The following is a 288358-nucleotide window of genomic DNA, read 5'->3' on the forward strand; positions in this document are numbered from 1 at the left end:
TGGTGGGAGAGCTTAGAGGCGTCAGAGCAGAGCAGACAGCTGACCCCTTAGAAGTTGAAGGGCTTGTTCTGGAAAGCTACCTCTACCAGCGGGAAACTGGTTAAAAAACTTTCCACCCCTTCCTTCCCACCCACATACTGCAGCTCACGCTCCCCTCAGCTTTGTCAAGGCAGCTGCTTTGGAGATCATGCTGAAAACAGGATCCTTTCAATGATCTCAGTTTAAAAATAAACCTTTTTTAAATTTTATTCTTTAGCTTAAACAATTTCAGTAATCCTCTTTGTAGCCCACCCACACAAGCTGTTGCATTGCTCAATGGAGGGGGCAGCGAGGTGGTGTTGGGAAGGGAAATTGTGGCTGAGGAACTGCTTTGTTGAGCTACAGCTCCGTTCACCCATTAGGTTCCTGTAGTGTGACCTGGATATTACAGCGTGTACAAGACTCTTGGTTATTAGTACTGAGCTGTACACCACTTGGTCGGACAGCAGTGTGAATTTATGCCTGGTGAAACATGGACACACTATTGCACATTTGCTGAATTGGTGAGATAATGCACCATGGACTGTCTCATCTTTAAATATTTGTGCTGGCCTTATGTTATGGGAAGCAAAGCAATAACTTTCCCCATGTAAAGACTGCAGGGACCAAGTTACCTTATCAACATTCCCACATGTCTGACATTAAGTTCAATGAGCAGAAATAAGGACTCAAATCAAGCCCGTATTTTGAAAGACTCCTAGCCTCTTTGAAGGAGACCCTACTGGAAGACTGATGGTTATTCGGTACTAGCGGCTTCTATTTTGGTGCATCTATATGGGGGTAGGACTCCATGCTTGACTATGCCAGTCTTAGCTAGGCTCAAGTGCCTGAGCGTGAGGCCCAGAGGTGCTAGTAAGACTTTTTTGCTGTATCCAAAGCAGCCTATGGGCATGGCAAGGAGAAGGAGAAAGAGACAGAGGAGAAGGAGAAAGAAGAACCAGCAGATCCTACCCAGACAACCTCTATGTCATACTATGCTCAAAGGTACTAAAACAGGATTGATCTCAGATGTTGGGACACAGACAGGAAGAGCAGGCGGAGGCAGGAGCTGTTTGACACACTGCTAAAAGAGAAGAACAGTTCATTTAGGTCACAGCTGGAAGGAAATGGTCTGGGGCCCACTAAATGTGTTGGCTGAATAGCATGTGGTGCAGAAGACACCAGTGGAGGTGAAAACTTGCATATAAAACCAAGCTTGAAATAAGAAGTACACATTCACCTGGTAGTTTTAATACTAGAAGTCTTCAACTGTTTTACACCCCGGGTGACTTATCAGGTTCACAGGTTAACTGTGCTTAATTGCATGCACCAACAACTCACGCACAGTCAGTTTTACTGTTTTAGATCTGGAAGACATACAGCTGCTCCAGTGTAAAGCAGAGCTGATAAGCCCTGTTGCAGCCAGGCCAGCTCTGTGAGAAATGAGCTCTGGCACCTTGGCACAACACTGCGGAGAGCATGCTCAGTCAAGCTTATAAACCCCACTGCACCACATCGACCTGCTGCTCTTGCTCTGCCCAGCTCCCATAGGGTCAGAGACTTCTCACCACTCAGCTTCAGCTGAAATGAACAAGATCTGTGATAATGCAAAGCCTGTGAAAACTAGGCCACCTGTATCGCAGTTTAGGCATCTCACACAACTTGGCATTTCTGCAGGTGTCAGCTGAACCATACAAAGGTTGGGATGGGGACATGAACATGTAAATAAATGTACTATATGCACGCATACACCATCTCATGGAAGAATGGCATGGTTTTCGATTTCTCAGTGGTGGAAACAACTATAACATGAGGCAATAATGTGAAACTTAAGAATGAAAAATGTACATTAAATAAGAACAGTAAAATATGCTGGATTAGGCACTATCTTGCAAGAGAAAAAGCCTCCATTTCTTATATTCAACAAAGATTGGATTAAATAATCAAAATGCAACACAGGGAATAATTTGTCATAGGTGGTGAGATCTTTTTCCCTGTCTACTTTTTATGAATCTGAGAATGAAAAAGATATTTATTTCTCACAGAAACTGTAAAAAAGTTTATTTTTAACCACTCAAAACATAACTGAGTTTGTTAAATACTTTATTGAACTCATCTAGCTCTGTTCATAGGAACGAGACAACAAACATTAACCAAAGGATGGCTATTTTCTGATTTGCCTGAAAATGTCACTGTAGCCACTGACGTTCCACCTGAGCCTGAGCCAAGGCAAATTTATAAGCTAGATCTACAGCACACCATGCTTCATGCATATTTTTTATACTGATTTTAACTATTTTGGCTGAAGGTGTGCCTTACTCTGAGGAAGTTAAGGGATGCTGCTGGAGGTAGATGCTTAAGCTGTATTTCTACTGGAACTTGTGGCTAATTTAAGGAGGAGGGGGCTATTTTAACCACAGTCCCATCAAACCCAAGCAAAGAGTTGAGACACTGTGTGAAGCCACATCTCTTCTGCCTTTTTTACAGCTGGAGAACCTGAGCTTGGTTGCTTTGCCCTGTTGAGCGGGGAAAACAACATTAACATAAACATTAGCAGATAACCATGGGCGTTGCATTTAAGCAGGAAGGGAACTTGTTAAAATGGTTGTTTACTCTTCAGCTAGTCAGCCACCACCCTCAGCCACCACCTGCATCTCTCTATTTGTCTTGCCTTTTTTTTTTGGGGGGGGAGGGACACCGTCCTCAAAGAGACACAGAGACTTACATACTTACCTTGCAGAAGGGGGATGTGATGAATGCTTCCAACCAGCTATTATTTTCCTTTGGGTTCCCCCACACACGGGCTTTCTAAATATTGGTTTAGAGGTACCTGTTATCCTCCATTAACAGTAAAAGGGAGCCTAAACTCTGTAAGGTCTAAATAAGGAGTTCTAGATTACCCTGCTGAGGCCAGGTGCATTATATTTAAGCCTTGAGCTTAATGCAGGTACCAGGTTTGGAAGATCTGAATGCTACTTGTTGAGTTTGTCCTTATGAGTCCCCATGAGACAAGGAAATCTTCTCATTTGACCAGATTTTTTAATTACACAACTGTCAGCTCAGAGAAGTATTTATCTCCTATTTACCTACAGATACTGTCCTTTAGTCCATCTGAACTCTGCCCGATCTTCTTCTCTCCCCTGAAATTCTGTATTGGTAAGGCTGCCTTCATGAGGTATGGTAACATACTTGTAACTGAAACAAAATTTTCTACACATTTTGGTAAGACACACAGTCTAAATTTGGAAGGAGTCACATTTTCTGCAAACATCCCGGTTTTAAATGTGAATGGCAGCTTTAACCGAGAACACGTAATGATGCCAGCAAGATATGCCAGGGCAGGTGAGGTAAGAGAAACAGCTGACCTCATTTCTTTCCTACCTGCCAGTCATATCAGCACAATGGCTCGTTATTCCTCTGCTTACTTATGGGCTTCTGTATATTCACACTTGCATTATCAGACCATATTAGTACTGAATCTTGATTTTCGCACCTCTTCTCTGAAGTGGAAAAAAGGCTATTGGTTGGCCTTTAAAAAGCACAGGTGTTATGAATCTCCCTTTTCCTACCTTGCAGATGGCAACACTTGGATTGAAAACTTCTGAGGACAAGTAGCTTCTAGCAATTCTTTGTGTACCATGAAATAATCTAAACTGGCACCAATGTGGTTTAAGTGTGATACTGGCCGGCAAAACTCAGGTTAAGTGAACATATGCCTCTTTATTGATGATTAGAAAATGTCTCCATGGTGATTTAAACAGCCCTGAGGTTACTGGTGCACTGTAGGAGGAATCATAGAATCAAAGAATGTCCTGAGTTGGAAGGGACCCACAAGGATCATTGAGTTCAACTCCTGTCCCTGCACAGGACAACCCCACAGTTCACACCATGTGTCTGAGGGTGTTGCCCAGCCTCTTCTTGAACACTGTCAGGCCTGGGGCTGTGACACCTCCCTGGGGAGCCTGTTCCAGTGCTCCACCACCCTCTGGGGGAAGAACCTTTTCCTAATGTCCAACCTGAACCTCCCCTGGCACATCTTCCTGCCATTCCCTCGGGTTCTGTCATTGGTCACTAAAGAGAAGAGTTCAGTGGCTGCCCCTTCTCCTCCCCTTGTGAGGAAGCTGTAGCCACCATGAGGTCTCCTCTCAGTCTCCTCCAGGCTGAACAAACCAAGTGACTTTAGTCGCTCCTCATATGGCTTCCTCTCCAAACCCTTCACCAATTTTGTAGCCATCTTCTGGACACTCTTCAGTAGCTTTACATCCTTTTTAACCCGTGGCACCCAGAACTGCACACAGTGCTCCAGGTGAGGCCGCACCAGTGCAGAGCAGAGCGGGACAATCCCCTCCCTGCCCAGCTGGCAATGCTGTGCTGGATGCACCCAGGACACACTTGCCCTCTTGGCTGTCAAGGCACTGTTGGCTCATGTTCAACTTGCCGTCGACCAGAACCCCCAGATCTTTCTTCATGGAGCTGCTTTCCAGCGTCTCATCCCCCAGCCTGTATGTAGAGCCAGGGCTGCCGTGTCCCAGGGGCAAAATCCGGCACTTGTCCTCGTTGAACTTCATGCAGGTGATGATTGCCCAGTTCCCCCATTTGTCTATATTGCTCTGCAGAGAGGAGGCTGAGTCCGAGCCCTACACTTTGAGGCCAGGCTGGTTTGCAGGACGTGACAGAGCATCACTAACCCAGCACTTCCCTTACGCGGGTTTGAGAGGGAAGGACCCGCTGGAAAACGCCGGAGCTGATGGATACGGACCTTTCCCGGGAGGGGTCTCTCGGGGACGGGCGCTCCTAACAGGCGCGTTCCCGCCAGCTCAGCGCGGTCGCGCAGTGCTCTGCCGCCCCCTGCCGGGCGCTCCCCTGCCCCAAGCGCGCCCCCGCCGCCGGCCGAGCCCGCGCTGCGCCGTCCCGGGCTGCCGTTTGGTGGCGTAATAACTACGTCATGATCTTTAGTGCCAGTACCCACTGCCAGTGGGTCTTCAGGGACTTGCTAAAGCTTTTAGGTGCCTCCTCCAGTCACCCCGTGTGCGGATGATGGTGGTTACACTCCGTTTGTATTTCAGGGTGTTTTAACAGGCCGTAAGGAAAACACAACGCAGATCTGCTCATTGCCAACACATGCAGTAATGCCGTAAGCACCAGAGAGCAATATGTACTGTTTTGGGCATTGTTTGGTTCACAGAATCACAGAATCACAGAATGTCAGGGATTGGAAGGGACCTCGAAAGATCATCCAGTCCAATCCCCCTGCCGGAGCAGGAACACCCAGATGAGGTTACACAGGAAGGAGTCCAGGCGGGTTTTGAATGTCTGCAGAGAAGGAGACTCCACAACCTTCCTGAGCAGCCTGTTCCAGTGTCTGTTACCCTCACTAAGAAGTTTCTTCTCAAATTAAAGTGGAACTACTTGTGTTCCGATTTGAACCCATTACTCCTTGTCCTACCATTGGTTGTCACCAAGAAGAGCCTGGTTGGTTGGTTTTTTTCAATGGCACAGGTCACTGCACTGATTCTGATCCTACTTGGTGTAAATCTAACACAGAACTGTGGTCTCCAGCATCCCACCAAGCAGAGGTTCATTCTTGCATTCGTCAGCCACCAGTTGCTATATAATATCAAAACAAGTGCCATCAGGATCTTAATTTCCATAGCCACTCTGGGAAAACGAATATCCAATGTCCATTTTTGAAAAAGCAGAGACCAGTATTTTTGATCCAAACGAAAGTTGTCCTCCTGAAATGTAAGGTATGAAATGCAGTACGACAAATAAAATACTGTGCTGTACCAGGGAGCAATATTTGCAGACTCTGTGTGCTGCTGGAATTAAAAACATTTGCTGCTACTTATAAACTATAAACAAGGATGTCTGCTTGAGGATTCCTCCATAGATGTTTCCCCTTTCTCAGTCTTGAAACTCCAATTCTGGGAAGTCTGTGTGCAGACATGGCATGGGGCCAGATCCCACAGTCGTGCACCCCAAGCCCTGCACCCACCAAAGCAAGTGGACACAGCATGAAGTAAAAAGCAACCATTCTGTGATGGCTTAAACCCGTCTCTGCTGAGGCTGCCATGGTCATCTACCTCTTTTCCTTCTCTCCCCAAAGCTGGCATCACTGGCTTCAAAAGGAGATGTCTGTCTCCCCGCTGGCTGAGGAAGAGTCAGTTTAGTTTAGAGATGACCCTGGAACAGCTTTTGGGTATGCTCATATTATACTACTACCATGTCCCCTGCCTTTCAACAACAGACTGAAGTTATTTCAGATAGCCTGTTAAATTGTGTGACTGTAGCAAAAGCAGAGGCACTCGATGACATGCAGCAATTATGCTTTTAGCATGAATCACCTGCTTTTTCAGGAGCTGGAAACCATTTCTCTTGCTAACACCGAAATAAATTAGATTACACCAGGAGCTACCCACTAGGTCTCCAAAAATAAATACCGTCCACTCCCCAAGACCACAGGAAAACCCCAAGGAAAATCTCTGTGGTGTTCTGACAGTGCTTTTGTACAATTTGGCTTTATGTTTTCTTACATGGATGGTCTAATGATCTCATAGACATAAGGCATCTGTACCTACAAACAGCTTATCTGCAATTATGGGTAAAGTGCTGAACAACGCTCCCTTTATGTGTTTTCTGATTAAGTTAGTACTTTTCCTAAATAAAACCAGAAACACCAGTATACCCTAGATTCTCAGAATCCCAGTGCATTTTAATGTACAGATTCATTAAATCATCTGAGTCAATTGACCTGTACAAAGTGGGTCTTGTCAAAAATAGAACAGAGAGCCTTTTTGAGAAATCATTACCGTTTTTCTGGGAAAGCATTAATTGGAAATTCTATTTTAAATAGCTATCTAGTTCATTTTAATATTCAAAGATGAATTCCTCCTTTCACTGCTATAAATGCCTAAACACCTTAATTATTAACTCCTTAAATTTAGCACATTCTTTCTCAGCTATTAACACATATCTCACTGCTGCTAAGCCATGCTGAGAACTGATGGGGGGGCATTCTGCACTCATTTACCTCCACAGCAAGAAGTGCACATTGCTGCCAGTGCCTCCATTATTAATTATTCCCAGTGATTTCCTTCATTCAGGGCCTAAGCTGATAATGTGAACCATTCAATATTGCACGTTGGCTTTTCTTCCCGTGAGGACTATGAACCTTTGTGTCTTTGGCCATTGGTTACAACTGATGGGAGTGCAAAGGAGATCAGAGAAGCCAGGAGGTCTCAAGGTAGCCTGAGGTACCCGACATGGAGCCACAAAAGTGGGGTATTTCCCAGATCATGACGTAGGAGCGTGGGGTGACATATGCACAGGCAGGGCAGCCACAAGGTTGGTCTCTTTTATCTCAATGTATGTCAACTCATTTCCTTGAAATATTGGTCTACTGTGGTTGGTTCACCACTGCAGAAGTACGAAAACTGCAGGAAGCTTTGGCCAAGAGTGGAGTTACCAAACCACCCCACGAGGCCAACCTCAGCAGCGCTGTGCAGAATAGTCATTTCAGTCGGTTTGGCAAGATGCGTAACCCAGGGCTCAGATCCCATAAAGTCAGAATGACTCGTTTGTGTGCTCTCATATGTCATTACCTTTTATAAAAAGGAATCAGAATGTAAAGCAAAGGGAAGAAAGCAAACGAATAAAAATAATTTAAATAGAGAATAGAAAGCAAACAGAAAAAAATGGGCAAAAGACGATGTAACGAACACTCTATGCCTGAAGCAAAAGGACAAACTCTGCATTTACTTGCGCTATTCACATAGAGAAAAAAAATCCACTGATTTCCTTGAGAGCAGAATCATACCTTGGCTTGATGCCTGTGAGATTACAAGAAAGGATATCTATGTTTTGCGCCTGACATAATCCCTCTGCACTGAAAATTCACTACTTCTCACTTTCGTAGTTCCTGCCAACTGACAATTTTTCTATCATATGGAGGGGCTGTGGTTTCTGAATTGTGTTTCAGGGATGTTTGGTGACCTGTGAAATCCTCCCATGTTTCTGACACTACCACAGTGGCTGTCTCTTCAAGCAACACAGCCATCTGCCAGGGCTCCATCCAGCTTCAAGCACTTCAGTGGTCACTGAAGTCATAACAAAACCCAGTAGCTTCTCTTTTCACAGCTAAGTCAAGTCTTTAGTCTCATTTATAAATACCAAGGTCTCTGCACTCAAACTATGTCACTTATTTTCTTGGAGGAGTCTATGGACTATTTTAGCCTTGAATAGTAACTAAGAAAAGCAAGGGTATGGACTACAGGCCTCCATCCACCACATAAATTTACACATCCTTTGAAAAAAGTGCAGGATGCCTGCACATCAAAACAGTTCAAGAGCACTGCAGACATAATCAGGAAGAAAACAAAACAAAACAAACAAAATAAAATGAAACAAAACCAGAAAGAGAGAGAAGGATGTATAAGGAGAGTCAGCTGTTCTAATAGGTCAGCATTATAAAGAAAACAGAATCGCAGGATATGCCCAAACAGGTCATATCACTGGATTGCACCAAATTCATTTTTGAATGTTGGATCCTTCATTGTCGGATCAATACCCCTGCAGGTACCTGAGAAGGTCTGTTATCTCTCCGCTGTTTAGTTATTAATACATTAGACACCAACACATCACTGGCAGATGATTTCTTGGCAAAAGTACTTTACAGTGCATATGGTTCAAAGCAAGGACTGGCTCCCAATATCCTCTCCCTTGTGTGAATGCCCCATCAACTAAGCTACAGGCTCAATTTGTGTTTCGGGGTTTTCAATGAATTTTTGTTTCACAATACATCTTCATTTAGAAGGAGACCGAGCACATGCAGACCAGAGCAACCCAGACCCTGGTGCTGGAGGTCCTCCACTCAAAGCCAAACGCACTGTGTGAGACCTCTCACAAGGAGGAAGGAACTACACCCACCAAACCCACAGCCTTCTCAGTAATAACCATGCCTGAGAACATGGCCTCTTTCAGAGAGCCTGGCTCTTTACTTCCCTGCAACTGAAAGGTAGCATTTTCTCCAATTCCCAGTATGGGAGAAAGCAAAGCAAAACTGAATTATCGACATTCACAATTTTGACAAGAAAGCATTACTGTTGGTCTTGTTTTTTCAGCTGTTCAGATGGGCAGCCAAATAAAAATTCAAATACTCCTACCCGGGTACAAATTAGCTGTGAATTTGTAGAATCAAAGGTTTCACTTATTGACACAAAACCACTTGTAGTCAGTGGGTGTTGCAGTATATTTTTAAGAACTGATAAAAGACTGCAAATACAAAAGGTTGCCTGTTTTCTCTCCAGCTAATGCCAGTTGTCCTAACAGTCCAGAAAACTTGCCCAGCTGCACCTCCATTTGACCTTGCCTCTTCTTAAATTTAGAGCTTCTTAGTAGCTGCTAACGGTTCATTTTAGAGAATACATTCTTAACTGTCACAGATCACCACATTTCACAGAGGGGTGGTGCCCACTCCCTCTTCAGGAAATCGCTTGCCTCATCTAGTGCGAAAATTTACTTTCATTATGAACAGATTTTTAAGAATTATGTGAAAGCTTCACTAAACTTGGTGAAAAAGTTGGGGCAAGGAGTGAGTCTGTGTGAACTTCATGATGTTCAATACAGCCAAGTGCAAGGTCCTGCGCATGGGTCGGGGCAACCCTTGGTATCAATACAGTCTGGGTGATGGATGGATAGAGAGTAGCCCTGCAGAGAAAGACTTGGAGGTGCTTGTGGATGAAAAGCTGGACATGAGCTGGCAATGTGTGCTTGCAGCCCAAAAGGCCAACCATAACCCAGGCTTCATCAAAGACAGCGTGGCCAGCAGGTCAAGGGAGGTGATTCTGCCCCTCTGCTCTGCTCTGGTGAGACCCCACCTGGAGTCCTGTGTCCAGCTCTGGAACCTCAGCACAGGAAAGACATGGACCTGTTGGAGAGGGGCCAGAAGAGGCCACAAAAATGATCAGAGGGCTGTAACAGCTCTGCTGTGAGGACAGGCAGAGGGAAGACTTTTTTGCGGCCTTTCAGTATATAAAGGGGGCTTAAAAGAAAGAGAGAGCTGCTTTTCTCCAGGGCCTGTAGTGGCAGAACAAGGAGCAACATTTTTAAACCAGAAGAGGGTAGGCTTAGATTGGACATAAAGACCTTTTTTACAGTAAGGGCCCTGGAACAGGCTGCCCAGAGAAGCTGTGGATGCCCCATCCCTGGAAGTGTTCAAGACCAGGCTGGATCGGGCTCTGAGCGACCTGCTCTAGTAGAAGGTGTCCCTGTCCATGGGACTAAATGACTTTTAAAGGTCTCTTCTGATACAAATCATTTTGTGATTCTACAAAATCCTACTAGTAGCCCAATCTCTCACATAATTTATGCACTCTAAATGTTAAATGCTCTGAAAATAACACAACCTCAAGCCCTCTTTCACAAAGCTTTCTTCTGTATTTAGTGGTGTTGCTTTGCAGTACCACAACCTGAACAGGTCCAGTTTTCTCAGTGAACCCATACTTGTGTCAAGTTACCATAACTAGGCAAAGAACCAGGCTGCAAAACATAGATTTTGAATGAAGTTTCCTCCTGAAGAGCTGTCAGATGCTTCCTACCCATTTTTTTTTGCATGTGTTTGCCAGACCCCATAAGATGAAACTCATCGCAAGCCTGACTGCTGGTTGATGCCATGAAATGAAGAGCTGATTTGGTTTGGTTTTGGTCATTTGTAAAGATCTTATTAATGAGAATTTGGATCTATTTAAACTCTGTTTCTAGCAGACTCTGAAGCCAGGATAAACTCTGTACTCGTGTGCATACAGTGAAGCTCAGTGACAAGTCTGTACTTGAAAACAACTTCAAACCCAAACTCATCTGGCAAACCTGGGCACACCCAGTATTTTACTTTTCCAACTCCTTGCCACCCACCGCCCACTGTGGATTTACAAATTGGTGTCTAATTGACAATAACTAAGCAGGCAGCTGGATTTTCTTTTCTGTGTTGTGAAAGAAACTGCCTTTCTCATAACCGGTCGCCCTACATCTTACAGGCACTTTTAGATTTTATCTGGAGTAAAGGATTTTGCCAGCTGAAGTCCTGCTAGCACAGGTTTCTGCTGGTGGTTTTGAAAAGCTGCCCAGAAAGGTACCTTGAAGCAGCCATGGAGAGTGGTAGGAGATATCACAGTGATATCTAGCAAGAATCATACTGTTTAACACACAGAGTGAAAACACTCTAGAGTGGGCTAATCTGAAGCTGTATTTCCTAAATTATTTAATTTAGTTTGTTCCAGGTCAGTATGTAAATGATTCTGTACTTTCTAGAGTCTGAAATAGGTGGTGTGTGCTAAGATTTGGTTTCTCTGATATAAGCTGCATACACAGTTGGAAACTTTCTTCACTTTGACTGGACCCATCTAATATTTCAGCAAAATTTTTCAGCTACAGACATGGCCTGAAAAACAGCTGGTTTTAATATCTTGGAAAAGTAATGTAGCACTATGCAACAATAATGGAAACAGCTGATATTCTCATTTATAAAGTAAAAGAAAAGCAAAATAATTTGATGCGGTACTATGTACAGTAGTACCTAATATGCTATCTCAATACTATTCAATCAAGATGTTTACATTCCTTGTAATTATTTTTCTTTCAACAAGAGAACTAATTTGTTAGCAAAATTGCCATAATTTCATGGATTTTTTTTTGACAGAAGGCATTTCTGAAAGAATAATACATATGGAAAATCACTCACTGCTCATATTAGCAACAAAATGGTAGTGATATTTAAGGGAGGATGATATACGTATTTAAGGGAGGAAAGCAGAAGGCTGCTGCTGCTAGATATTTGTCCACTGACATTTAGCTCTACATTTAAGAGTATTAGTGATAACTAAAAAAAAAGTCATCGACCTTTTACATGGCATGTGACAATTTTGAGTTACAACTCAGCTCTCCGGTGGATTTCATGGGGCTAAACAAAAGTAAATACTGAGGCAACAGTTATAAAATATGTCTTGGAAGAAGCAGTTGAAATAATAAAGGCTCAGACTCCGGGTTGCTTATGCAAATGTGTGGCTTCTGCACAGTTTGTTTACTGTATATCACTACATTATTGTTTTCCAGGGCACATGAGCCAGGTCTGCAGCTGCTGCCCAGTGGCTGTGTGCTCCCAGGATTTACTGAGAAGACAGTCACCATCTGAGAAGTACCGCAAAATCTCAGCTCCTCCTGAAAGCAGCAGGACTAAGAAGCTCGAGAGCTGTGCAGGGCCAGACCTCTCCGGTGGCCTTTCCAAATGTTTGGGAGTTGAAAAATACTGGGCAGTTCATCCTACAGGTGTGGCTGGAGCTTCAAGAACAGGTGTGGAGAACCAGAGAGATCTCCCTAGCAAGATTTTCTCATTCATTTAAGCTAATTTATGGCCTCGGAGGACATGGTTATGCAGACACTGTTTTGAATGTCAAATAGTGCCTTATGGAGCTCTCATTCAAATTCTCACACCTGTCTTACCCCTTTATGGAGTCATTAAGGTGTGTGCGTGCAGCTGTGTGGTAAACTGATCTGACTAGAAAGCAATTTCTTTTCCTCTGAATCAGTCCAGTCTGTCTCTGTTCCACTGCTTGGTTCACCATGAGCTGTGCCAGCTGCTGCCAGGGTGGTTCAAGGAGGCGGTGGGAACAAGTAGTCATGAATGGAGAAGCAAGAATTGAGCTGGTAAAGCAGCTTAGGCAGTGCTGCCACCAAATGTGACACTAGATCTGACGCTGTATGTGTTGCAAAGAAACAAAGGGAGCCAAAATAACGAGCAAACAAGTGCTGGCTTACCAATGCCTGGCATAGATTCAACCATGTGCAGGGCACTTCAAGGCCAAACCCCAGATCCGTCTCTTAGCTGTTTCAGAAATCCTTGGGCCACACAAAGTAAAGTGGGAAGAAATCAGAGCTGTAACTAAATTGGGTGAAGCTAGGTCACCATATAAGCGACTTCATTAAGGAAAGCTCTCATGATGTGTCCTGGTAAGGGAGAGAGAGCACAAAGCATGCAGCTCATACACTTCTTGCAATTAGCTTTATCCATGCCAGGCCAGCCTTATTTCTGCTTTTCCATTTAGCAAAACATTTTAAACAAATTATTTGTTCTTTAAAGGCTGTAGCTGGAATTAAATGTCTGCTGTGTAGGTTTCTGATTTTTTTTAGCTATTTTCTCTCAGGAGGACCTGAATTGCATCCTAGATGTGCACAATCCCCAGCCTGGCTGAGGACAACCAGCTCAGAAGAGAGGATGTGGATGTTGGGTGAAACATGTGGGAGATCTGTCTCTGTGCTCTGGGGTGAGTGACAGACACTGATATGACAGGATGCAAGTGGGAAAAGTGTGAGTGAACAGAGTCCCGAAAACTGCTTATGAAGTCCCCAAAGCAGGTCATGCTAAAGAGGAAAATAACAATAATGATGTTTGTTTAAGAGATGGCAATCAGATGGATTAAATAGTAACCAGGAAATTACCAAGAGATGCTGGGGAAAAAAAAAAAAAAAAAGTCAGCTTCAAAAGAAGTCTAAACAAAGCATACAGCTTCCTCACAGGGGAGGAGGAGGGGCAGCTGCTGTTCTCTTCTCTCTGGCCACCAATGAGAGAACCTGAGGGAATGTCAGGAAGATGTGCCAGGGGAGGTTCAGGTTGGACATCAGGAAAAGGTTCTTCATCCAGAAGGTGCTGGAGCACTGGAACAGGCTCCCCAGGGAGGTGTCACAGCCCCAAACCTGACAGTATTTAACAAATGATTGGACAACACCCTCAGACACATGGTGTGAACTGTGGGGTTGTCCTGTGCAGGGACAGGAGTTGGACTCGATGATCCTTGTGGGTCCCTTTCAGCTGAGGACATTCTATGATTCCTTTATTCTGTGATAAGGAAAGAGAAACCTGGCCTGACAATGCAAGACACCACCCCATTGGGGTGGGGTACATGAGTTATGGGTGCCCATAGTTCTGTGCATGTGGGAGGGGGTTGAAATTTTGAGAATTATTCATAGAGGGGTGTTCAGGCATTTGTAGGTCTTTTTTAACATCCTGGCTTATCTGTTGTATTGCTGATACTGATCCCAAATGTGTAGCACACTGATTATCAAGTGATTATGTGACATTAATAAATCAATGCCCAATTATTAATGAATCCCTGTGACTGAAACCAGGTGGGTGAAGCAGTTTTTCCCTGTGGTGGGAACTAGCAAATGCTACCCCTTCTCCCACTGGCAAAAATACAAACTGGAGTGGAAGGAAGGCTGATAGATACTAAATACAGGTACATTCGTACAGTTCCACCCTGAGACAAGACTTCTTCGGGAATTCTGAATTCCTTGATAATTCTGGATTTTTCTTCTCTTCCTTCTCCTCCAGCAGAATTTCATTGTCTTCAAGGCAGACAGGAGCACATTCATTAGCCTAGATCATATAAATGTGTCTATGTGGAAGGAATTTAGCTCCATAACAATGCTTATAATACTTTTCTACTGCATTCTCCCCCCTATATTTGTAGAAATAGAACTAGACCTGTTTGGATACTCTAATGAATTTCCCCATGTAGGAAAGTATCAATATCAAATGTGAACTTTGCTAAATGGGTTTCTTTTGTTTCATGCCAAAAAACTTGCTTTCTTTGTCATTACTAAATTCAGTTATGGTCACAAGGCTGTTTTTCCATTTCTAGTCAGAACTACAAAGTTTCACTGTATTACTAACAGGGTTGGTTGTTTTGTTTTGTTCTTTTTTAAACCAGCACTTCACTGAGAAGTATCACAGGATTTCAGTGTGTGTGTGTGTGTGTGTGCACATTTCATCTATGTTTAGAATGGAAGACTTTTTCTAAATATTCGGTAATATATAACAAGCACTTTTGGTTTAGACAGTGTTTTGTCATTCTTTGCTACCAGATTTGTGCTACAGCATCACTGAAGAGTATAAGTTTTAGCCATATGAAGTGCAAACACAATACCACTTGTGTCATATTAGAGCATGTGAGATGGTGTTTACACCAGTGTTATGTTCCCTGGGTTCTGGCAGATGCCATCTGGTCCACTGTAAAATCTGCTTGGACAAAATAGTTTCTGCAAAGTATGCATTACACTTCAGCTGACATTACTAGTTTGTAGCACGTAGTGTGAAATAATGGTACTGTTTCTGATCCAGTGCTTTGTGCTCTAGGACACAGTTTCCCATGTTGCTGGACCACAGCCTTGGATGGAATTCAAGCTCCACCACCCTCAATAAGATGAAGGACTTAGTGTCTCCATGAAAGCCAGCCTGTTCACCACTGCATCATCTGGTCTAATAAAAGATATTACCTCTCACTGTAGGCATTGCCTCTCTTTTAAGCACTTGACAGCTCAAAAGTTTCCCTCTCTGAAAGAGCGTCTTGACATTTCTATGCTCTCGATCACCGGAACAGTGTGTGAGCAGAATATGTCCATTATATGAATGAGACTGCTCTATCGCAAGAAGTAAACTTCTCTGGGAACGAGCCTTTGACTGGATTGCTCCCACTAGGTTTGTCTGGGTGGACAGCTGTGCCTCCATACAGTCCTCACGATTTCCTGGGAACACTGGGTGCATGACCATTATTCCAAAAATGACACTTTTGGCTCCGTCTGCAATACAAACACTACACCAGTTCGTAAGTCAAGTCTAATTAAACAAATGCAAGACTGTCCTGGAGATGAAGTTCTATTGCTTTTGCAAGATTTGTTCAGTTTAACAATTTAGTGTTGCAAATACTGAAAAGCAGAAGTTAATAAAATAACCTCAGCACGCTCATTGGTTCATGCTACAGTTGAAAGAATGGTGCATGTCTAAATAGCAGAACTCCTGTTTAAAAACAGAAGGCAGAAGTAAGCGAATGACTAATCATCTGTTTCAAAGATGTTGAACTGTAAATATCTGCATGTCCATCAACATTGCTAACCACGATGAAATGTTCTGACTGAAATTACTTTACCATCTACTGTGAAGACAAAATTCTTGGAAGAGAAAATAACTTATTCTGTTGAACTGGAACACATTTTGTGTACTTTTCCATGTAGATAATGACCTAGAAGCTTGATGACAGAGGCAAGAGCAAGTATCTTGAAGTCACTGAAAATATTTTGTAATCTGATGTCATGTTTCTTGCCTCTGCTGTTCAATCATTCAGCAGTGATTTTTTTTTTATGATGCTTTTATATATATTTTTTTATTATTATTTTCCTAACAAATGGCAGATGTCACCAGGACTTATTTTAGAAATTGATCTTTTAAGCAGTAGCTCTGCAGTCTTAGGAAACAGCATGAGAAGACAGTACAGAATGCTCCCCAGCATTGCGGTATGGAAGTTTTCAAGAGCCTTAATCTGACAAGTGGACCTCTCTCAGCAGCAGCTGTAACGTTTTGCAGAGTAAGACACCCTGCAAAAACACTCGGTTCTTCCAGCATGTTGCCTGGGAACTGCTCCTCGCCAGAACAGAAGCAGCATCACTTCCTCATCATGCAGCTCTCCAACACAGAAGTTAAATGGTTCAGACGTCAGAAATCAAACTTGTGATTCTGGCAATAAAACATTTATCACTTATCAGCTGGGTGCTGAAAACCTTGTTAGAAAAGAGCCCTTTTGTTCTGTTTAAATAAAGGAGAGACCTTAATGTAAATCGGGTGAGCCAGCTTCACGTTTTCATTTGAGTCACATAGTTTTCCCAACCGTCCTGGCATAGACTGGAGGAAAAGAAGCTGTGTCTGTCAGGCTCACCTACTTTAATGACTTGCAGTGACTAATCCCGCTTGATCTTTTACTTTCTCTATTTGCAACAACAGTTCTTTGAATTTTTAATTTGGGTGACTTCCTTCACCTGGATCCGCCTCGTAGAGCTGTGCTGTACATTGGTTTGCCAAATAAAGAAATTCAATAATAAGCTATAATACCCTTTTAATTTTTTTTCATTTGAATGTACAGTCTGAATTACAGTGGCACTGGCAACTGTAGGGTCAATAAACTGTAGGGCAGACATAGGAACACATAGCTAGGAGACAAGATAGGTGGCAGCAAGGACAAGAACTTCTTAAGCCAGTTTTGCCAACTGAGCAAATGTATGATGCATCTATCCAGATGGGATACGGAGAACTACAGCCCACTGTTCTCTCTTTGTCACACATTCGTGCCAGGAAACTCCACTGTCATCATCCAGCAGTGTGTGAGTTTGACTCTACGTAAAGCGGACTTAGCACAGTCAAGAGTTAGTTAGGTCTTAAATGTCTCCATTTTCTGTGTCTTTCCTTATGATTCACCCTTCTCCCTTTTTCTGGTTAATCCACCCCTCCCCACATGCTTCACTTCAGAAATTGCTATGCAAATTATGTTTCTAAATTATGTTTCTAAATTATGGGGTTTTTTTAGTTGTCCCCATAACGAATAGTTGTGTCCTGAGCTATGCAACAGGTTAAAAGCAGAAGTTACTTAAATATGCATGTACATACGTTGTTTTACTGACTTTAAAGACACAGTACAAACCTTGCCTCAGTAGTTTTATTTGTACAGAGTTTATTATTAAAAACATTCAAAAGTGATGTTTTTTCACCTGTTTCTGATGTTCAATTCATAGCTACAAGGATTAGCCTTTTCCCAAGATGCCCAGTTTTCCCATCTGTCTTGAAATTGACAATACTGGGAAGCCTTTACAGCCTGATTTTAATAGAAAACTGCAATGTCTTTTCATTTTTCTTCGCTCAATCTCCTGAGTCCAGCTCTGCTCCTCCTAAGATCAGTTTCACTCTGTCCTTTTCTCTGCTGCATGATTTCCACTGTTTGAAACCGTGTGTGGACCGACACTTGGTTCTACCTTCTAATGACAATCATTTCACTCACTACAGAGTCTTTAAAAAAGGCTTAATCTCATCTAAAACATAAATGTGTGTTAATGATGGCAGCTGCATAGTACCAGTAATGCACAGACTCAGAGTTCCTGAGCAGGAATGGCCAAGGTATCCTCAGTCTACTTGCCCTTTCAATGTGAGTGGCTGAGCCACCCAGAAAACAACTGTCAAACTACTAAGATTAAATGACATTGTCACAGAAATTATGATCTTCAGCTGTATTAACACTGACTACATATTTGTAAAGAAATATCCACTAGAATAAAGCAGGATGTGCACTGCTCCAATGGAGATGTGCCACAGCACCATATGATTTGCCGAGGCTGTGGTAGCTCACTCAGGAGCAGCATGACCAGCCACCCAGCAGCTGGGTGGAAAGCTAAGGGCACTGTCACAAGCTGTTGTCCTCTGCCAGGGTACCAGCATCCTCTGACATGTGGTGTGTTTTGACTGGATGCCTGTAAATCAGCATGTCTGGAATTCTTTAGAGGGTTAGCTGACCACCAGTTTCCTGGATGTATGTTTTGCTTGGGATAGTTATTCAATCCTTGTAATTATTCTGGTTTTACATGCAATTATTTTTATACTTCCTTCTCTTAACATATTGCTGGTATTTTAAACTTTAAACCTATTCCAGGTAGCTTTTCCTGGAGAAGTAGGAATTATGAAAATTTCAAAAGGTAGAATAAAATACTCCTTTCCTTCATTTAAAAATACAGCCTGTTTCTTTCACACAATTTGATGCAAACATTAAGTAGTGAGCACTGTCTTAGACCTGTCAGGAACAATGCCTTGAATGTGTTTAAATAACTGTATTAGAGACACCAGGGATATCTGCCTTCAGTTCTCCCCAGTGTACCCTTTTCTAGCTCAAATATCTCGCTGTCATATATATTTTGGCTACTGTTGAAGTTTTAAATCCATTTACTTCCATGTCAAGATGTGGAAAGTAGGAAGATTCATCTACAGAAGTCCATTGATGTGAGCTCTTAATCCACCATCTCTGCTCGCAACCTAATTCTTCTGTTTTTTTCTTCTGTTGGAAGGTTTGGGGCAGGTTTTTGCTGATGCTTTTCATTTTGGCGTGTACACTAGACAAAATAGCTTGTTTTTTCCTCTTCCTAAACCAATGCAGGTCATTGTGGTGTTGGGCAAGATGCCAGCTTGGTGCACTTTGGTGTTGTTGAGTTTCCACCTTGTCAACTTCAGAAACAGGTGGGCATTTCATTCCTCTTTTTTCCTTGTGATTTTGCATCTGTCAGTTTTCTAATATTTCTGTTGCTGACATCTGCAAAAAATAGAGATGCTTTTAATCACATCCCAAGTAAAGGGTCTCACACAATACAAGGGTTCCTGATAATACACGTATACAAAGAGACAGCAGCACTGAGAGAAAAAAAAAAAGGCATCAAATGGATATGAAAATCTTTGAAAGGCTACCACACTCTTCTTGTGCAGTAATTCTTTCAGACATATTTAATATTTTGAATTTGCATAACGCTTTTCAGGTAGGAATTTTGTAAAACTTTATGAAGCATATACTCCCTAGCTGATTTTAGCTAGACTTTAGTAAGAAATTCAGCAGAACTATGAATAAATCTATAGCCTTTCCCAACTTAATACCTGTTCTTCCCAACCTGAACATAAGTTTTGTCAAAAGTAGAATTTATTTTTACACATAGCCATGTGGAAATACCATTTTACAGCTGGGAATTTGAAATATACATGACAGGACAACACCCAAGCCAAATTCAGACAACTCTGCAGCTTGGCCAGCAGCTGCCCCTAAGTTTCCACAGCCCAAATCTGCTGTCCTATTTATTGGCCAAGCCACCATCTGTGTTTAAAAAAGGGAGGGAATTTCTGCAGAGCATCTGAATGCCACATTTTCAGCTGAAACTCTGTTTTGCATGCTGTTCACTGTTTCTGCTTATTTCTGCATAATACCATCTGGATTCTACCTCCTTTCTACTTCCTCATGGTTTGCAATTTCCTAAGTTCCTGCACATTTTTTTTCATTTTATGGACAATCAGCAGCTTTTTAGCTCCACAAATACCGCTCAGCATTCCTTCACTTTATTTTTAGCCCGAACTGGCTATTAGGAACTGCAGCTTGCTAGCTTTGAGCCTGCAGCTGACTCAGAGACCAGCCTGGCAGATGGCTTAGTCCCTTTCTAAAGCTAAGCGAGAATGGGTCTTTATTGCCTTTAATACACCAGCTGGTTGCAAATCCTCCAAGACAGCTGATCCTTGAGGTGTGTCTGCACGTTGCCTGTGGGCATCAGCACCCTCCAAGCCACCCCGGCTGAGAAAACACCCTCTATTCGCTCCCAATTGGCTTATCTTTGTTTTGGTTTAGAATAGAATTATTTCAGTTGGAAGGGACCTACAGCGATTATCTAGTCCAACTGCCTGAGAAATTCAGGGCTGACCAAAAGTTAATGCATGTTGTTAAGGGCATTGTCCAAATGCCTCCTACACAATGACAGGCTTGGGGCATCAACGACCTGTCTAGGAAGCCTGTTCCAGGGTTTGACCACCCTCTCAGTAAAAAAACATACTTCCAAAATGTCGAGTCTAAACCTTTATAAATATGTAAAGAGTGAGTGTCACGAGGGTGGAGCCTGGCTCTTTTCGGTGACAACCAATGGTAGGACAAGGGCCAATGGATACAAACACAGGAGGTTCCACTTAAATATGCAAAGAAACTTCTTCACGGTGAGGGTGCCAGAGCACTGGAACAGGCTGCCCAGGGGGGTTGTGGAATCTCCTTCTTTGGAGACATTCAAAACCCGCCTGGACACCTTCCTGTGTAACCTCATCTGGGTGTTCCTGCTCCGGCAGGGGGATTGGACTGGATGACCTTTCGAGGTCCCTTCCAATCCCTGACATTCTGTGATTCTTTGATTCCCTGGCGCAACTTTGAACCACAGGTCCTGTCGCTCAACACCAGGGACAAGAGCTTAGCACCTCCCTCTCCACGTCGCCCCCTTGGGAAGCTGTAGAGAGCAATGGGTTGGCCTCTCAGCCTCTTTCCTTCCAAACGAGACAAACTCAGAATCTTGAGCCGCTCCTCACTGGTGTTTTTTGTTGATGTTTACATTTGTTTGGCTTAGTTCTGTTGGGTTTTGTTTGCTCCCAGTCGTTCCACGGCACCCTTATCAAACAGCCGCATCGCTGCACCCACAACCCGGCCCGCCCCCGGGAGGCCCCGCCCCGGGGCGGAGTCTCTCCCAGCACCGGGAGGGCCGGCGGCCGCTGGCGCTGCAGCGCGGGAGGTGGCGGGATCTGCGCTGTTCCCCAGCGGGCAGGAGCGCTGCTGGCCCAGCAGTAGGAGCCGGGCGCAGGTGAGGACGGGCAGCCGAGGCTGAGCGGGAGGCCAGTGTCTTTTAGGGCTCTTGGTGCGCGTTGCTGGGGCGGGACGCGGTCGGGCGGCGGGATGTTTCGATGCCTGCCTCCGGGTTAAATGCTTTCCAAAACTGTCCGGCCGGACGAGCGCTTCCCTGGGAAGGGCTACGCGGCTTTCCAACGCCGTGCTAAGCAGGCAGCGGCGGGTTTTGGTCATCGTCGGTGCCTTCTGCCCGGCACCGGGGGGAGCGCAGCCTCTGCTACCGGGCTGGAGCACGGGGGCTTCGCTGCCGCCGAGTGCGCTCCGTCCCTTCTTCCTTTTACATCAAACTGGGGGTTACAGATCGATACATTCCTCTTATGCATGTGGTATCCCCCTTGTGGTGTTTGTGCGGTCTATTTATTTATCTATTTTAAATTCTAAATAAGGCTCTTTCTAACAGATTTCCATTGTTGCTGAGCTCTGCTTTTCGCTAAGCTCATAAGCACGCAAGGTCAAGACCGAAAACAGTTCAGAATGTTAAAATTTAGAGTCTGCAAAACACATGGAGAATCGCGGTTACCGCGGTGGTGATTGTAATTCTTTCTTTGTTGCTTCCAGGTACTCAACAACAGCAACAAAAAATGAACGTTTTCCCATCATGTCTGTCCGTGCAGTAGCTCTCGCCAGCTACAGTGGAACAGAAGTTTTCAAGCCCCCCTGCTCCAAAAAGGTACGGCAAGGCCGGCATCCAAGTGTTGGTTCAGTGTTTTAGTTCGCTGGGGGGACTTTTTTAAAAAAAAATAGCTTTTATTTGTCAGTGGTTGTGGTAAATATTTTTAATCGCTGGTGGTTTCATTATGGAATTAATTTTGGAAATATCATCCCAATATTGGGGGGGGGAAAGGCTGTTTTTATTTGTTATGCCTGCATGTTGTGATACTTTTCATGCACCTCTCTTGTCACATTTCCTTTAATTTTTAGTTTGATAGTTAAATGCTAAAGGAGATATTTCACAATCTGTGATATAATGAAAATTGTAACATGTTGAAAGTAAATGGAAATATTTTATTTGAATTCTCTGAACGTGGGTTGCTTCTGATCAGATCTAAGAGATGGGAACATTGTTTTTTAAAAAAGATACAATCTTAAAACTTAGCACTCTTAATATTTACACTTACTGATAATCAGGTAATTATGATACTTCCATCCTAAGAGGTAGAGCCAGTTAATTACTGATACCACAAAACCTATTTTTTAAAAATCTACATAATTAATAAAAACAAATTCCTATAAGAACTACTTTATTCAGTAATATTGACGATTTGATAGTTATATATGTAAAGCCTCCCTACACAACAGTTGCTCTAAATTAGAGCAGAGGAAAAAAAAATAAAGCAGTATCAGATGCTGAAAAAAGTATTTTTCTTAGCACCAGCATTATCAAATGCTAACTATTTTAAATTCAGCATGCTATTTTTTGCCTGAAACATTATTCTTCAGTTAAAAGGGAAATTCTTTGTGGGTTTCGATTTCTTCTGCTTTCCTTGAGTCTGAAGGGTATCTGGGCTAGATCTGCCTTCTGAGTCACCTTGCTTTCCCACGGAACCACGCTGGGAACATAGACATCAAGACAGGGTGTCAGAGTACAGCACAACTTTTAACTTCCTTTTCTTTCTATGGGATCACAGGGTGCAGGGGTGGGCAAGAGGTGTCTGGGGATGCTTCAATGTGGAGTCATTTCACTGATGTCTGTGAGTGGGGAGAAGGCACAAGGTACGCCTTGGTTAAGTGCCTTTTAGTGATGCACCGGTCAGAGAAGGGCACTCTGATTTCTCTGGTTTCCATGGTGTGCTCTGCCAGGTCCGTGACACGCTTGAGGGAGTGGGAGATGAATGTGTGACCTTCCAAGGAATTTGTGAGCTTGGGGAGGAGAACTGTTTGTTGCTTTGCTGTCCTGAGTGTATCTTACTCCCTTGTTGGAATTAGCCCCTCGGTGTCTGTGCTAAACTGCTTGCCCTGGTTCAGCCTATGCTGGTTTGACAACATGGTAAATCCACTGTGCGGTTCAAAATACCGGATCAGAAGCATATTGACTGCATGAAGTGAAATGCTGATTTGATATAAACCTGCTCAGTCAGTTCAAATGCATTCACAATTCTTGTCAGCTTACACTGGCTGGCCGTATGCCAGGTCAAGTATTATCTAATTGTATTACTTCTTGCTTTGTGCTGGGCCAACCACATTGCTGTCATGAACCACATGTACTATGTTCAGTCTAATTAGGCAGATGGAATTATGTGACCATGCTTACTCCCAGTCAATACAGTTGGAGATCAAACACCAGTACTTGTGGAGCCAGGGCCTTGTATACATCCAAATCATTCATAGCTTGTATACATCCAAACAGGCCCATGCTTCCAGCTACACATTGGTGGTTTTTTGAGTTCTTTTCCACTTCATTGCTCCTGTTGTTTTGACAGATATGTAAACATCTGATTCAGCATTTTGTCTTGCGTGTGCCTCATGCACTGGCTTAATTCTCCTACTCTAGAGGTTTCTTTTGGTCATTTGCAGTCTGGAGTGAAATGTAATATGCGGAGTTGAGATGCCAGTGCTCTTCAGATGGTGTGTGCTTCTGGGGAGATTTTCAGACAACCAGAAATACAGGCAGTGGTTAGGTGACTGTCAGCAGGCCTTAGCGTGGTGTTCTTCCAGCTGCGATGACTGTGAGACTGGGTGTATGATTAGCAGAGTGTTGTTGTCTTATAACTAAATCGTCTGCCTGTGCGTTCTTGTTCTAGTTAAACCACGAAAGCTTAAAGGTGGCTTTCACTGACCCAGCGTGTTCTTCAAATCCCTCAGCGAGGATTAGCTGCCTTGCTCCAACACCTCAAATCTCCGTTCTTTCAGGTATGCCAATTGGTGCTAAAATGCCTCCCTCTGTGGTGCTAGCAGAGACTATCAACATTTGTGTGGACTAAACAGGTATAGTCTGGTTGGAGAGGGACCGTTTCGTATTGATTTTGAAGACAGAACAACATCAAAGTATCTTATACCATTTAAAAGTATGTTCTTTTTTTTTTCTTTTTAGTTATGCTGGCATTTTGAGTGCTCAAGAGTGAAATGCTTGAACCATTCAGATGATTCTTGGCAGGTTAATTCCTTGTTCATTCAAGAAATAGTTTTTCAGATTTTGTGTGTGTGTTGTTTTGGTTGTGTGGGTTTTTTTATTATTATTATTTTTTTTAAGCTTGGCAGAGCAGAAGCATGAGTTAAATTTTTAAAACTTGTTCTTTCTTCTCTTACAAGCCACTAAGAACAAGTATTTGGCAGGGTAAGTTGGCATGGATGTATGATTAGTGCTAGAGATGCTCTGTGATGCTGGAGCAGGGGAGATGACAAAGGTTGAGAGGGGTGGAGAGGCTGTCAGAATGGGCTTTGCAGTAGGAGAGCAAAGCAGAAGAGCTGAATACACAATAAACATTTTGTCTTGCATAGAAAAGTTGCTGTTTTCAGCCCAGGTTAAGGTATTCCTGTGCATCTGAAATGTCAATGATTACCAAAATTGCTTTCTTTTCTTGAAAAGATCAATATATATTTGTTTGAAAGTCAACTAGCTTTGATTTTCCCATTCCTGCCCTTACACTGCCATGGCTGGCTATGTTGGCAAGGTATGCAGGCAGTAAAATGTGTCGTTTTGCTGCTGTGTTTGCAAGAGTTTTGTTCTGATAAGTGGCAAGTGGCTGATGCTAATCACGGGTGAACTTTTCAGCTAATTTTGACCTGGCCTTACTAGGGCAGCATTGCTATCAGCTCTTGCAGTAGAGATTATACTTTTTTTTTTTTTTTTTTTTCAGCTTTCTCTTGATGAAAACTGCTCTTTATGTAGATTTGTTTTTACCAAAGTACATGGGGGTTTTTGGTTTGGTTTTTATACCTTTATTAGTAAGCTTTGTTATCATGCAGTTTTAGTGCATGCTGGCTTCCGGGTGAGTGACTCGTGGAGAGGTTTAGTGTTTTCCCTTGAGATATGTCCAAGGAGAGCAACCTCTGGGCAAAGTCTACAGTCTGCAAGACTTGTTTTTTTTTTTTACCATCAGTGTTTAACATTCTTTGTGGTCCTAACTGAGAGTTCTTTGCCCTGGAAATGAATCTTCTTGATTGTGTCTATTCTTAGAATTTTACAACTGACTTATCTTCCTCAAAGAAGACAGTTGCTAACTTCATTATCATAATGTGGTCAATAGTTTATATTGAACATAGACTTTGTGTCTAATCTCTCCATTGCTTGGGTGATGGCAGTTCTGTGAAGCTTTTTGTTCAAGGTATTGGACTTCAGTTTGTTCCCAAATAGCTACTGGTTGCAGCGCACACTTCTACATCATGCTAATGTTACCATGTTTGCTGCTAAAAGTAGTTTTTCCATTTTCTATTGAACTCCAGTTTTGCAGTAGATCACGTAGGACCTTGGCAGGCAGTACTTTTGATTCCTTCAGAGGCATTATAATGAACTCTGTGACAGAACTAATTTTCTTTATGGGTTAATGTAAATGTTGCCACCCTTATGAATAATGGACTAAAGGTTACTTCAGACTTTTCCACATGAGGAGGAGTGCCTGACTGAACATGTAGGCATGCGACCTTTTATTACTAAGTGTATTTCTATTTTCTTCCTGCTGTATTGATATTCCCTATGTCTTGCTATAATGTGACCTACTCTTTTACTGGCAACAAAATCAGTACCTGTACTGCTAACTCATCCAGTTTTGTAGAACAATGATGTTTTTGCGCATGCTGACAATCAGTCACCAGAGTCCTAGCTAATTGTGTTTGGCTAGCAGCCGCATACTCTACTGTTGTTTATTACCTAGTCTTATCAATGACAGAATTGCTTCCTGACTGCAGAAAGCAAGAGCTTTCTTGTAGGAAGAGGCAGCAAAGAGTGGTGCGTGAATTCAACTCTTACCTTTCTTCTCACCCATGTTAAAACATTGTGCATTTTATTCATGTTGTAAATAATTATTTTTTTTCTTTAGGATTCTTTTCTAACTTCTCAGTTTCTTCTGTTTTCTGAACAGATGAATACTTGAGGCCAGCAGTGATTGGACATGCTGGAAATTTTGGATCATACCCAGACAGTGCTGAAGCTATCAAAGACATTCTCGTGTCTGTTTTAAATGCATCTGGTTTGAAGCCCTCTTTGGTGCTGGAGCAGACCACCATGCAGGGAGCTCAGAGCCTGGACAGTGACACAGAACAGTGGGAAGAGAGCAGTGATGGAGACAGCCGTGACGACAGTGACAGCGATTCTGCACATAACAACACTGCCTATACGCAAACAGACATTCGGTTTACAAGGCACCGGGCATGTTGGGACAACACATGCTGCAATTCCTCTAAACCTTCACTGGATACTTTCTTTTGTCCCTGTTACTCAGACGGGGATGCTGCTGCTTCTTCCTTGAATGGTTTTACCCTGTCGGACGTGTCCCCTCTGAAGCGGGACTGTTTTACCCAGGTGACGTTAACTGGAGGCACTGTTACCTCGGCTGTTGTGTGTTCTGGAAAAGAACATTATGCATCTCCTGAACAAGACTTGACTTTCACAAGGTTTCTTCCTGATTCGACTGTTCACCAGCCAGCAGATCTGTTGAAATACCCTGATGCTTTGGAACCTACCCCTGTCAGCAACAGTGACAGCAGTTCTCCCAATGGCCTGTCCCAATCAGAGTCAGTCACTCGAACAGGTAACTTTAGAGGTCCACCTACGTTTTAAGATTTCTGTGCTAGAAAAGACAACTGTAATTGAAATGGGCCTTGTTTATGGTGATTGCAAATTAGGCAAGTGCTGTCATTCAGAATAGGAGAGAGGGGACAAATAGCTTAAAAATTAAGGAGAACCAGACAGTTGGACTTGGTGAAACAGGAGACACTTGTGCTTGCAGTGATCATCTGTCTCATGATGCAGAAATGCTTCTGTAATATGCAGCCTTTGGTTTGTTCAGCCTGGAGGAGACTAAGAGGAGATGTTATCACAGTCTACAGCTTCCTCACAAGGGGAGGAGGAATGATAGGGGCCAAACTCTTCTCTTTAGAGACCAATGAGAGAACGCGAGGGAATGGCTGGGAGGTGTGCCAGGGGAGGCTTAGGTTGGACATTAGAAAAAGTTCTTCCCCCAGAGGATGGTGGAGCACTGGAACAGGCTCCCCAGGGAGGTGTCACAGCTCCAAACCTGTCAGTGTTCGAGAAGCAATTGGACAACACTTTCAGACACGTGGTGTGAACTGTGAGGTTGTCTTGTGCAGGGACAGGAGTTAGACTTGATGATGGTTGTGGCTCCCTTCCAACTCAGAACATTCTATGATTCTAAAATGTACAAACTGCTGAGCTGTGAGCAATACAGAACATCCATGGGATAAGGCTTCCACCATCTTTGTCTTATCTTCATGGTTACCCTTTTCCCAAAAGCAGATAGCATGGATCTGAGCACTTGATAGTGATTCATTGTGTGGGCTCCCTAGGTCATCTCATGTTTGATGTGATCTGGAGGAGAAGTCCTTTGATTCTGGGGTTTTGGAGGCAGGGCATTAACATCCATTCTCATTATGATTAAGCTGGCTTGTGCTGTAGTGGGACTATTTTTCCTCTTCCCCTTTTCAAGTGTATCTGCTGTCTCAGAGACACATAGCTCCATCTGCATAGCATCCAGTTTCTGACCAGGGGCTGGCCTGGCCTTGCGGCTGCGTGTGCCTCCATGAGATGCTGCCGGCCAGGTCCCCTCGTGTTTAATACCTGACGGTGATATGAGCAGCTTTTGCTACAGCAAGATGAAGTATTTTTATTTGTAAAGGGTGTTATCAGTATCTAAAGGCTTATTCTTACTAGATACTGAGCCTTGGAAAGATGGTGCGACTGAGGCCTGATTTTCTACTGGAAAGAAGGCAAACAGCAGGGAGCACTCAGCCTGCCTTTATGTTGTAAATAAAAATGGCAGAAACTCTGGGTTTTTTGTCCCTTTGATCAATAATAGTCCTAGTGGTGACACTCTGAGCTCTTCATCCAAGCTCTGGTCCTCCCTAGCTATTCACCCAGAGCTCCTCCAAGGCCCCAAGTCAGCAGAGATATCTCAAACAGGCACGTGCTGTTGCAGGACTAGGAGCTTTTAACAATAGTAATTCTGTCATCTGGGATAGGATGTTGTCAACAGTTAATGTGGCGATGATGATGGTTGTTTCCTACTGGGTGTTTTGTTGGCCCTGTGTGAGAGGTGCCGGTCAGGGAGGAGGAAGCCACACCTGGCCTTGGAGCCAGCTAGGGCTAGTCGCACAGGTTTGGGTGGCTGGGTCTAGAAAACACAGCCCAGGCTCTCGGTGTCAGCAGGAACCGCGAAGCATGTGGGTAAGAACAAATAAATCGTGTGTGACGCGATCTGGCACAAGTAGGACATGTCACAAGCTTGTGTTGGGTCAGTAATGCTGCTGGCTCTCCAGAAAGCAAGCAGAGGAATATGGCAGCCAGGTGACCGAAGAAGCAGCATCATTGATTTTACTGACAAATACTTCTCATAGGAGCTTAGACACTGTGGAACGTGGTGGGCTCTGTCTGCATTAAACTTTCGTTTGTTCTGTACAAAGTAAAGATTTCTGCATTTCATCATTCCTTGTTACTTCTAGCTATTTAACTCACTGCTGGGTAGCCTGGGGTGGGGGGAGTGAGGTCTCAATTCTCCCCTGCGTTGTGCAGGACTGTGAGGATGAGGAAAAGCAAATGGCAAACTGAAAAAGAAGAAATAAAATGCCTGATTTGAAGTCAAGAATTACACAAGAGCACCTCCTGAGTTGCATCCTTTCCATTGCTATCTCAGAGGTGGTGGTTTCTCACTTTTGTTTCTCACAGAATAATTGGTGAAGGATGCACAAGGCATAAAAAAAAATGACATAAGATGATTTAAATTGGAATAAATACTTTTTTTTCAGTGGGATTTTCTGTTAGTCCTGTGAGACTCCTGTTAGGTCTTCTTCATACTTTTAAGGGCCATTCTCCAGTGGCCTCATGTAACCTTCTGAAAAGAGTCTGTCATTAATGATGAGCCTGTGACTGAGTTTGTTTTATTCTGGGGGCTTTGTTGTGGCTGGTGTGTCACTGGCAGTTCACAGGGCTTGTTCTTGCTTTTAACCTCTGTGTGCATCAAGGCCACTTCCATCTGTGGCTCTTGAGGGCTCTTTCTCCAGCCTCAGCAGCCTCCAGGCAACAGCGCTCAGGAGCACAAGGGCAACCAGATTATTTTTCGCATCAGACCCAGAGCTGCATCCTGTTGCTGGGTGTGCTGGGCTCCTTCCTTCTGCTCCTTCCCACTTTACATTCTTTTCACTTAGAGTTGCAAGTGAGATGCAAGAGGTAAGCAAAAGAGAAAGTTCCCATTATATTTCAGAATTATATTTAAGATTATTTGCATCTTATAAAGAGAAAGGAATACTTTTCCCATTTCCTTATTTCTGTTTATTTTTTTTTAGTTCAGAGGGTAATGTTTATTATCTTAACTAATGAGAATGTAGGCTTCTATGAAGCTGTAGAGCCTTTAGCACTTACCCGTACTCCACACACAGTGCTTCTCCAGGAAGGTGAATTATCAAATAGGTATGTAACCTCGTTAGATGATTAAGTCTGTTTTGAAGAGTCACATCATCAGTGGTTCCGTTTTTCCTCCATTGTATACACAATAGAGGTATTAATAAATCTGTACAAAAACACTACTTCTGTCTTGCTCCGCTTGAACACACTATTTACTTTCCAGCCTGATGTCACTACTCAGGGAAGCGTAACATGGTTTCTATAAATAAGACAATATAAAGCATCTAAACTAGGCTTGAGAGTCAGTGCCCTTAGCTGGAGAAGAAGTTTTCGTAGATTATTATAATGTTTTGTGGGACCTCTTTAACCTTTCAGTGACTTGTAAACAAATTCAGGAGTAGCAATTTTTTTATTTATTTTTTTTTAAATACAAAGAGCCTTTGATTAAGCCCTGTTATCTTCAATGACTTTAAATGTCATGTGTACTGGTAGCATTTATATATGGTCTATTTTATGATGTAGACATCACCACAGTGCAGAAGAGGAATTGCTTGGTTATAAGGTCAAAGAAGGAGTAGTAAATAAACACCACTCAGTGTGGGGGGAGAAAAAAAAAAAGATACATTTCCTTTCATATCTCAATAGTGTGTACATCCACTGACATCATATATAATTTTCCTCATCCTTCCAGCAAATTTCTTGTAGCAGTGGTTGTGAGTGCTTTGGAAACAGGACATGAGCGCATGATTTCACACCTTCAGGTCTCTGGGGAAGAAGATTGTGATTATATATTTATAAAAACCAGTTCATGGTACATCAATAGAAAACCAGATGTGTGCTCGGCATAGCGAGAAGTTCTCAACAGGAAAAAGAGATGGATTTTGTTTCGCATGCTCATCATACTCAGCAGCAAATGCCAGGAAAACCAAACTGCTATTCTGGGAAACAGGGAGTACTGTGCTAATGCATCCACCCCAGTTGTATGTGTTACCAGGCAGTATAGGTTGAATTTGGAAACAGGAGGGAGATTTCCTCTAAGTATGGAAACATAAGGACAAAGGTTTTTTTCCAAATTTGCTTCAGTTCAACGCTACCAGCAGTGATTTGGGGAATATTCTAAGGCTGATGCATCTCTCTGCATGCCCAGACAGCAGTGAGATTTCTTTTTCTTGCAAGTATTGTGAATGAGCAGAGAGCAGGGTTAACTGACTGTGCTGCAAACTGCAGAGCATCGCTGTAACCCCAGGTTCTGTCTCTGGTTGTCCACAGCAGCTTGGGTCATATCTGGCAGAGGGCTGGTGGTGCTGTCACCGCACGGCATTTAAACCGTGTTTCCCTAGTAATTGATACTGATGCTTCAGGTTGCCAGGGTAGTTCAAATGCCAATATGTTCCTCACATTTCTCTCCTCCTTAACATCTGCCACAACCTCCAGCCCTGACATTACTGAAATACAAAGCAAGAAAACTCTCCAAAAGTAGTGATAGTTTAGAAAGCTGACAGTGGTTTATTGCAGCGCTGGGTGCGTGTGGGGTTTCTCTTCCTACCATGTGTGCCAAGGATCAAGATCACTCTTGTTATATACACTACAATAATCAATATTCATGCAATTTCTGAGAAGTACCTTACAAAAATGAATATTCATACCATTTCTGAGAGGTCCTGTCAGTCTTCAAGAAATCTAATGCATATGCTAATCTATTATAAGAGTGCACAGGATGTATAGTGCTGATATTGAGAAACACCGAATGTATAGCGCTGATATTGAGAAGCGTAGGCCTGCTTTAACAAGATTATTCAAGCCAAAGGTGTTCAGTTGTGGGAAGGAAAGTTTGCTTCGCTTTCTGGAAATCACCCTGCACACATCCTGGGAGCTGCAGAGAAAGAAATAACTGATAGAAGCTCTTGTTATGCCCACAGGTTCTACTTCTCCTTTGAACATAAGTGCTATACCCTTGAATCGTTCGTTGCAGGACATCTGCATGCTTCCAGAAGATGTGGAGAAGGTAAGGACGACACTGTCGTAATAATATTTTTTTTTCATTTTGATAGTGGCAAAAGCAAATGATAGGAGTCTCAATAACAGAACTTTCTGATAGATGGACTAGTCTTTGCAAATACTGTATTTTCATTCCTTTACCCCACTGTGAGCGAACCTACAAACCTTTTTTTTTTTTCTTCTACTCTTAATCCATTAATAAACTATTTCAATTATTTTGAAATAGTGGGAATATTTTAGAACACTATGCATTTCTGCTTTTCATTCTGTCATTTTCCCACACATTCCCTGGGATCAAACTTTAAGATTATTGCGATGACTTTAAAGTTACTTTAGAATGTATTACATAGAATTTGTTGCAGCTACATGCACATGGATGGGATTTACTTCATGCTTTTACAATGAGGAGATAGGGAGAGATTGGGGTTTTTTGTATGTCCTTATGATGAGCATGTGAGATTGCTGTAAAAGAATTACGTATGAATAACAAGTGCAGTAACTGTGACATCTGCAGTAATTTAAGCAGTTTCTAATGGTTTCTAATTTGTATAAGGGACCCAAATGATCTTAGGAGTGTTGCCAGATAGGCAGCCTATTTGAATTTATAAACAGAGGTAAAGATGAGAAGATAATCCTGTCACACATAACTCTTTGTGCTAAATGTTAATCTTTTCTAAGAACTGGAAAAGACAGATTTATCTCATAATTAGTGGTTGCAATGAGGAGGATTTAATACAAAAGAGCTTTAAAAATGTGCCTAGAAAAAGAGATTTTTTGCTGGCATGTGGATGTGCTTGTGGTCCCATGTCCTGGGCCCAAGAGCCAATCACCTTTGTGCAAAGCACTGGAGTGGTAAGTTCTGCATTTGATTTGAAGCTCTCAGCATCCCTAAGGTGCATTTAAAACAAGGACAAAACCCACCCAATAGATCACACACCAAAACCAAGAAACTTTTGAACTAGCTTTTCATGTTGCCTTTTGTGAAAGGTGTTTTGTAAAGGAGATGATGTTTCTCAGTCTGTAATTTGGGAACCAAAACCAAAGTAATTTGCTTTCAGTCACCAGGAGAGCAGTGAGTAGGTATCTGGGTTAGAAACCACAGTCTGAGAACTATTGAGTGAGGCAAGATCGCATCAGCTATTTCTCTAGTACAGATGAGTGGGGGCTGATATGATTAGAATTTAAAATATATGAAGAGTAAACACGAAAAACACACAAAAAACCACACCACTTTTAGGTTGTGAAATAATACCTTTGAAACTTAGGAGACTGAAAATTACTGTATGTGTAGTGTCAGCAAATCTGGGAGTTGTAGTCATGGGCCAGTAAGGAGATGGGCCAGAAGATCTGGAGGTACTTTGCGCTGATGCAAGTGGGAGGGAAGAGAAATGAGAAGGCTGGTGTGTCACAGCTGAGTTGGTACCACTTCCTAGGGTGAAGGACCTAGCTGGAGGCAGAGCTGAAAGCTGATAGTCATGCTGAGTACAGGAGTGCCTGTCTCCTGTTCCATCTTTCTGCAACGCAGCTCTCTCAGATACGCTCATTACTTTTGTCAGCAGGACACACTGATGTGCTGTGCACTGCCACTAACGTGGGGTTAACCAGCGCCTCAGGCTTTTTGAGTCTTCAAAGTAAGAGAAACCTTTTTTATCTCCCAAAAGGGAAAAGGCTGTTTAATTATTTCCTTTGCTAATGGTGTGTCCTGACTTTGACTGGAAGTTGTCTCTGGAGAAACTGTGCACCAAACAAGTGGTATTAATCACTGTTAGGGAAAAAATAAAAGTCTCTTCAAGCACCCACGAGGACTTGTGGGCTCTCTCTAATGTTGAGATTAATCTCTTCTAAATGCATTTTGCTGTGAACAATAAGAAAGCAGGGATGTCTGTAGTGCTTCTTAAGATTTAGCTATTTCAAAACACGGATGTCTACGTGCTTCCCAAAGAGGTTGTAGGGGATGTCATGAATATTGATGTTGGGTGGTACAATTTTCTGAGCATAAGCCACTTTTATAAAAATATTTTAATTATTCTGCAGTCAGAATCTCTAGCCTTAGGTACTGCCATGGTTTTTTAGATGGAGGTTTAGCTTTGCACAATGCAAACACAGGCAGTTGAGGGGAGAGGGCAAGAGTATCCTGGGCATCTCTGGGTTCCCATCCATGCACCTGAGTGCACCTGTCTCTCTGTGATGCATCCACTTCTGAGCTGAGCCCTGGCTGGGAAGCTGTGCCCAGGCCAGCAGCAGTAGCACAGGTGAGGCTGGTCAGATGCTCTGTTAGACCAGAGGAAACAAAGGATACAGCAGTGACATTGGGGCAGGGAGCCCTGGGTCTGTCTGGATGGATTAGTGGTGCCGGAGGTGACTTCACACGTTCCCTTTTCCCAGAGGACGGGTGACCCAGGCAGGCAGGATGATAAGTGACACCCTGGGGAGGGGTTGCCTGGCTGGGAAATGCTGCAGAGAAGCTTTGGAATGGCTCCATTTTATTTAAGGCACTGTGAACCACAAAGGAGCCAAGTTCCTACTTACTCTCATCACAGACTTTCTGTGCAGCCTTGAGTTGGACTTGTAAACTATCTCATGGTATAGTCCCTACTTCACTGCCTTATTTCTTAATACATGAAAGCATTCTGTTAGCTTCTGTGCCACTCACCGCCCAAAGATCTACAGTCCCTTCAAAACTTGACAGTTTTGGCCCCATCAAAGTTAGCATGCATGCAAAACTGCTTGTACACACTGACTTGAAATTAAATCCTATTAAATGAGTTACATGGATTCACACTTGCATACTAGATCATGCAGTGTAACTAGAAGACTACGTCCCTAAAATGCATACATATTCATCAATTAGGCAAGTAATCAAGTTTATTTTTATCTAATAGCTGGGTAAGATATAAGTAAATTGCATGTTTTAATCAGGGGTGAGACAATTATCTGGGTAGTTGCCGTTTGCATGTTGTCTCTGAATTGCCCTTGGGGTGTTTTTTTTGATGTTTAAATGAAAGGTGAGATAGCCTTACATTTTTGTTTTTTGAGTCGAAAAAGTGTGGGGAAAAAGTATGTATTTCACTCAATCTTAAGTAAATATCAAATATGCTGTGTACTAATGAGCATTCCAATTTTGTGTCCAGGAAAATGCGCACTTTTTTGTTGCAGATATGATCATAGCATCACTAGAAAAAATGAAATGTAATATCCTAAGCCAACAAGCAGAGTCCTGGGGTGTGGAGGAAAGAAGTGAATCAGATGGCAGCTATCACACTGATTTGGAGTTACCTTCGTACCCTGGAGTGAAGAAGTCTGATTCTTCTGTTGCCTCTTCAGACAGTGGTTACGAAGGCAAGTTACTCAGTCTGTAACGCAACCTTGTCTGGCAGTTCTTACCGTTTATTTTTGTGCAAGAAAACACTAAATTGCTTGGAACCAAATCCTCCGTTACCTTCAAGTCTGTTGAGACCTGTGTTCCCTGAAGGTCATTATGACACCAGTGTTTTCCCTGTGCGTCAAATTCTTTCTTTTGAATGCTTACATCTGTATTTTAGTTATTACTTTTTTTTTTTTTTTTACATAGAAAGGTAAATGTAAGGCTGAAGTGCTATATGGCAAGCACAGCTCTCCATAGCCTGTGCCTGTAGTTGACAAGTTTTCTCTGTGCTTAAATCCTTTATTTCCTTTTGTGCTTACTTCTACACAGACCACACAATTGGTGTGAGTGAAACTACCCAGAGCATTCATTCACATACAGTTTGAGGCAAGATAATAAATACTCCTGGCACTATAATGCTTGAGTCAGCACACACATTTTTAAGTAGATTTTAGTCTCTTGAGTAATATGGATCTTAGTGACAGAACTTAAGTCTGAAGTCTAAATGACGTAACTTCTGGGGGGAAAATGAACGGTGTGCTTGCACGTGAGAAGGGGAGAGGCCTCTCTTGAGTAATATGGATCTTAGTGACAGAACTTAAGTCTGAAGTCTAAATGACGTAACTTCTGGGGGAAAATGAATGGTGTGCTTGGACGTGAGAAGGGGAGAGGCCTCTGATAATATGAAAGCTTTTAGTTTAGTCTCTACAAGCTTCTTCCTAAGAAACTGAGGGACATATTGTATGACAGACTCCCAAGAAGCGGCTTTCTATGTGCGTGAATAAAAATTAAAATCAAAATTGCTCTGTAAATACAGGCTGTGTGCTGAAGTTTTGGTAAGCGAAGAAAAACATAAACGTAGTTGCAGCTACTCTATAAATGCTGGGGAAGTTGAACTGGTGTTGTCTTTGTCCTGGACAGGCTGTGCTGTGCTGCCTGTCAGCTCCCCAGTGCATCTACCGTCACATCCTGAGGTTACCAGATTCCATTGCAACAGTGACTCAGAGGATGAATATGTAATTATTGGTAAGACTTTAAAATTCTAGCTGCAGAAGTAGCTCCGTTGTTCAGCTGAATCTATTGCATTATTTGGAAAATCCATTGACTTAGTAGATGCTATTGCAAGAGAAATAACATGAGAAAATGGAAAGAATGATGTATGTGTGACTCTTTATTAGAAAACATCCAGAAATACCAGACTGATGCAGGATGTCCTTTCTACAAAAGAATATCGTTGCTGGTCTGAAGGACCTGGCACAACGTCAGCCTCAGAATTTAGGACACGATAATTTCTTAATTAAAGAGATTGAATAGGTTTTAGGCAAATCTCCCTCTGCTTCAGGACTAGAGCATAATGTCCCTGTCCCCTTACAGTCACCAGTGCTCTGCTTCTCTTCAGGACAACCTGAGTTTCTTTTGTTAGCTTCTGTTTTTCACATATACAGAAATAGAAGCCCTTAAAAGTAGCCCAAACCACACTTAACCTCTGTCTTAGTTTTTCCTTTTAACAAATGCTTTTTTAATAGTCCCTTTGGTTTTAGAGACTGGCTTATTTTTTCACCTTCTCTTTCCCTAACCTAAGAATGAAGAACTAGCTTCCAAAACTGCATTTCTACAAGCAAAAACTATTTTGACACCTATGAATGGGGAAGCATTTGTTTTGAGAACAACATGCATGGCCAAAACTGATGCCAGCAATGTGAACATCTGGTCTGCAGAAGTATAGTTAGTCTATATAAACATAATGAGGAAGTGTGTGCTTTAGTTCTGTTCATCTCACCCGTTACTTGTTTATAATGTTAGCTGGCATGTTTGTGACCAATGTCTCCAAATATCCATCAGCGTCCGAAAAAATTCACGTGGACTTTATGTCTGGTGCCTTCTGTCTGGAGCTGGACTAGCAGGTGCTGAGTCTCTCCTTACAGAGTCTCCTGCTCTTGCAGGGAGGCTGATGGTGATGCACACCTGTTAGGGAGTACTCGTCGTCAGCGGATGCCAGATCTGCTGAGGAGATAAGACTCCATACGCCTGTTTTATAACCAGGGCTGAGGTTGTTTCCTACATCCAGAAAGGGTGTTGTAAAGATGAATATATTTGAAACTGACACCGTAGTAACACAGGAGGTAGATTTAAAACAGTGCTGAGTAACAGAAGCTTTGTTTATTAGATAGCTTGACAAAATTTTCTTCTTTACCGCAGAACTTGAAGACCTTGAAAATCTGTCTGTCACCCCAGATGAAAGGTAATGTTCTGCATCTTTACTGTAATAGCCCAGTGGTGCTGCCTTTTCTGCTGGACCAGCTTTCAAGTGACTCTTCTGGCTGGGGCGGAGAAAGGTGTGGGAGTGGTGAATTTGGCCCTCCCAGAGAAGGGGAAGGAATGCTGCTTGACAGCAAATGTCAGTGCTTGGCTTAGCAGAGCATTTCTCTGCTCCTGGAGTCTTGCTGGAGGGTGGTGGCTGTGGCTCTGCAAGGGCCTGGGTGTATCAAAGCAAGAGGATGATAGGAATTAAATGATGGGAGAAAACTTTTCAGGGATGCAGAAAAGGCAGCAGAGCTGCTGATGACATGCTGCTGTTTTTCACTGTCTGTATTGCTTAACTTTCAGATCATCGTTTGAACCAGGCAGCAATTCTGCTGAAGCAACAGCGCAGGAGTTGTGCCGAGCTTTCAGAAAACACTGGTTGCAGACAGACTCCGCAGTTCAACTGTCTGGTTGCCGGAGCTTGTCTAAGCAGAGAGTGAGTCTGAGCCGAAAACAGGGGGCTCTTTATTCAGCTCCCCAAATAACCGTTGTCTCACTGCAGCTGCTTCGCTGCTAGGGAAAGGGGGAAGCTGCATTTAAAACAAAACGAAACAAAAACAAACAAAAAATCCCCCCAAAAAACAACCCACCAACCTGAAACCAAACAACAATAAAATACAGATGAGTACTTAGAGTTTAGTATTTCATGTTAGATAAATTTATAGAACATTTATTTTCTCTTTAGCAATTTTCAGCACATTTGAGATGTGCAGCTGTGAACAATCAAGATTCCCTTTCTTCTGGGACTAATGGGGGGGGATTAACTCAAGGGTGCCTACATGCAGGTGAAAGTTGAAATTTAAAATCCTGAGTATAAAGGGAGATGTTTCATAGCATTTACTTACATCCAGCTTATGGGCTGTTCATTCTCATAAGTTTGTCTTTCCCAATAGTCTGTGCTGAAAGAAGAGATTCCCAGAGAGCTTGAGTCCAGTTTGAATCTGGCTGAAGAAATCAAAATCATCTCCAAATTAAGAGGATCTTCTGGCTGGGCTCCACCAAGATCACAGATTATATTTAATATTCACCCTTCAGTCAAGTAAGTCTAAGGGATCCGAGCACTGTTGCTTTGTACAGCATGGGAATTTGTCTAAAACCTGCTGAAGTTGATGGAAGGAGCCTGGGTGATTTAACAGAGATTAAGGTTGAGAGCTAGTGCATGGTGCAACCTTCTGCAGTGTCTGTCACCAGCTTCGCTAGAAAGCAGATGGCATCTTTTTCTCTCTAGCACATCCTAATTAATGTGGCATGTGCACTTTTATGTGTGATAACACACATGCTGTTCAATGTTATGGTGGCAGCGTACTTAACTGGACTCCTAAAAATTTCATTTTGTGAGGCTGCCTGGAGAATATTCTTAAGAGTTTCCTCAACTTCCCTGCTGATATTTCATAGGTAGTAGGTTTTCAGAAATGGGGAGAAAACAGGTTGTGTTTGGGGAAACTACTCTCTCACTCTGCATAAAGGGCTGTTAAATGCACACAGTAGGCAAACCAGCTAATTCCCCCAGTTGCTGCAGATCCAGTTGCTTTTGCAGTTGGAGATGTGGATTTCCCCCCCACCTTGATATTAATGCCACCTTAAGAAGTGGAAAACAATTTACTTCTTGCAGAAGTTGTATTTAGAAGCAGTAGCTGATAGTGTATTCTCCACAGAATAGCTTAGAGACTCTGACTACAATAATAATCTGCATCTCCCTCCAGAATGCCCTTCTTCATGTGGCAGAGCAGGAGTCAGCTCTTAATTTGTCCATTTTTACTGGTGCCAGTGTAGCTCTCTTGCACTCTAGAAGAATGTTAATTAAACTGTGTTTTGCATGCTGCAAGGTATAACTATTTGCTTCTGTATGCAGGAGAGATGCCGTGGTGACTGCCCAAAACTTCACGTGTGTTGGCTGTGGAACTCCGATAGAAAGCAGTAAGTATTACCAAAAGGGAAAAAACCTAATAAATCCATTACTAGTAATCAGGCTATAATCTTCACCAATGTAGATGTACCACAATTGTAAACTTAGCTGAGCTAGAAGCAAAATCTCATTGTTGGATGTGCCAGCAATAGTAAAACAGGCAGTGGGATCTTTCCACTGCCTGGAATTTCTCATTGCAGGCAGAATACAATACTTGATAGATGTCCTTCTCATACACAGTAAACATTCATGATAGTCAACAACAAAACAAGGAAAGCTGTTAAAAAAATCAAACTTCCAGGCTAGAAGGTGCTGGTTTTACATCTTCCAATGGTTTATTTCAATCGTTTTTTTTCTCTGTGCCAATTTACACATTTCTGAAAGTCTCTTTTTAGAGACTTTATGGAAGATTTATGCAAGCTTATGATATGTGTGGTTTTTTTTCTTTTGGAGTGTCTTTTTAAAACTTTTTTTTCTTTAAACTTTGATAACAAAATTCGGCTTGTGTTTTATTTTTGATACTTTGCGACAGCTGCTTGAATGCATGGTGACTTACAGGTCTGATGACTAGACCTTAACTAAGAAACCTCTGAAGTGGCTTTCAAGACTTGTTCTGGGTCTACTCACAAAAGAGCAGCATTTGTCATGGCCTGTGACTTATCAACAATCTGTGATGGCACATTAACTCGAGCAAGCCTGAGATGCTGAGATAGCTGGCAAAAAACCCATGAACCTCTTTATGAAAAAGTATTATGCAAATGTGGCTCCAAGATCAGCTTGTCATTCCATTTTGTGGCAGTATTTTGTTGTGTGTTTTATCTTGTGTCTCTTTTTTGCTGGTGTAGATGCAGTGATTTCTCTAAGATCTCATGATGATTAATATAATCAGTTCAGTTTGACAAATGAGGAAAGCTTTCTCTTCTAATGTAAAATGCAAACCTTGTGCATGTGTTTACCATAGTAATAAAATCCCCTAGTTGAAAAATGTAAGTAAAATCCCTTGTCCCTCACTCCGGTCGATCTGAGTTTAGACATAACAGGCATACAGACAAGAGGTATGTCCCATCAATATTAGAAATATTCACAATTTCCTTGCTGTCTATCTGCAGAATACATCAGGAGACTTCGCTATTGTGACTACCTGGGGAAATACTTTTGTGAGTGCTGCCACAGCTATGCCCAGTCTTCCATTCCTGCCCGAATACTTCTGAAGTGGGACTTCAAAAAATACTACGTATGCAACTTCTCCAAACACCTACTAGACAGCATATGGCATCAACCACTTTTCAACGTGTCATGTATTAACAAAGCCCTCTACACAAAAAGCAAAGAAATGGACAGGGTGAGGGTAAGTGTGGCCTTTTTTGTTGTGAATGTATGGATCTGAGACTTGGGAAGAACTCCTTAGGGCAGGTTGTCCTTGTGTGTGCATGTGGGAAGGGGGTAAAGTTGATTTCTCCACACTTAGACTTGTCCCATCACTGCTTCTAAGACTTGTCTGCCCTCAGATGAAGGAGGAGGATGAAGTTTCCAGCCTATGCCAAAGGTCTCATTTCCCAACGTGTCTTTGGGAGGCATTTCCTTATTGGTTACAGTTTTAGTTTGGGGGGAGCGGAGCTTGGCTCCTGCAATAAGTATTTACCTCTGCTTGGCAATTACCTGTTGGAAATATCTGGAAGTTTTGAATGACTCCTTGATTTTGTGGGCCATTAGACAAAACACCTTTGGCTCATTAAGGGCTTCACCTCCTACAGCTTGGGGAAGGGTTCTCTGCCAAAGATTACACATTGCCATGTGCTCCCTTCTTGACTGAGGAGACACTTACCTGTTCTTACTCAGGTGTGGGTCTAGCATCTCGGTGTGCTGACATGGAACCATTTGTAGTGTTAGGAATTTCTTCCCTTGTCAGTGAATTAAAGTAGCCTTTGCCTTCCTTGCCCTTTTGTGTATTGGAAAATCCATTTGGTTAATTCAGTGCTGACTGTTAAGTTCTGATTTTTAGCTGTGGCTTGATGTACTGACTAGGGCTGCTGACTCAAATAGTGGTCTTCCTCACTTATAAATATATAAATGAAATTTATTTTCCTTTTTTTTTTTTCCTCTTATAGGAGGCACAAGAACAGCTTTTTCATTTAAAAAAGCTTTTGAAAACCTGCAGGTTTGGTGAAAGGTATGAACCATGATTGTACATGCAAAATAGCTTATTAAAATGTACCTAAGGTGCTTATGGAGCCACCTTCTCTGAAACATTTGGATGCAGTTTTAAATCAGTAAATATGATCATTAGAGAAACTTCTGATAACAGAACTTCCTTCTGTTGCACTGCAAATGTTAAGTGAAGCAGAGGTTTCATGTGGTAACTTTCTTGTAACATACTTAGACAGTTGGTTTTAAATGTTGAATGATTTTTATTAGGTGTATAATTCCTACTCTCTTAGGTTCTCGCTCGCTCTTAAAAGGTGAAAGACACTTATGTATATCTCTGAGATGATTTGTCTTAAAAAAAAAAAAAAAACCAAATGTGTTCCTTGAGGATTTAAAGATTTCTTCCAAAAATCTGTCATAATGTTCAGTTTGGTATATTTTATAAATATATTCATTTGAAAGTAGTAACCAAAAGTGAGAAATACAAAAACATGACCTTGCTTGTTGCTGCAAATTAAAGATTTTTGTATTCACCTTCCCAAAGTATGGGCATAACTAACAGGTAAACATGTGAATGATAAAACCTTTACTGCAGAATTGCTGACCCTTTTAAAAATTGACAGAAGCAAAATAAGCTTTAAAAGTAGGTTCTGTTCTCTCTTTGACATGGACCTCTTTTGCTTATAAGTTACTCACCAAAATTAAATAGAAACATATTTTAATGTGTTTCTTCTGGACAACCACCTGTGATTCCATTATAGAAATAAGCATTAGGATCCTCACCGTACATTCTACATCAGTGACATTTTAAAAATAGTGGTTATATTTTCAGTGTTCACACACTCAGTACAAGCATAGTTTCACCCAGTAGTGACCTATGCAGGATAAAAACCCTCAAAGTTCTCGTTAAAAAAACAAAGCAAAACAAAACAAAAAAAAAAAAGAAACCCACAGCAACAACAACAAAAACAACAACAACAAAACCCCAAACAAACACACAACCAAACAGCTTAATTCCGTTAGTCACCATATGGGATTTTACCTGCTGTTTCTGGGGTGGGAGAGAGCCCTTTAGACATTAAGAATTGCTGGGATAACCCTGCGTGGCAACTCCAGTGCCCAGGGAATGCACATTTGAAGTCGACATTTTATTCTAAATCCCAAACCCTCCAACAGTTTTTGTTAATGTGATTTCAAATTGGGAAGGGAGGTAGGATTTAGCATGAGCTTGTCTCGTATGACCCCATGGTAACTAGAGAAGTGAAAGAGGCTTATTCTTCAAATATACTTTATTTTTGTAACTTGATTTGTTTTTTCTTACTCTTTGCAGTGTACTGAAAGAATATGAACAGCTCCCCAGCCATATGACAGAGGAACTTCATCTCTTCTCGCTGGACGATCTGGTGAAGATCAAACGAGGGCAGTTACTGCCCCTTCTTAAAGACATCCTGAAGTGCTCCACCTCCCATGTGGATGGTTGTGAGGTAAGGAAAAGCAACTGCTAGTATGGGGAATATCCCTGCTGACATTCCCAAATAACTTTTTTCTTAGATTAAAAATAAATCTACTTTTTGCTATCCTTGCAGCTCTGTCAAGCGAAGGGGTTTATCTGTGAATTCTGTCAGAGCGCGGATCTGCTCTTTCCATATCAGATTGCCAAATGCAAACGGTGCACAGGTACGTTCCAGACCAAACATTTTTCATTCTTTATTGTGTGAATGTGGTGTGTAAAACTGTTCAGACTTATTTTAGGAAAACATTGAGAACTTACTTCACTGAAAGTGTGTATATGTGAAAATCTGCATGTGTATTTGAAAACCACGGAGACTGTGTATATTTGAAAACCAGCCTGTGGCAACTGTTTTGCATCGGTGAACTCAGAGAGCAAACCCAGGGAGTTGCCTGAACATAATTATGGCTACAGAGGGAGGCTATTTTTTGGGGCTACCCATGAGAGAGCCTGGGACAATGCTATACTGCTGGTACATCAGATCTTGCTGACATTAATTGTAAATCCAGTGAATCTTACCAAAATGTTTAATTGTAATTATTACAGTGGTAGTTGTTGTCCCGGCCTTGCACTGCTTCTGTTTACTTTTATATTTGGGTGAACTAGACAGAACATACTTCAAGGAACACAGCTATTGATTCATTATATATCTATTTCTTTTTTCCTGGATGTTTAAATGCCCGTACGGATAAACAGAGTGCAAAGCATGCTTTCACAAAGCATGCTTCAAGTCTGGAGGCTGCCCCAAATGTCTGCGGATTGCAGCTCGGAAGACGTTTTCAGAAACTCCGTCACTGGTGCCTCCATGAAACTGGATTCCTCTGGCTGTTGGTTTCAGAAGATGCTCAAAACCCAGATCTTCAGGTGCCTGACTAAGAATTAAATAATGTTGTTTTAGACATTACTATTTTTAATTTGTGTCTCCTTTATGGGGGGTTAAGGAAAAAACAAAAAAGGAAAACTTCAGTATCATCATTGAAAAGTTACCCTGAAGGCATTTGATCTTAACTGGTGACAGAAAGACTGGATGATAATTCTGCTATGTTTCATCCTTGTATGTAAGATTTTTAATGTTATATTTTTCCATATAAAAATTACTCTTCTCTGTAATTCTGCAAATAATGCATAGAGAGTAAATTAGTGTTGGAAATCATTACCTGTGTTGGATTTTGGAAATGGGAAAAAAGTGGTGAAGTACAAAATCATTCTCTCAAAAGTTCTACAATAGAAAAAGCTTGTCTACAATCTTTAGGCAGATGCTGATCTGAAATTCTATTCTGGCAAATACTTAATGTGAACCAGTGAATTTTAAGTTTCTTTTAAACAGATGCATGCAAAAACTTGTGGGGGGTTGACCTTGGCCTGCTGCTAGATGCCCATGCAGATGCTCTCTCACTCCTTCTCCTCTACAGGACAGGGGGAGAAAATAAGACAAAAGAGCTCATAAGTCAAGGCAAAGGCAGTGAGATAATTTACTGACTACTGTTATGGGCAAACCAGACTCAAATTGGGGAAAATGAATTTTTTTGCCAATTAGAAATTGAGTAGCGTTGTGAAAATCAAAGACAAAAAGTAAAACAACTTCCCCCTACCTCACCCACCCTTTTTCCCAGGCTCAGCTTTGCTTTTTCATTCCCAACTCTCCTACCTTCTCCTTTGCCCCACGTCATGCAGGGGGCTGGGAGATGGGGATTGTGGTTGGTCCATAACAGCTCCTCTCTGCTGCTCCATCCACTTCTTGCTGTTCCCCTGCTCCACTGTGGGTCCTTCCTATGGGCTGCAGTCCCTCAAGGTAAACCTGCTGGTTAAATGCAGGTAAACCTGCATGGAATCTCTAGGAGATGTGGTTCCATCAGAAATATCCATGTGTTCCAGTTGGGGTCTTTTCCATGAGTTGCAGGGGATTCTCTGCTCTGGTGCCACCTATGAGGAAAAAAATGAACAGCAAAGGCCCAAAACATGAAAGGATGTGCCAAAGTTCTGATCACTCCAATGGGGAGCTCCTAATATTTTGAATTTGCTGTTCTCATTTTGTGCTTTTTTTGTTCTTGCTGCCTGCTAGCTCCAGCTTTTAGCAAGAAAAAGATGAGCTCTCTTTTACCAGGCTCTGTGTAAGTTCACCTCTGTGCTAATGCTCACAGTACTAGTAAGTTCACTATCTCTTCCACTTAGCTATTTTTTCTGTGGCTGAAAACAGCTTGCTTACTTACTGCTCAGAAGCAAGGTTATCATCTCTCACTCAGTATCACCAAAAGGATACTGACATAGGGTAAGACGTGGTAAGTAAGAGCCTGCTTATGCAACTCATTGTATTTAACATTATGTAAGAGTAAATTCTCATTTAGGTTGGGTGCAAGACTAGCAGAATCACATGAAAGGCCTTGCTCTAGGGATTTTCTGCTTATGAAGGACCTCACTTGAATAATCCTTCTGTGGGATAACTTGCAGGGCAACTGAATACATCCTTTTCATTATTCATGAGTTTAAAAGAGCTGATCTGGTTTCTGGCTGTGCTTTTCATGAATATTCAAATCTCAGTAGACAGTAGTGGTATGCAAGATGGAGACCATTACAGAGCAAATTTTGTGTATCAAATGTTGATGCATCCACTCAGTTTAGTCCAGGTGTCCATAGAGCCTGTACAGTTTGTCCTCACTAATTATTGCTACGTACCACAACACGTATCACACGTGGCAAGAGAAGATCCTCGAAGAGTTTGAGTAGCTGCCAGAAAGTGGAAGACCCAAGAGGATCAGCATGCCTATAATCCAAGTAGAACCAGTTAAACTGCTGAAGCTAAAGAAGGACCAAGTTGTGAGGTGCCAACAGGTTGGTCACGAGTTGGAAGGAATAACAATAGCTGCTATTTGCTGCTTTTGAGGGAGTGGTGAGGTCTGGAGGAGGGTCACACCAAAACCACGTCCTTGTGTACTGGGATCAGCACAAGTTACCACAGGAACATGCTGAGGCCATTCACCTTGAACCTCTTCTCTGGTGAGAAGAAGGTATGGATGTCTAGGCATTGTAGCCACAGGGTGTTCTCAGTGTGACTGAGGTGAGTTTCTTCTTATCAGCTGCTATCCTGGAATTAGGATAAAGCACTATGATAAAACTGAAAGCACGTGCTGTATATTCCTGCATTTGATGATAAAGTGGCTTGGACACAAATTGATTACTTCCATTGTTACAAACCCTCTAGGTGTCTTTAGGGTGTAACCGCGTTCTTTGAATCAATTTTGAGACACATTAAGCTTCTTAGATCAATACTATGCTCTTCCTGAGCATATCTCTATGCATAAGTACTCAGTTTGATTATTTTGGAGATTAAACCAGATGATAAGGCAGATCTGAGATAAGAACTCTTTAAAAAACAGAATGGCTCCAGTGAACTTCTTTGTAGGATGTAAAATCTTACATATGGAAGCTCTGAATTCTTTGAGAGAAGAGAAAGAAGGGTTAGCCTGTCTTACCAAGGAGTTGGGCCAGTTTAAAATGGGGTCTCTCGCTTTTACTGTTAACAATTTTACCTGCTTTCCTACTAGTTATTTCTTTACTTATTTGTTATATTTTTTCCTCCTAGTTTCAGCTGTGCATTGTCTGGAGTTGGAAGTGCTTTGCAAAGACTTCATGCAGTGTGTTGCAGCCAGGATCTTTCATGATACATCATACAGCTGTTACTATAAATAATAGAATAATACCAATTGCCAGGCATAATATGGACTCACAAATACAAGTCTTGTTGCAACTGTAAGCAAGTATGCCAAATAATTAACTAGTTTTATGGGCCAGATAATTCCAGGGATGTCCATCATACCCATTTACTTTAAGAGAAGAAAATATCTATGTATTTTATGTTAAATTTTATTTTGTTCAGTTTGGCACACAGAGTACATGAACTCCAAGCAGAAGTCTTTCACGTCTTGATGTGCCTATTTTCACGTCTTTATTTCATTTTGTTAAAGGAAATTTAACATTATTTCCCCACGTTTGCTCTGTGTCTGGTGCTTGACATATATATATATTAGGCCCACAATCTGAATACTCTGAAAAACACCTGAAGTCTTCTCTTTTAAAAGTGGTCCAGCCACAGATGGTCTGAGCAGATCACCACTTAGGGAAATCTGACACAAGAGGGCAGGAAAAGTTAGACACCAATGTGAGTGTCCAGCTATAGGGGCTACATCCATGGCATGGATTTTTGCAGTGACAGTGCCTATTCCATGGAGCTGGGACTGGGCACCAGCCTTCTGGTGCAGTGCAAAAGAAGCCAGACACCAATGGCCTGAATCCCATAAAAAGCGCTAAAATTGGGATTAAGGAGGAACTGAGGAAAAAATTTGCGGTCTCAGAGAGGCCTTAATTCAATGGTCCTTTCCAGTAAGTATATTTTCATTGCTGGAGGTCTCTTTTTCAGGCCCAGAACTGCCCTAATCTGAGTGGCTTGATTCTAGTTTCCTGCCTGTGCCTGCCTGGGATTTGGAAACAGGGAATTCTGCCTGAATGATGGACAGATGCTCGCTGTAAGAGAGAGCTCAGGAAACAGGACTAAATGCTTGTGGAACATCTTTCAGTGTCAGCTCTTAGCTGGAAACATAATTTTATTCAAGTGTCTGTGTTGTGCCCCAGCACAGTGTTGCTGATGCTGAGAATGGTGCAGGTTCTGGAGCCACCCAGAGCTCTTTGCACAATGGACATTTGTAGGAGCTGAACTGGACTGATTTTTGACAGCTGCTCCTAATTCCCTGTCTCGCTGATCTTAAATGATCTGACTCACTTGCCCAAGCAGCAGTAATTCCTGTTGGATTCCCTTGTCTGCTATTTTAGCCAAGGTCTTTCCAGTTGACCATAGCGGCAAAATGAATCAGAGAGGTAAACCTCCAGTGTTACTAGCCCCTCTTCTCCTAGGCCTGTTTTATTCACTTTCTAAATAATTTTTACCTCTTTAAAGCTCTGATGAATTTCTTTGAGATGTGTTTCTTACGATAAAACAATGTAATAAAATCCTTTTGCTATTCTATAACCTAAGGATGACACTGAGGAAGATGCTAGCAAGAAAAACCAAACCAAAAAACAAACAAACAAACAAAAAAAACAAACCACAAAAAAACCCAAAAAAGTAGAGGGAAGCAAATTCACGGAGCTGCTTTCAGCCTGAAGACAAGAAAAAGTGCTGTGGAGTAGCACAGACAGATCCTTGGAAAGACCTGCCTGTTGCCTTAAGAGACAATGCCAAGAAGCATTCCCTGGAAGAAATCACAGTGCCTTGCATAAAGCAGAAGGAATGTGGTGCTGTGGTCACTTCAAAGCAAGTCAGTGACTCTGCTGAAATGCTTACATTGTGCATCAAGGCATGTGGTGTGGGAAAGGAGAATTTATTTGCCTCACCTGGAACAAGGAGCTGTTTTGCTGTGCTCTCATCTCAGTCCAACAGTTACTGTAAATCAAGTTCCTTCTCCCTGGATTCTCAGTGAAACTGGGTTCTTTAGTGAAACTAAATCAAAGTGGAAATAGGGTACTGAAATAGGGTACATTTTCAGGCTTCCTACACATTTTTATGGGTGAGACAAAAGAATGCAAGTAATAGTTTATGTGCTAGTGTAACATATCCATGGTTCTGCAACAGATGATTTCTGAAGCTCACTCAGACCCTGGTAACATCTGGCTGCAATAGCAATGGTCCTTTCCCAGGAAAACATCTTGGCAGAGCGTTAACATGGCCAGCGTGTCCTGCTGTGTCTCGCTACAAAGAAGTTTGTGTGTCTGACTGAAGGAGAGCCCCAGGGCTACTTAGTAGTGTAAAAAAGATTGAGAAGTCACTGAAGTAGGAAAATATGATGAGATTATATGATGAACAATTGGAGACAAGTGTTTGCATTGTTTTGTGGATAGCAAAATGTAGTCGAGCTGAGGCTGAAAGAGCCCGGAGGAAGCTGGTGATACAGATGGAAGCACATCCCAGATCTAGACCAGCATCCTGAGCAGAGGAGAATCTTTCTTCTCTAACCTTGAGAGACACAACAGTGAAGGAGACAGACTATCTTGGGAAGGATGAAATGCACAAAGAAGGGGGAAGAGGTCCTGTCTGTTTCCCATAGTAAAGAAAAATTGTATTATGTTGTGTTTCATCAATTTATTAGTCAACATGTTAACAGCACCACTTATCAACTTTTCCTCTCAGGGTCTGCTCAACATGGAGTATCTGGTTGCCCCAGTCTCCCCTCTAAGTGCATTGAAGACACATAGCTCTCTTTCCTTGCTGAAGACCACTGTGTTGGCTGTAGTAGGGCTCCTTCTGTAGGTCCCAGTGGTCAGGCACAAGGCCTGTACCAGAGTTAGGCTGGACCACCCCCAACCCCAATCCTCAGGATTTCTGTATTTGACAGACTGATGGGAAAGCAGAAATAACCAGCAGTATATCCTTCACACTTCCTATTTAGAAACTGCTTTCTGGCTACTTAACACATGTGCTTCCCCTTTTACAGACCAGATGTGCACAACTGCCGCTCTGGCTGGTGCTGGCTGGAGATGGCCATGACACCTCCCCAAGTCAGCCTTCCAGTTGCTCCTGCCAGGAGATGGGGAAATCCACAAATAGCCCATTTACTGCTTCTGGATCTGGCCTCTGATGCTGCATCCAGGGCCTGTCTCCATGACGGAATTATTCCAGCACTGTGCTGAGTGCCCATGAAAGGTATATGATGACCTTTTCTCATGTTTATCTTCCCAGATCTTTCCACAGGGAAAATCTTCAGACCATCCTGCTCCGTCCTTTCCTCTTTGATTTCCCGTGGACATGTCATTCACTCCTACCTTCCCAAGGGTTCCTAGTTACCACAGCCACACCTTTCCCCTCTAGCATTTCTTCTCGTCTTCCTCTAGCATCTGCCACCAGTGGTTGACCGGAGCCTTCAGCATTCCTTCCTTCACACCTCACCTGCGATGACAGTCCATCTTGGTGCCTGCAGCTTATCGCCTTCAGCCACTGCCTCTCCTGGGCACTCATTTCAGGCCCTTCTGCTCTCCATCCCTGTTTCTCCTCCAGAAAAGCAACCCAAAGAACTCTCATTTTCCAGCATGTATCATATGAATTAGCCTTTGACTGTTACTGAGAGACTTCACTTTCTCCATGACTAAAATCCCCATCATTCTCTGTCAAGTATATTTTGACCACTCATCCTTTATTCCAACTTGATTGACAGGGAAGCCTGAAACACCTTTCAGCCACTTAACTGTGATTGTGTTTACCATTGGCACTTGTTTACCTGCACAACTTCCCAGTCCAAGGAAATCACAATTCCAGTCAAGCTAACTCGAAGAAAGATCTTTTTGATGGTGTAAGACTGAGCTATCTCACACTTCTGCTTCCCCGAGGACAGAACAAAAGCACATGCTTTTTTCTCAGAAAAAGGAATTGATTGTGAGTCCTCAGATTTTCTAATCCAGGGAGTCACACCTGCTCTAGATCTAGAAGTGCCATTTACCATGTACCACTTCTTTGTCTTCAAAGGTGGGCTGTGACCACATGTGCTGCAGTATCTGACTGTCCTTAGGGTGCTATTTTTTTAAGTCAACAAGTCCATAAGTGCTTCCAGTCTTTTATGTATGCTGGGTCTTACCAGGAAAACAAATGTTGAAACCATGCCAGTGCCAGAGGGCAGATTTCTCAAACACAACCTATTGTCCAAATTTGACAGCAGATAGCACAAAACAAACCTGCTGGTCTTACCGCTCTGCTGTGTCACAGATCATTTCAAGCACTGCTTATGCAGGGACGGGTGGCAGCTGGTATTTACTGTTTGCCACTAACTCATCCTGGCTGACCAAGAACAAAACCCCATCTAATAAACAGACAACTTGTGGCTACACAGGACTTCTCTCCAGAGTTCTGCCTGAGTCAGGGGAAGGAGAAACAAGAAGAAAGTTGCTGACACTGAATCATTTATTTTTCAACCTCAGTGAAATAAAAGCTGGCTTAGGGATTTCCTGCTTTTTGCAAGAAGATCTTTGTTCCCCTCCTTCCTCTCTGCTAAGCAGGCATCAGGAGCGGGGCAGGGGCTGGGTGTGGGGTGGTTGATCCCTGCGTTTGCGCTATGACATGCAGTGCTACAGCATTTGGCCCCTGGGAATCACAGGCTGAGAAGGAGGTCCCAGGGTCACGCTGCGGCTGAGCAGTGGGGGTGCTGGGTGCCACTCCAGCAACAGTCTCTGGCATGGCAGATAACCCACCACATGGCAGTTCATGCACTGGTGCTGCAGGAAATTGTGAAGTTCCTACATAAGCTTGAGCTTCTAGTAACGTGTGATGGTTGTAAGCTGCTTGTAGAAACCCCAGGTGGCCAGTTTGGTATTTAATGGTCAGCTATGTGCCTGCATAAGTAGGTATTTCATCATTCCTATTCATGAGCTTCTCAGCCATGGGCAACTGGACGCTGGAAAATAAGACATCACTTAAATTTTGCCCTGTGCACTGCCCAAGGGCTTTGCCTTAAGCTAAGATGAGGGGCAAGTAAGGAATGAAGAGGGATGTTTCTCATGTTGATCAGAAAGATGTGTCTTGACCTCCAAAGGGGTTTGGCATGGTTCACAGGCGGGAAGACCAAGGAAAGCGGTGATTTTTGTCTGTTCACCATCTCTCTCCCCCCTGGCCTCAGCCAATAAAGCAGAAACCTCCGTTTTCCTCTCATTGTGAGAGGCGTGAGATGCTTGCTCAGCTGGACTTCAAGAGATGCTCAGTGTAGATGGCCCAGGAGATGGGGCTGTCGCAGGTGATAGGAACAGCTGAGAAAGTGTCTAAGGGGGCTGACCTCAGTGAGAGGACAAAACGAGGAGCAGATAAGAGTGAAAAACAAAAGCTAGGAATAGCAGGAGCAAGTCTGTTGGGAGTTTTGTAACTCTGATGAGGCAACAGTATGGTGCTGTCAAGCACAGATCATTGCAGTTTTTCCTGTTGTAAGCTTCACTTCATGCCCCCCGCACACACAGGCTTCTTGCGCTTGCCTAACGCACAACGGGGCTGCGGCAAGTAGTTGCTTTCTGGGAGGAGGATACACTCTGGAATGGACGAGGCGACTACTCCGCGTGTTCCAACTGGTCCAACACCCAGCCCTGTGTGTTGAACTGGAAACCTGTCTGTATTTCACACGTACAAAATGCCACACAACCGAGGAATGCAGTACACAGTCCTCAATCATTGGCTTTTCCTCTATAAGCAATGGGAGATGACGTGCCTGTCAGTTATTATCTGTGGCCCAAATCCTCCCCACTGACTGTGCAAAATCAGTGTACAGGTGTATGTTGTTCACAGCTACTTTATCCTCTGCGTGCAAAGGGAAGAGCTCTCGGAGTGTCTCACTACACTGTCAATATTACCTGCACCCTTCAGCCACCTTCCAGCTAACGGGAGCAGTGAATTGAGAAGGGTCGTGCAACAAAATGGTTTCTTCTGCTCTAACCCTGCCTGCCTGTACAGGTACGTCCACACATAACTACTTGTACACACATGCACACACACGCGTGTTTAAAGGAGCAGGACCCAATGCAACACCATCAAGAAATGCCAAGTTTAACTTTGGTTGAATTACCACCTCTTGTCTCCAGATCAGGCCACATCCGACAAGCAGGAATGCTGTACATTGATCACCCAGTAACAAGCCATTGCTGCAGTATTTAAACATGATGTAAAAGTCAAAGTTATATTTTCAATGATCTTTTGATAAAACAAGGTAATGTGTTTTCTTCTAACCTCACTGAAGGTCTTTTGTTTGCCTCCAGGGTACACAATTTCAAAATCTTGAGTTAAGTTAGTGGGAAGATCAAACTGAGGCCTCTGGCACAAGCTGGCTGTAATTTTAAGCTTTTCCAGTTCTTTCTTTGAGGAACTCTGTAAGCATGAGCTCTGTACATAGGCCATCACATGTAAAATATGATGCCTATGCTCCAGCATGTGGGTCAGATGCCTTCAGTTATGCTGCAATAAATACTGCTAGTAAAATGCTCAAGTATAGTTTTAGGGGCTTTACATTTAAGAGGAAGGCAAACTAGCCTTGAAGACTTTCACAGAGGAGAAGAGGGAAGCATTAGTGCTGAACTGAAAATCTGTGTATTACCCAAGCAGCAACTTTGTTCACATTTGAATAGTTTGATCATATTTTTCCTTTCACTCTGTCACAGAAACTTCAGAACTTGCTCCATGTGCCTTTCTCTGCAGAGTAAGAGAGTTTGGAAGCAATTCAAACAGTTTAAACCTTGATCATGTCACTATCTCATCACACCGTGCTACATGTGAAAAATAAAACCCAACCCAGTTTCACAAAGTACTAAAACTTTACGGTAAAAATACCACCAGAGGGGGCTGGTTGCACATAACTCAGTTCAGGTTTCTGCTCTGCAGGGCAGGGTGCACTGATGCTGTTCTGGCCCCTCAGCACCACTGCAGGTACGCGGCCAATGCAGCCCCAGTGGACACTACCAGCCTGTGCAAACAACCCTCACTGTAGCTATAGCCACATAAACTGCAAAACCCGCCCAGAACCAGTGGCAGAACCCAGAGTGCTGACCCCAGCAATGTTGTGTTGCTGTGCTTGTGCTGCTCTCAGCTCCAAAGGAGCGTTTGCTGAGCCACCACAAGCTGGAGATGAGCAATTGTTCATCCCGAGGAAGCAATGCCCACACGCACCAGCAGTTCTAGTGGCTGCAGAACACAGCTGCACCATGCATTCACTTCAAGTTCTGGCTCCTCATTCTCACAGCTCCAAGCTTGGCCACCTCTATTCCTATATTCCCCGAACTCCTTTTGCTACTCATGTTTTGTGAAAGACACATGTGAGTGCCAAGTCTCTGTGCTGCTGCCAAGTTAGCAATGCAGAGGATACAGCCCTCTGCCCTTGGGGCCTGTCAGAGAGGCTGCCAGTCTGGCCCAGAAACCCCGAATGCATTTGGAGCTCTTCCAGTCTGGAGACACCTTCTATTAATTAGTACAGAGAAGCTTTACAGCCATTCCTAAAGTAATAAAAGAAATTGCTTAAAGATATCCCTCGAGCAGCTCAATGCTAGTAAGCTTTTTTCCCCCCCCTTTTTTTTTTTTTCCTGTGGAAGACACAGGAATACTGTTCCTTAAAGGTGTATCTGTTCAAGCAGAAGCTGACACATACCACCTCCTCCATGCTGGCACAGCCCAGCTCTCACTGAGAGTGAGGCAGTGCTGTGCACTTGAAATAATAATAACAATAACAGCAACAGTAATCACAGAATGGTTGGGGTTGAAAGGGACCTCTGGAGATCATCTGGTCCAACCCACCTGCTCAGGCAGGTTCACCAGAGCAGATCACACAGGAATGTGTCCAGGTGGGTTTTGAATGTCTCCAGAGAAGGAGACTCTACAGCCTCTCTGGGCAGCCTGTCCCAGTGCTCTGGCACCCTCAAGATAAAGAAGTTTCTCCTCATATTCAGATGGAACCTCCTGTGCTTCAGTTTGTGCCCATTCCCCCTCATCCTACTGTTGAGCACCACTGAAAAGAGTCTGGTCCCATCCTCTTGACATCCACCCTTGCGATATTCATAAGCATTGATAGGATCCCCTCTCAGCCTTCTCTTCTCCAGGCTGAACAGACGCAGCTCTCTCAGTCTTTCCTCATAAGACAGATGCTTCAGACCCCTAGTTATCTTCATAGCCTGCTGCTGGACTCCCTCCAGTAACTCCTTGTCCTTCTTAAGCTGGGGAGGCCAGAACTGGACACAGTACTCCAGATGTGACCTCACCAGGGCAGAATAGAAGGGGGGAGGAGTACCTCCCTTGACCTGCTGGTCACACTCTTCCTAATGCACCCCAGGATACCATCGGCCTTGGCCACAAGGCCGCATTGCATGAAAGACAATGTAACCACAGCTCACAGCTCATCCTCTGCCAGCCAACTCCAAGCCTAGAGCACAGAGGTGAAGTGTGTCTGTGTTTAGTTGTGCTGCACCCCGCCTTGCAGAAGCACCTACTGTACTCTGCAGTGCCAGAGTTCATTTTCCTCGCTGTGAGCAGCCAGGAACAGGTGAGCAAAAGCTGTTGGAAAGTTTACTGGGGATCTTGCTAGCTGCTGAATTTGGTGATGCTTTGAAATTATTTTGAATTTCTGCTACGGGCTCTTCAGGGTGTACAAATCCTCTGAATTACATCAGTCCCAGAAAGCTTCGAAGAAAAATAAAAATCTCCCTTCCTGCTGTGCTATGGAGCTTTTCCCTCCCCGCTCCTCTCGAGATCAAGGGGTGGTTGTTCAGACCACCTGCTCTGTGGTAGGCATTGAAACTGCTGTGCTGTCTAAATCAATTTTCTACTCTGCATGTGGAAGTTTAACATTTAGCAAAATGCCATCTCCATGCAAGTGACACATTTCCTGGTTTTGTGTGTTTGAATAATGCTTATTATTATTTGCATAAACTCTTTCAGATTTCTGTCTTCACTGTAATGCTCCTGAGTTCTACTAAACCCCTGAATTCCCTTTCATTTCTCTTTCTGCTACATCCATTTCTGCTTCTGCATTTTAATTTCTCTAACTTCACTTCCAGTTCACACTGCTGCCTATCCCCAGCCTGTAGCTGGGTACCTACACTGAGAGAACATTCAGCTGAATTAAATTACTCTGGTGAAAATCCCAGCAGATAAAGCAGTCTCAGCTTTTTACTATAATTAGTATAGCAAGCAGACAAAGAGTCACGAAGTTACTTTCATCCTCCAGCTCCACAGAAACCAGATTTCAGGTGCATTGAGCTAACAGAGTGAAGCCTACCTGCACCCTTGGTTTCACCTTTGTCCCCAGGCACCTAAATTCTGGCAGGTCCCCAAGGCTTCACACACTCCAGCGAGCTACCATTCCATAGCAACTACACAAAGACAGCACAAATTTCACCTGAAATTGCTGAGGAAGAGGGGAGAAGGGAAATGGTGCCCATTGTGCCATGCAGAGTTTGGAGCACTTACCAGGAGGTGAAAAGTATTCCTTCTTCAGCTCAGGTGGTTTCAACTCCTCATAACTGTATCACAGCAGAGCTCACCAGCCATAAGTCAATAGGAATAATGTGATGTGTTTGGGAAAGCAGAAGGAGTTATGGAGAGGGAAAAAGGGACTACTTTTCATGCCATGCACTGATGCTGTCATCAGGCATGGAAGATTCATGGGGCCAAAGCGAGAGGTTGGCAGAATGCACCTGCCTTCATGGCCAAATACTGAAAACGTTCTCTTAGGAGCAGGAGGACCATGTGTTTGGCCCTGCCCCTTGATGTTACTGATGCATTTTATCCAACAATTATTCTGTGACAAATGCTGTAAATGAGTCACTGGAGCAGAGGCGTCCCTCTGTTTGTAGAAGTGCCCGTGTCATCAGTTTTTCACCTCTTTTGGCATTTCCCTCTCCTGTTTCTGTGTCCCAACTGTGTGTTTAATGTTCTGTTTACAACTTCTATGAAGAGCCATGACCAGTCTTTCTCAGGTCACAGAACATTGAAGATCTCCTCAGACACATGACAAATCCAATGCAATTCCAGCTGAAGGCTGTGAAAATGCCAAGTTTTGGGCAAGTCCTGTGGGGCCGTATTGGGAAGATGAGGTGACAGGTCCTTCCCCTATTGGGTCCAAGTTGTAGCTGTGGGCACTCCAAAGTCAGGGAAGACTCAAGTATTGACTTCAGTGCATCAGAGTCCAAAGCCTGTCACAGATCAGTGATAAAATTCCTTGAAACTAAAAAATGGTTGCCTTGGCACAGGCAGAGGTACAATGGTTGTTACAGAGATCAGAATAAAACCCTTGAAGTCTAGCTGTGATTCTCACCCTCTATTCGGCTCTAGTGAGGCCCCACCTCTAACCCTGTGTTAAGGTTTGGGCCCCGCACTACAGGAAAAGCATTGAGGTGCTGGAGAGAGTTCAGAGAAGAGCAATGAAGCTGTTGAGGGGTCTGGAGCACAAGTCTTGTGAGGAGCAGCTGAGGGAACTGGGGCTGTTTAGGCTGGAGAAAAGGAGGCTGAGGGGAGACCTGGTCGCTGTCTACAACTACCTGAAAGGAGGTTGTGGCATGGAGGGTGTTGGCCTCTTCTCCCAAGTAGCAAGTGATAGGATGAGAGGAAATGGCCTCAAGTTGCATCAGGGGAGGTTTAGATTGGGTATTAAGAAAGATTTCTTCATGGAAAGGGTTGTCAGGCATTGGAACAGGCTGCCCAGAGAGATGATTGAGTCACCATCCGTGGAGGTGTTTAGAAGATGAGTAGATGAGGTTTTAGAGGCATGGTTTAGTGCCAGTGTTAGACTATGGTTGGACTTGTTGATCTTATTGGTCTTTTCTAATCAAAATGATTCTATGATTCTGTGAAAAAATGCTGGATTTTTGTCATATAACCAAAAGGCATGAAAATCTATTGCACTTCATAATTCTGTATCTGTCCTGTTAAGTGGTTTTGAGTTTTGTTTATTAAAATGGCAGTTGAGTTTCACTGGTTTTCTATATTGTATCACTTGTACTGATACAATGTGGGAAGCTACACAAAGCATCAACTAAGCCCTTATTGAACAATTCTGTGATTAGGGGGCACCAAATCAAAAGCTGGAGCTCAGATCCCAGTTTTGTTGCAGGCTGTCTTCATCATCAAGACACTTAAGCAAGGGGTTTTTTTTGTTTCATTGCATTTTTTTAATGTTTAGAGAAACATTGGGCAGAGTTGGGAACTGGAACTCATTTAAAAATACATTTTTTTTCCTATAGTAAACAAAATGCTTATAAATCGAAAAGTATTTATGAGACTTTATATAGCTCGCAAAAATGTTGCAGTTTTGACAAATTGGTACTAGATGTAATTTGTAATCCAGGAATAAAGTTATCTATTTTTTTTTTTTTAAAGCAATGACAAGTATTATGATGTAAAATGACATATTGCTAACTGTGAGGAAGAATCTGATACCTTGCCAGATATCACTGGAGGAAATACAGGGTCAGTATATGACTTCATTGATTTTACATAGGGCTGAGTCTGCCTTTCATTTTCATTCAACTGCATATTCAATGGTATGAAAAAGATCATCCAGAGCTGAAAACACTTTAAGGAATATGGCAACAGTACACAGCAAGTGATCACATTATTCCAGCTGATTCCCAGGTTGTCTAACAGAATGACATGAGATCTTGTACATCTTAACTATTTTATCCCATTTGCAGTTCCTCTGCTGTAATCCAGATCACTCTCTACGAAGTACTGTAGTCAAGTCTCAGTCTGAGAAATGAAGTTTCTATGGTATGATGATGGGCAGGCATGGAAGGAAAAGGGAAGCCTTCCAAATCTAAATATGGTTCTGTAGCATTAGACATTGCCATACCAAAGTCCAGGGCAGCGGTCACAGACAGCAAAACTACAATGGGGAAGAAACTGGGTAAAAAACTTAGCATCATCCTTCTAAGGCTACATTCACACCCACAGCAGTTCAACTTCCTCACTCCCAAATGCAAATGAAAGAAATTATCTGGCCTCAAAATGATTATGGTTCATTGCTGGAGAAGGTGCTTGAACTTCCTCAGCTCCATTTTAGCAAAGGCCCACACTATTGCAAAGAAGTAATTACTCTAGCTCTAATGCACGGTCTGCAGGGCTCCTGTGGGAAAGAAAGAGGCAGACTTGTCAAAAATAGAAAGTTGTACCATACAGTGGAGCGAGGTGGAGAGAGAGGGAAGAAAATGTTTCTGCAAGTCCCAGAAATGGAGCTGACATCATTTTTGTCTCAGCTGTAAGCTTCAGGTCCATCTCCTTTCTGAACACACTGGCTTGATACACAGCCACAACATGAAGCTGCAACACACGTTTTGTCTGGAGGACAGGTGACAGTGTAAAATGCTAGGAACATTAAATAGAAGGAAGTATTTTGCATGCCTAATAAATCTCCCTTAAAAGTAGTTTCACTTTCACCCAGATATACTCAAAATCTAAACTGACTATACCTGTGTGGAAGCCATTATATACCCCATATTGTCTAATAGCTAGCTTTGATCAACATTAATTTAACTTGAAAGAATGGACCAAGTATGAACTTCCACTTTCCTGGCACTTTTAGAATTACTGATTAGGACACAACTATGCATATTTCTTGCTCGCTCTGGGGGGCAAGGGAACAGCACATATTTCTCTATTACTTACTCATCTAATTTTTTGTAATATCTTCTGTGATGTCTGTGTATCTTTAGGTTATTTCTGGAGAAGCAAAGGGCAGGTAGAGGAGTGAGCTTCTGAGGCTGGTTCTGAATCTCTTCCTTCCATAACAAGGGGTGTATGAAGTTACTTTCTATTATGAGGAACTTTAGTGGAAGATTCAAAACTCCAGATAGAAAAGCAGAGGGCTGGTTCCCTTCAATGTTCAGACATTCAAGCTTTCTGTAATTTTAAAGACCACCAGGCATTTATAGGCTGTTCATACCATATCTTACCTTGACCAGGTTATATAATGTCCTAATTCCAATCTGATTAATTAGTAAACCAAGATAGACTATATGCATAAAATGCTATGTTTTTCTTAGAGTGCACTTTACATAACAGACACAATCATACATACAATAATCTTCTAATTATAATTTAAATACCTGGGTTGTCTTGAAAAACAGAGGTGGGTATATCTGAATGCATTTGACAAGTACACAGAGAACATCAACAAACCAAGACCAACGCAGTCTTATGTATGAATAATTCCTTTTCTATAGTTTCTACTGGGTGAGTTCCACAGAGCTATGTTTTAATTATCACCTAACTGACACATCATGCTGCTTGAAAACAACCACATATGGTTTAGAAATACATTTTCTCTTTCCTCATCATATACAAACTGTGTATACATACATGGCCCAAATGAGAGAATGATTGTATTTTGTGTGGGATATTTAAATTACAGCTATCAGCAAGATGCTTGCAAATAGTGGTAGACTCTATCCATAGCTATTTCAGGTATACAATTGTAATTTACTGCTTTTGTTTAAACGAACCTCTCACACAAGGCAGGATTAAGAAGGGGGAGAGAGAGTGCAATTAAACTGCCCGATGTATTCACTGACACAATTAATATCCAAATATGGTCCACAGCATTATGATGTACAGATCTGTTTTCATTTTATGCTGCTTATATATCTAAGATTCTCAATACCGTGAGGAATAAAGCTAATATCGTTATAGGCAATGTCCAGATACTGGAGATCTTCCAATAAAAACAATCTACTGTGAAAGAAAGCAGAATGAGGAATTAGAAACACAAATGACAGAAAACCACAGAGTCAGTTGAAGGGAACCTCTGGAGGCTACCTAGTCCAACCCTGCAGCTCAGACCATTCCTAACTGCTACGTAGTGTGTAAGCCTCTGTTTTTTTACCTAGTATGAAAAAGTATGATGGCTTAGCCTCTTTTCAGCATCCAAAACTATGTTTCAGCTAGCACATGAGCTGAGATGACCTCTAGAGGTATTCTCTTCACTCAGTGTGGATGTTGAGATGGGCACCTCAATTAAATATCACACCCAAGGAGGAAGAAGCTGGGTCTTAACATTCCAAAAGAGTCTAGAAAGTTACTTTTGCTTCTGTACTCCAAAATCTCCACAGGACAGTCATATCTTAATGTGTTGACTAAGATTTAAGATGCTACATGGATTAATAGTCATGATTAAGTGATTAGCCCCAGGGCAAGTTAGGTGAGATGAACTCCCTCCTCAAGGTTTCAGTTAGATCTGATGGAGACTGCCTCACTGTCATGAAAGGAAGCATGGGTTTGCAAACTTAACAGAATTTTTTAGAAACTGTTTTGGACAACACACAAAGTTAGGAATAAGAAAGAGTATATCTGCCTGAGAAAGAGAGGGAGAAGGTAACACTACAGCATCAGTTATTCCCAACTCTGGTGGTCTCCCTGAAAGGGAGATGCTGAGATAAGACCTCAGAAAATGCTTGGGATCCATTATATATTTTCTTTTTTCAATGTTGCTGAAAAGAAACCCATCACAGTAGCTCTCTAACAAACCACCTTTTTAGTAGGATGAGACCTCCATGTTATTTTATCCGCTTCCTCTAAACTACTCTTCTAGTCCCTGGTGACATGTCAACCATTCCTAGCCATGCAAAGAGTTTGGATGAAACTACAGCTAGCAGAAAAGTCTGTGGCAACCACACAGTGCTGCTGGTAGCCTTCCACAGGTTTGGGTAGACTGGATACAACTAGGAACACGAGCCTTACAGCAAAGTGTCTGTCAGAAAATCTCCGAGTGCTGCTTTTTTATTCCGAGATGTAGCACACCTCTCACACTCTGAGGACAGCAGAGCTCTTGCCAGAGGAACGGTTGGTCCCTTGGAGCTGTGCCCATGCAACCTGTGCTACAGAACCACACTGCAGCAGCAAGGACCACTGGTGAATCGCACTCTGTGGGCCAAAGCACACACAAAAACAGAGTGTGACAATTAGTTGACTCTGCATTTTCACATTTCATATCACTGCCTGTGGCAGGATGCAACCCCGCCTCTCTCCCCCTCCCTCCTTCAGTATGGAAGGAGTAGGCACATCTCCCTCTCTCTCTGCTGTTTGAGGCTAACAGCTTCTTTTGTTTGGCCCCAGAGCACCCTGGCCAGGGCCATTAGGAGAAGGGAGTGCCGAGGCGCCAGTGAGCCGCTGGGCACCTGTGACCAGTGTGGGGGATGTTTGGAGGCTTCAGGGGCACCCCACAGCCAGTGTGGGGGTGCAGAGAAGCTTCTAGAATGTCTACAGACAGATCTGATCAACCAGTATAAAAAAACGATTCTCATCGAGACTCCGCCCATTGTCGCCGGTCTCTCGGAGCACGAGCAAGATGCTGCCCCCGAGAGCCCCCCTCCCTGGGATGGAGACTCCGCTTGCCTTGCCGCCACAGGTGTGAGTAAAACTTCTCGCAGGATTGCAAGTGTATTTATGCTTTCCGTGCACATAGGCACGTGTAACTTTCCGTGCTCAATATGAGCACGTGTAAAATTAATCCTCGCATAATTGCGGGTGTATTTTTCTCCCGTGCTTCCACATAAGCACGTGTAACTTTCCGTGCTCAATACGAGCACATGTATAAATTATTTTCCTACACAATCGCGAGTGTATTTTCCTCCTGTGCTTCCACATAAGCACGTGTAATATTCCGTGCACATTTGCACATGTAATATTCCGTGCACATTTGCACATGTAAGTAAATTAACCCTCGCAGGATTGCGAGTGTATTATAAATTTACCCTCGCAGAATCGCGAGTGTACACTTTCCGTGCTCACTACGAGTGCGTGTATCTCTTTAAGAATAGTCCCACACTGTGCTGAGACAGGTGTGTATTCCTCCCGGACTCAGAGACAGCTCCGGCATTGTTTTGGAGAAGCCACGTGCATGCACATTATGGACCGCCTGTTGTATTAGTTGCTGCCCCTTAATAGTTTTCCTCAACTGATATCTGAACCTGTATTTAAGTCACTTTTGGAGTGCTAAAACCCTGTTTCGCACCGGTTTAATAAATGTTGTTTTGGACCCTGTTGTCCCTTAAACTAACCTCGGGGTGCCTCCGTGACATTGCCACACATCAAAATGCCATTTCCACTGTGTGAATGATTCATAGTCGAAGTATAGAAATAGCTGTATACCTGCTTCTAGAATACCACAGCAGAAAGATGAGGCAAATACTTCCCCTCATGATTTTAATAAATACAGTTTTGTTTGGGGTTTGTTTTTTTTTTAATTATTTTTTTTAGATGGATAGACTATCTGCTGTGCAGCATGGCCACACAAACACTTGTTTTAGCACAGCTGAAGAGGGAGAGGTTACAGTGCTGCAAGCTCCTCTTTTCAATCATTAACAATCTATTGAGGACTTGACAGTCATAGTGGGAAAAAGCAGCTTTTTGGGTGTTGTCTTCAGATGCAGAGGGTGAGAAGATGAAACCGCAACCAGACTTTCCAGTGTAAACACAGGAGTGAAATGGGCAGGGTCAGTGCTCTGTAAGTCTCAGTGCTTCATACAAGAGAATCTATGTTTTTTGTGAGATGGGTAGCTATCAGGCCCACTAGGAATTTCAGTAACAATAAAATCTCTCCTAGGAGGTTGGACAGAAAAAACGTTTTCCTCTTTGCTTTGTTTTGGCATTTGGCTGCTTAAGTAGACAGGAATAATTTCATATTGATTTACTCTGCTTGCAGTAATGCCTGGTAAAGACCAATATGCAGGGTCGCGATTCTTACGAACCAGACCTGAAGAGTATCTATCACCTTTCTGCTCCACTTTATCTGTTGGGAAACTTGCTTCAGAGAGAATCAAAACTCTCCTTAGGTCGTAGAAACCTGTGGTTTTGGGCTGGAACTGTGTCTGTTACTGTCTGGATTAAGGAGATACGCATGTCTGTGTTGGAAACGTATTGGGCAAGAAGGAACGTGGTCAACTGGGGCTGTGTACCGAGAGGCTGGAACTGAGTCTGAAGAAGGGGGTCTTTGAGATGGATTTGTGTCTGACCATGGCGAACCTGATGAACAGACGCACAAAGGGACAAACATTCAGGGAACTTCCTTATCAAAAAAGCACCGTGGAGTGGACTTGTTCTAAGTTTGATTATTCAACTGAGGTCAGTTGTGGTCAAGCTGTGAAAAGAACAGGTGAATCAGCTTCTGGGAACTGTCTCAAAAGTGACTGCAGGATCTCTTCCAAGTAGGCGGTTTTACAGAATCGATCATGCCTGTGCAGGAGCACTTCTGGCAGACCCTGAGGTCTGGATTCATCCTTCTACTGCAAGGCACCCAGCTGAAGCACCACAGTCAGAAGTCTGTCTGCTCCTGTCCTGGATCCTTCTAGTAATGCAATACAATATGCAATTCCTGTCTTCAGAAGAGGATTAACCTCTTCAGAGGATGAACCAGATCTTCAGACAGCTGAACAACTCACTGAAATTGCTTACCTCACTTCACAGATTACCAAGAGACTTAGAAATTCTGTTTTCTTTTTCACCTCTGTTCAATAGCATGTGGTGGGATGGCACTGAGCCCTGGTGTCCCACACCACTGAGGCAAAAGTTCATTTTGCACACCTCACATAACCGATGGACTGTCACCAAAGACCTCATATTGGAGGTCCACTGGTTCCTTACATAGTCCCCAATTTCGAGACAGTACTGCACCCAGCTGACGTTTACTCCTGAACATTATTATCGACAAATAAATATTTAGTAACTGATCCTTCATTCAGCCTGTGTAGTTCCACAAGCTTAGTGATCTGTTCCCTTTGCTAGGAAGACTCATTTCCAGGGACTTGCTGAAGGAGAAGTCACTCTTAGTACATTCCTGGAGGTATTTAAAAGACATGTAGATGCAGTGCTTAGGGACATAGTTTAGTGGTGAATTTGGCTGTGTTAGGTTTACGGTTGGACTCTATGATCTCAAAGGTCTTTTCCAACCTAAACGACTCTATGATTAATAGTTCTCTGCTACAGCTCAGCTCTCAAAGCAAGCTGGAGCCATTCTTTTTCTCCCTGGCTTTCTTGTGCTCCATCACTGTGGCTGAGAGCTTCCACCCCTCTGATGAGCACAGTCCACCCCCTGACATTCCTGCTGCCTTTTCAGTCAGCTGCTTCACTGTGTTACATCCTCACTTTCTATATTCCCCTGCAGGCGAACAGACACTTACACCACACCACACTATCTGTCATTTTTTCCTAGCCCAGGGCTCCTGCTCTCGGGTCTCGGTCTCACACTTCACGAAGCACAGAACAACCCATCCACCAAGATGATCGATTTACCACTGCTGAAGAGTTGCTTGCTGATCAATGGGCATACTGCTGTATAAATCTCTTTCAGGTGTAATGGTTACATTTGGAGAAATGATCCTTGAACAAACTTTACTGCCCAGCTCTTAGAGTCTTGGCAGGTTTACTACATAAATACATAATCTATAAATAGCATCAATCACTAATATGTACTACTACAAGGAGAGCCATCACAACAGAACTTTGTTTCAGGATAAAAGGTTTATCTATCACTTTTAAAATGTTTTAAATCATTGAAGCACAGTTCTGGTAGTGAGCCAGAAATATTTACATCTGTTAGGACAGCCCCAGACTGGAAATGTATTGTACAGAAATAGATTTTACCAGCCTCTCAAAATAATATTCAGAAGGGCTTAATAATATCGAGGGGCCAATAATTATGTCATCTGACTTTTCAACCTTACTTCTTTAACTGAATTTTCTTTACTATTTTTCATACTGCTTTACTTTCAATATGTTATTGTTGTTCCTTTTAAATTCATATTATGTAATTATAATAACAAATACAGTATGACAGTATTCTAACAAAACAAAAAGTCAAATACTTACCATCCATTTCAAACATCATAAACATTATTTTGACTTATTTTCTTTCTGTTTGCCTGCTTTATTGAGCATGTGAAGATTGAAGAGTTTTAGCTATTTAGACACTCCTCTAGAATTACAGAAGGTAGACAGTGGAAAAAAGCGCTTGCTTTGGTCTCTTTAACCCAGTTTGTAGGCCCAGCATTGTTTCTTCGTGCTACCAGTTTATTTACTGTATTGATCTGTGAAAAAAAATCACTGTAAAATTTCTCTATGCTGTACTTCTACAGCACACCCTGAGGCTTGACATTTTTGACAGAAGTCAGCAAACCTGTCCAGATGCTGGGGTTCCTCTCTACAGACCAGGGTGCAGGACCGGTGCCTAGTTTCCAGTTTATTTTTTTTATTACTGAGGTTAAAAATGTTTCAATTATAGAACACGTTATTGTCTTCCAATTTTATTTTTGAAGATTAATCCTTAAATATTTAATCAATAGCTACTTTGTAGAATCTAGAAAGCGCTTTTCATTCACATATACAGACACACAAAATGCCCGGTTATTTCCGAACCATATGGCACTGCAAGTCCTTTGTTTTAACTGGAAATCCCTGATGCCTTTAAAATAATATAAACCAATGTATGTTTTTTTACATGGATGTGTATTCTGAGAAGAGCAGGACCATCCCCCAAAGCCTCATTTTTTTCACTTTGTGTGAATCAAAGCTGTATCTCACTTCCCTTTTGGTCTGATTCGATGTGATCTAATTTAATTCTTTTTGACAACAGCAGTTTTTCACGTTATCTCATATTTTTGGATGAGCTAAGGGGAATGCCTCTGTTATCCAGTGGGTAGTGTTCAAGCCTGATAAGTGGAAGATGCAAGTTCCAGGACCTGCCCCAATGACTCTTCCACTCTTTACATGAAGAGCCTCCCAAAGAGATGCAGGTCATACGGGTCATACTGCAGTCTTATTCACACTGCTTTGCACAAGTACCTTAACTTCCAATTTATTTTCTTCTACGTTAATTTTAGAGAACACATGGAATTTGAAACTATGCACTAAAGGAACTGTCTTTGTACAATTTACCTTTACCAACATTCTCCCTTGGTGCAGAGAGGCAGCTTAGGAACCAGAGGTCTACGAAGCAGTTTTGGCTGGTCAACCATTTTCTGCTTTGCTTTTGTTCCTGCCAGATGACTGAAGATATTTCAAAAAATTAAAAAAATCTGACAAGGCAAACCAGAAGAAACCATAATCTCTGGTTTAAGGTGCTGAACTTTACATACCTGCTCAGATAAACTAGGTGATAAAAGAAACATAAAACAGTAGAAGTGGCCAAAAAGCGAATTTGTTCTCTTAGTGCCTGATTCAACAGGTTTTCTAGTTATCATTAGTGTTTCAGGAAATAAATCAGTGATGATATACGCATATATATAAAGCTATTCTATTAATTTTGGAATGCTTCCATTAAAGAATTTTTTCAACACCTCAGTCACAAAAGATGAGGCAATTGGAGGAGGTTTTAATCTCTGAGCCAAAGAAGGAACATTAAAATAGAGAAAAAAGGATGGCAAGGATTTTGAAAGCTCCCGGAAACAGTTTTCTGATGGATAAACAGATTCAATATGAGCAACAGTTAACCTTGGTAAAAGGCCGAGTCTGCAAGTAGTAATTTCATGCTTCTTTCTGGCTTCCTATTAGTTTATGAATGCATACAATGATACTGATTTCAGTCAAAGAACCCCTGATTTCATTTCAGAAATCCTCCTATTAGTAGCCAAGTTTAGCGAACCTCTGATTCACAGTAATTTTCAAGAGTATCTTCATCCCAAATTGCAGAGTGTTTGGTGTTTTTTGGGGGTTTATTTGTGTGTGTGTGTTTTTTTTTCCTGCGGTAGGGCTAAAAACATTTAAGACATCACACAGTATAAAGACTCAGTCCTAAGGAGCTGGAAATCAGAAGGAAAACACACAAGAGAAAGCATTGGTGAAGGTGACTTTGAAGAGAAACCGAAAGTGTCATCAGGAAACTAATGGCTCACAGGAAGATTTATGAAGATTAAGAAAATTGTCACATACAGCTAGGAGCAAGGACATCTCCAGGCAAAAAATATTTCAATAATTTAATTTGCAAGTAGATAAACTTGAGACTTCAGTGCAATTTTGCATGTGGACAAGATTAATTTAAATGAAGTGTAGCATTATATAAAACTGTAATGAAAAGCAAAACAATACTATGATGAAAAAAATGAACACAGTCCTGATGTGTATAAACAGGACTGGGTTCAGATTTGACACTTAGCTCATGGACTTGAATGACAGCTAAACAAGGGGATGGAGAAAGGAAGAAGCAGAGGAAGCTTGAAAAGGAAGCCTGGAGTTCAGTTACAGTCATACTGGGTTTGAATAAATGGTCAAACATCACAACAAGATGAGCAACTGCTATGCAAAAATAACTGGAATCTGGTATTGTTCATGAGGTCACCCAGAGGCTGGGGACAGCACGCTTGCAATAAACTGGAGACACAGAAGGGAGAATATAATATTAAGGAAAAAAACCCGAACAGCTCAATAACAACCAAAGCCGCACAATGCAGGACTTTTAAAAAGCCAAAGACCATTAATTTCGAGAAGAGGAACAAAACACTCTATAGCTGTGTCTGGACTTCCTGGGTGATACACCGTATCTCATCATTCCAGTCTTCCGTTCTTTAGGATAAGGGTTCTGCCACCTGCCACATGGATCGTAGCACAGGATAATAATTTGGATTGGAAAACACATCAGGAGGTCTCTAGTCCAAACTCCTGCTCACAGCAGGGTTGCCTGTGAGGTCTGAGCAGGTTACTCAGAGCTTTACCCAAGGACAGAGACCCCCACCACCTTTCTGAGCAACATTTGGGCCTCCTTCTATAGAAGCCAAGGCCTAGAGTGCACACCCCATCAGGGCATAAGTCTAAAGATAGGGAAATGCTCATGTTTTCTCTCATTTAGAGGTAATCTGTGTTGAAACTGGTTGACAAACCAAAGATGGCGAGAAGAGTTCACGTATTTGGATAAGAAGAAATCATCAGTGCCTTGAGGAGCACTGCCTACAAATTGCCCAGGGGCAGAATAGACTGGAAAGAAGTGAAGTGGAGGATGAAAATGGAGTGAAAGAACTCCTGACAGTGAGTGTGCACAGCACATTCAATTGGCTCAGGGTCAGGGAAGGAGGTGAAAGCAGCAGGGGGAACCCTGAAGTTGTGGAGATGGGCAGGAGGGATATGAAGGAAAACAGACTGGGTGGAGGCACTGGAGCAAATACAGCACAGACCAAAAAAAACATGGTGGTTTTGGCAGGGAAGGAAGATAAGCGTTATTCAAGCTGCTAGAGACAGGAAGGATAACAGCAAACTAAAGGGAGAGGGAATGTGATTTTCTTATGAGACAAAATTGCCCATTATAGTTGGTGAGATTCAAGATAAAAATCAAAACGAAAGCAGAACTGAGAAGTATAAAGACGGTGGCCACAAAAAATGGCTGTGGTCACCACTGTAGGTCTAATTTAGTTCAAGACACCAGACAGTTGAGCCAACAAGCCTCATCAATGCTGAAGTTGGGAAGAAGAAAATTAGTAGTGGGGAAATTCAGCCTGGTGAATATTGAGGAGCAGAGTAAAAGATACAGGAGCAAAAGAAAGCACCTGTGATGAACCTTTCTATGGGAGAAGAGCAAAGTTGGTGGCAGAAGAGAGCAGGGGGAAACAATACACCACAAACATATTACAAAGAGGGAGAGCGGTACATAGAGATTTCAGATACGGATCAAAAGAAACCTTGATACAGCTGTTTTCTGCTCTAACCATGGCCAAATAACAGGAAATTCCTGCTGCACGGTAACAAAAGCAGGTTAATGTTGACCAGGAAAAAACATCTGTTCTGTATATCAGCTTAGAGCAAAACGTTACAGGCTTATCCTTTTAAAAACCATATTTTATTGAGCAATATAGTCACCGCGAAGTGCAATACACAATACCAGTAAGATATAACATTGTGCTTCATTTTGTTTTTCACCTTGAATCTTTCCCAACTTTAAGCACAATTTTTCCCTTATCTTTATCATAGTTTGTACATCTTCATTTAAAAGGTTCTTCGTGCAGCACTGTTTGACACAAGCAGAACAGACAAACCTTTAACCAGACTTAGCTCCTGCCTCTGATCTAAATAGGGGCAGCCTGGTCTCACCATGCAAACATCTGCAAACTCTGTACACACACCCAGGACTTCTTGCTTTGATTCATCCATTCATAGAATCATTTCGGTTGGAAAAGACCCTTAAAATCATCAAGTCCAACTGTTAACCTAACACTGGCACTAAACCATGTCCCTAAGAACCTTATCACAGAATCACAGAATGTTAGGGATGGGAAGGGAACTCGAAAGATCATCCAGTCCAATCCCCCTGCCGGAGCAGGAACACCCAGAAGAGGTTACACAGAAAGGTGTCCAGGTGGGTTTTGAATGTCTGCAGAGAAGGAAACTCCACAACCTCCCTGGGCAGCCTGTTCCAGTGCTCGGGCACCCCCACTGTGAAGAAGTTTCTTCTCAAATTTAAATGGAACCTCCTGTGTTCCAGTTTATATCAATTTCCCCTTGTTTTATCATTGGCTGTCACTGACAAGAGCCTGGCTCCATCCTCGTGACACTCACCCTTTACATGTTTATAAACATTAATGAGGTCACCCCTCAATCTCCTCTTCTCCAAGCTAAAGAGACCCAGCTCCCTCAGCCTTTCCTCATAAGGGAGATGCTCCACTCCCTTAATCATCTCTGTTGCTCTGCGCTGGACTCTCTCCAGCAGTTCCCTGTCCTTCTGGAACTGAGGGGCCCAGAACTGGACACAATATTCCAGGTGTGGTCTCACCAGGGCAGAGTAGAGGGGAAAGAGAGCCTCTCTTGACCTACTAACCACCCCGCTTCTAATACACCCCAGGATACCATTGGCCTTCTTGGCAACAAGGGCACAGTGCTGGCTCTGGGTCATCCTGCTGTCCACCAGGACCCCCAGATCCCTCATCTATAAGCTTTTTAAACACATCCAGGGATGGTGACTCCACCAGCCTGTACCAATGCCTGACAATCCTTTCTGTGAAGAAATCTTTCCTAATATCCTATCTGAACCTCCTCTGGTGCAACTTGAGGATGTTTCCTCTTGTCCTACCACTTGTTACTTGGGAGAAGAGACCAACACCCTTCATGCTACAACCTCCTTTCAGGTAGTTGTAGACAGTGATAAGGTCTCCCCTCAGCCTCCTTTTCTCCAGGCTGAACAGCCCCAGTTCCCTCAGCCGCTCTTCATCAGACTTGTGCTCCAGGCCCCTCACCAGCCTCATTGCCCCTCTCCGCACTCTATCACCCCGCTGTCTCGCTCGCTCGCCGCTCGCCGCAGGCGAAAGGGGCGTGACCACACGGGCAGTGGGCGGGGCCTCCCGGGGCGGCAGGGCCCGGCGCGGCGGCGGTGGGAGCAGGCGGAGGGGGGTGCGGCAGCCCCGCCGCCCGCCCGGCATCGCCTGTTGCAGCGCGGTTCCTGGCTGGTAACTATTCCCTAATCATTATAATTAACGCGTAATTCGTTATTTAATTATTGGATAATTTATTGTTATTATCATAATTATTTTCATTATTAGCATTATTATTATTTCCACCCCGGTGCTTACCTAGAAAAGAAAAAAAAAGAAAAGAAAAATTAAATTGAACCCTGGCCGCTCGGACGGGAGGGGCCGGGGAGAACGGCCGGTGACACTGTCCCCAGGTGGCGGAGGCTTAGCGGGTGCTCCCGCAGGGGGTGCGGGGCCTGGGGAGCAGCTGAGGGCGTGTGTGGAGCTCTGTATGGTTAACATACATCCCCCGAGGGGCTAGGAACGGGGCTGCTGGTGTCACACTCTGCCTTAGTACTGCAGCACCCGCTGGCTGGATGGGGTAGCAGGTGTAAATCTGATGTTTCTTAAAGCGAACTGGGTCGAGCTGAGCCAAACCTCTTCAAATTAATCTCGGAAATATAATTACTTTCAGAAATAGACTCGGCACTGCCGTCCTGGTTCAAGCAAACCGCATTTGATCAAGTATGAGAGAGATCTTGCTTGGGTATAAAGAGTCTGTTGTAAGTCACTTAGAAATGTGGGATAGGGCAGAGAGGGGACTGAACAGGACAGGGAGGGATGGGACACCGAAGTGGAGGCAGTTTTAGCATCTCTGTTACCTGAAAATGATCTCATTTGGTTGCATTTAGGGACTAATGAGTAGTCTGCATCTGTGTTACGTGAACACTGACCACCAAGCATCGTTTTCTATGTCAAAAACTGCTCTGCTGATACATTCAATCGTAGTATTTATTTATTTTTTAAATTCCTTTTTGTCCACAGGGTCCCGCTAAAGACAACTTCTTTATAGTGGTAATAGTTTTGAGAATTTCTGAAGGGCATTTCCCTTGACTCACTATGGAAATGAAGAAGCTGGTTTGCACGTTGCAGATGACTCTGCTGTTTGTCCCTTGCCTGCAAGGTTAACGTTTTCCTACCAGGCTGGCAGCAATCAATTCCCCTCTCTTGCCTCCACTTCTGCTCTTCCTTTGCACGTATTCCACTGCAGAAAGTGAGTGGAATAGGCTGAAGGAAAAATTTGGATGTCTTTCACAAAAGAAACTGGGTAAATGAAATTAAAGGTATGGCTGCAACGTCCATAATGAATGCCAGAGGGGAATTATTTATGTAACAGGCCAAGGCATTTACATTTTTTATGTAATCATCATAGAAGAATCAATATCATGCCCGGGTGATTTATTTTATCATTGGCTTTTGTGCGTAGCAGTGCGAGATTCAAAGCAAAACTTCACAAAGAAGAAATACACCTTACATGTGTGCCCTGCCAAGTCGCGAAGTCTGCCCCATTAGGCTGTAAGCTCGTTTGGGCAGCTCTGGTGTCACTGTTTTTGTGTAGTAGTGACAGTTGCATGTCCACCAAGGTGTGTCCACCCACCCTGGCACCCCTTTCCATGGGAGGCAGAACGGGGGTGTTCATACCTGCCTTTGGGTTTGGAGTTAGGGTACAACTAGGGTGAGCATCCAAATCTGGGAGCCCAGACACACTCCTGAGTCTCCTGCTCAGATGCAGGCATGTGTTACTGAAGATGACACCATGAGGAAGGCTAAAAAGACACTCGAAGGATCCCAGAATCCTCCTACTGAAACGTTTCTTGAGTGGTGAAATACTGGGTTGCAGTCTTCCTTTGGAGATAAATGGTTTTATTGAGGTTTTATGACTGGCAATAGGGATAATCCAACAAACCCTTGCCAAAAATTGTAGTTTTTCTTCACTGGAGCACTGAATTCAGCAGGATTAGTAATTTCACCAACATGCACAAAGCCAAGTGTTTGGTAGGTGGGATGTTGTGTCGGCCTGGATACAGCAGGTGATGGTACTGTGCTTGGGCTTGGCCAGGTCCCCTCTGCCAGGCATCTGCTGGCCAAGGTGGTAGGAGACGTCCTTCCCACAGTGCTGTCTCCTGGCTCTGCAGCAATGTCTGCATGTCTGTATGGGCCAGTGCTAGGTGGTATGTGGATCCCAGACTGAACACCCGACTTGTTAAATACCGGAGTGTGCTTTAGGGACCCAGACCACCTGATGGTGCAGAGTGAGGCTGCAGGTTTTGCATCCTGTATTCTGCGAGCGGGATGAAATTTTGCTTTTACAGGGGCCCCTGGTAAAACTTCTCCAAGCTTCAGTGGGATTGTTTGTTTGTTTGTTTGTTTGTTTCCTTTCAGATGAGAGGAATGAGGTAGCCTTTGTGTTTGCAAGATCAAGGCCTGACTTTTTGTTTGTTTCAGCATAAAAGACAGTTACAAGAGCTGTGCTTAAAACACCATCTCACGCAAAGGTTTGTGTGAGTTCTCACTGGTGGGGAAAGAGCCTTCTTCCATTTCCTGTTCCAGACCCTTCCCATGGTGATGGCAGGAGCCGTGACAGCAGCTGTGCGGTGGCACAGCCACCTGAGTGGGTGTCTGGTGTGGCAAGACAGGTGGGAGTGATTGTGGCCCCAGATCTCCAGCAGTGTCTGGCACTGATCTCCATTGGTGATCTCTCTTGGGTGACTGGCTGGATGGTGCTTCCATCAGCTGCATCCAAAATTATGCCTCTCTTCCTTTAATGAATGTTAAAATGTACTGATTGTGAGAGAGAAGGCCAGCAAGAGTGACAGTCCACTAATGGAGTATGTAATACATCTTATCTTTGATTTAGAAACCAATATGAAGTTCAGATGAAACTCCCTTTCCCACACCACCACATCATGTGGTACTTTCTCACATCCCATCGCTGTCTTTATGACAGACCTTCGGTTCCTGAATTTTCCTGTGTACAACTCACACTTCGTATAGCCCTTGCTCCATTAAAGGTACAATGCTAAAAAAGAAGTCCTCAGATGACTCAAACCTTCTAGTCACCCATGCAAAATCAGAGAAAGAAGCAACAAGGAACCACAGGCAGGGCCATGTTGGGAGCATGTGCTGGGAGATGAGGAACTCAGAGGTAAACTGCTGCTCCTCTGCATGCACGTGTGTAACCCGTACAACTGCTAAATAACCAAACTTATTAATTTACATGTTATTTATGAATTTATTTTGCAGATTTAGCTCATGAAAATATAACCAGTCATCAGAAATTATATTATTTTCCTTGTATCAGAGAATCCATATTTTTGGTTTTGATGGCTGGATGAAATAAATAACAATTGCAATGGTGTGGGTTGCCAAAATCGAATGATTTTCACCAAGAAGCAGCTAGGACCATGCTGCTAGTCCTCCTACTGACCTTTAGTATTGGTGACATAGGGAGCACACAACTGGAAAATTCACAAATTGGTAATAGCATTACAAAGCGGACGTGAGGGATGGATTTCTAAATTGGTGGCATACTCTGCAAAGAAAACATCAGCTGCTTTTCTTTCAGTGTTTTGCTTTTCTCAGACTCTCCATGTGGGCAGAGACTCTCTGGAGAGTGCCCAAGCAGAGCCCCTGACCCAGTCAGCTCTCAAGAGCCCTGAAGTTGGTCGTGCTGCGTGCAGGTTTAGGGGCCTGAGTCAGATACCTGGTGTTAGGGAGGGGAATAATCTCATGTAAACATCTGCAGTCTGTAGCCTTCCTCTTTTCTTCCTACCTTACCCAGTGACCTGGTGACCCTTAGTATATACAGTGCATTAATTTTATTCTCTCTTACAGGAAGACAGCTAGTCCAATTTCCTTCTCTCTTATGGGATGATAGCTAGTCCACTTAATCAGCATTTTCAATAAACCTAATTTATTTTTTAATCTGCTGTAACCTTATTTAATCTGTTTCTATTGTTATCATCCTTATAGGTTTTTTTTAAGAGTTTTATTCTGAATCCTTAGTTAACATTTTCCTAGTTTAAAATTAATCCTTGTTGGTTTTCATTATTGAACCTTCAATATTTACTCTTCCTTTCCTGTTGTTATATTTTAGCACTAGTAGACATTTATTAGATTCTGAATGTACGCCCTTGACTACTACCATTTCAGGAAGCCACTTAAGTTGTTTTGTAAGGTTTTTTTCTTTAAAAAAAAATCTCCAAAGAAGATCAACACAGTTCATTTTGTTCTTGCAAGGCCTTATCTTGCAGAAATTGAACCGTTTTCGCTGGGAAGACTCATATGTATGAGTGAGGCAATCGGGTATGTTTTTACATCAGAAAAGTTTCCTTCCTCGTAGCATTGCATTTTAATTTAACCCACCGAACATGAGATTTGGGGGGATGAATGCCAGAGGTCCCTTCCGGCCAGCATAGCCAAGGTCTCTCTCAGCCTGGTTAAACTGGGTACCACAGTATGAAAAAGCGTGGTTAAAACCCTAGTGTTGAAGTATTTGTTCAGCAGAGTGGCAGCACATGCCTTTCACATCACACTTATATCAGCGAGTCCAAAAGGTTTTCAGAAAAGGAGGCCAGCATAATTTCTGGAATTGATTTCCCCAAAGTTAAAGCACTGTAAAACTGCAGAAAAAGAATATTTGTTTCAGAGACCTGAGTATTTTACAAAATGTTGTTGTTCCTGTAAGCAGAATTTCTTTCCCCATTATAGTTCCTGTCACTGTGCTGTTATGTTGCCTAACCCTGAAATGAAAGCAGTTTTGTTAACTTTTTACAAATGCTTGTTGTCATGTTGGGATTGAATTGCCCACCTCTCTCAGGGCAGAAAAAAACCAAACCCTACCAAAACAAGAAAAGTTTCATTTTCTTGTGTGTACCAGTAAAAGGGAGCCAGGGTGCTGGGTAAGAGTGGAACTGAATGAAAAAAAAATTCTGAAAAAAAAACAGAGTAATTTTTTTTTAATGATAGTTTTTTATGGTCATAATAACAAGGTTAAATAACAAGGAAAAATGGAAACCCCAGTGTCTGCTTTTAAGCAGAAGTCCCAAGTTGAATCACTGAAGATGTACCTAAAAATAGTATCTTTAGAAGCAACTTCTTTGTTTCATGATTATGTAAAGATAAATGAGAACATTCTCTAGTTTTTCTTTTATTACTTATGGGAAGAACTGAAAAGATGACATTTCAGTGTGTCTTACAGACAAATGCTTCCTTGCATTTACGAGAAAATAAATAAAATAAATATAAGAAAATATATCAAAATCTTTCTACAAACTATACAGCTTTTACCCTACTTTTAAATTCAAAAGCATCTGTATTCCTAAGTGTCAGCAAACTTTTCTAGCATTTATTTCCTGTTGTTTTGTATACAGTCCTTTGTTGCCTGACATTCTGTTGAAAGAAATATGAAATACAATTTGCAAGATTTTTATGGTGAAATGTTGGTAATAGCGCCTATTAGTTAGCTTTGGCAGGCTATTTTTCTTCCCTTTGCAATATGTTTGCTGTCTTTATGTACAGACGGGTGTCATGAATTTGCCCCTCAGTTTTTTCCCCTGTGTATCCATGCCAGAGTTTTCAAAATAAAACGTAGATTTCAGATTACCTAGTTTAAGGCATGGAAAAAATAGAGCAGTCTCTAGAAAGCACTGAGCAGCTGTGGTCAGAGAGCTGTGCTGTGCTCCTCTAGGTCCCAGGGAAGAGGATGCATCCAGGCTTTCTGGAAGACCTTTAGACCAGAAGTTCATGGAAGTCCTCAGGTTCTGGACCTCAGAGTTCACCCAGTTCCATGCAGGGTTAGAGAAAACAGCAAAGACCACACAGCATAAGTGGAAATAGCTTGAATTAAGTTTTGCAGGCACAGTGAGGCCATTTGCATGTTAGTGATTTGATCAGCTTGGCTTTAATGAGCAAAGGTAATCAGAACTGTGATAACACAGGAAGTATGAACAGGGTGACGCGATGAGCAACAACAGAACATTGGGTTTTGCCTATGAATTAAAATGAAGTAGTTTATGCATTCTTTAAAAAAAACACCTTAGTTTTACCTAGCAGTTCTATTTTAAAATGCCCAGCTTGACATTTCTCCATGAGCATGCTTACCCATTGGCTTGGACCCTGCTCATCAGGGGGGGTCCTCACCAACCGCTCTGTTGTAAGGCTAGGCAGAGTAACTCCTAGCTTTGATGAGCTCCACTTGCTAAAAAGATCAAAAATCAGAGGCAAGCATCCCCCTCACCAGGTACCCAAAGCCAAGTGCCTCACCAAGCCTACTGTTGGGGTTGCCTCCATACAGAAGCCATCCCCGAGCTGGGGAATGAGCCTGCTTGTACCTGGTGGGAGAGGCCTGCGATGCCATCAGGTGATAAGCCTGGGAGTATCTGCTGCCTTTGAAGTGGTGCAGTAATTACACAGACATCAGATGGACAGATGGGGTGAGTGGACACTGGGGCAGAGGAACTAACACTGTGCTGTTCCCTTCCTGACAAGCTGGGGTCATCAGCCACTGAAGGTCTCCCATGCTCATGAGACTGGGTTTCTCAGAACTAACACCAACCATAAACTCTTTAAAAAGAAACTGTCTTCAAATACACGTCAGTAGGGAGCCTGATACTTGCAAAAGGTGTTGGAGTTTAGGTGGTGCTAGAGGTGTCAGTATGCGTAGGGCATTTGGAACAAATAATTAAAAAAAAAAAGTCCTCCAGAGAGAAAATAATGTTTTGCACATTTTGCCTCTTGATGATGGTTAATGTTTTACAGGATGAGGCAGTGATCAGTTTCTTTATTGTTATATTGCAAACACAGTTCTTATATTGTCTGTTTTCCTGAGAGATTTCTAGGTCAAGAAAGAGATACCAAAGGAGAAATACTTCCCAGAAAATGAGATTTATAGTCATAAGAGAAGGAAAATGTGCTTACTAAAGATCGTTCAGATCCACCTTTAATCTCCTGTAAGTAACAGGATGACTGATACATTTTACACCTGATTTCTAGTATCAGAAAGATTTTAAAAAATTGTTAATATATCACATTTTTATAAGAAATAGCACCCTTCCCCTGCCTTCTTTTCATTTTGTGTGTTCATTCAGTTAAAAAGGCAGTGCAGGTTTAGTGCTGTGATACACCAGTAAGCCCCGGTATTTTTGTGTGGATGCTACACACATAAAAGAGAAAACAATTTTTAAAACCAATTCAAAAGCAGATGTCAGGTGAGGACTGGCATTTTACACCAATTTTCAGATAACCCCTGCTGGCTGTCCTTGCTGCAAAGTTGCGGGTGTCCAAGCGTTTGCCTTTGTCTGCAGTTCTCATTTGCATCCCAATGTCCAAACTTCATCAACATCCACTTTCACAATTACATGCCTCACATAGACAAGCAGGAAGTTGGAAGAGGAAGGACTGTGCGATGGTTAGACCACTATTTCAAATCATGGGCGATCTCTCTCAGATGTATATACTAAAAATATGTCTTTTCTAAATAAGATAAGTAAAATACATTAGTCAGTGGCAGCTCAGTTGCTACCAGCATTTGAGCCAGGTTCTTTAGGCAAACTCAGGTATTTCTGCCCTGCTCTGCTTTCAGTGTCTATTTACCCTTAGTTAAAGGCGTTTGTGCAACCAATGGTAATCAGAAATCCTAGCAGCTGCAAGACAGGTGTCCCATTAGGCTGTAACCACCATGGATCTGCCATGTATTTATCATCTCATCCTTCCTCTCACAGCCTTTCTTGTGGGGAGATTTGAGGCCTCTCCTGTGTTGTCCCAGGTGCACACAACCCGCGCAGTGGTGTGTCCCAGAAATGTTGGACAGAAACACACAGCCTTTGCCTAAATTCTGACTTATTTTGCAAGGGCATGTAGGAGGACATGCAGAAAATATGACCTTTAATAAAAGCTGGGGTTTGTGGCTGCAGATAACCTGTGTGCTGGGAAGGAAGGGAGACCACAAAACTTTGTGGAAAGGCTGCAGAGCAGCTGATACACAGGCTTTTACTAAATGCATAGTAATTTTTCTCTCATTCACGAGTCAACATCTCTTGGATCCTTTGCTGGAACATAGCCTTGGGCATAGAGTAGCTGGAGCATCATAGTTCACATGCCAGCTGTCCTCATGGTGCCTTGTTCCTGTGGCTGTGGCCAGAAATGCACCCATCAAAGGTGCGTGCCTGTGCTCTAAGTAGAGAAAGCTCTCAGTACTGAAATCTCACTGGGATGTGGAAATACACTTGCTTTTAAAATGAAAGGCAGCAGCTCTTCAGCCTTAGAGGAAACAGAGATTACAACATACAGCTGAAACTACTGAGGAAATGTAAAGAGGCTGAACTAAATGAGGTGGTGGATGCCCCATTCCTGGAGACATTCAAGGCCAGGATGGATGGGGCTCTGAGCAACCTGATCTAGTCGTAGATGTCCCTGCTCGTTGCAGGGGAGTTGGACTAGATGAGCTTTGAAGGTCCCATCCAACCCAAACTATTCTGTGATTCTATGGTTCTAAATCTAGTATTTGCAAAGGCACCTGTGAACCCTCTTGTTTAAACGTGATTTGCTAGTCAGAGCCTGCAGCATGCTGTTGAGGTCGCACTTAGAGTATCAGTGTGCTGCACAAGAGCATGGTGAATCTTTGTGAAATGAGTCAGGACAAAGTTGGTTTGTAGGGGTTCATTGCAGGCCATCAGAGACACCCCCCAGTTTTCCTTCTTCTTCCTGTTGCAGGAACAGCTCACGTGCAGAGGAGGGAGAGGGACCAGACCAGCTGTTGGGATTTTCTTTAGTGTGAAATCTTTGTGTGAGTCTTCTATAGTTTGGCTGTCTAGTGTTTCTGATGGCTAAAATGCATATTTCGTTACACACTACTCAGTCATGTAATATATAATGCTGTGAAAGCTGAAGAACATATTTTGTTATACTAACAACTTAGATACTTTCCACATGAATCCTTAAGAAAGGATTTAGAGTTACTGTTGTGTAGGAAACTCATTGCTGCTCATGTGAAGCTCATAACTCACCAGGTAGGAAAAGGCAAAGAAATGCCTGAAGGAGTGTTAAACCAGCCAAAGCAAGTTTGACCAGGAGGCAGACTGCTCCTGCCACTCTTGACACTGAACCCTCTTTCCCTTGAGCTGTTCAGTGCTTGTGCCAGTTTCTTATCTCAGTCTCATTCCACTTGTCCTGTGTGCCTGTCCTTCAGCCCTGGCAAGCAAAGGGGTGGAAAATAAAAATTGAAGATGGTCCTTCTTTCTTCTCCCCTCACCCTTTGCGGCTGTCTGAATGATGGTGGTACAGCAAACCATCCTTCTGTCTGTCTCTTATATCTGATTTCTCTTACCTCCCTCCCTGTCTCATCTGGGATAGTTCAAGCCCTTTGGGGAAGCTTTTTTTCTTATCTTCTGTCTTTCTTCATTCCTGGAACCACAGTGCCCAAAGGCTCCAGGAACTCTTGTAGAAACCAGCTCTAGGAACAAAGAAAACACCAAGATGCAAAGGAAAAAAAAAAAGCTGAGTGCCCAGGAGGATTCTGGAAGAAAAATTCCTGGCTGCATTACTCATTCCTCTATGCAAACCTGAGGTGCCAGGGAAGATGTTTTCTGGCCAGCACATCACAGCGACTGAGGCCATTTTCATCCCTGAGCAGTAACATGGCTCATTGTACCTGGTCCTGAGTTTTGGAGTGGACTTTATGGCCAGTTTGTACATATTGCCTATGGTAGCACTTGCCAGGCATGTCTTTGCCACCAGCTTTGGTGGGAAAATGTCCAGGAGAACATGACTGTCAACATCGGGGGGATGTGTAGATACCCCTGCCTCTGGAGATCTGCAAAGGTCTCACATTGCAGCCTCCTTGGCTCAGTCCTTGTGGCCATGGAGCATGCAAAACACTGCCAGCACTGTGAGGTGTCAGAGCTGTGGGAGGACACCATCTCACACTGACAGAGCACCAAGAAATCCTACTGCTCAGGTGGTATTTCTGGTGCCCATCCCTCCTCTGTGTGCCCTCAGTTAACCTCTTTGAGGTGTGCAGAGGAGACTGAGGCAAAGAATAAGCTTCCCTGAATGGCTCTCAGCTATTTGAGAAGCTGGTCTGGCTCCATCCCCACCCTGCCTATGGACCATCAGCTTTCCCCCGTCCTTGCTGCTGCCACAGGACAGGCACCAACCCCCCTACATGCCTGTGTCTGGTCCTTGGCACAACTTCAGCTGCCTGGCCAGGGCGAATGATGGCAGGGCTGCTGGCCATGCCTCAGACAGTTGTCTGCTTCCAGACAGTTGTCCGCTTCCAGGTCATGGCATAAGCTGGCCAGTGGTATCATCTGCAGAGATTTCCTTTGTCTTGAATGTGTTCAGGGGTCTGTGTCCCCACAATGTGGAATGATGGCATTTGCCATTCATTCATTGCATGCAGCACTAATAAATATCTGTCACAGAGGCACCGCGAGGTTGGTTTAAAGGACAACAGGGTCCAAAACAACTTTTATTAAACTGGTGAGAAACAGGGTTTTAGCACTCCAAAAGTGACTTAAATACAGGTTCGAGTACCAGTTGAGGAAAATTATTAAGAGACAGCAACTAATACAACAGGCGGTCCACAGCGTGCATGCACGTGGCTTCTCCAAAACAATACCAGAGCCGTCTCTGAGTCCAGGAGGAGTACACACTTGCCTGAACACAGTGCGGGATTATTTTAAAGAGATACACGCACTCATAGTGAGTACGGAAAGTGTACACTCGCAATTATGTGAGGGTAAATTTATGATACACTTGCAATCCTGCGAGGGTTAATACACGTGCAAATGCACATGGAATATTACACGTGCTTATGTGGAAGCACAGGAGGAAAACACACTCGCGATTGTGCAAGGAAATAATTTATACACGTGCTCGTATTGAGCACGGAAAGTTACACGTGCTTATGTGGAAACACAGGAGGAAAATACACCTGCGATTATGCGAGGATTAATTTTACATGTGCTCATATTGAGCACAGAAAGTTACACGTGCACGTGTGCATGGAAAGTATAAATACACTCGCAATCCTGCGAGGAGAAATTTTACTCACACCCGTGGCAGCAAGGCAAGCGGGGTCTCCATCCCAGGGAGAGGGGCTCTCGGCGGCAGCATCTCACTCGTGCTCCGAGAGACCCGCGACAATGAGCGGAGTCTTGATGAGAATCCCGTTTTTTATAGGCTGATCAGATCTGTTTGTAGGCATTCCAGAAGCTTCTCTGCACCCCCACACCGGCTGTGGGGTGCCCCTGAAGCCTCCAAACATCCCCCACACTGGTCACAGGTGCCCAGCAGCTTACTGGCGCCTCGGCACTCCCTTCTCCTAATGGCCCTGGCCAGGGTGCTCTGGGGCCAAACAAAAGAAGCTGTTAGCCTCAAACAGCAGAGAGAGAGGGAGATGTGCCTACTCCTTCCATACTGAAGGAGGGAGGGAGAGAGAGGGGGAGTTTGCATCCTGCCACAATATCAGAGAAGTAGCTAAATGGATCTGCCCAAGGTCATCTCCAAAGCCAACCTGCTCATTGGCACAGCTGTATAACGAAGGGTGGAAAGTGGGCAGCAACACTGGCTGGGAGCGACACTGTCCCTTTTGGGGTTTCGGATTAGGGGATGGGTTGTGTGCTCTTGCTCCCTACATGTCAGTGAGTGCCTAGAAAAATGGACCTCATTGTTGACTTGGGGCTGACCTGCAAGGATTCTGTGGTCTGTGCATTTATTTAGCGGGATGCAGAGCTGAATATTGTCAAGCACTATTGATCTTTGGGCTGTTTATATGGGGGGTTTCTGGGCAGCTGCCTGGAAGAGTTTGTTCTTTTTCTGTGATCTGGAAGAGCAAAGAAGGCGCTGGCTGGGATTATTAGTGTGTCTGTCACTTGGATAGCAGAGGGCTTATCTCCTGGCCCTGCCCTGTGGAAGGCCTTGGTTTCTAAATTCCTAATGCCACTGATGAACATACAAGATCATTACTGTGGTGGAGTTTTCATTTGCTACCATATTGTTTAACATTTCTCTTTCCCCTGTGCCCCTTGAATGCTGTGTTAAAAGAGTAATTAATATTTGTTTTAAGTTTATCTGTCTTTTAGGTAACACTAAAGCTAATGTTTTGTGCTCCTTTTCAAGAACAGTTGTTTAGGGGCTTTTCTGAGTCTTCTAACATTTGAAAGCATACCTGATGACTTTGCCTCATTGGCTTTCAGTGTACATTAGCCATAGCAGCACAGAAGATGAAGCAGCTAAGTGAGGATGAGGAGATGAGAAACTCATCTGCTTGTCTAAGGATGTGCTCTGTCTGTCTACTAGCAGTGATATGTATGATACCCACTGGTAGCAACACAAGCAACTTCTGTGTGAGCAAACTCATGCCACATGATACACGTCTGACACTTCACACTAAGTACTGGCTTATGAGTGGTGGATTTTCCATTTCTCTGTGTTCCCTCAAAGATCTTTCACTTTAAGCAGTCAGCAAAATTAAAGTCTAGTTTTCTCTTTTACAATATGTGTCTTCCGTATGATTGCTAACTTAACTATTACTCCAACATAGAGGTTCTTCCTGACCATATTTTAGTCAGGTGCTAAATACATTGTTTGCTAAAATTTGTCCAGGCTGCCTCCAACTTTTGCTCAGGTGTGCAAAGCCTCACAACCTTGGCCACCATTTCTGTCAAAGCCCAGCTTCTGCTCTGTATAGACTTCTATAACAGAATTGGAACATATCTTTGGAGGAATACCCTTCAATTGCCTTGCAGAGCTTATTGACATCTTTCCCGCCTTATCTCAGCTGAGCTTCCAAGGGGTGTCAGTGCCAACCACTTGGAGAGGAAGGTGAAAAACAAATGCAAGGAAAACCTTGTTTTTGCTTATTTGAGATAAGCAAAGCTGATACTGAAAACATGAAGGAATCATAACTGGGATTTTGTGGGGTTTGGGCTGATGCAGAATTACAGCTAAGACCAGCTGCAAGTGGTATTCATGATTGCTAGCAGGGAGAGATGGGCAGAAATGTCTCCCCATTCCCAAGCTTTTTCCCGTCATATTTGTCAGTTTATGTATGTCATGGATGGGATTCATCCCAAATACAGGCTCTGACTCTGAGGATTTCTGAATAACCATGTAAAAAAAACCATCTACTGGGACTAGATTTGTTGGGAAAGAGTGTGGTCTTGTCTGCACTCCTTTTCCAAAAACACAGATGCACCAGGTAAGAGTTTGTTCGATTCAGGACCTTTGTGGAAAACCTGACCTCAGATACATCCTGTGTTTAATTTCCATACTAATGCCTCATCCCTCATCTGCCAGAGGGTGATGAGCCCTCCTGAGGCAGAGCCAGAAGCAGAGCTGGGTCTGCAAACACACCTGCAGGAAGGCTTGGAAATGAAATCCCCTTGGTTCAGGCATTTGTTGTCCAGATTCTGTGATTCTATACTGAGATTTTTTTTTTAATGTACTGTAGAAAGACAGCAAGTTCCTCCAAGGGCAAGCAAATTCCTCTCCCAACAAGAAACTAATAACTGCTTGTATGGGTTTCTGAGCAGCAGTTTCTGTGCAGAATTTCAGGATGTTGACCCCCCCGGCTTGGAAAATGCAGGTGAGAGGCTTCGAAAGAAGTGGAGCTTCTGAGCTGAATACCCTTAGAAATATTATGAACACTGGTAGAACAGCACCGTGTGAACACAAGCAAGCAGAAACAACTAGGGCAGGAGTCAGGGAGTGAGGAAACATCAAGAAGAAGTGAGAGAAGGGAAAAAAATACAGAAAATGTGTCAAGGGAAAATGGAATAATAAAGGGAAACATGACAAAGGAAGAGGAAGAGATAGAAGAATGTAACTTTTACGGAAGCTGAGTGAAAAAAGCAAAAACAAAACAACAAAAAACCCCAACCAAAATGAAAACAAAACAAGAAAACCCCAAGCAAACAAAAGCCACAAAAACAACTCACACCAAATAAACAAAACCCCAAAACAAGCAACCAACCAACCACAGAAAAATAAACTAAAAGTAAAGCAAACAGCCTAGGAGGTAAAAATTTTCAACATTTAAAAACATATTAAATCAAAACATAATGATAGATTGTACAATAAGGTATGTATGCAACATGCCTGCATGATATTTTGTTCAGTCCTACAGGTGTTTGTATGCAGATTTCTGTCTGAATCCAAAGCAAATTGAATTATTATTTCCTTGGCAAAAAGCCACCTGTGCAGAATTTGTTCAGGAGAGCAGCTTCATTTATAATTGTGGGGGATATTTTCCTGCTATCACATCACTTTGCAGCAGAAGACAGGTACTTGAAATTTTGGCAGTGGGTGGTAGCGCCTGTGCTCCCAGCAGAAGAGCTTTATCTTTGCTGTGACAGCTGCCCTGGGCACATGGTGGAGCCTGGTGCTCACATATTGGACAGGGGCGGGGGCCTAGGGAAGCCCATTTTACTACCAAGCCCAAGCCATCTACAGTTCATTCTCCAAATATTGAGTGAGAATGAGGCTGTTAAGTGTAACAGATAAATGAGAAGATTGGTTAACTATGACACAGCTTTTGCCAGATTCAGATTTTCAAAAATGATGACTTTGTTTCCTCCCAGCTTTGCAAAAAAACCATAAAAACATTAAAAATAAAACATCTGTTCCATTTGTTTCTCCATGCTTTTTACTCCTATAAGCCTCTGGCCCACTGAACCATCAAAGTCACATTTTCATACTTTCCCCCCCCCCAATCACAAAGGTAAAATATTTCCTTAAAGAAAATCAGAGCAGCTGGGAAACAGATTTTGGGTTGAGTCAGGGTCTGACCAAAACTCTGGTTTTCATAGGCGTGCAAAACAACCCAAAACCATGAGAGCCAACATTGTTGCAATAGCCTCTGCAAATGACTCTTCTGGACCCGTATCCTCCTGGAAGTGGGTTTATGAGCTAGCAGACTCACTGCTGGTCTCTGTTTGCAATGTGGGATTTGGGCACTTTCCCAGGAGACCCATGGTTGCCTGCCCTCCTTGTGCGGGCCATGGCTATTCCATTGGTTAACAGTGGCCAGGCTCTCCCAACCTCTTCTTCTCTCCACCCCACCAAGTAAAAGCTAAGATTAGCTCATGCACTGTTATTAATATTTCAGTAATACTCCCCATTGCAACAAATGGATGGTTCTGCTCAATAATTCATGGCTGGGCGTAGCTTATTAAATTTGTAGTGGAGTATACACTTTCATGTTATTTATTTATTCTTGCTTTCATTTTACAGTTGTTTTTTTCCCCTGCTATTTCATTTTTCACTTGCTTAAATGCGTCTCCTTCAAAGTTCAGACTGCTTGCAGGAAATTAATCTTGTTCCTTATGCCTTTTAAGTAAGGCTAAGCTCCTACCACAAGGGTCTGGGACTGGGCCATAAGGAAGACTTTCAGACACTGTCATTTCGGAGCAGGCGATCCCTTTGAAGCAAAGTCACTTTGGGGCTTTGGTACCGAATCTGACAGCCCAAAGTTCATCCCTGGCCTCAGAGCTATCTGCTTTTTGTTTCACAGGGATGTCTGGCTCCTTCTGCTGAGAGAACAACCTTCTCCAAGACCAGCAACTGATTGTTGCCCGATCTCCTCTCCTAATCACCCACACATATATTTTGGTTGGTTGTACCCCCTGCTTAGGAGTGATCTTTTGCTTTGCTTTGCGGAAACAGACTACTCATAGCTTTTTTGATCTTTGTGGCTCATCTTTATTACTAAATAAGACAGCCTGTCAGTGAAACTGAAATAAAGATTGCCTTAGAAAGCTCATAGCCAGGTTTTCAGTTAATGGTTTGGAAACCAAAAACTGCACAAGCATATAAAATCACAAACCAGTCTCCTAGCCTATGTTTAACAGGACATTATCCTCCTGGCCATTCTTGTGCCCAGCTCCAGGGGAAAGGGTGTACTTTAGAGAGCCACTGCTTCTCAGAATGACGGCACCAAAACCACACTTTTCAGTATGGGAGACCTTATTTTTACGTGCCTCTATCTCCAGACATGCCAGCATACAAGCGTAGATGTCTCTCTCAGCCAAGTCTAAATGCCTTTTTGCTCGTTTGAATGGGAGGTTACCAGCTCTGCTTTGTGGCAGAAGTTTCCCTTCATTTCCTTCATGCCTGTGTAGCATGGGCCACCACCCTCCATGCTACCTTCTCCTTTCTCCTCTGGCTCCATGCAGCAGCTGTGCAGGGCGGTGCTGGCAATGCTCATACAAGAGGTCCATGGGTGTCGGTGGGTCCTGGCATGGAGGGTGGTGGTTGCATGGGGATCGGAGATCCTACGTCTTAGGGAGGGAGAACATAAGGTGGCAGACTCTAGATGGAGATGAAGCGCTGCAGGGGTAGGTCTGTCCCCTCCTTCTTGCATGACCAGAGTGAGACAAAGAATGAGAAGCTCCTGTTGCACCAATAGATATTTCATGGTATCATGATTTCCTCCCCCAAAAGACCCCAGTATCCGTGCTGTGGCAGGTTCAATGGGATCACACGTCATTGCTTTGCATTCTCAAGGCTTTTTCTAGCAGATGTAACGCAGGGAGCATGCAGTGTAAACGGTATTATTTTCACATGCATCCTGCAGAGCCCCTAGTCTTTAGCATTCTCCTGCAGAGATCACACATGGCATTTCAGGATATATTGCTAACACAGACAGTCCAAGCCGTGGGTCAAATTACCTCCCCCGACTTGAGCACACACCATCAGAGTAATGACTTCTGCTTCACAAGGACTCATTTACCTTTCAACAGCATTTAAGTACTCAGGGTCCATTTTCAGAAACAAGGCAGGCATTTCAGTACCTAAATCACTAGTGGCTACAGAAGTGTCACTGACTTTAATAGGAACAAGAACAGGGTCATACGGAATGAAGGTGTGATTCAGATAGCATCAAGCTGTAGTGGGAATTAGATCAGATCCTCTGTACTTATATAAGAGCAAGATTTTATTTTTTTTTAAATGAGATCACTTTTAAATAATCTCCATTAATTTTGATTTGCCCTGGTTTGTCATTGATCAGAAGGTTATTCTCAAAGGGTTAATTTAAAATTGCGCTGTCATTAAAACAAAGATACTTCGCAAGGTCCACAGGAAGCTTCCACTGTCAGCTTGGAAGATCTGTGATGCTGTTTCTGCTTTCCTCCCCACCACACCCGTCCCATCCTGTGTATGTCCTTGGATGGAGGACCTGTCCACAACTCATGACTCTATCAGCAGTGGCAAGGAAGGTGTTGCATTACACAAATGTGATTTTGCAAAATAGCCGCTTTTGTAGAAGCTCATTCCCTGAAGCAGAAGCAGTCTGCAGGAAGGTAAAGGTCTTGGGAAACTGCAGCGGGCAGTTACAAATGTAAGAGCCAAGAGGTGGTTGTGCCAGAAAGGCCCCTGCAGGAACACCCTTCCCTAGTTTTCACAAGGAAACTGTTCCCCTAGAGCAGACCCCAACTCTTTCCTCAGCTGGGGATCTCTACAAACCGTCTCCGGACTGCCAGAACCAAATTCTGCCAAGTACAATGAAACTGCTGTACCTCTTCTTAGGTAGATGCCCTATTTCCTGTGAATATAGTTCCCATTCATTGGCAGAAATGGGATCAGCGGCTGCTGCAGGCTTGATGGCCTGAGGAAGCAGGCAGTCGCCACCCTTCCTAAGGGTCCCTGAGGCACCCCAGGGGTGAAGGGGAGGAAGATGAGAGCCCATCGGCAAGCCAGGAGTGAACACACATTGCCATGCAGAGCTGCGGGGCTGGCTCAGAGGCAGAGGGGAGCTGAGACTGTGGGAGAGGAGGAGAAAAGCCATGCAAGGGTTTGACACCTGCGGTGACACGGTCTGGCTGACCTGCAGCGAAGCGTGCCTGCGTTGCACGGACAGCAGGATCATGGTGCCAGTGTTGTAAGAGGTGGGTGGAAAGAAAGGTCTTTCAGGCACATGGGAAAGGGTTTTGAAGTGTTTTAGCCGTGACAATGGAAAAGAAAGAACTGGTTTTGACCTGTTCTGCTGTGGCTCTGGGGCATGATCTGTTTATAATTATAGTCTTCCTCTGTGCCTGTTGATTTGTAGACAATCTTAGCTGTTTCCTAATGTTTTTACCTGTAACTGGAGGAACATCCCTCTCTAGCTCTTCTGCCTTTTATGCAAGCAAACTTCCAAGTAGCTTCGTTGGTATTTTGACCCTAAGACTTGAGCTGTAAGTCGAGTGTATTATTTTTTTAATGCAGGACAGTAATGGACATCTAACTTAGTAGCACAATGCATCCTATTGTAACATCATCTAGCCTGTTGCTAACCATAAGCATACTTTATTGCAAAATAAAAACTATTTATATTGAAGAGTCATTCAGCACACATCTAGGAAACTGATACTATAATGATTTCCTGCAGCATTCTGCCCCATGTAAGAAATCACAATAGAGAGCTCATTGTCATACATTGTCAGCAATACCACAAGCAAACATCACACAGGTATAAGTTAACCAGGTACAGGTAGGAGTTAACTATTGCATCGTACCAATTAAATGTATTCCAATTCTGCCAAATAAAATTGTTATTTGTGTGATGTTTCCCAGATGCACAACACAGAATTTAAATAATATGGTATAATGACAGGACTTCAGCTGGGGTTGTGTGTAAAGGCTACTTATGTCTAATAATGATTGGAGAGACAGCATTATTAGGTATACAGAGCAATTTTCCAGTATGTCTTGAAAAGGGAAAGGGACTTATGGTCCACATGGCAAATATGTAAAAATCTTTTGCTTATACGTGCCTTATAAATCCATCATATTTTAAATATCATCCCCACTGTCCTTGTATTTCGAAGCTTGTTAGAGCACTGGTTTAGCACAGCTGGTGCCTATTGGTATGTACTGGTATGAATCAGTGCTGTGTACTGGTGACGCAGTATGGAGCTCAGTCTGAGTGAGATGAATATAAAATATCATACACTAGTGTGGAAAATCTGAGTCCCTCACCTACCTCTGCATAAGCTATAATAACTCAAGAGAGAATGTTAAGAGTGCTTAGCAAACATCTCTGATAAGGAAACACCCGCCACTAGTTTTCCTGTGCAAGTAAGATGTTAGATTTAAGGCATGCAGTATAATACCAAATAGCGGTGCAGTATTATCCATATGGTGACCTTTTCCCTATCTCAGAAGAGGTTTTGCAGCATTTTAGGAGATGTTGTAGAGAGCAACAGCAATTATTAACAGTTTGGAAAAAGTCTGTAAGAAAGAAGTTGGGGCAAACCGTTGGGTTGATGTTAAATATCCTAGAAAACAAAGAAGAGGAGCTATGGCACAGTCTGTCAAATAATGGAATACCACAGGGGAGGTATTTTTCTAGTAGAAAAAACGTCCTCTATAAAAAAAAATGCCTGGGACCCATTTCAATGTAGTTCTGAATGCAGCGAATCTATGTGTGCTTCAAGGATGGATTTTAACTATGGGAGTTTGTTCATGAGAAGGTTTTCCTGAAGCTTTCTACATCAGCATGTAGCTGGTGGTCCAGCTGGTCTGAAGAATTGTGAATGACAGTTTTTACATTGAAGCCACTCTGTTTCGTTTTTCAGCTGCCTGTTTTCAGAGGTAAAAGTCAGAACAGTTGTTAAAAAAGCTGAAGGATGATTCTTCAGCCTGTGAAAAGTGATGGGAATTTTGCTGTTAAGGCAGGACATTCCCTAAAATCTCCATGGGGTTGATGAATCACTTTCATCTATTGATGTTGTGTTTTCAGTTCTGTTAAAACTTCTGCAGCACTGCATGATAAGGTTTGAAAGATAGCATCCATCAATCACTTTTGTGCTTCACCCTCAGTGTAGCTGGAAAACATGCCCTTGAAATCAGTGTCAGTTGTGATGTGATGTAAGGAGCACTGTGTCCTGTTTGAGGCTCTTCTGTACAAAAAAGACTTTGACAGACTGTAGAGAGTCACCAGGACGGTCACAGGCTGGAGCACATGAAGTCTGAAAAGAGGTGGAGAAGGCTGGATTTCTTCAGCCTGGAGAAGAAAGGACTCAGAGGGATCTTCTTGGTCTCTACACCTACCTAATTAAAGGTTATAGAGGAGATGGAGCCAGTCTTTTGTCATAGGTGAGCACTGAGAACAGGAAGGTCACAAGTTGCATCAAGGGAAATTCCAACCATATGCAAGGAAAAAGATTTTCACAGTGAGGACAGTCATGCTGGCAGAGGTTGCCCAGAGATGCTGAGGTGTCTCCATCCCTGGAGACACTGCCCCAAGTGCCCTAGCTAGCCCTGTGTTGAGCATGGGGTAGGACTACAGACCTTGCTGTTTTGCAAGTCTAAAATGTGTCTGCTTTTACTTGCCAAAGACAGAAGGTGTTTTGTGTGTGCATGTGCTTAGTGAGAGAGAATGGAACCTAAGAGGAATAAAACTTAGAGGAAGTGGTATATACCAGTGGACCTGTTGGAGGAGTAACGAGGTGAAGAGGGAGACCAGAGAATGCTAAATTCCCTTATAAAGACAAAATCTATTTCACTGTGACGTTTTTGTCACCAGTCACTTCCTCCTCTGGGCTCAGTCTTGGGCTCACAGTCTTGGGCTTGCCTACTTGTTCTGCAGAAAGGGAAGATTTTCCTGGTGACGCTGCAACCTGTTTCGACATACTACTTCACAGTTCCCCAACCTACAAAAAGTTTGGGTTTTTTTTAAGAAGTTCTCCCTTTCTGTTGGATTTGCAGCTTGTCAAGAAGTTGCTTCAGCAGTTTGGACCCACTGCTTGAACCTGGGAGGTAAGATCACAGCACCTGCTGTTTTTTTAGCAAGCCACCCTCATCGCGCATACGAGCAGTTTAACGGCACAGGAAATTGTGGTCGCCATGAAAAAGCAGTGTAGGTTCTGTATTAGCATGAAGCATGTTCCATTTCTCTAGTGCACAGCATTTCTTCTGACCTTCAGGAAAGTATTTGGTGGATTTAATTGGGCAGAGTGGTCTTTGACTGAGTAAAGTGGTAGTCTTTGACTTTGCATTAGTTTGGCAGGGTGTGATAAAGTAAGAAGCCATTATCTAGATTACAGAGTGGATCCCTGTAAGAAGGTAATTGTAATTCCAGTGCTGAAAAACACTGATTCATAAAGCTAATGTATTTTGACCCTTATATATGTTTACCATATACTCTGCTGACTGTTAGAACATTCATACTAGACTTTTATAAATGTAATTTTACTCTCCAGAGAATAAATAAAACAGATTTATGGTGGAGCTTGACTGTAGTAAGGACTTCAGCTTTAAAAATGATATGGGGTCGTCTTAACATTGTATTTACCTTTTAAGATCTTGACTGTTGAAGCTGCTCATGTTTGTCCTGTTTTCCTTGGCATTTCAGTACAGGCTGTAGATGAGCTATGACTTGCAAACATCTACAGACATTTTAGGCTGTAGTATTGTGAATAGGAGCCTTTGGGCTTAACTATTTGCTCTGTAAGAGCAGTAGACTTGCTCTTTTTGTCAGACAGTGGTTTCCTCAGCATGTGCATTTGGTTTGAACACTGTCTGTACCTGACCCTTAAGCCTGTGAGCAACTTGACTTTTCCAGCAAATGGGATTTCAGGTCTCTGTTAGTGTGGCCAAGGTCACAGACACCAGTGGCCAGTTGACCTCTCACTGCTGCAGATACCAAGTGAAGATGATCTCTAGCAAATGGCAGGCGAGATTGTGCCACCAGAAGCGCAGATGGTTGCTCAGCAGATGGCTGTTTGAGTATCTTGATAGAAGTAGATCACGCCCCGAAACCTCTCATGTAGGGAAACCCCAGCATGTGTCACCTTCTTCCCCTCTTGCTTGTCACACAGGAGGAGTTTGCCCCCCTAAGATGGGGCCAGAGAGTCCACAGGGGGGCCATGGCTGGGGCTGGAAAAACTCTTCTGAGTGGGCAGGAGCTGTGGAAACCCCATCCATGGTGGGAAACTCCATTGAGGAGGGATGCTAAAGCCAGAAGGGGCTGGGAAGTACCTGCCTGCCTACTAGTAACAAGAATGGGGATTTCTGCTTCAATCCTGACCATGAGATCCAGATTTACTTAGTTCAGAAGATGAAGACAGTGTTCACATAATAAGTAAAAAAAAAGGTATTATGTTACTGGTTTTGAATCTGCTTCCTCAGTTGAAATCAGGGGTTTGTACTGAGTACCTTTATGGTTATAAAACGATTGAGATCCTATATGAAACTCATTGTACTTAAATGAGTCTAGTGGTGTTGCTTCTCTCTCCCTGCTTGCAGAACATATCATGCACTCCATTGTGTTGCATTATGTATATATATATATATTTTTTTTTTTTTTTTTTTAACCTGTTTCCTTCTGATTTCCATCATGAACAGCTTAAAATACAGCTGTGGAGCATGGAGCAGAGCTATCTTGATAGAAATCCTACAGTAAAGTTGTCACAATATGTCTTTTTCTAATGTGTGGAAGAACTTTAGAAAGAGCTTGAGTAAAGGGGAAGGAAGGAGATGGGGGAGATTAGGAGAGTACAGTGCATTCAGAAATGTAGCTGATTTTCATACTCATAGCACTTTCATGCAAAACAGCAGACTCCAGTGAAATGCTGATACAAAATGTAAAATATTTATCAAAAGGAAAAATATTTATGAAAAAAACTGAAACAGCGTTTAGGATGCTGAAACCAGCTGTGCTGTAAGATGGAGTGGGGGACTCTGCCCTGCATCTGTGAAATTATCAAAGGGGAACGCTCTAGGATGGAAAATAAATCACCACCTCCAGGTGTCTGGGACATAGAGGCAGTGCCTGTGTGGAGGAGAATTATAGAATCATAGAATCATCAAATAATCATAGAGGGCGGTGTGCTGCCCTGAGGGTGCCTGGCAGTGGGGGCTCAGGGACCACACCATGAGGATGGTGCCTCCTGCTGCTCCAGCTCCTGCTTTGGTTCCTCATTGCACTCAGACTCTACGGCTCCCAGGACAGCACCACTGCAGGAGAGGGTTCCAAGCAGCAGGACACTTCATAAAGAAGGTGATGTTCAGATCTGTTGTCTGTTTTCTGGTCTGGTTTGGCCGATGGAAGGGCCTGGTCACCCAGGGAATTGCTAAGCCCCTGGGAATCCTGCTGAAAGCAGAGAGAAGTCCTGCAAAACTGAGGACAGAATACAGCTCCCAGCGTGGGAGCAACAACAACAGATTCATAAATCCAGGTGGAATCATTCAAACACAAATATATATTTCTAACTACCTCCTTTTTATAGCTGGAATGTGTTTTTAATATTTTCCATGCACGGAGGAACTGTTTTCCTGCTAATAAGCTATAAACACAGGCCATGTTCTCCTTTTCTTGTATCAGACACTCAGCTTTCACAGGACATTTGGGACTGAGTCAGTACTTTGTGACCTGACCTTCTGCCATTGGGCTGCAGCATGAGGACTTCCTTACAGGAATAGGAAGAGAGGCTTTTATCCATCTGCTCCAGGGTTTGGTGTTCTCCTCTTCCCCCACCTTAGTTAGCAAAGATGGAACTGTGTGGGGCAGGGCATTCCTTGCCAAATAGGACAGTGCTGAACGACTGAAGATGTTTGTTAATTTGGCTCGATTTGGAAAAAAAAAAAAAATAAAAAATCACTCTAAAGCATTTGAGAATCCAAATGTTCCTTTTTTCTATGGAAAAATGTATTCACTTAAAAGCTAGCTAATTTGTCTTGGTAAGGGGATAGAAAATACAACTGATGCAACAAAAAACGTAGTGTATTGGATTATTTTTTTCTTAAAAAAAAAAAATCTAGACTTTGCAGAATAATATGCACATATATGCTGTCCCCCTGGCAGGTTGTATCTGACAGATAAAAGACACATAAGGAGAGTTTTTATGGGTTCACATCTCTGCTTCTTCAATGTCTTAATTTCCTTGAAGGACTAGCACTCCCTGCCACTGAGTGGTATACTGGAAAGAGACCTTAATTTCTCTACAAGCTCTGTGGATTTTCCCTTCCTAAGCCCTGCTGACTCATATTTGATTTAGGACTCAAGCATCGCATTGACAAACAAGGTCCTTTATAAAACAGAACATTAAGAAAATAACTCATGGGCATCACCATGTTGCTTTCTGAACAGCAATAAATGTCTTTTCTCTGTGTTTCTTCAAATTGTATACAAAATAAAATATGTGAAGTGCAACAGCTTAGCAAACTCAGTGCCTGCATACACGGTGAGGTTTTGCTGTTGCAGGCACCAATCTTCAAAAATGCCTTTGAATGTCATTTGTTGTGGGCTACACTGCGAATCTTTATCATGTACCAGGGAGGAACTATTTGCCATAACTTCAGAAAGACTCCTCTCTGTATTTTATATGCTGATTTAAACAGCAAGATCCCACTCAGACTGAAGGCACTGTAATATCCAAAGTACACATTGCTAATAGAGCCAAGTTTGTTTCTACCTATTTTTGGATTTAAAATTTAACTCAGCATCTTTGAGGAAATTACAAAAAGCTCTTGTGTGTATCTTTAGCTATTTTAATAGGGAAATAGTCATACCACTAAGTGTACAGCTTGAAAAACAAACTTTTTTTATGACCCTCCTCACCTCATCAAAGATGCCGCAATTCTTTATGCTTCTTCAATGATTTTCAAAGTTGTTGTGTAAGACATGCATCTAATTGACACATAGTTCAAAATCTGATGGCATTTGCTGATGCTGTCAGTCATGTTGAGTAGCTGGCTAGCTGAACAACTCACCAGCAAGGAAGAGATATATGGATTCTAGTTCTTATCTTACATCATTAACAGAAAAAAGCCTATTACAAAAAATTATCCATGCGATCTGCCTGGAAACTGTGATGCCAAACAAGAATAAAGGACATGGATGGGATTGTTTATTTGTCTAAGATGGCTGAGTACCTAGAGCCATCTCTGTGAATTATCACTGCTCCAAACCATCAGTAGACTGGGGAAATTTAGCGTTAATGGTACTATTCTGCATTGCTGTAGGTGCACTATGGATCCCCCTACTCGTGCAAAGATACAAGTGCATTATTTTGATCACAACTGTAAGAATCACAACCAATAATAATAATTATGTGAGAAAGAAGCATGATAATAGCAAGTATGCTGAGAATATGAAGCTTATTTGGGAGATAAACTCTTCTGAATTGTGTCAGAAATATGTGTGGCTGACTGCCAACAAGATGGCTTTGCCTGCTGCATTTTAGTTGAAGTTTTCTGTAAATGAGCACAAGATGAAACTTTAAAATTGAGGAACTTCTGGGCCACACTATTGTGGTGACAGCATTGATTCTTCTTTCGACATGCCATCTAATGCATAATTTCTCTTTTTCTCACCACTTGGTGAGAACGAAAATGAAAAAAACTTGTCTCCAGAAGTAAAATATTTAGCAGAGGCCAACTCAAAAATCTTTTCCTTGCCTCCTCCTCAGCCCTTCCACACTGTAGAAAGTCAGATGACTGAGACACACAATTTGAACAGAGATGTGTATGGATATATGGACTTATGTGTGGGACCTTATGAGAGAAGGGTAGAGGGAAATGTTTCTGAGAAGCAATATCCTATCAAGGATGTTATAGTGAGTGACCAGGAATGAGGAGGGTACCAAAGGTGCAAGAAGTATGGGACAAAGATTGAATATGCTCAAGATACTCCCTTTTCCCTTATATTTTTCTGGTCTGCAAGACACTACAGATCTATCACAAGAATTTCTGCACAATTCTGAGGCTCCTTCTCTTATTCCTGCCTGCTCGTGGTGGGCTGTGTGTTGGGGGAGGATTGATGGTGGTGCCCCTTTGATATCAGCCAGGAAGGAAAAGATAACGCAGGAGACAGCTGGGGAAATACTCCCCAATCCTTATGGAAAACCAGACCTTTGGAAATCGAATTTGAGAATGAGACAAGAAAAAGAAAAGAAACTGGAGCTGTGAGTTCTGCTAAAGTAAAAGGCAGAGTTTTGTGTGTGGAGTGGGACACAGTCTTACGTTGCCCCAGGCAATTCTAACAGCTATGTTTTGCAACAGTGAGTGCCTCTTGTTTCATCACCTTCAGAAAAAACAAACAAGTTTGAAGCAAAGAAAGCAGAAGAAATAGAGAAATTTATATATGACAGGGAACATACATACAAATCTTTATCTGATCACTCTCCAACAACTAGGTTATTGTATTATTAACAGAGTACTAGTGCATTAAGAAAATTAAGCTCTGATGGTAGAAAGTGAGTAAATATTAGTCATTTATTCAACTTTCTTAGTTCCAAATTCACAGTTAAGTTGTTCCTGCCAACTTAAATATGTGTTTTTGAAATGTAGCATTTCCCTTTGAAATATGCTTTTCACACAGTATCACACAGCATCACAGTATGTTTGGGATTGGAAGGGACCTCAAAAGATCATCCAGTCCAATCCCCCTGCTGGAGCAGGAACACCCAGATGAGGTTACACAGAAAGATGTCCAGGCGGGTTTTGAATGTCTCCAGAGAAGGAGACTCCACAACCCCCCTGGGCAGCCTGTTCCAGTGCTCTGGCACCCTCACTGAGAAGAAGTTTTTTCTCAAATTTAAGTGAAACCTCTTGTGTTCCAACTTGATCCCATTACCCCTTGTCCTATGATTGTTTGCCACCGAGAAGAGCCTGGCTCCATCCTCATGGCACTCACCCTTTATATATTTATAAACATTAATAAGGTCACCCCTCAGTCTCCTCTTCTCCAAACTAAAGAGACCCAGCTCCCTCAGCCTTTCTTCATGAGGAAAGGTACAACTTAAAGTCTAGCTGTAAAGTGTGATTTCATGTCTTCAAGGTTTTCATTGCCTTGCTTGCAATAAAGGTTAACCACCAGAGAAGTGGAGGAAAATATGAAACAAGATAACCATTTAATGCAAGCCTTGGAAACTTTTAGGTTTTAATGGCTTTGCCATCTATTATTTATATTGCATGGTGCGTGTACACTTTGCCAAGTAATATATAACCAGGGAGCTTCTCAGACTATGGCTTCAAAATGGAAAGAGATGAAAGAACATCAATATCGCTGTGTTTCAATTTAGCAGTAACGTTCAGATTTGAGATTATTTTAGTTCTTCCTTTATATTCCAGGCTGAAAATAGTATGTTCTTAGACTTCTTAAGACATCAGAGTGATAGTAGGTTCTCTTGAGGATAAGGTCAAATAAAAGGAGGCTTTATGACATGTCTATAGTGTACTGGGTTGGAAATGACGTCAGGAAAGAGAGTGCTTCATAGAGGCTCTTTTGATATCAGTTTGTTACAATACTCAGCAGCTTAGGTGAGACCATTTTCCATTTTTCACATTAACCTTTAACTCAGCTGTCTTCTGGGGAGGAAGGAGTGCATTTGCACAACTTTGTTTTTGCTTTTGCAACAACAGGTTTCTGCAGGTTGGCAAACAAGAAAGAAGTGTCACTTCCAGGCAGTGTGTAATCCGGATGTCATGATGCCATCTGAAGCTCAGTCTGTCTCAAGAAGTGTTTTATTTTGCTTCTGAATTTTTATTACCTTCCATTTCTTTCTTGTTGGTAGTTCCACCGTGTTTCTTGCTCTGACCTGTAGAGCTCTCTTCCCCTTCTCAGTGTCCTGCTTCCACATTTGAGCATGTGCTGACTTTCATCTCGCACCCCCTAAGGAACTTCAGTTCTTTCACTGACCTTCAATCACACCAAGTTCAAGATCCTCCTCCCAGCTACTACTGACCTTCAAAATCTCATTTGTGCTGACAGCTAAGCTGTTTGCCTTTGTTCCTTCTCAAACCCCACTCCCTCTTGCAATGCCTACCCAGCTTTTCTCTTCTTGCTGTACATCTCTGTGCTCAGAGCCTGGTTCTATCAGCTGAATTTCCTTTTGCTTCTCCCTCAGCTCCTCAACAGCTATTCCCTTCGAAGAAGCTGTTTCAACTTGTTCATATTGCCCGTCTCCACGTTTTCTCTTTTGCTGTATTACCATCCTCTGCATTTTTTTCTCTGCATCTGTCTTGTCATACTGATTTTGAAAATGGTTTGGAGCAGACCAGTGCACTGTATTCTTACAATGCCTTGCAGATTATCAGCAATTGGACTACTCACTCAGGGTTGCTGAATGCCCCCTTGATGGGATGCCCAAGGTATTTTCAGGTTGTATTGAGGACAGTAAAGTGCTGGAAGTGTTTTTCCCCTAGAAGCAAATGACTCTACTACTACCCTGTTTCCTTGAAAATAAGACAGGGTCTTATATTACTTTTTGCTCCAAAACTTATTACTTTTTTACATGTATAGCTGCCTGGACACTATTTAAATTGACTTTTTAAATGAACTATAACTAGGGCTTATTTTTGGAGTAGGGCTTATATTTTGAGCATCCTCAGAAATCCTGAAAAAAATCATGCTAGGACTTATTTTTGGGGTAGGTCTTAATAGAGGGTTTCGAGTGCGGGGTGACAATAAAACCGTGGCAGATGTATTGTTAACCCCGTCTCCCCCAACTTCCCCCTTCAGCCCCTCCCTCTCCTCGCTTCCCACTAAGGACAGGCGATCGGGAGGGAAAGAAGGACAGAGAGAATAGAGTTGGAAAAATTAAAAATGTTTTACTAATGCTACTAATAAGAATAGAGAAAATAATACAAAATATACAGAACCAATCTTGAAAGTCCCAGCAACTGCAGAGCCAGCACCCAAAATCCTGGATTGGACTCTGCAGCCAACCGGAGCTGGATTCAGTCTGTCACTAGGCCTCAGTTCGCAGAGACGACCAGCAAGGTCCTCTCCTAATGTCGGCCATAAGCAAAAGGAAAAGAAGGAAAAAGGGACGAGATCCTTGTGATCTCCCACTTTTATATGAAGTATTCACGTGAATGGGATGTTATACTCAGTTGGTCAGTTCCTTGGTCACCTGTTTCTCATTGTCCCTCTCGCGAGATGTCCATCCATGCTTATCAATAACCTTGCATTCCATTGCTATGTTTACCAAAACATGTATCTGGTTCTCCAGGAAAATGCAGCTAATATGAAGGCTTTAGCTGACAGGCAAATTCACTAAAGGACAAATTTGTTTTTAACAAAACCAGGACAATCTTATTTTTGAGGAAACATGGTATCTTATAAAATCAGAAGGAAAATATAGGACCTGACCTCCCTCACCATTGTCTGGAACAATTTTACATTTCTGTGTGCCTAGATATCATAATTTACCTTTAATGATCTTAGCAAAATAAACAATTATGTACTGAAAAGTAGCTTTTTGAAAGTGGATTTTTTCCTTTTTGCTGTGTGTTGCTAAAGCTTTGGACTTTTACTCTCTTGATTTCCCTGTGTTTTCTTTTTACTATTCAATTTTTTAAAATGACGGCATTTTTAATTGTCAATAACTCTGAAACCTTTAATATGAAAATTCTGATTTTTATTAATTGAATGTATGTTTGCAAGCTTTCGTGCACTTCTCAGAGGTCTTCTGGCTGCAGGTGAACCTTGAAGGCCCATGGCAAAGACTTTCAACTCTTTCCCTGCCTTTATTGCAGTCCCTTGCCAAAACTGGGACTAGAAGTAACCCTGAAACTATGTAGAGGCGATGGCTATAAAGCGATTATCTTGCTGATATGGCATATTGGAACAGGCAGTGATGACACCTTCATCACTCCAGTACAACTACTCCTTGGGTGATCGAGGGCTAGTTCTCACACTCAGTACAGAGATTCATCTGATTTCTTGGCTAAGTGTAGCTACCTTTGCAACAGAGTGGATAATATTACCTAAAAAAGAAGTCAGAAGGGCAAAGCCCTTCATTCTATTATGTATTATTAGTACAAATGCCCACACATGTAAACATATGCACTATTAATAGGATTCTGTCTTTAAGAGATCAGTTAGTTACTCGTCAGAGGCCACAACTTCTCATGCAGTCAAGAAAAGTCCATTTCATGTTGGTGATAATTTTTTCTCAAGGTTATAAAACTTTTTGCAAAAGTAATGTTACAGGCAACAACCCATAGTGTTTCCTATCTGTTAGGATCTAGAACAGTCTTAATGCTATTAAAAGTTGTGTCGCACATTATATTGCTTCATCAGGAGACTGGACTGGAAGGGGTGATCTTGCAGTGGAATATGGATTTTCTTGCTGATAGTGTAAGATTTTCATGTGTCCACATGCGTTTTAGGGAATCCATATATTGCAAAAACATGCAGCTTGTGACAGAAAAAGATTGTTAGTGAGGAATCAGAGGCAGGAAAGATACCAGGATGAAGAAGGAAGACTATGGATTTAATATTACCCTAGTATACCTAACCCACATTGCTAATGGATCATAGGGATTTTTACAGGTAGCCCTCGAACACATGGTGGCTAGAATCACTTACATTAGTGTTTCAGTAGCAACCATCAGCTCCGTTGTGTTGAAAACTGCATATAGGTTCTTGTGCCCCAAGAGCGACTGCATTATGGATTATCCTGCATTTCTCTACTTGTGAAGGTTGGATAAAGTAAATGAACAGATTTTTCTTTGGAAGCTGTCCTTACCTTCAAATCACAGTAATGAGGCAGATAAAGGGTGCATGATGCTACAGGGAGGCAGCAGACAAAAAGCCACACATATGAGGTTGCCTTTGGGCTATTTCAAAGCCATATCCATACTGGTTCTCACAGATACAAGGAATCAATGCACAAGTTCAGGAGAGCATTAAATCTGAAGCCCAGATAGGCTGTACAGAACTCTGTGTCTTTTTAGAGGGCTATAGCAAATCTGTATTTCAAAAAATTATCCCTGTCTATCTTTCTATAAAGTTTGCAATCCAAGCTTCCAGGATGCAATGTCGTTTTCAGTCTGGGAATAAGGTACTTGTGATTTTTTTTTTCTTCATTTAAACACTGTAGCTACGGCAACCGCTTTCCAGGATCAACTCAGGTTTCCATTCTATTCTGTTTAAATAGTTGTTTGGTTAATTAATACTTAAAGAGACATAAGACACTAGAGTCATTCTCACAAATATACGATAATAGATAGTCTCTCTCCTGGACAGTTTCTTTATGACAGTAGATGCCTGAAAAAGCCGAAGGGTATAATGTACATCTTCTGGCAGTGTATTAAATGATGCGAAAAACAGGTAAAGTTTCCCTTTCTGAGTATTAAGAAAGGTGCCTAGAATTGGAAAGTCTGATCCTTCCTCCTGTTCTGTATCTTTGGTGGGAGGAAAGGCAGGAAAACTCTTTCTGGCCACCCATTCCTAAAATGCCCTCCAACCTCAAGCACTAATTTAGGTACCTTTAGGGGGCAAAATCCCTAAACGCTCCCCATAGCCAGAAAAAGAATTAGCCCTCTGGAAGCCTGACCTGATGCTCCGAACTCCTTGTGAAGTAACTTCTCTCCATCCATCCACCCCATAAGGGTGACCAACTTCCTCATTAGATACCCAAAGATAGGAGTGCAAATATCACCCAGGGCTCCAGCTCCAGCCCAGAGCCCCTGCAGCAGACAGGGCTGCTGTTTCTCTGCCAGCACTGCTGAAGAAGCACATGGTGAATTGTGTTTCCAAAGCGGGAAATAAAACAAGAACCAGCACAATTTTCTCTGCTTTCTCCATGAGAAACAGAAGTTATCAGAGGTAGGGCTTAATTCCAATTAAATTTGTATAAATAAAACTTTTAGGATCTTGAGCAGGGCTTGGCAAAACAACGGGAGTGATGTTGATTTTATTTCACGTACTTAGAATTTTACTCCTTCCCTTCATTTTGAGTTGCAGACAAACTGGGTTTTCAGCCACGGAGAGCTGCTTCAAGACTTCGAGTCATGCTGTCAATCCCAAGTGAAAACCCCTCTTTTTTATCATGATTACAAACCCAAAAAGACAGGAAATAAAAACAAGTGCTTTCTCCTTGCAGACCCGCCCCTCGGAGAAATAAGAAATGGCGTCGACAGCACACTTCTCAGAGGAGGAGATGGCAGAGCTACGAGAGGCTTTCGGCAAAGTTGGTGAGTACAGCAAACAGGAAAGGCGCTGCAGAAGTGTGAAGCTGTAGCGAGCTCTTTTCTCATGTACTGACCAGCTGCGGGGAAATGGAGATTACTCCAGCGCTGATCTGCTGTGTCACAGAAACCACAGAAGGTCTTTTTCCTGCCACTGCAGGCCTCCTGGATGAAACCCCATCAGCACGCTGCAGAGCCATGTCTTCTTACTGGAGAGAGATGGTGGGGCAATGAGCAGCAGGGTTTGTGAAACAGCCTCAAAAGCTGTACAGAAAATACTCTCAAGTATTTTCCTAAGAATATTGCTTATTCCTGACAAATTACTTTGAAGGCAAAAAGTTTTTATTCTAAGGTAAATTGAGTACACCCTCTGCAAGGGGGAGAGTCTGGAGAGGACAAATGCGCAAACGGCTACAAAATTTGTAATCCATTTACTATGACCTTTCAAGCTCCTTATGTTTTTAAACTGTGTGTTTTCTTTCAAAGGCTTTAAAGATCTCATCTGATTTATCTGCTTTAAAGTTATGCAGACCGATCACTGTCTACGCAGATTCTAAGAAAAGGTCCTTATGCTTCTCACATCTCACTTATCTTCTATTAGATTTGTCAGCCTCACTGGATTATGTGTTAATCAGCTGTCCTTGCTGCTTCAGGTGATGGCTGTTTGATTTCTGAGCACACAGTCTTCCAAGCTGGCAATCCTAAATATCTGGTCACTGTGTGTGCCCCATACACCTGATGCACTGACAAGGCAAATGCTCTGGTTCCTCTCCCGGACTCTCTGAGTCCAGATCCTTCTGTTGTATGATTTCACAAATGGATAGGATGCTTTATGCAGTCTGTATGAATCTGTGCTACTGGTGCTGAGAACCGAGTACCTTTTTGCAGTGTGAAACAGGCAAATCACATTGCAACTCACCATGCAGGAAATCTGCAATATGCTTCTTTGAAATCACCTCGGGCACTGGGCTGGGGAAAAAGAGCCTGCAGAACAAGAAACACACAGATATATAAAATACAAATATAGATATATAAAACCTAAATATAAATATATAACCATATATGTGTATATATAACTATGTACGTAACCATAGTGTTTTAACAGAAACTCTTCACACAATAGATTCTGTTTCCTTTTTTATTTGTGGGATTTGCACAAACTGGTGGAGAAGAAAGGAGCATTTAACCTGTGTTGGTGATCTTCTCATAAATTCCTATCCTGGATCTTGCAACAGGCTCAGCAGGATTATATGTGTTAGTACCATTGCAGAGATACACCAAGTTATTATTTTGAGAATGACCATATGCAGTTCCAAGCCTCTGAACTTATTACTTTTGATGCAGAAAATGGGCCAAAATCACAAGTTATACATATGAATACACACACATGTAACATGTAACTCTGTATTGCATCAAGTTCATTTTCTGTAGGTGTTCTGTAGACAGGATACTCCCTCTATAAATCACTCACATGCCTTTCTACATGTAAACCTTGGAAATACAATTATATCCATCTAAACGTAGCTTTGTTAAGATATTACTCTGTTTCTAAAACATATAAATTCATCCGTATGAGCTTTGGTTTGTTAAATAGTGATTGATTTTTTATTAGGTGTGAATGACACTGCGGTGGTTTAAATTATTACATTTCAGGATATCAAATCTTTACATATAACGTACCCTTCCCCAGGTACAATCAAAACAACAGCCTTTGTGTGCATAAAATTTTATTAGGCTAATGTTGAATCTTAATGTTTGCTTTAATCTTTTGCAGATATTGGTGGGAATGGCTTCATCCACGCCAGTGATTTAACAGATGTGTTGAAGGCAGCCAATCTCCCTCTCCCAGGATATAAAGCCAGAGAACTCGTTCAGAATTTGACCACCACGGGGGATGGCAGGATCAGTTTTGATGACTTTATTTCAGTAAGATATTATTTATTTAGTAAGTAAGGTGCCAGATGGGTTATTCAGGGTGGTCCCCAGGGCACAGCAGAGGCACAAGCACAGGGTCTCATGGGCACCTAGTCAATCTGAGGAGTCCCCTCGCTGGAAAAGATGAGAGCAGGAGGTAACTGAACTAGAAATCTTGCAATTAAGTGGGACAAGTTACATGAACGCAACTGCGTATTGAACAGACTTAATATCTTCCTGTTTGGTTGATGCAGCAGGACGAAGTGTTTCAGTCACAAGTTGCAAAAATATTGTGTTCTGGCTAGATAGTTATGAAAAATTCCAGCAGATTGAAACTGAAAACTTTATGGGACATTTTTCCTACTAAAAACTTGCTTCTTTTTCTAGCCTGAACTCGGACAAAAGCAAATACTAAAATAGTGGAATTTCCCTTGGGATGGAGAAACAGATTTTTACTCATATTTTCTTCAAACTGGAACTGTTAAAGGCTCTCCTCCTGCACATCTTAGCTCCATGGTTTTGTACCATGTATGCTTCTGCTACTTAGGTGATCTTTGTTCACTGCTTTGAAAACATAAAAGCTGTGTACGATCCTGCTCTGTCACCGCAGATACACAGGTTTTACACAGAAACCCACTGAATAATACTCAAGCTGTGCTTCCATGTGTATGAAGCAGAGAGGACACATCTCCTGGCCCAAGACATCACTGTTTTAACTCGGTTTGATTCTCTGAAATTTTAAAATTGTCTCTTGTGCTTGAAAGATTTTCCAAGATCTGAAGAGTGATGATGTTGCTAAGTCATTCCGAAAACAAATCAACAAAAAGGAGGGGATCTGTGCCATCGGTGGGACGTCCGAGCAGTCAAGTGCCGGCACACAACACTCATACTCAGGTAGGTACAGCTGTCCTACACTGATAGTAAACACGAACAAGTGTGCCCTTTGAGATCATCTACACCAGGGGTGTCAAACTCATTTTCACCGGGGGACACATCGGCCTCCTGGTTACCTTCAAAGGGCTGAGTATAATTTTAGGACTGTATAAATGTAACTATTCCTACATATATACAGTCCTAAAATTACATTTGGCCCTTTGAAGGCAACTGTGAATCTAATGTGGCCCCCCATGAAAATGAGTTTGACGCCCCTGATCTGCACCTTATCTTGGTGCAAACCCAGGTGCTCTGGCCTCAGTGAGCTTCAGCAGCTGTTCAGGCAAGGCTGGTGCAGGGCAAAGAGTTGAGAAGGTGACAAAGCACCAGGAAAGGCTCTTTGTCAAAAATAGTGTGAGCTGGTTTTATGGGGTGGAGAGAGCTGTGGCTACAGGAGGAAGCTGCAGCTGGCTCAGCTTCCCTTGCCATAGCAGCACTGCAGCTCTGCTGGAGAACAGCCTCCCGGCACGGCTGCAGCAGCACAAAGACTGGCTCAATGCTGTCCCTGCTTGATGGCAAGGCAAGACACCGGTTCCTCACTGTTGGCAGTCTCTCTGAACTCACCTGTAACCAAATGTTTCCTGACATTTTTCTGAAGAGGGCACGACCCCATCAAGGCTCTTCTCCCAACCTGTTTCTCCAAGCTGAAGGTTTGGGGCAGCCAAAGTTGCTTCTGCTGCTTCCTGAGCACAGTCTGCTCTGAAGCATCTCCACAGGGAAGAGGTCCCACCTTTAGCTGTCTTCTCCAGGGGCAGGGATAGGGAACTGACTCTTGCCAGGGAAGGGAGAGTGGAGGATGCTTCCAAGGTCTCCACACTCCTGAGCACAGAGGACACCTTCCCTGAGCTACTGGGGATGGTGTGAGCTGCTGCTGGTACAGGATAGCTATGTTACAGCCGTGTTGGACTACAGGGAATGTTGCCCCATTACCCTGTGAATACTCTTTGTCAGAGTCCAATGCATCCTGCCCAGGATCTTCTAGATATTCCACATGTGGAGGCTGTAATGTAAAATACAGAATTCACCTGTTTCAACTTCTTTGAAGTTACATGGGATTTTGATTTAGCAGGGTGATACAACAATGCATTCAAATTATGGTGCAAGCACAAATTAGGCTTAGCAGAACAGAGCAACTGAAACATGCAGTTGAATCACGTGAACTTAATTACCAGTCTCTGTCATGTGCCTGCCCTCATGACACCGGCAACCCCAGTCAGCGGGAAAGAGTGTGGAAGCGGTATTAACCAGCTCATTTGCTGTCTTCAGCTCATTATTTGTCTCCTCGGAGCCTTCTTCCCTTGTAGGCGTTCATTAATCACTCACACTGATAGGAGAGTCTTCTCCCCAAGTTGTTCGGCCTTTGTAAGTAAAATGATGGTAGAATTATTGCACAGCAAACTGATGGATTTGATGTTGTGTCCACAGAGGAAGAAAAGTATGCCTTTGTCAACTGGATTAATAAAGCCCTTGAGAAGGACCCTGACTGTAAGCATGTGGTCCCAATGAATCCAGAAACAGATGACCTCTTCCAGGCAGTCGGTGATGGCATAGTGCTTTGGTAAATAATACCTATCTTTCTCACAAAAGGGAACTGTGACTCTGCAGAAACTCATGTCTCTGCTTAAATGCAAGCTGCTAACTTTACATTAAGCTCATTAATCTTTGCAGATTCAAGGCCTCAATAATGCTATTTTTTCCCTTCTTTTATTTTTTTAAAATATAAAGCTTCTTTCATGTTAAATGAGAGTTTTTCCCTGCCTCTGAACTCTTGCAATAAGATGAAGTCAGTGAAATTTGAGGAGTTACTTGGTTTTATTTTTGTCCAAGGACTTTTGAGTGTTCACACAAAGCGGCATAAGACAGTGAGTGCTTTCACAGAAATTTACTGCACGATAAACTTTATGCACAATTTGACCTTGTGGCATTCTTGGCCTCACAATTATAGTACAATCTGCATGTGACCCAAAATGATTTCTTGAGTATTGCATGTGTGCCTGTGTTTGTATGGCTAAAAACAGAGTCTGGCTATATTTGTTCAGTAATTGTCCAGCTCTTTGACTTGTCCTACAGCATAGTTAGAAAAGCTGTATCGTATATTGTGCGCACATAGCTAGTAGTGTATTTATTTTAATTTTTTTTTAATTTTATTTCCAGTAAGATGATCAACTTTTCAGTGCCAGATACTATTGATGAAAGAACAATCAACAAAAAGAAACTCACACCCTTCACAATACAGGTACAAGATTCTTTGCTTTTTTCCTTGGGACGCTTTGATTTAATCACTTAAAGCAAAAGCTGGTGATACCATGGTGCTGCCCAAAACAATGAGACAAAACAGTTTGTGGCAAAGTGAGATGTTCAGGTCCATGTCATAAAAACATAAACACATTTCTGTGTCTTTCCAAAAATATGAGCAACCTGACTAAACAGATTGTATTTGTGTTTGCATTTGACCCATTGTATAATGCTTACCAGTTCAAAGATGTGTGGTAGATGCCATATGAATGCAAGAACAACTAGATAATACAGTGACCAATTCCAGTTGGAGCAGCTCTCAGGAGGCTGAACCCCATGTCTAAGGTCACAGACTGTTTTGCAGTCTGGTGACCTCACTAAAATATTAACTGTGATTCAGGAGATACCATGATGTGCAACATGCCTGAGATGGGACCATAGCCTTTGCCTGCCTTTCACAAGCCATGCTATTTCACCTTGAAAACTGAATACCTTTTTTATTTCTATTATGTGCACATGTATATGATATAAAAATGGACAAAAAAGCTAATTTTCACCTATTGAAAGTTGATTGTGTTTCTCACACAGCATTATGCAGAGAGGTGTTTTTACATGAACAGCATCCATGTATCTGAGTATAAAATATAAATAGATATAAGGAATAGATATGGACCTAACCCAGTTTAGCCCTCAGCTGCTCTGATTTGATGGAACATTAGCCAGGCTCAAGTAAGCTCAGAAGCCATTAAATTGGATTTTTATGCTGTATACCACATTTTTCAGTTCTAATCATTCTAGTCAGCAGCACAGCTTAGAGATGCAGCTCAGATCAATCCCTGTCACACATAGACATGATTTGATCAATATAGCTTCCACTTTAACTTAACCCTTTTACAGCTGTCTGATGGAGAAAAGGTAATTAATTTGAAATGCTCAAATTTTTCTAGCTTATGAGAATTTACACTATGTCTCTCTCTGCATTTTGTATCTAATCAAATCTCTCTGTCATGCCAGCAGTGATGAAATTTATGTGAAAAATTGCAAATCTGTAGACATTATATTTTCCAGGCTTCTTTGCCTGCTTTACTAGTCCTCTGTTTACTAAGCCACCTTTTTGAATAGTGCAGACTTGTGGATCAGATTTCGTTGTACCCTTTGTTTTAAATAGGGAGCAGTGAAGGAACATAATGTTCTTGAAAAATCACTTTTTTTCTGCCCCTCACTGTGCATCACAGAATCCCTCTGCTTCCCCAGAACACTCCCAAAACAGGACTCCATACTCCACAGTTCAAAAAGAAAATATCCAGGCTTGACCAATTCTGATCTGGGCTGAACGGCAAGGTTACAAACTCAGCAAGTTTATTCCTATGACCAAGTGGTTTTTGTGTACATTGCCCATTAGCAACTTATTTGTAACTTGGGAGTTAAAGCTTTTGTATACTGCTTAGAGAGAGACAAGCCTGGAATATCTGCTGGTTGACTGGGTTGTAGCTCCCTCATTCCTCCATGTGTGCAAGACTGAGTGGAGGAGAACTTGCCCTGTGCTGAAGCTAGGTCTGCACTTGAACATGTCCTTGTGCATTGGCTATAGGAAGACCCTGGCTTTGATAACCAGGATTATCACTGTGGATAATCACTGTGAATGCAGATGTGTGCTCTGAGCTCCAGTGCCCTGTAACATGGTGTCTTTCACCTTTGCCAAAGAGGTCACAGAATCATAGAATAGTCTGGGTTGGAACGGACTTTCGAAGGTTATCTAGTCCAACCCTTAAAGGTCATTTCCATCTTCTTGTTGGGACCCAGAACTCACCTGTAATCCCAGGAGATTCTGAATTCCCCTGCTCCCTGTGGTCAGACTTGTACATAAATGCATTACCAGCAAAGCTCTTCACAGATTTCACTAGTTTTGTCTGTGCTCCCTTCCTGTATCCTCAGCTCTCCAGTTACTGCATAATTCAGAAGTTTTCTTCTTTCCCTAGGAAAATCTGAACCTGGCCCTGAACTCTGCTTCAGCCATTGGGTGCCATGTCGTTAACATTGGAGCTGAAGACTTAAAAGAAGGAAAACCTTACCTGGTTTTGGGTCTTTTATGGCAAGTCATCAAAATTGGGCTCTTTGCTGACATAGAGATCAGCAGGAATGAAGGTATGTATGGCTCTTGCTTTCAGTGCTCTACTGTTAATACTGAACAGCCTTTAGGATAAAGCTCTTTCAAAAAATTCTTAATTCAATTTTTTATTCCAGTATTTGTTCCCTGTCTTCTTGACCACTCTAATTTTGCTTGCTCTTCACAAGTTCCAGCCCTCCAAAGTCCAAGACTCTGGATAGGCTTTCATGTGCAGAGCCAATTTCATGCTCATTGGGTCAGGAATGATGATCTCCACCCAGGTACACTGGTGTTTTGGCACTAACTCTGGGATAAAGAAATGCTACACTGCATTCATGAAGCTGTGTTCTTGCTCTTGATGAAACCATTGCCAAACATCTTCTCTTTCTTGATGAAATCAGAATTATAGAATCACAGAATGATTTAGGCTGGAACCACCAGTTTCCAGAGTTCTCAGTTCCCATTCCTTTGTAGGTAGCCTTGCCCAGCTTAATAGCTATTTTTCCTTTCCTGGTATTTTCTCCTTCATTTCTCATCTCAGATTTCAGTTTGTGAGGGTAGACAAGCCAAGGTCATTTTTATTTCTTTTCAGGTTCTCTCTTTCCCTCATAGCCTTTCTCTGTAGCCATTCCTGGTGAAATTCCCGTTTCTTGCATATGGAACACTGTTCTCATTAGCATATGGAATTAAGGCAGTAATACATCCCAAACTCTATGGGAAATACCTGGGATGCACTAATATCATGTTTAGTTTTTCCCTGGTCATATCACATGGTGGATCAGAACAGCTCAGATGACACCTAATACACTCAAGTTGTTCTCATCCTCTGTTCGTATAAGCTTTTAGCTAAGAGCAGTTATTTGTATTAATTCCCTACTGAATGTCTTTGAACATGACACTACTAAATTACATTGCATTTTTATTACTGTCATCTAGTTCTTTCTATCTGATTTCCTGATAATCTTCTGTGTTGACTATGCCACCTAGTGAATATCACCATCAGAATTTTAGCACATTGCTAGTATTTGTGTCAAGACAATTAATGCAAAAAAATATGAAAACATTAGTCCAAAAATCAATCCATGTTCAACTCCACAAGAATCCTTTTTACAGGCTACTTCTCTGTCTTAACATTGTTCTCTTAATAAGATCCACTCTCTTTTCAGATACTTCTATTATCCATATTTCTTTCAAGGAATGACAAAAGTAGTCAGGAGATCAGAGCAGGGTAACACATTCTCCCTTTTTAGCAATTAGTTTCCATGTTATTAGTTATTCTTTTCAAAACTTGTTCTGAAGCCTTTCATGCTCCAGAGACCAGCTGAACATCCTGCAGTTGCAAGGGTCAGTCCTTCCCTCCTGCCTCTTCTTCCTTTTATGACATAACTAATACATTAATATTTCTGTAGAAATAGAGTATCTTCTCCAATTGACAGATGAGTTAACCCTACTGACCCATGAACCCATGAAGTCCTGTACAAATTCTTCAGAATACCTGTTTGTATCCAGTTTCAGCATGAAGGTCACTGAGATTTCCTTCATCTAAGATGCAGAAAGTCTGTGCTCATTTTTTCATTCCCGTTTTTCCCCTGAGCTGCTCAACATCATCATCTTTTCATCAAGATCTGGGGCAGGGAAATTGGGCAGTTCTTAGAGCACACTGAAATTGTCTTACGTTTCTATATGATCCACAGCTAAAGCTTTGTCCTCATTTTATTAATGAGACCCTTTTTCTGTTTGTGTGCTCTGTCATGCTAACCCAATTTGAATTTTGGCAACACTTCTGTTGCTTACTTTTAGAAACTAGGGTAGCAAAATGTGTTAGAGAGAAAATAGTTGTACGTTCTCCTCTACAAGTATTCACAACATCATGAATTTTTTCTTTTTTTCCTTGTTTAGCCTTGATCGCTCTTCTGAGAGAAGGAGAAAGCCTGGAGGATCTGATGAAGTTGTCTCCAGAAGAACTGCTGCTGAGGTGGGCAAACTATCACCTGGAGAATGCAGGATGCAACAAAGTCAACAACTTCAGCTCAGACATCAAGGTATGAGAAACGCTGACCAACAATAGCAAAACAGTAGCTCCACACCCAAATATTGGCCCTCCAAACTGGGATTGTGTGCTGAAACAATCCAAACAGCTGAGATTGCTCTGCCAAGCACATGGAGCTGGGTGCATAAAATAATTTTGGTGGGGTTTACGCTTTCTGCTTGGTAGTATTTCTCCTCCTCTTGACCTCCCAGTCACCACTGCCAGTCCCAGCACACCAAACACCTTGGAAAGGAGTGACTGCTGTCTCTGGACTGGGCATACAAACACTGCCGCTGTATTTTCAGTTCCCTGCCTCTATTGCTCTCCTCCTTCCTCAGTGTCCTTAGATGCCTCTTGACCTGGCTTTGCTTTGGAGAAGGCTAGACCTTACCCAGACATGTAACAAAGTATAGGGGAAGAGGATGAGGCTCTTCCAATTCACCCACTTGATCTTTCCTTCAGTACAGCACCTGGGTCATGTGCTCCTCCGACTCAACCTTTGCTATAACTCTGAATGCACTTACCTGCAGCTTTTAATTCAGTGGGACTATTCAAAATAATACAGCTAGATGGAGAGGCACTTGTAGAGATGGGTCTCTAGTCCATGCAGCATATTTCACATACTTGGGAATTCATGGACTTGTAGGTGCAGATTTCAGCAGAGCTTTCTCTGTAGCACCTTCATTCTTCTTAGACAGAGCTATCTGAATCTCAGTGATGCACACTGATGAGTTTCAGACACTAAAGCCACAGTGTGAGGCTCAGCCAGCATCCCAGGGCTGTAGGGAGTACCTCAGGGAGGGTGTCTGAGCTGGCTTCCAGGCAAGCCAGGGGCTGCCCGGCACACCAGCCTCACCAGCCACGACCCCACCTGCCCACTCCCAGCATAACATGGGAAAAGCTCTGCTCCAGAGGTGCCTGTTTGTGGGTTTCACCAGAGGCTGAAGCATGAAAAGACATTTACTATGTCTTTTTTGACATACATTAAAAAAAACACCAGAGAAGGCAACAGGAGAGTCTGAGAGTCACATTCAACAATGAAGTTTTTATTGTAACAGATTTTTGGTTCACTGAGTAGAAGTGACTGGAGAATATCCATTGAAAGGAAAAGAATGGAGTCTTTCTCATCTTTATGTAGGCTGGCTGAGAGGACTATAATGCAACTGATTAAATCCTACCTGCAACTGAAAGATAAATCACACCATATTTACAACTGGAAAATGAAGCACACATTTACGTTTCAGAGGCAAAGACTTCAGCCTTTACAACCATCCTCATAATTAAGTGTATCACCCCACCTCTCTTCTTTTATAAATAACCACTTCTACATACGGTGGGTAGTAATGCAGATGTATAAGACTGAAAATGCTTCAGGTAGTCTGCTTTGTAGTTTGAAGAGTATTAGTTGGGTTGGTTAGTCAGGTTTCTAGACACTAACCTGTAGTTTTGTTTTCAGTTTTTTGAGTTATTTCTGAAGTGAGATTAATACTTTCCACACATAGAAGCAACATTACATTTCACAAAAGATTAAAGACAAAACATGTTAAATCCTTGTCTTCTTCCTGCTCTTTTGCCTGAAAAATGATGATACCATTGTCAGTTTTAACTTTTGTCCTTGAAAACTATGCTTTCTCTTCCATAACTGTTCCAGCGTTGCTTTGAAATCCGCTTTAAACATCTGCTTTCTCCTTCTGCATTTTCTTTTGTTAAATGCTCAGCAGTCTGACTTCTACAGCATTATAAAGGTATGTGTTTTCTTATCTCTAATCTAATGTTCAGATTAAGTCAGTTCTAATATTGAATCATAGAATAGTTTGGGTTGGAAGGGACCTTCAAAGGTCATCTAGTCCAACCCCCCTGCAGTGAGCAGGGACATCTTCAACTAGATCAGGTTGCTCAGAGCCCCATCCAGCCTGGCCTGGGATGTCTCCAGGGATGGGGCATCCACCACCTCTCTGGGCAAACTGGGCCAGTCTTTCACCACTCTGATTGTAAAAAGTTTCTTCCTCTTGTCTAGTCTGAATCTGCTTTCCTTTAATTTAAAACCATTAAGCCTTGTCCTATTGTAACAGGCCCTGCTAAAAAGTCTGTCCCTATTGTTCCTGTAGGCCCTTTTAAGCTCTGAAAGGCCCCTTTTAAGTACTTTGTTTTTGCTGTCCTTTTTTCTAAGTGCAACACACAGACTTTTGTCTCACATGTTGAGCATTCTGCAGCATATATATATTGGCTTAGGGAAGAAATTGATCTGGCAAATACAGCATAGAGTAGGAATTGCTAAGTGCTTCCAGATTAATTTAATTATGTAGCCCAATGATTGATGTAATAAAAACGAATCATGCAGGAACATTGTTCAGGGGAGCACTGGCATGCAAAACCTGAGCTTTAGATGTAATTTTTCCTCCATTTAATTTCTCTGTCTGTCACAGGACTCAAGAGCTTATTACCATTTGCTGAACCAAGTTGCTCCCAAGGGAGATGAAGAAGGCATTCCAGCTATTACTATTGACATGTCAGGATTAAGGGTAAGATGAGATAAGTTTAGAGTAAATGCTGATATTTTCTGTTACTTGTATTGCTGACCAACATGGAGTTGCACTGGGATGCCAGAACAAGCAAACTGGTTTTAGCGTTGCAATATGATCTTGTATTTCAGATATCAAAGCTTTCAAACAATTAAATTATGTGCTTTCCCTTTTATTAGATACCACTGCTGAAACTTTAACAACCATTGAACCGCACTGATAAACTACTAATATGTAGCAAGTATATTTAAATATATTTATTTAGGTATTTCATCAATCCACTCCCTTTTATACAAAAAAAGCAATATAGTGAGACGGCTGCATTGTAGGTAAAGCCCATTCGAAAACACAGACCTGCTGTTAGTAAAAGCAGGAAAGGAGACAGCTATAAACCCCACAAGGATCTGCTTTAACAGCCCCACATGTGGAGACCACAAGTGGGTCTTGCGTACAGTGCCAGGCACTGGGTTGAGGCTGATGGCCGCAATTTCTGCTGGCACAGGAGAAGGACGATGTCCAGCGAGCAGAGTGCATGCTGCAGCAGGCAGAGCGGCTGGGCTGCCGACAGTTTGTCACTGCCACTGATGTCGTCCGGGGGAACCCAAAGCTAAACTTGGCCTTCATCGCCAACCTGTTCAACAAATACCCTGCCCTGCATAAGCCAGAGAACCAGGACATCGACTGGAGCTCTATTGAAGGTAAGGAAAATGCAAATAAAGGATGCTTCTGGACACTCATGCGGCAGTATCCCTGCTCTCAGTTGATGATACAATAACTTAACCTTATGTCCTTCCAGCATATATTCACTACACCGTTAGCACAGGCATCCTTGAGAAGAGGGTTCTGTTCTGTGTATAGCACATGTTAAAAAACTAAAATGTTTGTGGGATGTCTGAACCAGTATGGACATTGTGCATACTTGTTAGTTGAAATTAGGCTTGATCTGACATTCTGTTAACTGAGAATATAATTTAAAAATCAGATCTTGCAAAAGCTTGCTGCCTGCTTGCTCTGGGTTGGGGTCAGGACCACCGTTGAATGGATCATTTGCTGAGCTTCGGGTCTTTCTTCCTCAACCTCATAGCAAAACTGTTCATGTTACAGCACAGGCTGTTCTTGAATTCTTGAAAGCATTTCAAGGCCAATCTGCCTAAATACTATAATATATAGGGCATGAAGGAATATTACATGCTGCATTGTGCTCTCTTATTTCACATGTCACCCACTGTCTCCTTCTGTTTGTAGTTCAGTGCACTATAATTTCTGAGTTATGGCTTCATCACAAGACACTTATTTTATGAGAGAGTTGTGTTTTGCAGGCCTGTTGATTGATGTATCTGTTGTTTTAGGTGAAACAAGGGAAGAGAGGACATTCAGGAACTGGATGAACTCCCTGGGTGTTAATCCACGTGTAAATCATTTATATAGGTAAGGGGAGGTATTACACTTCCTTCAGATGATGATAACTACAGGCAGCAAATTGTTTACAAAAACATAAGAACTTTTGGACCCTATAAGAATATAAGCTGCCATTTTTTGGTTTTGTTTTGTTCTTGTTTTTGTTTTTTAGGAAACTAAGTTTACTTCTACTGATAGTTTAGTTTAGTTCCATTCCTCTATTGTTTGTACAATGATATACTATTTTTATTTTTTTCAGTGACCTGTCAGATGCCTTGGTTATCTTCCAGCTCTATGAAAAGATCAAAGTGCCAGTAGACTGGAACAGAGTGAACAAACCACCATATCCTAAACTGGGTGGCAACATGAAGAAGGTATAAAAAGCTGGAATAGCTCCTGTAGCGATGTCCTACGCTTAAAGGATGTCTATATCATTTCAAACAGCAATGTGGCCACTTGTGTTGCTCTGAATTCCCAAGTACAGCACAATAAATGACTTTTTGTCTAGTCAGTGAAGAATTTTTCATCTGAAAAAGAGACATTTATTTGATTCACTGGTTGTTGTTGACAGATGAACAATATTTCTAAAGTAAAGACACTTGACACCATTTGTGTCAATATTTAAAAACTGTATTTGCAGAACACTTTTGCTACTGTCTTAGTCACCAATTATAATGCATCTTCATTGTGAGTCATATGGCACCAGCTTAATTGCATCTGTCTGGATCACTGCTCTCTACATCAAATGAAGACAGTGATGATAAGCATTCTTGACCAGATGCATCAAGAACTGATCACAGAGTTGCTGCTAAATACAGGGCTTTCGTCCAGCTATCTGGATGAGTAATTCCATCCAGTTAGGCCAGAGTGATTAACTGACCTAAAATATTGACTGGGACACTAATCCTTTGTCTCAGTGCAATGTCATGATGCTGGAGGTACCCATGAGGTATAGCTTTGTATTTTCCAGGGTAATCCGTTTTTCAGGCTCTGATTTCCTTCTGTGTTAACTCTTTACCATGGTATTTTTGGGATGGAACTGGCTGCTAATAGTCAAACGGCTGCATTATTACAGAGCCCCACAGCTCCTCTTTGCCCAGGAGGTTCTGGGCTAAGCGATTCATAGAATTTAAAGTAATAGTGTCTTGTCTTCTTTTTTTTCTATATTTTTGAACCTCACTAATTGACCCTGTCATTAACAGCTTGAAAACTGCAACTATGCAGTGGAACTGGGAAAGAATCAAGCCAAATTTTCCCTTGTTGGCATCGCTGGGCAAGATCTTAATGAAGGAAACCGTACACTCACGCTGGCTTTAGTTTGGCAGTTGATGAGAAGGTATGTACGGCCATCAGATACAAACTTCTGAGTGTTTTGGTATACTCAGCTCATGTTGTAATAGTTTCCTGATGCTATCACTGAGAAGGGTCTACAGGTTACAACTTTCTCTCTCCTCTGTTTGCACTTATATGCAAAGACAGAGTAACCTTTTGCTCGCTCCTAGTTAGGGATGTGATCAGGAAGCACATTATCTTGTGGGCAAAACCATTACAGTCAGCTCATGCAGAAGATTATTATTGTCACTATCTGTATAGCATGAATAAATGTTCATTGCATGAAAGAGAGAAGAAGAAGTTGAAAGGTTTCTGTATCAGGGAATAGGGAGAATGTACTGGAAACAAAGAATTGATGCAGAAGTTTTATAATCCACCTGAAGGGGATGCAACTCTTCCCACTTTAATGTAATTCTGTGTGTGTGCGTGCGTGTGTGTGTGTTTCTGTGTGCGCTCCATAATCGGATGTAAAGAGACCCAGTGGTTAGAAACTGAATGCAGGCAAAATTCAGTTTATAAAGCAAGGTACAAGTTTATCTGTCACGTAATTAATCTAGAGATGTGGTGATTACTTGCCATCAATTTGGGATGTCTTTCCAAGGTGTATGCTGACAAGCAAAATATTCGAGGCTTGTATTTATGCAGGTCAGTCTTACATGAACATAAAAATTCCCTTCCAGCTTTAAAGTCAGTGATTTTTTTTAAGCATTGTGAGAATGAGTCATTTACACCAAGATCCACTAAGAGAGACCTTGTAGGAAGTTTGAGTGTCAAAACCTCTTGACACTCCCAAAACAGTGATTAGGGAACTAAGGGTGAATTAGACCAAATAGATGAATATAATGTTATAATATAATCCATATATACTGTGAGTGTGTGGGAAGCAGGGGAATATCAGGTCTAAGGGGACTGTTGGGGTGACCCCAGTCAAGCTGCACACATACAAGATGGTTCTGAGGTTACAGTAGACTTTGAGCAAATGCAGGTATACCGGTTTCCCTCTTAAGGTACACCCTGAACATCCTTGAGGACATTGGTGGTGGAGAGAAGGTCAATGATGAAATCATTGTCAGCTGGGTCAATAAAACACTGACTGCAGCCGGGAAGGATTCAACCATCTCCAGTTTCAAGGTACAGTTTTTTGTTAGAAGTCTCTGCTTAGGAATCTCTTATTCAGTGTGTTTGTGTGTGTATTATATACATTGCCTGTATATAGATAAACATATATACATGTACGCAATATATTATAATATAATTAATTACATTTTATTATTTTTCATTCCCTTTGAAACACATGTTCAGATACAGATCTTTTATTCAAGAGGCTTTATTATGAGAAAGTAACAGAAACGTGTTATGAATGTAACAGGAAACACCTTCAATGCCAGTTTGACACAGGAAATCAAAGTATAGAGCCAGGAATGATGACTGGAATTAAGCAAGAACTGCTGTGCTATTGATTATTAAATGAAAGCAGTTACAAATGACAGTATTAAAAAGAACAATAGCAATACTTTCATGATATGGTAGTACCATTCAGGGGTGGTGCCCTGTTTTGCAAGGCACCTTATAAACACAGAAATGGTTCAGTTCCAGAGAGATTCCAATTTTGCTAACACATCTGAGACACTTGCCAAGCTGGGGAACAGTCAGCAGATATAAATCAGCAGTGTGCACCAGGAGAAGACAGATCCATCAGACTTCGTGTAATGAGCTCAGAAGTCAAACAGCTGGTCTACCTCGCACTTCCCATCAGTAGATGTGTATCAATGTCATCTCCCCACAGGAAGCAAATTGACTAGCCCAGCACCTCGTCTTTTGATTTAATGATGTCTCATTCATTGGGGAAAAAAAAAATCCTTGGAAGGATTCTTAGTCTGCTTTAGATGAAAAATTATGCTAAGCAGCCCTTTGAGAAGATCCAAATGGCTTTTGACTGAGCTGTCCATGGCTTTTGAGTGTAGACTCTGGCTTTGTGGGAGATCTGTCATCTTGTTCTTGCATATAATTGTATTCTTCATCTCTGCAGGATAGCAAAATCAGCACCAGTATGCCAGTCCTGGATCTCATTGATGCCATTCAACCAGGATCAATCAAATATGACCTCTTGAAAACAGAGGACATGAATGATGAGGAGAAACTGAATAATGCTAAGTACGTTTGTGCCAAGTGGCACTTAAGATGAGCTACCTGCTCAGACTTCCCTGACTCTGTCTTTGAAAACTGCTCTGCTATCATTGTCATCTGGCACAACCTCAACTGAGAAATACCTCCAGAGTTAGAAGCATGAAGGCTAGAACTTAGGCAGTAAAAAAGACTATCAATGGAAATGAAGTGTGTAATGTTATAATTCGTGCTTTATAATTCCCTTGAAGGGATCAAAATTACTTGGCTTCACAGGCTCCTGTTTTCTCTTATTAAATTTAAAATTCTTTCAGAGGTCAGGGAACAATGCCAACAATAGTGAGCCATGGAAACCAGTGATTAGAGGTCATGATACCTCTTTAGTCACATACAGGTGGAACAAGGGCATATTTAAGAGAGAAGGGGGAGGACATGCCTGAAAAGCTGGTTTTATGGATGTGAATATTGATTTTTTTTTTCTTGAGTGCAAACCATTTCCTACCAGAGAGTCAATCCTTGGGGCATCCCCCTTTCCTTTCAGAGTTATACAGATCATTTCCTGCTCTGCTCATCAATTTGGCTTCTCCTTTGCTGCATGGCAACTACAAAAGAGAAAAGGATGACTAAGGCAACCAGAGCTACCATCATTTTTATAAAGACTTTTCTCACTACTGTTTTTCCCTTCCATTTCCTACCACCTGTTCCCTTTCTTACAGTCCTATGTGTGCTTCTCTCCATACTTAATTTCCTCATCCCTCTACTAATGTTACCCTCTTCAGTCCTCCCTTTCTTCCTCCCCCCCGACATGTTTCTCTGCATTTGGGGGAGAATTTCACAAAAGTGTGTGCTCTGCAGTGGGAAGAACCTGAGGTTTTCTAGCTTTTTTTTTATGAAAAATAGGGATAAGAGACATACCCCCTGGACAATAGCCAACAGCCATGAAACAGTGCACTCTGAGGAGAAAGATAGGAAGGTCAGCTTATAGATGCTGGGTACAACTCAAACAGAAGTCCCTGAATGTTGATTTTCCAACAACACTGATCTCCACCAACATCAGCCTTCTGCTTTCCATCCTCATGAATTTGTTTACATGTGAAGACTGAGCAGCAGAGATCGAGAGGGAGCAAAACCAGAATGGCTGTTTGTGAGGATACTTTTTCAGGAGATGGAAGACTAACTGTTTCATATCAGACTTTGACCTGCAGTCTCCCATGCTCTAACCATCAGGGAATGCACTCTACCTTTCACTACAAATTAGTTCTTTACAAACTTGTCTCATACATTTCTATAGAAAAGTTTAGTTTTGATGAATCAGTAAGAAAGTTCCCAACTCACTCTGGTACTGATCATGTGGAAAACTTAACAGAGATAAAATTAATGCTACTGCACTAATTTATTTCTTTGTTTTTTTCATCCCTGCAATGCAGATATGCCATCTCTATGGCAAGAAAAATTGGAGCAAGAGTCTATGCCCTTCCAGAAGACCTGGTTGAAGTAAAACCCAAAATGGTCATGACAGTGTTTGCTTGCCTCATGGGAAAAGGCATGAATAAAGTTTAAAGCACAAAAGACTTGTACCAATACCTGGTATTCACCCTTTTGACTTCCTCAAACTGGATGCTCTTCTTCGTATCAAGGAAATATGCAGAGCGCTCATGCTTTTAAGGCATGAATGTTATACATGGTTCCAGATCATACAAAAGTTGTGTATCCACGTGTATCCAGGAAATGTTTTGTTTTGAACAGTAATATGTGCTTGTTTTCTTTGCCTTATTTTCCATTTTGCTACATATAACTATTTCATATTTCTGATTAAGTTTCCAATACTGAGGCCTATACATATCCTTTTATTAATGGATACCAGGGTTTTCTGTCAAAGGTCACCTGGAGATCTTTGTCTTGGGAAGTACAGACAGCTTTTAGGATAATGAAATGTTGTACACTGCTTCTGCCTGAAAATGTCTTCATGCTTCTGGTAGCATTTCTGCCATACTTTCCTTCAGTTTGTACCTGGGACAACAAAAGTGATTTCCCCAAGCCAATGCAAGTATCAGTGGTCTATATTGACCATATTTTTGGAATGGTAGGATCCTCCTACAAAATTCTTGTGGAAAGACAGAAGTGTTTGGAGTCTGCTATGTGTTGCTGGTATATGAACTGAGCAGTACTCTTCCCTGCAAGTTATGCCTCTGCCATCAGTGGCATTACTCCCAGAGTACATTACTACTCACTAGAAAAAGTATACTGTAACCTGGTCCTCCAAGAACACCCAAACTGTGGAACCTTTGCAAGAAATGCTCTCCATAATTCATTTTTATGTATGTCATAAGACACTTAGAACATAAGCAGGTTGAAAAGCATGATAGAAATTAAAACCATGTTAAAGAAACTGAGGGGATATACTCAGTTAGTAGCAATAAGATGTGAACCAAAGGGACGCAGAATGATATATTTATGTAGTAGGTAAAAATTAAACCCTGTTAACTTTAAAGACTTGCACTCGAAGGGCTGCGGACCTGATTCAGGAGAGCATTTAAATCTGTGCTTGTGTATGAAACATACTAAAATGCTTCCCTGAACCCAGGTTGGGATCCTCAGTGGAGCTAAATCAGCATAGCTTTGCAGCTAACAAGGCACTGTTAGTTTGCCTCAGCTGAGGACCTAGCTCTGTCTACAGATAGCGGGATATATTTGCACTGAATCTCTTCCTTGGCATGAGTTGTTTACTGTTCTGGCTTTTACGTGGATTTTACTGTCGTGAAATGCAGAAGGAGGGAATTTTGCCTTAATGCAATCCCAGTGACACAGTCTCAATTCCTTCCCTATCCTCCTCTCTTCCCTCCTGCCCCTTCAGAATTGCCTTAATGAAGAATCAATATTCAGTGACGCGAGAAGCCTCTCCAAATAAAATGTTCTATAAAGCCAAATGTATAGTCTTTGCTTTTAGTAATGCATGTGCTAATTGGGAAGTGTGTATCATATGACTGAAATAGGGATGGATTTAAAAAAAAACCAACAACTGTGGCCTTGCTAAGGATTTATCTTCCATATTGTTATTGAAGCTATAGATTGTAGAAAGCAGGAAGAATTATTCCCTAGGTCATTTCTGAACATGTCGCTCTGAGACACTGCCAAAGATGGGACACTGTGCTGGCTGGACCTGCAGCCTGACTCAGTACAATTTTCCCCATTCAGTGCAATCCCTGTCATCCTCTTCCTTTGCTCATATACCTGTAAGCTTTGTTTCTTTAAGCACTCTGCAAGGCAAGCATGGTTCCTGTACTAATGGTCAGATCCTCTTCCTGATCAGATCTGGCTGTCCTGTTCCTCTCCTGAACCTATGGCCCTGTTCTGGGTTCTCTGTCTCAGGGAGATTTTCTCACCCCAGACTCAGGAGTAGACATGAGGGATGAAGTAGATGAGGGATGGGAGATGCCACTGAGGTGAGGGAGGAAGGGCTTTTCCCTTGGTCCCAGCTTGAATGCAGGGACTTGCAATCCCCAGAAAGAAGAAGGGATTTTTCAGGCATTTCCCATTCACCAGCCCTTAGCAACTCAGTTTTCTTTTTGCATGGGGGTAGGATTTTTAGAGGATCCTGCTGAGAGGTGCAGGGAGAGGACGCTTTCACACATCATGCACTTCCCATAGGCAAGATGTAGGACTTCAGGGGCCCTGGAAATCAAAACCTGTCTTCTACTTTAGGTTCTGGAGAGGGTCCAGGTGATGTATGCTGTTATTCAAAGCATGTTTTGTAAAGGGGGCTGCTTCTCCTCAGCATCCCGGCACTGGACCTAGGCACCCTGCCTTACAGTCCTCCCCGTTGCTACTCCCCTGCCCCCAGGCTGAGTTTTGAGACACTATGCCTGAGCCCCAACCTACAGCTCTGCACCAGAAGTGAGCCCTGGCACCAGTGACACCTAACCACGAGATGGCAGTCACTCTATCTGGAGTTTTAGAGGCTGCCATGCATGAGCTCCAAAAACGCTCTCCTCTGGGAAAGACAGAAAAATTGGGATATTTAACCCAAGGCAAAGTGCTCCACCTGCCAGTGCACAAAACGGAATAAGTGCTGTTGGCAGGGATATTATATTAAATGTCTTATCAGACCTTCATCCCTACCTCTATAATCCCCCTTGAAAAATAAAGCTCTCATGGACCTGAAGGTGTGGGAATACCTGCATTCTGGTACAGGAGTATGAACATTCTCACTTTTCAATTCACCTCTTGTTTATTTGATGGACTTGAGGATTTGCTTTGATGAACTGGTAAAAGTAGCCTGTAATAAAGCTCCCAGAAGATGCTGAAGGGGTTAAACATGACAAACATAAACCAAAAATAGGATCTGGAATCTTTTGCCATTGCTTTTCTACAATTTTTCCATCACTCTTAGAGAAAGCAGCTGTTTTGGGGATTCACTCCCAAATCAAGCTGGCTTTGTAAGCACTTCCATTATTGATTTTCATTGCACAATTAATCATAATTTTCAAGGCTTCAAAAAAGCTTAGACATCCATATGAGTAAAAATAAAACATCAGCAGTTAGACTAACTAGGAGAAAAAACCATGAGGGCAATCAATCCACACGCTTCAGAGTACAGTCTAATCACCAGATGGACTCAGAAGGAAATATTCCCCCATAGTGTAGTAGAGCATAATTAAATGCAAGATGAGGATTTTACACCTTCTTGTAAATCATCTATCCTGGCTAGAAATCATCTGTCCCGGCTTTAGAAAGGGGGTAGGAAGCAGCATGGCTGGCTGCTGTGCTCTTGTATGGACAAAATCATATTTCTACTTCCTCCAGAGATGGAATTGAACCAAAAACCCAACCTGACATCATTCCTCCTTCCAACTGCAGCTTACTTCTGGTGCGAGTCAGATGTCAAACTTCAGGTCTTGGTATCCATTGCTGCCTAACCATGCAGCAGCTTTGGTTTTGTCTCCTACGTGGAAAACAGGACTTTGCCTCTGGTAGATAAAGCTGCAAAAAGCACATGAGCAGCACCGGTCCTACAGCAAGTACTCAGTTCCTGCTGCTTTCAGCTTGATGGGGAAATGGATTCTGATGCCTCCAATCTTGCAAGCACACGTGTTGAGTTGCTACCAAGACCCTCTAGCTCCCCATCTTCTGTCACTTCTGGCAGCCTCCTCCACCATCTGGAGAATGGACTTGTCAAGAATTTGGGAGCATTTTCCTCCAAGCTGCTCAGCCACTTTAAGTCCAGTATTTTTCAGGCAAGCAGACAAAGCAAGCAGCAGAGGGTAGAGTCACTGAATGCCTGAGCCTCATTGCCTGCTGTCTGGAGAGCAAGCTCAGAGTTAAAATTTACACACAAACTTCAGAAGCTGATCATTAAGCAAGTCAGTAATAGGAGAGCTCTGTGTGGACTTTATATAGTTTAGTGTGGGTGAACTCTGAATTAGGACCAAAATAACTTAATAATGTTCTCCTTTTCTTCATATTTTTTATGTATATCAGTACTCTGCAGCAGTTAGTTCTCTTCTGTCACCAGGAAAACTCGTTTTTTCCTGATGATCTGTTTGCTGCTCAGAAAGTAACACACAGCTCTGAAATAAAATTACTATTTTTAAAACATTGTTTTTCATCACTTCTTCTTTACTTTTTGAGCCCTGATCACGTTTTAAAGGCACCGGTATCTCACAGGAACCTAACTTGCTCCTAGGGTGCAAGCTACTGTTGTTATTACAGATTCATGATAAATTGTCCAAAGCTGAGAAGGGCCAGAATTCTCACAGGCTGTGTGCTCACAAGTAATGATATGCCTGAAAGTTGTGAAAAGGGCAGAAAGCTACATAACCAACCATGCACATAAGCACTGAACTCCCACAGTGCACGCATTAAGGATCTAAAGCAATACAGGAACGAATATCTGTGAACACACAAAGCATGGAGAGAAACCCCACACTCAGGAAACCTGCTAGCAGGTGGCTGATGTGCACGGTGTTGCTTTGGATTCATGCAGGCAGAAAAGCAATGATGTCCCATGGCCAGACACTTCTGGCAGCCTGCAAAGTTGTCCTCGCTCTTCACTGCAGGTAAGCAAACCAGACACATCATGTGTTGGTTTGTCATTGAGGTGGGGAGATGTCTTCTGCCCAACCCCTCAGTAAGATGTCCTCCTTTGATTTTGCAACCCTGGAGGAGAACACCCTGCATGTCTGAGAGGTGGTGAATAAGCCTTAGGTACAACAATCTCTCCATGCCTTCTCCCCAAGACCTGTGTCTGCTTGAGTGCTAGTGAAACAGTCCTGTGGCTAAGAAACATGTCAGTGAAAGGCTCAATTAGCCACATCAATGACAAGTAATAGAGATCTCCAAGGAGGGAGGCAGGCCTTCACTGCTAGCCCTACCTCCACTGCTTGCGGCACTGTCAAATTACATTTCACATTGGGGAAATGTACCCCATAGTGCTTCAATCACAATCCTTCTCAGGCCAACATGGGGCAATGCTGTCTATGTGGTGATCAGTTCTCATAGACCAGCCAAAAGCCTTTAGAAACTTCCCAAGTTTTCTGCTGGAGCCAAGTTCTAGAAATACAAGTTTTGCTAATTTTAAAGGTTGTGAACTGTGCTAGTGGGACCTGTACTGTCAGAAACCTCCTTGGCTCACCAAGGGAACAACCTCCTAATACAGGTTCAGCCTCTGCTGACCTGGTGGCATCCATTCAGGAGTACTCAGAGGCTTTGAGCTTGGCAGAGGAACAAACTCTCATAAGGTTGTTTCATTCCACACTTCTTATACAAGCTCTGGGCAGGGGGATACCCAGCACCACGACAGAAATTCCTCTCTAGCCTACAGTGATCTCCAAAAGGTTTGTTAATGACACCCCAAACAGGAATCATGGGGCACTCAGAGCATGGATGGTCCTTGGATGCAGATAGCAGAAGCTTTCAGCACAGATGCTCTCAGCTGACCAAGTAGTCACAATGGGCTGGGCTGGAGCAGCCACACAAATGGTGTCACTGCTTCGCTGGAGGTTTGCAACTGTGACACTGAGAGTGCACTATAGGGAAGCTCACCTCTCCCCATCCCCGGGGGGACAGAGGAAAAGTCAAATGTCTATTTGTATGCACTTGTACAAGAGCTCTTCTGCTGGGACAGTGATAAGTGTCTCTCTGTAGTGTGGATCTGCTTGCCCAGACTGATGGTCAGCAAGGGCTGAGTGTGAGATGTGCCTCTCCAAGGTGGGGACCACACCAGCCAAGAGGGGTGAACTTTGCTTCATGGAACTTCTCCTCACCAGGATCCTCAAACAGGTCCTGGCATCCTCCAAACAGCTAGTATACTCCAAAAGCCCAAAGGAAGGGCCCACTCTGCCAGATGCCATGTAAGCAATGTGAGCAAGTGCAGAAAGCATCGTTACTCCAGGGCTAATTGCATTCCTGACATGTACATACACACCTGTGTACATAGAATGGGGGACAGGTGTGCATCCATTTGCTTGCACCTTAGCCAAAACGTGCTTTCTGTATGTGGTACTTAGAGCACCTTTCTCAAGCATTCAGAAGCTCTGCCTGGAGTGCTCCTATGGCTTCCTTTGATATCCTGTGTTTAAGGAAGTTAAAGTTGCTTTGCAAGAGCTCCTTGTTAAGATACTGGCAAATAATTAAACATCTAATGGCAATAAGAAAACACGAGTCACTTCGACAACATGTTGTTCGGGTGGGAGTTGATAATGGACCGTGAGGAAACAGAGTTCATGAGGAAAGTGTTTAAGCAATACAGACACTTCTTCACCTTGCCAAAACAGCACAGACACTACAGCACCTTTCTCTCTTCTGACCCTGGAAAGCTAAACAGCAGGGAGAGTGGAATAAAAAATGAATAAAGTAGGTTGGCACAACCGAATACACAAAAATGCAAAGTGAACATGTATTTTTGGCCTCTGTTCATACGTATCAGCCATGATTGAAACATGCTGCTTGTACAGCACTCACCCGGGGATAAAAGCTCTGTTTCCTCTCAGGTTAACCCATCATTTTCTAGTATAGATAGCGTCTGATTTTTATATTTGGGAATGATGTGAGGGAGAAATGCCAGAACCACATAAATTTAGACATAGTCCAGATTTTCCCCTCCTGGTGGTTTCATGAGCTGCAAAATTGTTTCCAGAATGAAATGACAGAAGTTGGCGACATTGGTCATGTATGTGAATGATCACAGTGTCCTACGGAGATTAATTGGTTCATGAATAAAGATGAGGAGCTGAGGTGTGCAGGGAGAAATAATTTATCAATTATACGCCTTGGAAAACTGAAAGATGATGTGGCCTTAACGGCTGAATGGGTTTGAAAGGGAGACTTGTAAATTGAGTTCTAATTCTGTTCTGCTGCATTCGTAATCTAGAGCTGCTAAACTAATTGCATCTTTGTGTGGTTCATGAGCAATGACACTCAGCTGCATCGCACAGCAAGCAGCAGAGATCAGAGTTTAGTCAGATTTTAGTTGTCCTTTGCTTCATGTAGGAAGGATGCTAACCGGTTACCTTTGGCCTCATTGGTAGTGATAATGCACAAAAAATAAAAAAGGCAAGAGCCTGCAAGTATTTTTCAGGAGATTAATTTTGCATTTGAATCTGAATTGAAAGAACCAAGAAGGATAGCACAGACTCACTTGGCTTTTGTGTTACGCTTGGGTCACATGGATCCATCAGAGAGATTACCCATCCCTGGAGGGACTCGTTGCTGATTAACTGGAAACAAGGATTCTGGAGGATCAAAACAATAGCAGAATATGCTAATCTCAAACAGGGAAAAGGATATGAGGAATGTGGCTGCTGGTATCAGCTGACTTCCCCTTCTGTGTGCTTGTTAGCAGGTTTACTAACAGACAGCACCAACCTAGCATGTGCTCTGGCACATGCTGAAATACGGACTCAGATCTGAGAATCTCTGTGTAGAACGAGGTTTGTTATTTAAAATCTTGCTGCTGGATGCTGTGCAAAGCCCAGGATCAAAGAGAACAGCCACACTTAGGTCCTAGTTGAGCTTAGAGGAAATCTCGCCACACTTTGTTGCTGAAAGCCAAGGCTGCCAGTAATGGGGGTCACTGGCAATTACTCAGCAGCACTGCTGCAACTGTTTGAAACCGTCTGGCTGCAGCAGTTCAAGCAGTTCCTCCTTTTATACATGTTGTATCTGACCGCTTTCTGGGGTCTGGTTCTCCTCCACCAGCAAGAGCAGCTGCAGGAGCCCAGTACGATGCTTGGGCACAGCTGAGAATCTCAGAGTATGGTGAGGCAGAGGGTGCTTGATCAATGATATCCTGACTTTGCTGGGAGATGGGTGCTTGGCCTCTTCTGTTGCCACCTTTTCGGGCACCAACATCTCAAACCACCACACAAAGATGGGACAAAGCCTGGTCTGGTTGAGGTACAACACCTGTGCAACACCAGGAGGGTATGGGTGTTACTACATGACAACGTTGAGAGGGAGGTGAGAAACAGAAGATTCAGCCAAAACAGTGGAAATATCTCTTTAGAATTGCCCTTAAAGTGTGATTATATTTTAAAAAGCAATATAGTAATGGCACCAGGAGGCTTTATATACTGCCAGTCCTAATTCCCACATGTGTAGTTGTCAACAAAGAAATCAAGAGATTACTTTGCTAATTATCTGCTCTAAAAACTAGGACTTGATCATGCATTTTTAAATGAAAGCCCATGCATGTCCCCAGGCTACTCTAAAGGTTAACAGAAACCAACACAGATCAAACTGTCTCCCATTACTGCATGGCTTCTGGTCACATCTGCTGCATTAACACTTGCAGGCACCAGTTCAGCATAGCCCATGGCCTACCCAGTGTAGAAGTAATATTAATAATTAATAATAATAGTAATAATTAATCCAGGTGCAGCAAAACCTTTGAACTCAGAATTTTTGATGAAGCAGCACTTCATCAGGGAATGATGATTCATCAGAAGCAAAAAGAGTTGCTGGAAAGGCTGTTTTGCTGGATTCCCCAATTAGAGAAAAATATTTGTTTGAGAAAGGAAGCTTTCAAACGGCTGAAATCTCCCCTTGCAACAGTTCCTAAATTCATGCTTGTTTCCTCCAGATCTCAAAAAAACAAAGAATGCATAGAAATGTGAGTTAAATTTCAATAAAATCAGGAAAAAGTTTATAAATTGAGTAAAATTCAAACAAAAATTGAAATATTTGGTAAACCAAATTATTTTCACTTTGCCCTTCACAGTCTTTTTAGGATTGCCTTTTTCTTCCCAGCTTACCTAGGAACTCCTTCCCAGGTTCTAAGAAATTTTTGAAGATTAATATACAATATACCATTGTAGGTAGAGCAAGTATATCTTAATTTATGACTTTCATAGGCCAGAACACAGCAAATTGCTTCTGCCCATAACAACTACCTGAAGTGTCCAAGCTGAGGGAGGGAGTTAGAATCCATAGGATCCACTGGAACAAACCTTCCTACATCTGAGCGAGTCATCCCAGCTGCAATGCCCATGAAGAGGACCAAGCGTTTCATCACCCTTTGAGACGCCTACAGGAGGTCACAGACGAATTGCTCCCAACAAGTGCCCATTTCTCTGTGGCGCCTATGGAAGCGTCACAGGATGGCTTGCTCAGGTACAGCAGTTTGCACTGGGAAGGGCTGGCATTAGAGGAGATAATTCTCTCTTCCTAAGCAGATGAGACAAGCAGATAGCGGGAATGTCAACGTAAATCAAAGAACAAATGATAACCCCTAACAGCTGGGTGGAAGCAGGAAAGTTAATGCTTAAGTTTGGTGTCTAAATACATTCCCATACCTTTCAATTATGTCAGTAGTTTTATTTTTTACTGTTCTGCCTGGGCATTCCTCAGCAGCTCACAAAGCTTTGGGGGTAATCAATGTACAGCTGGTTGCTCATTAGAGCAAACCACAGCAATGCAGTATAAATAGATCACACCAGGAAAGGAAATCTGACCTGCTTGGAGACCGAACTGTCACAGAAATTGCCGTTGTGTGTGAAATATGTGTTACACAGTACAAATACTCCATGCTTTTGAAAATCAGACCACTTCATCGAGGTGCTTACTGACCAGGAACCTCGTTTTAGGCACCCAAATCCAAAGAGTTTGACTACTGCTGATCAGTTGATGGTGCTGGGGGTTGTAGTGGATGTGGAGCTGCCATTTAGTCACCAAAGGATGGTGACCAGTGGCACTGGGTTTGAACACTTTGCATGACCTTGTTGCTGAGACAGACTGTGTGAGTGGATGAGGATGTAGCCTGTGATGGTTAGATACTAATGCAGAGAAAAAAAGCAGAAAAAAACTATTGATCCAAACAAGCAATGTCCAGCATATGCTTGAAAAACAAAGGGTTTGTATCGTGAGATCTTGCTTTCAGACAAGCAAGAGATGTGGGGATATACATCTCTGCCTCCTGGTTAGTCACATATTCCTTTTTGTTTTGGTTTGGCTTGGGTTGCGGTTTTTTGTTTCATTTTTGATCTTTCATCCTGCATTTACTTTTCTGTTTATTGTGTTTTAACCAGTGGGATGCTTCAACCACAAGACTCTCATTTGTCCTTCCCTCAGAATTTCCTCTAGTGCCTCTAGTTTCTTCAAACACCCGTTTTTTTCCTTTTTTGTGTGGGTGAGATATTTCCAATGCATACCGGAAAACAGCAGCTTTCAAACAGCAGATGAACCATCTCTTTGCAACAAGTTGGGGAACCCACAGGAAAAGCAACCAACATACAAACATGTCTGACACCTACCATTTGTCCAAAACTTTCTTCTCAGTTAGACAGCAGAAAGTGTTCCCTTTTCCCACCTAATTAACACTTTAAGACATAGAAAAATATGATATTTTTTTCCTCTGTTACCAGCAACCTCCACTCCATCAGCTTTTCAATCTCGTGTGTTACACCTATCTCAGTAGACTCAATTTTTCTCTAAATTCAAATATCTATGCATCAGACATTTCCAGATGAATGTATGCCTAAATGACCAAATTCTGTCTCCTGTATTTTATCCTCTGTTGCCAGTTTGCTTTTGCCTACATGAGGGAAAGGCATCTGAACCACTGGTTTAAAAATCAACCCCTGTGGTAGAGCGCTGCCCACTGCCCTTTCTGGAAACAGCCTCTGTACCTTACCAGAACTTCCTATTTGTTTGAACAATATCTAGAACAGATAAAGTAGGAACTACAAAATCTAGGTAAGGTGTCAGTGGTTTACCTTTCCATTAGCTTTTTTTTTTCCCTTTCCCTTTCATGTCCAGTTTGTGCTCAACTCCAGTTTGTTGATTTTCAGTGTTGATGTATTTTCACAGATGTTAACCCCACAGTACTCGCTGGGGAGCATGATTCACCTTTGCTGATTTCAGCCATCTAAAACTGAGCTATTTGCCTTCTTAGGGCAGGTCTACCCTCTTAAATGAAAGAGAGCCAGGACTGAATTCAAACTCCAAAGTCCCACCTGCATGCCTATCTGGAGCATTGGCTCAGATCTGAACCAGAGCAGTTTTAGAGGGTGTTAGAGGATGCAACTTAGTCCATATTACCTAATCTTAGTTCCAGGGCTTTCTCCCAGGCATTTTTCCCCCAGTTGTATAGCCCTAATCTTAAAATACACCTACAATCTCAAATAATGTAGTTCCCCAATCTTCTCTCAGGTCTGGGCTCCCTGGTGTTCCCACTGCATGTGTATTGTTTCACTCCTCAGTCCTCTTCTGGAATGAATTCCCTCTGGAACAAAACCATGTTGTGTTTCTGGGGACCAATCACCTGAAAAACCTTTTATATCAGACAGCATGGATGAAACTGTCCCAGGTTTGGTTCCCTCATTCTGCACCCACACAAGATGCTCAGCCAATGGATGGCATTAGGGTGGGTCTGATGCTGGAGATGAAAATGAGCAGTCCTCTACATGCCATAGGGGCATTTTCTAACCAGAGCCATGCCCTGAACTGTTACGTTGGTGTGTGGAAGAACAGGACTTGGACCATGTAATAAGCCTGTAATGACCTAGGAAAGTTGGATTTACTGTTCCAACACAGAACATTTATGGAGATCATCTATTCTGGACATGTCAAATTCGTTCAGCTTTTCTGGACAACCGTGGGTAGAAATCTAGGCAGTAAATCTTAGGGCACACCAAAAATAATAGTAATGAGATGAAGAGTTACCAGTAATTTTTCTTGAAAAGCTAACCCATATGAAAAATACATGGATGTCAGAATATTACAGAAAAGAGGACATGGAGCAATCTGAAATCCTTGGATGGATTGAGTGTTAACCAAAGAGGTAGAAGCCAGTTGCAGAAGACAGAGACCTAGTTGGTGTGCTCCATCCTGAGCTAGAGGAATGGCTCTCAATAGCAAAAAAGTGTCACATCTCGCTTGCTCCTCATTTTCTCTGCTAGCAAACAACAGCAAAAGAAGCTTTCCTGCTCAGGATTTTTCCATTTGGACTTAATAACCTCATCCCCACTCTTCTAAGCAAGCTTCACCCTTGGCAGTGATGTACTATATGAGTGCTGAATGCAGAGCAAGCTGCTGGGCCTCTGTAAATATTAGAGGATCACAAAAACTTTGCGCTTGGCGTTCTTTCTTATGTCCAAGGTTTGTAGCTACAATGAAATGACACAAAGGTTGAGACAAGAAAGTGACTTGTCAATATGAAAATGTCCAAAACATACCTTAACTTTTTGTGTATGAGTGACATCGATACGAGCAGAACTTCCCTGGGGAGCTCTGTCATATTGACTTAGCCAGCAGGAGCTTGGGGTTGAGGGGAGCGACTGTATTAAATTTTAACCACTCTTTAAATAACATTTTTGAAATCAATAATGTGGGTCCTGAACCCTTGGCTTTCCAATTGCATTTAGTTTCATTGTGGATGCCATTAAGATGAAGTTTTACCTGCTCCTTTTTACTCTACTTATCTGGATTCAGAAGAAGCATGTCTTCACTCTTCCAAGGTAAATATCTGCTGGTGCTATTTGGCTTATAGCATGTGTTGAGTGGGACAGGGAAAATACCGATGCAAAATAACTCCCAGTTGCATAAGAAAACATTTGGCAAAGGCTGACATTTATTTATTGCTCTTGTAATTGGATATGTGGTTCAATTTAACATATAGATGGTGGAGGCAATGAAATTATTCTAAGTCCTCTTTGCATCCATAAATCCTATGTTTTTAATAATATTAAAACAATTCTTTTCAGTCTAAGTGCAAATCAATTCTGTTCATTCAGTGTTTTTGAATGCCAATAAAGGGCATTCTGAAACTTAATGGGAAAAAAAAAATTTGCTTCATTTGCCTTAAAACAAGACCTTAAATGAATTACTTCTTGAGGTAGAGAGAGAAACCATTTCAGAAAGTACTAACAATCTGTTTTCCTTCTAAAGTAGATTTTATGATTGTTTTTCCAGTCATAAATCATTTTTGAATACCCATTTGGTATTTGTACAATGTTTCAGAAGCAGCTTTATTGTTACCTATCAATAAACTACAGAAATGCCCTGAAACCAAATGCTTTCTTAAAACATGAGAACATATGTCAGAGATGAAGACAGGCAAAGTGCTTTTATTTTCTACATGTACAGCTGTTTAGAAACCTAAAATGTTTTAATAGGTAGAACTAGAAGAATAAGCCCCTCATGTGGTGATATTAAGCGGGCTGAACAACCTACAAGAATCACAATTAAACACGACCTGCGCCCAGGACTGAAATACCTACACAAATAATAGTGAATTATGTTTTGCAGCCCTTCTGCAGCTCCCTACCACACGCCAGTGACAGACCTGTGACAGGTGAACATCAGTGGGTTCATGGCTTAAAAACAGGATCTTTCATCTCTGTGCTACAATGATATTTTGTTGTGGGTTGCTATGGAAGTGTGAGGGTTACAGTAAGGGGACAGTTAAACAAGTTTTTAGTGAATTCAGTGGAGCAATATTGCTCTATGCTACTTGAAGGTTCATTCACTTCATGTTTAAATAAAACACTGAACATCTGACCCTTACAGAACAATATAGCATTTCCCACTGGAAAGCATAAGTCTAGCTCTCCCAGCCCTGGTTATGAAAATGGCGAAAATAATGAGATTTTAAAGGTGATATATTACATCTGAGTTTTCACTTCTATTTGAGTACTAGTGTTGCAGGATTTAATGGTCATGTATTAAAGCTTCCCTTTGCAAGGTGATATATAGCATGATTACTGCATCTGGACTTCTAAAAACAAAATACTGAACATTGTGAGTCTTGTGTAAAAGAACTGATGGCACTTGAAAGACGCCAAGCTCACTTTTAGGGAAGGGGCAAATCTGGGGGCTGTTGGAGAGCCAGCGTGGTGGGAGAAAAGAGAGCACACAGGCAGACATCTGTGCTCCGGGCAAACAAACAGTTTACACAGTCCAGAGGACAGGAGAAGATGCTGGCAGCACTCTTCTAGTGACACTGCCTGCTGAGAGCCAGGGAAAGATGGTCAGCTGGAGACAAGTAGGGAGGCCTCTCTTCTGGAGATGTCAGTCTTCAGAAAGAAGTTGGAAGGTTTAAATGAAGCCAGGCTAGGAGGACAGGGAGACTCATCTGTGCTGATGCCTTGTTTTTGTGGGCCTGTGTGCTATGTGATGCTGATAACCCTCCTAGTGACTGAGAAATGCAATGGAGAGGTGAAGAGACTGAAACACCTGCAGAGAACTGGCACTGTTTTGTGTCTATCTGTGAGATGGTGGCCAGGCCTCTGGAAGGGATTCATCTGACTATAAAGGCTTTCTGCATAGGAACAAGTCCTCTTCATCTTCCTGTACAGCTAGTGGAGAAAAATACATGTGTTTAGGTTATAATTCATTCAAGTTTAGCCCATACATCTAAATTAGCTCAGGTTAACTGGACTCTGAAAGCGTCTGTTTCTTTATGAAGAGATTGACTAGCTCAGATGAAGGTATCAAAACCATCAAAAATGAAGTGTAACGCATTCCACTCTGTCATAGTTACAGGATAAGACCTGAGCATGGCAGTGTGGGGATGGCAGCTGGATATCTATTTACCCAGAAATAAAAGGAAGAGGGAAAAAAGATGTGGAACAGTGATAGAGTTCAGTGACACCCTGGCAGAAAATTGGAGGAGGGGAATGAGAGGTATCCTCTTAAGGGCAAACTCAAAGACCAACTGGGGAAGTAGGGCATGAGGACAGAAATTGAAAGAAAAGAGATGTGTTCAAGATGAATGTGTCCAGGCACACCAGGGCAGTAGACAGGACAAGGAAGCTGGAGGTGGAGGGTTGGTCCCGAGATCATACAGGAGGCAAAAATTAGCACTTTTGAATGGGTGTTTCCTAACAAGAGTGCAACAGAAGACAGATGAAACGGTATAATGTCAAATTGAATTAGAGGAACTGAGAAGCTCGACAACTACAATTTCAGCTGTTAATACTCCCCATGTTAAGCGTGACTACAAGAGCAAGGTCAGAACTTGGATCAGCCTGTTCAGTGTATTCAGGTCCTACCAACAAGAGCTACAGAGCAATTGCTGCTACTACATGCCCAGCACTTACCACACTCCACTGAAATACTTGTGCAACAAACAGTGGGGTACAAGTACCTAACAGCTTCCTCATTATGGTACTCTCAGGCAGTGGGACCCGTAGGATGAAAACAGATGCAGCAGCCCTTTTCTGGTCTCCCCTGTGAAAAGACTCCCCCAGGTATGAGAAGACACATTCACTCTTAAAGGAGCCCCAAACACAAGCTTCGGAGTACGCTTACCTAAAGAAACAGGCAAACTGCCAAACCTGCCCATCCCTGATTGCTTTTTGATGCTCTGTCAAATGATGGTGGAGGCAAAAATGGGGCTGGCATATTGTTGGTTCTGCATGAGAAACAACAGTGATTGCTTGGAGCCTGGCTAAAAGTAGAAAAGATGAATCACCTCATTGCCAGATGCTGTCAGGTCTCTGCTTGAAATCAGTCACAACAAGAAGTTGTGACAATCACGTTATGCAGCTTGAAAACACTAGTTTTGAGAGCCTTGCCTGTTTTCCTTTCAGAACATCCTCTGCAGGCAGGCCTAGCAGGGACTTCCACGGTGCCTGGTTTATGCACTGCTACCATCTCCACATGATGAGAAGGCTGAGAGCCACTCCAGCCCAGAAAATGGAAATAGGGGTCTGACATGGATTAGTTGGCAAGGGCCATCTCATGTACAGTGTGACTGGACCGCGGGTTTCCAGTAGAAGTGGAATTTAAGTTACTGGGCAAAGAAAGGGAGGACAGTTCTGGATTAGCTGGGCCTGGCAGCTGTTGTGCCAGTGCCAGCTCCCAGGAGCAATCTCAGAGCCCAGCAGTAGATATTGGCCACCAAAGCCATGCACCAGCTTTTTCATGGATTTTACTGTCTGGCAGAAGCAGAGGCTGGAACAGGGCTCAGCATCTTTGTTACTGAATCTGCTTCAAGTTCATGACAGCCAAAACAGGGAATACAAAAAATGCCAAGCCTGCTCCTGTATTTTTGTGTGACCTAGAGTAGTTCCAAGGACCTGTTCTTTACCTAAATACCACTTTTTTTTTTTTTCAGGGATGAAGTTTTATGGGCTCTCCCACAAACAGACCAACAGGTTGAAGCCTTTCAAGATTTACTGAACACCACTGAGGTAAACACTCCCACTGCCTCTCTGGTCTCTAGGCCAAATTCTTTCCCCTAAGTGCACTAATACTGCTCTCCTCCCAGAAAAAGATTAGCCCTCTTTTATTCATTTGTCCTAGTACAGCAACCCAGCAAATGCTTGATTTTCATTGTTCCACTACCTTCTGATTTACACAAGGAGTCCCCTCCTTCACAGTGTTATAGTAGGGTGTTGTATCAGAGCTCAGATTCCTGCAATTGAATTTGTGTAAGAAAACACTGCAAAACTGGTGAAGCACAAACACACAGTAAGTAAAAACTCTTTTGCTGTGGAACCTCAGCACTTTAGACCAATGCAACCTTGACCTGTATGACCCGCACACCTTTGAAAACCAGGACTGAACTTCTGTGGTATTTTTCTTAAAGCAGCATTTAGAAGATAAAAATCTCTTAAGCAATAGTTCCTTTTTTTAATAACTTCTGGTTGTCGTTAGAGAACATTTGATTAAAATGAGGCACGTCTTCCTCTTCAAAAGCATTTTCCCAATCATATACAGTTTGAAGCCAACACTCAGCAACAAAGGTGTAACCATTCCCTCAACCAACATAATTTACATGATGATTGAGGATGTGTATCAGATTATGAAAAGCTTTTAACAGTGCCTATGCCCAATCTTTGTCTTTCTTGGCTCCTATTCATTTTATACCCACCTCAAAACCCTACTAGTCTTCTCCTGTTCTTCCTAGCATCTCTGATCCTTCCCTTAAGTTCACACAAATCTCAATAACTTTCCTTACTGTTTTCCACCTCCATATGTCAACTCACATATCCATCTCCTTTGCTGTACCAAAATAAATCTCCCCTCCTCCACCTTTTCCTCACTACTGTCAGTCTTTACTTTCTTGTGCACAGGAGCACCAAGAAGCCATGAAGAACAGCTGCACCACATTCAGTGTAGAGAGAGCATGTGGTGGTTTCGATTAAGTCACTCATGTGAATATGTAAGCTGAACATTTTTCAAGGGTTATAAACTGGCCATTTTTTCCATGGCTATGAATTGAGCAAATTACAAAAAGAAAATAGAAAGGAAACGAGAGAAGGAAAGCAAAAAGAAAGGGGATGGGAAAGGGAAGACACAATAAAATGTAATGGTTACAATCTAGCAAAAAAGAAGCAATTGAAAATTAGCATCTTACAAGAAGAATTATCAGACTAATTATAGGTGCTATTCCTGCAAAAGTTGGAAAGCAAAACCCTAAAACAAATTAAATGCTTTGTTCGTACAGCACACACATCACATCAGAAAACCCAGGTACAGGAACACTGACAACAGGGTCTTTTATAGCTGCTCCTGGGGCAGTACCGACCATTGCAGCTGACAAGCAAAGAGATCAATAATCATGTGTATTATTTAAGTTTCCCATCTACCCTCCTTCATTGCTCTTCTGCCACCTCAGCTGCATCAATGCAGAGTTCCTTAGTTTTTCTTATTCTCTATTAAAACAATGCATATACTGACCAAATCTGCACTGGTGCACATCAGTGCAGACAGCAGGCTAGCCAGGGCAACAGGGAAATCCATGCTGGGGAGCTAAGCATCCAGGTCACTTCTCTGGGTTTCCAAAAAAATGCTGAGCCAGCAATGCTGTTGCTACCCTGCCAATATTGTCTGAGATGGCCACACTGAGGCTAGCTCAGCCATTTTTATAGCATGCTGCAGTAACACAGCCAGGGCCCAAAAGTTCTACAATTTATTATCCCAAACTCTTGATTAAAAGCATGGAGGAGTTTTCTGTATGAATTTGAGGCACGTTCTCTGAGAAATGGGTGAAGTAAATGGTTGACAGCTGACACATGCCTGCAAACACAGTGCCCTAAGTTGAATACAATACTCTTAGTGCAACTGGACCAGAAAGGGAAAAAAAAAACAACAATCTATTGTCTGGCAACTTCATGATTAATTGCTTAAAAAATGCATCCAAGAATTGTGCTGACCTTTTCCACATTGTAAATTCATGCTTAATTTTCTGCTTGCTGTCACCTCTAGATCTTCTGGTATTATTGTTTCTAAAGTTTCAGTCTTTTATTGAATATGTTGGCTTCTGATTTTATTATTGTAAAAGATTTAATTTTACCAAGAAGAATCTAATTTTCTCATTTTCCTCCCATTTCTAATCTCTGCATTGCTGCTTCAACTTGACTTATATCCAAACTCCTCCTGGCATTTATTTCCTCCCTGATCAAAGTAATCAGCGAATACAATAACTACAAAGACTGGTCTGATCTTCATTAATTCTCCAAATACCCTCAGGGAAAATAACTCTCAGCAGCCTTTAAAACACGTAACATTAACTGGCTAAACACATCTATTATACTAGAAATACTATCTCAGAAAAGGTTATTTTCCTGTCTTTGTTCTTGATTTATGAATTTATGTGCAGAAGTCATTATAAACATTTCTTAAATACAAACACTTCATTTACAGCAGAAGCAGAATGCTATAGCACAACACAGGGAACATTAAACTGCTTGTTACGAGTGATATCTTAAATTGAAAATATATGCCTTGATTATTTTCAAAATACTTATGTTAAATGTTAAGATTTTTTTCTTTTTCTGGTAAAAAAATATAATTATTTTGAAACCTCGCAGGTCATTCTCTGGCAACCTGTTGTGGTTGAAAACATCAAGAAGGACAGAGAAGTCCATTTCTATGTCAGGGCATCCAGTGTAAATAGCATAAAAACTCAGTTAAGGCAACTGACCATCCAACACAAGTATGTATTTTTTATTTCTTGTCATGAATGTTTCTGTAAAGTTGTTTGTCATTTATTTAACAGGAGATTGCGCTCTTTCTTTGTTATTCAGAGTCTTGATGGGAGACGTTCAAGGACTTATTGAAAAACAGACTATCAATGACACAGTCAACCCACGCAGATCTTCATCGTATTATGAAAACTACCACTCCATGAAAGAAGTAAGATATTTTTGTTGTAATCCTCTGTAGATTCAAGTGGTGAAATTTGTCTTATGGTTCAGAATGGAGATAGGGAAAAAAATCATGAACAGGTAAGTAATTACCATAGTATTGCTCAACTGCTGAGAGCTGTGTTTACTGTAATGACTTCACAGAGAAAGAATGAAGCACCAGACAAAATCTCTCACATATGTATGGTCTCAAACTTCCATTCAAGTGCAGCCAACACAGAAGCAAAATGAAGTCGCAAAATAACATATAAATACTTAAAACATTAAATTGAAAATAATTTAACCAAATATTAATAGAAATAAGGAGGGATTTCGGGGCTATACTGGGACTGTGTTGTGACTATATCTTACTGTTTATTTTAAGACAAATTAGAGTCAGGTAAGTGGTAAGTGGTCTGAATCGCTAGTTTTTATTTCTCATCAGCTACAGAGTCAGGATTTGGGGAGGAAGAATGAATGAAAGTTTAGACTACTTTCAGGGATGAAGGAAAACAACAGAGAGAAGATCTATTGACTAACTTCAACCTTGCAGATATATCATTGGATGGAAGAAATAGTGAAAGCCCATTCTGACCTCCTCCAGAAAATATATATTGGATCATCATATGAAAAACGACCACTTTATGTTCTGAAGGTATAGATGTGACTTACTGCAAAATCTTTCCAAGTATTAATGTAAGCAAGCAATAAGGCTTGGCCAGAACACTTTCTTAAATCTATACTTAATATGCATATTTTTGTGAGTTTTAGAAGTTTCTTGAGTTCTTCTGGTAAGGTGCATTACCTTTGCAAAGGCATTTGGCCACATTAGGTTCCTCGTTGGGTCACAAAGAAGTTATCACATGAAGGCCATCATCCAAAGGCATGAAACACTGGCCTGGTAGATACCCTCCTCTGTTGACAATGAAGCCAATCTAGTTTGTTGCTCTGCATAGTTGGTGATTTACTCTCTTGACCTCAGCTGTTGCTGCAGTCCTGGTGTCTAGGTTAGGAGTTTGCTGCGAGCAGGCTGAGGATGGCTGACTGTACACAAATGTGCCTGAAAGCAGCATCCTGGCCCAGGATCAGCCTAAGCTCTCTCTGCAAGACAGATGCTTCATCTTCCATCTTGGTTACCCTTTTCACTTCCACTTTCATATGTTATACTTTACAATGGTGACATTTCAATCCAATTTCTCTTTTGGCAGCTTTCTAAAAGCCCGGAAAAATCCAAAAGTGCCATATGGATTGACTGTGGTATTCATGCTAGAGAATGGATTTCTCCAGCTTTTTGCCTCTGGTTCATAGGCCATGTGAGTAGATAATCACATCTGATTACTGTTTTCAAAGCAAAGCAAAAAATCTTGATGTCATTTACCTTTTTTGTCCAATTGTGCTCTAAGCTCCATAAAGTCATAATCCATTTACTTCCACAACACCAACACATGAGATTTGTGTCTAAGCTGCATATGTAGCAGTAAGCATGTGTGCATGTACGAGTGTGTGACAGTAGACGGAGGTGTGTGAGAGACAGAAGGTCATATGGATTGAATGGAAAAGAGCTCAGATATATTCTCAAGTACTAAAGAAACTTCAAAGTATGTGCCACAAATTCAACAGAAATGTTCACAGTTATGAATGGTCAGGGATGGAGATGGGACGCCAGGAAAAGCGAGTATTTGGTCACCTACTAGGGGCACATCTATACTGCCACATGGATTCAGAGAATGATCTTGGCTCTGAGTCATGCAGCACATGGTGTCTCATGCCCATATTACTGCAGATATCACTGCCCGGAGTAGATCAGAGGACACCCAGAGTGAAGCTCAAACTGTACTACAAGCCTTGGTTCTTCCCTATGTGTCTTCCTAGAGCTATAGGTACTCCACCCTTGCCTGCTCCAGACCTGGCATAGCTCCACACCAGAATGCACACCAGCAATTTCTACTTAGCATTTGCTGTAATGTGTTACCTTCTGCTGTACCTGCTGTTACTCCTACTCCTCTTCCTGACTCCGCATTTTCTATTTATACTCCTGCTTTTTAGTGGGTCTGCCTCATTCAGAGAATGAAGTCACACTAGCCACCTTCTTCTGGAGGTACCACCCCTGCTAGAGACACCCTCATTTCAGACCTCCAGAACAACTGCAAGCCACACTCACAGTACCAGCTCATGGAAATTAGTAAATCACTGATGGGATGAGACTATAGTATGGACTTAGCTGGACACACCTTAATGTGCAGCTGCAGACTGATGGTCCCATCTGATCTGTAATATCTTTAATATCTATGCAGCTCAGGGTAGTGAACAGTGGTATGCCAAAATGGTTTTCACTCAGATCTTAACATAAGTTGCCTTGGTCTTTTTGAATTTAAGGAATCTCTGTTCAGCTCATCATGCTGAGCTGCTGGCCCACTTCCTAGTATGGGCCAGGAAAAGGCTCCTAAAGCCCTCCTGGCCCAGACAAGGTTGCCGAGAGAAACAACATAACTGAGTCCTTGGAACACAAATTATGGTTTAGCCAGGATGGAACTAAGTAATGATGATGATGATGATAATAATAACAATAATCATAATAATAAATGTGCTTATTTCTGTCCTCAAACACAATTATAAAACCTCAACGACTGTAACATTTGAAAGGAGATTTCAGGAGTTAGGGACAGATACAGCTGAATGTACCTTTTGACCCACCGATAATCCCAGCCTTCAAGGTTCTATTTGAGAGAAACGTGTTTGCCCTTTTCATGCTGCTCCAAATAATTACCAACTGTGCTGTCACTTTGTCAGTGACATGTCCCTGCAGCATTTTTCAGAAGTAACAAGCTGAACATTCAGGTTCTCCATCCTCTTGATCTAATTTACATCTTTTAAATTCAAGTTGTATTTCTATATCACTTCATGAAGTAACATTTTAAAATATGACATTAATACACATCTGCATACACACACTAAAATCACTCTCTCTAGCAAATCCTAGGCATTCTTTATAATGGGTCCATACTTTATCATTTAATTTTCTTGTTAAGATTGTAGAAAGATTGGCATTTCTCATTTAGTCAGAGAAAGTCCATTGCTTGAGGAAAACTAGGAAGGATTTAAAATGAAAGAAGGTGGTTTAAACAAGGCAGAAAGAAAAAACAGATATGATTAAGGACTTAGTCTATTCTAATAGTAACAAAACCACTTATCTGGGTTAAAATTTATCCCTGTGTCATGGACCAACAACCAAGTTTGGTATCTCTAAAGCCTTCAAAATGAGCTGTGAAACAAAATTAGCAATGCAGATCTTACTGGCTCTTGGCACACAAATGCTCTGAACTCATAATGCAACCCAAAGAAATAATGTTCTATTCAGCAGCGATTTGAAATGTTACTTGTTATTTTGGGGCTTGCTTTATTTTATGCTACTTTTGTTATATTTTAATTCCTATCATTTATACAAGTCGCAAAAGCTCAAACCTTCCTATTAATAGGCTTTGACTCTCTTTCATGGCCTCCTGTTAACATGAGAAGACTGTAGTGTGTCTGACTGACTGTATCAGTTTGATTCCTACCCTCTACCTGGCACTTCTAATCAAAGAGCTACTCTGCTATTTAGCAATTTTTGTGATGTGATGTGCCTCTATCAAGAGGTAGACTGGTCTAATAGTTGCACAATAATTTTACATATAACATTAGGTGCCTTTCTAGGAAGGCGCGAAAACCACTATTATGAATGCTTTTCATAAGTTTCCTCTGTCTTTTATAGGGAATCCATGTGCGTGAGAGAGATCAGACCATGACAACACTTCTGGAACACTTTGATTTCTACGTCATGCCTGTGATGAATGTGGATGGCTATGAGTATACATGGAGCCATCCCTCTGTACGTAGAGCTTTCCCAACACGCTGTGCAATGTACTGATGTGCTGTTTATGGGAACTATCAGTGTGCACGCTTAGGGCATCATTTCCATCCTGGAGCTGCACACCCCAAACTCTTAATTTGTGCTTGGAATTTCTGCATCTCTGCACTTCTTAAACCACAAAACACACTACAGCTAATTGGCATTTGATCCACAGTACCTTTGTGACTTCCAAGCTGCTGGAAATGCATTTGGAAATGACAGAATCTCATCCTGGGATTTTAATGCTTCCAGATGTCAGGTAAAACCTGTGTCAGCCTTCAGCAGCAAGGTTACAAATACTGCCACAATCCAGCACAAGCTGAATAGCATGCTACAGCAGATAGAGCACAGCAAATAATTTGCTCCTCCCTCCTGCAAGGTAGCCCCATCCTCTGAGTACTTTTTGAGATAAATAGAGGCACAGCAGGTATCTTTTTTTCCAGGATTTTATTTATTGGCTGAAAATTCCAAGTTGTTGAGATGGTTCTTTGTTTTTTAGATCCTTCACTCGAGCTTTTTAAAAAAAAAACAACAAAAAACAACCAAAAATCAACCAAACTAAACACAACAACAACAACAGTAACAAATCAAACCAACCAACCAAACAAATAAAAATAAAAACAACCCCCGAAAAAACGCTTCCACTCCTTTTACTCATTCAGTCTTTAAGCCAGGTTGGCTCACATTTGGATAACTATACATATATACCTCAACAACTGCACACCAAATTTCCAACTTCCCACATCATGTCAGTTGGACCTGAACTCCTAAACTCCCCTAAGTGGTCAAACATTATGTCTTCTCCCCTCCTCCCACAGTCCAAATCCATTGGAATCAGGGCAGATTTGACCCCTTTGTATCCTACCCAACATTTTTTATCATACAGCCTTGCTGACAATCAGATTGTGGTTTTTAATCTCCCTTGGCCTTTTGTCTCTTCATTGGCACGTGACCTGTAAAGATACAAATGGGAAGTCACATTTAACTAACCAGTGACATGGTGCAACATTTGTCTCACCTTTTTCCCTGGACATGGCTTGTGTGTCTCTTTCCACAGAATCGGCTATGGAGGAAGAGCCGCTCATCGCACGGTAACAGCAAGTGCATTGGTACTGATATGAACAGGAATTTTGATGCGCGCTGGTGCGGTATGACTGTTTCCTTCCTATTGTACCCCTGCCCCACTTTTAGCATTTAAAATCCTTTATTTGGAAAACATTTTCATTTACCATTTCACAGTGTTGATAGAAAGACAGACACAGCCGAATACCTGTTATGAATCAGGGGACACTTCCCCAACCTGAGATGTTTTTTATTGGGACCCAGGATTTTCCCTCCCCAGATGTCAGACTGGGGACTAACCTCTTCCCAGTATGATAACAAGAGAGAGAGGGACTGAGACCCTGGATCCTGTTCCTTTCATCACACCATGACACACTGGAAAAGGTGGCCCTTGCCATGTCACCCAATGTCTGTTGCACCATCCAGTTGAGCAGATGATCCACTGTGTTGTACGAACTGATCACCTCAGTAATCCTTCTGTAACACCTAGCTGATCAAGATTTCTCAGCTCTCTGTGTTTGTTGTCAAGGCTACATCATGTTTACTTACCCACAGGCACTTCAGTACTTGGACAGGCTTTTAATAGTCTGCTACCCTATAGATCAGATCTGGCTTCACTCTGTACTGACACTAATGTCGTGCATGACTTTCAGTCATTTAAATCCATTGTTAAACAGGGAAAAAAGGTGTTGATTTACTATCCATGGCTATTATGTGGAGAAAATGATACTTCTTCAGGCAAAAAATTATGAAGATGGGGACCAAATGCTTAGATTTAAAAGCAATATTCAATATAAATATATCATATAACCAGAACTCAGAGAAGTCTGAAGAAATAACAGCAAAAAACCCTCTTTGATACAGATACTAATTTCAGGGAAAGGTTATAAAACGTACTGTGTTTAACTTGTCAAGCACTTTTGGTGATGAACAACTGAAGGAGAGAAATGTTTTACAAAGAGCAGAAGAATACAGGTAGATTAGAAAGTGTTTCTTCTCTAAAGCAGTCTTTGGACAAAATGTACACTGGGCAAAAGCAGAACATCTTACTTTAGTAAGCAGGAAACTATTCATACTGTTCTCAGCCATCCTATGCTCCTCTCTTAGACATGGCTGAAAACATAGAAGAGAGAAGCCTCAGCACCTTGTAGGGTCATTGGAGAGAAAAAATGTTTTTATACAGGTAAATCTAAGCACCAAAATCAGGTGCTTAGAATAACTTAAGCAGATGACTGTAAGGATCTCCTGAGGTTTCTCTTCCTTTTAGCTAAGCCATCACTTAAATGTTTTAAAACAAAATCCTGTCTTTCTAATTAGCATCTTACAATTATTTACAAAATAATTTCCAAAAAGTTACAAAATTTATTAAAACATGAAGAGCTGACATTTAACACTAAGGATCCCAGTTGCTTCAAGAGAGTTATTTCGGCTTATTCTGAGGACAGAAAAAATCGTGAATCTTAGTTGTCTCCCTGGTAACTTGTTCCAGTGTCTGGTTTTCCTCATTCTTAAAAACCTGGTACATTATTTTCAATTTGATTTGTGTTTCTTCAGCTTCCAATGGGCAGCTGGCTTTCCCCTGAGATAATTACTTAGAACTGCTTTTTTTCCTGCAGCACTTCTAGATTTTAAGAACAGATCTCACAACCTTGTTCTTGATGAATTTAAGACTTTTTATAGAGTCTATGAATCTTCTTCTACGAATCTTTCTCCTCCGTTTTTGAATAGTAGGTGAGAAATTCTAGTAGACTTGCACTGATTTCTGCAAGAATGAGAGCTCTTCCCACAGCATGGCAGAGTCCACAGTTTCTTGTGTGTAAACATCATACTCTACATTAGACAAAAAGAAATGCAGAAGGGAAGAAGTTAAGGAGTAACAGTATGCGCCCTTTTGTTACAGGGGAAGGAGCATCTCCCTACGAATGTCATGAGATCTACTGTGGACCCTACCCAGAGTCTGAGCCTGAAGTGAAAGCAGTGGCTCGCTTTATCAGAGACCACAAAGATGCCATCAAAGCATACATAACCATGCACTCTTACTCCCAGATGGTATTGTTTCCATATTCTTACACTATGGAAAAAAGCAAAGACCATGATGAGCTGGTAAGTCTTCAATCTCCTGAAGTTTCACATTTATTTCAGAACTTCTTACCCTGCTTGGCTAGACTTGTAATGCGGGAGTTCCAGTGCTCTGAGGATCAATAATTAGGAAATAAGATTTCTCTTGATGTTCTTAAGAACTTAAAGAAGTCTGGGCTGGTTCAGCAGTGTGTAAATCAGCAAGCTTCTTCTGCAGACTATGGAAAAATGAAAATATCTATTCCAGATTGATAACACATCAACAATGCCCAATATGTTGAAGCTGCTGCTGAAAGGGCAGTTCATTTTTATTTTTTTTTGACACCTTGAAAGGATACTTGTGCAAATTCCTGATTGTGTTGTATGATTTACACAAACTCTGAAATTACCTGCATGTGTAACTGAAAAATATCCTCCGCCTACCTAAGCAATGGGGTATGCTGGTGGACACTTGCTATTTTTATTAAAGAGTTTTCCTAAGGATAATTATTTAAGACGGTCTTAATGGTAGGATGGAAAACTTATACTGCTTCTGAAGAATTTTATGTTCTTCAGCCACCAAATCACATGGTAAAAATCCTCCTAGAAGACAGAGTTCGAAATAAAAAAAGTAGCTGCTGCTTTTTCCCACTGAACATAAAACTCTGGTTTTGTTCGGATCTGGAAAGGACATACAGGCTAAAATGGGATTTGCTAACACAGAGTAATCAAGCCATAGTAATGGCTTAGTAATATTTTTCTTACGTAAAGACATCAAGTTCCCCAGAGCAAAGAATTCCTTTTCCTGCACTTCCTAGCCCACTTTTGGTGTATCCTAAACTCCAGCTGCTGAGGTAAAAAATTCTTCTATTTGCAGCAAGGTCTCCTTCCCAGCAGTAAGAAAGGAGCAGAAATTATGTAAAGGGGACCAGAAAACAGTTTTGCAGGCTTTGGGATTTGCCATATGGCAAGACGGTGTATGTCTGAGGTGTACAGGTCACTTCCTATGTGACATGACATAAGCACAGACAGTAAGAAAGCTTCTAAGATATAGGACTGACATTTGCACACATTGGCAACAATTCATTTAGTGCTAGCATTGTTACTGCTTTTCAAATTCATGCATCTCCCTTAACATATTTTATTTTTAAAAAACATATTTTAAAAAATATTTGATTGGAAAAATAAAAGTTGTATAGAGAAGGGGAATGCAAAAAGCACACAATTAATGCATTGGAAGCATCCTAGTTCATTACACAAACCCCCAGGCAGTCCAATATAGCATTTCCATTGGTAACTAGTGCCAGTGTGTTCAGAAGAAATGAAAAAAATCTAGTTGTGTAAATATGGAACAAACTAACCCCAAACAACATACGTTCTTATGTTGTCTTGGTTCCTGTATAATTTCCTAAAAAAAAAAAAAAAAAAAAAATTATATACTGCATTAAAAAAATACAGTTGTGAACAGTAATAATGCATTTGTGCCTCCTTCCCTGTAAAGCAGAAAGAGACACAATAATTCTAGGCATTTAAGTCTTCTTCATGGCTTAAAAGCAGAATTCCCCCAATTAAAATGTTTTTGTCAATACAACATAAATCAACAGTGACTTAAATACCATGGTGGAAAAGGAAAAATAAGAGACAAGTGGGAAAAAATGGTTTGACAACAGTTACCTGAAGTGAGTGGTAAGGTCCTATCTATATTTTTGTCTAGCTACAGCAGAAATGCAATCTGTAGCATGAGCATATTCTGAAAATTTTAACCACATTCTGTGGGTTTTCTGGAACCTTTTATATGTGTATTTAACTAAGGCAAGATCCAGAGCACAGTGTAAATAAATCCTAACTGAACACGTACTATTAGCTCAAGGCTATAAAGCTGATAATGTTTTACTTAATTTCAGGAAAGTCTGGCAAAGAAAGCAGCTAAAGCTATAAAGAGGACAACAAAGAAAACTTACAGACTTGGTCCTGGTGCACAAACAATTTGTAAGTACGATTTTTACTACAACAGGCATGATAGCATATCCCTGCTAGCATCAGAAGATGGCTTTTGAACAGAAAACTGAAGTTCTGGTTTCAAGTAACTGATATCTATTTTCCCTTCTTCACTTAGATTTAGCTCCTGGAGGGTCAGACGACTGGGCTTATGATCTTGGCATTAAATATTCTTTTACCATTGAGCTTCGGGACACAGGAACTTATGGATTTTTGCTTCCTCCTCAAGAAATTAAACCAACCTGCTTAGAAGCACTTTCTGCTGTCAAAGAGATAGCCAAACATGTTCTTCAAAATTTGTGATGTTGAATATAATTTATTTCAGCATGACTGCATTTAGTTAGCTCAAATAATAATAAAAAAGCTCGCTACTTTATTAAAATTATCTTTTATAGACAAAAAAGAGGATGACTGCATCCTCTACACTTCATTTTACAATACATCAGATTTTTTCAACCATATTGATATACCTACACCTAAAATAGCAGCTCAGTGTAGCTTCCTATGAGGACAGCAACACAGATGGTAACAGTGCTGCAAATACAATTTCCCAGCACTTAATACTCAAATACACATTAAAAAACTGCATGGAAAAAGTTATCTTGCACCAGGAGGTGCTGGTCCATTACAGTCCCTGTAAGAAAGACTCTTAGACTCTGTAAGGTATAATTTAAAATGTTATTTATTAGAGATAATGCTATACGGGGGAAATGGCATAGATAATCTTATGTCCATCTAGGTGGCAGCAACCCCAGGTGGTGTAGCATCAAATGTGCCTCTGATTGACATGTGGCATGCTGGGCAGACTCCATCCATAGAAGAAATCCCTCCATTTCAGTCATTCAAGCTATTATAGGACTACCATATAAGAAAACAACCCTGTTCATAATTTCCACTGTCAAACAGAAAGGATGTTCACATGAGAACTTCTTGCTGCACGTTTAGGTGGAGGCAAGGACACAGAAGTGTCCAAATCACTGATATCAAGTAGGAGCTGCCCAAAGGCTCCTCTGCTACAATTACCTGGCTAAGTTTATTAATCCTGTGGTCAAGGGTTTGTGCAGCAGAACATAGGCCAGGCTGATTATGTAGCAAAGCACAGGACCAGCCTAGTTCAACTCAGGTTCACCTGAGTGAGCAACTCCTCCACATACAGTCATCTCCTGGTCAGGATCAATACAAGACAAGCTGTCATCACGCTGGCATGCTCATTAAATGTGAGAATGGAGCTGAGGATGAGACCCAGACAGAGATCCTTGCTAGAGGGAAGGGATGACCTCCAGAGGGACCTGGACAGATCTTGAGAAGTGGGCCTACCTGAACCTCATGATGTTCAACAAGGCCAAGTGCAAGGTCCTGCAGCTGGGTCAGGGCAAACTCCAGTCAATACAGACTGAGAGATAAAGGGGTTGCAAGCAGTCCTGTGAGAAGGACTTGGGGGTACCAGTAGATGAAAAATTGGACATGAGCCAGCAATATGTCTTTGCAGCCCACAACGCCATTTGTGTCCCAGGCTCCATGAACAGCAGTGTAGCAGCAGGTTGAGGGAGGTGAGATTCCATTTGGAGTCCTGCATCCAGCTCTGGGGTCTGAGGATGGAAAGGAAAGACAGGATCTGTTGGAGAGGGTCAAGAGGATGCCACAAAGACAGTCAGAGGGCTGGAGCAGTTCTGCTGTGAGGACAGGCTGAGAGAGTTGGATTGTTGAACCTGGAGAAGGCTCCAGGGAGACCTTATTGCAGCATTTCGGGACTTATAAGGGGGATTATAAGAAAGAGAGGCTTTTCCCCTGGGTCTGTAGTGGCAGGACAAGAGGCAATGGTTTTACACTGAAAAAGAGTAGGTCTAGGATGGTTATAAAAAATAAATTTTTTACAGTGGGTGGTGAAACACTGGCACAGGTTGCCCAGAGAGGTGGTAGATGCCCCATCCCTGGAGACATTCAAGGCCAGGCTGGGTGGGTCTCTGAGCAACCTGACCTAGTTGAAGACGTTTCTGCTTGTGACAGGAGGCTTGGGCTAAATGACCTTTAAAGTTCCCTTCAGACTCCAACCATTCTGTGATTCTCTTCTCTGTATCAGCCACACCATTCATCATCCCCACAATCCTGTCCTGCTCAGGTGGACTGGCAAACCCACAGAGTCCGGGCAAATGCCTTGGACACGGCCAAAGCTCGGCCAACCAATGATAGGACAAGAGGCAGTGGGTGCAAACTGGGACAGTGAAGGTTCCACTTAAATATGAGAAGAAACTTCTTCACAGTGAGGGTGTCAGAGCACTGGAACAGGCTGCCCAGGCAGGTTGTGGAGTCTCCTACTCTGCAGACATTCAAAACCCTCCTGGACGCCTTCCTGTGTAACCTCATCTGGGTGTTCCTGCTCCGGCGGGGGATTAGAGTAGATGATCTTTCCAGGTCCCTTCCAATCCCTGACATTCTACAGCTCTGTGGCACCCATCGCGCAGCCGCTCCGGCCGCAGCCCCGTGCAAAGGCGCGGGCGGTGTTTTGGGCGGTGTTTTGGGCGGTGTTGGGGGCGGTGTTGGGGCGGTGTTTGGGGCGGTGTTTGGGGCGGTGTTGTGCTGGGGGTGTTCCCGCCTCCCCGCCCACCCCCATGTTGGCGGCGCCACTGCACCCCTGCCCTCCCGCTGTGACGTCATCACGAGCGGCGGGCGGCGCGGGGGCTGCCGGGAAGGCTGCGCGCGGCGCTGGCGGCGGCGGTTACCCAGCGGCCCCGGCGCGTGGGGGCAGGGCGGCAGGCGCTGTTGGGCTGTGGGAGCGGGTGTCGCTCCTCGTCTTCCTCTCCGTGTCGCTCCGCGCTCAGGCTCGGGAGGACGGACTCCCCCCTCGCCCCCTCCCACCCTCTCCGCCCCGGGCGGCGGCGGAGGAGGCGGCGGGGAGCGGCGCGGCAGCGGAAGGAGCAGGTGAGTGCGGCACAGCGGCCGGGGGCGCAGAGGGTGGGGGAGGGGAGGGCCGTGAGGGGAGGAGAGGCGGGAGTGGGCGTGGCGGGTCCCAGCGCCCCTTTACCCCACCTTGGCCTGGGGGACCGAAGCCGACGGGGCTCGAGGGCGTTCGGACTTCGGAGCGGAGCTGCGGGGACAGGCGGCGCTGCAGCCCAGCACGTTGCTCGGCTGGGGGGTTCTGAGGAGAGGGACCGGCCGGGAGAGCTGGGGGAGGCCCGCCGGGGGACGTTTGCTGGGGTGCAGTTCTGTCAGTCAGCGGCCGTACTGGAGTCTGCCACCCATGTACTTGGATCTTCCCTGTTGGTGTTGTGGTTTTTTGTTGTTGTTTTTTTTTTTTTTTTTTTTTTCCCACTTCGGTGGGGCTCTTCTCCCACTTTCTGGTAGTAAAAAGTTTCTGCTTTATGTGCTTAGGGGAACTACTAATTTCGCTTATATAAATTCACTTATCACCATTTCTTTAGATAGCAGCTACAAGCTAACTTCCATCCTTTCCAGAACTTGTAGACTGGGCATCTTGGGTTAGTGTTATGAATGGTCTGCTTAGGCTCTCACCCTTGACTTCTCTACTGGATTTCACTCCACCGTTGATTTCTTGTCAACCTTTTGCAACACTGTTTGAAGAACAAGTTTTGACAGATAGTGGGTTAGCAACCAGGATGTTATGGCGTCTTGCTCTGGTGATGAAACACAGTGGAGACAGGAGTGGACAGAATCAGCCCATTAACTGAGTGTATCTGAAAACTATAGAAGTGTGGCTATACATGGCTGTGCCCAAAATAATATGCCCAGCTTCTCAGCATGCTTGAGTGTGACGACATGCTAATGTGGTGATCCAGTTTACAGATTGGAGATAACATGTACCCAACAAACTCGATATGAAGGTTGATTGAGCTTGCATCTGTCTGCACCAGTCTATTTAGTCTGGTAAAACATCTTTGAGCATGAGGACTTTGTTAGACAAGTTATGGAATACTGTATACTTTCTTTTGTCATAATAGGGCCTGATTTTTTATTTTATTTATTTACACATAGAAAGCCAACCATGATTTTATATTTGTGAAAACATAATTAGCAGTTGCTTATTACTGCAAATGGAGAAATACCAAATGTTAAATTAGAGGGATAGGTTCAAGTTAATATGGTGATGGGTTAACAGCATGGAGTTGTTAAAGAAAACTTGGGATAATTTCTAGTTTTCTGTCAACCAGGTTTCTCTGTGTGAGTTGAAGAGTACTAGACTGACATTGCATAAATGTGCAACCAGTACTTGACTATTTTTTTGAAAGTTGGTTTTGCTATTTTTAACATTACTTTTAGGTAGTAAACCTATGGAGGTCCTTCAGATATCCCTATTTTATTAGTATTGTGCCACTGAACCATTAACACTGTAACCAGAAACAAAACATTTTCAGATAGAAACTTTATTTGGAAAAGTGAGGGCAGCACTGACATTTTCCTCTTTCCAAGCTGTTATTTAGTTGTCAACAGTTATTTATCCTAGTGTGTTATAATAGGCTTATATGTGAGCTTCTGTAGGATTTTAAAATTAAAATTTTGCTTGTTGTTTTAAGATATATTATTTATCCACAGTTAGGATTTTCTTAAGTGACGTAATGCTCAGCCTGTGTGTGGCATGCAGATATGCATGCACAGACATTGACATGCTTACTAGTGATGTCTTGGACTTCTTAAAGAGATTTTATTTCCTTACAGTTTTTTGTGAACTTTGCTTTTGTTCTGTTACCTTGCAGTTTCTAGTTTTCCTGCGGAAGGAAGATTAATTTTTGTAGAGGACTGGGTTAGGTTTTTCTATTAGAAAAGCAGGTGTTTCAGATGTGTTTCTTTTGATTGTGGCTTATGTAATATTATACTTCTACTGAAGAAAAATGTTAAGCATGCTTGACACCAAAATGTAGGAGTACTGATATTAAAAAAGTAGAGTTTCACTGAATATTGTATAAATCATATCATCTCCATTGATTTCAGTTACATGGTTAGCGTCTACTAGGTATACTCACTTTACTCAAGTCTGTCTGCATTTAAGATTTATTCACGAAGTAACATTCTGAGATATACAGGATGTTTCAAAAAGATGGACCCAATTTCAAAGGCATAGTGGTTTCAAATTTGGTCTGTCTTTTTGAAACACCCTGTATTTTCCTTCAGTGGTAGTATAATTGATGCCATTAACATATTTTCTCTCACCCTGGAAAAGTTACTCCATTTGAAGACTAACATAGGTGCATCTGTGGGTATGTTATGGTAGTGTTAAAATATTTCTAATTTATTATTAAAGATTCATTTAGATCTTATTTATGTATGGAAAAATGAAACTTTACAGTTGAAATCTTAGCTATAGAATTTATTTCAGGAGTGTGAAATTAATTTTGCGTGATGGTAGTAAGCTGTTTCAGAAGTTGCAGACGCTTCAATGCCCCTTAATAGATTTAGCTATGTCATGTACTTAAAATACAGAAGTACATAATTTTCTACTTAGAAACTTTTTTAAAAGTCATAGTAGTAATTATTTGAAATGTTGAAATATGAGTGCTCAAGACTCTGTCCACACTGATACTCAGTGCTGTTTAATCCACATCAGTGTTTGAGGTGGTAGTTCAGAAACACGGATGTTTGATGGAAAGAAAAATCGTTGCACTGGCCATCAGTGTGGGATTGATAGGAGGACTGTGATCATCAAGGGTAAAGCAACGTAAGATGAAACTGTGGGAGAATTGAACAAGGGATGGGAATTTTTATGATTTATTCCATTGAAATTGTTCTTGATTCTCCATTAGTGCAGTCTGAAAAATTTAGAAATGAAACACTTAATTTTTTCCCTCTTACAGTGCTTGTTTATAAGCAAGGAAGCTTGTCAGTAATCTAAAACTGCTGCTGTGCATCTGAGATTTCAACTGCAATATTGTTTTAATAGTGTCCTTATTTTTCCAACTTGGTCTTTGAAGAATTAAAATGGGAGTGACTGCGTTTTCAGGTACAGTCTCTCAAATGTAGTGTTTGGCAGAGAGACAAACTGAGGAATTTTCACTGAATAATGTGTCTGGACTCTAATCCTGCAGCCTGTGTAACAGCTATATTCACTTAACAGTGAAATTTAACACAGTTCTCATTGCAGGACTGGCACCGTCCTGGTAGTATGTGCATACAGAAAGTAATATACTGTGCAGTCACAGCTTGCCATTTTTGTTTGCTTAGAATGACTTCTCATGAAATATCTCTTTTGTTAATGAAGTATCGAGTTTTAATGGCAAACTGGTGGGTATGGGTTAGAATGTAAGGATAGAATTGACAGAATGCTTCCTGAAATAGTACGCTTTTTCTTTTCAGATACTAAGTTTTTCTTTTATTTAAAATAGGGGGTTTTACAGCCTTTGGAAGATCCAGGGTTGGATGAGATTCTCTTAATTTCCTTATAGGAAATTATCAGACAAAATGTAGCGAAGTACGTAGCTGGAATCAAATTATGTGTTCCGTTATTGTGGTGTTAGCTCCTTAGCCCTGTCCATGTTTAGAACTATCCTTTAAGCCTAGTCGTCATCACAACTTCCTATAGGAGTTAATTCCAAGAAGGTACTATTTGCTGGGTAGAAAGTAATAACAACAACAACGTGTTTTGTCTCTGTTTCTTTGAGAATAAAAGGAGATTAAAATTAGCAGGGAAAGTGGATGTAATTTTTTTTTTTTTGTATTTGTATGCAGCTATCATGTCAGTATGTATGTACTTATGTATTTTAAGCACTCATTTTATCTGTCCTTCATGCGTTGAACCCTCTCCCTATACCATTGCCAGTGCCGTTCTTCTAACCCTTTTTATTTCAGGTATGACTCTTTTTACTGTAAATACTTGAATTAAATTCCGTATTTGGTATATGATTGTCTTACTAAAATGCTTTTGTATATGTCAGTCATTTTTTTATCCTCTATTAAAGGGTGTAGCTGCATGAAACCTTACAAATTCAGTGGGGTTTTTTTTGCTGAAATACAGTGGGAAACAATCCTGAAATGGAAGGGTGCTCAGCTAGGTGAGATGTGGTATTGTTTTGCTTTCTAACTTTAATGATTTATCCTGTCAGACTTTATAACTACTGCTGCACATTGAGCTGTCCACAATGACTCCTAATTATTTTTCTTGGAAGACTGGACTAATTTGAACTCATCAAGTATTTAGATAAAATCATTTCTCCTTGTGTGCATTACATTGTATTTATTTGCATTTCATCTGCTGTTGTATTACTCAATTTTCTAACTCAATTAGATCTTTCTGGAAATCTGTATTATTCACAGTTTTTACTAACCCAAATAATTTCCTGCTACTGGCAAATTCTACTGTTTCACTGTCTGCTTCCACTAATTGATGTTAACCATTGTTTTTAATGTCTGGTGTGCACCACATGGTTAACTTTTACCCCCTCTGAGCATCTTGGTTCACGTCTTGGTTATCTGAACCTTACTTGTGAATAAAATTCTTCAGATAATCAAAGGCTTGGAGAAGTAATCACTAGAACTGAGAAATCTCTCAAGTATGCAGTGTGAGCTTTCTTTTTTCTGTTGCTTATAAAGAGCTAAAATGCTTAGCAAGAGCTTCAGCACAGGGTTTTTGTTTGTAGAAAGTGTACAACTGTCAGTCTTCTAGGGAGGTCTTGTCATTGAAGTAACCATAGGATTCAGATAATGGAAGTTTCACTAAAGTACAAGGGAGAATAGCAGGTATTATCAAGTGTCAAGTGTAAAATGTAAGTTACAGTAGTATTACATTTTATGTATGTTTGCCCACATTTATACATAATACTTTTTTTTCTGTAGAATGAAACCTTACAATCTGAATGCTATGGGAACATAATGCTGGTCAGATCAGTGAAAATTTGTATTGATCCAATCTGGTGAGGGTTAGTTGAAATTTGTATTATTCTGACTCTGTGGATGAGGTTTGCATCATTTGTGACTTTGTGTGTGAGAAACTGCCTGAAGTGTGTGTGCTCTAAACACAGTGACATGTGGATAGGACTAGAAGAGACAGCAGAAGGGTAGGAGATTAGTGTTTGGCTAATTGTGTTATACTGACTAATGAGCTATGGAATGGTGGCACTTTGCAGTACAACAAAGAGGTGGATTTTGAGCTGTGTATAAATTGTCCATCATCTGGCAGATTTTTCTGAATTGATTTTATTTCTGTGTAGAACAAGTAGCACTTAAAGAATGGGCAGTAATTTTTGGAGCTCATTTTGCCTTTTTTCTACAACCTTTCTCAGTGTCCTATATATATATATATATATATATATATTATTTTTTTTTTAATATATATATATGTAGCTTTCTTTCTATATCCAGTAAGTCCCTTCTTTCTCAGGTAAGGTGAATTGTGACTTCTTATTTATCAAACTTATGCTATATTTGCTTCAAAATCTGTTTTTCCTAATGAAAAGGAGTTATTCTAGAGAAGCTTAAGAAGTGTATCATTATTGTGGTGTGGGTTGTTTTATTTTGTTGTTTGTTTTTTCCTAAACTCAGATGGTTCCAAATAGTTGTAGAACACAAACCAGAAACAAACATAGACTGTGGATGATATCAAAGTGGTTTTCAATAGGTTGTGACACTCAACAAAGTGGGAGGGAAAATTGAGGTCTTGATTTTGGAGTTTTGTTTCTGAAAATGGGAGTCATTTGTAGTGGTCAGAACCTAGGAGGCTGGTGTAGTAACATTAAAGGTTCTTTTCACTTGAGGTCACTCGAGTTGATGCACAAAAAAACCATGAAGAAGAAATGCACTTATTCTGTGTGGTATTTGCTACATAAAGGAATAACATATCATATGACCTTTCCCGAAGAGAAGCTGAAGAATCCAAACCAAGTTATAAAGTAAAAGAAAAAGTTGTCATTACTGGCGTTCAGCTGAACAGTTCAAATCAGAAGCGTTCTTTGTTTTTAGATGCATTTCACTCATTTATGACTACTTTTTCTTTCTTCATCACCTCTACAGCAGTTCTTACAACCTAAATCATATTGTTTTGTTCATGTGAGTTCAGTGTCAATAGCCCCAGACTGAAGGATTTTACAGTTTTGCTTTTTTTTTTGGTTGAAGTAGTACAAAATGTCAAAAATTAGAAGGAAGGTCACAGTGGAAAATACCAAGACCATATCTGATAGCACGTCCCGAAGACCCAGTGTGTTTGAAAGGCTTGGACCCAGCACTGGAAGTACTGCCGAGGTGAGTTGTAAAAGTGTTCTTCTTTTTCTCCCCACCCCAGCATCTTCTTTTCCAGGATTTAGATGGTGGGAAAGAGTAGCTCACAAGTATCAGATACTCAGATGTCACTAATGTTAGTGAAAGTGAAAAGAACTTAACATATGGATGTTCAACATACTAATACTAGAATTTTCAAATAATGTGTGTTGTCCCAGCTTCTGGAGAGGAGCAGTAGTATTGTACATATTAATAGTATTTCCACCAACCTAAATTTTTCTCTGCCAGACCTGATGCTCACTGTTGATTTTTATTTTTTTTTAATAAGTTATATTACTGGTGGACAAAAAGTACAGATAAATGTGAGATAATGTGGAGTCATTTGTTTGTTCTGCCACACTCACATCAATGGTATTTCCAGAAATGAGTGTGAAATTCACCCAGTAATGTCTGTCTCTTAGACACAGTGCCGTAACTGGCTGAAGACTGGCAACTGCCTCTATGGGAACACATGTAGATTCGTACATGGCCCTTCACCACGAGGTAAAGGCTATAGCAGCAGTTATAGAAGGTAAATCAAGAACTCACTTTGTTCTTCACATACTGTAGGAAAATAGCTTTTTCAACTGTCTTCTGTTGTGTTTTTTAAATTTTTTTTTAAAGTGAAATGCTGTGGTGTGCCTAATGGTATGCTTTATTGGTAACCAATTGCATCGTGAAGCTGTTTAAAGAATTAATCTGGCAATTTGCAGTGGGTTTTCCCAGGATTTTTGTGTGTATATATCTTTAAAAGATGAATGCTGGATGTGGATTAACTTCTTATATTACTTGAAATGGGTTCACGTACCTTAAAACTTTTTTTTTTTTTTTTTGCATAGCGTCACTGTGGCTTCTGATATGCCTTTCTATCCTTTACTAAAATGCTGTTTTGCAACTACTTACAGCAGTACTCACACACTTGCAGTCCTTCTGCCTTTGCTATAGTTTGATGAATAAGATGTCTATCCATTCTCTCCTGTTGTGAGAAAATAACTTCTTTTCAAAATGTAGTTTTGTGACTTTATCTGTCAGATGTAGAACAGGACATTTTGTATCATAGGAAGAGATCAAAAAAAGTTTCTTAATTTTTCTGAAGATAATATTTTTTATTGTCTGCCTGTTCCTGTGTTACTGTAATTTAAAAATTGCAGTTTTTTGACTGTGATTTGTGTGACATAATACCTTACTTAACTGGAACTAAATGTGGCAGTAAGTTTGTAATATTCTTCCTATAAAGGACAAAAAGATAGAGTTTTAGCATAGTACCTGGTTGTATGAAGACTTCACATTTTACAAACAACTGCACTTCATAATGCTACAGTAATGACAGTGATACTTCTAGATTACGGATGGGCGCACTGAAGCATCAAAGTGTAAAGTAACAACAGGAAGGTGGCCATGAGGTTAGGGTTCTGTTTCTGATTCTTTTTCCTGTTCCTATGGCATAATCTCAGGATGATCTTGACTTTGCTTGTTGGATCTTCCATTGCTTCTAAGATGGTAGCAGCTGGGATACAAAATATATCACTGAGCTTAATATTTCTTTCAGTGCATAAAGATTTTACTCTGTTTTGTACTGAATATTCCAAATGGGAAAAAAGAGTGATTTACTGGTGGAGATTAAGTTTAAAAACTGTTAGAATGTCACTTTCTCCTTGATTTCAGTGTTTGGAACACTCAGTGCATAGTTCTGTTTGGTCATTTGAAGAAAAGTCACATTTCTTTTAATGACCTAAGCTTTGTTTCTGCTTCACTGTCACCACTGACATTTAAGAATAATGTTGATTTACTACTTCTTATTGCTGTTTTTTACTAGCACTATATGAAAAAGTCAAAGGACAGATTTTGCTCTATATTTGTCTGATACATTCAGCATTTAATAAAGTTGTTCTTAAAACTGAAAAGGGGGAGGAGGCCCCTACCTACCACCCCACACACCCATGCCAAAACAGACAAATGAAAAAAAGCTTACTCGTTTTCAAAAGTTTCTAATGATAGCTCTTGGCCAGGTACAGAAAAACCTGCTTTATATACATAATAAAATGTTGGCATTTTCATGCCATTTAACATTACAGAGATTTTTACAAATGTTATCCGAGTATTTTGAATGCAATTTTATTGGTTTCTTGCAAGCTCAGCTAATGCTACTTCTGCATCAGTTCAGTTCAAGCAGTATTCTTTTTAAATTATCTGGGACAACATAATGGCGATTTATCTATGTGTGTTCAGTCAGACCTGCTGGTGAAGTCTTTTGTCTGCTTTGCAAGAGGTTTGGAAGGACAAAGCATGTCTTATTGCCTTTCTGTATTGCCCCTCCAATTTCTTACCTGTCTTAAATAAATCTGATTTTTAATGATTTTGTCTGACAATGATGCCTCCCATAGTTCAGAACACTGACAGAAGGAAAACATGACTCTAAGGTATAAAAGACGACTCTTAAATCTAGTTTTGTTATTACTCCATCTCAGTATTAATGCTACCTCTCCTAGCATTTCAATCTTGTTGTTATAAAAATAAAACCTAGCTTTTTTTTAATATAAAAAGCTATCCTGATGAGGATATTAAGAATTCAGTAACAGACCTGGTATTCTTCCAGGCATATAAAGTAAGGAGAAGCTAACAAGGGAAGAACTGTGTGTAAATATTGCTATCCCACAAGGAATTTTGCTCTCTTGCTCCACTCATAGATTGTTCGTTAGTTGCTTGGCATCTTCCTGCTGGTTCTCTTGCACTATCATCAGGATCTGTGCCGTCATAGTGTCCCTCTCTTAGCCTGTCTGATCCTCTTTGTTCTGGATCATTACACTGGGTTTAAAAAAACGAATCAAACTGGAAGTAATATTAGGTAAGAATGTATATATTTTGCAAGGTGTAAATATTGTTGTATGGGAAAGTGAAACACTGGACAATGTTTCATGAGCATTCAGTTATAATATGTACATTATACACTAATGATTGTCATTTGCCTATACATGTGCATGTGCAGACACATACAAACAGATATTCTCAGGTATGTTTTAACGTGTGTCTGTTGTTAGGGAGTTGTTCCTGAAAGAGGTACAGAAGCAAATGGAGGTCCTGTTGTGAATGTTCATTTCTTAACAAAGCTACTGAATATGGAGAACTGAACTGTTGCAGGAACTGCACTGCTTAAAATTTGAAATTACGAAATTCTACATTTTAAGCCTTATTTAAAGGATGTCCCCAGCACAAAATATGAAGTCATTAAAGAGAAATCTTTTGTTGAGTAGTTTTCTTCTTTCAGTATACAGAGATAATGCTGTGGAGCCTTTTGTGTGAAGGGTTCTACCTGTTTCATACTAGCCACATCATCTTAAATCACAGAGATAAAACTGTAGTTATCTATTGAAATTCAGCACTGTGCATTACATGGAATAACCAAAGGTCCCTTTTGGAGGAAGGTGGTGGGAAAAGTTATGTAGAAAAGGAGGCATTGTATAAAAACTAAAATTGTGGTACACCTGAACGAAGAATCAGCTAGGAGGCCAGCTTGTTTCAATGTGCATTAAGCTAAAGTATCTGAAAGCAGTCACCGGTTCCTGAACAATCATTTCTGAAAATCTGATAGATTTTTAATCTTATTGTGTTAGACTTTTTGGGGGCTTATGATGCTGTCACTTTTGGGGGGAGCAGTAGGGTGGCTACCACAATTTTGGTGTAGTTCTAAAGCTGAAAAAATAACCTCAAAACCAAACATAAAACTGTCAACAAGCCCCAACTCTGAAGCTATAGCTTTTTTCATTTCTGTGATTTCTTGATAGCTTCAGTAATCTTTAAGTAGATTTGAACAACATTTTTACAAAATTAGTTTTTTCTTCCCTCCCAAACTGAAAAAAGCACCAGTTGAGGATGAAATGGTTTAAATGTTTTTTCACTCCAGCATATAACTTTAAAAAAAATAAAGTATTAAAATATCAAGTGTCTATCTAGAATGTACCTGAAACTTCTCTTGCTCTCTCCTTTAGCTACTGGGGTTTTTTTTCTGAAATTTCTTCTCATGAGGCCCAATGTTACCAGTACATTATCTGTGACTTGTTTGCCTTTCAAATTATTTTTCACTTTCACAAGTCCAAATCCTTGTGGCATAGCTGAGGTATTATTAAAAATTAAGGTGTTGAATTGCCACTCCAGTGTTTAAAGATGATTTATTTGTTGAGGTAGATGATAGCTGGAATGCTTCAGACTGTTTTGGTAATGCAAAGGAATTACCTTTCCAAGATGGAAGGAGGGGGGGGGGGGGATGATACCTTGAATCTTAACCTTTTCTAAAGCCACAAACTTTAAAGAAGGTACAATAATGCACACACAGAAGATAACATCCAGCATACAAATACAAATAAGTTACATGATCGTTCTTAGTGCTGAAAGAAGCAGCATGTTTCTGTTTTGTACCTTTCCTCTGATCTAGAATGACTCTTATTTACAACTTCATGGGGAATTAAATGCATTTAAAAATGAGAGCGGTCACTGGTCTTTTTCTCCTTGCATCCTAAGACACTTTATGACACAGTTTAAATAATTAAATATAGATAACATTGCAAAAGAGGAAGTGAAAACAAATTACTGTTTTTCAAGTATGCACAGGTTCAAAATGAAATCATATTAATTAGATTTTTTTTTGTATGCATAATTTGTGAGAGAGAGTTTACCCTTTGTCTATTATGTGACAGAGGATGTAAGAAACAATACTTTCTAAATGAAAACCCTAATTCAGTCTGAAAAACAGAACAAATGTAAATTTAATAATCAAATATTATATGTAACTCAACTAAGGCAGAATCAGTATCTCCTTGTGATTTGTTAGTGTAGGCTGAAAGGAACAGATACAGTAGTTTCATACAGTCCTTTCACAGAAGAGTCTAATTATGGCTAACAGCTGTCACAGAAGTACCAAACTCCATATCAAGCCAGGTTTGTATGAAGAGAAAATCTGTCTTCTTGAACTGAAAGATCATTTGAAGCAGCTTCTACATCCCCTTTCCTTAAGAACTTGTTTAAATCTGAGGGTTGTTATCTTTTAACCTGTAAGAGAGAAATGAACTTGTGAATCCATACTAAGAGGGGGCAAAATTATACAGATGTCTTGTAATAGTATAGGATGTTCCTCCTCCTTTCCTATATCACATTAATACCTTTTATAGAAAATATACCTTAAAGTTGCATGACTAGTAGAGTTCATACAATATTTTGAAATTAAATAATGAAATAACTATGTTACTGCAAGATAGAAAATGGAGAAGGCCTCCAAGAGTGAATTTCTAGTGCATGGTCTTGCAACAGCATTTTTTTGTGTGGCAGTCTCACCAAGGTCAGGGGAGTATGACACCTAGGTCAGGTTATCTCCACTTGCAAACTTCATCTGTATTCGGAGTTGTGCTTCTTGCTAGTCTACAGTAGTTTGACTCTGCATTACTTATATATTCTTTACATATGTACTAAAAAAATAAGAAATATGTATGTTAAATGCAGCTTAGAATATGGAAATGGCTCAAGATATCTTGAAAGACTTGGCAGGAGTGATTGTGAAACACATTTGTATGATGATCACAAAAAGTTGATTTGTTCTCAGTAGGGTCACCTGAAGCTGATCTAGAGTTATAACTGAGTCACACTGTTTTTCTTCCTAGAGTCAAGTTTTCCTTGATGTTCTGAAAGAGTTTGTTTTTAGAATGCGTAAGCCCATTAGAACTGAATTTTTTTTTTTATTCATGCACTTCATTTCTGGGTGGGAGGTTGAGATCTTTTTGTGTATACTAATTAAAAAAAAAAAAAAAAACACAAAAAACAAACAAACAAAACTAAAGACAGATTTTTATTCTTTTAAAAACAGTCTTACAGAACTGGTTATATAATGTTTCTGTATCATACAGGTCACCAGAAAGACCTACTGGAGATCTTCGGGAAAGAATGAAGAATAAACGTCAAGATGTTGAGGCAGAGCCACAGAAACGAAGTACAGAGGAATCATCCTCTCCTGTTAGGGTAAGAATGGAGTTTGCAGGACTCCAGAATCCTTCAGTAGCAATTGGGCCGTGTGTCCTAGAAACCTGATCATGGTGACTTGTAATATTTAAAATGTCTTAATGGCTTGATCATTTTGTACATAGCATATGGCAAAATTTCATCATGAAGCGTCTTAACAATTATTATATTTTGCAGCAATTTCTGATCTTTTAGTCCGCAAAGTTTTTTATAAGTTTCACAGACTAAAATATGTTATGAATACTGATAAACACATGTTTAATAATAGTGCAGACTCTTTGATTATTAGAAAGGAAGTCTATTAACTATTGTTCCAATCATCCACTGGTTTTCCCCGACACTTACTCATATCCATTGTTTACATGCACCCTGACTTCGGTTGTTCATCCCAAATTTGATTTTTACTGTTGTGCTGGTTCATTTCACCTTCCTCTTTATACTCATCAGCCATCCCAACTGCTCACTTATGGATTATGCAAAAAATTAATTCATTATTGTTCTCATTTTCTAAGCATCTTTCTGCAACCTCAAACCCCTCAAATATCAGAAATTAACTCGTTCTAAAATTGTGTTATCTGTTCTTGCACTGATGTTATAAATAGGGGCTGAGTTGGTAGCGTGACCCTACACCTCTGTATCAATAGCATCAGTGTATTCCTGCATCATGTTTTTTAAGACCGTCTTCATATGAATAATGATTAAAAGTTTTTATTTGTGAAAAATCAGTTTTGCTTCTGCAGGTATTAACAGCATTCTTTTCCCCCCCCGCCCCCTCTCGGTTTGTTCCTATTTACTGTGTAAAATGAATTTTTATGTCAGGTGTAAAGAAATCAACAGCAGCTGCTATCATTAAATTAACAGAATGGCTTACCTTCCAATCATGTTTTCAGTTGCTGTTAATTTGTATAAACTTTCACTCTTTTTACTCTTTTACTTAAATGTGTTTCTTTTATTTTCTAATAGTTTGAATAAACTGTTCAGTTATTGAGTACATGGTTGGTGGGAAAAGTGTTTTTTCCAACCGTCATTAAAAATTTACTGTAACTTCTCGTCTCCTGGTACAATTCCAATTTTGATGTAATTCTTACTTTCAATTAGTTAACCCTGTTTTTTATAGTGTTCTATGAATGTACCAATAAAATACTTTTAAACAACTAAAGCCCAAGTAAAGGGCAACTGGAAGCAATAATTAAAAAGAATTGGAGAATTAGTGGGTCTGTTAAATTACCAAGGGATTATTTACAGGATAAGCACACTGCAGAGGAAAAATTACTCTGCTTCAGTCTCATAAAACAGAAGGCTGAGGAAACCACTGAGCTTTTGTATTAGTTGCATGGAGGCAACTCTCGAAATGTGGTATATGGAAAGAAAATATTCTAGAACCAAATAGATGAAGAGGGGGTGTCGTCAAGAATTACATTGCAAAGAACCGTGATATCTGAAAGGACAGAAGACTGAAGTGACTGAACTGCTAACAAAAATCTTGTTCCATCATTAGAGCTGCTATTATGTTGGAGATTGAATATCTGACTTTTCCATCTCTTATTAAAGCTTTTGGCATAACAGTAGCTGGATAAGCAGCATTAATTTTGTTTTGATATAATGCAAGGTAGCTTGTTCCATAAAAAGTTTCATAACTGTGGTTTTTGTGTGTTTTTTTTTTTTAAAAAAAAAAAAAAAAGAAAGAACAACACTGTTCCTGCAGACAATATTTGTGCTTCACCAGGCTGCCAGCCTGGAAAAATGGAGAGTAGTGGCTAAGAGAACTGTCTGATCCAGGTGAAACTTTAAATAGCTTGTTTTGAAACAAGGCTTTTGAGGCACAGAGACAGTCAAAGAATAGCAAGTCTAATATTCTTAGATTTAGAAGCCAGCTAAGGAGAAATTTTCAGATTGATTTCAAAAGATCAAATTACAGATGGTGCTATAGTGCTTCATCAAAAGACTCATAACTTTTTAAGAATGTGGGGAAAAATGTTGGGCATCCCAAATCTCAAACTTTCCAGAAGATATGAAAACAGCAGTTGAGGTTACTGAAGTCTGAGTACAACAGGGATTGGGGAAAGTTTTTGGCTGTACAATGACGGATGAAAGGTAATGCACAGTGAAGAAAGTATTTGAAACAAGTATTTGAACAATTATTGTCAAAGTATTTGAAACAAATCATGAACAATTATTGTCAAAGTAACTGAAACCATCCAGTAGAAAAAGAAGTTATTGTGGACAGCTCAATGAAACCATCTGTTCGAAGTGCAGTCACAGTTACAGAAATAAACGCTCAGATATATAAAAATGGAATAGAAAATGATTGATATCCTGCTGTAGAAATTCATGATCCAGTTTTATTTGAAATGCTGTTTGGTTGTGATCACCTGTATGCAAGAAAATACAGTCAAAAGGTCTTTTTGAAGTGGATAAGGAGGTGAGGAGGAGACTGGAGAAAAGAAAGGATATGTGGTGAATGCATGTAATGTGTGGTTGAGAGAATGCAAATTAGATGCGTCATATTCATACTTTATCCCAGTAGAGAGAGTGTCAAACTTGAAAATACCAAAGGGAAATGCTGTTGATGTTGTATATGACCATTTTACTTGATTTCCAGAAGATACAGTCAAAAACCTGAACAGGTTCCACAAAAGTCTGAGGCAGTATAACTAATATAAAATCTTTCTGGAATAGATTCCTTGTTCTTTGGAGATGTAAGATAACTAGTACAACCTGGATGTATTTAGGAAGAAACTTCCTATATGGACAGCTTGTACAGTATATCCCGTATTCTTCCTTCATGTCTTGTACTATTATTTTCAGAGACAATATGCTGCGTTTCGTGAACAACTACATTGAACTCGGTTGTTTCTGTGTTTCTCAGATTTGTGTTCAGAATTACTTCAGCATTGTATGTTTGTGTATCAGTTATTATACAAATAATTAGATAAGGTTCCTTCCATTATTGTGTTTAATTAGAAATTTTTATCTTCATTTTTTTCCCCCCATGTTATGAGAAGACAGTTACTTTGTAGTATTTGTAGTATTACCTGGAGTACTACCTGGGAGGTGTGTGTGATTTGGGAGAAGTAGTGGGAATAAATATATGTTTAGGAAAGGTTTTTGTATGGAATGTGTATCAATTGTTTCATAATTGTGCTTTTTGTTACTGACTTTGGAGTATCTCCATTGGAAATGGAAGTCAGCATTATCTTCCATCTCTGAAATGGAAACAATACTTGTTCATTTCAGGAAAACTTCAGATTCATTTTATTATATGTTTAGGTAGTGTGGTAGTAGTTTACACTATACAGCTATTATACATAGAGCAAAATCATACTGTGCTTGCTCAAAAGATTCTAGCTGTAATATGTTAGCTTATTCTAGATATAAAGAAATCTGCATTTTTTAATTAGTTTGTATTACTGATAAGGCTGAAACCGAAGCCTCTGCCTTGTAAGAACTGTAGATTTTAGGAGTCTTATAAATATTCTCTCCATCATTGTTGGCAAAATAACACTTCTTGGTTAGAAGCATGTTTTGCAGACTGGATGAGTCTTTTTCTTTTTGGCCGAATTCTTCTGGCTATAGTGGTGATAGTTCATTCAAGTAGACATCAAGTCTTGTGCTGTAGAGTACTGATTATATCTTACAAGCTGTGGAACTTCAACTTAAATACACATTAAAATTCAATAAAATCTTACAGAATTAATCTGTAATGTTGTATTTCTCTTCCTTTCTTAAGTAGCATTTCTCCTGAATGTCAACATTAGTCTGTAATCATCTATCCAACATGTAAATAATATAACTGTGAGCACATACCTGAAAACAGCATAGACAAAGTCTGCTAAGTTGTTGTTTACTCTTAGGACTATCTATAATTTTATTTTTTTTTAGAAAATAATATTATGAAAGCTTATTGTTTCTTATGTAGTAAATGCTTTTTTTTAAGAGTCTGTAGAGAGATAGTTTACAAGTTTGGTTGGAGACAGCATCTGCAAGTACAAGAATGATATGCTGTTGGCCTTTAGAAGCTTGACATTTTTTATTTTTGGCTTATTAGGGGAGAGAAAAAAAAACAACCAACCTGTGTTAAGTACAAGAAAGTTTATAAGGATATGAGGGAAGTATATTTTCCAGATAGTATGAGGGAATTAAATGCGATGAAAGTAATATGTTGAAGACTTTTCTGATGAGAAAATTCAAATATATGTTTTAAACCATTGTAACTTAAATTCGTGATTTGTGTGCCCCAGGTAAATATACTGAATTTCTAAGATGAGATTTGTTTTTCAAGGTGCAGTATTATCAGAATCTTTTTTCTTGATAACTAAACTGAAGTCATTTAGTGTATGAATAGGCTTGGTTCAAGTTGTCCTGAATTGTAAAATAGTATGCTTGAATAAAAATTGTCTATTCCCTTCCCCTATATGGAATAATCCAATAAAATTCCTTTCATAGATGTTTTTGTTCTCAGTTCTTCTGTAGAAGTATGGTTGTGCTGTTACTAAATCTGTTCACTGAAAGGAGAAAATACAGGCTGTTTCAAGATGCTTGTGTTGGTTGTAAGTTTGGAGATGTTAAGTAGTATTAAATCGGTAATGCCTTATGGTTATTAAGTTGGTCTTGAAGCCTTCTGGCCTCTCTGCTGACAAGTTATTTGGGGAATTGTCTTTGAGAAGTTTTTTGAGGTCAGTAGATAGAGGGTGTCCTAACATGTGTGTTTCAGTTTGTTAGTAACAAATAGTGTTGTACTCATAGAAACTAGTATTTGTATTTAAGAAAAATGTTTATTGTTTGCTTATATTGTAGGAATTAGTTGGAGTGTATGGCAGAAGTACACAATTTAATAGAACAGATGCAACCTTCAAGGAGGGCAGTCTAGAAAAATAAAGATGCTCTAAGAAAAAAAAATGATTGCAGGAGAGGCATGTTGATAAAGTTACAGGTTTTCAAATCTCATCAGAGTAGTTTTCTTTTAAAGTAACTTGCTTTGGAGTTTAGTACAATTCTTGCTCGTAGACTGAAATGTCTTTAGTATATATTGTGATGGTGGCTTAGTTGATTTAGCCTTGTCTGCAGCTGATGTCAGCAACCAGCATGACTTAATAGGTTAGGATCTTGTGCATCATTTTAGAGATCCTGTCATGAAATGAAGGAAAAAAAGCACTTTTATTTTCCTTATTTTACAAGCTGCTTTAAATTAAACATGACACAAATTAATTCTTCAATGTCAAGTTTCTTAGTATTATGTAGCGGCTGGTCATTTTTTTCCAAACCTTCTAAGACTTTGAATATGATATATTGAATGCAACAAGATGAGAGGCTTGAAGATAACTGTGTGTTGAAGCATCTGGTTTAGGCCATTAGGTAAAATAAACGCACTACTTGTTCTGTCATCTTTTACATTGTTAAACTAGAGACAAGATTTTGACATTGCTAGTGAGGGGAGGGGGAAAGTTGAGTTTTACTCAGGAGTCACTATCCACAATGTTCTGTTATTTCCTTACTGTGTTTCTAAGGTGATGTTAAATCTTTAAATTAAGTCAGGATCTAAGTCCCAATAAGGAATAGCTAGTGAAATTCTCAGGCATCTCCTTTTCTTGGCATAAAAACAAAGGTTCCTGTGTATCAACACTGAGGAATCCCCAAAAGAAGGCACTGTAGGTGAGAACAAAAAGGATATGGGACAGACTGTATTTGCTTTTTCTGGTTTCCTACTTAAAAAGTTAACCTGAGATACTTCTAAACTTGAATGTTCTTTTTTTTACAAATAGTAAAAAATCTTGGTCCTGTACTTCACTTGAGCCCCAGGGAGACTATTTAGAGAATGTCACTTCAGCAGAGGTTATGGTGCTTCTCTGCAGCTTTACTACTGGAATTTAACAGGGAGAAAAGAGCAGTACAGATTCAGTTGCCTTTTAAAATTACCTTCTTTCCTGTAAGCATAGTCTCTTCTTTGTGTATCCACAGAACCATATGCGACATGCAAAATGGGCGCTACTGCAATAGTTAGTCTTGCCTAATAACTTGGGGCCAGTGAAAGTTCAAATATAAAGCTATCAAAAAAACTTGTTTCCAGTGTGTTTTAGAACTTTTTTCCCCTTCTGACAGCCAAGGGTCTCTGGTTTTGTTTTATTTTATTATCCCCCTACATTCTTTATCCTCTGAAGAGTTCATGGTTCATCTTCTGAGGCTCATCTGCCTTGCATATAAATATTCTTATCTACAGCTGAGAACTCTTAATCAAGCTGTTAAAATTATACTCTTTAAATGTTCATTAAACTTCTGGTCTTAAGAACCTGGTCTGTTCTTTAAGTTCCTTTGTTAAACTTTATTCTCTGATATGTGCTTGATTCTTGCCCTGTCTTTAAACCTTCTTATTTTATGAATCTTCTCTTTTCCCTATCTGCTATTTGCATACTGATTATATGAAATTGCAGTAGAACATGTTGCCTGTGGAGTCTCTGCTTATTTAAGAAGATACTTGCTCAACAGGCTAGAGGGGAAAATGCTTTTTGTGCTATAAAAAAGCAACGGCCGAAATACCATGTAGAATATATGTGCTTCTTCAGGCTTCTTTTAAAATAAAGTTGTATACTCTAATGCAGCATTTTTCCTTTTATAGAAAGAGTCTTCACGAGGAAGACGTAGAGAAAAGGAGGATATCAAAATTACAAAGGAGAGAACGCCAGAAAGCGAAGAGGAAAATGGGGATTGGGAAACAAATAGAGAGGGTGAGTATAATTAAACTAATGGTTCCTTTGCAGCTAGAAGAATTGCAAGATTACTGGGCTGTATATAAAGCAAAATATTTAAAGATTTGGTATCTAAGCAGAATACTTTTATGTGGTAGCCATTAATGTTTGTTTTTAGAGGGGAGCAGAGAAGCAATCTGAGTTGGTCTGCCATGATGGTAAAAACACCTGCTTTTTTTTTTATTCCTTTTTTACTCGGACAGCAAGGAACTGGACCATAAGCTACTCTGTCACATTTGTATCACTGATTGGAGACAAGTTACATGCACAGTAATTTTGAAACTGATCAGTCTGAGGAGAGAGTGTAGCTACTCTGAATTCAAAAGTCAGCAGGTTTTTGTTACATAGTTTGTAGTGGTGTGAACTGTCTCATTAACGAGGGCTCCCTTACAATGAACATAACATCAGCTGAAAGTAGCAATTGGTGCACTGTTTATCATCTGGAAACACTGAAGGAGTGGTAAGAGTCTTGTGTTACCTTCTGTAGTCTTTTTTTGTGGTTAAAAGATGATTTCATTGTCCTTGTTGATATCCTGATTTCATTGTCTGTTTAATATGCTGTCTGTTGAGGGAAAGACTTTTTTTTCGCTCTCTTGAGTCTTTCTACTTCACACTTGTTAGAGACCAAGTTCACCTGGCAGTGAAATTATGGCAGCTTCTAATGAACTGTGATGTTTACATAGTTCTGTAACTATTAGTGTTTCAGAAGTAGTTGTGATACTGCAAGAGAAGAAGACGGACTGGGAAAGAACTTGTGCTGCTGGGAACTGCACCTCTCTATAAGCTGTTCCCATGCATTCATGACACATGAAGAAATTGTATACTGAGTTTAGTTATTGGAAAACCTTTTATACAGTTCTTCTGTGTAGGAAGGGAGGGTGAAAGCTAATGATTTTTTAATGAAGTCATCTTTTCTTTGACAGTTATTTTCCTGAAGTGCTTTTTGAGCATTAGACTTAGATAGCTGTAAACAAAATAAGAAATGTAAACAGAGTGAGTAAAACTACTTTAATTTGCAGTAAGATTTCAGTTGCAAGGCTTGAAACATATGATATCAATTAGTCATGACTTAATGAAAAAGTGAGAGAACTAGCACCTTTTCTGATGTGAAAACAAAACAGTAATAATATTTTAAAACCAGAAATTAAGTGTGCATTTATCCAATGAAAGAAGTCATATAGACCTCTTATTTTCAAGTCAATTTGTAGATGTAATTAAATAAGTGTATCAATTGATTTGTGGGACACTATTAAACAAAAACCTCTAGTATCGTGCATCACTATTTAAAACTATTTCATGTGAGATTTCTCAAGTGGTGCTTTACATAATTTTGGTGTGAAAGCATACTTTTTTTGTTGTTATTTAAATAAATAAAGTTTACTGTCCTTCCCTTGCTACCACAGCTTAGTAATTGGTGCAAGTCTCTGAAGGAAGTTTAAGGTTGGTTTGTTTGTTTGTTTTTAATGAAGTTTAAGAATTTAACTGCAGGTTGTATGGAACTAACTGAAGTTATTTCAGGTTTCCACACATAATTGGAGAAGACATTTTGCTTAGCTTCATTGATCCATTAACACAGTGCTTCAAAGTCAAGGAAATACATATGCTTGACAACCAGCATGCTAAGTATTAGTATTTATTTCACATGTGATTGTTTATTAATCTATTTACTTCTTTTTTTTTTTCAATAAAGACTCTGATAATGGAGATGTTAATTATGATTATGATCATGAGCTGTCTTTGGAAATGAAGCGCCAAAAGATTCAGAGAGAACTTATGAAGTTGGAACAGGAAAACATGGAGAAACGAGAGGAGATAGTCATTAAAAAAGAGGTTTGTGTTATGTAAATGTGAAATGAAAAAAATAAGTAATCAGCCACTTCGTAGGCTTCTGAGTGTTTCCTGGAGACTTGAGCTTCCTGGGCACTATTGTGTTACATAGTAGTAAATAACTGGCGCATGTATAACCTAGTATGTAACTTGGATATTGGTTGTGAGTAACTGGTCAATATCCAACATCATAACCAAGTTTTTTGCTTTATGAAGTTGGCTACTAAATGAGTAGGATTTAATGCATCTTAGTTACATAAAACTAATAAGAACTTTAACAGAGAAGACATGTAGAAGAAAACACAAAGCATGTTTGCCAAGCTCCTTGTCCAACATGTCTTGTAGTAACAGAGTAAAGTACAGCAAAGCTGTGTTAGAAACCCTAAAATCTTGGGGAAGCTTTAAAAAAAAAAAAAAAAGCCTGAAAGGAGGTCTTTCTTTTTCAGACAAACTGGAGTGCTAACTGGGAACCTACTGATTTTAAACTTTTAGTAACAGTTTTTTTAACGTATTACAGAGTGCATCATTTTCTCTTCCTGCCCTTTTCCCATCATCTTCCCTTTATGGTGTTCTTTACAAATGATGTGGTTAGTTTATTTGAGGTAGTTGTGCACACGACTAAGATCTCACATGTACACTGTTAGTGTATTTACATATTTGACACATGTATCAGCATACAGGTAAGCTTTTGAGCATGAGCATGTTTTACCAGTTAGTATATTTTTTTCCTCAAGATTTCTCCAGAGGTGGTTAGATCTAAATTATCACCATCGCCATCACCAAGAAAGTCTAGCAAATCTCCAAAACGAAGATCCAGTCCCAAATCATCTTCTTCAGCTAGTAAGAAAGAGAAGAAAGCATCTGCTGTACCTTCACCACTTTTGGATCAGCAGAGGTCAGTATGTTGATGTGTCTTCTCTGAAAGAACAGAGAACCACAGTGATTTTTATTACTGGGGTTTTCATAATTAATATTTTTTTTTCTCCTTACTTTCGGGACTTCTGATTATGTAACTTTAGGGGGAGGTCTCTAATTTATGCACTGTTGAATCATCTTCTGCAGAAAACTGTTATGTGCATGTAGTTGTCAATTGATTGATTTCATGGTTTACAAACAGTTCTTTTCTCTTTGAATGTCCAGAGTTGCTGGGAGGTGATGAGGAAATATGAACCATTAAAAAATGAGTAGCAGTTTTATTTGAGCCTGCGTAGTGGCTTCTCTAGACAGAAGCGAAATGCTTAAAATTTGACCAACTGCAGATTCCATTGCTATTGCATATTCAGGGAATAATGTTTGACTTTCAAGGCAGGGAATTTCTCAGAATTTAGGAGGGGGAAAGTAGGACGTGTAGGGGGGTGTGGAACTAAGGACAAGGTATGTGAAAATCACAGGAAGTTCAAACTCGGTACCTTACCACAAAAAGTCGGTCTCTACAACCTGTTTTTAAGTTCTTGCTGGCTGCAGGACCTTTTGAATCACTGGTTACAGCTTTTAGATAGGAAAGAAATTACAGCAACAGTGTAAGCAGACACATCTCTATTTGCTAAGCAATAATCACCTTTGAAATAGGGACAAAAGAGTGTTGTTTTGCTATGAGAAGGTAAAGCGTGGGCTAGTATGCTACTGACACTCAGTACACTGATATCTAATTTATAGGATTTATGTCAGTGATAATTTCAATGGAAAAATATATGCTATTTCATATTGTGAGGTGCATATTCAAAAATACCTCGGTGTTTTATGCATCAGGTAGTTAATATTAAATTGAATACATGAGTTGTTCAAATCATTTTGTGTATGTGGTTGGAGTATTGCATTGCAGAAATGGGAGTCTAAACAGACAAGATACTATATCTGGTTCTCTGATGTGTGCAGTTTGTGCAAGGGCATTTTAACTTGGAACACTGGTTCTGCATGAACAGGAACAATTCCTATTTTTGTTCATTTGCTTCAGAAGTAAAGGTTATAAATGGAAGAGCTCAATGTCAGTTTTTACCATCTGCATTCACCCCTCAGCTGAGTACAGTTATTGACTGCTGCTTGCTAATGGAGTGATGAATCCTATCCTAAAAGCTTCAAGGCCCTTTAGGTTATAGCTTTCCTGCCAACATCTTAGAAATTCTTGTTTGAAATAGTTGGCAGTCCTTCATTTTTTTCCCCTCCTGTTAATTTATCTCCAGAAGTTCTAAAAGTAACCAGAGTAAAAAGAAAGGTCCTCGTACGCCTAGTCCTCCTCCTCCAGTACAAGAGGAAACTTCCCTGGGGAAAAAACACAAAGAAAAGCATAAAGCAAAAGAACGTTCAGAAGAAAAGGCAAGGGAGGTGAAAGAGAGAGGACGTGACTTTGAAAGGCATAAGGAGAAAAAAGAGAAACAGAGGTAAGTTACGTTGCATTATTAGCTTTTAACATTAATGTAACCTTGCTTTTAAAGTTATCTTTTGTAGAGCACTGCATAATAAGGGATTTATACCTGCTTTGCCAACAATCTTTTCAGTACTTATTAAATATTTTAAGTCTGTTATATAGATGGATTGATATACTATAACAGATTGGTAGGTTTTAATTCTGTAACTTAACAAATTTGTAGAATGCCGTTTTGAAAGATTTATTACTTTTCAAGAAGTTGGACCTTCACCAGTGGAGCAATTCATTTGCCAAAATCTTTGTCAAAGTCATTTTCTTGTGCCCTTGCCTGCTCTTCTGAAATCTTAGAGGACTAATATATTTCTAAATTGGCAGTGACATGTTTAAACTCTCTCTGATCTCCAGTAGGTTAAAAGTATTTCTGAAGTAGTCAAGGACTACTACGATTTTAGAATTACTTCACTTTTGCATGTATATATCTCAAATCGTGGACTAATATGACTATTCCCATTATTTTCTGAAGCATAGATTTCCATTTAAGTTGAAAAATACATCTGCATTTTTAAGTCCTGTGTTCCCTTGATGGAAATAGGATACATGTTCCTAAGTGTTTACTTTGTAACTGGCATAACAAAGACTAAGGAGTAGAAGACCAGTGAATTGTGTATTTTTGATTGATGAAGTAAATTACACCATTCTTACTTTAAAATATATTATTTCCCTCATGCTTTCAGACTCCATTACTGGAAGAAGGTCGTAAGCAGTAGACCAGAACATTCTAGGTTGTCCTGAAAGGATCAAGAGAGTACTTGGCTTGTTGTACTATAATCAGTATTGCTGTGGTGACTACAGCCTTTTGTTTCAGTGTTGGATTTTTGTCTTTTTTTTTCCCTAAATAATAAACATTAAGAAATAATGTCAAGTCTTCATGATATACAGTAAGTTAAATAGTTGAATGTTCTGACAGTTGTCTCATTCATTTGCAACTGTGATGAGTGTTTGAAAACATCTGTGAGCTTGAGGCTTCTTGAATAAAGTTCTGACATTACAGAAATTTTTAAGTAGAGTAGCAAAATAATTCTCCACTGTTAGGAATTCTGTTGCAGCATCACATGAAATATTAGGTAAAATTAGAAGAATATATTTTTGGTCTTACCATATTCTAGTTTTATATTTTACAGTCCAGTGATTAACAAGAAATTTCGTGTTTATCTTGCATTCTCGAGTTTTGCTAGCTTAAGGTAATTTCATGTATGCATTTATAGATGGAACTAATGATTCCATAAGCTAATTCTTGGTCTTCTAAACACAGATTCTGTCTTGCAGTTGTTTGTCATTTCTTAGAAACGTACTGATGCCGTATTACACCTACTAAACAAGCTGCTGTTTGTTTCCCAGGGATCCCTCTGAAAGCTCCCATAGACAGAAGCGTTCTCCTAGTCCTGCAGATCATTCTGGCAGTAATTCTTCCCCTTCCAGGGAGTATTCACCACCTGCTGCAAGACGAAGACAAACCTCCCGAGCTCCAACCAAGTCAACCACTCACAAACGTAACTTCTCACCCTCTCGCAGGTGGGTGGTCAATTGCGTGAATTTTATTTTCATGAGCACTTCTAGTTTAGAAACGTCCTCTGTTGGTTTGACTGCTTGCTCATATGTGTCTGTTCTGGGAATGTGTGTGCCTCAAACACTTGACCTCTGAGGCCTTTTTTTTTTTTTACCAAGTTGCTACGCTGAGGGTACCTGTCATGTCCAGAACACAAGTCATAGTGTAGGCTGCCATTTATCAGTTCCTCTCAAATGTTTTGGCTTCAGGTGGAACTTCAGAAGTCTGATCTGAGACATAGTCTGTGGTCCTTTGGGAACTTCTTTTTTTTCTTCCCACCTTCCTCCTTCTTAAAAAGTAGAAAATGTGAGAAGTCTTCTATCTTGGAGATGGAGAAAGAGCAGAATTGCTCTGTTCTAAAGTGGGTAAGGTGACACACAGATCCTGGCTCTACACATCTTTCCTGAAAAGCGAACACAACTGGATAAACAGTACAATACGAGGACAGTTCAAGAGAGTCTTCTTGCAGGAATCTTCAGGGAAGATATTATCCTGTTAGTTCTAGGGGCTTAGAAAAAATATTTATCACCCATTAAAAAGAAAGGAGACTTTAAATTTTGGTCTGAAGGAACCTGTAAGTTTAAGTGCTAATACTACTGCAGTCCTAAGCTTGTTTAATGGAGAGGGTGGCATACTTGTTTTCTACACTTATGTTGAAGGGGGGGGGGGGAAGACACCAGATGTCACATATATCTGCATACTGATAAAACAAGCAAAATAAAACCCATCCATTCTGCAATCCTCAGAGTCATAAGCAGGCTCTTTTGCTGCTGTGGTGACTCAGTTCAGCTGGAACAACGTTGTATTGTATTAAGCTTGATGTCACTAATGAACATTTTCACTAAATTGGATTGTTTTTAGGCAAGGGAGTAGTGCAGCCCATTCCCCCTGCAGCTGGCAGCAGTAAGGAAACTGAAAAACACCTTTGCAGAACCCTTTTCCCCATTTTTTTTTTTTTCTTACCTTCTCTAGTATTTTGCATGGCACTACCTGCTTGGGGATTCTATGCAGACGTATCAAGTGTTGTGCGATGGAATGTTAAGCAGCGAAGATAAATGGGCCTTCTGTTAGAAGCACGGAAGGATATTTGAAATGTTTTGTTTGTCACCAAATCATTGATAGACTTTCATGCAAGCCAATTTTGGTAACCCCACATTTCATAATAATGATTTAATGGTGAAAAGTAAATGTAGTCATAGTTTAAAGATGGAAAGCTGTGAAATTATATTAGATTCTGTCAGTCATTTCTGACCCTGACTGGATTTTACTTTGAGTGCTTTGGAAATTTTTCCTACTAATTCTGGGCAATTTGTTTCATTTTTATGTGACAGTGTGTACAAATTGTCATCTTGGAGCCATGCAGGCTGCTTGCTTCCTCAGGAACAGTCATTGGTCAAACCTTCCCTCTTGTGATGGAGAGCTGCAGACAGCATTAGTATGTGTCTATGGAGACAGAGAAACTGACTTTCCTCTTTCCTGCTATCTGTGAGGAATGTTCACTGGTAGCATGCACAAAAGGACTTTGAGGCTTTTCAATTTTCCAGGCAAAAGAATGCATAAGCATCCTGGAGGTAGGAATTACTGGCATCCCTAAGCTCCATCAGCTGGATCCTATGCATTTTTAGGTCTTCAGACAAAGAGGTACAGAATCTTAATCTATTGTTAGAGGGGTCCAAATATTCTCTGGCATTGACCATCATAAACACATCTCAGTGAGATAATCTCCAGGCCTGGCAATATCTGAGCTTACAAGCATACAGACACACTGAATTAAATCAAAGAAACAAATGAAGCCTGTTCTTCAGATTGTCCTAGTTAAGGACAGTTCCAATGGCTGGTTTTATTTATTTTTCTGCCTCAGCCCTTTCTTTCTGCCACTTTTCTGGGTATACTGTCAAGTAGAGATGGCTTAGCTCAAGTTTTGTGTATTGTTTCAATCTGTCCTACAAAAATGTTGTTTGACTTCTCTCGATTGACAAGTCTGAAGTACCTCAACAATCAAGTCAATATGCTTCCTTTAGTGAATGTATCTGGTTCTATAATGGAATCTGGCTGTAAAACCACCATCTTAATGAGATGGGTTCTATGATTATCAGTATATTACTCCATGGAGTTCTGAAGGCAGTTTTCTTGAGTCACTGGCATTCATTAGAAGAATATTACAAGATTTCCACTGTGTTGCCTTTTACCCAAAAACGACTTCCTTATAGATTTGCATTCCTGCCTCAGGTTGCTTGTGATTTCACTTCTCATTCTGTTGCCAAAGCTTTGCTACTTGGAAGCTTGTTGCTCTGTGTTCTTAACAGGAGAATAATTTTAACCTGCAGAGTCTGGGTCTTTAAGAAAGTTTAGCCAGGAGATCCACTGCTGAGTAGCACTGGCTGGAAAACTGTCCATTTGGTGCTTGGATTATGTCATGATAGGCTGTAAGCCTGCAAACCTGAATTACTCAAGCTCTGCAAGATATTTAGCAAAAGCTGTATTACATATAAATCTTTACCAACTGCTGGGCTGTTCCAGAAGACTGCAGGGCGATACTACTGGCTTTCATAAAGTGGTCCCTCATTTGTGAGTCATCTAAAACCGAGAGCTTCATCTTTATGATCTGAAAGTTTATTTGAAGTCACCAACACTGTATATAGACATTTGAAAGTGGAAACTAAAATTAAGTGGGATTTTTGAAGATGTATTGTCCATGTGTGTTTTTTCTGACTCCTCTTTGGAGTCTCAGGAGCTTTGTGAAGTGGGAGTTGAGAGTTAAGGGCAATGCATTTTTCACAAGAAAAGATGCTTGCAAGTTGCTTTGATGCTGATTAGGGGAAAAAAAAAAAACCTATGCTGCTGAGCTCAGGGGCTTGAAGTGTGTGTTTGTCCACATTGGGTCGTTACATGGGATGACATATAAAGAGGAATCTTGTTTACTGTTGTATAAATGATCTTTAGTTAAGTGATAGGATTTCAAAGATGAGAGATACTTTCTGTACTTTTTCTTCATTCTGTTAGACATGAGTTTTCCCTGTTTGTGTAAACATTCATGTTTGCTAAAAAAAAGATATGCGTATGGGTTTTCAGGATCCAGGCCTAAATTGTTTGAAGATTAATGCTTGTAATAAAAGAAGGAAGCTAAAAAGTGCCCAAGGAGGAGACACTGCTTTCTAAAAAAACAATGCTATTGGAAACTAAAGAAGGAAAATAAATTCCTCTTGGGAAACACTGTGTAAAAGTTATTTACCTAACTCCATGAACTCCAAAAAGCATTTTATATTGAAGAGAACAGTTGTTCTTGGTTTGGGGATGGGGGAGAAGATCATGGTTTTTTTCTGACTCCTAGGTGAACAGATGTTCCGCTAGGAGAGCATTCTGGTAGCTGTGTAATATAATTTTGATTGGACAACTTGTTCTTGGATTTTAAATAAACTGTAACCGTTTAAAGATAAGCATGCTTTGAAGGGATATCCTTGGTACCCTCGAGGGAAGACTAGTTTGATGTTATTTTCAGCAGACGGGGTAGAGAATGCACAAATTATTTTAATCACTCTTTTCTGTAGGGTGTGGTAAAAACCTTTCAAATCAAGTTATTACATGTGTGCCTTTTCTAACTCTTCCTTGCAGGTCTGCTTCACCATCAGGTCAGCATCATTCTCCCATATCGTCCAGACATCATTCCTCATCATCACAGTCAGGCTCCTCTGTTCAAAGACATTCTCCTTCCCCACACCGCAAAAGAACTCCTTCTCCGTCTTATCAAAGGACAGCTTCCCCACCTGCAAGGCGATCCTCTTCTCCCTATCCTCCACACTCTTCCTCTTCTCCTCAGAGGAAGCGAAGCCCTTCGAGACACAGATCTCCTGGAAGAGAAAAGGGAAGACACGATCGTGATAGGACTTCACAGTCTCATGATAGACGCCATGAAAGGCGGGATGGTATGAATAAGAATTAGCACTGATGTTTATTTGTTTGCAATTTGCACTCTGAAACTTGATTTTCAGATTGTGGCATTGTCTGCACCCGTCCCAATGGCTAGAGGGTGAAGAAAATACTGGCTGTGTTATCATTCCTATGCTAGTAGTGCTGTTTTCAGGGACTACACCATAGAGTATTCCTGATAGGACTGCTTGTGCAGACTCAGTTGACTGTAAAGATCCTGTAGACATCTGTCGAGGTGTTGTGTAATGCAATGGTGGGTTGGTGGGTAAGTGATCATCTCTTGATACCAGGCATATACTAGTGGATCAGCTGAGTGAAGGCAGGATACTTATGACTATTACTCTTTTGTGTGAGGTGCCCAAGTGCTAATCTGATCCTCATTGATTGCTGTCTGTTGTCTTTTTAATTGACATTAAGTGAGGTGCGTACAAAGGAAGTCATTCCCTCTGGAAATCTGTAAAGCTGGTTGAACAATTTGTGATGGGCTAACATGCTGTTTCTCTCAGGAGACAGATTTACAAAGAGTATCATATATCAGTTTCTTTTAGACTGCCTGTAAACTTACCTTCCTGTCACAGTAGCATAATTAAAACCAAACAAATGAAACCCACCAAAACAAGCCTTTAGCAGGCATTGAGATCTTAGGATCGAGAGGTCTAAATATAACACAGACTTCCTGAAAATATCTGTATGTGGAGGAAAAAAGGAATCTATGATTGGAGGATAAATGATCCTACCTTAGAATTATTGAAATGTGGTTGCTCTGTAATGTTTGAGATTTAATTTTGTTATACTTATTGTCTTTTGAACAGATGAATATTTGTAAAGTACAGATTCAAATTCACAAAAACATCTTTAAAGCTTACTGAATGTGTGGGTGGATACCCAGCATGATCATCTCCTACTTATGTATTAGTTTTTATTTTCTCTATGTATGTCAGAAGTATGTTTTAACTGTATTAATGTAGTGTTCTTTGTGAGCTAAATTTTTGCTCTAGTTAAGCTAGACATGTAACATTCTTCTAAATGTTTTACAGAAACTAGAGGGAAAAGGGAAAAAGAAAGAGAAACAAGAGATGATCGTGATTATGATCAGGAGCAGAGCACCTCCAGGGACCACAGAGATGACAGAGAGACTCGTGATGGAAGAGACCGGAGGGAGACAAGGGACAACAGAGATCGGAGGGAGCCAAGGGAATCCAGAGACACTCGTGACTCCAGAGATACAAGGGATTATAGCAGAGATACCAAAGATAGTCGGGATCAGAGAGACTCACGCTCCACACGAGATTCCCATGACTACAGAGACAGAGAAAGTCGTGATACTCATAAAAAGGATGACCAGTATCAGGAGGACTCACGCAGCTATGGAAGATCCCATGGCAGAGAGGAGAGCTCTCGTGCTGAAACAAGGAATGACTCCAGAAGTGACTCCAGAAATGAGAGCAGAAGTGATAGAACTGGCAGAAGTCGAGGCAGAGGTCCAGAATTATCTGACAAAGGTATTACATTATTTAAAAAATTAATATGTCCTTATCATTGGAGATTGAATATTGACATTCATATTATCTTGTTTGATATTTGATATGGAAGTGCTGCCAAATAGTTAATGCTTTTAAAGCTATGTTCAGTTCTACTGCTGTCAAATTAGAACAGTTGCTTAAATTTATTGCCCTCCATGTAGTGTTCTTCATTCATTAAAGTGGCATAACATTGGTATTCTGCCATCCTATTTAAAAGAAGTCCTAACCCTTACAGCACTCTATTTAATGTTGCTGCAACCCTAGGTTTTCCCATGGGCTATAAACACAAGGAAGAGGCTGATTTGTAGGGTACAGTGTGTACTGGGAAGCAGGTTTTTTGTGTTGCCTCAAAAGCCAACTGCCTGTCTTACATACTTGAAAACCATCTCTCACGCATACTCACCTCTCCCCGCCCCCGCAGCCCTTATTGACTGACCAAAAAAAACCCTGGGATTTTAACCTTTGGCAGTATTTTTGAAAGTGTGATGTACTTTGTAGAACAGCTTGGCTTATCACCTTTTAATCATCTGTAGTAAACATATTTTAGCTTTCTCTGGCTTTTTGTGACATTTTCATTAGGGAAATGCCATACAGTTTTTACAGGAAAAATTATCTCTGCTTTGTTTGCTTGTTCCTGCTGCACTCTCTCTAAGCTTATATCCTGCTAAGAGCAAGGGTGAACTGGCTTTTGGGCTATTGTCTTTCTGCAGGAGATCTCATGCAATGACCAGGGAATGGTGATTTAGAAAGTCTTGAGTTAGCGGTTGGAAAATAACAACTTTACAATTAAAATGTGAAATTTGAGTTGTTAGTTAAGTAGAGTTTGATTCTACAATTTCTATTTTCATGAACAGTTAATTCAAGTTTATTAAAAGTTACTACTTTAGTTGTAAGGAGATCCACTCATATTTTATTCTGTGTGAAAACTCATCTTTTATATTGATACATCTCTATTAGGAAGTCGGGGGACTAGAGGATCCCAGGTTGATGGTCACAGCAGTAGTGGAAACTACCATGACAGCTGGGAATCAAGAAGTAGCTACCCTGATCGGGATCGATATGATAGTCGAGAACAAGCAAGGGATTCCTCCTTTGAAAGAAGACATAGTGAACGGGACAGGCGTGACAACAGAGAAAGAGGTATTTTAATTTATGTTTTTACACATGCATATGTGGTCAAATGTATATGTGTATATTTCTCTGTCCCTCCATATTTTTCTATGTTCTGTCCCCACACCACTAATTCATAAATAACTCATTTAATAGCACAAACTGGCACTAGTCCTATCCTTGATGTATGTTAGCTTCTGTAGTAAGATCTCTCATTAGCAGTGCATGCATGAATGCTATGGCCTTTTTCTATGGCTAGATTTTGGTACCTTCTGTTTTTATTCATCCAAGTAATCTTTAAATAAACTGTCGTGGTTTAACCCAAGCTAGCGATACAACCATGATAGCTGCTTGTTCACCCACTCCCCCATGCCCCCCCCCACAACAAAGGAGAGAATCAAAAGGGAAAGGAGAAACTTGAATTGAGATAAACATAGCTTAATAAAATAACAAAATACTAATACACTACTAGTAAATATATATGTATCTAAAATAGAAATAAAAGATACTCAAGGCAATTCCTCACTAACACGGTGATCAGCCAGTCCTAGGAAACAGCCCAGTCTCAGCAGCCGATCCCGAAGAGAGAAAAGAGAGGAAAAAGGCAGAAAAACCCAGAGGCCTCTGCGGAATGGCAAAAGGCCGGGCTAAATGTCCCAACTGAATTTCCCAGCTACCCCCAGAGAGAGAGAGAGAGAGAGAGAAGAACCAGGGAGATCAAAAGAACCACAACTGGAAGGTCCAAACTCCCCTTAAGTATGAAACATGATGCTAATGAGATGGAATAATCTTATTGATCAGTCTGGATGTCAGTCAAGCTCTGCCCCATCTCTGCCCTGCTTCATCGATGCCTCACACCTGCAAGCAAGGTGCTCAGAATGTCCTTGGCTCTCAGACCAGAGCAAATAAAAACATTAGCTCTGTGCTGGAGTGTTATCTGCTTGTTCTCAAACTAAGTCCAAATAATGAGCATGCTAACTAAGAAAAATAAAGGTTTCTAACTGCACAAATAAAGTTAAGCCATTTTCAATCAAACTTCTTCAAGAGATTTCGTTATGCAACTTTAATGTGAAATGTGTTTTCCTTCTCTTTGCCTTCTCTTCCACTTTATGTAGATAACATGTAAGCTTAGGTCATGGTTGCATTTCATTACTGCCTCTGTTTATCTGCATAGAAACATTGTACTTTTGCACTGTAAATTACTCGAGTGTGTTTTGGGCAAGGCCTGACTACTAGACTGACTTAATTATGGACTACTTACAACTAAAGTAGGTGACAGTTTAAATTTATGATTAATTAAAAATGTATTGCTTGGGGAACTGAATATTCAGGAGCACTTTGCTGTGGTCAGTAGTAATTGGCTAGTAAGTGTTGGTACATGTGCCTGTGATCATGGAAAGAGTACGCAAGGCTGTTATTTTAGACAAAGAATCCAAGATGTCACACTTTTGCACCTGAAAGACTACTGTGTTGTCTCTAAGGAATTCAGTAGCAGCTTTCACTCTGGAAAATATTTGTCTTGCTCACCAATTAAGAGTACAGGAGTCAGGCAAATGCAAATAGCGTGGAAATGAAAGGATGAGCTGTGAAGAATAAATATAAAATTAGAGTGGTTTTTTTCCTATCCTGAGTTTTGATTTGGAAGTGACAGATGTGTTCCTGCTGTTGTTTAACTTCAGTTTTTCAAAGGGATGTTTTGTATGTGACTTCAAAAGATGCTTTTTCATCCACTGGAATCTATCTGTTATTGCTTGTTCTTGTGAAACGTTGTGCTTTAGATTCTGCCTTGTCTTCAAGGCAGGATTTCAACAAATGTAATCTCTAGGCTTCCTTTTTCTTGTCAGTTGAAAAATCCTAAAGTCTGAATGTGTCCTGCGGGTTGACTTTGACAGACTAGCTTTCATCCCTTCCAGCTCTCCATCCCAATAAATTCCAGATATATTATAATGTAATTTGTGCTCTTCATAACACACAGAGTTATTAATTTATTTAGACATTTTTAAAGAAAAAGCAACAGAAAAAAGCCTTAGAAGTAAAAACATGTAATCACAACAAAATAAATTTCAAGAAGAAAAGTTGCTTTGAATGTGTTGTGTTTCGCTTTGAGCGTAAAAAATATAAAGAGCTTGAATGGAGATAAGACTTGTTGTTTTCTTCCTTAAAAATTTAGATCACTTTTTGCAATTGTAAACGTTCCCCAGAGTTACAATTCAGGACATAGTTTCCATGACTAGACCACAGTCTTTATGTTTGTCATTCAGAGAAAAATAGAGATTTTGGTTGGTACTTAGTCCTATGATATGTAAGGAATCTTTTTAGTATTATTTAAAAATGCAAGCTTGCAAATTTGGGTTGCCTCTTTTTCAACTAGGGCAAATATGTAAGTATTCCAATCCACCACTGGAACAGCACTCCAAAAAATGAAGTTACCTGAGAAGTGTTGACTATGCACGTCTAATATACTTTAGTATCTTGATTCATGCAAGACTTTCATGTGGATGTTTTGTCACTAAAAATGACATAACAAACAGGAGTTACGGAACTTCTGTATAGAATATAATGCTTAGTATGCACAATAAATAATATTGTAATGTTATAGGCACCATTAAAATAATGTGAAAACTCTTCACAGAACCGATTGCATGGATTGATGCTTTACGTTTTTAAAAAAATAAGTGTTACATCCATGGCAGAAATGTCACTCAGGTTTGCTTTTAATTTCACCTGGTAACAGGGGAGTATTAAGTCATGATTAATTTACTCAGAGATCAAAATTGATTAAACTGGTGGAAATGAATGTTTTATTGATTTCGTCCTGTTCAAACTCTGCCTACTTGCTCCTGGTGGACATTGTCTCAATTTACAGCGAAGTGCACTTGCAGTCTCAGAGTAATGGACTGCAAAATACCAGCCTCTGTTCGTGGCATTGTTTGCTCTTTTGTATAGAGCTTTTAACATATATTGAGGAAATATAGTTTTATTGATTTTGTGGTTTTTTTTTTTTTTTTTTTTGGTGGTGGTTCAAATACTGATAACATCAGCATAGAAATTGTTATGACGTGGTCAAAATGGATAGAAATATTCAAAAAATATCCAAAAATGTAATTAATAAAATGCAGCTGAGTCTGTGGAGAGTAAATACTAATAGATAAAGGAGATTTCACTGTCCTTCTGGATCAGTCATTTTCTACATAATTTTAGTTTTCTCCCTGACTGTAATCCACTGTCTGAACAATGAAAAACTCAGATTCTGAAACTGTCAGATACTGCAATGAACACATATGAAACAGTTCTGCTTCTCATATCTTGTCTTCACCTCTCTCTTTCTTACGGGTTTGACTGTCTATTTCTGTGCAGGGATCTATTCTTCTGAGACTGGCTAATATTTCTTATTTTGCAGTAACTTCTACTGATTTAGTGGGTTGTTGTAAAGCCCATGGCTCTTAACAGGTTTAGGAAGTAAAAATATTTTAACATTTCATTTTGTATTTGAGGTACTGGAGAGAGTTCAGAGGAGGGTGATGAGGCTGGTGAGGGGTCTGGAGCACAAATCTGACGAGGAGCAGCTGAGGGAACTGGGGCTGTTCAGCCTGGGGAGAACTGAGGGGAGACCTGATCGCTGTCTACAACTACCTGAAAGGAAGTTGTAGCATGGAGGGGGTTGGTCTCTTGTCCAAAGTAACAAGTGATACGGCAAGAGGAAATGGCCTTAAGTTGCACCAGGGAAGGTTTGGATTGGATATTAGGAAAATTTTTTTCACAGAAAGGTTGTGAAGCACTGGAACAGGCTGCCCAGAGAAGTGTTTGCATCACCATCCCTGGGGGTGTTTAAAAGACATGTAGATGAGGTTCTTCAGGACATGGTTTAGTTCTAGAATTAGGTTATGGTTGAACTTGATGATCTTCAGGGTCTCTTCCAGCCGAAATGATTCTATATGTATGTCATTCAGAGAGATCTTACACCAGATTTTGAATCATTGATTAATACAATAGTAATAGCTAGGCTATGAGGCATATAATGATATTTTGAAGCCATTCAGAAAAAACTGGTCAAAAATAAAATTTTCGTACTAACTTTTGGCTAAAACAAGAGAAACCCACTCCCTAAATACTGAAGAAATATTTCAAAATTAGTATTGCTTTTTGTCTTTTTCACTCCCCAAAGAGAATTTCAAAGTTTCTGCAGGGAGTTGCTTTTAATTTAATGCAACCAGTATGTAGATTGTCAAAACAAAAGCTCTTGGCTTTTTATTAGTGTCATGGAAGCAATGTACGTCACTTTAGCACTTAGTAATCAAACCTACCTCTCTTCACAGATCAGAGAGCAAGCTCGCCAGTACGACATCAAGGACGAAGTGATGACCTCGAGCGGGATGAAAGAAGAGAAGAGCGAAGGGTAGATCGGTCTGATGATAGGAGAGATGAAAGGGCCCGGGAGAGAGAGCGGGAAAGGGAGAGAGACCGAGAGAGGGAAAGAGAGAGAGACCGGGAAAGAGAAAGGGAGAAGGAAAGAGAGTTGGAACGAGATCGTGCTCGGGAACGGGAGAGGGAGAGAGAGCGAGACAAAGACAGGGACCGCGAGCGTGACCGAGACAGGGACCATGACAGGGAAAGGGAACGAGAAAGGGAGAGGGAGAAGGAACGAGAGCGAGAGCGGGAGGAACGAGAAAGGGAGCGAGAGCGCGAAAGAGATCGAGAGCGAGAACGAGAAAGGGAGAGAGGTCGAGACAGGGATAAAGAAAGAGACCGCCAGAGAGACTGGGATGACAAAGATAAAGGAAGGGAAGATCGCAGAGACAAGAGGGAAGATATCAGAGAAGAAAGAAGTTCAAGAGATGTCCATGAGGACAGAAAATCCAAGTGAGTGGACCTGTATGTTACTTCAGTCAAAGAAACAAACCAACCAAACACAGAAAAAAAAAAAAGGGCATTCTTTTACTGTTAATTTCATTAAGTTAGTAATCAGGGGAGTATCATAAGGAAGAAGATACCCTGTTTATCCAGAGGCCTGTTCTGAAGCCATGTTTCCCCTGCATATGAGTGGTACATACTGGTGGCTCTAAAATCAGTACTGTTCTGGTGAAGTTAATCCGATGGTTTCTTAGTGTGGAATTGTGGAACTATTGAGGAGCTAACAATTGAGTCAGACTATATTTTCCCTTCTACGTATATTTGCTTGGCCGTGTCTTTAGTAATGCAGGCATCCTTGGAAACAGACACAGACTGTGGTACCTTCTGAAGCCTGGAAAGTCAGAGAGCAGCTAACTAGGTCAGGGTTTGTGACTTTATTCCTTAAATTTCTGTGGATTGTACATTACCCTTTGCACTACTAAATTTTCAATACCAGAAGACTACCAATGAAGGTGTGAACAATATCCCGAGTAATTTTTTTTTTTCAAGTGTGTAACACTGATTTGCCGTTTTCTTTTTATGTTGTTTCATTTAGTACAATAAAATTTTCATTGTTCCATTGATAATAAGCAAAACAGTGTTGCCCTGCACGGCTGCTTTGCTTAGTAGCTTTTGTGTGAGGGAATTGTGGATTCCTATAAATCCTCTAGTACAGACTCTTCCCCCATCCCACAGGAGAAGTGAGCAAGCTGGGTGGGGGCTTACCTGCCAGCTGGGGTCAACGTACTGCAAGGATCATTGACACAGGGAAAAATTGATCTTACTAGTCTTTCATAACTTTTTGCTAAAAAGATAGTTAAGTGTTTGAGTTTTAGTTTAAGGTGTCCTACCGTATGATCAGAAAACTGATCGTACGTGAGGATTTGGAATAAAAACTTGGGAAACTACAAAACTTCCTGCATCCTTAGATGTGTTGTCTTCTGTGTGAGGTGGTTAGACTTGTAAACTGAATTGATGTTTTCTTTAAAGAATCCTGAAGAAATTTGACTGTACATGTTTGTTCTACAGGAAGCGTCACAGAAATGAAAGCAGTCCAAGTCCTCGTCAGTCACCCAAACGTCGCCGTGAACACTCTCCTGATAGTGATGCTTACAACAGTGGAGATGATAAAAGTAAGTAGGAGTGGGCTATCTCTGCAGCTGGATCTGGCTTACCATCTGCCTGTGGAAAATAACTTGCAATCTTAAATAGAAAAAACATGGGGGAAGCTTTTGCAAGTGTCCTCTCCTTTTTTTTTTTTTTTGAATAAGGAACATCATTCTTCTTAATCTGTATGTCTTTTATTTTCATTTTGTCACTGTGTTTTGTCTGCCAGGTGATAGCGGCTTCTGCATCCATTGTTTAAGATGCATGTTTACTAAAATGGAAGTAGTCTGTTGCTGTTGCAACAGTAGAAAAACTTAAGAAATCTAACTGAAATAATGGATTGTATGTTTTAGTTGACACTTTTTGGCACGCATAAGATACCAAATGTTCACCTGTTCTCCTTTCTAAATAATATAAATACATCCATTTTCCTATTTTGTAGATGACAAGCATAGACTTCTGAGTCAGGTTGTGCGGCCTCAGGAATCCCGGTCACTGAGCCCTTCTCACATTACAGAGGAGCGACAGAGTCGCTGGAAAGAAGAAGAGCGAAAATCAGACAGAAAGGAAAGTTCCCGGCGTTATGAAGAACCAGAGTTTAAAGAGAGGGTTTCTTCAGCAGATAAGCAAAGAGAGCAACCAGATGCTTCAGAAAGCTCACGGTCCAGGGTTCAAGAAAATCTTGGTCACCGCCCTTCTGAAGAAAGAGATGCTTCTGATAGAATGCATGATGACGGCAAGAAGAAGTCTAAAATACAGAAAAAGGCCACAAAGAAGAAGAAAGATGATGACAGTGGGGTGGAAAGGTACACTAATGAATCAACAACTGAGGAAAGCCAGGTCTTTTCACCCAAGAAGGGTCAAAAAAAGAAAAATGTAGAGAAAAAGCGGAAGAGGTCCAAAGGTGATTCTGAAGTTTCTGATGAAGAAATTGTTCCACATCATAAAAAGAAAAAAGGCCCAAGAACCCCCCCTGTAACAAAAGAGGAATTGACTGAAGCACCACCTGAGAAAGCTGTAGCAGAAGTCCCCCAAAAAAGAGAAGATACAACATTTAGTGACTGGTCAGATGAAGATGTTCCTGAACGTGGTGACATTGTTGTTCCAGAAAGAAGCACTGAGGACTCCCATAGGAAAAGTCACAGGACCAGGGGAGAAAAGGTGGAAGCCCCTCATGTTACTATAGACGATGGACCACACCGTAAACCGGTGGATCAGAAGCGCAGCAGCAGCCTCGGTAGCAATCGAAGCCATGCCTCAAGTAGGCTGAGATCCCCTTCCAATGAGTCAGCTCATCGCAGCGGAGATGACCAGACTGGACGGAAGAGGATCCTGCACAGTAGCTCTAGAGACAGGGATAGGGACAGGGAGAGAGAGAAGAAATTAGAAATCACTGGGGAACGGAAGTCCAGAATTGATCAGTTGAAACGAGGGGAACCGAGTCGCAGCACATCTTCAGGTAATAAGATACATTTTAGTGAGACTGATCTATAATTCTCTATAAAAGTGTGAAGGTACAAATCCGAAATCGTTCTTGCCTGGCTGTGCATTCCTTTCATTTGTAATTGGTGTGAAGGGAGAGGGAGGTGCTCTGTGCCATTCTCTGTAAAACTAGAATGAATTAAGATTCCTACAAGTGTTACTATATTTGAAAAGCTGATCCTCAGCGGACAGGATTATTGCTTTGTTTACACCAGACATTCAGTCAGATTCAGCTCATGTTGCCTGGGGAATAAAGTAATTTGTAGGACAAGAAAAACTCATAGAAAGATAAAATGCTTGTGCTAACAGCACACTGAGATAGTTTTATCATCTAAATAATGTTCTTAAATTTATTATTAACATTCATTTTGATATGGAAATTCTGACATCTGTGCGGAAGGAACACGTCTCTTTTCTCTGGGAGAGACATCCGTTATCATCTCAGGAGCTAATTTCACTGAGGGAAATCTGTCATGATTCCTGTTAGACATATTTGTAATGCATACAGAAATCATCTTTGTTGCAAATCAGAGTAATCACAATCGACTTGTTTTGTGTAATACCTGTAAAAAAGAAAAATGGGTGCAGTGTTTTAAAAAGTAAGCAGCATCAGTATGAAATTCTTTGTCCTAAAGCACTTTGGCTCTCTGTTTTCCTCATGGTTACATGCCTGCAATTATTTTTATGAATTTATCATTTGCTGGCCAAGGCATTCCTAGCTTTTAGAAGACATGATTTGAAAATTCTGAATTTTGAGATGATTCCTTTTTCTTTTTTTTCTCCTCCCCTCTTCCCTAAATTTCTGAGTTAAAATTATGTACCTTCAGTTTGGCTTCTGTCATAGTAGAAAGTAGCCACTAACAGTCTGTTTTAAGAGTGGGAGAAATACCATATGTTTTTAAGTAAGGTCAGATCTATAGGCAATTTTAATGCGTTGTTAATTTAAAGATTATGCTTTTGAAATGTACATTTTCATATCTGAATCTTTAAAATGCCTTGTCATCATGCATGTGTTTAAAACATTTTTATTCAGATCGTCAAGATTCAAGAAGCCACAGTTCAAGAAGAAGTTCTCCTGAATCAGATCGTCAGGTCCATTCCAGATCTGGGTCCTTTGATAGCAGGGAGAGGCTGCAGGAGAGAGATCGACATGAACATGATCGAGAACGAGAGAGAGACAGAAGAGAGGGAAGGCAGAGAGACTGGGATCGAGATGTTGACAAAGACTGGCCAAGGAGCAGGGATCGAGAGAGACTCCGGGAACGAGAGAGGGAGCGAGAGAAAAGACGGGAGCTGGACAGAGAGAGAGACAGACAACCACCTGATACCGCTGAAAGAGAGAGAGACAGAACTCTTGATATCTCTTCTCAAAAAGAATCAACAAAACACAGTGAAACAAAACTGGACAGAGATCACGAAAAGGAATTTGATGGTGTTTGTCGGGACTCGGCGACTTCAGAGAAGGAAAGAACAGACAAAGATTTAGGACCTTTACAAGGTTTTGAAGATGGAAATGAGGCTGAGAAAGTAGAGAGTTTAGAAGGTGAGATATTCTGGAAAAGAACCTGGACTGACAAATATTGTATTCTTTCCTTTTTGGCATAGTGCTGAACTGAGCTGTATTAGAGTAATTTTCTACTGAAAGGCTTGTTGGCTCCAGCTTCTCTATTGTGGAAGCAGACACAGTAAGCAATGAGCATCTTCCTTAGTGTTAATTGTGGTAGTGTTATTTGTTAATTTCTAAAGAAGACTTGAGGCAAGGAAAACAAATTATCTGAGGTATATTTTCACTGAGGTGTAACATTTCTGAACAGCCAGTTTGCTAAGGAATAACGCCAAGTGATTGCTCTGTTATATCATTATAAGATCTATTTCTTTGTTTGGAAGTGACAGGTAGTGACTGAAAAAAAATTAGTGTTGATTTGAAACTGTTCTTTGGGGTTTTTTTTATACAGAGCCCAATTATCATAGAAATGATTGTCTCATTAGTAGGTGAAACATATGTATGTCTTGGTACAATGGTCCAAAAATGGCTTTCTTGAGCTAATCTTATTAAATGCAGCTTCAGTTTATTGGCCCTAATCATATTGGGGAAAATGTGCTTAGGAACAATAAATAAAGTAAGTAAGGGGCAAATACCAACAAATTCTCGAAAAGAGTTGGATTAGACAGCTTGAGCTTTGCATGTTTAGGGAGTTTGGGAAGTACTTATAACCTATATCGACAGCGTAAAAGAAGCAAGAGTCTAAATCCAGTGTAACTGGTGTACATTATGGTTATGTTTACTAAGTTGGCTGTTTTGGTGATTGCAGGAGTTCTCTAAAATCTGCTGAGAGGAAAAAAGGCATTGTAGGATTTGGAATTTTTGGATGTTTGGGGTGGTATGGCCTGAAGGCCATAGCCTTCAGAAAGATAAACAAATGAAATAAGCATTTGTAGTTATGCAAAAGGTAGCAGAACATTGTCTCATCATATTTTCATGCTTAATAAGAATTATCAGTAGATGTTCAGTGTTAATTTGGGCAGTTAAATGTAATGTTGTCTAGAGAGGACAACGATGAATATTTATTGCTTATTGTATCTCCTGCCCGATTGTTCGCGAAGTGGTCATTAAGGTCGACTGGTACAACAGAGAAAATTCCATTTAAGGAGATTGCCTGCGGAGTGGAACCACTTGTTAAAGACAGGGTTTGGAGCGAGCATGGGGAGGTCTGCTCTGTCTTGCTGTAATGGACAAAATTCAGCAATTTTTAAGCTAGAGGAAGGAATGGTACAGATTTATATCTGAGAGTACAATGTGGTAACTTCAGAAAAGAGTTAGTGAAAGGTTATTCTTAGGTATGTTATCTGTTTCCAGGAGGGCACCACTAGCTGAACAGGCTGTGGATGTTGAATGCATTCTTAGGTATAGCCTTTCAGCAGCCTTCTTTTAAGTATTTTAATGTGTATTCTTTTGTGTATTTTTCAAAGGTGGTGTTCTACCCTGTTTCCCCCAAAACAAGACAGGATCTTATATTAATTTTTGCTCCAAAAGATGCTTACTTTTTTATATGTATAGCTACCTGGACACTATTTAAATCGACTTTTTAAATGAACTGTAACTAGGGCTTATTTTTTGAGTAGGGCTTATATTTTGAGCATCCCCAAAAGCCCTGAAAAATCATGCTAGGGCTTATTTTTGGAGTAGGTCTTATTTTTGGGGAAACAGGGTAAATTCTCTGAAAACTGTCATCTCTAGGAAGCTGTGGTATATTTAGGACTATTTTTTAGAAAAATAGATGTCTTTTTAAAAATATTAGATGACATCCCATTTTATTAAAGCATACTATATATAGCATATTTATGATTTTTAAGGTTTAGTGTACTTTATTTTCTTTCATTAGTTTATTATTCTTGTTTACATTGCTCCTTTAGCTGACTAGTGAGTTGTGTTTTTAATGCAGAGTTAATATAAAATCTGCATATCTGCAAAAATGCAGTGAAGACAGTGATAGGATTATAATCTAGAAATTATCAAACTTTGATTTGAAATTTAAAATTGAGAAAGTAATCTTTTAAAATCAGGTATTGATAACTATCAATTATTATTTTAATTGTTTCATACAGTAACTTCTAAATGGTTCATCTGTGCTGTCCAAACATGTAGTTATGGTGAGTTAGTGGAGCTGGTAGGTCAGTGTGGAGGCAGAAGACAGATCAGAGAGGAAGTGAATATTTAAAATCATAAGACAAAATGAAATCTAGTACAGATTACTTTATTTTCCTTTTAAAAAGGAAAAACTTTTTAGAAAACTGAATACAATTTCTAAATTGATGGTGTTAAGGAGGTATCTGGTATTTACTTGTACAAATTACTGTTGTATACCTTCTAACTAAATGTATGAGGATATAATTACTAAATTATTGTAGTTTCTTGAACCTTAATGTGTTTGCTCTAAATGATAAATGTTTCCCCCAAAGCACAGCCAGGTAGTCTGAGTAGGTAATATGCACTCTGCTAGCATGTCTTTTACTTGCTTTTTTCCATGCTGATTTTTAGGTTAGTTGAGGCAACTTAAAACGGGAGGCAGTGTCCTGTCTGGCTGAAGGAGTGGGAAGGTATCAGAATAGTTTTCCACAGGGGATGACTCACCTCCATCTCTGGGAAAGTAATGGAACGACTTATCCTTGGTGCTATCTCAAGGCATATCAAGGATAAGAGGGTCATTAGAGGCAGTCAGCATGGCTTCACCAAGGGGAAGTCATGCTTGACCAACCTCATAACCTTTTATGAAGATATAATGAGGTGGATAGATGATGGCAGGGTGGTGGATGTGGTCTACCTTGACTTCAGTAAAGCATTTGACACTGTCTCCCACAGCATTCTCATAGCTAAACTGAGGAAGTATGGTCTGGATGATCAGGTAGTGAGGTGGACTGTGAATTGGCTGAAGGAAAGAAGCCAGAGAGTCGTGGTCAATGGGGCAGAGTCCGATTGGAGGCCTGGATCTAGTGGAGTGCCTCAGGGGTCGGTGCTGGGGCCAGTACTGTTCAATATATTCATCAATGACTTCGATGAGGGAATAGAGTGCACTGTCAGCAAGTTTGCTGATGACACCAAGCTGGGAGGAGTGGCTGACACGCCAGAAGGCTGTGCTGCCATCCAGCGTGACCTGGACAGGCTAGAGAGCTGGGCAGGGAAAAATTTAATGAAATATAACAAGGGCAAATGTAGAGTCTTGTATCTGGGCAGAAACAACCCCAGGTTCCAGTATAAGTTGGGGAATGATCCATTAGAGACCAATGTAGGGGAGAGGGACCTGGGGGGGTCCTGGTGAACAGCAGGATGACCATGAGCCAGCACTGTGCCCTTGTGGCCAAGAGGGCCAATGGCATCCTGGGGTGTATGAGAAGGGGGGTGGTTAGTAGGTCGAGAGAGGTTCTCCTTCCTCTCTACTCTGCCCTGGTGAGACCACACCTGGAATATTGTGTCCAGTTTTGGGCTTCTCAGTTCAAGGAGGACAGGGAACTGCAGGAGAGAGTCCAGCGTAGGGCAACCAAGATGATTAAGGGAGTGGAGCATCTCCCTTATGAGGAAAGACTGAGGGAGCTGGGTCTCTTTAGTTTGGAGAAGAGGAGACTGAGGGGTGACCTTATTAATGTTTATAAATACACAAAGGGTGAGTGTCATGAGAATGGAGCCAGGCTCTTCTTGGTGACAAACAATGGTAGGACAAGGGGTAATGGGTTTAAACTGGAACATAAGAGGTTTCACTTAAACTTGAGAAGAAACTTCTTCTCAGTGAGGGTAACAGAGCACTGGAACAGGCTGCCCAGGGAAGGTTGTGGAGTCTTCTACTCTGGAGACATTCAAAACCTGCCTGGACACCTTCCTGTGTAACCTCATCTGGGTGTTCCTGCTCCAGCAGGGGGATTGGACTGGATGATCTTTCAAGGTCCCTTCCAATCCCTAGCATTCTATGATTCTATGACCCCTGTAAATTCCGTCTAGGTTATATGGCACAACTCATTGCAAGTACCGTGGCAAAGAACCCTAAGAAAGTCCCATTTTTGAGCAATAGGGTTTCTGAATGCTTGAATCAGATATTTCAGTCTTGGAGGTGAGAGAATACCTGCAGATGTTCCTTTCATGAGCTGCAAAATGCAATGTTTGAGTGTCCTGTGTTTACAGCTTTTATGGAACATGTTTATGTGTACAGCACATGTATTTGTATGTGCATCTCCTACCTGAACGGATAGGAGTGTAACAACAACTAAAGAAGTGTGGCATGGTTTTCTGAAAACTCTTCTCGTAACTTCCACAGAGAGTCCAAAACTGTGAATAATTGAATTATTCAGGATATCTTGCACCTTTTGGTATTTTGGGGTTTTGTTACTTCTTTCACTGTAGAACCTTTGGACTGAATCCGGAGTTTGGATTCATGTGCAAAGGCATCTGAAAGACTTTGTGATGCCAACTTAGATTTGTGTTATTAACTACATATCAGATAATCAACATGCATTTCTTTTGAATATGGCCTTTTATGTGCAATTTAACTAATGACCGATATGTAGAATTCAAACTGCCACGTTGTATATGGGAGAAATAACTTCTCTGTTTCCATAAATTAATACCTGTTTTCATGTTGAATATACTTGTCCCTCAAAACTGACAGTTGAACTTGCTGAACCTCTTAGTTTTCAAGCTGCTTAAAGCGTGTTTAGAAAACAAAAATGATCGCTTTAAAGCTACAGTGTGTATCTGTCTTTGTAGGAGGAGAAGATGAAGCAAAGATTGATGATGTACAGTCTCTGGGGTCTGGTGCTGGAGAATATGAGCCAATCAGTGATGATGAACTGGATGAAATTCTGGCAGGTGATGCTGAAAAGCGGGAGGATCAGCAGGAGGATGAGAAGATGCCTGGTAAAAGTATAGCAAAACCCCTTTATGATTATTTGAATGTAAAGATTATTTCAGTTTGAATGTAATGCTATTGTGATGCTGACAGTCTTTCTGAATTAGAAATGTAGTTTGTATGCTTGTTCTTCAGTATTTCTCGTTTGTTCTGTAATAGTCAGGTAAGCCTGAGAAGCATAGTGGTAAGTGAAGAGGATTGGGAGCTGTATTTTGAAGTAATATTTCTCTTGGTTTATATAACTAGAAGGGTAAGCTTTTTGTTCTTATAAACGTGTTTTCATTTATCCCATTTGGTTTTGATAATTATTTGGAACTGATATTTTTGTGAACAGATTTTATTCATGCTTGAATGCTTCTCAAGTGCACTGGGAAGGACAGAATCTTCTGCTGGTGTTAAGTTCATTTGGGTCATCTGTGCTATATGATAAGTGTTTGTATTTTCTGTGCTAAACATAGTAAACAAACACAGATGTGTGGTTATCCAATTAATAGTGTACCTGTCCTTTGAAACAAAACTTCCACATCCAGAGTTGAAATACTAGCTTTTTAAGCATTTAATTTGGATCTATCATGGCACATTTAGTTATACTGTGACTTTTGTGAATGCGCAAATGATGTGTCCAAATCTGCTGGCTGAGCAGGGTCTGAACAGCTTTCCACAAAGGGATTGCAATAAAAATGAAGCAGAATATTAGGGCTGGGGTTTTTAATCCAAGGAGCATTATGTTTGTATGCTCCTTTTTTCTACCAGTCTAAGTGACTTTTGACATTCTTACCTGAAGTGTCCAAAGATCTGGCTTTGAGAACTACAGAACAACGTTTAGCTAATATATGTTGCTTTTAGGAGACAGGGATGTACACAGTATGTGAAATTAACTAACTGTGGTAAGGAATTTGATGTGATAACTCATCCTCTGTCAATGTTTTTGCAGATCCTGTGGATGTCATAGATGTAGATTGGTCCAGTCTTATGCCAAAGCAGCCAAAAGAACCGCGGGAGCCTGGGGCTGCACTCTTAAAATTCACACCAGGTGCTGTTATGTTGAGAGTTGGCATTTCCAAGCGATTGGCAGGACCAGAACTCTTCACCAAAATTAAAGAGACTTGCCAGAGAGTGTTAGAAAAACCTAAAGGTAATTGTTTCTGCAGGGATTCAGCTGTCTTTTGTTCTTAATGGAAGTCCTTATGAAATGTGCATTAGTTCATTATTTTAGGTTTCAAGACTAGAGAAAGTGTATAATGAGTATTATGTGAAAATTACAAGTGTAATACAGCTACAAGTCAATCAGATCAGTGTTTTAATTCCAGCAGTGGTGAGGTCTTGAATAATAGCCTATACAAAACTTTTCATGCTAGCAAAATTTTCTTTTTGTGAAAGCGTTCGTGCTTTCCTGGCCTAAAGTGTGTCAGGATTTTTTTGGAGAGCTAAATATCTTCTGTAGTGAATTAACAGTAGCACTGTGAGAGAGAAAGAAGTGGGTTTTTTTGTTTTCTCTGGAGGTCTTCTACATGCCTTCTTATTTTCCTTCTGAAGATCCTCTCCAGAACGCATGGATAGGATTTTGGGTCAGAATGAAAGGAGCTCAGTGAAATTTGTATATTATGTCTCTGCTAGAAGTAGGAAATTAAATAACACACTGGTCTGGCATTTCGACAAAGTGTATCGTAAGATCTGCATGATAGATGGGATGTGCATGAACTGTACCAGTGCTGTTTACTACAGTTCTGTAGTGTAAGCATGAGAGGTAATGCTGCTTGCAACAACTTGCATAGTAGAATTGTATTTTTAGGACTATGAAACATTTGCTTTCTGTAAGATATCTGTGCAAATTATTCCAGGATCTAAATGTGACAAAATTACGGCTTATGAATAATAGTATTTCCGAAGCTTCTGTTTTTAGGGAATAGCAGATTCTTCTGATTTTTCTTTTTTAAACTCAGTAAATTCAAGTTCTTAATTTGAAACAATACTTTTCAGTTCTTTGCAACAGTATTCTTCATGCAGTTGTCTTGTTAACATCGCAGTCTCAGATAACTGTGAATCTCCATGAATGTCACTGCTTGCTTGAGCCATTGAAATTGTGTTACTGTTAATCGTGGGCTGTTGCTACTGATTCAACTTTAAGTCAAATTAAATGCAAACATTTTACTGCATGATAAATAGTATAATTTAGGTGGGTACTTGGTATTAGTAAGTACTGTAATTGTCCCACTGCAATATTTGCAGCTTTTTCTACACAGTACTAGCTTGCTTCTAGTTTAAAAAAAGACCTCAGCTCTTATGATTAAGAATTCACAGAACTGATGTCATTGATACAATATTGAATCTTCCTCAGTTTGCATATTTCACTTGTGCATAGCCAAACAAACCCTGTTGTGACACTGGTACAGTTATCCTATGCCTTGCAGGGAAGTGAAATTCAGACAACTCCTCATGAATCCTAGTAGTAAACAACTTTTGTCACACATGTCTGATCATAAATGATCTCTCCTCTTCTATCCCAGAGCTGTCACTTGATTTTTAGGCCTCTTGGTGATTGCTGTCTCAATATTGCTTTTCATTACTGAAGCTACATACAAGTGTAACCATCCTTCCCTTAAATGGTGAAGGATTTATTTGTGTTCTTCTATAAACTGCAATATCCTGTTTTTTTACCAAACTTTGGTATCGTTTAGAAGGCAGAAATACAAATAGTAAAACTTTCAGGGATTTCATATTGCTGCTCCAAAATACCATGTATATGTTGATCTCTGCAAATATCAATTGTTTGTAGATGCAGAAAACCTTTTTGAACATGACCTGGGGGCTTTGAATATGGCTGCACTTCTACGAAAAGAAGAGAGAGCAGGTCTTCTCAGTAACCTGGGTCCTTGCTGTAAAGCACTGTGCTTTCGAAGGGATTCTGCAATTCGTAAGCAGCTAATGAAGAATGAAAAGGCAAGTGGTTTGTTTACAGTGCTGGGTCAAAATGTGGAAACACTGATTCCACTGTGCAAAACATTCCCCTAGGGAGATGATTTTTGTACTTGTTTGTTTTTCTGGAGTAAACCTAGTCCTTTAAATAACGGAGAACAAACTAATATGGAAAGAGGTTTTAGGGTGTTTATTTTTTATTTAAGATTAATTTAAGATCGGATTAATTTAAGATTGAGTCTAGAGATAAGTGCTGTTTCTTATTTTGGAGTTTAAATTCTGGAGATACGTTTTTTATATTTTGGGAATATATCATAAAAATAATTGGTTAAAATACATTTTCAAAGACAATTCTTGAATAATTCTCCTGCTTAGGATTTCATGTTCTTTTACAAGAATTAGAAGACTCTGTTCTACTGCATTAAGAGTACCTAGATAATTTTCTTTTCAAAGTTGAAACAAAAAAAACACTTTTACCCTTTCTGTGCTACAGTAGGTTTTGTGATCGTGCGTGCTAACAGAAAAATAATGAATTCTCAGTCTTTTCTAGTAAATATGTATGAGAAAAACCTCTAATTATTGAGAGTACTTCAGGTTAATTTCTCTGCTTGCCTGTTAAAGGCCTCTGTTTTCACTTCTTCTTGTTTGTTTTTTTAATTTCATCAGGGTGCAACAAAACAAACGTATACAAATTCTGCAGCAATGGACAGCGACTTATTACGGTTGAGTCTACGGTTATTCAAACGAAAGACTGTGTGCCAAGTTCCTGGTCAGGAAAAGACAGAGGATAATAAAATTCCACAACCGACTATCCAGCAAGAAGTGTGTGTCTCTTGAGCGAATGACCATGGTGGCACTTTCTAGTTGATTTCCCACTACCAATGTTGGTGTTGATGTTTAGAACTGGTTCGTTGGAAAGCAGGTGTAGAGGATGGAAGAAAATACTCCGTTTGTACACAGATAAGAATTATTGGATTTGGATGTGAATAAAAGGGGTAAAAAATGACTTCTTTGTGAAGTTCTCTGCAAGTATTGTAATATTGGATCTCACACTGTAACATAAACCTGTTTTATGGGTGCATCAGGTGTAATAATGTGAAGATGTCTGGTTTTAGCAGTTTGAGACCACTTGATATTAAACTGAAGAAAACTGTCTGCGTATCTTTTTTTTTCTCATTATAAGTGGGTTTTTCTACCACCACCGTGATCCCTCAATACACATCTGGAATAGCTTGCTTCCTGGGAGTCTGTCTACCTACACTTTCAAATCCCTTTCCTATCACAGCAGCCTCTGCTGTGGATGTGGACAAAACTTGACCTCCTTTCCATCTTTGGCATAGGTTTCCTCTGATAATGTCTGGACACAAAAATCTAGTCTAGTCACTTAAGGCTCCCCTTGTTGATTAAAAGAAGTAAAAAAAAACTTCCAGGAAGTGTTCTTTGACTAGTTTTAGATGCCTGTATTTTTGAGACTAACAGTATTTTGGAAATGCCAGCTGCTTTACAAGGGAGGACTGGTGCATATATTATATTTTCCATTCTGTTAAGTACCAGGGCAGATCAATTCCTTGCAGGAACTTGAGGGTATCTCACACTTGGTGAGTTTCAGTTGTTTTCTGGGTGTTACAGATTTTAGGGGCATGAGTAGAGAATTGTCAAACCTGGGCTCAATTTTGTAAGAATTGTTTTCCATTTGAGAAGTGGGATCTTTGCATTACACCAGTCAGGTATGTTTAATAGTCTGTGGAGGCCTCCATGTGAAACTGAGACTTCTAAAACTTAAGCCTAAGTCTCTGTATATACCTCTCTGCTCTTCCTGGATTTAAACCTGAACTGTTGCTTTGAATTCTTCTCATAGAGGGTGGGGAAGAAACCCCTAGTTTAACCTTGACACTGGTTTGCTGCAAAGCAACTTGTTTTCTTTGTTCTTGTTCAAGTTGAAAATGAGTTACGAACCACTATATTTTTTTTCACAGTTGGTTTATATTAGTTTCTTATCCTTTTCCTCCACTTGGAACCAGCGCTCTTGAGGTAGGATGTTGACTGTGCAGTTTAACAACGGGCCTATCTTGCATCTCATGGTTACTGACAGTTGCATTGGCTTCAAGCAAAGACCTGAATATGAGTCAGAATTCAGTTCAAATTCACTTTTTAAAACACTAACATAAAGCTTTCTTACTATAATGCTTTCCTACAATGCCTAGAACATAAGCATTCAGTAAAATGTTCTCCTACTATGTTTAGAGAATTGTTGTTGAAGAAAATGTGAGGTAGTTTTATTTATATTTTTGTAAGTGCCCACTTACTAGTGTGTATGTACTTGTATCAAATATAAATGACATGAAAAATTTCTACCATTTGTTTGATTCTTATTAAACTGTGTGATCTGAGCAAATTTTTCCCAAGTTTTTCACTTGTTGAACATTTTTTAAGAGACTTGGTGGCTATTGTTTTTTAAAGTCATTGGTGATTTTATATATGCTTCTAAAAAATAGTGTGTTTTTTAAGCACACTAGTACCTTAACCTGAGCAAGTTAACAAACCTGTTCTATTCAGCATTTAAATGCGTTCTCACCTATTTTATAGCTACAATAATGCTGCCTTTAAGCTGAAACTATTAGATCATTGCTTCCAATTATGTTAAAGCCTATTTTAATCTCCATCTCTAAAAGATATAAAAATGTTTGATAGCTAGAAACAGCCTGGTGTAAGAGTGCAGTACACAAAATAGATTCACTACATGGCATTTAATTATGCTGTGCTTGCTTTAAGCACTCTGTAAAGCAGTCAAGGTGTATATATGCACTTACTTTGCAGAGGAATATTTCACATTACCCTATAAAATGCAAAATAAAATAGGTTTGATGGGTTATCATGAGTATCTCCTGAAGTGCTAGTGTCCCACAGAAGGTCAAATCCAGTGCTGACCTGTACCATCATGTGTTGGAATTGTACAAAAATGGTGTTGCAATTGTCTTTTATATACCTTTGGTTTTATTTGATTCACAGTGCTTGTGAGTGCAGAAGTACATTATGGTGCTGGCAGAAAACATGGCTGTTCCTGGGGGAAGCACTAAGATTTTTTTAAGCAATTCCTCTGTCACCTGGCAAGAATTACTGCATGGGTAGAGCACAGTAAGTGTGAAGTTCCTCTGTATTATTATTCTTGGTCTCCATCATTTTCACAGAGTTTAGTTTGCAGGTATTCTGTCTGACAGGGAATGTAAGTTACAAAGCTGTCTTGAGGTGATTTTACAATAACCTTAGGAATGGGGGATTTGCCAATGTACATAACAACTTCAGCAAAAGGTGTGAAGTCATCTGAGAACTTGCTTTAGGACCTTCCGTCCCCTTCCCTGAGCTGGTCGTCATTTTTCTCACTTGGTCTGCTAGCCATTTAACCATCTCTCTTCCTTTCTCCCCATTTCTCTGCCAGCTTGGTTTTGTGTGTAGGTGGAAGAATTTTAGTCCAGTTCTCATGTTGCAAGGCTCCAGCAGTGGTGCACATCCCATGTCAGGCAGCAGTGTGAGGACAGGGCTGGACGTGTGCCACCTCGGATGCCTTTGTGTGCTCCAGCTACAAGTATGAAAATGCGTAGAAGCCTCTGTTACTGCTTCGTTTGTCCTTTTAAGCACTGGCAGCAGCTTTAAAGCAGTCTCTCCACCAAAGAAGAGATGTCAGCCCTTTCTGCTGCTAAGCCTGTGCTGTGCTTAGTTGGATGATAAATTGGTTTGAAGCATCCCCGAGGTGCAGACTGGAATGTGGAACCACAGAAGAAGAGCTGTGTGCTGGTAGGATGAGGCAGGCTCACACCAGCTGAAACACTGCCCAGCTCTTGCAGCCATAACAAATTCACAGGCTGAGCCGATTTTTGGAGCCTCGAGACACAAATGGGACTATGGCCTGTATCTTTGGATATTGGCATCTTCCTTATCTCAACTAGTACTCTCGGGCTATTACTGCTTCAGCTAGTGGAGTGAGACAAGGATTTTGACGGTGGGCCATCTGCACAGTGTACTCAAAAGACAGTGTTAAAGAGTTTAGGCAATTTTACTAAATTAAAGCTTTTGTTTGGGTTGCGTTGACATGGTTGTGTTCTCCGTTTTCTGCTGTAGGGAAGCCCTAAAGCAGAGAGCAGGCTGGCTGGAGCCACTCTGCCTGTACGAGGCAGGATGCGGCATGTGTGTTCAGTTTAAACAGTTGCCATCATCTCAAGGAGTTTGGGAACCTCCTTCATTTTGCAGTAACAGTCAAAGTCTGAATTTCAAGGGTCTTTGTACAAAACAGTTGTTCCTACTGTACAGGTCTCTGCCTTAATGCTAAAGGGAAGCCCAAGGAGGTGGTACCAAATGCGTGATCTTGGTACACACTTCGTATCGTAGGTAGCGTTCTGTGGGCAGTGTGGGGATCTGAGGTTTCTTGGATGCTATTTCAGGACACAGCTTGAGAATAGCAAATGTACTGTAAAAATAATTTTTATAAGCTATTACACAAAGTCTAAACTCAGAAGTAAAGCAATGTGACCAGACATCAAGATTCAAGGGGTTTCTTAAACCAAACTGGAAATTTGTCCCATCAAAATCAATAAAGGAGGCGAAGTGTGCAGGGAGAGAAGCCTTAAAATAGCATTCAAAAACCAAATACCTTAAGTTTTTTGGAAGAAGACAGTCTTTTTGTAATGAACAGCCAGTTTCATTGGCTCTGCTCTATCAGTAGGGATCAACAGATGAAAAAGGGAAGAAAAGTCCATTCTGGGGAAGTTTAATTTCTTGCTATCAGCTTTCACTCCCAGGGAGGCACCTACCAGAGGCTTGCTTTTTTCTTAGTAGTGAAGTTGAGGTAGTAAAGACTGAAGTGTCACAAGATGTGCTAGAACAAACTGCTGTGTCACAAAGCACTGGGCTGCCAGATTTCAAGTGTATGTTTATGTGCGAAAGGGTTGTGTTGATTGCAAACATCCAGCTCCTGAACAAGAGGGATGATCAAAGTAACAGGTGGTGAATGGGGATTTTAGGAAAGCTTGCAGCTTTGAGGGCAATGAAAAATGCTCTTTTCCATCTACTTCATGATTAAATTTGCTGGTTTAATATATCATACATATGAGGGGTACTTGGGGTACCATGTGGAAAGTGCTTGAGGAAGGAAGTAGTAGAAATGGGATAGAGTTGAGTAATCTTAAATTGTAACTGTCAACCTGTGAGTGCTAAAAGCCTGGAGCTCATGCATCAGAATGGTGGAGACAGAAAGCTCTAGGTGTGCTGAACGGCTCTGCAAAGACACAGAGTAGCCCCAACGTGGCTCCAGATGGGTGTTTCCAGCAGGGAGAGGAGTAGTTTTACTACTCTCTGTGGTACCTAGGAATTCTCACCTGATATGTCCTGGGCTGTTCCCCTATGTGTGCAGAGGCTGGATTCAGCCTACAGACACAGGAAGCCCTGAAAGTGAGGAGAAGCATGGATTATGATTGCTGTATCCTACAAAAATCGGGGAACTGAGAAAAGAACAGAAAGAGATGAAGAAGGTCAGCAAGAGAGTGGGTGAGCCTAAACTGCCCATATGGAACTTTAAGATGGATACTGGAAACCCCCAAAGGACGTGAGTAAGTGCATGCAAGATGTACCTTCTCTCCAAGTTGCCAAGATGCTTTGTGTCAGCATGAAACCTGCAGTTGCCTCTGTCTTAGACATCATGCCTGTGTCTGTCTTGCATGCTCACAGAAAATGTGTTAGCAAGAGGTTTCACAGGGCTTCTGAAATGTCTCACACAAGGTTACTGGAAAAAAATTAAGCTGTAGCAAGTGAAGGATAAAGAAATGACATGAATTAAAAATTAACTGAGAAACAGAAGGCAGAACAGAGGATTAGATGATCACATCTCATCACAAACAACTCACAGTGAGTGACCTCCCTGTACATTTGTGATTTGTGAAGGAACTGACTGAGAATGAAGACATGAAAATTTGCAAATTACAGTTAAAACTGGAGAAAAACTCACAGAGATGTATTTGCTGCCATGTGGCCCATTCATTTACCTCATTTCAAGATCTTCTGCCAGTCAGTATCAAGATGTGCAAATTGACCCATCACTGAAGAGGAGAATTTAATCAACTTCTGTACCTTACAGTGCCACAAATTAGCGGTATCGGTGCCAGAAGTTCACGGAAAACTTCAATGTGATGTAAAGAGACGTGTGTAAACCCAAAAATAGAAGAACACAAAGAAAAGATGATGTATGCAAAGGTAGCAACTCACCATGAGTGGGCTCCTAATGCAAGAAAGCTTATTGCAAAACAGATGAGAACTCAAAAACACAGATCTCATATCAAAGTTTTAAAATTCTTGGGACTGTGTCCTTAGGAAAGGAGTAGTAGTAGTTATGATTAAAATATATGAAATGGTGGTCCGGAAAAAGGATTGATGATACTTTTTTCCTGCTCCTTATGACAGATCTCAGTCATACTCCAGTAAATTTAAAGAGTGGCAGAATTGAGTAATAAAAGGGAAATGTTTTCCTCACAGTGCCTAATCAGGCTTAGAATTCAAGCTGTAGGATGTTGCAGAAACTTAAACTTTGCAAGATTTCCAAAAGGATGGAGTATGTTGTGAGTATATATGATTGTCCCTGGGAGATAAACCAAGATGGCATTTATAGCAACTTATATAGTATGAATTTATATGCAATGGGGAAGGCTTTTGGGCACTGAGAGCATCTGGGACCCAGCAGTTTGTTTACATGTGAACAAACTGTCCAGCTCCTGAAATGAGGCATCTACCTGGTGCAAAAAGGGCCTGATTCAACTGCCAAGTCAACATGGGGGATTTGTGTAGGGAGAATTTGGGTTTGGATGGACCAGATTCACTCATGCCATCGTTCAGACCCAGACAATCACATTCCTGTGCTCAGGGACCACCCTGGGCATGTTTAAATCTCACAGGGTCTCATATTTGTGGGCTTAAACTACTGATCTCTTGAAAACAATAAGACCTGCTGAGAAGGCTGCATCAGCCTGTACCTTAACTGCTAGAAATTCAGAGACCCTGTTTGATGGCCCTAGAATTTCCCTTTGGGCGTTCTGGTTAGAACCACTATGAGAGAGAGAGAAATCGACAGATTACATGCCTGACTGTGGCATTTTTCCTGTACAAGCTGAATTTTTAAATTTTTTTCCTTTATGCAAAAGGCTTCCTTGCCAGCTTATCAAAAAGCAAGTTGCCCAAATAATAAATGCGCTGTTAAATTCACACTTAGCAGCAACTATTCTGTTCTCCACTTTCCCCAAGCAGCGGTACCCCTCTTTGCAAATCTCATCTGATGCATGAACTGTCAAAACATAAATGGGCAACTGTGACTTCTCCGCTGTCTGCTCTGGAATGAGAGCAGAATCTATTTGCTGTATTCATCCCTTAAATTTCCATTTTTATTGCTATAATCTAACCCTCTATTTTTTTTTTTTTTTTTTAATTTCTTGGTGCACGAATTATAAAGATGTCCTCGCCTATTCATCAGTGGACTCTAAAGCATGTACGGTGTGTGATGCACAATTCTCTCTTGTTGTTTGATGTAGTTAGTGCCGCATTCATAATTAGCATTAAAAAAGGGGAGTGCTGTCTGATGACAGCTTAGAGTGAATCACATCTTCCTCTTACCCAGGTAGAAGTGTGGAATCTTAGCAGATCCAAAGCTTCAAAAAAAGAAAGACTTACAAACTGCTTTTAAAGCATTTCCAAACCTGTAAAAAACTCAACTTTTCATTGTATGTGCTTGGATGGGCACACAAGAGTGTTCCTGGAATGCAGGACCAATGGCATCACCATCTAGATGTAAATGTCATCATAAGAGTGCTGCATAGCCACGAGGGTTGTTCATAAGGAAATACTCAAATTAGAGTCCCACTTCGGCACTGTTTTAGGAAGAGCAATTTAATACTGCTCAAATACCATAGGAACATAAAATGGCCTGATTTTGCATAAAATTGCTGGAGCCTATAATAAAATGTACTGGATAGTTAATAAATAAGGCAGCTGGATAGAGAATGTCAGAGTCATACTTTTTTTTCTGGCAACAGACATATATCAGTTCCAGCCTCAGCTCAGCCATGCACATCTGGATAGAAAGGAATGATCACATTTATGTGTGGGAGATTCAACTCTCATTTTCAACTGTATAAACCAATGTGAACTGTGAAGAGAATGACATGATCAAATTGATATACTACCAAAGTGATAAATCCAATATCTGGTAAGATGTTTTCCTTCCCTGCTTGCTCCTGAACCGTAGAAATTGGTTTTCAGCTCTTCACCCAGGAACAGCAGAAGAGGATTTATGAGGTGGGGGTTTTTTTGTGTGCGTGTTTCTTTTTTTTCCTCTTTAGAAATATTTTGTATAGCTCTAAAAGTACATAATCGCTGTTGTAATGATTTATGTACCCAAAATGAATATTACATAAAGAGCGGGAGTTTCTTTCACTTTTTTCTCTAGTTGTTACTGGTTCTGGTGCAGTTCCCAGGGGGTTGTTTGTCTGACCTGGCCACAGGACAGAGCAGAAAGTGGGCAGCCACCTGCATGAGGCTTGCATGGACACAGGCAGCAGAGTTTCTGCTGTCATACAGAAACATGCCTAGAGCTGGGGAGCTCCGTAGTGGTCTTGGTTCCGTGGAGGGGTCCATGGGCTCAGTGTTCTGCTCCAGTGAGGAGCATCAACTTGTTGGCCGCTGCCCCGTGGTTGATCGCACACTGGGCAGAGCCCCTGCCTAGAGGTGTCCTGGTTCTTTGAAATATGCATCTTAAGGAGGATTTACATGAAGTCAATGTTTTAAAAGCAGAAGGCCTGCAGCTTCAAAAGAGATATTTTATCTGGAGACACAGGAACATACTTTAATTTGATAAATGCTGACGCTGTCCCATAAAGGGATGGAGAATAAATCAATGTAACCTTAAACTAAATTGAATTGTTGGGTTTTTTCCTCTCCTTTCTGCAAGACTTGGGTAGCTTTGCAATTCATCACATGCTACTGATCAAGAACTAGGAAAGTTTCTTTCCGGCCTTACAAAAATTAAATTTTACACAGCTTTTGACCTGGATTAGTGGTGAGAAGGGCAATATATAGCCAGATCTCAATTATTTCTTAGCTGTCCCCCCCAGCCCACTCCATCCCTTCACTACTGGCATGTGCTGCTGCTTGTGGGCTGGCCAGTCCATGAGGGCTTGCTGGAAAAGGAATTGTGGAAGGGTTATTAGATGGCAACAGAAAGATGTTGTAAATAAAAACATTAAAAAAGCCAACAGAAGTCGTAGGCGCATTTAAAAATGCATTGTAAAGAATATCATAAAGACCATTATAGAGATACAGCTATCTTCAACATGGCCTTCTTTCTAATTGAGTCTTAGACCTCCCGCTGGTTAAATGGCTGGCTTCCTATCTATGTGGTTAAATCTAGGGGTTTTTTTGCTCTTTAGGAACACTGCTGCTGTTACAAATCGTGAAGTTCAATTTATGTTGGCAATAAAACTTCTAACAATTACTAAAACAGTTAACCAGATCACTAGAACATTCCCCATCACAGATCTAGCCTTAGGAAGTTAACTAACAAACATGTTATTAACCACTGATGAGGAGCTGTTTGGAAGAGATTATTGCTTAATTAATCTTTCTACTGAGCTAATAAGAGTGTTAAATGGGCCTCTCTGTTGAATTGGGTTGTTAATACAGATTGTAAATTCCCTCAGGGGGAAATCCGAGACCAATATGACATTAAAGTTACCCATCCAACAAAGAAGGTATTTTAGGCATTAAAAATAACAAAGCCAAATATCTTCATTAATAATGTTGTAAGATACAGTGGCTGTATGTGTATGAGTGAGTGTACATGCATCTATGGATTACTGTGCTCTTTCCTCCTCTGGTAAGAAGGCTATATCAAAAATCTTATTTAGATTCGAAATTTTTTGTCACTGTTCTGTTGCAGCATGAATTAAACTTGTCACGCTTATCTGTAGTGAGCAGGTTACACTGATCAGGAAGGCAGAACCTGAAGCAAAATCTAATGTCTTATGCTTATCCTAAAAAGACAAACAAGATCGAAAATCCCTTCATATTAATGAGTTGAATAAACCTTCTGCTTGATACCATTTCGTGGAACAGTAAAAGGCAGTGACTAGATTACCCTTGTACTTCATGGAATTTTTAGCAGTGAGCGCTCGGGTCTTAGCTGTGAAGCAACGTGCTCATATGTAACATTAAAACTTTGTTTTGAAAGGCATCATAATTCCCTGCATGAGAAGTTACCTACCATCTTCAACTCTTTCTTAATATACATGTTACATCTTTTGGGAGAAGAGAGAGATTCCATTAAAAGAAAGGTTGGAAAGGAATAATTAGCCCTTAAACGCCTGGTGTTAGTAATTCAGAAGGGATATTGTTCTATCGCTACAGTCACTTCCACACCAGTCCCTGTCCCTGCCCCTCCTGAGACCAACTTCTATCTTACACCTAACTCGGAGGTATTGACTCTGTGTACGCCTGCATCCCATGATCCGAATATTATATTCAACGTGTGTTTACATTTATTCTGTATGAAACGACCTTAGAAAGACCAGGCAAGGCATTTATGACATGAAAGTAGCAATATGACAAAAATGCATTCATGTGTACCCATATTTTTGATGCTAGGGTTTTATCTTGTCTGAATTCTTGCTGGCTTCATGCTTAATATACTGCATGCCCCCTCACTAAAAGCCTGGGCGTGCCTAGATGAGGGGAAGTCCTTGTTTGCCCGACTCCTCTGTGACTAGCCTTTGACATCTTACAGGTTTATTTTATGGTCTTTTGCTGTGCACACTGGAATATTGATGAGAATCTTCCACTTAGGGGATGTGGTCATAGTACAGATCATCACTTAGTGGTCTGTTGACTGGTTTCTCTATGTTTTCCCTGTTGTCTCTAATGCATCACATTGAAGCACCAAGGCAAAACCTTCTTGATTAGCGTACCCTTGGAGACCTCTAAATATTGCCTCACTTCATTACTACTGCAAAATGATCAATATGCCTCACCAAAATTAACTGTACTTTGGACATGTCCCTTGCCTGATTACTGTGCATTTTTATTCCTCAAGGATAATTGAGGTTTGTTCCCAGCCAAGATGTTTTCGTGGTTGTAGGCACAGCTGCAGAGTCCTTCCGTGCCTGTAGCCTTTTCAGGAATGGGTCTTAGTTGCTGATCAAAAATAGTCTTTGTACACATGCACATGATTTGTATTTGGCAAGTATGAGTTGGAATTCACAAACGGGAAGTGATTGATTGAAATAACATGCTCTTGTGCTTTTATAAACATCAGGCTGAGGGCTGGAATACCTCAATCTTGACTGTCTACAACATATGTCCACAAATCAGAGATGATGTTTTCCCACCCTTCGTTTCATGCTGGCCTTTTAATGTACTTATCAAAGCTAATCTTACGTGTACAACAGCATATTGACTTGATGTATTTGTTACAGATAATTAATATTGCTCTATTCAGCCATCTTCTCAATTATTATTTCCAGGTGCTTAACAGTTATTAAACTGCCACATATCAAGTTCAGACAAGTGTCCATGATGATATACAGAGGCCTGTTAAGTAGAAAACCTTTAGGTGCCTTTTTTGTTCCTCAGATCCCCAAGGAACACCACTGTGGTCATTCTGTCTTCAAATACATTTTTGACCTATACTTCCTACACACAGTTAAGCGTTAGAATAAATATGCATGTTTTCTCTGCTTATTAAGCGAAACTCTAGACATTAAGAGAACACGAGAGGAGTTTCCTATGGTCTCCCAACTAACATAGTAAATTGCGTATGCTGGATGCATCTGCGTGCCTCAGCTCAGCTCCACTCATCCATGCTGCTGTTTTTTCCATACAGGCATTCATAACAATCCATTTGTATGGAAATACAGCTCACCAGTTAAATGTTTGTACTGTAAATTCAGCTTTAATATTATCAGCTGTGTACCCTCCTGTGCATCAAAGTCCAGTAAAGCACTCCTCTGTGCTGTTGGGTTGGAGGACCCATTGTTCATCCTGTGTCTTCTGAGGCTCTTGCTTTCCATTACACCTTCTTCCAGGAGCACTGCCAGGTCCCTCTTGCTGCAGCAGAGGCCAGCTGAGCTCCTGCAGTAAGTGCAGGAACCTCCTAGATACAACACCAGTAATGCGTTCATGTGTTGTCCTCAGTAAAATCTCCTTATGAATGCTCTTCTTGCACGATTCTTGCTGTAGAAGGAGTTAGATGCTGAGGGAGCATGAGCTTCAGTGTGGAGGTCTAAGTGACAAGGTCAGAGACTGTAAAACCCCATCTGCCCCCCAGCTCATCACCACATCTGTGGTCCTGAGCACCCTCAGCTGGTGCTGAACAGTGACAGTGCTTGGGAAGAGAGGGAAGGAAAGCTGAAATAGAAAAGCAGGGGACAAGAGTTGGAATAAATATCTGGAAGAAAGAAGCAAAAGAGTGAGAAAATAACAGGACGGATCTTGTTAAAGCTCTGTACATCAAGTAGTAAAAATTTTGCCTCTACACAGAGAAAAATCAGTTACTCTCCAGTACAGACCCAGTTCCCAGTGAAGGCATTCTGGATTTGGGGAACTGTCTTTTACAAGATTCATCCCAAGCAAAAAAAAAAAAAAATCCTGTTTTTTTACTGAGAATAATCTGGACACCAAAAGTGGTCAGTAATGCAGCTAACAATAATCTTCAACTCCGGTAGTTCTGTTTGTCCAGGACAGGGCTCTCCCTTCCCCTCTCTGCTGTTAGACTGATACTTCATTTTCTCTCCCAGTCACTCAGGAGGCCCTTTGGTTCCTCACCACAGCCCACCGGCTGCAGCAGCAGCCCCGGCCCCCTTTCCCCTCTCCTGTTTGAGTACATTTTCACCACTGCCACAACCTTCAGAGCTGATGTATGGAGCATCCTTGCAGGACTTTTCTGCCCAACATCGAGCATGAGGCTGTGCAACAAAACATGAATTTAGCAGGCATTTACATTCTGAAGTTAACAATGAGGAGTGCAAGCCCTCTAAACATCTGTTTCTTCTGTTTTCCAGGGGGACTTCAATTTCCTCCTGGTTCTCATTCAGGTGGCTATTACCAGTCACCATCACCTAGCAGTGCCCTGGGCTGGGAAACAGAGACTGGCTGTGGAATTAAAACCCTGTATATCACAGTACATTTCAGCTGTGGGGGGACAATAGTAACAGCTAGGAAAGAGTTGGAGAGCATTTTTGTGGATGATGAGAGAAACGTGGGGAAAGCTGAGCTGTCCTCGGGCCTGGAGCTGGGTTCAGGGCTGTATAAATGATGAGATTGTTCTGCAAGTGGCTGTGGTCTTTCCCCAATGGTACCGCTGGTCTGGCTCTTCTGCCAGCTTGCTAAGTCCTAGGCTGGTGACTGTCACCCAAAGTCTTGATCCTGAGGTCAGAGAAGGACCAGAAAATCCAGAAACTGGCAACTTGCAGAATGAGAGGGAAAAAAAAATAGTAAGAAACAAGCAAACAAAACAAAACAAAACCAACAAACAAACAAAACCACCAGGATTTATTGTGTAAGGAAAAAGAAGTCAGGAGGGATGGATGAAAGAAAAATGTGTAACGAGCACTGTTTCGAGATGGACTCGGCAGACACGGGCAGAATGCTCTTCCCCAGCAAAACACAGGCAGGGGTTGAAGCTACCTGTATCCTGATTTTGGCTAGGATAGAGTTAATTTTCTTTCTAATAGCTGGTATAATGCTGTGTGTTGGATTTAATATGAAAAGAATGTTGATAAGAACATGAGATTTTGGTTGCTGATGGATAGTCAAGGCCTTTTTGGTTTCCCCAGCTCTGCCAGGTGCACAAGAAGCCGGGAGGGAGCAAAGCCAGGACAGCTGACTCAAGGTGACCAAACGGGGGTTCCTTACCATATGATCTCACAGTCAGTGTATAAACTGGAGTTCCCAGCAGGCAAACACCACTGATCAGGAACGAACAGGTTATTGGTGCCATGGGTGGTGAACATTTGCATTGTGCGTCATTTGTTTTGTGTATGTTATTACTATTGTTACATATTATTATTTTCTCTTCCTTTGCTGTCCTATTAAACTGTTCTTATCTCAACCCATGAGGTGGTTCTTTTTCCCCTTTTGATTCTCTCACCCATCCCACTTGGTGGGGGGGGAATGAGTGACCAGCTGTGCGGTCCTAGTTGCCAGCCAGGGTTAAACAGTGACGATCAGTCATTTCCAAATTCAGGGAATGAAGGGGGCAAACTGGGCACCATGGCACCTGGTCACATGTCAGAGCAAAATGCAGAAGGCACACCTTATGGAAGAAAATGCCTGAGTGGATAATAAAGCAAATATAATGATAAATCTTCCCGGTGTCTCTGCCTTTCACTTTCAAAGCCTTGTAAAAGGGCATGTTGCTCAGCTGCTACACTCCTCCCTGATTTAGTGACACTGGCAGTAGCCTTCACCTCCAAGAGTCCCCCACTTCATTGCCTTTAATAACCTCATTAAGGGTAATGAAGCGTCTTAGGTTTTGTGTCAAGCTGGCTGGAGTGGTGGGTGTGGGACATGCGGGCTTTGAAACACGTGGTCAAGGTTTCAAAATGCCTTTGCGTAGGGACCTGTGGGGGGCTGAGGCATCCCAAGGCTCAGCTCCGGGGACAGGGTCCCACTGCTGCAGCAGTTTCACTTGAGAGCGTGGGGAGCCACCCCCATGCACAGTGCCAGCTCTGTATCCTTTCCCAAATTCTTCATAGTCCTTCCATAACTTCCATATGGAAATTTGTGGCTAAGCCAGTACAAGGAGCAGGATGGAGGGAGGGTCCGCTGCCCACGCACAGGCAGGGCTGGAGGTGGGTTTTAACATCCCCCCTAGTCAAAATATAAGCCAAATAATAGCCAGGGGAAGGGGCATTGTGCTCTAAAAGCCTGATGCCAAAAGTGGCTTTCATTATGCACCGTGCTGTTCGCAATCATCCAAACACTGCGATGACCACGCACACCTTAAATTGCAGATCTGTGACAGCCGGAGGTGTGGGAAGCCTCTGTCATTTACCAAATAACAGGGAGAGACAGGAAAATCAACATGTCACACCATTGTCTGCTGGAAGTCTGACAGATTTAACCTGCTCCATACTTTTTAGTGTATGTGTTGCATTTGCTTGGCTTTTAAAAATAGATGGACTTTCGGGCTGGCAGACATTTTCAGATGAAAAACCCCACACCACTCGTGTCCCCATCCTCTTCTGAGGTGCTTTTTGGCTGGCAAAGATTGTCTGATGTGGATTTGGTTTCAAAGTGGTGCATCCAAAGTTGCAATAGAGCCTTTTCTTTTTGGTCATTTCCCTTTTAAACGAGGTAACCAAGAAACCCCGATTTGCACCCGGGAACTCTGATTGCATTAAGTAGTTAAACTCATCAAGTTCCCAGTGACACTTTCTGTCTGTGAGTTTCAGATAAAGATGGGGAACTAAAGTAGCTTAATGGATTAAAGCAATTGCCTTCCCCACACAGACATATGGAATCCGATTTTGGTGCTCAAGTGAAATTGCTCATTTGCTTCAGGGGAGGGAGGTGGGAACAGATCACCGGAATTACCCTGGTGGCCAAAAGCCCTCGCCTGGCAGCTGAGGCGTGGTTGTCACCTGGACTGAGGCCATGGGTGCTGTCAAATGGGGTGACCCACTGATGCTCATGTCCCTGCAGGTCATTCCGCAGCCAGATGCTCTCCCCATATGGGATTTTCCCACTGCTAAAAATTTAGTCTCCTTTGGTATGGAGTAAGTATCCCCTGTGCAGATCATAGAAGCTTGTCCTGCTGTTGAATAGACTGTGACAAATTCTGCCAAATTCTCATTCCCTTGGAAAACAGTGTTCAGACTGAGGAGGTGCTAAATGGTTAACCTCTCCATCAGACCAGGGAGAGGCTCTGGCTGTGAAAGCACCAGTAATTTACCTTCCATTAAGATGCTGCAGCTTCTCATCTATGTGAAGGCTGATAGAAATTGTTTTCTAAATAATAAGGCTTTCCCTGTAAAAATACCATTGGTAATGGAAAAATTAAACCAGAAATTGAGACATCACCAATCTATATATTCAATCAATGCCAAACGCTGAATGCAGTCATTCTCTACTTCCCGATACATGTTACTACGACCACACCAGAAAGCTCAGAAGAATTTCCAGGAATTGCTACAATTTTTTTTTTTTTTTCTGCTTTGAGGCTCAGAAAAGAATTATTGAAAACCATTCAAATGACTTGAGAGATCTTTGGAAAATCTTACAGAGAACCCACAACTTTGCATTTACAGTCTCAGAGCCACTTCCACAGGAGTGACACAGCTCTCAGGGTTGTTCCTTTTGCTCTTCGGGCTGGATGTAATGCAAGTGGACTTTCTTAAAGGATCTATTTTTTTCCTGTGTGTAGCTGGGGACCATCACACATTATTTCCTAAAAGATCCCAGAGCATCGAAGAAAATATATCCTGGAGGGTCAGCTCTTCATTACTGTCTTCTCCAAGGTGGAACATCACAATTTTGTCCGGTGACCATACATTTTGGTTTTCACAAGGAAAACATTTTTTCAAGATAGCCAGATTTTGGTTGGGAAGAACGGGACAAGCCAGGCTGAATCTCAACAGTCAATGTTGCCGTTTTGTGAACTTATTTTTTTCCGATGTAATGCCTAGAAACACAGTCCAAGGAACAGTAGGGTAGAGAAATCCACTTCTAACCTCTGCAAACACAGGCTGATCCCACATGTATGAAATGTATCATGGCCAGTGCTTCACAGAAATGATGCATCTGTGTGACAGAGGAGAGAGACAGAAATACCACTTAATGCCAGATTAATCCAACACGACTTAGTAATAAGGGGCAAAGGAACATAGTTGTCATTTACTATCAGCTTTAAAATGCTTTGTGTTAACCGCATTTACTCTTCCATCCAATGTAAGCTGTCCCTCTTGACACATTCTCTCTGTTATAATTTCCTGCACATCCCTGCCCCCCTCTTCTGGGATTTTCCTGCCCCAGCCAAAGTGTGACTGGAGCAGAAAAATGTCCCAAAATCTGGTACAACAGAGGTTCGTTTATCTCCTTGCACATTATTTTCTGTTAAGACATAGGACACCGGGTCATCACATCTGACCCATGCTCTATGGTGTAACGGTTGCTCCCTCTCGTAAGGTTATAGGAGGAAGCTGGCTCCACAACCCTGACCAAGGGGAAAGTTTCCCTTGCTAGTGCAGTCAGCAAATAGGATGGGAAGTTGTTCCTTGGTCCTATCTGCAGGGTTGTTCCTACGCTGCAACCAGAGCTGATGGGGATTTATTTTTTCCCATGGAATTAGAGACTTCTGTTTTCCATGCCAGTGTTCTTTCATCTTTCTCCATGAGAAACTCAGACCGTGAGAAATGGAAACATTTGAAAGTTTCTTTGCAAAGATAATTTTTCAGATCATGAAAAATCATTGAAAATAGCATGTTCTTGAAAATATTTATTGAGTCGAAAAGCCGTTTTTTACTTGAAAACATCAGAACATCAGGGACAATTTTCTTCTCTGCTCTAGGAGATCGAGTCACACCTGAGTCTGAGCTTTTTTATACTGTTTCATTTCTGTTTATTTTGCCTCCTTCCCCCAAAAGGCCCCTCACCCTCTCTGCCACCAACAAGAGACAGTGTCATTGTTGCAGGAACAGTTCTCCCCGACTCAGCCCCCACAAAGGCCTCACAGCATCCTTTAAACCCTGCAGAGACCAGTGCGATTTCATGGTGCTCTGAAGTTGGGGTGGAAACCACCCAAGCAATTCCCCATTTATTTCTGACTTCAGGCAGAAGGAGGAGGCTGGAGCAGGAGACAAGAGCAGAGCTCTTAAATTCAGGACACGTGGGCTTTCTTCTAGGCCCTCTTCCAGGCACTGCCCAGACCTTTTGTGCAGGCAATGGTGGGTCACTCAACCCCTGTGTCCATCCACAGAGAGAGTCTCATGTACTCAATACCCACCCACCCCCATGCCCTTTCTGTCCCCTGTGCTGTCACATAAAGATCCCAGGGATCCCGAGCTGTCACAGTGCAATGACAACGTTACTAGGATACAGGTGGATGCCTTTACTCCTATGTCATTAGTAGGTTCCACTAGCTAAAGAAACTGCTATTTGCCTCAGTCAGCCATGGACTACTGTTTATTTAACTTACAAAATGCAAATATGCTGGCAGTCAGAGGGTTAAGAGAAAGCAGCAACTAAGTACTTGTAAATTGATGTAGTGCCCTGAGGGTACCTCTGCTGGTAATAAAGTGCATCTCATAAACAGATCTGACTTCATGCTACAGTCCAGCAAAGCAAAGTGGAGTGGATCCGTCCCAAATTAACCGTAAACGAGACTGACACTCTAACACAAATCGAACACCCCTCAGGGCTGCGCTTACATTAATTACAAAGCCTTGGAAAATGATCTGGAAGAGCTTTCTCTTCGCTAGGAGAAATTAATTTAAGGGTTTTACAAACGGTGGAAAAGGCAGATGTACAAGGAGCAAAGCCATTTAAATCCTCTTCTTTGTTCACATTTTCTCATGGTGATAAATGTATTAGCAATAACTGCTAAGTGTGAATTCATCTGGGTGCTGTTTTCCTCCTCCACCACTCTCCTTGCCCTGACCTTTGAGGTGGAGAAGTCTGTCTCATGGTGACTTCCAGACTTGCCATGGGAGGCAAGAGATCATCTGTCCAAGGCTGCTGGTGAGAGGCAAACGGGCCTGTGAAAGCAAAAACCAAGTCGGGAGATCCTGTGGGCTGGGAAAGACTGGACTCCCCACAGGGCTTGAGGACACCCATATGGGCTGCAAGTGCCCCAACAGCTGATATTTGGGTGCTATGGGTGCTCCCCACCCCTACCTCATTCTGGAGTACCCAGACCTTCTCTGTGCATGACCCTGGAGGACAACATGTCCTGTGTCCTGGCTGGTCCTGTCCCCAAGCTGCACCTCATCTGCCGACAGGCTCCCGCCCTGTAGAAGCTCAACCAGGGAGCGAAGGGCTGAGCGACCTAGGGTGGCCCGAGCTCCTCCAGCTGAGTTTCAGAAGAACCAAATATGCTTTTTTTTTTTTTTGTTAAAGGGAAATGAATTTGGCAGCCATGACTAGCCTGAGGTCAGGTCCTCCATCATGACTTTGTCCTGCTTGTGCTTTGAAGCATCTCATCCTCATCAGGCACAGCAGAAATACCAACAAAGAGGCAACCCCCAGGCTGCACGCTGGATCAGGAGATGGATGAGGTTTGGATCAAAAAAAAATGAAAAAAACCCTCCTGGTCTGAACTTTGAGGCTGTGATTTGTCACAGCTCCTCCTTTCTTGGGAGGGGCTGTGGGGCCAGGCTGGGTGGCAGGTGCTTTCTGGGGTTGGATGGCTCCTTTTGATTCCTGGAGCCACCGTGCTGTCAGGCAGAGGGTGAAGATGCTGCTTCATGCCTTGTCCTCCAGCTCTGCTGCTTTGCATTTCAGATGCGGGGGCAGGGTTTGTAATCTAATTCCAAAACGAAGTCTGGCATCTATTTTTTTTGTGCTTTGTTAAGTAGCCTGTTTGGATTTTATGTTTCGACTAATATTTGTGGGCTTTTTATTGTGAGCAGCCATCCAATAACAACATTAAATAAAAAGTAGAGTCTCTTTATTGATTTGCTTTTAGTTAAAAACAAACATGTCATATATAATCGAGATGTACGCTGCTTGTAGATCGTACAGAGCACATTTATAAAACCATCAAAAGAAATAATTAAATGGAATATATCACAGCCACCTTTCTGAATCATTCCAACAGGAATGTTACACACATAAAATGTTGATAATCCTTCTGGCAAACTTTTAATACGATCGTTTGGTTTGCACTTTAAATGCCTGGCATATTTTAACCCTGGAGATAAATGAATCTCAGTGGGATTGCTGAGTAATTAAGAAAAGTGTCTCTGATGGGCTTGCTTCATACAGAGAGGTGAAATAACACCGGGAGAGTCAGCTGATCACTTGATATCTTTACATACAAAAGGGAAAATGCAAATACTAAAGCGTACCACTGTCACACTGTGTGACAAGGATTGCTTTCAAACAAGCTGGGTTTTCAGTGTCAGCTGTGTCATGTGTTTATAAATTGCTATTTAAAATGTAAACCAGAGGGTGTACTGGAAGGAAACCACTTGAGACCCCCCCGAACCGGAGCATGATGGCCTGGAGGCCGTGTGTCAGGGCTCATATGCTCATCTCATCAGTCCTCAATGGAAGATGGTAGTTGGGTGGGTAGGTGGGTGGCAGTAGTGGAAGGGCTTAGGGGGGAGTAGTTTGCTGTCAGCTGGATAATTGCTGGCAAAAGATACTCATGAGTTGTTTATTTTCTAGTAACAGGTCAAGATATAATCAGGATGGATTTGATAACCTGTTTTGAGGTTTTTGTGTTGAGCTATCAGGATGCTCAGTTTTACTGAAGGCTCAGAACTTTTTGGTAAGAAATGCCAGACAGAAATTGAAACACTGAGCCCCCAAAAAAAAAGAAATCAAGCCTTTAATTACCACCTGGCGTTTTGTTGTGCCATGATTAGCAGCATGTGCAGTTTTAGTCCCAGTGCTATTGCACACAAATGACACTGGGAACTCTCCCTTGGCTACTACTGCCAGCAGAGGGATGTTTTCACATTGAGACGTTTAACTCAAAACAGTCACTTTGCTGGAAAAATCTTCTTCAAGAGCAGGCTCTGGGATTTTTCCCTTCGGTATAAAGTAGCAGAGCTAAATTCCAGGCTGGGAGCTTGCAGCCTTGATCTCTGTTGGCTGGGCTGAGGTCAGGCTCTACTCACCTCCCTGGAGTCAGTGGTATCACAGTCAGAAACACGTAGTGTCAGCTGGGATTTTTGCTGACAATATTGCTCTCGGTTTCTACGCGTGTCCTCCGGCATGAAAAGCATTCCAGGAAGAAGGTGGTTGTATCCCCAGAGATGACAACCTATCTCGTTATGAAAAGCATTAGCTATTCACTGGAAAACAGACCCGGAATTAAGACATTAGGCAATTAGGATAGTTGCCCCTTTAAATGATTATTTTCAACTAAAGGACATTGTTATTATTGGCGGAGAGGTGGCTGCAGGAACGGTCCATTTGATAATTGTGTCTGAGAGCAGGAGACAGAAGCATCTGTTTATTGGCTATATAAATCAAATTAATTTGTTAAATTTACAAAGGCAGGAAGAAAAGCAGTAAGGTCTGTCCTGTGGCTGTGCCCCAAAACAGAGGGAACACTGTCAGTATTAAAACAGCTCTCTCCAGGGAAACTGAGAGTGCTACACGGCTGCAAGTATTTATTTGGTTGCTGTCATGTCCAGCACTACATATTTTGAATTTATTTCAAGCACTGTTGAAAACCTACACCAGTGAGAAATCACCTGCCTACAGGGACCTGGTCCAAGAGAGGAATTCTGTCAGCAGATACCTGTCTACAAATACCACTGGTGTCATGGAAGCACCACATGTGAACATGGGGAGAGGATTTGGTGCTCCAGATGAGGCTCTTCTTGTTGAGCATCCTTTTTATTGTGCACACTTTCCAGGTAGATGAGTCCCTGCACGACCTCTGACCTAGGTGGACTCATCCTTAGCTGTCTGGGGCTTCTAGGGTGCCTTTGGTATTATGTATAGATGTGAACGGAGACATTCAGACAAGCTGTTACCAGCTGCAGCTCATGGGGAATGGACGTGTCTGGTGATACACTGGAACGTGGTAATCATCTTAACAGCACTTGGCACAGAGTATTGCCTCCCATCCACGTCCCTCTCCGATTCTCTGTGCCATTAGCTAATTGAGCTTTGCAGCAATACCTCAGCAACACTGGCATTGGCAGGCACGTTTTTTAAATGAGTAAATATAGATTTGGGAAGGTTATGTGTCCTGCCTGGCCAGTGGTCATCAGTCAACATTAGGATGCTTGTCCAATCATCCCCAGCTCATGCTGGTATTGGCTAGGGGCCTTCACTAGCAATGGGGGGTGGGGGCCAAAGCAGGATGGAGGTCAGTGGGGACACAGAGGGTCTTGCACTGGTGCATGCTCAGACTAATTTGGGGTCACCTGGACACTGGGGCCTACACTGGGGCCAGGCCAGGGAGATGCTGTGACCAGTGTGGGCTGAGCACATATCCCTACAGCAGGTAGGACCCTTGCAGAGACTACTCCCTCCCAGTCACAGCCAGGAGTGGCTTTCCTGCAGCGCTGGCCAAGCGGTGCTGGTGACAAGCAGGTCCTCACTGAAACAGGCCCTGTCATGGCACTCCCTGCCCAGGTGGGATGTGTGTGGGCTTCTTTTGGGTCACAGGATGCCACCATGTACTGGAGCCACTGCTTATGTGGCAATGCCCAGCTTACTGGGCTTGGGATTCATCTCACCTGGTTATGGAGGAGTTTGGTGCAATGTCTGCAAGAATCACAGGTGTACAGTCAGTGGAGGGGATTTGGTACTTCTAGCCAGTGAGTCATCTAGCCCATTTTAGATAAGTCCTTTAACCTGAGATGCCCCAGACCTGCTTCTTCCCACTGCCTTGAGAGGCACGGCCAGCTAACTCAGCCATAGGCACCTGCTAGAGGAAGATATGTGCCAGCTCTGATGGCTGAAAAATCCTCAATGAATGTCTCCTGAATCTGACTTAACAGGTTTTGAAGACAGAAAAGTCCAAGCCCGGGAAAATGTGGATGTAGGATACAAAGCTCTGAAGCAAGCCTGAATTATTTATCATTATTCTGACCCAGAAGAGCAGAGACTTCAGTCCATCTTGCTGAGTTGTTTGGATACAGCCCTCCACCTCTTCATTGCCCAGGCACTCCTTTGCGGGGGAAGCAGGAGCAACATGACCTGGTTCAGCAGAGCTCACCTGCATGCCCAGAAGCTGCTCACACTTCGACATGAGCACAGCAAGTCTGTCTCATCCCTGCTACCTACCTGTCTTTTGCACATCTCCATGCATGTGTGTCTGTGTCTGAAAGCAGTTGGACCAAAAAAAAAGCCCATCATGACACTGGCAGGCTTCTAGGGAAGCCCCCAGCATCTTTAGGGAGCTGAGACCACACGAAGGAAATTAAAGGGTGTAACCGACGTTAATGCCACCAGTCTGTGTTGCTGGCTGCCACTTCTCCAGCTGAGTGCAGCTCTGGGAGTGAAACGCCAGCCCATAGCCGTGACCAGAGACAATCACACAGGTGGAACCCCCGGCAAAGGAGAAACTCTCCGATCCTTAAAACTGACTCAGAATAAGCCACTGCCTAGGCTGATGGCAGGAAAAGTAGCCTCCTACATCTGTCACTGTGGGCTCCTGGTGCTTTTTCTCACCAACTCAAGGCAACCAAGGCATTTACAGTCTATCCGCCCTCCTGTATGAATATGGCCCAGGGCAGCAGGACTCTCCACTGGGCATTCAGTAAGGCTGGCAAGTGAAAGCAATACATCCTTATGGTAATGTGGGCACCAGGCAGCCACTATGAATAGGAAATGATGGCAGTTACTTTATCTAATAACAGCATGAAAATGTAAAGTGTCTTTATTGAGCTGCTGGCTTGCTGGTGAGAGTTAAAGGTGCTCTCTGGGGTATAACATTTGCAGACAGAAGTGGCATGAGATATTGCCATAAGCTCTCCTGTTAACAAGGGAACAGAGGAAGGTAAAACATAGTAAATGCAGTGGTGTGAAGGGACAAAATTAAGAAGATGGAGGCAGCAACCTTTTTCCCTAGGCAACACATTTTCCCCAAGGAGAAATGAAGAATTCCCCTCTTGACCCAGTGACCAGAAAAATCATGTACTGCTAACAATAATGTAGGAAGGATGGCTTTGAAAAGAATAAAACAAAAGCACCTCTTGACATATTACTGTCCTTCAATACCAGTGGAAAATATGAGTTTCTGCTGAATGGTGATTAGCAGGAAAAACCCAGCTCAGCAGATGTGCATTGTCAGTGCTCTGCAGGTGGGCAGGGGGTGCAGAAAAGACTTTTCCCAAATGACAGATGGGGGAGATGTGGCAAATATGCCCTGCAAGCAAAGAGGAGGTGTGGGAATGTGGACCCAAGGGAGTGGACGTGTCACACGTATAATCTGTGCACTGTGATTGTGTGAGCCAAATGAGTCATCAGCAGTGAGGATCAGATCAGGCTTGAGATGAGGTGAGGAGAAGACAGAGAAAAATGCATAGAGAAGCTACAAGAATGACCTGATCTTGGGCAAGAAAGGTGCTTTGCAAAGGAAACACTGTCTATTTGTTTTGCTGAAGGAGTTTTTAGGCAAAAAACATGTGTCTTCACATGGAGAAGGTCTGTGATGGCAGAGGCTGCCCCAACTGAGCAAGAGAAGGCACAATGATTTCCTGCAGACAGAATCATATGCAGGAAAATAATTCACACAGGAAATATGATAAAAAATGCTAGTAGGGAAGATAAATAACCTTTGGAAGAACTTACCAGTTGGTGTCACTGGTCTTCTTCACAGGAAACTTCAAAGCTAGGTTGTGTGGAAAGGATGGGCTCCAACCAAAGCACAAAGCAGTTGGTATGAAGTGGCGTGCTTTACAGGCCTACAACTGTCCTCCTAGTTTTAAAAATTGCTGGCTCTGCTCCTCTAGGGATGTGCCCTCTGATGCCCAAATATGACAGTTGTAGGTGCTGAGAGAATACCAGGAGAACAGACAGAAGGTGTTGGCCCCTACCCACGAGCTGACTTGAAATGCCATCTCCTGTAGACACTGCTGTGGACAGGATGCTAGGCTAGAAGGACCTTTACACTGAGCTATTGAGACATTTCTTATGTTCTTGCTTCAAATTCTGGTGGACAACAGAGGCAAATGATAACTAACAGTGCAAACATCTCTCCCCAAAACCTGTCATGAGACTCAGGAGAGCATATCAAGCTTCACACATTACGTTTGCATCCAAAGGATGTAGAAAACTGCCTGACATCCCAGCCAGGTCAGGCGAAATACATCCTCAGAGCGCCACGTTCGCTCTGCAACTATAAAGGGAGCTGGGCTGATGCACGCAGATGTAGATACTCAAGGGAGAGGTGCCTAGTTGGCATGGATGCTGCTCCTCCAACCCCTGGCCAGGCAGAAAAAGGACTTGAACCTTAACTAGATGGGGTCAGTGACCCCTTAAATAGCCAGGTAGCATCCCTAGAAGGCAGAGTTGAGAGCGTAAAAGGGGATCCCTCCGTGCCCCAAGGCGCCCATGCAGGCTGTCCCTGCTAGAGGGCAGCAGCAGGTTATCTTGGCCTGGCTCCTTCCCCAAGGAAATATAAACAGTGGAGCTAAAGTAGGTCCCACGTCAGTCAGCCCTGCAGAAGTCCCTTCAACAGTCAGAAACACGGCCACACAAACAGTTCAGTGAGCTGCCTGAGTGGATACTCCTGATGCCCTGAACAGCATCCGTCTCTCCCATCCTTGGGATAAAGACTAGTGCCGATCTTGTCTGAGGCAGGTTGTATTTCCCCTATAGATGTCAGTAGCGGAGGGCAGCCTGATCCCATCTATGTGTGAGTCATCCCATGGATGTCAGCAAGAGCTGCTCACTCACATTTATACAAGTAGGGATGAGAGGGACTTGGATTCACAGAGGCAGGGCAGGAAGGGAGAGCAGGACGTAGGAAGGTCTCCCCCAAAAGTCAGAATGATAAGGAAATCTGAAAGTCAAGCACTGCAATTTAACATTGGATTTGGACTGAGTGCTGCATCTCCCAGGCCACCATTTTGCGAAGTTGCATGATGACTCGACCCTGTGTTTACCCACAAGTGTTTCCCTTTCACACCAGCAGCTCTGATCAAAAGCAAAGTGGACAACCCCAAAAGCTAGCACTGCTGCAGCCAGATTTTATGTCTACCTGATCCTATTATTATGCTAACCTGAAGCAACCACACTAGCAGCTGAGGTGTTGGAGAATTATAATCCCATGCACATTACGGTGATGACACTAGAGGTACTAATTTCGCAAAATGTGAATCCTAATAAATATTTAGCCTATGACCTTTTTGCTGTGTCACATTTTACAGAATTAACTATCTCAGAAATAATGGCTACAGACACCAGAAATTTGAAAACAGCAGTTAAATGGGATTCATCAAGTGCCCTGTGCACGTGGACTTGTTTCTCCTCTCCCTGGCTGCATTCATACAGCTAAATAATGTCACTGAGGACCCACTCCATGGTTTGAGGCCAGATAAGGCAGCAGATCTTGCCTTGATGAAACCACTGTAAACTTAAATTAATGGAGTCACTCTGGTTGAGAGCCCCCTGATGCAAAAGCAGAAAAAAGACCTGGATCCCCACTCACACATCAGACCACACTGCTGAGCTTTTGCTTGTAAGTGAAGCTGCATGCACAGCCAGCTGGTGGATGTAGGTCCCTTGTCAAGCCAGTGCTAAGTCATGCGTTGAAATGCAGTAAGCGGGTGCTGCATGTTTGTCTCAAAACATGAGCAATATAAGCAACAAAAAATTTCACAAAAGCGTCACCACAAACATGGACTTACACTTTGAGAAAGAGTTGCCTTCAGATGCACTGAGTGCTTGTTTTCGTCCTTTTCCACCAATATTGCTTGCTGCGAGATGCTCCTCAGAAGATAATGTGTGGAAAGTGAGATGGCTGCAGATGCATACAGGGATTGGGACACTGCAAAGGTCCCTCCCCCACCCTTGAATGTGGTCTTTTCTTTGCAAGACTTTTTGCATTCCAGCATCTGGGATGTATATTTAGATCGAAGACACCCCCTTGCACCTGTGCGATCAGGGATACCTCTCCTGCATCTCCGGGAAGGCAGATGGGTCTCAATGGGGCTGGACCGCAGCACGGCCAGGCCCTCGGGGCTGGCTGGATGGGAGGGGTGAGGGGTGACATCTCTGCTGCCCACAGATGTGGTCTTACCCCCAAGCTACACATTCAGTTGAGTCACTCAGTCAAACAGAAAAAAATCCCAGAGGATTTAGGTGGTGATAACCAATGTAAATTACAAGAACCTTTTGGTCATTTAAGGCTTTGGTGACAGAATACTTGCAGTGGTACCTTGCAGTCTAAGATTTACTGGTATAAAGTGTTTGTGCAGCTACCAACTACAAATCAGGAAGAAATAAATAATAAATAGCTGGATGCTCACAGTTACTTTGGGAATGGAGAAAAGGATACATTTAAGCAAATCAATTCAGCCACTTGTCCTCAAGTCTGCCTGAAAATATTCTCAAAGTGTCTCCCAGCACTGCAAAAATTATCTCCTGTTCTCATTTACAAGCAAATTTTAAGAACTGAGAGATACATATTCCTCCCATCTTTAATGTTTTTTTGGGGTGTTGCATCGTCAGATGTTCCAGCATTCACAATATCCCACTTATTTATCTACTCAGACCTGATGTGTATTTTAATATTTTTTTTCCCCCACACAGGCTCTCTGCAGTCTGGCAGAGCCGGTATTGCAGTATTGATTTAAGAAGAGGCAGTTGCGACAATCCAGTCCCAGGATGCAGCCCACACCGCACAGGGGCTGCTCCATCTGGAGCACAAGAATTACTTACCCCCAGTGCAGGGCTCATGTTTAAAAAGAAGAAGAAGGAAAAAAAAACAACTACTTTTGTCTGTTCGACTTTGAAGGGAAAAAGGATTACCAAGGCTAAATAAGCCATCTGAGTACTTAGCTAGCAAGCCTAAATAGCACTCTGATAGGAAGTTCTGGCAGAGAGCTAATTAAATTAACCCTCTTTGATTTATTAACAAGCAGAGCAACATATCACACAGGATTGTCCGATGAAATGAATGTGCTTTCTGATTCCCTCAGCTGCTTCGGCGCAGTCACCTCCTGGAAAACCTGGTTATGGGGACTCAAGTTTAATGAGACTTAATGTCTCGAAAAGGATCCCTGCACACCAACAGAGATACGCACTGGTAATAATACACAAAAGCATGTTATTTTCCTTGCACTTCCCTAATTCCTTTTTAATGCCTAGGACGATCTAATGGCTAATTAGTCATTTCCTGCCCACCGATATGCAGATGAATGACAAGCAAAACCTTCTGCATGTTTAATTATTCTGTTGATTTAGAAGCCACTTTTCCCTCAGTGCAAGTTTCTATCTGTGTGTGCTCTCATGCATCATGTATTTCATTATTTTTAGAAGCATGCTCTGTCTCTTTTTATGCTCTTGTAGTTCCAGCATCCAGTAATTACCACGTTTTGTGTCCAACGGACCTGATCCACCAGTGAGTGTAAATCAGGAAAATATTGCTGACTTTAAATGGAGTTACGCCAAGTTACACCAGACCTGAGACCTGACCTTTCCTATTTTTAGGTGAGGAGGGGAGGGGATGTTATTTGTGTGCTGGGACCCTTGTGAAGTAACAGAAAATAAAATGTAGAAAACTTCATAGTGTTGAAAATCCAAATTGAAGCCTGCAAAGGTACAGGTGTAAATTTATTCGTACAGTGAGCTCTTCTGCTTAACCTCTCTTTGCTTATTTGATTTTTGTCCCTCAGTAAAACACAGTATCCTTAATCTATTTTTGCTACTTTCTAGCAGTTTCACTGGTGGGCCCCACATTTAGCTTTGGTATCCGAGCGCTCTTTCGTTAAATTAAGGCAATTAATAAATGGAGACATTAAGCAATCAATTTTGCCTTGCATATCTCCACAGCCTTACGTATGACTGGCTGTAATCACAAGATAAATGCAATGTGCTGATGTATGGTAATGCTCAATAATACATTCTCCGCCAGGCTCAATTCATCAGGGAGTTTCTGGAGGGGAGGCATTCGTTATTGGCTGTCTCTGGACCTCAAGGATAACATTTCTGTCCTTTCCATTGGCCGCCCCGCTGCTGCAAGCCTCTTCGCGTCTTATTTTGATGATGAATATGAAGGCATGCTAAGCCGTGCTGGAGCGGAGCTCTCGCCGACTGCACTCCCCTCCCCGGGCTCAAGGACTCAGGGGCTCCCTGGCTGCTTCCCCTGCCCACCGCCAGCAGCAGCGGCAGCAGCGGCGGCAGCAGCAGCAAACACCAAAAGTTGTGATGCTTTTCTTCACCCAGTGCTTTGGGGCTGTGTTAGATCTTATTCACCTGAGGTTTCAGCACTACAAGGCAAAGAGGGTTTTCTCAGCTGCCGGGCAACTTGTCTGCGTCGTCAACCCAACGCACAGCCTAAAGGTGAGTTAAAAATATGTTTTTCTCTTCTGACATCTTCTTGTTCACCCCCACACCCCACCGGCAGCTTTTCTCCGAAGGGAATGAAATGATGCTCTGAGAGTGCTGTTAACACATTGCAGCCCTGGCAGAGGGGATGTTTGCATTGTTTGGCTGCTCAGTTCCCTTTGGAGTGAAAGGAAAGCAACCCGCTGCTCTGAGAGACCATGGGAAGTAGCTACTCCCCCTCCCCAAAGTTTCCTTATCCCTTTCACCTGTGTAATGAGCATGCATGTTGCGAGCCTCTGGAGAAAATGACTGGAAAAGTTAGTTGGATGAATTAAGCTCCGTTTTTGGTGGAAGGATGCTGAGCTATCTCCCAGACTGACACCCAAGCACCGCCAGCTGCTATCCAGCCATGGGGAGGGGGGTCAGGATGGGAGGGGGTTGGGGGACAGCGTAGGGGTCTCTGACTGCTGGTCTTGTTTGCTTTTTTGGGGAAAAAGGCTGTTTCTCTCTCTGAAGGGGAGTCTGAAAGCATTTGTCTGGTGCTGAAAGTGTCCTTAAGCTGTTTGCAAGGTGAATCTATTTTAGGCAGGAGAATACATTTGCTTTAATGCAAAACTATTTATAGTTCCCATAAAACATTTCTCTTACTTACACGGTACTGTTTTTTCACTGACAAAGTGTCAAGAGCTCCGTCTATGCCAGAGTCCTGATGTTTGTACATAGAGAAGGAGCAGCAGGGGGAGAAAGAGACTGCCAGGCTCTAATTACTTTGTCATGGTAGTGAATGACCAAGTTTAACTAAGTGACTCCTGTTTTGCTGAAAGTCCTTGTGGACCTGACTTGAGATGCCACTTTGCAAGCCCAATGCAAGCTCAGAAATTAATCCAATTCAGGACAACTTATATTTGGCTCTGCCGGGGTCTCCAGAAGGAACTCACAGTGTTTGTGAGGAGCATCTTTCCCAAGCTGCAGGTCCCCAGGAGGTCCATTGGTGGGGTAAATCCATTTTTGGAGCAACATCCCCCCCCAAAAAAAGCCAGTTTCCTGGAGGTATATTTCCAGTCTTGGGCTGTGCTCAGGCAGGGGAAGTTGTTTCCAGCAGGATGACATGTCCAGGAGGATTTCCATGCAGGGCTGTGCTCAGGCTGGTGAGCACTGCTGGCTGGGGTAGGATCTCCCAGGGGATGGACAGCTCGGTTGTGGGCTCACCTCTGCCAACATACAGCTCCTCTGCCAACACAAGCTATTTAAAACACCCACAGCCTTCTTGTTGTCTGAAAGGATCTGGCGATCCAAATAGATAAAAGAAATAGTCATGTTCTTAAGCGCATGGGGAGATTTTGTAAATGAGTGTTTCTGTGCTTGACCCCTTTTATGAGACTGTCTCCTGTTACTTTCATTTATAATTTTAATTAGTAAAAAAAAAATGAGCAGAAAAAAGGTTATTGAAGGTCACAAGACAATTTCAATGCCAGTGGCACTGTCTGATGTGGTCCCACAGAGAGGTGTCTGCAGACTGCTTCACTGTTATCTAGGTCTAGACCTGAATGTATCAGTTCAGGTCCTCTTGAATTGCAGATTTGCTGTTGTAGGAGCTGCAGCATTTTACCTTTGAATGTCCAAAAAAAAGTTGAAGCTTCTGTTCCTTTCTGTTGAACACAGAGGGCATTTTAGTGCATTAAAATCCCCATGGCCAAGCTCCTCACTGCTCAGATCCAAAGCCCAGTAGAGAGATGCATAATCTTGGTACTGTCTTGGCAGCTCTTGGAAGCAGTCATTGCACCTAAAACTCTATTGGAAACAAAGGGAAGCCTTTAGGAAAAGGTCTGATGTGTCAGTGAAATCTCCAGTGAGAATTGTCTTGAACTCAGTAGGAATTGCTCCTGTGATAGGGTTGCAGTGGGAACCTAACGGCACTAGTTTCCCCACATGGGTCTGTTGAGACACCAGGCAGGTAGGACAAGCTGATAAGAAACCTCTCTGCTTTGAAAAAAACCTCTGATTGTAAAGTGAAAAACACTTTGAAAGTGCTCCTGAGTTACTCAGCTCACATCCAGACAGGTGAATATGTCAGGCTTTAGCACTGACATGCTCTCAAGGTGTTCAGTCTGGTTTCACACACACACACACACACACACAGTATCACACAGTATGTTTGGGATTGGAAGGGACCTCGAAAGATCATCTAGTCCAATCCCCCTGCTGGAGCAGGAACGCCTAGGTGAGGTCGCACAGGAATGTGTCCAGGCGGGCTTTGAGTGTCTCCAGGGAAGGAGACTCCACAACCTCCCTGGGCAGCCTGTTCCAGTGCTCTGGCACCCTCACTGAGAAGAAGTTCTTTCTCAAAATTAAGTGGAACCACCAACTCCGTAAGGAACACAGCATTGTTTTGTGTTAAGAGCCAGGAAAGATGGGTGGGTTGGACCCCTTTGTGCCCAGCATGACACCAACAGCACCCTCTGGCCAGCAACACCAGTCTCCAAGCCTGACACCTTGTCCCACCTACTCTTACCTGGTGATAGAGAGGTGGTCACCTCCAGTGGGCAAGACATCTTGTCTGAAAACTGATATCAAAGACAAGCCAGATGAACCTGCTTCTCAGGGTGCCTATTTTTGCCCTGAGGATGAACAGGGAGGTTGTGTTTGCTCCCTCCAGCAACCTGGTGCAAAGACTTCTGAAGCAGGAACAGGGAAATCACCCCCAAACTGTCCCATACACCAAACGACACCGGAGGGACCATTAACAACGAAAGGGCCAAAAATATTCCTCTGTGGTGGTTTACAGTATTATGACTACTCTGATGTTTCATGGTCTATTATTTCTAGCTGGGTCATTTCAACTGTAGCATTTTGTTGACAGTCCCCAAATCTATCTTAACAATTGACAAGTGGAGTGAAAACTGTATTAAGTTTCGCAGTCGATGAATACAAGCCTGCTAGGAAACAAGGGCTAGGAGCAATGTAATTTCTCTCCCTTTCCTTCAAGGCTCAAATGTTTGTGCTTACTCCAAAATTGTAAGCTCTTTGCAAAGGGATTATTTTATTCTGTTTCTCTACAGCACCCAGGCAAGGGGCCTCCTGGCTGACTGGTGCAAATGATAAATGACAGGCATCATATTCTGATGTGATTACATTGACATCCATCACCTAGGTCAGGTCCTCAATCAGTGCCAATGCACATAACTCCATTAAAGTCAAATCACTGCAGGACCTCAAATCTCACTCCTTCCATCCCAGGGAGTGCTCAGAGATGGTGGTGGGATCTAGCTCACCACGAGGACCCATGGCTGGTGATCATGTATGTGTGTCAGAGATTTGGCGTCGTGGAAAGCACTCAATGTGTGATACCCTTCAGGGAAAGTTTGCACCAGCTTCTGCTGTCACAGACTTGTACGTAGACCAAGGGGGGGCTTCTCCAGTAAAGTTATATCAGCACATTGTCACCATAATCACAGCCTGGACCTCTGACTGTGACCAGAGCCCATCACTTACCTCTTTCTTTACGAGAGGTCTGGAGACTGGCAAAGAATCACACGTTCAGAAAAAAAACAGTGTCTTTCTTCCAACTGAAAGGCTCATTAACTGGGAAGGCTGATGAGGGATTCAGTGTATCTTAAAGGAGATGATAAGAGCGTCAGCGCAGATATCTCTATTGATCTGCTGCTATTTTCCCTGTGCACGACAGGCTGACATAGGCGGCTCTAAACAAGGAAAGACAATTCTGCAGTATCTCTCTCTGTTTGCCTGTCTGGCAGGGGTGTGAATAGGGTGTGGGAGGGGGTGTTTTGGAGTCTCTTTGTCCTTCTTGCTGCTTTCTGCTCTTTGTCCTTCCTTGAGCTTTCCCAGGCACGGCAGCAGCACCTCACGATGTGGTGCTACAGTGGGATCAAAATTCACTTGCCAAGCAGAGAAATTCACGTATTTACTGCACTTTTATAGGTCACCTTCATTCTCAATAGTATTAATGCGATACCTTGTAACCTGTCTTCCTTCAAGTGTATGGTCGCCCTGGCATCTCCCCTTAGAGAGGCACAGCCAGGCAATGGAGCTTCCTAGTTAAGTGGCTGCTCCCTCTAAGGCCACATTAATTAAAGGAGCACCACTGGCTGCAGGTCCCAGCATGCCAGGAAAATTTTAAGGTCCTCTGTGTGCATGGAAGAAATGAGCAGAGTTTGCTGGTCCCTGCGGAGATGACGTTCAGTGAATTCCTCTGCATTTTCTCCCTGTTAATAGCAATTCTTCCCATCACTGCTAATTGCACCCTGGGGAGAAGGCTGTGTCCTCACTCCTTAACTGGCATCAGTTCCTGCCCAAAAAACCAGCCGTCCGTAACACGGGACAGCAGTGCCATCACAGCCCAGCCGAGTGCTGATGCTTTGTGAGGTGCTGCAAGCAGCTGGGTAAACTAGATCCTCTTTGTTCACAGAGTTACTAGCTTTCTACATACAACTTTTACTCTTTGAAGAGTGTGAAAAATACGCTTCTAAATGGTAAAAAAGAGTACATTGACAATGTTCTTGTAGAAACCACCCTTCCTTTTCTCTGTAGGACTTCAAGGAACTTGTTGAATTACAAAAGGAAGCATATTTAGAGGAGGCCAGAAATAGTTCAATCTTATATTCAAAAAACATCATAACACGGTTTATGGGGCCAAGCTGCCTTCTAGCTATTTTTTAAAGAAGCAAGCAAATCTGTTCTGAGTTAGGGAGGGGATTTGAATCCTGTTATAACAGTTTGACTCTGCATGCAGCGGCCAGCCAAATAGCATTGTAATCCACTTTATCCCCAGCAGGATTAAAGTGCTATGGTGCACGAGATTTATTTATTTATTTAGTGCAAGGGAGGAAAGTGACTCTGAAACCTACTGCTAACAGCCCCCAGATATCCTCTGCCACCACCTCAGCCCAGACATGCTTAAATCTATCACTTCAGGTGTTGATTTGGGGAGCCCAAGTGGCGTTCGGCTGCAACATCCAGGATTGTGACAGCCATGGCGAGGGGGGCTGCAAACCCTCCTGCTGCCTGCAAAGCCAGGTTCCTGGCCAGGCACTTGGGTCTCAGTTTGGGCCAGGGCTGAGCAAACGTTGAGCACCTCAGACCTCCAAATCCTTTTGTAGGGATATGGACAGCAGCAGGAAGCACTGCTTTGCCACCCATCCTTCAGCCCTGCCTCTGTTTGATGGGACTTCAGTGGGTAAAACTGGAAACCAAGTTGACCACGAGCACCCTGGGAGCCTCTGTCTGTGCATCCACAGCCACCTGAAGATGTGACTGTAATGGTTCTCTGCAGAGAGGAGGCAGAGCACACTCCTGCAGCTCTCCCCAGGGTCCCTCCATCCGTCGTTGCTGCTGCCTGGTCCTGGGAGCTCCCCTCTTCCCTTTTCTTTCTTCCCTCTTCTCTCTCCCCTCTTCCCTCTCCCATTAACCCTGAGCTCACAGACCCACACACCTGCACAACCCGCAGGACCACGGTGTGGGAAAGCAGGGTGGCATGGGCTTTGCTCCACACTTGCTGCAAAGCAGGGCAGCTCCAAGTTCCAGCATAGTCTCCCAGAATAACAATTACAGCACCTCCTCGGCAGAGGCAAAGGGAGGGGAAGTGCTACTGTCTCAGAAGTTTCTGTGTTAATACGCTGCATCTTCCTTCTCCCCCCGTGCCACCCCAAAACCATTCCAGAAAATTAATTACTGCCGTTAATGGGTGCTGCCTGTCATGCTACAGCTCTGGAGATGGGATAGAGTGAATAAGCATTGAGCCCTTTCCTACCCATGTTTGATTTTGAGGGTGAATTTCAATAACAAATCTGACCTGGTTGCAGGACATTTCAAGACAGGTGTTACCAATGGGAAATTGCACCATTGTTATAATATTAGAGAAATACCTCTCCCCTTGACAGGACATTTGCCTGCAGGGGTGAAGAGTAGCCATCAGACACCATCACATATCGCTTTCTAATCCACCCACTCTAATACAACTCAGTATATCAAGAATTTCTCAGTGCAGCCCTTCGGGTTAGATGTAGTGGCCCAGATACCTCCCTCAGGAGAAATACTGCTTCAAAGCAATTGCTGTGGCTAACACATGGAGTGTCGAGGAAAGAGGGATGTTTTATTATAAGCCTTGATTATGTAAAATGAGTGGTGAGGTCTCAGGCTGCTTCCCAGCAGATATAAGTCACACTTGGACTTTCCCACAACTGGCATTAATTAGCACACCTTGCTGCTTGCCTCAGTAGAGAAACCAAGCACTGAGCATAGTCCTGCAAGGCTCAGATGTTAAAAAGTCCCAGGCCAGGTTGCCAAACATAGAGAATTTTGCCCCAAATTCAGAATTTACAGAGTAGAAGTTCTTGTTCAATCATTAAGATGCTGTCCCAGTATCAAAGAACTCCCAGTACACTTAACTGGGGACACTTAGAAACTTCTGAGTGACAGTCTGAGGTTCTTTAGTTAATCCAAGAAACTGAATTTAAAGAAACACAGCAGATCCTGGGACTCCTCATAAAGTGGAGGAAAGGAGCTGCTGTGCCTGTGCCCGGTCTCCCCAAGGTGTCAGCCCTTCTTCCACCGTAGAAATACCATGATCCTTGTCCTGCTTGACATAGAGCTGAGAACTTAGGTGTCACCCCTGGCAGCTCCAGAGCCTTTCCATCACAATGGGCCATCAGTGTCTCTCACCCTGGTGCAGAAGAGGGAAAAACTGTGAATCCTGCAATAATTTTGGGGGAGACACAGTCTCTACCCAGCTTTACCGGGGACTGAGTGAGGTAGCGAGGAGCATGGGACACACAGCCACACTCTTCTGGCTGTAGGAGGCTGGGATAGTGAGGAGCGATGCTCCTCTTGTGTGGTGGGAGCGAGGACCATGAGAGTAATGACCATGATGAGAGTAATGACCATTGGAGCTGGCATATATGGCATGGCATGGCACGGCACAGTGCAGACCTGTGGTCCTCCTTGGAGCTGCTGGAGGTGGGTGCCGGGACGTGCATGTGGCACCAGAACTGAAATAGTTGCTTCAGAGAGCTGAACAGGATTTAGGTAGTACACTGAGCCTGCTTTTAGTGTGATTTTTGTGACAGAAACAAGCAGAGCTGTGCCACCATGTTCAGCCAATTTGAGTCCAGCTTCTGATGGAGCTGGGGAGAGACTGGACCTGAGCTCTCCGCTTGGGTCCTTCTGAAAGCAGGAGCAACTTCCCGGCCCACGAATGCACATGCTTTATTTGGAAATTGAAAGCATGGATGGTGAGACATTGAGCACTTTATCAAACTGCATCATTTCTCTTTCTTTTCATGGCTTGCTTCTTTTTGCTAGGTTCCTTCTCTTCTGCATTATTGTTCCTCCTCATCCTGCCCATTACCTGCTATACCAAAGTCTTAGAGCAAAAGATTCTTCTCATCTGTCATTCAGTAACCTAATTTTGCCCTTTTTTTTACTCCCACTGAAAGGAAAGCATCACTAATTTCACTGCAACTTTGGATCTCTCATTTTCCTCTAAGCTCTTTCAGAAAAAATAGTTCACCTTACTTGGTGCCACCAACTTACCTATTGACAGACAAAGTTCTGCTTTAAAATGATCACCAGCAAGATGAGGAGAGCTATAAGAGGCAATGAAATGTTCCTGTCACCCCTTGCTGATGCAGTTAGTGTGGTAGCCAAGTGTCCTACATGCCTGCAAAACCCAATTGCCACCATGCACTGGATCAGGGCTCAAGCAGTCAGGTCTGGCTGGAGGTGCCACAGATGCCTGTTGTCCATCCAGCACAGTAAGCCACCATCATGATCCATTCACCAGTGCTGGCCAAAGAGAGCATCTTCCCTCTGCTTCAGCGTGGCGGTGCAAAACCACTGTCAGCAGGGATTTAATCTGGCAATCTAGTGTGTGCACTACCAAAGTAGGCACTCATCCCTTCTGCTGCCATGATGCAGGAGCAAGCAGATGGGGAGAGCACTGGCCTCAGCTGGCTTTCACAACCTCCCACAGAGCTCTTACCCTTAGGGATTATTGAGGGCTGTGCTGAATGGCAAAACCCCAGTGGTGCATGGAGATCTCTTGAAAATTGCTCTGGGTGACCTGCTGCTAATAGCCACCTGCAATACTTCTGCTCCCCTCTCCCATGGAGTTCTCCTCCAAAGAGGGAAGAGTGCCCTGGCACTGCTGATGAATTGCCTGGCACATACACAGTGTACAATTTGAAGCACTTTTAGTTATTTAGAGGCATTTTGGAGTGACTTATATAACATTAATGGATTTATCTTTAGCTCTCCCCTTTAGTCTCCACAACAACATGAAAGCATCTCAGGGGGAGAATGGCAGAGATCTCCAAGTACTTTGCATGTTTATTTTGGTGTATGTTTTTTAAAAAGGTAGAAATGTTTGAAACAACTTTGGAAAGGAATTAAACAGTTATTTCCATAACAGATGTAGTGCTTTTCATCTAGAGCAATTTCATTCTGAGCTGATCCAAACTGAAATCCCTTTTCTTTCCAGACTGGCCTCACAAGTGAAAAATAATCTTTTCACAGCTTTAGTGATGTTACTGTTATTTTACATGTGGAAATAATAAGCTCCAGAGTGGTTGGCGATTGTCTGTTAACCACTGGGAAATGCATGGTGGAGAAGAGACACAGGTTCTTGTGAATATCTTAAACACAAGATCACATGCTCTCTCACATCAAGTGCCAGCGAAAGTGGAAAGAGAAACAGAGAACTGGAGCATAAATGAGACAGAAAGAGATTGAATCAGTAATGTCTTCTTGTGCAGAAAACAAACACTAGAGATGAGCAAGGAGGCAGCTGCTATGGAGCAGAAAACCACATCAGCAGAGGATGAAAATGTTCTTCCACTCTTAGGGACTGCCATGTGGAAAATAAGCAAAGTAATAAGTGTGAAAATGGAGTAAATAACCACCACACAAGGATTACATAGGGCAGCTGGGGTAAGGGGACTGTTAAGGTCACCTTCAGACTTCGCAGAAAGGAGAGGTTGAAATGGAAACAGCAGGATGACAGCAGTGATCATGATTATGCTCTGAACTCAGCAAGACCAGTCAGGGGTTCAGTGTCAAGCATGTGCACAGATTCAAAAATATGTATTTTTGCATGATCAGATCCTTATTCCAACATACTTAATTCTGAAAATTATCAAACTTGATCCAGCAAAAGACCATATGAAAAACCTTGTGGAGTCTAGCAAACTTGTCCATCTCCTTTGAATAGTGTAGGGTAGACTGAAGACATGTTTCTCCTTAATGGGGGAGTGAGCCTGGGTGTCTCATTGCTACATTGCAACACCTGCTCAGATGAGGATGCTTGGTTGCACACAAAGAGGTGTTGTCTCTGCTGGTAGGATCCTCATGGTATGAAAAGACACATTAGAGACCAATGAGGTTTTACTTGTAGGGCAATTCTGTGATTCCTTACTTGCACTACCTGAGAATTGAGAACATCTCTGAGGTACACCATCTTCTGGGGTCTAGGATCAGTGAGATGAATTGTCCTCAAAGGAAGACTGTCCTTCTTGCCACTGACAATCAAGAATGCCAGAAGATTAGCTTGGGATGGGTAGGTCATTTTTATCTGGCTGAAGTTAGGTGAAACGAACTCCAGTTTCTTTGAGTTATGCAAAAGAAAACCTAATCAGGACAGTTGTCTACTTACGAGAAACCCAGAAAGTTTGCGCACAAAACCACCAAGTATTATATTCACTACTATTTTACACAGGTTCAGGCAAGACAATCTTCTTTCTACTCCTCAAAAGCAAACTTTGAGGGAGATCTCAGATACAGAAAAAAAAAAACAAAAAACAAAAAACAAAAAACAAACAAGACAACTGGCAACATAACTCCAGGGTGAGAGCTTTCAATTTATTTCTGCTAGAAGGAACATCTCATCAAGAAAAACGTAAGCAACAACTTTTTTGACTAATTGATAACAGAAAATTTCAGGTATAGCAAACAAATAGACAATGGATGCTGTCACCATTGCCAGGCAAGGCAGAGGGACAAAAGGGTTCTAGTGGACAAGCTAAAAGTGAGCCAGCAATGTACCTTCGTGGCAAAGGCCAACCTCATCCTGGGCTGTGTTAGCAGGACTATAACTAGCAGGAGGTCCTTTCCCACTTGAATTGTTCTGGCCCTGCAACCCTGTATAAAAATGGGATTGGTATTTTGGAGTACAAAGAGGGGTGCAGCAGCGGAAGGGTCTCAAGAGCAATCACTGAACCTGCGCATCAACAACAACCAAGCCAAAGTCATATCTGAAAGACATATCTGAACAGAACGAAGAAGACAGATGGACATTTGGGACATACTCAGGTACCCAAGGATCAGCACAGTAGACTGATACCAGTGGAATAATATGGAGCTATGCTAGTTACAAAAGTATCTCGTAATTTAAACTTGTCTGAAATACAAATCCTTGTGGTAGTCCAAAGCCCAGAGCTATTACCAGCTAATTAAATCCATTTGGATTGGAAACGGGGTCACTGTGGCAGATGAGGGATGGCATAAGAGTATAAGTCATACTTCAAAACATGCTTCGGAACAAACGCCCTTATTGGTAATTACAAGCAATGCAAAATAAACTCTGAAGGGGAGAGGATAGACTGTTCATCATCCTTCTGCGAAGACTTTGCACTGTGGTACAAGGGTAAACACATTCCTAAAAAGCACCGAGTGGAGCAAAAAACGTGGAGCAAGTCACATGGAACAAATAATCCACTTGGACAAATCTGCCTTTCATTCTCCTTACGGGGTAGCTGCCAGCAGAACAAACTTTCCCTGGGTTTATTCAATTAACTGCTTCATGATTACTTTCCCCCTACAGCAGGATCCTTAATGCTTCAGACCCACTTTTTTGGTATGCGAGCTGTGTTAATTAGCTGTGCAAAGAGGTACAAAGCAGAGAGACTACTTAGGTAGTATCACTTCTGTTCCCTGCCTGGATTTTGAGTCTCATCCCAGGCTTGATGGAATTTGTTTCTATTTATCTTTGACCAGTGAAAGCCAGATGTACTACACAGGTTTGGTGAGTTAGGGTGAGATAACATCATTAGAGGTGAGGAAAGGCTGGTTTGCCCAGCCTCTTTAGGCCAGCTCATGGTTTGCAGTATGGAAGTCTGCAGGTGAGCTGTATTTTGTTGGGGCAGCTTGAAATATTGCCATCCCACATGACTTCGTTGTTCCCCTAAAAGCTGTCATTGCCCTTAGTGTAGGGGCAGCAGAGGGGTGCATAAGCCTGCTCCCCACACCACCACCACCACCATCCCATTTCACAGGCCTTTGTGGATTCATTAAAAGAGTTTTCATTAATATGTCAGACTGAAGAAGCAGCTGAAATCAGGCCCATGTTCCCCTTTGCTGCCTTGGCTGTGGCAACGTGACTCCCAGCAGTGTCCCTGCCAGCACTGGAATCAGAAATGTCCTGTAGCAAGCTTCACCAAAGGGTACCTGACAGGAGCCTGAGGCACTGGTCCTTGAAAAGTGTTTTGCTGGTGTTTTGTTGGCTTGGAAGTGTAGTTCATGTTTCATTTTCTCTCCTCGCATTCTTACAAAATAGTTGTGATGTGGTCAGGGGATTATCTGGCTTGTTTAGTTTCCTCTCTGCCATCATTCTGTCAAAAGTTTTTTTTGGGACCTCTTTACCCCTCTTCAGTCAAGCAGTATCTCTTATAAATACTTGCCTACTTGCCTAAAGGCATGTATCCAGGTTTAGACCCCTCATTATCTGTGCTTTTGGGAGTGGATGAAAAGACACATTTTCCACAGCCACCTGCCAACCCCAACAGAATGCAAACTCAAAGAAGGCAGCAGGAGTAAGTTCCTTACAAATAAGGGTGTGTTTGCTTGCAGGCAGCTCATGGCTATGTCCAGGTCAAGATATAAAATATGGCAGGGAAAAAGACAAAATGCTTCAGTAATTCACCACCACTTCATCTGGTTTCCTCCTTAGAGCCAAATTGGAATCTTTCATCCAATTGTAACTCCTGACTGGAATCTCAAGGGAGAAAATACAGCTTTAAAAATAATAATAAAAAAAACTTTTACTGAGTTTCTTCTGCCATGGAAAATATTAAAAAAAAAAGACTTGAAAATATGAAGGTCATGCGGGGCCATGCAAACATAACCACTGGTTTGTAAATAACTGATTATAAAGACTGAACTTTCTTTCAGGCTGTTGGTAAAAGATGAAGGCACTATCAGAAAACAGATCAGAAGCCAGCTTAATCTCCAGAAGCTTCATAAGGCAACTGGAGATAATTTAGTGTTGCAGCTAAGCACAGTTTTTCTGGTGAGGTATCTCTTAATAATTTTTAAGCTTTTAATGATTTTTTAATAATAAGCCAGTGATCAGAAAACAATATCCCAGTTCACAGATAAATCCAGGCTGTGTCTGGGTATTTTGCCTATTTGTTGCTCTAACTGAAGCAACTTTGGTTTACCAGAGGCTGAGCAACAGCCTATAGCAAGAGAACTCAGTCTGATGAAGCAGATGTTGGGGAAGGGAAGACCTTTTCTTACTCATTCATAGGGAAAATTAATTGATGCTGAAAGCAACCTTTCAGCATTTTTTGTGATATTAACTCTTGTTTCTTGACTTTTACAACATAGAAGAAATGTGCAGATTAAGTAACTTCCGAGTTGTTTTTCATGTAAAAGGACCTTGATACTCTCTACAGGCAAGTCATGCAGTGGAGTGCAGCCAGCTCCAGTCCTGGCTGACCCATAATTAAAGCTCAGGCACTCCAGTAAGACCTGTGCCACCTGGTGTTTGCAAACAGCTGAGTGTTGAAAGATGAGCAAGAACCTAGTCCAGCCCTCTGCAGTTAGGAAGTCTAATAGCCTAAGTCCAGTTTTGTTTCTCTGGTGGGGAACGGCCATACCTCTTGGTGGGCATCACCAGACTTCCCCAAGACCCATCCACTGAGCACCTGCTCCTGAGTTCATGAGCAAAATCAGGCTGAGCTCCCTGAAGAGCACTCAGTGATGTATGACCCAATGCTCTGAGCCCAGGCTACAGCTAACAGTGACAGAGAGTTTGCTGTGCTTGCTTTTATACCCAAAACTGCTTTTCCCCTCTGTGTACAAACACAGTCTTTGAGCTCACCAGCAGCACTGGCGGGCTGCCCACCTCCTGAACCGCTTGTCCCAGGAGCTGGGGTGAGAGAAAGGATGGAGCTGAAACACAGCAGAGGCTGGATATGAGCCAGGCTGAGCCTAGCAGCTAAAGAGCTGCATTAGACAGGTGCTGTGCCTGAACTAATAAGCTCTGCAGGAGACAGGATCTATTCACTGCAACATCCTGCCGAGGTGTTGGGGTTTATCTGCCTCCAAACTTGACGGCCACATCCACATGCTGCAGCCATCCATTGTGCCCCCAGAACCGCCATAGGGATCAGGGAGCTGGGATGCTCTGCAGGAGCTGGTGCCTTTGGTTTCTCTCTCTGTAAATGAGGTGAGGGACAATGTTCTCCAATGTCAGTTTGGTGGTTTGGGAAGGAGGCCAAAACATACACATCTCCTGCTGTAGGTTAAGCTGCTGTATGTGTGTGAGGGACCCATCTGCGAAACTGGTCCTTTTGCTATAAACGCTGTGAAGCCACCAATCCTTTTGGTGTCAATAAGGCTGTGAGGATATGCTCTTCCTGTTTCACAGTCAGGCTGTAAATATCTAAGACCCAAAATGAGGATGATGAAGCTTAATTGTAGCCACCAAAGTTTCTTTTTTTTTTTTTATTTTTTTCTTCTTACTTTAATCCCTTTATGATGATTATACTGTAAGTAGAAAATATAAAGCATTTTAGGAGCATTAAGTAATACTTAGAGGGCTCATTAATCCACAGTTAATATGCAGCCACCACTGAGAGGGAATGAAGCAATCACGCTGCCACAGCATTACACAGTATGGTGTCCCTGCCTACCTCCAGAAGGGAAGCAGAGGTTGCTCACTCCACTTGGGACTGTAAGAGAAGGCAGAGATGGACAGAAGACAATGGTCTGGCCTAGACACCACAAGGCATGTGCAGCTCCCCTAACCTCCCTTGTCATCATGCTTCAGGGTTTTGGGGTAAATCTGCACCAGCATCTTGACTTTTTCACTAACAAATTCAGCAGAGTAGGCACCTTTTACTTTCAGCTTCCAACCGAAGTAAAATTCAGGCACCTAGGTCAAGGCTGAAAGTACTGCTTTGCAAAGGTGTCAGTGCAGCAACTTCTGTGTTTTTCTTTAGAAAAAGGCAAACCCCTTGAGAGGTCCATCATAAATCACCTAGGCTTCATCAGATCAATGACCCGATAAAAACAAAAATATGCATGGGAGTATTTACCATCCTTATCTTCACTGATAAACAAAAATGTTCTTCAGCACTTTATGTTTTCTTGGTGGTTCCCCATGGACAATAGTGATTAGACTCTGCTTCATTCAGTACCAAGCACAAAGAGTTCCCAGAGCTGAAGCAGAGGCAGAAATTGTAGTGTTTGCAGTACAGCCAGTCTGTCTCGGGGGTTTAATTCCAGGGGAGGATTAATTCTCATAGAAAATGTCCTAATGTCACGTGGCAAATTAAAAAAAACAAACAAACAAACAAAAAAAAAACAACCAAACTTGTCAGCTGAGTGACAGCAGATTCTTAACTAGCAGAAAAATCAAGGGGGTACTGTGCACTGCTTAATGACAGGTTAAAATAAGAATGGAGGGGCATGTTAGGCAATTGTAGATGTACAGGTACTAGATGGTCAAAGGAAAGGTGTTCCTTTATACTGTCAGGCAACTTAATTTTCTGCATACTTGTCACCACAGAAAATGAGTACTGAGGCTGTCATAGCCCCAAATGGTTTGTGTGTATGTGTGTACTATCATCATTTTCAGTGTGCAAGCTAAGGCTGAGGCCACTCGTGCTGGCCTGGTTATGGGACACACTGAATGGCATCTTGGACGCAATAGTTTCATGGCCAAGTCTCCAAAAACGTTGTGGTTGAGACGGACAAACGACACAGACCAAGGTCTTCCAGGATGAAAGTAGTAGATGCCATTTATTGCCACAAGTGCATTTTTATACAGTTTTACCAATTCATGTGTCTTTTCACTATTGGTTACAAGTTACAGCAGTAACATCTCATTGGCTAATTTTGCTATCATCAGTGTTACTCTTCTACTCCCTTCTCTCTCACGGGTACATCCTTAATGTCTCCGGATACTCCTTTACTCCCACCTTTCTCATGGGTAGGCCTTCATATCTTCAAGGCTAATTTCTGTTCCCATGCCCTCCGTCAGGGAATCCACGGACCCACCGTAGTCCCCCACACAAAAATGCATGAATTCCATAAACTCTGGGCAGCTGCTTCTGTTGCAAAGCAAAGAGAGGAGCAAGAGCAGGAAGGCTACCTTTCTGGTAGGCTTACCTCTCAAACCCAGTCCCAAAGCTGAAGAAGGGAAGAAATGCATGTGCTCAAAGGGATAAATAAGAGCAGCCAGGGTGCAGGGCCCCCCTGAGGTCCCAAGCCTGGAGCTGTGCCCTGCAGCTCATGTGTTGGTGTCACGGTGGTTGGAAGTGACTTGTGGTGTACACGTAGCGTTAGCAACTGCCCCAAGCTTCATGGCTGGGAAACAGTGGGTGTGCAGAAATCATCCTCAAAATAGACCAGCTTGTTGCAAATCGGCCCTCTCCTTCCTGCCCTGTGCTACCCTTATCGCTAATGTGGACATATCCTCTGAGCATCCTCTAACCCAGAAGCTATACCTGGGGAAGCAATAAATTCCATACCATGATGTGATGGCCCTGATTTTCTGGAATTTTTATATAAGCATAATCCATTGATGTTATTTAATTATCATAATGCAGCTGCCTTATAACATTCAAAATACATCTATTTGCTTTAATTTTATAGCATGGTAATTCACTACCAATGTCTTATTTAAAATGTATTTACAGAGGGAAATGTCAGAGATGCATCACTTCTTCATGCCCAGCAAATGCACCCTCAATAACCAATTTGGTATTTAATTAGCTTGCTTATGATCTCACCTCTGAGATAAATTATTTCAGAGAATGTGTTAGCTAAGATGCTTAAGCAGGTTCTCTGTGAGAGGATGCACCAGCTGCAGGTCAGCAACAATTTTTTTGCTTTATTATATCTGGATGTTTTGCTGTTCATACAGGCTTAAAGTAGTTATGATGTTCACATCATTTTTAAGTTATACTATTAACCACACAGAAAATCAATATGCAATAGAACAAGGTTAATTAAGCAAACCATAAACCAACACTTTGTAGACACAGCAGGTACCAAAGACTGTCAGAAAACTGCTGGCCTGTCATGATCAAAGGGGAGGAGACTGTTACTATGAACAACACATTTCTGTGCGTCAGATCTGGGTTAAGAGATACATACATGCTAAGAAATAATAATTGGGAAGGAATTTCTGTCTGTCAGGACCCAGTAGCAGTGCGGTCCTTCAAGGGTTCCTTCTGCTGTAGCTCCCTGGACAAAATGGGAATCGCACAAGTTCAATGGCTCCTCTGTTAGTGCATCGTGCTTCCTTATGGGAAGTGCAGCACTGATCCCTCAAACAAGGGTCATACCACCATCTCCTGGGATTGCCTCTTAGCCACCAACCCTAGGAACTGTAGGGCATCATGTTTGTGCCTACTTTGGTCTAAATGAAATGGTAGTTGCAAGGCTTAGGATCTTCCACTGCTCCCCGCCAACTCTGTGCACTCACAGCATGTTCATCACTGAGGACAAGCATCTGGAGGGAGCCTGTGAAGCTGGTGGCAGGGGAAAAGAGGGATGCCATTTCGAAACTTATCATAAGATTGTAGAATGTCCTGGGTTGGAAGGACCCACAAGGATCACTGAGTCTAACTCCTATCCCTGCATATGACATTCCCAAAATTACCACCATATGTCTGCGGGCATTGTCCAGTCTCTTCTTGAACACTGTCAGACTTGGGGCTGTGACACCTCCCTGGGGAGCCTGTTCCAGTGCTCCACCACCCTCTGGGGGAAGAACCTTTTCCTAATGCCCAACCTAAACCTCCCCTGGCACATCTTCCTGACATTCCCCTGGGTTCTGTCATCGGTCACTAAAGAGAAGAGTTTCCTGCCTGCCCCTCCTGCTCCCCTTGTGAGGAAGCTGTAGCTGCCATGAGGTCTCCCCTCAGTCTTCTCCAGGCTGAACAAACCAAGTGACTTTAGCCGCTCCTCATATGGCTTCCTCTCCAAACCCTTCACCAGCTTCACCGATGTAACACAGGGTGAAGCTTTGTTGAGGACACCATGAAGTTTTCTTGCCTCCCAGATATAAATACACATCCTTTGAAGCTCATAGAGGCTCTTATGGTGACCTAACCTTGGCAGCTGCACAAATCCAACCCAAAATTCTTTCTCAGGAGTTTAAGTCCACTTCGTCTCCCTGATGTCTGTTAGAAAGACGTCTAGGTTAGACACAATGACTTTCATTGACAGAGATGACTTGTCTATGGGCAAAATGTGATATTTTTAGAAATGGTACTGTCAGCAGAAAAAAAGGGTTACATTTAATTACCGTTGGAAGGGCTTTGGGGAAGCTGGGAAGGGGCTGTTCAGTGTTTTCTTTTTCCTGAATGTTAACAAAATAGCAGCAACTTGAGATACCACACAACAGCCTGGAAATGAAGTATCCCCTTCCTCCTGCTTGGAAGAAGTTTGATATCCCCATAGAAACACTGACTCTGTTGTAAAAAAGAGAGTAAGTTTGCAGGGGGTTGGAGGGGAGGAAATAAAATAACCCTAGAAAAATCAATTACAGCTGATTGTCAATAGAGGTTTGCATCGATTCGGTGAGACTGCCCTTCCCCTACACAGTTTTGCAATAGCCTGAGCATTCCCTCGACACTCACCACATCAGCCTGGTCCCTCCACGGCCACTTTCCTCCACTCTCCTCTTTCTCCCAGCTTTTGCAGGTGCAGTTACAGCTCATCTCAACTGCTGGGTCAGCACTTGCTGCCCTCTGAGATTTCGTGAAAGTCACCCCAGCTTGCAAAACCACTGACTGGTGCTTCAGCACTCTGCAAAAGGCAGCAGTGTCTGCATATACTGCTTACCCTCAGCAGCAGAGTCCCAGCTCTCTCTGCTTTCCCACATCAGTTGCAACACCCTCACCCTCCCCCATTTTACCAGATTGCTCCTTTACTTTTCCCCCAGTTGCATCCTGACCCATCCAGCTGGTTTTCCCATCCAGGAGCAGGCAGAGAGCATTCTCCAAGCAGAACATTTTCTCCTGCAGGCTCCTGAAGCAGCCCTGGTCATCCCACATCAGGTAGATGAGGTTTTCTGCTGCCTCAGCCTTGGGCAAACCACACTGGTAGTGTTATAATGCCTGAATCTGCCACTTCTGTTCCAATTAGATATTGAAACTCCTGTTTCAGGGGACTGGATCTTCTTGTATGTCTATTTTTTTTTTTTTTTTTATTTCATCTGGGGTAAAGAGTCCATGGCTCATTGGTCTGGAAAATATTGTGCTTGTGTTTGGCAAATAGCCAGGTTTTCATAAAATATTCCTAAAATAGAAACTCCCAGTCTGCTTATAAATACTGTTACCTGTGTGGTAGAGCTGGAAAAACCAAGGCCTTTCAGAGGTTAAACAAAGGTCTATGACACAGAAAGGATAAAGCCCCAGTTTCCTCTCTTTTCATTAAGGAGGAGTTCAGCCTCAGTAATTCTGTGGAATGAGAGATGAAACCTCTCCTGAAGTCAGAGAAAGTCTCAGGGGCTCAGTGCTTGCAGGTTCACACCTCATACCAGCAAAAAGAAGGGGCTTTTATTGAAGTTGATCAAAATACACTTGATTTTGAAGTCACAGAAAGCCATTAATTATGCTGTTTTCAAAGATAATCAGTCTGGGCACCTGCAACACACAACAAACTGAAATACAGTGCTTTTTTTTTTTTTTTTTTTTTAATACATAAAAAGTAAATGTAAGTTGATAGCATTTCTAGTCCAGAAAGAGTGCTCATTGGAGAACAGATGCTACCCGTCTCATCTCAAAGTACACGAACCAGGAGCTTTGTGAGGACATTTCAGCTTCTGATAGGGCTGTTGTGCCAGCCCCAACAGTCTAGAAAATAAATGAAGTGGCTTTCAAGTCTGTGTTGCACCATCTCGCCGTAGAGATGAGGAGACTAAAGGGAGACCTGGTGGTGGCTACAGCTTCCTCACAAGGGGGAGGAGGAGGGAGAGATACTGATCTCTTCTCTCTGGTGACCAGTGACAGAGCCCAAGGAAATGGCAGGAAGATGTGCCAGGGGAGGTTCAGATTGGACATTAGGAAAAGGTTCTTCACCCAGAAGGTGGTGGAGCACTGGAACAGGCTCCCCAGGGAGGTGTCACAGCCCCAAGCCTGACAGTGTTCAAGAAGAAACCGGTTCACACCCTCAGACACATGGTGTGAACTGTGGGGTAGTCATATGCAGGGATAGGAGATGGACTTGATGATCCTGGTGGGTCTTTTCCAACTCAGGACATTCTCTGAAAGATTACATTAAAGTTGTTATCCAAATCAGAAAAAATGGAGATGCTGTTGGGTCTCCAGGGGCAAAAGCGCAAATTTCATGCAAGATGACTTCTGTTTGTCCCTGAGGGCAGTGCCTGTGTGCATCACCCACAGGATACTCCCTACCAGCTATGCCTCTGCCAGTGGTGGTCAAGGAAGGAAGACCTACAGCAGATGCTTTCTGCTGATGATTTAAGATGAAGAGAGAAGTTTTGATTGAATTAAATCTGTGGTAGTATTTATTTAGGACTAAATTACAACTTTTATGTCCTTATTTCTCAACAGGGAGTGCATTGTGCTCATTTCCTTGAGATTTTATCCACCTTTGAACCAGAACTGGAGAATAGAGAGTGGAAGTGGGAGGTCATTTCAATGCCAAAACAAGGGACTAGGTTTTTAATGAACCGAGCTCCCTGGAGAGCAATGGGGTAATTGTCCCATGATGGTTACATCTGCATTTTTCTGATTACTCGAATTCACTGTGAAACTGATGATAGTGCAAGGCTTGTACTTTTCTCCTGTCTTTTTCTTCCCTTTAATATCACAGAATGGTCTGCTGTTAGTGGACATGTATTAAATTGCTTGGCACAGCGTCTTCAGCACTGAGACCAGGAAATGATCATTTCAGGGCCAATGCTAAGAAAACCTGTTGAAGTGTCTCTGGGCAGAGTGAAAATCTAGTACCTTGGGATTAATTATCTGGAATTTAATGAAGCCAAAAGCCAGGTAGCAATTAAATGTCTATAGATGGAGAGGGTGGTTTCATAATAGATCTCAGTGGTGAGGCTGACTTAAAAAGTTTCTGCTCTCTCATCTCAGTCTGTAACCAGTATTACCATTTTGGACGCTGTGCTGTGAACCAGATTGCTGAAGTGATCTGCATTGCAAAATTTTGGGGGATTATATTTGAGCTGTGACACTTTAAAATTAGGTTCAGGTTTCTGCCAAGTGGAAGCAATAAAGAAAACACATGTGAGTGTGTGCATGTACATGTATGCATTTATACACAACAATATAAATGTATTGTGGAAGTGATGTTTGGACAGAAGAAGTACAGCATCAAAGTCTGAGATTGGCGGGTTTTGTCTATAATGCTGAATGAAAGAGGGACGGGAAGTAATCTCTTGCCTGAATCTGAATGCCAATGACTTCTTCAACTGGTTAGGGTTAGCTCTTGCCATAGAAATTTCACCTTGGAGAAGTGCAAAGACATGGAATGAGTTCATCATTCGGGTATGTGGATGATCAGGAGTCCACTGCTTGGGTTCACTACTTGATCTTCTTTTGCTGGACATAGCCATATATGCCTCTGCACTGAACACACCCAGCTCCAGATACCAGCTTTTTGGTTTTGGCCCATCTGTCTGATGTAATCAAATTCAGAATATTTTGGTTTGATTTTTGACCTTCTTAGTTTTATTTACATATATAAATGTACAAAGAAAACGAGGGGTTTATTCCACAGTAAATTATATTTTGAGTAAGCCAACAGGAAATCCTATTTTTTCCTAACTTAAGAGATATGTGAGTAGTTTCTATTTAGTGTTTTTAAGAAAAACATGTTGCAAGGTGAAACTCCTAATCACTTTATCATCTGCCATACAGACGTCTACTTTCTGTTAGCCAAAATCCAGTCCTATCCCCTATTTCATCCAGTCCAGTTTTTCTGCAGAGTTTATGTTTCTGTCAAAGTATAATAACTATATGACTTCAGTTATTGCTGCCATAGCAAGGAGATCAGACACGCTCCCTGGCTTCTCCATACAATATATCAACTCTGGTTATGCAAAATAATACAATAAATTATCACATCAGACAAGATACAGACAACAGAATTAAAACACTGTGGCATAATGCATATAATATGAAAATATAGGCACACTACTTGACTAGGTATATGTGTACATATTAGTTTGCATATGGAGTCTAGGAAAAGATTTGAGGAATTGGAGATAATTTTATTTTTTAAATCAAGAATCAAAATATAACCACTCCGCGACTGAGCAGAGCTCTTTCTCACCTCTTACAAAAAGACTGATGGTTTTCTTACAGCCATGGACCAGCTCGCCACATATTTTGTTTTTTAAAGCTATAATGAGATCAGCCATAGCTCAGCTCTCCACAGGCTTGTATCAATACAGATGTTCATGAAGCCTAGATAATGGTTTAAAAGCTCTAATTTTGTTACCCTCTCTGCCTTCTAAGATGATCCTAATGTGATTAGGAATGCCCTTTCTTACTTAGCAGGATCAGTTTTTTTCAGAGGAGGTAGGGAAAGGAGACACCGAGGGTGCCAGTGCTGGCTCCATGCTCAGAAATGTTATTGTGATGGCTAGAAGAATTGTTAATGCGATGTCCTTCATCACATTCAAAGGCAGGGGAGAGAGACCTACTTTAGTCATTCCTTATTTGTATTTATCTGGAAGCAACGGGCTGTCACATTTGCACAAATGCACTTTATACAAAAAGAGGCTCCAAAACCTGGTCACTGTAGTTGCACCAGATCAGGCTGGGTTCATGACATCTGATTTATGACACAGCATCACCTCAGTGCAGTGGAGGACCAAAAGTAACCCAGTGTGTTGGGCAGCAAGCTGCCTAAGTGTTGAGACATGTTTGGCTTCCAGACCTCCTAAGCATACACAATCAGAAAAGGAGAAGTTAATGCAATTATAAGGAAGTTAAGCTTAAGATCAGAAATTACCAAGATGCTCCCAAACCCTTAGAAGCTCTTGTGAAATAATAATAGTAACTGAGACAGGGAGGAAGCCTTAAAGACATGTCGCTGCGGTGTTGGCCAGGGGTCCAAGACTTGGCTATCAGCATGGGGAACATCACAGGAAGCAAGTTGCAGGCCAGAATGAGGGGGTGGGCTGTGGTAATCACTCTGGTTTCAGAGCTATGTGCCACCAGAGTGGAGCAGGAGGGCAGCAGGGAAGGAAGGGCAGAGGTGCAGGATGAAGGCCATCAGAGGAGAAACGCATGATATAAGCAATGCTGAATGTGCCTGTGGTCAGGCCATGTCTGTGCTGTGTTTTGGGACAGCCTCACACCAAGAAAGTGTACAGAAAGGTTAAAGAGAAGATAACTTCTCTTCTTCTGCATTCACCTAAAGTCAGCCTGAGTGGAGAGAAACACCACAGAGCTTTCATGTGGGCAGTCTTGTCTGGCCACCAGTTGTAAATTATCACTTGCCTCCACTGTAGTTCTCCATCAGAGGTCACAAACAAATTAAAAAGATGGTGTTACCCTATGCCTACAGCCGCCTTCTTCAATCCCAGCAGTAGGCAGCTACTCAGCCACTGCCTTTGCTATCACACCTGAAATGTGAGCAGGCTTCCACAGCTTGAGTTAACCTTCATCTGCAGGGGCTGGAGACCACCCTTCCTATTGTATACAACCATAGAATAATTTAGGTTGGAAAAGACCTTTCAGATCATTGAGTCCACCTCTAAACCATGGCCCTGAGGACCACATCTACATCTTTTAAACACCCCAGGGATGGTGATGCAACCACTTCTTTGGGCAGCCTGTTCCAGTGCTTGATCAACCTTTTGGTTATAAATTTTTTCCTAATATTCAATCTAAACCTCCCCTGGCACAACCTGAGGCCATTTCCTCTCATTCTATCACTTGTTACTTGGGAGAAGAGACCAACAGCCTCTACGCTACAACCTCCTTTCAGGTAGTTGTAGACAGCAATAAGGTCTCCACTCAGCCTTCTTTTCTCCAGGCCTAAACAGCCCCAGTTCCCTCAGCTGCTCCTCATAAGACTCATGCTCTAGACCCTTCACCAGCTTCGCCGCTGGCTCAGCCCATTTCCTTCAGGGATGCCTCTGACAAAGCTAGTGTCCTGGTCTTGGCCTCACTCCCTACCAGCAGGATGAGGGACAGAATCAGAGGAACAATAGCAAGAAAAACTCATGGGTCAAAGCAAAGACAATTTAATAAGTGAAGAAAAAATGGTGGGGGGAAAGGTGATACAAATGCAGTCACTTGCCACATCCCACCAGTTGACCAATATCCAGCTGGTCCCCAAGCGAAGTCTACTTTGGAAAGATTGCTCCCCCACTCCCGGTAATTTATTGCTGAGCATGATGTTGTAGAATATCTCTTTGACTGGTTTGAGTCATATGTCCCAGATGTATATCCTCCAAACCTCTTGCCCACCCCAGCTAACTTGTCGGGGGTGTAGAGTGAAAAGCAGAGACCTCAACACTGTGCAAACACTGCTTAGTGCTAATTAAAACATCCATGTGTCATCAGCATTGTTCTGGTCATAAATCCGAAGTCCAGCACCATATAGGCTGCTGGGAAGAATGTTAACTCCATCCCAGCCAGACCAGTGCTCCTCATTTTGGTTTCACTCCACACCCTCAGTGACTCCTCCCTTTGTGCACAGTGCTCCTCTCTGGTGCAAAAACAGAAGTCTGACTAAATGGAGCTTCCCATTTTACCCAGTGGAGGGATATAGACACACCTAGAGTAGATGGAAAAGTAGATCAGGAGATGAGCTCAGAGGACTATGCTATTTACTTTGACTGTTAGGACAGCCTATATTGACTAGATCATATGCAGATGCCTGTGAACCTGTGATGTTAGATAAGATGAATCACACTTTGAGTTGGTTTTGAAACCTTTGAAACACAAAGCATAAAACTTCAACTAGATTTCTCTTTTTGAGAGCACAAATACTCTAGCCCAGCAGACTCTCCCTTTCCACTAAATAAACGGTTCACATCTTCAAAGGTACTTTGTTCAGTGACTCTTACTAAAATCTGAATTTTTGTCCTTAAAAAGAGTCAGTGCCATGACATACTACATACAACACTTTCCACTTGTGTACAACATACTACATACATCACTTTCCACTTGTGTACAAGTGGAAATATAGCTCTACCTGCTTTTTTCACCCCTGTGCTTTTGTGGCAACTCCCAACACCAACAATTCACAATGACAGTGCTTTGTTTTCACTAGCTGGAGGGATGATGAAGATTAAAAGGGAGAACAAGAACAAAGAAACCGGATTTTCTTCTATTGGTCACACTGACTTTCTGTGCTGGAGGAAACTAACCCTCCTTTTCTAGGTCACTTTTTTCAGGCACCTTTTGCTATGCACAAAGAGATTCTGTAAGCAGGATATACACAACTTTGAAGTATAGAAGTTGTTTGTTGGTTGACACAGATAAGAGATTGCTGGCATTTAATGTGCTACCAGGCTAAGCATTAGTATGCTCAGTGTCCCTGATAAGACATCCGAAGAGTCCTTGTTGGACAGGTGGCCAGCCATCAGGTGGGGAAGGATTGCTTTCTACTGCACTTGTGACAGGTCCTCAGTGCTGCTGCATTTCCAGCTCTCTGTATTGCTGCCTAGGACTCTATACCTTTCCTATGATGGTGGTTTTCTTCTTGAATCTTTGAGTTGTTACCTATGCCCACCTCTGCAATCCTACCTCTGCTTACCTTTTCACCTTTCTCATCTCATGAGTCACTGTTCTACAGACTTTCTCTCATCATTGCACAGTGGTATGAGCCAAGGTATGTAGCTGAGCTGAACCAGAGCCCAGATTGGGATCCCTGGGTCACAGAGATTCACATTTCTAGGAAGAGAAGAGGTTGCAAGTGTGTCAGGGCATGCTTTATGGATGCACAGATCTGCAAGTGATTTTCTGCCAGGCACCAAGATCAGAAGTGCTGGTGAGGGTGTATATTATGACAGATATGCCCTGGCACCGTGTGAGGCTTGCGTGCCACTGTTATCGTGTGCAAGCATTTCCGAGTGAACTCTGAGCCTGGATGAGCCTATTTTCATTCTTCCCACCCTCTTCTGCAGCCACAGCCACTACCAGGCTCAGCTCCCTTTGGCAGAGCAGAGACCTCCAGTACCTGGCCCTTCCTTTTGAATGCATTTTCCCAATATCTTCATTCAAGGTGTCCCCTTTGTCTCAGCTACCTGTATGGGACCCATTTGGTGCAAGCTCTAGTGTTCTGTCACAGTGTAGAGTAACCCTTCTGCAGTCAATAGACTGAGATACTCAAGGTTTTCAGTAGTCTCACAGTATATAGGGGATGGATAAGTTCCCACGCCTTTGCCAGTGTAGGGGAAAATTGTGGTATTTCCTTTACCTGCCCATCAACGTGACATGTTGGAGACTCAAGATGAGATTCAGCTCCTAAAAAACAATTAGATGTTGTTTGATCTCTACTGCAAAAGGACTCACCTAACACTGTAAGAGGCTCTGTATATGAAAGCTGGCACTGAAAATGTGCTAATGTTCCTAGTGTGCCTCCTTGCCCCTCAAGGGCTGACATCTTAGGACACCATCTTGCTCATCTCAGTGTATCCCACTGGTACCTCTCCAGATGCATAATCAAGCAGTCCCATGCTTCCCAAGGTACTAGATCCTATACTTAACTTGTGAGTGTACCCAACAAAGAATGGCAGCACAGAGGGCAGGAGAAGACACAGCTCCCTGGCAGCACTTTCAGTCTACGTTTCAATCACTGCTTGCAGAGGAACCTAGAAGTGAGAAGTTTCTCCCATGGGTTGGAAGCCACATCTTCTTCTTTTCACAGGAGTACCCTAATGGTGGAAAGGATCAGGGCAAGGATCACTCTCCACTCTTTCTGTTGAAGTGAGGTCATCATGCAGTCAAAACCACAAGCACTTTGGGCCAGAAGAAATATTACCCCATACCCACGTCTCTTGTGGAAACAGTGAACTGCAGCCTGGTTTCTTTCAGGTACTGACTGTCTCCTATAAAACACAATCCACAAAAACTAGGACTGGATCCTAAATTTATCTTTTCTCACGTCAGCACACAAACTGTTAGAGCCTCTGCTGTCCCCATGTCTCCCTGCTCTGAGTAGCACAGCTTCATAGTGGAGGTGCAATGGCTGCAGTGGGGCTGTGCTGGCTTTGTTCAGCAAAGAATTTGGATTTATAGCAGTTCACCCTTTCTGCACGGTCCTTTTTCAAGGTACTTGTTATGCTCAGTGCTAGTGAAATAATAACAGCAGAAATAATGAGGGTGGCAGTACAGTAAAGCAGTCAAGTGAGAAATGCACTGCTCCAGCACAAGTGAGACCTGTTTTGGCCACTCAGCATCTGCATTTCTCCCTGGAGCCACAGCTCCTCTACCAGTAATGTCTACAAAACCTTGAGGTGCCTCCACTGATACATGATGTCACCTGCACACAGCTGAGCATGTTCAACTGAATGTGACCCTTCACCAGGTGTCTGTACTTGTGCTGATGGGATCTGGATGTATAATGAGAAGCTCAATTTACTTCAGATACCCTTGCTCCAGAGGGCCAGTATCAGGAAACAAATGATACAAAAGAAAAGTAATGCACTCCGAGGCCTGTACTATACACTTAGGATTAATTCCCTGTAACTGAAACTGATTGTTCACATAAATCTCACACTGCTTTTAAGCTAGGACATAACCTCAGCTTAATTGATATTCGTGCTTGAAGACAAAGAAATCAATTTGGCACGTCTAAAGAGCCTTTAGGTTTTTTACAGAGAAAGACTTTCCCTGGTAAACGAGCTTGTCTTTTTATAGGCTCAGGTTTGTGAACATGAAAGATATGCCTTTAATAGTTACATGCATAGATTTAACTCTCCTTGGTGGGCTTGGAAACAAAAGCATCTCCTGAATACATCCTTGCAGTGTTCTCCTTGGCTTTCAAATGTCCAGACACATGAAAACGTGCACAGATTGTTCCCATTCTCCCTTGCTGTTTCGCTATTTCAGAAGGTAGGCCATATATAATGATTTATCAGTGTGCACGCTATCAAGCCCTGTGGAGGCAACTACTGAAATGTGGGTATGCCACTTCCATTCCTGTTTTATTATTCTTTAACCACTGCCTACCCAGTAACATCCTCAGATTTGGGTGAAAGTGCAAAAAATAGGTGGGAAGGCTCATTTTACCATCAAACCTGTATTGTGGGTGTATCAGCATAAAAAAAAAAAACAATGTGTGAGAAAGCTCAGCCCCATTTCTATCTGACTGGAGTTTGGATGGGGTTAGCCATGTACCCTCACAAGCACAACCTCTCTTAAAGCTCTGAACCAAGCAGGCAAGAGAGCAGGGAGTCGTGTGCTAGATTTTGGAATGAGCTTGTACAGCAGGTTCACTGCACGCTTATCATGCCTTGTAACATGCACTGCCTCCGTGTCCAACGATTTATGTGCTAAGTATTTCTCATATAGCAACCACATCGATTTCAAGGGCAGTTTGCAGAGTGGTGTGACTCTTCGGCTGACAGGGAAGGTAAAGCCTGAATGCCCTCTTCTAGCTGTAGAGAAGCTGCGGTATGGCTGAGGAGTTGAAATCGGTCCAAAAGAACTGCTGACACAATGTACACTTGAAGGATGAGATGTTTTTTTACATAGTGCCTTGTGAAAACAAACACGTAGTTGACATGTAACTGCAACTTGACATAAGATGTCAAAAGAAAAAGCCTTCCACGGGAAAGCACTTATTATTTTCCCTTTCAAATGACCGAGTGCTTAGGAAAGGTGCCAAAAGATGTCCTTGAAGGCTGACAGTCTCCATGCAACCATTAACCTTCAAAGGCACAGGAAGTGACAGATGAACTCCCCTGATGTGATTTTCTGCCTCTTGCCTGGACAAGCTGAGCCACCTCTGGGTGTGGGCATTTTGGGTATGGCTGTATCCACCAAGCCACAGGAGACCAAGACCACAGCACCAACTTGCAATCATTCACATTGTGTGATGGCCAGTACTCCCCTTGGGTTTGTCCTGTGCCAGCAAGTGCTCTTCTTGATGGGTTCAGAGAAACCAGGGATTGTTCCCACCAGACAAAACGCAGAAGCCATCCTGTATGAGATGCAAGTTGAATCACATGGACACAAGCTATGCCACTTGTGTCAGAGACAGGAAATGGCTCCTGGCCTGTCTTATTGACCTGTATAAAGGCTGATAAATTAGTGATGAGATCTGGATTTGAGGTCGGGACCTTGACCATCTGCACCACTTGTTCCTTGGCATGAGTTCAGGCTGCCTCATCTTCCTTTAGTGAAGGTTGGTCTCTAAGCTAGATTGTGTCACCTGAGCTTAAGACCAGAGATCTGTCCCTAGACCTCCTTCATTTGGCAGTTTAGGCCTTGCGCATAAGACCGGTGCATCATTCTGCTTTAAAGGCTGCAAGCCATAGACATGGGTACAATAAGAGGGACATATTTGAGGCAACATGGGGACAAGTTAGTGCAGGTCCAGGAAGAGGCAGAATCAAAGGGTTGAGAGTGACCAGGAAGCTCAGGAGCCAAGGCAGTAACAGGGTGGGATTTGTCTCAGCTGAGTGCAGAAACTGAAAACTAGATGACTGCATCTGAGCTTGGCTTATTCACTATCAACTCCCCTTTCACGCAGTGGAGAGAGAAATAGCCGAGTGATGCCAGAACCAGGCCAATGACAGACTGAACTGGGAAGAAAGTTTAGCTATAACTCTGCCGCTCTACGGTTTAACTTAATCCTGATGTTATTTCACATACAGCCTTCTCTAATTTTTCATCCTGCATTCCTTTAACTACAGTTCACCTGTGTAAGACCAATAGCAAGGAACTCCAGCTAAAGGGCAAGTCAGTTCAGGTTGCTACTGATGTCACTGATGCTCATCTTTACATCTGACTGTTAACAAAGAGTCATAGTTCACCTTGTTCCACATTTTAGTGTAAATCTGCTGTGTAAAACTCTTTTTACCTCAGTTTCTTATCCTGAAATATTCACTTTCCTCTCATCTTCTGCCAGTGTCACCTGGAGCTGTGACTGTGTTTCTCCTTCCCTGTTGTCTTACTCTTCTTTATAATTCACTGCCCAAGTTGCATGGCTTGAAAAATACTATTCAGTCATCACTGTCACCAGTGCTTGACACCTTTCTAAGTACAGAAGGAAATAAAATATTGAGCAATATTAAGTAAAAATGAAATGAGACACAGTATGGCAGACTAACGTAATATCGAGATTCTCGAATCACAAGGTTTTTTTTCCTTGAACCATTCTGATTTCACAAGATCATTCATGTAACTACTGTGCAGCCATGGGCAGCACCAGGCTCATAACTATTTAACACAACAGCAAGTCCTCTCCCTAACTGATTCATTTGGATGGTCTCTGACCAGTTTAAGCTGTGGCTGATTCAGATCCTGTATGTCTCTGCTGCTACTAATTTTCATTCTGATAAATAGTAACAGAGTGACGAGAAGAAAACAGCATGGCCTACCTTTCCCTTTACTTAATGTATCCCAAATAGCATTGCCTCTGTAATATATCTGTTACCATTCAATACTTAATATAATTTTAGTGAATCATGCTGGAGCAAGGCCAAAAGTTAAAGTTGATCTTCATGTAAAACAGGCAGCAGGAGTAACACGAGGAGAAAGCTCATATGGGAAGCAAAATGGAGATGCGACTTGCAGGTCCGCTTTGCAATGCTGACCTCACAGCCTCAGGTCCACCAGAGAGATGAAGCAGTTCTGGGGAAAGAACATTTGTGATGAATGTGTTGGGACTGCAGCAATGGAAAGGGAATAGAAGGTTTCCCACCATCAGAACTTTCTGTGGAAACAGGTTCTCCACTGCCTGCCCTGAAGGTAGATGCTCTCATCAGTGCTGACAAGATCCCAAGCAGGGATGACGTTAATGATCTGCATCCTGAGCTGGTGAATACTGGTTCTGCTCTGGTTTGCAGTGGTGGAAGAGCTGTGTCTGTACAGCTCTGTTTTGTGCTGGAGTGCAATGTCCTAAGTGGCTGTGGATGAAGGAAAACAGAGAAGATATTAAATCCTTCATTGATCATTTAACTTCTGCACTGTGGTCTAAATCAGAAGCAGGTCTTGCCACATAGCTTGACAACACAACCTTGCAGAGAGGCTCAGCTCTGCTGTAGAAGAGAGAGGTATAGTTCTGATCTCCTTTCATGCAGAGCTAAGTTGAAACCCCAGTGTGGTGAGGAAAGATATAACCCAGCTCCACAAAGGTAAGGGTAGGATACTGCTCTGAGTATTTTCTCTGCCTCTGGGTGCGCTAAACAAACCTCTATCAACTAAAGACAGTGGGACAGTCTTCCATTTTATGTTGGATCAGAAAAAGGAACAACTAGTCAGCTAATTACTAGCTAGTGGTTAAGTGGCAATCAATTCTTACAATTTTCTTTTCTTCAATACATGAGACAATGCTGGGGCACTGTGTCACATGATGGGAAATGCCCGGTGCGTCAGTGTAGGTTGCAGGGAAGAGCAATGCTGCTAGATCAGAGATGACTGGCAGATCTGAGGGTCCAGGGTGCACCTGGAGCACAATCTCAGGTTCTGTGGTGCTGAGCTACACATGCATGATGTGCAGCCCCCGCACTCTAAAGGCAGGAGGGTCTGAGCAGAAGCCAATTAAGTATTTCTTGAGCTTGAGACTCTGCTAGACTGCTATGGTCTCATTTTGCCTTCACACAGCTCAGAGTTAGGTTACCCATTATGTTCTTCAGTATTTCCCTTAAAACTTGAAAGCTACTTGTTTCCTAGCACTGAGGATGCTTTTGAAGGAGAGCAGCTTTGTTACTTGGCAGCAGGGACCAATCTTCAGTCAGCATCAGGTTAAGTGCACGGGAGTCTGCTTCAGCAGCTGCTGTTGGGAGCAAACTGTCCTGTTCACTCACCCCCTTTGTATTCAAAACCTCTTTGGTGGGTAGTTTAACTATGAGCAGTGTTGGAAGGGAAAGGGGCCAAGAAAGTACATAGCTAACGAAATCAAACATGCAGCAGCTGGATTACACTTCCAGGTAGCAATGGGAGGAAGCCAGTGCAAGTGGGAAGTCATGCTGGGCTCCACAATTCAAGCCCATGGTTCAAGGTCTTCTCATCACTGAGCTTTTCCCACATGTAATTCTAGAGAGAGCCTCTGGTAAAGGCAGTGTTCATCTCATTGTCAGTTCAATTTTTGTGATAGCCCTGCTAGGGCTCTTAATTTCTTGTGTTAAAACAACAAATGGGATGACCCAACTGCAATCTCTAATAGGTATCAGGGGTCAGTAATCATTCATTTGTTATAGTGCCTCTCACCCAAAGGATGAGATGAAAATTTGTCCTCCTAATGGCAAGAGCTGTAAATTAGTTTTATTTCACTGCTGAATCTAGAGGCCTGAAAATTAGGATGACCAGCTCTTAGCTGGGAAGAAAATGTGTCAGCTCAAGGGATTTTCTGCATTAAGCAAATAGGCAGCTCATAATCACCCATTAAACAGTCACAGTGGCTGTCTTCTGACACCTTTTCCTACTCCGAGTCATGACTCTCCTGCTGCACTGAACATGATGAGAATTTTCAAGTCTGATGTCCAATTCTGGGCCACTCACCCCAGCTGCACTTCTAACCACAGAAGAGAAGTGAACATCTCCTGTGGGTGCTGCACAGTACAGGGATGTACAAGATAGGGATGATTAATTGCTCTGTGGAGGTACATCTTATCTTCATTATTAAGGGAGCTTCAGGTGAATAGCTCAGATTTGAGTTAGCATGGACTCTCTGTGGATTTGGAAATTGCAGGGTGAGCCATCACTGCATGCTCATAGGGTGGAAAGAAGGTGGAAATGAGGGGTTTTAAAGACAGATGGAAGCTACATTGATAGGGGCATGAAGGTACCTAATGGCCTTCACTGAGCAAGTCGCTGCCTATGAAGTCTCAGAAACACTTGAGTGGCTTCTCCTAGGAGTGGGGGTGTCTCTTGCAGTAACTATGCATGGGATTCATGCCTTTGGCCTGACAGGCTGCACAAAACACCGCAGAGCCATGTTAAGCCCAGTGACAGAGGTCTGCCCAGAGCTCTCCTAGCCCTCTACGAAACCAGAAGTGAATGTAATGCCCATCCCAACTGAACTCAGGTTGTTCCAAGGGCAGGCAGTTCCTGGCAGCAAAGCCATGCTGTTCACCCCAAGGTCACATCCTGACAAGGAGCTCAGACTGCAGCCAGGAGCTTGGTGGTTTGAGCCCTGGGTGGTGGTGGAGCTGTGCCCTCTCTTGGACACATGCACACTGGCCTGGAAAGGAGGTAGAAAATGCTTCAGTGTGAGACATGGGGAGCAGACCTCTCCTCAGTGTCTCACCCAGGAGCCACCACACTTGCTGCGTCCAGCCCTGGCAGCCCTTTGGGTAGAAGGAGAGAGGTTTGTCCTGGGAAAGGCTAAGATGTCTTTGATGTGATAAAATGACTGGTCTATCATCTTGTTCAATAACATGTCACACAGAAAGCTCTATAAAAAGCTCTCTATAGAAAGCTAAAAATTAAAAAAAAAAAAAAAAGACACTAAAAAACCCCCACCACACTCTCAAATCCTCAAAATCCGTGAGTGTGTCAGAATAGTTGTACAATTACTCACTTTTATGATGTGCAAGGTATGGAGTGTTATACAGCCAGACAAGTTTATAAGAGCATGTATTAAGCTGCCTGCATGGGGAGAACCTAGCTGAAGTTAAAACATAAAACCTTCCTACAAGACAAGTGAAGATGTGAGGAGGGACATTAAAGTGCAAGAATGGCTTTGAATAAGAAATACGAATATGGCACCTCTGCCCCCTTTCTCCAATGTTACACTTGCATTGAAATAGGAAATTTTAGGATGGAGAGACAGTGAGACCAGAGTCAGTATAAAGAGATTGCACAACCTATGCCAATGGATTTCCAGCAAGACCCTTCCTGACTTTAAAAATAACAAGACTCCAGGAGCTGTGGCTCTGCTGAGTGATGAGTCTCTAGCTTTTGGATTTTTCATGGTTTCCCCATGAACAACATTGTCATCCCCTGGTGACATCCAACCAGTCAGTCTCACCTCAGTGCCTGGTAATACCATGGAGCAGATCATCCTGGAAGATGATGAAACATATGGAAGACAGCAATGTTATTTGAGACAGCCAACATGGCTTCACTGAGGACAAATCATGCCTCACTGATTTAGTGGTCTTCTGCAATGGAGTAGTTGCACCAGTGGGCAAGGGAAGAGCTATGGATTTCATCTACCTGGACTTATGTAAGGCCTTTGATACAGGTCCCCCTCAACACCATTACCTTTTTAGCGGAGCAAGATGGGTTTGATGGAGGGACTGCTAGATGGATAAGGCATTGACTAGATGGCAGCGTCCAAAGAGTTACAGTCAATGGCTCAATATCCAAGTGGAAACCAGTATCCAGTGATGTCCCCCAATGGTCCATACTGGGACAAATACTGTTTAATATCTTAACCAATGACATAGATAGTGGGATTGAGTGCACTCTCAGAAAGTTTGTGGATGATACTAAGCTAAGCAGTGCAGTTGCTTCACTAGAGGGAAAGGAAACCATCCATATGGACCTTGGCAGGCTTGAGAAGTGAGCCAATGTGAACCTTATAAAGTTCAATGTCCCACACCTGACTCAGGGCAACCTCAGTATCAATACAGACTAAGAGATGAAGGGTTTGAGAGTAGTCCAAATGAAAAGGACTTGGGGATCCTGGTAGATGAAAAATTGGACATGAGCCTAGAAGGCAAATCATATCCTGGGCTGTATCAAGAGAAGCATGGCCAGCAGGTCGAGGCAGGTGATTCTGCCCCTCTACTTCACTCTGGTGAGACTCTATCTGGAGTCCTGTATCCAGCTCTGGGGTCCCCAACACAAACCAGACATGGACCTGTTGGAGTGGGTCCAGAGGTGGCACATGAAAATGATCAGAGCTGCAGAACAGCTCTGCTGTGAGAAAAAGCTGAGAGACTTGATGTTATTCAGCTTGGACGAGAAAAGGTTCCAGGGAGACCTTACTGTGGCATTCCAATATACATGGTGTTTCAAAAAGATGGACACAATTTGAAATCACTATATCTTTGAAAATGGGTCCATCTTTTTGAAACACCCCCTATAAAGAGAGATTACAAGAAGGATGGAGTATGATTTTTTACTAGGGCTTGTAGTGACAGGAAAAGGGGCAATGGATTTGAACTGAAAGAGGGTAGGTTTAGTCTGTACATAAGGAAGAAATGTTTTATGGTGAGGATGATGAGACACTGGCACAGGTTGCTCAGAGAAGTCATGGATGCCTCATCATTGGAAGTGTTCGATGTCAGGATGTATGGGGCTTTGGGCAACCTGACCTAGTGACAGATGCCCCCACCCTAGGAAGGGGTTGGACTAGATTATCTTTAAAGGTCCCGTCTAACCCAACCATTCTGTCATTCTGTTATTCTATGAACCTCCTTTACTGGTAGCACACGAGGTCAGAGCGGAGGTGCCAGCATGTCAGATCATACCAGGGGATTTCCTCCCCAAAAGTGCAGTGCTGCAGGAGGGGCAGCACTGAGATTGTCTTGACCTCTCCTCCTCTTCTTTGTCTCAGATCTGAGACATTTTGACAGGGGAAAAAAATAATGTTGTTGTATTCTGTCCTCTGCTCCTTCTGCAGGCAGAGCACTGCAAACTTGAGGGCTGTCAATACAGTACCTTTCCACAAGCATGAATGTTAGCTTAGGAGATTTCTTGTTAGCTTTTTTCTTTTTTTTTCAACAAAACCATTTAAAATTTCATTCTATTAATAGAGGTAATTTTCTTGCTGTATGTGGAACATTGTCTTCCCTGGCTAAGTTGAACCTCGCTTTCTGTTCTCTCTTTCCACTTGTATCCTCCCCATGTGAAGAAAACTTCTAGAAGAACTATTCTTTGAGAATTTGAGGGGGAGGAAGAAGAAAGAACAGGCTATGATTTGCACAAAATTAAAAGCAGCAGCATTTGTGACACAAGCCAAATGTTTCCACAGAAATGTCCCTTTCCTTACTGCAAAGAATATATCAACGAAGCAGAAGCATACATTACACAAAAAAAGAAAAAAAAAAAAAAATCACTGAACTTGCAACTTGTTTTTCATGCCTGAAGATAATGGTTAACATTGGCTTTCTGGATTGTTTGTCGATTTTTCCCTTTCTTAAGATTGACAGCACAAACTCCAGCCACACTTTCAGCTGACAGTGGAATAATGATGAATTTTATGTTACCTTGTAACAGGGAGAATTTCTTCATTCAACACCGCTAAGGCAAGCTGACACCTCAGTGCTAGGTCACCAGTGGAGGAGGTACAGGGACATGTAGGGGAAAGGGCACTTACTTTGAACCTGGCACAATTTATTTTTCCCTCTTCTCTTCCATATGTTCCTGAAACCTGAGCATGACCTCCACCACCCCAGGCCACTACGGATGGGTTTGAGATATGTGTTGCCCACCAGCACCAGTGGTGCCTCAGCAGGAGGGAGACAGCTGCCATTTTAAGTCACTCTTGCATTCCCCCAGACAGAGATCTCAGTAGAAAGTCTTAACCAAAAACAAGGAGTCTCTTATGACTCATACGTTGCTCAGTGACTGCTACAGAGATGTAGGAACAGGCACAGCCTAGAAGACAAGACAACGAGCCAACGTCAGCATCGTTGTATGCCCTGTACTACCTCCCTGCTCCACCTACGTGGCCCCAGCCCAGGGTGTGAACCCAGCTGTGACCTGTCTGGCATAGGCTTAATTGCACATTAACCCTGTGACAGTTGCAACAGCAATGTGACATAGGCCACAGAGCAAATCTTTGGCCAGGAGGTGTGTGTGGATGGGATCAGAGACATGGTTTCCATCAGGAGAGGTTGCAGGTTTGCTCAACGATCACCACCTCATCTCTTCTCTCCTTCCAGTAGACCAGGAATGTTTGTGCCATCCTTTGGCACTCCCAGGGTGCATTTCTGAAAGAGCAGTTACTGAATTTAAATGTCATATAACTGTTATAGCTGGAGGTTGCTTGATGGAAGGGAAGCATTTTGATTGTCTTGGGTCAGATTTGGTCTAATTATCTCAGATGACACCAGCAAATCTGCTTCTCTTGGAGACATGCTGTTACTGCAGTAACTTGTAAATGAATATTGGATGATGAGTTATTAGAAGCAGTCTAAACTGATAAGTTTATGAGCACAGTGGGCAATCATTTCTTTTTTTTTTTTTTCTTAATTCCTTTCCATATTAATTTCTTTCTCAGTGTGAATGTAAAACACAAAATCAACAGGTCAGATATAGGGTTCTGGTGAACTCTGCCTCCCCTATCAGACCGAGCAGATGCAGCTTGGAACTACTTTATTATTTTGCTCTTAATTAAAGCCTGTAATGGTTTTGCACTTTTTAAACGGGCTTTATCCAAAATACAAAGTCAATAAAGGATGAAGTGAATCTTCAGTTAATTCTACATTTTGGATTCCCTCTTTTTACACGTGTAGGTCATTAACTATATCACCCAGAGCCACAACCAACACTGCCTCATGAGTGATCTGGTGATAAAAAATGGCTAAACCCTGCCCTTCTGGAGCAGGACCAGATAACTGGTCTTCTGACACTTGCTTCTGTGTGGCCAAAGAGAATGGCATTTAGAGGCATCACCCTTGCCTAGAACAAGATATAAAATCTTCTAGTCCAAAGACAAGAGGACATATGACTCCATGCCCCAGTGCATCAGCAGTTGCAATGCAACATAGAATACTTTGGACTATGGTTTGTTGTCACTGCATTGTGCCCAGTCCTAAAATCCAGCAAAAAGAATTCAAGTTACAAAAGTAGGTCCCAAAGGCAAGTCTCCAGCCCGGCTTCTTCCAAACCTGTAATGACTCCAGCCCTTCTGTGAGGCTGGGCAGTCTGCTAGGAGGAGGTACAGGGTCTTCCAGAACTAAATCAGAGAAGTAAACGGTCAGATTATCTTTAACCTATCAGCAGAGGAGAAAGACCATGTTTCTGACCTGCAGCCACCCACCTTTTCTACCTCTGTTGCTGACAGTAGCTGTATCTCAGGATCGAGGTCCTAGATTCATCTACAGTAGCCTTCTACATTTCAGGGAAGCTCCTTATGACAGAGACAGACTCTGTCTCCGTTCCCTCCATGGTCACAACAAGGATGCCAACTCCTGCTCCACCAAAGCAGCCTCAGTTTAGCTCCTTTCTTGGGTGCCTCTGTAAAGGGCTTAAATGGTACTGGCAAGGTCATCCTCATGGGCTTTTCACTGAGGAACACGAGCAGTTTATTGTCCTCTAGTGATCCCCTTCATTTTAAAAGCCCTTCAAAATTTCCAGGAAGCCACTGTTTCTGTCAGGGGGTCCCAAGCCCAAGTAGCAGAGAGCAGAAAGGCAATGTGGGTGAGGATAAACCTGCACTGAGCAAGGGTGCTCTTGGCATTATGAGCGTGTCTGGTCCTATTTGTTCCCACATTCGTGGTCTTATACTGTGTTTACCCAAAGCCGGGATGCCTCTTTTATTTTCTGTTGTTACAGATCTTAAATCTAAGGTTCATCCTTGGTAAAGCTCTTGGAGCAGGCGCAGGGCAGTTTCCCCAGAGCAGGTGATGTGTATCAAGTTGCCAACCTGCCAGACCTCCACTGGTCCAGATGCCTCCATTTCATCCATTTCATCTCCATGCTTTTCATTTATTCTGACTAGCAAACAACTGTGCCAGATGCTCCACAGGAACTACCCATGTGCATTGTTTTGCTTGTTTCTACTCAATATATTTTACGCCTCAAAGAAAGCACAGAAAGTGATCCTAGGTGAGATCCAGCAAAAGCAGCAGCTAAACTGGGATAATTTCTCTGTGTGTCTTTGACCCATGTACAGCTTTGGCTGAGGCTCAGCAAGGCAGTGCATCACTCTTCAGCCTGGAGTGTGTGAAGTCTTGATGTCCTCCCACCTGGGCTGGGAATGCTCTATCAAACTTCATTTTAAAGCAGGACATCTTGCTCCACCCTGTCCAATGTATACTGAGTGTCTTTTAGAAAGCATCTGTGAGACTGAAATGTTTTAGTATGGACTATGTTTCTATTTCATTACAATTACATTGTTTTTAATATATTGAAGAATGTCAAGCATCTTTATACTTTTTGCTTGCACTTCAAGACCGCATGACAGCTTATGCTGAAAAGCTTGATTTTTGAAAAGCAAGCAAGGGATTTTCATTTGAGAATAATGTCTTTTTTTTCCATCTGGGATACATTTAAAATGTTGTAATGTATTTTTGCTACATCTATAACTACTAAAAAAAATTTTTTTTTTTTTCCAAAATACCTCTAAAAATATGTGACCTCATCTAAAATGTAGGGTCCTCTGATACAGAGAAGAGTGGTGTTACAGCGTGGACATGTACTAAAGCAGCATTTTCTCTGCATACTTAGACGTGTGTAATTAGTATTAGGACATCCATTAACACATCCCGTGCACTATGTCACCAAGTCATGCCTGATTACGTTGCAGAATGAGATTAGTAAAATGAGTTTGAAGTTGTTCTCTCTCTGCCATTTGATAGTAGAGAAAACAAATCCTTCCACTACCAAAGCTACAACTAACATTCAGTACTTAAGAAATTCAACAGATGCATTCATAATGAATAGGATTTTGTGTAATTAAAATTTTAAATAAATCCCCAACATGAGCCATGGCTTGGACTTCTTAATTTCAGATATGGAAGTACAGCTTTGGAAAAAATAGGTTGAGGGTTGTTTGTTTTGTTTTGTTTTTTTCTTCTGTCTCTTTTCTTTCATCTGAGGGATTTACAAAATCTCATTTGCATGCTAAAAAATAGCAGAAGAGAAATTAAGTGAAGACCGGGATTAAAAGACTCACTAGTTTCTTCATGTCACCTTTATAGTTCTTTCAAGCATCTGTCCCTGTGTGGTGGGTGTAAGTACTGTGGAGGTGGATGTTAGTGGGTGGCAAATCTTTTATGAGGCAGAATAAAGCTGAGAATTAGAAAATTGTTGGAGGCAGTTTCAATAAAGATGAGAAGAAGCAATCAGAGCCTGAGAAGCCAGAGAAGAGGAGGAAGACAATAAGAAAACTGAATAAATGGCAAATTTCACTGGCGAAGAAAATGCAGATTTGTTCCAACAGAAACCCTGAAAGCTGTCATGGAGCTCTCACCCAAAGCATCACAAAGCTTCAGGCACAGGCCCTTCCTTGCCTGCAGAAATCTTCAGGTCAAAGACAAAAGTTCACCAAGTTGTCATGGCACATTTCCAGGTTGCTCACCTACCTCCAGGGCGACTGCATCCTTTGTTGTCACACGTAGGGTGATAGAGGAGATAAGTGATGGCAGGTTAGCCAAGAGGTCCTGTAGCTGGAAGGAAAACTGCATTGCACTGGACAGCTGGATTCCACTCATGACTCTGCCTGGAAAGCCCTGTGTGATATTGGATGGCTTCCTGTGAGTTGATCTCTGCTCCCAAGTTGCTTAACCTTACGTCTTAGACTTGATTGGCAGGCAGTTTAATCACTGGTAGCTACATCTGAAGTTAAGGGAGGCTGGGTTTTGAAAGTATGAAATGCTCCAGGAGGTAATTCTACAGTGAAAACTTAGGGGCTGTGTGAAATATGGTCAATACACTTGGATCTTTAATCTCTCTGTGCCTAAATTCCTTGATCCTAAACTAGGAAATAATACTGCTGTTGTACTTCAGCTCAACATCATAGATATCAGCTAGCAGGTGCCTGTGACGCACAGAGACAGCCACAGCAATGAGCCTCATAGAAGAAAAAATACATGACAGAATGAACTCCTCTCAGAGACATTGTAAAAAATGCAGTCTCAAATTTGGGACTGTTTTCACAATGACATTAAAAATTAGCTCATCATCACCCACCATTTTTAAAATAAAAAAGATACCAGAATGGTTTAACCTGAACAAAACAATGTGTTTTTTCCCCACTGCATTGTTCTCAGAAATATTTGCAACAGACCTGTGTTACAAGTCTATATATAAATATGTTTATGTATGTTTACATAAGTGCATATGTAACATATATATTTCAAGTCAGCCTGAATCAGGTGTTATGCCAAACAGCCTAAGTTTTACAAAGTTGTAGACAATGGGAACCTGGAGCTTGGAGTGGGGTCAGCCATGGGAGGAGGCAGCATTAGCACAGGGGGTGAGTTTGTAACAGGGGTGTGAGCACAACCCCTCTCAGTCCCTGGCTCCCACTGGAGGTCACAGCCACCAATGAACATGCTTGGCTCCTACCATGTCTCCTGTAATCCAGCCAAGAAAGTTGTAGCTCAGGAAGAAAGAGTTTGGATCAGTAGAAAGAGCAGATATGGGTTCCCCCTCGGGAAGAGAATTAGGTAAGAATCATAGAATAATTTGGGTTGGAAAGGGACTTTCAAAGCTCATCTAGTCCAATCCCCAGTGTCTCAGCACGTGCTGAAGCTGGACCTGGGTAGAGAGGGAGCACTTTCTGCTAGTTCAGTATGCCATTTTATGGGTGACCCTGCCTTGAAGCTCTACTGTGATTGCTGTTGGACTACACCATTGACTTCACCAAGCAGATAGCCCAGCCAAGGGGTGAATTAATGAGTGTTTGCGAAGTTGTATGTGATCGCTCGATAAAATGCATCTGCACAGGTGTGAAGTGTCTGGAAAAGGATAATTATTCACAGCAGCTGCTTTGCTGTCAGAAACCGTTATTGACTGGACAACAAATGAGTCCTTGTCCTCACTCCTTGGGATGTTCTCAGCACATGCTGCACTGTTCATGGACATGTAAAAGGATGGTTTTTTGCACACTATGTGCATTACTGTAAGGAAAAGTAAGAATGAAGTATCCAGGCTCACAGTATAACGCTGGGGAGCACTGGAAAGTGCAGAACAGTGACATTTAATCTTCACTCTGAAGACCTGAGCAGCTTTTATTCTTCTACAATGCAGCGGTGCTACTCGCCCTCATACTCCAGATCACAGTATCACAGTATCACAGTATCACAGTATGTTTGGGATTGGAAGGGACCTCAAAAGATCATCTAGTCCAATCCCCCTGCTGGAGCAGGAACGCCTAGGTGAGGTCGCACAGGAATGTGTCCAGGCGGGCTTTGAATGTCTCCAGGGAAGGAGACTCCACAACCTCCCTGGGTAGCCTGTTCCAGTGCTCTGTTACCCTCACTGAGAAGAAGTTCTTTCTCAAATTTAAGTGGAACCTCTTGTGTTCCAGCTTGATCCCATTGCCCCTTGTCCTATCATTGTTTGCCACTGAGAAGAGCCTGACTCCATCCTCATGGCACTCACCCTTTATATATTTATAAACATTAATAAGGTCACCCCTCAGTCTCCTCTTCTCCAAACTAAAGAGCCCCAGCTCCCTCAGCCTTTCTTCATAAGGGAGGTGCTCCACTCCCTTAATCATCTTTGTTGCCCTACGCTGGACCCTCTCCAGCAGTTCCCTGTCCTTCTTGAACTGAGGGGCCCAGAACTGAACACAATATTCCAGATGGGGTCTCACCAGGGCGGAGTAGAGGGGAAGGAGGACCTCTCTCGATCTACTGACCACCCCCCTTGTAATACACCCAAGGATGCCATTAGCCTTCCTGGCCACAAGGGCACAGTGCTGGCTCATGGTCATCCTGTTGTCCACCAGGACCCCCAGGTCCCTTTCCCCTACACTGCTCTCTAATAGGTCATGCCCCAACCTATACTGGAACTTGGGATTGTTCCTGCCCAGATGCAGGACTCTACACTTTCCCTTGTTAAATTCCATCAGATTATCCCCCGCCCAACTCTCCAGCCTGTCCAGGTCCCGCTGGATGGCGGCACAGCCTTCTGGCGTGTCAGCCACTCCTCCCAGCTTAGTGTCATCAGCAAACTTGCTGATAGTACACTCAATTCCCTCGTCTAAATCATTAATGAATATATTGAATAATATTGGCCCCAGTACTGACCCCTGAGGCACTCCACTAGATACTGGCCTCCAACTGGACTCCGCACCATTGACCACCACTCTCTGGCTTCTCTCTTTAAGCCAGTTTGCAACCCACCTCACTACTCTATTGTCGAGACCACACCTCCTCAATTTAGCTGTGAGGATGCTGTGAGGGACTGTGTCAAAGGCTTTACTGAAGTCAAGGTAGACCACATCCACCGCTCTGCCATCATCCATCCACCTTGTTACATTCTCATAAAAGGCTATGAGGTTGGTCAAGCATGACTTACCCTTGGTAAAGCCATGCTGACTGCCCCTAATGACCCTCTTATCCCTGATGTGCCTTGAGATGGCACCAAGGATAAGCTGTTCCATTACTTTCCCAGGGACAGAGGTGAGGCTGACCGGTCTATAATTACCCGGGTCCTCCTTCTTGCCCTTTTTAAAGACTGGAGTGACATTTGCTTTCCTCCAATCCTCGGGCACCTCTCCCGTTTCCCAAGACTTGGCAAAAATGATGGATAGCGGTCTAGCAATGACTTCAGCCAGCTCCCTCAGCACCCGCGGATGCATCCCATCTGGACCCATGGATTTATGGACGTCCAGACTACTTAATTGTTCCCTAACCCAGTCCTCATCGACTAAAGCAAACTCCTCCATTAACCTGGCTTCATCCGGGGTCTCAGGGGTACAGGGTTCCCCAGGACATCCTCCAGCGGAGTAGACAGAGACAAAGGCGGCATTCAGCAATTCTGCCTTCTCTGTGTCTTCTGCCACCAGGGCACCCACCTCATTCATCAGTGGGCCTACATTGCCTCTGGTATTAGTTTTATCTGCTATGTATTTGAAAAAGTTCTTCTTGCTGTCCTTGACCCCTCTCGCCAGCTGTAATTCTAAGGAGGCCTTGGCTACCCTAGCTGCCTTCCTGCATCCTCTAACAGCAGCCTTATATTCCTCCCAAGTGGCCAGTCCCTGCTTCCATGACCTGTAAACTCGCCTCTTCTGCTTGAGCATACCCAACAGATCCCTATTCAACCACGCAGGCCTTCTGGCTCCCTTCCTCGACTTCCTACGTGTGGGGATGCTCTGATCCTGAGCATGGAAGAAGCAATCTCTGAATGCAATCCAGCTCTCTTGGGCCCCTTTTCCTTCAAGCAGTCTTGCCCATGGGGTTTCCCTCAGCAGTTGCTTGAAAAGGCCGAAATTAGCCCTGCCAAAGTCCAGGGTTGCAATTCTACTTGCTATTCTGTTCCTGCCACACGAGATGCTGAACTCCACCATCTCGTGGTCACTGCAACCCAGGCAGCCCTCAACCTTTACTGCTTCAACCAGACCCTCTTTGTTAGTGAGGATGAGATCCAGCAGTGCACCTCTCCTGGTCGGCTCCTCCACCATCTGCATGAGGAAGTTATCATCAATGCACTGGAGGAACCTCCTGGACTGTGGCTGGCTGGCTGAATGGTCCTTCCAGCAAACATCAGGGAAGTTAAAATCACCCACAACAACCAGGGCCTGTGACTGTGAGGCCACTCTCAGCTGCGCATAGAAGGCCTCATCAACTTTCTCAGTCTGATCTGGTGGCCTGTAATAGACACCTACAACAGTATCACCCCTACCAGCCTGTCCCTTGATCCTGACCCATACACTCTCAACTCGTTCCTCATCTGCTCCTGGGCAGAATTTAGTACATTGCAGTTGCTCTCTCACATAGAGAGCAACTCCACCACCACGCCTGGCTGGCCTGTCTTTCCTGAAAAGGGCATAGCCATCCATGACCACATTCCAGTCATGTGAACTGTCCCACCACGTTTCTGTAATTGCCACCAGATCATAATCTCCCGACCGAACATAAGATTCTAACTCCTCCTGCTTATTCCCCATGCTGCGCGCATTGGTGTACAGGCATTTCAGGGAGCGAGCAGAGCACACCAATTTCTCCCTAGGGGCACAGGAGGCCACCCGGTCCTCATCTGTTTTAGAATGCTGCCCCTCTGGGGCAAGCCCAACTACAACCCCATCCCCCTTCGAGCCTAGTTTAAAGCTCTCCAAATGAGCCCAGCTAATTCCTGCCCCAGCATCCTTTTGCCTCTGCGAGATAAGCCTTTCCTGCACAACACTGTCCGGACTGGAGTCTTATAAAACCAGCCATTATCAAAAAAACCAAAGCCCTGCCTGTAGCACCAGTCTTGGAGCCAACCATTTAGAGATTGAATTTTCCCATTCCACCCCACATCGTCACTTGAAGAGGGAAGGAGTGAAGAGAAGATCACTTGAGCCCCTGAATCTTTCACCATCCTTCCCAAGACCTTGAAGTCATTCTTCATTCCCCTCAGACTACGGGAAGCAACTTCCTCCCCATCTGTCTGGAAGACCAGCAGTGGGTAGTAGTCTGTCGGTTGCACCAGTCTGGGGAGCTCTCTAGCAATATCCTTGATCCGGGCTCCAGGTAGACTACAGACTTCCCTAAGATGAGGGTCAACCCTGCATATTGGGCCCTCTATTCCTTTCAGAAGGGAATTTCCTATTACAATCACCCTTCTATCTTTCTTATCAGAGGTAGTCTTCAGTTGTGTAGTCAACCGCCTCTTCCTATGTGATCTTGTAGGCAGGCTTGGCACCACCTCCTCACCTACCTCTTCTTCAAGATCCAGGGCCTCAAACCTATTACGGAGGGGCACCTGGGGAGGCAAATCAGGCAGGGAGTGGGGCTGCCTGTGATGCCGAACTGGAATAAGCTTCCAACCCTCATCTTTTTTTAGGTCATTTACCTCTGCCCGACAGCGACAAGGGTGGGGCTGTCTCAGGACCTCCGCCTCTGTCCGGGAGGGCAGGAGGTCCATCTCCTTTTCGGGGGTACCTCCCTGGGGCCTTTCCGACCGGCACGTAAGGGTGTTACTCCACCAGTCGATCTCCCTTTCGCACTCCCTGATGGACCTCAGCGTCTCAACCTCCTCCTTAAGCTTCACAACCATCGACAGAGTCTGGGTCATCTCCCTTGAGTGTAAGGACTGGATTCTACCCTCCTTCACCCTGAGGGCTTTGCAGTGAGCAAATTCTCCATTTGCAAGTCACAATTTGAATTGCAAGGCCTTTGGCAGCTCAGGGCAGCAGCCACCTTTGCTCTCCTGTTTGAAGTTGTGCCAATGTGCAGAGAAAAAGGACTTGTAGCTGGTGCCTGCACCACACAGGGCTGGGAGCTCACCCAGCAGGGGTTCAGTGTGGGCTGCTGCTTCTGTTTCCACTATTTTTGCCTTAGTTGAACTAAAGTCTTCACTAGTTAAAACACGAAAGGTTCCCTGGAGTATGAGGAGCCCACTCTCCTGGGTGAGCGCCTCAGCTTTGTAGCTGCAGACTCTGAGCTATGTTTGTGTCTTTCCTACCTCTTGAAGCTCTTGGAGATCTCTACCTCTTGCACCTACCCTTTGACCTCCCCCTGGATTTTCGATCAAGTCACTAGTGACTGGAGGTAATGGTGATACGGAGCCACGAATTTACATGCACGTGTGAACAAGTGTCCATTTCTCTCTCTACAGCCTGCATTGTCCCCAGTGCAGAAGGAGAAGCCTATAGTGATACAACACTTTTCTGACCAAAATACAGGTGCCCTTCTGCTCCTTGTCTAGAAACCAGTAAAACCTCTATGGGTCTGCCCCAAGGAAGGGTTTGGTCCTGCCTGTGTGTAGAGAGCAGTTGTCTGGGAGAATGTTCCTTTGCCACCTCTTGGGACGAAGTGAATTGCACTCCAGGGCTCTGCATTAGCTGTAAAAGGAGCTGATGTTCTTCAGAGTTAGCCACCTACTCCTCAGACATCAAAGTTAGAACATATGAGTCACACCTAGAGCAGTTTGTCATATTTTTAGCAGAAATTTTGTAGAAAGGCTGGGGCAGGATCCAGAATCCTTGTGTTGCAGGTCCAAATATAACCTTTTGGGGTTTTTTTTACATAAGAAGAGCACTGTGTTTATAAACTGCTCTTTGCCAAATTACTTGTTCTGAAAGAGAATTGAACCATAATAAGCTGCATCATTAAATCGAAATTTTTCTGTGAGTGGCAGAGCCTGGTTTCCTGTGGTTTGATGCCTCATGGTGGGATTATCTCATGTCTAATGAGGAGCACTCTGGCTGAAGCCTTTTCTCCTGTTCGTAAAGATACTGTCTCGTGTGGATTCTCTGGTGTCTATAATACATTCAGGATCAAACTGCTGTTGTTTAGATTCCCTCATATCTGACAATGTAATATTGCCCACATGGCAAGCTGTTCTTCCCTGGAGAGGCAAAAGCATCATACTTCTCTACCCTGCTGCCTCTCCTCACAAAACCTATTGAAAATTAAAGCCTTTGGGACTTCTATCACGCAGTTAAATTTGACTGAAATTGCCCAATAGGCTAAAATATAATTGAGAGTAATACTGGACTGACTCAACCATAGAATAAACCTAATTTTATCAGGTATTCAGGCAATAAATGATGGAAAGTAAATACTGGAGCAGATTAAACATAGAAAAAATGTTCATAAATATTTATTTAAGAATTTAAATGCATTCAAGGTGACCATATTAGGCCCATTTTGCATTTTAATTTTAGAGGTTTGATTCATAGCCATATGAAAGACCAACAAGGGAACAGGTGCCTCAAAAGTAACACTCATTCCTCAAAAGCAGAAGTAAAATTATAGTTTTCTGTGACACGTTTTTCAGAGACAGGGAATTTTTAAATGTTTCCTTCAGAATATTACAAAATTTAGAATTCAGAAACAGAAATGTTAAATAATTCAGAAACCAGATTTTGAAGATGGTTCTCACCTTGTCAGAGAATAAAAAAAGATCATGTGCTTTGTGCTAGATTTCCAGAATTTACAAAAAAAAAAAAAAAAAAAAAAAGAACTGAAAAAAGTAAAACCAAAAATTCTTTGCTGAAGTGATTAATGGAAAAGTTTTGAAAATGTAAGATGTGAAAGGGAATTCTCAATTATTTGCACACATACACACAAAAATCACAAATTAAGAAAGACACATTGAATAAATCATTCATCATAATTTATTTTTACAGTTCCTGAGCCATAGAAAAGTGCTTGTCATCAAGTGATTTCTGGAGATACTTGTATTTTCTTACTTTGGATACAGTTTAGATGGATGAGTTACCATTGCTCTCCATGCTTATCAAATTAGGAGAATGCATTTTTAAATTCAATTACATCCTCAGTGGAAATGGTTTTTCTGACTCTGGTAATCTTTGGAGAGGAATTATTCACAGTCTATAAAGCTTCACATTTCAAAACCTAATTTTGAATGTTATTCAAGAGGTTAATTTAAGATTCATCTTCCTAAAGAGGAGTTAAATAAAACCGATAGAAGGCTGGAACTTGTTGAGTGGTTGAGAGGTTTATCAGCATGTGAGTATGAGTTCATTAGTTTTAATTAGTATAATCACTAATGTTGCATTAACAGTTTGGTGAGAGGAAGTAATTGCTCACACCCACTGTATTAGATTGGGAGATTAGAATTCATTTTATGAGGCAATTAGCATTTCAGGGATTTTTTTAAAGGCTTTTATGATCTGCCATTGCAGTAACCTCCTTCACCAAAAAGAGTTTAAATTAACCATAACTTTCATTCTAATGGGATGCAAAAATTAATGTAGAATTAAGTGTGAACCAGCAATCCCACTGTGATAAGCAGGCAGCTAAATCTCTATTAGTTTATAATGACCTATTTTATTTCCCAGACAATGACAGTCATTTATCTGTCCTCAATTCATTATCTTCTTGGAAAGTTTATATTCTTGAATTTTATACAGCAAAACAAATAAAATGTGAGGAAAAGTAGAACAGTGGTATCGAAGTAATAATTCTCCAAAGAAAAAGATGCAAGGTTCAATAATGGGGCTTAAAAAGTCAATTATTCTTCATAGCAGATATCAGAGACAGAAGAAACAGCTCAATTCGACACCCAGTGCCTTGGAAAGAACCATGAATTTCACAGTAGCAATAATCACAACCCTGCTCTGCCCATCACATCCATTGGCAGTTACTGACAAAATGAGAATGAATATACAGGACTTTGTAATCCTGGTTGGCAAGGAAGCCCTGGTCATCTGAGTGTTGGGACAGTTGACCCAAGAGGTTGCCTTCCAAAACATCTTGAAAAGCAAAAGTGAAAGTTCTGGTGTGAAAAACTGCTTGAAATACAAACACTTGTTCTCATGGCAAGGCTGTAATGAAAGTCATCATGGTATCCATGGAGAGATGAGACAATGAATCATTTGCAACATATCTGGCACCTGTTAGGGGATTATGCTTCTCCTTGGTTAAAAAAGAAAAAAATCTCTGTTCAAAAATAGCTGAATAAAGCCTGTATCTGCTATGACTTAGATGTCACATGGCAGAGGACAACTGTTAGATGTTAAACCATACTATTTTTTGTGTAATTTTTGATACATATGTTAAAATAAGCAGACATAGGGCTGTTTCCAGCTGATTACATGAATATTCCTAAAACATACATTAAAGCAAAATGGACATGTATATATACAGGTACTCTTAATGCTTATACTCCTTACAAGCATCTCCAAAGGAGTTCGGAGGGAGACAATGTCCTTCTGCATTTATGCATCTAAAATTTTGGTAGAACTAGACAGATGCGATCTCAGCTTCAGTCACTCAGGTTGCAGCCAGTGTCACCTTTAGAAGGTGAATTTGTCCAGCGGAGACCTGAACCCACCACTGGGAAGAACTGTCTCCGTCTACTGACTGCAGATGCAGTCCAAGGGAACCAGGTTTTTGTCTCCAATGGCTGAAGTAAATGCTTAAAATTGGGTAGGGTGAATCATGACCGGCATGCCTGTGCCTTACAGTTTGCCTACAGAGTTATTGCAAAGAGTCATTACTCTTTCTGAATAGCATTACATGTGGATGCACTTTTGGTCAAATAAGACTTTCTCATTTCTCCTCAACAACATCCACTTGACACGGTTAGAGGCTTTCGCTTCCTACTCCTCATGTGGAATTATTCTGCAAGACCTGCTGCCTTTTCAGCTAGCTATCTTACCTTACTCCAAATTTACTTTAGTATAATAGTGCCACCCATCCACCTTTGAGAGACATTTAAGATTTATGGAGATAAGCGTATCAATTAAACACAAATACATTGACCAAAAAAAAAAAAATTAAGGCATAATATACAACAAAACCTGACTTGTATTTGACAAATTATGGGTGTTCCAAAGCATATTTTTTCAGGAGAAATGCCTGTATTTACCTGTGTGTTTCATTAAAGAATAATAAAGCCATACATATTTCATTTTCTTGTTCTGAGCTGCAAGAGCCTTAACTATATAAAATGCCCCATTCTGTTCTTGCTTTTCTGTGATTTTTTTTCTTTTTAATCAGATTTTTCCCCAAAAAGTAATGAAATTGCCTTTTAAACACATACATCACTTTCATTTTAAGTGACCTATCATGGCTCAAGTATTTTTTCTCTCCTCCTGGAGAACAAGGCAACTGCCTGCACCTTCTGCTGTGCAGATGCAGGCCTGCGCTGCGCTTGATCTCAGCCTGGTTTCCACACTGCTGAGTTCCTGGTGTTCTCACTGGTGTTGTTTTAGGTGGGGTATTAGGTGGCTGGTGTCTATGGGGTTTGCACCTTGTGTATCTGCACCAGTTCCTGGCCCACCTGCTATCACATGTAATTTCTCTCTTCTCATAGTATGCACCGACCCGCTGTGCAGCTGCGCAGACATCTGCGGAGCAAGGTGTCCTCCCTCCCTGCCATCATCACGAAGCTGTGCACGACCCCCAGCTGGTTCCCTGCATGTGCCCGCTCTTCTCCTGCCCATGGGAAGGGCACTTGGAGGTGGTGGTGTCCCACCTGAGGCAGACCCACCACATCAACATCCTTCAGGGGGCAGAGATTGTCTTCCTGGCCACGGACATGCACCTGCCCGCACCCACAGACTGGATCATCATGCACTCTTGCCTTGGACACCAGTTTTTGCTGGTCCTCAGGAAGCAGGAGAAGTATGAAGGCCACCCCCAATTCTTCGCTACGATGATGCTGATTGGCACGCCGACCCAAGCCGACAATTTCACCTACCGGCTCGAGCTCAACAGGAACCAGAGGCGCCTTAAATGGGAGGCGACCCCCAGGTCGGTACTGGAGCGTGTTGACTCTGTCATTTCAGACGGGGATTGCCTTGTGCTGAACACTTCCCTGGCTCAGCTCTTTTCCGACAACGGAAGCCTAGCGATAGGAATTGCAATAACCACCAGCAAAGTTCACAACACCGAAGCTGAAATGTGAGCAGGAAGAGGAAGAGGAGGAGGAACAATGGTGCTCTAGCTGCCTTGTGAGAGCAAGAACTTGTGGACTTTTTGGGGGGGTCTCAGGTCTTTTATGGTATTTAGTACTTGTCCACAGTGGGCATTATGTAAACATCCTGTGGTTACAGTCTCTGTGTAATGTATTTACTGTTTTGTTAATACAATTTTATGAGAAGTTTTAAAGAGGCTAATCAATTTATTGCTGCCCTCCAGCAACACTGGAAACAACACTTGCTCCTGGAAAAGGTACCCAGGGTGACTCATAGAAACCTTTGGTCTGAGCATGCTGTATGCAAATGTGCTTCCTTCATTTCCTGCCTAATTGCTTGGTATTAAGGAGGTCCCCTGCCCAGTAAAAGGTAAAGTATTCCATTAATGGACAAGAGCACCCAGATTTCCATATTACCAATAGTGACTGAACTCTCACACTGTGGTCACAAGCAAGCCCTGGGGAGCTGGCAATTTCAGAGCTCCTTTCAGCTTCTGAGGAAGCAACCTTCACCACCCAAACAATGAAATCTTCAGAAGAATAAGTCACCACCTCTGCTGAGCCAGGGCCTGGGAAGAATCATCCTGCATTAACGGGGATGACATCTAGTGAGTGGGTGGTGAAATCTCACTCTTGTGTCATGATGGGCAGTGAGAGGCTTGCTAGATGGTCTGGCTCCAGGCTAGAGATAACCACAGCCAGCCACAGGGCCATTCACCTTTTTAGCTGTTATTTCCTTAAACATTCAAAAAGAGATTTTTCAGAAAATGAAGTATCAGGGCCGTCCTAAGTTGTGTACTGAACTTGCTATTGAATTCTGTGCCCCTTAGACCCACAGTGTGTGCTGCTAAATATTGATTTTAAACAGTGCAGCCAGAATATCTTCTTGCAAACTGGCTATGAGATTTTAAATGTTCATCTTGAAAAATAACCCTGATTTTTTTTCTTCCATACACTTGGGGGGTGGTGATGGTTCTTTTCTTCTGCTGAGCTTGTTTCACAGATGGCAACAGCCACAAGAAGACACAGTCTTCTCTAAGAGCTTCTCCCTTGGATGGCTCCTTGGGGAGAGTCAGAAGCAGGTGCTGGCCTTCTCCTGACACTCATTCCCATCTGCAGCCAGGCGTGTCTCCTCCATAGCCAACAACAGGAGGGAAATCCCACCGCAGCAGGAAATGTGTTGAAGTAGGGGGCTCTACAGTGCCTGTGACACTTGAGAAGCATGGGAAATTGTCTTTTCCTGTTTTCTCTTCTGCTCATGAGTGGCTGTGTCCTGGCTATTCCTGGATGCTTTTTTTGAGAAGCATCTGGTGGATTGAGTCATTTAGTAGCTAGAGGGACTGAAGGTCATTGCTTGAATCTCTTGGAAAATCAAAGAATCCTTTCCTTTCAAGCAAGCTAAGACCAGTCCTTCAGTGTTTCAAAAGGCATCTCACTGTAGTGAGCTTTGAGTAAGCAAAAATGCTGATGCAAATCTCTCCCACCTGCTGCTCTCCTGGGAATTATTATAAATGATGTGTGAAATAAAACAAATTGCAATTTTCCTGAGATGAATGCTACGCAGGTAATGTCTTCTGAGTTGCAGATGCACCTCGCCCCCTTCCTTTGGCTTTCGTAGCAGGTCACTGCTCAGAGAGGAGCTAGGGTCTCTAGGGTCTCTTCAACAGGCTGCTCATGACCACTCAAGCTAAAGTGTGAAGAAGAAGTCTCAGTCCCTGTAAGAGTATGCTGGGGCATATCTTCACAGCTCTCCCACCTCTGAATTTGGGGGGCCAAGGGGACATACTGTTTTGCAGTGCTTCACTGGAGCACACAGGCTTTGAAGTGGCTTGTTTTTTCCCTGTGATGTTAAATATTCAGAACCAGCAACTGCTGCCCTTTCCCTAAATGATAGCTATAAATAAATCATTGGCATTTTTGTGGACTGCAACTGGCTTCTCCAGTTCCTCCAGCAAATATTCTGCTGCTGAATTAAAACCAAGCAGAAACAATAAAACCTCAATAAAAGCAATTCCTCTAGCTTAAACTTCCTGAATTCTTTGTACACTGTGGTAAGAAACCTAATATTTGTTGCCTGATCACAACTGGTGCTTGTGGAAGGAATATTCCTCAGGTATTCACTTCTTCCAGACTATCTGCTTCTTGCTAGTTGACACCTTTTATTCTTAAATTATCTACTGAAATGAAGAATGAGCTGTTGGTACTTTTGAGCCCACCCCTTGCCAAAGGACCAGGGTGTTTCTGGTAGGATGAGTGTTACAGTGGCAGTTCTCTGGGATAGGCATCTCCATCCCTTGCCAGCATTCTGGTTTTCTGGTTTCAGTGCAGTATGAGACACAGTGGCAATGTGACCCCCCCTGGCATGGACCTCCTCACATCCCATGTGTCCTCCCAGTGTTTTCTGATGACCACATCAAAAGTTCAGCCTTTCCATTTCCTTCCCAGTCCTACCCTCATCTGGTGGCCACCCTTCTCAGCCCTTTCTCAGGCACTCAACCTGGGTCTTACCTTTTGCCTTGCAGAGCTCAAGGTACTTCTTGCCTCTTCCTTTTTTTGCCTCTTGGGTGCTGTTGCTTAAATTGTTCTTGCTGCTCCTTGCAGCCAAGCAAGTAACCTCCCCGTTTGGCTCTCTCCACAGCTGCAAAGCCCCAGTTCTGGCAGGGATTTCAGAGATTTAGATACATTGGAGTACTGATGAAAATCTGCCTAGTAATATCCCCAGTACCGAAAAGGAGGACACATTTTGGAGAGAAAGAAGACGCAGTTGCCTAAATCCAGCCTTCATAAGTATCTCAACATAAAACTCAAATTTTTAAGGGTATATTTAAGGACTTTCTGATGTGGAGGATATTCTAATTCTGTCATAATTCAAAGCTTATGAGCAAACCTTCACTGCCATAAAGCAAAGGTGAAGAAAATAGTCTACATTTTGGGACATAAATCCTAAAATACTGGTAAGTAGGATCAACAAAGAAATTCAGTTTACGTGCACTCTGATAATGTCCATAATATAGCACTTTTTACAGCTCTCTACTCATGGCTGAAAGGCAGCTGTAGCTTGGATTCCTAAATCTGGGCTGGAATTGAGGCTCCTAGAATTCATTTTGTACTGTAATATTTTACATCTTTATAATGTATTATACCAGTCACTCCAAATTCCTCCAAAAATGTGAACAACACACTCTTACACTTACATTTCTTTGAAGTAAGGCAGTGTCCTTCATTTGGTACATGAGAGAATGAGGTGTTGCAAAAACCGCTATGTGGATGTTGTAAAATTCTGTTTCCCTGTCTACCTGAAAGCAGGTTTTGGGTGGGTTTGTTTTTGTCTTTTTTTTTTTTTAATTTTTTTAAGATAGACAAAATGGTGTTTGAGGTTTTTAAAGAGTTTTTACATATCTTTGTTCCTGGGTGGATTTTCTTGTGCCTAGATTAGTAAATTGCAACAGTAATTCCATCAGGCTGAGCCAGATGGATAGCTACCAGACCCACTAGAAAACCTACTTTGGTTCTTGTGCACTGTCCATCAGACACAGTGTAAATGTTAATGCCAGATCTGCAGTAAAACAGCATTAGTGCTTTCAGCTCCATCCCATTATGAATCAAACTCACATCATATATCCATGACTCCTTATAAATCAGCTGAAGCATCCTGAGTCTCATCATCTTGAAGATGACAAAGGATCTCGCTGTGCCAGTGCCAGCTGGAGGGCTTGCTGAGAAGTAGGGCAGTAGTTTTCCCACTGGACTCTGATATCACATCCTCTGTTTCATACCATCCTTTATGAATACAGACCTACTGAAGAAAGGAGGGATAGTAAATTCTGGAGAATGAAAGGGTTATAGCAAGATGAATGGTTTACAATAAATTGCCAGATATTGCTGCATGGCTCTCTCTTTTGGACATCAGAGGAATGAAACCCAGTTGTCAGAACTCTAGTATAGGTGATTTTTCTGCTTCTCTAGCCCATAAAACACCTGAAAAACACTTTGATTGGAAAAGAGTCCATCAGAACAGACTTGGAGATGCACTTCTGCTCCACTTGGATCAGAAACACCTTCTCACGTGGAGGAGCTGCAGCTTCTGAACTGTTCAGACACAAGCATAAGCTTGTAATCCCCTTTTTTTTTAATCCAATTAACTCCGAATGCTAACACCATGTGAGTGACAGATGAAAGACAGAGATTGCCACATGTATCGTCACAAGAACTATTTGCACAAAAAGATGATTCATCTTCTGCAGAGATGACCCTGGAGAAAACAAGGGGGTTTCAGAGCAGGGTAGCACAGGATAGTGCCTGCAGGCTCCAGAGGCAAACATATACAACTGAGGGAAGAGCTCAACCTCCAGACAGAAACGTTACAGAATCCACTTGGAATGAGGTCACAGCGGGAGCTGTCAGGAAAATGACCAGACCTCCTGAGAGCAGCAATTCAGTGAGGAGCTGAGGCTCTGTGCAGGGACGTCTCTTCACATCAGCACCGTCTACCTAGTAAAAGGGTCTCTTGTCTGCTGGGAGCCTTGTCCTGGGAGCTGTGCGGATGAGAGGATCAGCCCTTGGCACTGTGGGTCTGCATGCAGATGGCCCTGATGCTGCACAGTGAGTGCAGACACTCAGACCAGTCCTGCTCCACACCAAAGTGGGTACCCAGCTATCTGCAGCTGCTAGTGGCTCCTCCAAGTCCTGGCACCTAACATTTTGTTGTCTTTCACCTGCATAGCTCCCACCAAGGAAGGAAAGCATTTGCCGAAAATCACTCAAAAAACCTTTGGCAGAACATCAAATTAAACCTATACCTCATACTCTTGGTTAGGATTATGATCAGTCGTTCTTTCTCCACAAAGGCAATAGATTAATGCATAGCTTTTTTATACCCCTTTGGGCTTTACCGCTCAAGAACAAGCATATGAAAGATTAGCAGGCAGTGATCATCTTCAAGAGAAGGATGAGAACTACTGTCCTTTGCAAAGATGGCTGTTCTCACAGTACTTTCACAAATGGGTGCCAAGCTTCGAAAAAGAACCTAACAAACCTTAGTGGGAAGCAAATAGAAAACACCAATTGCAAAGCCTGCTGTCCTTCGACTGGAATGAGCTTTATATCTTCTAGGTACTGAAAATCCTCCTGAGACACTGCCTATCTGAATACATCACTTAATCTTGTAGAAAGCCCCAGGAATGAGGGGTTCTTGCTGTTAGAAATTGCATCAAGTAACCTTATTGGAGATAAATGACTTTGAACTTTCATGGCAACAGTGATGAACTGCTTCAACATCCATGTGGTGCAGGCTGAAAAATCAGAGCTTTTAGACAAAGGAATAAACCTCTTCAAATGCAAACATGAGATTTGGGGCAGAGTTTTCAGGTGAACTTAAAAACATTTTCTTTATTGCTGCAGACTGGTTGTCTGTATAGCAAGAGTAATTTCACTGCCAGTCAGGTCCTATTGGCCTGAGTTCAAGAGAAACTCAGATATTCTTCCTTCCTCTACTAGAGGGAGACCACTTTAAAAAGTAAAGCAAACACTGTCATATATGGAACATGTCTGGAAAGGATCTTTATTTTCAGACTGGACTGCTTGGCCAGCAGACTGTAGGGAGAGTGCAGCATCTCTTCCGCAAGAGGTGGTTTTAGGGCACGAGACAGCGAGGCTCCACTGAGGCTCTGCGAGGCTCTTCGTTGTGTGCATGGGAGGGATGCAGGCAAATGCTGCATCTTCGCCTCTGCTTTTCACAGCAGGAGCAATAGACACACCCACGGGAATCCTTCTGGATCTCTCCCAATAAACTGTGGCAAGTGGCTGGACCGCAGAACTGGATGACACCAGTTGTAGAGATGTTCAGCCCAACAGCAGCCAAAATCGTTGTGAGTCCCTCTCTTAGCTTTGTGAATTAAAACAGCATCTTGCAGAGAAACATCAGGCCCATTCATATCTCCATCAGATAGCTCGGGATTCCTCTCTGGCTTCTGATGATGACAGTAGGCTACAAAACATGGCTAGGTGGTACTGCACCTTCCACAGTAGGAACTTGATGCACAGAAATGTCTCTGGGAATCAAAGTAATAAAAATGAATAATTGCATAATACACTAACATAAAATAATAATGCAGTGAGGTCTTTTAGGGTTGATAGCATCTTTAAAAGAAGCAGCTGATCCTGAAAGGGATCATTACTCAAAATGAGATTTGGGTGATGCCTGTGCTTCTGCCTTATTGAGATGTGGAAGAACATAACCAGAAGAGTGACAGTCTCAGGACTACCCTGATTTCTCAAAGAAATGCTGAACTAAAAAAAAAAATTAGCTAGGAGAGTCCTGAGTGCAGCAAAACTAAATTGCTATTGCCTCTGGACAGCAGTTTCTTGTGACATGTGTCCTTGGAAAAAGATTTCCAATAAGCAGAGAGGGTTGAATTTTGGCAGGTCACAGCCCCTGATCTGTCACTCCCATAATTTTTGCAAAGAAATACTTAACCAGTACTGCAAAAAAAAAAAAAAAAAAAAAAAAAAGAAAAATAGTATAAGTATCTAGTGAATGGTGTGACCAGTGTCAGAGCTGTCAAGGAGATTTATCCAGTCTCCTCTGGGTAAGCCTCCATGAGGCTCCTCTGCTGGCTTGTCAGAAGACAGGGACAGCCCCAGGTCCAAGGAAGACTGGCTGAGTTCCTGACAGCCTGTAAATTGTTGTTGCTGCTGTACAGCGATCGTGTGTGATAGCTTCCATGCTGAAACCTGGCAGAGATTAAACCTGGGCCCTCCAGCAGTCTATGTCTGTACTGGCTGATGTTGACAGAGCAGTCTGTGAGTTATGGCAAACTCACCAGCCCTATAGCCTGTTATGCAGAACTGACATGTGCTGACTGGTGGTTATGTACACACTGAGAGGCCATGTTAAGAAGATTTCTGCATATGGTATGTCCTTAGTGTATTGAGGGTGAGCACTTAATCATACTGTCTGTGCTGTGTCACATTTCACCTGTGATTGCTCCTCACATCTCACTCCTGATCGCTCTTCCTCTCTCAACTGGAAACCTGGAGGAACCAGAGCTGAGTCACCAGCAGTGCAGCTGTCCACGACACTGGGGCAGCACAGATGCACCACAGGGGTGCACATCCTGGAGGGCACATCATTGTACATAGAGAGAAACTCTAAATAGCACAGATACAAGTGCTGAGAAGTCCTTGAATACAAGCCTTAACTTCAGAGATCCTCCCATCCAGAGAGAAACAGAGATTCCTTTCTCCAAAAATGCACTTGTATTCACTGCTGAGTCCACTCAAGCTGCAACCAAAGTGAAGGTCTTACAATGGCTCATCTAGTTTCCCTGTGTTGTGATGGTTACATTTCCCATGCAGTCAGGGGCTGTCAGGTCAAATGTGTCACACTCTGGGCTCTCAGTTCCTCAGTGATGTACATGATTTCTTTGCAGCATAGGTGCAATGTAGCTCTTCTCCAGACCTGATGATGTCCTCCAGGAACATGTTTCTTGCAGAAACCACACGTACACCATCCAGCCACAAGGTCAGAATGATCCTTTCCAGCCATAGATCTGTGAAGTCGTTATGCTAACACTGCATTGCTCTGAGGTCCATGATCTGACTACATGTGAGCCAGCACAAGCATCAGAAGCCATTCTACCACAACAGACTCAGCACTTTATCAGGTTAAGTCACTGGCTCAGACCATGGTGGGTCAACTGTCCATCTTGGAGCTAAGTTAACCCTGCCAATTTCAGGCATCTGCAAGGCTGATATACTGTCTGACAGTAAAAACAAACAAACAAACAAACAAAATTTTTCATCTCCTGATTGTGCCAAGCCAACACAACAGCCAGTTCTAGAGAGAAGTCTAAACCATCACAGCTAAATTAGGAGCTACACTGCAAAAGAAAGTTGAGAGTTGGACAAAATCTGACTGGGATACAAGGAGTGGTGGAGTTCATCAGGTGCTGAAAATGAGAAGAAATGGAGAGACACTGATGAGGAAGATTATGGCCAAGTGCCCAAATGCGAATGTGACAGGAAAAAGACAGTCCTCGGCTACAGGTTAAGAGGTTTTTCTGGAGTAACCTTTAGTTTTGGCAATAATGGCCTGGTAGAAAGCTGACACAGCTTGGCTGTCAGACCTGTCGGGCTGGGCAGCAGCCAAGAACAGCATTTATTCATTACATATAGAGTGAGCAAATTATCCAGGGAAGACAGTCAATAAACATGGAGCCTCATGGCACCATTTTCACAGGGTGACCTTTCAAAGTATAATTGCATATTAAAGGACTCGATGGTAATCATCTCTGATCAGAGAAGCACTAACCAAGATGGCTTCGGAACATATTTGTTGTGAAGCAGGAGTGCGTTGGAAAGTGGCTGTGTAAATAAAGGCTGCTTTTGGCTAGCTCTCACGTGAGGCCATGATGAGGAGAGGTCCTCCTGACTCCTCAGCTACACAAATATTTGGTCTCAGGTCCTCTAGGGAAAGGCAGAAACAACAGTGGTAATGCTGAGAAGCATTTTCATTGTCACTAAAATGCCTATGGCTTACTGTTCTTTTCTCATCCAGTGGTGACAACTGCATTCAAATCACTTTGTCTGGGGAAGATTTTGGTTGTGGTCATGGTGACACATGATCCTTGGAACAGTCC

The 288358-nt window shown here is 42.1% G+C and overlaps 6 protein-coding genes across 16 annotated transcripts; 5 read left to right on the forward strand and 1 right to left on the reverse strand.

Moving 5' to 3' along the window:
- Window positions 1-21143: 21143 nt before the first annotated feature.
- On the forward strand, window positions 21144-44179 carry RUBCNL (rubicon like autophagy enhancer). 2 transcript variants are annotated; one of them, XM_065846389.2, is made up of 16 exons: window positions 21144-21243; window positions 21846-21957; window positions 24029-24137; window positions 26306-26974; window positions 31719-31804; window positions 34929-35136; window positions 36083-36187; window positions 37361-37403; window positions 37769-37901; window positions 38359-38504; window positions 39318-39382; window positions 40481-40719; window positions 41480-41541; window positions 42847-43000; window positions 43103-43193; window positions 43723-44179. In XM_065846389.2, exons 2-16 carry the CDS (start codon window positions 21886-21888, stop codon window positions 43833-43835), a joined length of 2295 nt encoding a protein of 764 aa, XP_065702461.2. In that variant the 5' UTR covers window positions 21144-21243; window positions 21846-21885; the 3' UTR covers window positions 43836-44179. The 2 variants fall into 2 exon arrangements, with proteins under 2 accessions (XP_065702461.2, XP_065702470.2); XM_065846398.2 differs by lacking the exons at window positions 21144-21243; window positions 24029-24137 and having other exon boundaries at window positions 21861-21957.
- A 10749-nt stretch (window positions 44180-54928) lies between these two features.
- Window positions 54929-122199, forward strand: LCP1 (lymphocyte cytosolic protein 1). 3 transcript variants are annotated; one of them, XM_065857345.2, is made up of 16 exons: window positions 54929-55064; window positions 102594-102684; window positions 104453-104604; window positions 105357-105486; window positions 106951-107083; window positions 107680-107761; window positions 109740-109905; window positions 111767-111909; window positions 114323-114418; window positions 114921-115116; window positions 115768-115846; window positions 116076-116190; window positions 117019-117152; window positions 118156-118279; window positions 119178-119302; window positions 120700-122199. In XM_065857345.2, the coding sequence occupies exons 2-16, from the start codon at window positions 102618-102620 to the stop codon at window positions 120830-120832; spliced, it is 1875 nt and encodes a 624-aa protein (XP_065713417.1). In that variant the 5' UTR covers window positions 54929-55064; window positions 102594-102617; the 3' UTR covers window positions 120833-122199. The 3 variants fall into 3 exon arrangements, with proteins under 3 accessions (XP_065713417.1, XP_065713342.1, XP_065713262.1); XM_065857270.2 differs by lacking the exon at window positions 54929-55064 and adding an exon at window positions 70814-70929; XM_065857190.2 differs by lacking the exon at window positions 54929-55064 and adding an exon at window positions 91326-91515.
- LRRC63 (leucine rich repeat containing 63) lies at window positions 58256-66522 on the reverse strand. Its single transcript, XM_071803743.1, is given in 12 exon segments — window positions 58256-58403; window positions 59179-59226; window positions 59228-59419; window positions 60164-60247; window positions 61320-61435; window positions 62810-62910; window positions 62913-63302; window positions 63389-63454; window positions 63457-63578; window positions 63965-63968; window positions 66443-66471; window positions 66473-66522. Coding segments are annotated over 12 exon segments (1350 nt in total).
- A 10903-nt stretch (window positions 122200-133102) lies between the features above and the next one.
- Window positions 133103-149231, forward strand: CPB2 (carboxypeptidase B2). 2 transcript variants are annotated; one of them, XM_065846426.2, is made up of 11 exons: window positions 133103-133224; window positions 136827-136902; window positions 139528-139652; window positions 139744-139852; window positions 140396-140497; window positions 141051-141155; window positions 143594-143710; window positions 144789-144879; window positions 146694-146896; window positions 148756-148840; window positions 148968-149231. In XM_065846426.2, the coding sequence occupies exons 1-11, from the start codon at window positions 133154-133156 to the stop codon at window positions 149150-149152; spliced, it is 1269 nt and encodes a 422-aa protein (XP_065702498.1). In that variant the 5' UTR covers window positions 133103-133153; the 3' UTR covers window positions 149153-149231. The 2 variants fall into 2 exon arrangements, with proteins under 2 accessions (XP_065702498.1, XP_071661691.1); XM_071805590.1 differs by lacking the exon at window positions 140396-140497.
- A 2321-nt stretch (window positions 149232-151552) lies between these two features.
- ZC3H13 (zinc finger CCCH-type containing 13) lies at window positions 151553-202292 on the forward strand. 7 transcript variants are annotated; one of them, XM_065856993.2, is made up of 20 exons: window positions 151553-151768; window positions 157907-158029; window positions 158467-158576; window positions 163936-164047; window positions 170661-170769; window positions 172481-172620; window positions 173352-173512; window positions 174798-174995; window positions 176381-176554; window positions 180201-180511; window positions 181553-182017; window positions 182996-183178; window positions 187465-188008; window positions 189068-189171; window positions 189588-190604; window positions 191661-192170; window positions 196881-197036; window positions 197957-198157; window positions 199799-199962; window positions 200605-202292. In XM_065856993.2, the coding sequence occupies exons 2-20, from the start codon at window positions 157913-157915 to the stop codon at window positions 200773-200775; spliced, it is 4947 nt and encodes a 1648-aa protein (XP_065713065.2). In that variant the 5' UTR covers window positions 151553-151768; window positions 157907-157912; the 3' UTR covers window positions 200776-202292. The 7 variants fall into 7 exon arrangements, with proteins under 7 accessions (XP_065713065.2, XP_071661709.1, XP_065712985.2 ...); XM_065856913.2 differs by having other exon boundaries at window positions 151629-151768; window positions 157904-158029; XM_065857063.2 differs by having other exon boundaries at window positions 151629-151768; window positions 157904-158029; window positions 196881-197030.
- Window positions 202293-228695: 26403 nt separating this feature from the next.
- SIAH3 (siah E3 ubiquitin protein ligase family member 3) lies at window positions 228696-279954 on the forward strand. Its single transcript, XM_065862474.2, is given in 3 exon segments — window positions 228696-228980; window positions 228982-229155; window positions 279117-279954. Coding segments are annotated over 3 exon segments (1053 nt in total). The 3' UTR covers window positions 279711-279954.
- The last annotated feature ends 8404 nt before the right edge of the window (window positions 279955-288358 follow it).

This window comes from Patagioenas fasciata, chromosome 1 (assembly GCF_037038585.1).
Source record: "Patagioenas fasciata isolate bPatFas1 chromosome 1, bPatFas1.hap1, whole genome shotgun sequence".
Lineage (NCBI taxonomy): Eukaryota > Metazoa > Chordata > Aves > Columbiformes > Columbidae > Patagioenas > Patagioenas fasciata.

Excerpts from the sequence above, each read along its gene's own strand:
- ZC3H13 (XM_065856993.2), top strand. The coding sequence starts at position 157,913 with ATGTCAAAAATTAGAAGGAAGGTCACAGTGGAAAATACCAAGACCATA. Across the intron at positions 158,030-158,466 it reads GCACTGGAAGTACTGCCGAG|ACACAGTGCCGTAACTGGCT; the intron begins GTGAGTTGTAAA and ends TCTGTCTCTTAG. Across the intron at positions 188,009-189,067 it reads CATGAGGACAGAAAATCCAA|GAAGCGTCACAGAAATGAAA; the intron begins GTGAGTGGACCT and ends TTTGTTCTACAG.
- RUBCNL (XM_065846389.2), top strand. The coding sequence starts at position 21,886 with ATGTCTGTCCGTGCAGTAGCTCTCGCCAGCTACAGTGGAACAGAAGTT. Across the intron at positions 41,542-42,846 it reads ACCTGCAGGTTTGGTGAAAG|TGTACTGAAAGAATATGAAC; the intron begins GTATGAACCATG and ends TACTCTTTGCAG. Across the intron at positions 43,194-43,722 it reads CAAATGCAAACGGTGCACAG|AGTGCAAAGCATGCTTTCAC; the intron begins GTACGTTCCAGA and ends ACGGATAAACAG.
- LCP1 (XM_065857345.2), top strand. The coding sequence starts at position 102,618 with ATGGCGTCGACAGCACACTTCTCAGAGGAGGAGATGGCAGAGCTACGA. Across the intron at positions 115,847-116,075 it reads CGTGTAAATCATTTATATAG|TGACCTGTCAGATGCCTTGG; the intron begins GTAAGGGGAGGT and ends TATTTTTTTCAG. Across the intron at positions 116,191-117,018 it reads TGGGTGGCAACATGAAGAAG|CTTGAAAACTGCAACTATGC; the intron begins GTATAAAAAGCT and ends TGTCATTAACAG.
- CPB2 (XM_065846426.2), top strand. The coding sequence starts at position 133,154 with ATGAAGTTTTACCTGCTCCTTTTTACTCTACTTATCTGGATTCAGAAG. Across the intron at positions 133,225-136,826 it reads CATGTCTTCACTCTTCCAAG|GGATGAAGTTTTATGGGCTC; the intron begins GTAAATATCTGC and ends TTTTTTTTTCAG. Across the intron at positions 139,653-139,743 it reads CAACTGACCATCCAACACAA|AGTCTTGATGGGAGACGTTC; the intron begins GTATGTATTTTT and ends TTTGTTATTCAG.